Source organism: Pelmatolapia mariae, linkage group LG9 (genome assembly GCF_036321145.2).
Source record: "Pelmatolapia mariae isolate MD_Pm_ZW linkage group LG9, Pm_UMD_F_2, whole genome shotgun sequence".
Taxonomy (NCBI): domain Eukaryota; kingdom Metazoa; phylum Chordata; class Actinopteri; order Cichliformes; family Cichlidae; genus Pelmatolapia; species Pelmatolapia mariae.
This window is the reverse complement of record NC_086235.1, coordinates 3,113,474-3,400,353: the sequence shown is the minus strand read 5'-3', so window position 1 is coordinate 3,400,353 and position 286,880 is coordinate 3,113,474. Positions and strand designations below refer to the sequence as shown.

Sequence of the window (286,880 nt, the reverse complement as noted above, 5' to 3'; positions counted from 1 at the left end):
TCAAATCTACTCAGACTAAATGTCTTCAGTCAGTGTGTCAGCCTCCAGTTAACAACAGTGGTGATAAATTGCACTACTGAACCTCCACAAATTGAGTAACTGTAGTTTGGTGCTTCATTATAACTTCATGGCAGTTTGTACACAAACTGGAGAAAACATCTAAGAAACTGAAGGTGAGCTGATAGTAAGAGGGTCATCATCTCACACTGCACCAGGATTCTCAGACCATGTCATGGTTCACTTGATCCCTGCAAACAGGCACAAACTAAAACTCTCTTTTGTGAAGACCAGTGTTGGTCAAATTACTTGAAAAAAGTAATCATTAACTAATTACTGATTACTTCCCACCAAAAGTAATCCCGTTACTTTACCGATTACTTATTTTTGAAAGTAATTAGTTACTTAGTTACTTTTTAAAAACATGATTTACACCCTGAATAGGTAATAAAGCGACAGCGAAGCCATCATATAAAATGTAATAAAGTGGAAAAGTCTCCTTTTAAAATTAGTTTTATTAGTTTTAATCTTTTAACTTTATGCATCAAGCAAAAATTAAATTATATGCAACATTCTCTGACTGGAAGAAATTTGTTTAACATTTAAAGTAACTTTACTCGTTACTTGGAAAAAGTTATCGGATTACAGTAACGCGTTACTTGTAACTGCCCATCTCTGGTGAAGACACTGAAGCAGTGGACTGATGCAACTGTCTGTAAAGGCTGCTGTTATTCGACCTCGCCCTACTTACACTCCCTCATTCCTGCATGTGGCCTTCCACAATGTCAATCTATAACTTTTCTTATTTCATTTTATCTCTCAGTTCCTCTCATGTGTTCATCCACAGTAGCTGGACAATAAAGTTTATTGTGACCCTGATACTGCAGCAGATCGCTCTGATTTCCTGTTATCACTTCAAATATAAATGAGGCTGTAGAGGTTTGGTGCATGCAGAAAAACAGCTGCAGGGACAATGAAAAGACTTTTCTGCTCCAACTTCTCCCAGCATGCTGAGCTAATGATTAGTTGGTGTTTTTCTCCAAACACTCTCTCACTCTTCTCTCAACGTGTTCACAATAAACTGTGAACAGACACCGAGGAGAGCAGCAGAAGACCTCATTCAGGAGCTAAACTCCACATGAACTGAACTCACAGTAAAGTTAGCTCGGTGCTTACCTTTAGATGAGCCCACAAACCGAGAGAAACTCCGTGATGAAGCTGGAACTCTTTCCAAACACAGGAAACAGATCAGGGAGCAGAGACCCACGTGGTTCACGCTGATCTCAGCTACGATCCAGGAGACAAGGGTGGGCAGATCGATGCAGATATCGATCCAAACGTTGGTAGTGGTATATGATCGATACTTTAGTTTGTGTCTCTCCTCTAAGTTCACTACATTACTCCCGTTTCATGAAAAAGCAGCTCTCTCTGCTCGACTCCTCTCCTGCACACTTTGCTCCGCCCCCTTCTTCCTGATCTGCTTTGAGTCGGTCCTGTGCGATCACGTGACGCTGCACTGAAAAAATACATTTTGGCTGCAGAGGGTGAGAAAGAGGAGCATCATGTGGAGATATTTCACAGCTGTAAATAAAAAACAGCAATGTGTGTGTGAAGGAAAGTTTCTACTGTGGCAACACCACCAGTTTATAAAGACACAAAGAAGAGCAGCAAAAGAAACTCAGTGAGGAGGAGGGAAATCTCTCAGACAGACCCCTGCACAGAGGTCAGAGGTCACTGACAGAGTCCTTTCGGAAAGGCACAGAACATCCAGGCCGCTCATTTAGTGCTGAAAGTAAAGTTTCATTTCAAAGTGTTCGTCGTCATCATTGTTGTTACTTCAGCAGATTGATTACTTATAAACTAAATGCAGACATTCAAAATAACACATTCATCCCACTGAAGTGTTACATTAATTATTTTACTGGAGGCTGAATTCTCAGCAGGGCTGGGATCATACCATCATGTGACTGAAGGAAGCGGGGCAGATGTTCTAAAGACAGCAAGTGTAATGTTACAGGCCAGAACACAGAGAGACGGGGAAAAGTGAAGAAACAAGCGAAAACATAAAATGTGCATCTGACTGCATTTCAGTGATATTGGAGACGTCAAAGCTGAGTGAAAAATGTATCAAAGTAGGAGTTGGATAAAGTGATACCCTCTTTTACTTTCAGCCATTTTCCACTGTGGAGGACAAAAGGTTTCAAACTTGTCCAGGCCTTAAAGCTCATGTGTGTTCTCCACAGTGGCAGTAGATGTATAAAAATATGGCTTTTTTGAAAATAAAAGCATAAAATTGCTTCCTTGAAAAAGATGAAATTTACAGTTCAGTTTTGAATATTACATCAAATAAACTGTGTTTTGAATAGCAGAGAGTCATGTGAATGTGCACTTGAAGTGACGGAGGTGTGGTCCCTGGCTCAGCTGCAGGGGAGGAGTGGTGCAGTGAGCTCAAGGGGGCGGTGCTGGGAAGGCAGGTGAGGACAGAGCTGGTGGCATTTGAACTAATGACAACCTCTTTCCCCTTTAGTGAAGCGAGAGACCAGAGAGAAGAGAAGAGCAAAAGCTGAGACGTACAGGACAAGTGAATATGCTTTATGTGTATGCACATATTGTATCTTACAGGCTTTCGTAATGGAGCTGCAGAGTCTGAAGGAGAGCCCCGTGCAGAGGTGACAGACGAAGAGCTGCGTTAAGATCCCGGCATTTAAAAAAGGCTACTGTCAACTTGATGCCAGGGACGTTGAAGAAACGAGAGCTATTGCCCACCTGAGAATTCAAGTCGAGCAAGAAATCAGTATTTTACCGTTTACCGATTACTTGCTCAAAATGCTACATACCACAATGCCAATCAGATTACTTCTTCCACGTGAGGGTGAACATGTAACGATGCTGGATAAGTTAAGGTTTGCTGCATTTTGGTAAATATGTGCCCAAGTATGGTTGTCAAACCAGGGCGAAATGAAACTTGCTCTCGTTAAATATTCTTAAAACTGCTGTGTTGTATGCAGTGGCGTTCCTAGCCTGTTTGGTGCCCTTGGCGAACACTCCCTTTGTCTAAGGTTTATTTCTGGGATTTCGCACAACCCAGGATTCAAATCATCAATACATAATGGGCTTGGATTTACAACATTATGAATGAAATGTGCTCTATTTGGAAGCAGCAGGGCCCCCTCACCTTTCGATGTGTTGTGTGTGAGACTTTAAGTCATCAAACTGTAAATTATAAATTTTAAATTGTTTTTGATCCCTTTACCCCTGGTCCTAAAGTGTATATTTACTTTCTTACTCTTCTTATATTTATTGTTTGTTTACTGGCACTGCTGTAACTGGAGCCTCGTCGTCTCGTCTCTCTATATACTGGACCAGGGGTCGGCAACCCTAGGCACGCGTGCCACAGTTGGCACGTGAAGGGTTAACTGATGGCACGACCATAGCTGGACTGGATTTTTTATTTTTTTTTGTAACGGTGTAAACAATGAAAGGTGGTGGATTGGGCAGATGCTGGCCGGTGTGTAAAAATAACTCCGTTGTTTGGTGGTGGTCCACAGATTCAGTAACATTAGCAAGTGGTGGAGGCCAGCAGGTGGATGAGGAAAGGGGAGGCAAGAGGAGAGACCCGAGGCAGCCGCCGGTCTGAGTATCAGGTGAACTGAACTTCAGGTAAGAAGTTATGACCTGCAGTCTATCTGGGTCAGATATAAACCAAGTTTAGGTGCAGTTTATTTTCGTTGTGCTGAGTTTTTACTGTCAGTTACAATAACTCGTACTGCGTACTAGCTAGCATGACGGAGTTTATATATTGCTGGGTGGGTGCTATGATGTTACTGATAGTGAACTTTATTTTATTCATAAGTAGAGTTGCCAACCGTCCCGTAAAAAGACGGAATCGTCCCGCATTCAGAGAAATTATTACGCGTTTCGTGTTGAGCTGAGAGAGACGCAGTTTGTCCCGGACTTCAGCTAGAATGAAAAAAGACACAAAGCTGGAGTTATTCTGTCGTTACGCTGCACAGCTCGCTCTTCTCCTCTCATTCTCTCCCCCTCCCTCTCCTGTTGCTACTTTAATCATGAAACTGATCAATGATCAGCTGATCGGCTTTTCTCTCTTGTTTGTTTATCGCCCACTTTGCGCCAGAAAGAGGAAACCAGCGGATGTCGCGCTAAACAACAGCAGCACGTTTAAGCTTGATCAGCTGTTGTTAGAATTTATTTAATACTAATTTCTAGTATCAGCTGATGTTTGCTGGAGCCACAGCTGTGAAAGCTGCTGGTCATGATGTCGGTTTGGATATGTGGTGAGAGGGAAACATGAAGATGAAACCAGGAGATGTCCTTACTGAATCATCAGAGCTGAACAGGTGATGGAGAAACAGGTTTACCTTTTAGGTGACATGAATGAGTTGAAGGGAAGTTATGAACTGTTTCTGAGAGACAAATAACACCAGGATCCTTTTCTAAGTAGCTGACAGCTGGTAACTGTGCAGGGGCGGGTCTAGCAAAGTTTAGCCAGGGGGCCAGGTAGGGCATTAACAGGGAAAGGGGGGCACAAAGAAATGCTTTTCTTTGTTATTCTCATTTAAAATGTCTGGCTGTTATTAAATAATTATCTGAAGCTTACAACCAAAGTTTTTATCTGACGTAAAATGTATAGAAATCATACATATACCAACAAGACAGTGTACATCACTGTCACAACAGCGTTTGTTTTCATTCAAAGGCTTTATGGCTTTTCCTATAATACCTGGTGGGCCGGTCTCTAGTCAAAATGCCCGGGCCGATTTTTTGTCCCAGTCTAGCCCTGGGCACAACACGCAGTGAATTAATCTGAGAGGGTGCACTAAAAAATAAATGGCCATGTCAGCGGTGCACATCGCAAATCAGCTCGCAAAGACACATTAGTTGTGCCGCTTCTTAATGACGGTATCTTAGCTAGCTTCCTAAGATCCACAAGGAAGGTGTCCCTCTCAGACCCATAGTCAGTAGCATAAACTCAGCCACTTATAACATTGCAAAACACCTTGCTACCATCCTTGCACCTCTGGTGGGGAACACCCCACACCACATCAAGAACTCCACCGACTTCACCGACAAGGTCCAGAAACTTACCCTGGATCCAGATGAAACCATGGTGTCCTTTGATGTAGTCTCTCTCTTCACTTGCATACCCACCACGGAGGCTGTGGAGACTGTCAGAAAACGATTACAAGAAGACAACTCCTTGGAGGACAGGACCAACTTCACACCCGATCAGATCTGCACACTGTTAGACCTCTGCCTCACCACTACATATTTCAAGTACAACGAGGGTTTCTACAGACAAAAACATGGCTGTGCCATGGGCTCCCCCGTGTCACCTATTGTAGCCAACCTTTACATGGAGGAAGTGGAAAGAAAGGCTCTTGGCTCTTTTAAAGGGAGAGTACCCAGCCACTGGTACAGATATGTAGACGACACCTGGGTCAAAATCAAAACACAAGAAGTGGAATCCTTCACTGGGCACATTAACGCCGTGGATAAAAACATCAAGTTCACCAGGGAAGACACAAAGGACAACTGCTTGCCCTTCCTGGACTGCGCTGTGCACATTGAAGAAAACGGCAACCTCAACATTGAAGTTTACCGGAAGCCCACACACGGACCAGTACCTCCTCTTTGACTCCCATCACCCTCTGGAACACAAACTTGGAGTAATCAGGACCCTACACCACCGGGCAGAACATGTTCCCTCTAAGCCTGAAGGGAAAAAGAAGGAACACACACATGTAAAGGAAGCACTCAAAACATGCGGTTATCCTAACTGGGCGTTCATGAAGTCAGCAAAGATGCACAGAAAAGAAGATCAGACACCAGCGAGGGAGGATAAGAAAGACAGACGCAACAACGTTGTCATCCCCTATGTAGCTGGTGTATCAGAGAAACTCAGGAGAGTTTTCTCCAAGCACGACATCCCAGTGTACTTCAGACCCAGCAGCACACTCAGACACAAACTGGTTCACCCGAAAGACAAAACTCCAAAACACAGACTTAACAACGTGGTGTATGCTGTACAGTGCAGCGAGGAATGCCCAGACCTCTACATTGGAGAGACCAAACAGCCACTTCACAAGCGCATGGCACAACATAGAAGAGCCACCTCCACAGGACAAGACTCAGCAGTTCATCTGCATCTTAAGGATAAAGGTCACTCTTTTGAGGATGCCAATGTTCACATTTTGGACAGAGAGGACAGATGGTTTGAAAGAGGAGTGAAAGAAGCCATCTATGTCCACTGTGAGCGACCATCTTTGAACAGAGGCGGTGGTTTACGACACCAATTGTCTGCCATCTATAATCCAGTTTTGAGATCCCTTCCCAGACGCCTTAACGCCCACTCACATTCTGGGCCATCTGACCTCAGGAATTCACATGATAGGGTGGGGCCAGGTTTCACAATGAGCTCACCCGAAACCCTGGCTGATTAGGTCCCACACCCGCTTTCACACCTTGGCTCATGTGATTAGAGGATCACCAGGGGGTCCTTTGTCCCTCTTTGGGGGGATACTCCCACTGGGTTTAAATCTGGGACTCTCGGCCATTTGACCTTAGAACTGAAGAAGCTTCTCGGATGAGAGGTGAAACGTCTTCAAGCAACTTTAAGAAGTCCAGACGCTTTTCTTTCCAAGCTCCTTAGACTACGATGACCTGGATGACTGAGAACCTTCACAGACACTTAGCTAGCAACCCCAACTATCAGATTCAACTTGTAATTGGCTAAAAATAACTTAGCCTACCGGTGAGAGGGACGTTGCTAGCTTTCCACATTTCGACACTTCAAATGCTTCAGGATCTGTCCGCTCAGCACAGCATCAGCACCACGGAAATACACGGATACATCCGTAGACTCGAGACACAATGCATTTTTGGGACTTTCAGGTGTATGGACCAATGTTTTATTTTCTGATCAAACCAGAAATCTTTAATGAGCAGCTAGATTTGTCCCGCATTAACTGTCGAAGCAGCTGGAATCCACAGCTGTGCGTGTTCATGGAGCTGCATTTTCACCTTCTGGACATCACTGCCTGACAAGTTTAACTGTCTTCAGAACATTGCAGAGGCCTTATTGACAGTATTTGGCTCTACATATCTGTGTGAGCAGATTTTTTCTCACATGAGTGTCCTCAGGTAGTCGTCTGAATGCTGGACACTCGGAGACCAGAGATCCCATTAACATGTATATCTCTGTATTAACAAACATGCCATATTGGCCCAGTTTATTTTTCTTATCATTGTTGTGAGGAGACCATAAATAGCATTTGTATTTTCTGTTGTACAGTTCATTTGCTGTTATGGATAAAAAGTGTCTTTTTTTTGTTTCAAAATAGCTGATAACTATTCGCTGATAGCTGCCAACATCTGCAAATAAATATAATTCTATAAAGTGGTTCTATATAGTGTGTAACTATTAATATAGAGCATTATTGAATTTATTGCTAATGCAATCATATGGCACACTGACTTCTGAGGAAATTTTAAATGGCACTGGCCATCAGAAAGGCGAGTGTCTACCCCTGTACTGGACTGTATGTAGCGGAGATGACCGAGGGCTCTCGCGCTCACTTTATAGAATTTTGAAAACCCATAGGTGCAAATTATCAGTCTGTATCATAATGTCTGGTGTTTTTGTGTCTGTTGGTTTGTTTTTATTTTGTTTTATTTTGCGAGTTGGTTATTAGATGCCACTCCAGCCAGCCAGAGAATCGCCGTTGCCCCACCCTCTCCTCCCTGTGCCGCAAGCAGCAGGCGCACCTCACAAAGGGCTGTAGGGCTTTCTGTGGCCTAAAGGCATTCATTTTTCCATTATTTTTGCAGCAAAATGAAAATTTCCCTTGCCAAAAAATTTAACAGGGTTATAATCGGGTGTATAAGAAAGTGGGGAGGGTTTTATGGCTTACAATTTATAAAAAAAAAATAAAATAAAATAAAGATCTGGTTTCTACTATGCAGATTTTCACCAATCGCGGGGGTCCCAGAATGTAACCTCTGAGATAATCTAAGGAATACCGTGTGAAAATTGCTCCCATACGTAGTGCTTTGACACATATTAATGTCAGCCGGCTAACATCTTGATGCATTCTCAATCATCCAGGAAAGTATATCTCCAAAAGTTGATTCTGTTCGTCTGGACGTAGAGTTTTCAGTGGGAGAAACGTTTCGTCATTCATCCAAGTGACTTCTTCAGTCTCAGCTGACTGCAGCTTTTCCCAATCTTATAAACAGTACATTTACATAATGACTTAAACCAGTCATTATGCATAGTCATTATAGTCATTATAAGATTGGGGAAACCTGCAGTCAGCTGAGACTGAAGAAGTCACTTGGATGAATGACGAAACGTTTGGTAATTATGTATGTATGTACGTGTGTGTACATATATATGTGTGTGTGTGTATGTATATTGTGTGAAGTTTGTGCATTTCGGTGCTTTGTACTTGTGACATGTGCAATGAAAATAAAGTTGAATTCTATTCTATTCATGTTACAACCAGATGAACATGAGAAGCTTTTATCACAGTATCTGCACTTGTATGGTTTCTCTCCTGTGTGGATTCATTTATGGTTTTTAAGATGACAGAGGATGACCCACACTGGTCACAGAGGTGCTTTTTAACCTCACTGTGACAGAGATCATGTTGTTTTAATTCACTTGGGGTGGGGAAGCCTCTCCCACATTCATTACAGTAGTTTGTTTTATCTCCAGTGTGAACACATTTTAATTGCACTTTTGAAGGAAACCTCATCCTTTTAGCATTGTGGAGTGGAGTGGAGAACAGCCAGATCTCCTCCTCTGAATAAACCTCCACCTGTGCCACTGAAAACAGTTAAATTAGTTTGAATCTAGAATCATGACTCCAGCTATTTGTTGTGAGACCAGTTCTTTATTTTCACACGAACTGTTTAATAACAAGAACTACACAGAGTTAATCAAATTTAACTAATGCTTTGACAATACAAACTTAAAATCAACAAGCAGAAATCAACAGCTCCAGAACATGTGGATCATAAAACAACATTTGGACTTCAAGGATACAGTAAATACACTAAAATAAAAGGAGGAGCCAAAAGTAGAAGTTAAATAGAATTTGAATTAACTTTAAAAAAAAAAAAGAAGTAATCTGTAATCTTTTAAAATGGTCCTGATGTGTGCTGCTGTTTTTTACTTTAAACAATTCTTTGCTGCAACTGTGAATATGGTTTGGAGTGTGATGTCATGGGAGGGGGCGTGGCCACGATTTTGGGTCGAGCTGCCATGTTAGTAGGCCAAACAAAGGGCTACAGGAGCGAAAGCACATGGAAACATCAGCTATGGCTCGCACTTGCTGTGTTGTCGGTTGCAATGTTAGATCGCACGATCGGGAAGGGAATAAGCTGGAAAATGGGCTCTTTTTATCGTTTCCCCTGCTGGAAGCAACGCGAGGGATCTCATGTATGTTACCAAACGAAGATGTCAGGCTTGGGTAGCAGTGGTGAGACGAGCTGATATCGAGTTCTCTGCCATTATTTTTTGTTGGTGTGCTCCCCATATTTTCATTCCGGTAAGTTCTAAAGAAATTCATATTGCTCTTTATAGACTTTTAGTTTTGTTTTCAATGCGCTGAGGTCATAGAAAATTAGAACAAACATCCTAATGTGTGATCCAGCAGAACTATGTTCTGTTTATGGAGTAGCTTATCGGTGACAACTCCTCCAGACTAGCAAGTGGAATTTGCCTTTTTTGCAGACGGCTCCTTTTGCTTTTCACTGCAGACGGTGTGTTTATGTTCTCATCTAGAGCAATTTTTGGGGCAGCTGCTGAGGAGAAGTCAATGTTATGTGCGACCTCTGGCTATATCTTGGTCATATGGTCAACGTACTCACAACGTGGAGGCTTAAAAATGGCCAAATCTTGTACCCAATCGTTTGTGAATGAGATGTGCGCCTCCAGGGATTTATAATTCTGAAAATGATTCGCCGTGTATGCTTTGACTCCACAGACAAAGTACCAGAAGGTATTAGGGTAGGACAATGGCGGTAGGTCTTCAGGGTTTCTACTCCACTGCCGTATTTCATACGGGTCCACATTACCAATGCATGCTATTGTTTCCAAGTACCATCTCTTGGCGTCCGGGCTTAATCGCTCTCGATACAGTCCTTTGACTTTTGAGCTGATTTTAAGCATGGTTCTGGCAGTCGTCCTTCCAACACAGTGTGTTTGTTTTGATTCGTGGCCTTCTAACATGGTGCCGCGATCCCACAATGCACTGCGGCGTTACGTCAACTCCAAAGCCCTATAAGAATGTGTTCTTTGACTGATTAAATAATGGTTACACTGACTCACTGCTCCACCTTCTGGTACAAACTGGTATTACATGGAAGTACAGCCCAACACCAGTTTAGCTTGAGTTTCTTTATTCTGGACACAAAGTCACAGCAGTTGTTGTTGCTTCAGAAAACAAGTTAGATTTGGGAAAAAAGCAATAAGTTAAAATGAAATGTAAAAAAATGTTTCTATGCACATCTGCAGTTTTGAAACAATATCAGTTTGGTAATATAAAATAAAATGTATTCCTATAACTTCTATAATGCAGTAAAAAGTACAACACTACTAGAGAACAAAGATTAAAATGTAACAGGGATAACATTTTAGAATATTAAAATCCCTCAAAGGAAAAAAAAAACTTGATGTACATATCTATACTTGCAGCTTCCTAAATGTAACATCCAGGTTTATTCACTGCAGGTCCATAAATCAGAGCTACCCCAACAGGTCCAAGTGTGACATCAGCTGACACTCTTTACAGGAGATTCCATCTGAACTCTGTGGAGCCTGATCTCAAGGTTTTTAAGTCTGACCCTGAAACAGGAAGAGGATCTTTCTGTCTCTGCAGATTCATTGTCATCCAGTGATGAGAGTGATCACAGTCCTGCATGATCACGCCGATGGTTGTGCAGAGCAGATAATGAAGTGAATGTTTTTGCACATTGGTAACAGTGAAAAAGTTTATTAACAGAGTGCGATCGTTTGTGTTTGGAGTATGAACTGAGATTCATGAAGCTCTTGTCACACTGGTCACAGCTGAAGTTCCCTTCAATGTGTGTACTCTCATGAAGGTTACGACAACTTGATTGTGAAAAGCTCTTGTCACAGTGTCTGCACTTGTATGGTTTCTCTCCTGTGTGGACTCGTTTATGCTTTTTAAGGTCACATGCAGTGGTGAAGGATGACCCACATTGGTCACAGAGGTGCTTTTTAACCCCACTGTGACAGAGTTCATGTATTTTTAATTCACTTGGGGTGGGGAAGCCTCTCCCACATTCTTTGCAGTAGTTCATTTTATCTCCAGTGTGTCTACGCTGATGTAATTTTAGGCCCCGCTGCTGATTGAAAGTTTTTCCACAAAGGTCACAACGAAACGCTTTCCCACCACCACAGCGATGACAGGGTTGAGAAGTGGATCCATCTGTGTCGCTCTGCTTCTAAACAAAGAGACAAAGACAGTGTAAGTCAGGGAATTCCTTCAACATTTTTGCAAGAATTAATAAATAGCACATTAGAATTTGATGAACTGCCCAGCACTGCCGTTATATGCAGCATAATCCCTAAAAGGCAAACACAGTTTATTTTACAGAATTTTTCGAAACAGTTTCCTGTTCATCATTTCCTTGTTTTCTTTCTGTCCTGTCAATTAAGGTCAAAATAAATAAACGAGGAAAAATACATACCTCACAGTAACTGCACTTGTAGAGTTTCTTTCTGGTGTGGATATGTTGGTGTTTTTTCAGGAGCCGTAGCGTTATAAAAGCCTTATTACACAGGCCACATTTATAAGGTCTCTCCATAGCGTGTGTAAACATGTGGTGGTGTAATTCTGTGTCTGTTGCGCACTTTTTGCCACATTGATCACAGTAGTAATCACCATGTAGCGTGTGAATGGGCAGTTGTATATTTTGGTATCCTAACTGGCTGAAAGTTTTTCCACACATGTCACAGTCCTCCACCTTAATTCCAGGGTGGGTAACTTGATACATCGGTGAGCTGCTACACTGAGTGAAAACTCTGCCGCACTGATCGCAGCTGAGCGCTTTAACGCTGCAGTGTATGAGTTGGTGTGTTTTTAAGTGTTCAGGCTTAGTAAAAGATTTTTCACACAAGTCACAGCTAAATTGTCTCTCTTCAGTGTGGATGAGTTGATGACATTTCAGGTTAGACTGCCCAGTAAAATCCTTCCCACACTCGTCACAGCTGTATGTTTCCTCTGCCTTATTTCTGTGAGGTTTGTCGGCCTCCTGAGAGCACTGACTTCTCTCTCCATGTTGGTCCTGCAGTGACAGAGATACAGAGGCAGTGAGTGAAATGCAGTCCTCAAACAAACTGAACCTCCCTCCATTAACACTTGAAATATGTTGAAGATGCCAACTGCCACTAGAATTTTAGATGATTCCCTAAAATATTTGTTATAAATATAGAAACAGTGACTAGATCAAAAGAAAGAGGACAATATGTCTGTGAAGGCTCTCAGTCCTCCAGGTCATCGTTGTCTAAAGCGTCTGGACTTCTTTAAGTTTCCTTGAAGATGTTTCACCTCTAATCCGAGAAGTTTCTTCAGCTCCAACTGGTGGAGAGTCCCAGATTTTAAGCCCTATGGGAGTGTTCCCGTGGACCCTGTATTGATACTCTATGTAATCACACCTTCACCGAAACCTTGGCTGATTGTGACCCATGCCCATTTTCACAGCTTACCTTTTACGATTAGGTAGAGGATCAAAAGGGGGTCCATGACCCTAGACTTAAAGTCCAGACAGTCCGAAGAAAAAGATGAGGAGGGTAGATATATTTTGGTTATATTTTGATAGAAGGATCTTTGATTAACGTGGTAGTACCTTTTTCTTTTTACAAGAAGATAATAGAGTTTATGATTTGTCCGTCTAAAGCAGTGGTTCCCAAACTTTTTTTTGCTAGGCCCCCCTTTGTTTGACAAGAAAAATCTTAACGCCCGCCCCCCCCCCAAAAAAAACCAAACAAAAACAAAACATCCTCCAACCACACACACCCATATTTTGTTTTCAAACGTCATTGCGGTTCATTTCACACGTCAAACATTTAGTGAACAATTAAACAAATACAATAAAATTGCAATAAATTACAGGTAGTAATAAAATACACTACGAACTCTTTTACACTACGTCCACACCTACACGGGTATTTTTTTAAAACGCAGCTGTTTCTATGCGTTTGGGTCTTTCGTCCACACGTAAACGGCGTTTCAAATCACCGAAAACAGAGGTTTTTTAAAACTCAGTTTTTGCGTTTACGTGTGGACGAGGAATACAGAGTTCGTCACGCAACGTCAAAGGTATGTGCCTTTTTTCACATCACGGTGTGCGCCACGTTATTGTTTACATGAGATGAATATCTACAATGGCAGATAGAGACGAAATACTGTTAATCTGACTATCTTCAGGTTTTACACGCTTACATATACACACGCAGTTACTGTCCCTCCATTTAGAAAGGCAGAGGCATCACGGTGTAATTATTTTACATGTAGTTGTTTTTTTCCTGTGTAATAACATTCGACATTGTTATCAATACATTTTTCAAAAATGCCTCTCTGTGCAAAATGGGTTCAACAACATAAACAACTGTCGGATACTGTTTGTCCGTGATTTGGACAGGGGGAACAAACAATGATGAAAACAGTTTATTTTGCGACACCACGAAACAAACGATAGTGTAAAATGAAACGATAGATGTTATTATATCGTCATCCGATATATATCGTTATATCGAACAGCCCTACTTACAGGAAAACAAAAGAGATATAATATGGAGATTTAACTCCAGCCTACTTAACAATGCTAATTTTAGGAAAGAAATGGAATGGAATTCAAATGTACATGAAAGAAAATGATAATGGAAAGGTGTCCCCACTGATACTGTGGGATGCAGGAAAGGCAGTATTAAGAGGAAAAACTATTGCAGCTGCCTCAGGGAAAAAGAAACTTTACCAGGAAAAATTACAGGATTCATAAAAACAGCTGAGGCAGCTAGAAAGCAGCCATGCATTAAAAAAACAAACTCCAACTACACTAGAACAAATTAAGAAACTAAGAAATGAAATTTACTTAATATACACTCAGGAAATTGAAAAAAAGATGCTATTTTCTAGACAAAGATATTACAAAAACGGGTCTAAATTTACAAAATTATTGGCATCGAAACTTTAGAAACGTCCAGCAGACAATACAATATACAAAATAAGAGATCCCCAGAAAAACATAATAGATAGTAAGCAGGACAAGATCCAGTCTGTCTTTGAAACCTTTTGTAAACAACTCTTTTCTAAAACTATGGATGTCAGAATTGATCAAATGGACATATTTCTTGAAACTCTCAATTTACCTGTCATGAATGAAGACCAGAATAAACAACTAGCCTCTGAAATAACGGTAAAGGAGTTAGAAAATGCCATGAGAAACCTGAAAGCTAATAAATCGCCAGGAAGTCATGGGTTCACATCCGAATTCTATGAAGCATTCAAAGAGGATCTTATCCTTATACTGAGAAAAACATGCAATTGGGCACTTGAAAAGGCACAAATCCCACCTACCTGGAAAGAAGCAATTATATCTCTCATACCGAAGAAGGCCAAGGATAAGAAAGAATGTGGGTCCTAAGGCCAATTTCTGTACTTAATGTAGATTACCGTATCTATACATCCATTATGACAAAACGAATGGAAAAAATACTCACTAACCTGATACATAATGATCAAGCTGTCTTTATACATAAACGTCAAACGTAACGCAAGACGCGCTTTACACATAATGAACTACATACAACAACATACAGAACAGGCAGTGATCCTAAGCCTTGACACTGAAAAGGCATTTGACTCGGCTTGTTGGCAATACCTATATAGAGTTTTGCATAAATTTGGTTTTAATGAGCTGGTGATGAACAATGTACAGGCGTTATATGAAATCTAACTGCAAGGCTTAGGATTAATGGTCACCTAACTCAACCTCTAACATTGGAGAGAGGAGTGAGAGCTGCGCCTGGTCTCCTCTTTTCTTTGCTATATTTCTGGAGCCGCTAGCCCAGTATATAAGGCAAAACTGAAAAATTACAGGTGAAAAGGTGATGTGGAACACAAAATAGCATGCTATGCCAATGATGTACTGCCGGAGGTAATGAACCGTCTTAAAAACATTGGCCCAATGACAGGATATAAAATGAATCTAAGTAAAACTGATGCCCTTATTTATAATTATAGTCCATCTGAAAAACTCAAACAAGCACAACCACTGAAATGGAACAGGCTCAATTAAATACCTGGGGGTAACACTTACTAAAGATACAAAAAGACTATTTAACAAAAATTACAACCATTTATATCAACGAGTCAAAGAGGAACTTAAATTCTAGAGCATAAGCTCTAGAACAGAAACCAACAAAATTAATGTTTTACCAAGATTTCTATAATTGTTTCAGACTCTAGCACGCCAGATTAACCAAAAAGATATTTTTGAATGGGATAAAGCGATCTCTAGAGTTATATGGCAAATGAAACGACCCAGAATACAATCCAAAACATTACAACTGCCCATAGAGAACGGTGGCTGGGGCTTACCATGTTTAAAAAAATATTATATAAAGCCAAACAATAACATTTTTAAGTTATACAAGTGATATGTCATGTTTAACCTGAGTAGCGAAAGACTGCAGAGAGTTTGAAAATGATATGCCAGGAGTTCGCTCTTCTCGCCGGCTCTAGTGAGCCTCTAACGCCTGGCTAGCTATCAAGCTAGTGGGTAACAGACGTCTCCAAAAGTCGGAGCACTTTTGCAAATATGTGATGTCTTGATAAACCGAGGAGGGTATTTGAAGTTTACACAGCTACATTCTCGCCTGAAAATATCCCAAAAGTTTATTTCGTGACCCAGAAAGAGTAATATAAAAAAATAAAAAGCTGCTGCCATTGTTCGAAATTGGAATTGGCTGGGCCAATTCCGGGATAGGTTGCACCACAAAGGATACACCCGACCCATCCTTCAAATATGGGGAAAAGCAGGACGCATTTGTCAGCCGCATTTGGAGAAGTTGTCGAATTTGGACAGCCTTTGTTGAGTCATGTCAAGTAATACAAATGCGGCCTCCGAAGGATGTGGCTCCTGGATTTGGACACATCTACGATACCAGAGACTGCTTCTTCTTCTTCTTCTGTGTTTAACAACAGTTGGCATCCTTGCAGATGCATTGCTGCCATCTTCTGTTTCCACTCTTAAATCCTACTACTTATTCCTGTGTCTTTCAGGAGCTTACAAAGTTTCAAATGATGCATCGACTATTAAATTAGTCGTCAACAATTTTGATAGCCGATGTAATCGTGACTAGTCGACTAATCGTGGCAGCCCTAGACCCAATCCATCAAAAAATAGCCAGGAAATTCTGATTTGCTGGAACTGAGATGTTTATTAACCCTTCTAACAAAATCCACAAAAATGTTTTTGGGATATCATGCTGCTTATGATATATGTTTTGTATCGCATTTGATACATTGGGCATTTTTGGCAACTTTTTGTTAATAACAATATTAATTTTAGACAAAAAAGGAGACATTTGTCCAAAACATTTTGAAATTATAGAATGTGTTTTACAGTTTTTCCTCTCAGGAACTCATGTATCAAATATGACACAAATGCCATTATAGGGTTAAGGGTGGGGCCCCCCTGTCTCCTGGAGATAGGCAGCAATCTCAGTGATCTTGCTGTGACTGTGCATGGTTCTTCCTCCTTCTTCTGAGGTCCCTCAGAAAAGTGTTCTGTTTGTTAAATATATTAACTGTTAAATGTATCCAGATCTTGTTTCTTCAGACTTCAGTCCTCCGATAAACAGCACAGAAGAAGTTTGGCAAAGTTTTGGAAATTTTTTCATGTTACTAAGCAACATACTCAACTCTGCTGCTCAACCCAAGAATGCATTTTCTTCCATTTAAGGGGAAATAAACAGGATTTATTGCCCAGAAGCATTGTTACCTCAAAGACATAATGCACCAAACACAAATTTCCTTACTTTTTGTGCTATGTAAGGTTGGGCGATATGTAAAATCTTTCCAGCTGACATTCATCAGTCCAACAAAATGACGATAGGCGATATATTTGCGCAGGGAATATTTTACCTTCTTTTCTTGTTTTATTACTATTAATATAGCTACTTTTGGGATTATTCATTAATTTAGTTATTTATTTTAGATTTGCCAAATCGCACAAAAGATGTAACATTGGGTGTGAGATTTTTTTAATGTTCGCTGAAAGAGACATTTTGATTTTCAACTTGTTTATTTTTGTATTTGTTGTCATGTAAGATGGATAAACACTGTAACGGCCCGTAAACACGGTTATAGTGGGGGGAAAAAAGCCAGTTTCTCTTTGTTTCCCTCTCAACCATTGTGGGTTTTTAAAAAAATTAAATAAAATGTTTTTGTTTTTTTCTGAACATAGGCTACTGCCTTTGTGATTCGCTGATTTGAAGAGGCGCACTCTGAGGAGGGAGCATTTGCTCGCAGCTGGAAGAGGTTGCCGTTAAAACAGCGCTATTATTTGTTTCTGTTGACTGCTTCTCTTATCTTCAACCAACATTATTGCCAAACTTACCCATGGGCAAATAAATAAATCGCTCTTGTAAAAATCGCTCTTGTTGTGTGTTTATAAGACATGAGGGCGGCGCATATTTAGAGACTACTCTGGTGTTTGACCAGAGAGCTCTCTCCATGCTGCAGCATGTGATTTAACCAAATCAAAAGACACTCATCAAGTGTTTGCAGTTTATTTAAAAACTTATACGGCATATGCTTTCCTATAAGTTACATGGCTGGTTTTAACCCTGTATTGCCTAATCGAATCCTAGATAATTTGACTACTTAATTTCTTCCAGTTGCCTTTCTTTGCCCCACTATTTCCTGTACACTGTCTTTCCTTTGACCCATGTGTCCCACTTGTACTGACACTTCTTTTTCTGACCTTTCTCAATTTTATGCCGATGACATCCAGCTGTGCACGTCTTTAAAGGCTCATCAGATAAATGAGCTTCTAGCCTAGTTGAGGGAATAGTGACTGGCTCTCCAGTAATTGCTTTGTTTTAAACTCTTGCAAGTCTGAGTGTAATGTCTTGTAAAGTAATGCACAGGAATGTGAGATGTGAGAACCACAATGAAAATGACATTACAGAAGAAAAATGTGTATTGGAAAATTTCTTATATTAAGAATTGTGGCTTTAATATAAAACTGATTAACAGAACATTTGTTTCAGTGTTCTGTAAAAAACTTCTCGTGTAAAAAATCTTTACACGTCTTGTTGTTTGAATTTCAGTAATGCATGTAGGAACAAGGCTAAATCTGGTGCTAGTTATAATCCTAATCACACAGCAGCTGATAAAGTCCACACAGTTTCTTCCTCACCTTTTGTGTTGAATCCATCGTTTCCTCCATCATGACTGAGTCCAAGTGGCTGAAAATGTTCCTCTGCTGCTCAGCGATGATCAGCTGGACACAAAACAGATCTTTATTAGGATTCCACTTGAGCTGCAGCGATTCATCAAGTAACTTGTTCTTAAAAAATCTTAAAAGATCTACTAGCACATGATAATAAAATTCTACATTAAACCCATGCAGTCCCCACTTTTTCTACAGGAGTGATGATGATGATGTCATACTACTTTATTAAGGTGAAGAAATACGTTACATAATCTACAGAAGTGAAAATGATGTTTATGCGCAAGTTCAATAAGGAAGATCTATAATCAGTCATCTGTTTGGTGACCTAGGTGTTCAGCTGCTTTTCTATTTACATGCCCACCACTTTCCCACGCTATTCAAGTCTTCAAAGGGATCTCTCCTTATTGAAATAAACTTTGCAGATGAATTGTTAACTTGGTTTGATAGTGTTTAAATCAGGAGGCTTGCTGAAGGCTGACAACAGCAGCCCTACATTATATGACAGTGATGCCTTTGAACATCAGGGGTGAATCTAAAGGGGGGCTTGGGGTGCATTACACCACATTTGTTTCAGGACTTTAGTAGTGTTAGTATAATTGTATTAATTATTTACATATTTAAAAAAGTAAAAATATACACTACTGGTCAGTAATTCCTACAGGTCTTTCAACTTTTCTGGATTATTTCCAGCCCACTGTGTCTGCATAAAAGCAATGTTGGAACACACTGTGGTACCATACCCCCATGAGCACCAGCTGAACAGTATTTTACTGCAGAAAGTAGTGTGTTGCAACAAAAATGGCACGAAAAGAGATTTAACAATGGAAGAGAGACAGACCAAGAGAAGACTTCAATCCTCGAGCTAAGATAAGTACTGCCTGCCCCATGAAGCACCGCCATTAGACCACTGAAGACTGGAAGAAGGTATCATCATGTTTAACACATTTTTAAATTATTCGTTCTCCTAGTTATTAATAATCTCTGGTTCTCTGTCACAGCATGTCTTTGTCACGTCTTTCTCAGTTCCTCACCCCAACAGGTCTCTGCAGAAGGCTGCCCCTCTCTGAGCTTGGTTTGCTGGAGATTTCTTCTTGTTAAAAGGGAGTTTTTCCTTTCCACTGTCACCAATGCACTTGCTCATAGGGGTCATCTTATTATGGAACTTTCTGTGTTCTGGTGTAGGGGCTTTATCTCATAATATAAAACACCTTGAGGCAACTGTTGTTGTGATTTGGTGCTACATAAATAAAATCAAATTGAACTGAACTTCTTCATTCAGCTGAAAATCTTCTGTAAACAAAGTGAAATAAAACCCAACATTCAATCCACAACATGATTAAAAACATTCTTCTTCTCCCCCCAAATCAAGAGCTGCATATTAACCACCACAATATATTTGTCTTATTAAACTCTATGCTTTTAAATATTCTGCTTCTGCTGATGAGCCAAAAACCTTTCAACTCTCAAAATTCAGCAAAGAATAAGAGAGGGAGAGAGAGAGCAGGCATCAAGGTTAGAGACACTATCTCACAGGAACGAAAGAGCGAGAGAACGACAGAGACACCAGAGGGATCTGCTGCTTATCTCTTTAGAAAATGGGTCCAGGCAGGACCATCAGTAAATAGCCTGGTCCCAGGCCACATGTTCACCTGGAAAATAAAGTTTATTGTGACCCTGATACTGCAGCAGATCGCTCTGATTTCCTGTTATCACTTCAAATAGAAATGAGGCTGTAGAGGTTTGGTGCAGGCAGAAAAACAGCTGCAGGGACAATGAAAAGACTTTTCTGCTCCAACTTCTCCCAGCATGCTGAGCTAATGATTAGCTGGTGTTTTTCTCCAAACACTCTCTCACTCTTCTCTCAACGTGTTCACAATAAACTGTGAACAGACACCGAGGAGAGCAGCAGAAGACCTCATTCAGGAGCTAAACTCAACATGAACTGAACTCACAGTAAAGTTAGCTCGGTGCTTACCTTTAGATGAGCCCACAAACCGAGAGAAACTCCGTGATGAAGCTGGAACTCTTTCCAAACACAGGAAACAGATCAGGGAGCAGAGACCCACGTGGTTCACGCTGATCTCAGCTACGATCCAGGAGACAAGGGTGGGCAGATCGATGCAGATATCGATCCAAACGTTGGTAGTGGTATATGATCGATACTTTAGTTTGTGTCTCTCCTCTAAGTTCACTACTTTACTCCCGTTTCATGAAAAAGCAGCTCTCTCTGCTCGACTCCTCTCCTGCACACACAAATGACTCCGCCCCTTTCTTACTGATCTGCTGTGATTTGTTACTGTGCGATCACGTGATTCGACTGCCCTGAGAAACCACGGGTCGTGTTCGAATTCATTGGCTGTATCCCAATTCACGGTCTGCAGCCTTAAAGTACGCAGCCTCAACGGTCCTCAAGGGCCGCGTACTCAAAGACCGCTAAGGCTGGAAGTGCGAGGCTGGAAATGTGTGGTTGACAGAAATGAAGGAGAACACATTATGTTCATTTGTTTGTTTGTTTCTACACGAGCTTTGTGTGGTTTAATAAGTATCTGAGGCTGAGACCACAGGACTGTAAAACATGATTGTTGGGCTTCATTTCTGTACTGAACAGTCATTTAAGATTAGCTAGTAAATAACAATTAGTTAATGTTGTTCATGAGACTAAAGTCAGTGTAAATATAATGTGGCCAATATAACAGTAATTATATTAATCATTATAAGTTATTACAGCAGTGAGTTTGAACTCTCAAATCAAATCACTTTTATTGTCACATCACATGTGCAGGTACAGCACATGTGATGTGAAATTCATGTGAGTGAACTCTGTGTCAAATACTGAGTTTCAGTAAAGATTCAAGTTGCAGTTATTTATATTTCCTATCACCTTAAATCTTCACTCAAAGACAAGTATCTTTGACAGTGTATATATAGATGTATTATATACATAAGAGGCAAATATTGTTCGTTTAATATGTTGGCATTATTACATTTGGCTCAATGCTTACATATATGTATAAAAAGAAAATGTAGGAGCTGTGAAAACTGTTTCTGATAGAATGAAGAGTAGACTGATATATTAAATATTCCTTTATTGGGTGAGAAAATCAGACCATGTCATAACTGCTTTAAGTCATACAGAATAGATATCAGAGCCTTAAACAGGCTGACTTCTGCTAAATGGGTCAAACTGGGCAGAAAGTCTACAAACACATAACATCCTTATAGAATATGATGTAACACTATAGATCAACTTACCTCAGAATATATAAAGCACATAAACAATTACAGCAATATGATGCAACAAACACAGCAGTGCTACTAATCCAAAATACTCAAAGCTTCATAGAACTGAAACAAACATTTATTTTTAGCTCCATTCTGCTGCTGATACATACTTTAGGTTTCTGAATATTAAACTTGTTGCTGCCTTTCATAGTGTGTAACTTGAAGGCCCTGAGTACTTTCTCCCACACTGAAAACACTGGAATGATAACATTATTTGAACATCACCTAATAAGACTGATTCAGGACAGACAATTAGTTATGTTAAACTTTCCTAGCAGTCCTTCACAAACAGGGAACAGTCTGTCTATTCTCTCCATCTGTCAGCTGCTGCTGGCTCTTCCTCCTCCTCTTCCTCACACACTGCTGAGTTTGTCCTGGTGGATCATCAGGGGTGCAAAGCCTCACAGATGATGTGCAGCAGTGGCTCCCTCAGTCTGTCCTCACTCTGGACACTTGCTGTCGTCACACATGGAAATCAAATGTGTGATAAGCTGCAGGATTCAAACACAAGTGTAACTTATAAATACATGTTCATACTTTTATTCCACAATCAGAGAGAAAGAAACAGAGAGAGAGTGCAGGACAGACAGACAGGTGACAGTCTCAGGTGTATACACTGCTACAAAACAGCACAAGAGAAGGAGGATTTAGTGTTTGTGTTATTACGAGTGCTAAACAAGAAGAGTTCCAGATGGTACAGTGGACACATGTGTGACTCCTGTGATTAAAGCATCTTTCTTTCAGCTTAACGAGTGAACCGTCAGCTCGTTCAAACACACGTTAAAGTCCGTTTGGCTCGACACCACCGAACAGAGGCAGCAATATAACATAGCTAACATTAACAGTGCAGTGAATCCTGCTTGTGCCGTGATATTCAGGACTGCAAACCGAGCAGCATCACTGACTTTCAGCTTGTTGTGTTTGTGGATATATGACTGACTTTAATTATCCATAAAATCATCACATTCTCTGTAAGATTAAGTTCAACTTTTGAACGGCGTATATTTTAAAGAAAAGGCTTTAAAACCAAGTTAGTACAAACATCACTAATGTCACATAACTTTGCTGACATTTGGCCAACAGTCATGTTTTAATGTTCTTCGTTATTACACATTTGCACATAAATAAGTGACATCATATTCAGTACTTACTTTTGACAGTTCACTCTTCGGCCGCTCCCTTCTGCCGTATTTTGTGGCAAAATTATCCAAGCTGAGGATGGCTGATTCCTGACAAGGACACACACCTCAGCGCTTATCATGGGTGTTACATCCTCTGTGCAGCAATTCCAGAGAAAACGAGAGAGCAACGACCACTCATTAAGACCAGCCAGAAATCTGTCCCTTTCTGGCAGCTGTGAAAACTTCCAATAAGAAAGTTTGCATTCTTAGAACAATGCTGGATCATGTGTGATGTGTCATCATATGAGGATATTACATTTTGCCTTAATTCTGCTCAATTAAGTGTTTTGATCGTTGATCCAGTATAGCAGCTTTGTGTTGTGCTGCAAGTTAAAACCCATTGTCCTCATGAGCACAGGATCTAACATCTGTCCTTAAAAAAGTCGATTGACTTTAACTGGACACAATGGTTTCCAGTGGGAGATACAGTCATCACTCATCCGTGACACTGGAGAAGTCACCTGAGTGAGTGATAAAACAATTTTCCATGTAAAATCCAGAGGAACTAAACTTTGTTGTTGTTTCTCTGGGCTCAATTTCAGCCTCAGGAGCATCTCTCAGAAGAAAACCGTTTTGCAAATAATCAGATAAAAAGATTGTTGAACCAGGAGGTATTCTCTGGAGTTTAAGAACAAACTCAAACAGTGAATTGGCATTAGACTGGAATTCATAAGATGAATAGAAATACTGCTGAAGCTAAATGATTCATATATATATGTATGATGTATGATTTATATATATATAAATACCACTGTTTTGCACATACCAACCTCTGTATATTTTATATATCTTATTTTATTGTTTACTTTATTTCATTTGTAAAACATGTATATACATACTATATACACACTCAAACACACACACGTAGAAAAACATATTTAGTATACACATTCAGTAATGTATATACCTTTACATATTGTACATATATTTATTACTTTTTAGATTAGCCATTTTTATATTTTGCTTGTTTTACATTATTGTATTTTGCACAACTCTGTTGCTTGTGAAGCTCGCACACAAGAATTTCACTCACATGTACTGTACCAGTGTACCTGCACATGTGACGTGACAATAAAAGTGATTTGATTTGATTTGATTTGATTTGATTTTTTTTTCTCCAATTCACCAGGTCTGTAAAGTTCAGTATGACTGTGGTACATGATAGAAAAGAATAAATACAGAAGAATAACAACTTTATGTGAATAACTTTACTCTTCTTAAAAATAACTCATAAAACAAGTAAAAGTACAAATGTGTACAAGTTAGAGACTTCCTCAGTAAGTTTACACTCTTTTGGAGTGATTTTAATTGTGTGTTAAAGAAGAAAGAGATTAGGAGGTAAAGTAGAGGATGCAGAGTCCATCATCACTGAGGCCGTCTCTCCTGCATGAAGTCCAGGTGCTGGTTTTCCAGTGTGTGCGTCTGATGGCCCAAAGCTGACTCAGAGCCGTAACACCATCCATGGCTGCAGTATGGAACAGATGTGGGTGTGTCCTCATCTCCCAGAGGAGTCCAAATCGTCATCAAACAGCCCTACAGACACAAAAACGTAAAAATATAAACAACCAGACTATCAGCAGTGATTTAACTACTTTAAGACCTCTGTGAAAATCATTTACAGTATATATCACAGAATTTAAGGCCTTTATAATCACAGAGCATACAGAGAAAAGTACTAAACTGAATCAATTTCAGCTTTTATTTCTCATGATGTATATTGTATTAATAATTAAATTTCATTATCTGTATCTTTACAACACATTTGCCACACAGGTGTAGATACTGTAGGTTCAGTGAATGCTTACATTGCACTGATTAGAATATACTGGACATTCAAAGCTAAGATTCAGCACACTGTGTTAGAGGCTGGGATTTGATGAATTCATCATATATACAACCTTTGATCATCATTTATGTCCAGTTGAGAATGAATCTGTGCACTCACATATTAAATGAACTGAAATCAGTAGTGTGATCTCCAGTCTTGATATATTGAATGAGAGAACTGACAGCTGTTATTTAAATCGGCCTGTCTCAGTTGTTTTAACTCTAAGTATCACAAAGTAATGTGGTAACATCTGGACTGACGAGTTTACTGTCAGCATTTTAATCGCTAGTTTAAAGGCTGCAGGTTACAGCCATTGCTCTAACACTGTATAAATGTAACAGGGCTCAGTGCTGGTTCTAACAGTCTGAGCTGCTTCCAGCTTTATTTGTGAAGAGCACAGCAGCTTACAAAACAGGTAGCTAGCTCGTACAGCTGCGACGTAAAACTTTCATTAGCTAAGATGATCTTAAAATAACGGGGCTACGTGCGGTGATGCTAGCATTAGCCATGTTAGCACGTTACCTTCAACAGGTGGTCAGACTGCGTAAACAGGCACTCAGTCAGAGGTTGGGGAGTGTGATTGTATGTACATGTCCATGTATGTCTGTCCCTACGTTGGGTGAGTGCTAAGTGTTTGTATATGTGTGCATGAGGGTGGGAATGCTTGTTTGTGTCTGTGTGTGCCTGTTTGTCTGTGTCTATATGTCAGGTCGGGTCTTAGACTCCACCTCTCTGGGAACACCGAGGCCCTCCAAAGTGTGGAGGCCTATCTCCCCTCACCACACTCCCTGCCGGTAACTGATGCCCTCAGAGGTCGGTGCATTGGTGGTTCTTGGGGTCCGGGGCTGGGCGCTCAGGTATGCACCAGCTCACTCCCGGTGGCTACTTGGCGGGGCCTGGTGCCTGTCGCTCGGTCAGGCCTCTTCCGGGGCAAAGGGGGCCCTCGGGCCTCCGGCCTCGGGGTCTGCGGCTCGGTTCACTCTGGCACAGCTGGCTGCCGGCAGAGCCGGCGGGCACGCCAGTGCAGCCCCCTCTGGCTTCTGCTCCGTGGCTACTGGGTGACCCCTCGTCTGGGGATCCCCTCAGCCCTTCCCAGGAGGGTGGCACAGATGCCCCTCCGGTGGTCCTCCTTGGGCTCTCGCACTCTGGGGCCTCTGGATGTCTGGAGCCTGGATCTCCTCCATGCCTGCTTCATGCCCTGGGGGACGGGGCTATGGCCCTCTACACCCTCTTGTCAGGCGTCGCGTGGTGGAGGCGTGGAAGAAAGAACCCAAACGCAGGACTCGCAGGCAGGTGAGGACTGGTGAACGTTTATTATAAGAAGCGGATGAACAGAGGGTGAACGGGCACTGACTGGCTGGACAACTGGATGGCTGACTGAACTGAGCGAACACACGGGAAGGACAACATCACACGAACATCACAGGAACATCAATGACACGACAGAGAAGTGGTGAAACAGAGGAGCTTAAATACACAGGTGGAATGATGACAATGATTGGAAACGGGTGAGTACAGGACTGAACATAATCTGACTAATGATACAAGCTGACATGGGAACAAAACAGGAAGTGAAGACATTGATGTGGCAACAGAAACAAAACGTGACAGAACTGAAAGCACTGGGTCACCGACCCAGGAACCCTGACACCTCTAGCAGACCATTACATGGGGAAACCATTTGACTACAAGCGCGCTGATCCACACAGGTGTACACACGGGTGTTCACTGTTCGTAGACATAAACTACACCTTTCTTAGCTGCTACTTCAAAGCACATTGTGCGCTGTCGGTCCTGCGTGCTACACAATAACATTCAATATTTAGTATTTACTGCTGTTTACACTTAGCTAGATTAACGTGATGGTGTTGTGTTTAGTATGTTGCTTTGTTTTTTTGCTTGTTTTCTATTCTTTCTCTCTCAACAGGTGATCCAGGAGATTTTTTTTTTCCCTTTCTCACTGTCCCTTTTCCCTTCTGTTTTTCTTTTCCTTCCTCTCTTTCTTTCCCCTTTTCCTATCCCCCACTCATGTCTGTCCCGTCTGTAACTACTGAAAATAAAATAAAATAAACAATAAAAAAACAAAGGTCGATCAAATGGACCAATACGGCAATGCCATGATGATCCATTTGGCAAAATAAATCCATTGGGTATCCTTGTTGGTCATCAGACAACAATTCTGATGGCTAAAGAACCAAATGGGACAGGCAAAAAAAAAAAAAAATAAAAAAATAAAAAAAAAAATATATATATATATATATAAGATAAGATAAGATAAGATGACCTTTATTAGTCCCACACGTGGGAAATTTGTTTTGTCACAGCAGGAAGTGGACAGTGCAAAAGTTATGAAGGACAATTAGAATAAAACAAAATAAGAATAAATACAGTACACAACTGTACAGAATAGAATAAAAATAGAATACTATATACAGTAGAATAAAATAGAATAAAATATACAATAGGATAAAAATAGAATACAAATGCTATATACAACAGAGTGAAAAATACAACGGTGCCAGAAAGATTATTGCACATTTGTGTTATTGCACATTTGTGGATGTGTGTGTATATATATATATATATATATATATATATACATATATATATATATATATAACCCCTTTGTAAACCAAGTTCACCAAAGTCTATTTAGCAACATACATAAAGATATTACACATATTACACACGGAAACATTGGAAATCAGTTTTGGCAGGTGAACACTTTTTTTGGCACAACACCGGCAATAATTCAATTATCCATGTAATTAGCTAAGTAATTCCTAAATGCGTGTAGATTAAAGGAAATTATTTTACCTGGATATGATTGTCTCTGATGAGCCTAAGGTACAAAACATGCTGGCGATGACGATAAGGTTTTTCTAGCTCCTCGAGAATTAAAAATGTACAAGAAACAGAGCGACATTTCTGAGTCCATTTTAAAGTTTTCACACTGTGGCGCTAGCGACCGGAAAAACACACAAGGGCTGACTTGAAGGCTAGAAGGCTGTCCACGGCCCAGTTGTATACTCATTGTTTGTTGAATAAAATTTCTATGGAGAAAATAACAGGGGGCTGTCCACAGCCGCTCCAATCCTGCCTACCTACGTGACGTAGGTAGGTAGGATCCTTATGAGCATCCTTCCCCTGAATTCGGACACAGCGGTCGTGTCCAAATTCATGGGCTGCATCCTCCTGAGGACGCATTTGTAGACCGATTACGTCACAGCGACGCGACGAAGGCTGTCCAGATTCGTAGACTCCTCCGAATGCAGCCTCCTTTTCCCCGAATTTAAAGGATGGGTCGGGTGTCCTTCGTGGCCCACCATATCCCAGAATTCATAGTGCGGCCCAGCCAAACTCCAGTTTCCGGCAATGGCGGCCGCTACTAAGTTTTAAAATTACTCTTATTAATCTTTCTGGGTCACAAAATAAACTTTTGGGATATTTTCAGGTGAGAATGTGGGTGTGTAAACTTCAAATATCTGCTCGGTTTATCAAGATATCGCATATTTGCAAATGTGGTTCTACATTTTCTGAGACGTCTGTTACCCACCAGCTCGATAGCTAGCCGAGAGCTCGAGGGTCACTGAAGCCGCCGAGAACGGCACAACTCCTGGCACATCATTTTCAGATCACCGCGGACTTTCGCTACTCAGGTTAAACATAACATATAAGTCACTTAGACAACCTAAAAATGTTATTGTTGGGCTTTTTTCAGTGTTTTATTTGTTCGTGAGTAAATCAGTTTGGCTGAGATTAAAGTTATTAGATTAGATAAAATAAAACTTGATTAATCCCCCGGGTGGTTTTCACACAGCTGAATAAACGTCAAACAGAAAACTGATTTAACAGAAGTATGAGACGGTCGAGAATTTACGCCAGTGTCCTGTTATATTTTAGATAGCAAGGAGCAGACGGCCGAGTTTATTAAACTCCACCGAGACAGCGGTGACTCTAATCAGAAGGCCAGACCGTCCAATTCCACGGCTGTTTACTTCCGGCCTACCCGACCTTCTGAGGACCTGGCCCACGTAGACCGCGAAGGCCGGGTCCTCAGGAGGATGCAGCCCATGAATTTGGACACGACCGGTGTTGTGCCAAAAAGTGATTGCCTGCCAAAAGCTGATTTCCAATGTTTCTGTGTATTTTGTATGTGTAATATCTTTACGTATCTTCGTAAATAGACTTCGGTGAACAGGGTTTACAAAGGGGTTATATATAGAATTAAAAAATTATCTGTTTTTCAAGTAACTTTACAACTCTGTGTTATTGTACTTACATTATAACCAATCCGGTCCTTTATCCCCACTTAAAATATTTTTACTGAACTATTGTAATATAGTTCAGTGGAATATAGCTCACTGGATCCTCTACAGTTTGTATATCGCCACAACAGCTCCACTGATGATGCCATAGCCCTGACACTCCATGCTGCCCTGTCACACCTGGAGAAGAGAGACACGTATGTGAGAATGCTGTTTGTAGATTACAGCTCAGCATTCAACACCATCGTTCCCTCGAAGCTGGACAGGAAACTGCAGGATCTAGGACTGAGCAGCTCCCTCGGCAGCTGGATCCTTAACTTCCTGTCTGACAGACGCCAAGTGGTCAGACTGGGCAGCACCACCTCATCCCCCATCACACTGAACACTGGTGCTCCACAGGGGTGTGTACTGAGCCCTCTCCTGTACTCACTCTACACCTACGACTGCACGGCCACTAGAAACTCCAACATCATTGTGAAGTTTGCGGACGACACTACAGTGGTGGGTCTTATCACCAACGGTGATGAGACGCCCTACAGGGAGGAGGTCAGCGCCCTGACCCACTGGTGTCAAGACAACCATCTCACCCTCAACGTCACAAAGACAAAGGAGTTGATAGTGGACTTCCGGAGGTGCAGAGAAGTACACGCCCCCATCACCATCAACGGCGCCGCTGTGGAGAGAGTGAGCAGCTTCCGCTTCCTTGGTGTACATCTGGCTGAGGATCTTACGTGGTCAGTACACATAAACAAAACAGTGAAGAAGGCGCAGCAGCGCCTCTTCCTTCTCAGGAGACTGAAAAGATTCGGCATGAGCCCCCGCATCCTCAGGACCTTCTATCGCTGTGCCATTGAGAGCATCCTCACTGGATGCATCACCACCTGGTACGGCAACAGCACCGCTCACAACCGCAAAGCTCTCCAGAGAGTAGTGCGGTGTGCTGAACGGATAATTGGAGGTGAGCTTCCCTCCCTCCAAGACATCTACAGGAAGCGGTGCCTGAGGAAAGCAGGGAGGATCATCAAGGACTCCAGCCACCCCAGCCATAAACTGTTCAGACTACTACCATCAGGAAGGAGGTTCTGCAGCATCTGGTCCCGTACCAGCAGACTGAGAGACAGCTTTTTCCATCAGGCCATCAGACTGCTGAACACTTCATAGACACCTCACCCTCACTACTGGAACTTCAACATTATGCACTCCATACTGTATATAAATGCCACTGTTTTGCACATACCAACCTCTGTATATTTTATATATCTTATTTTATTGTTTACTCTATTTCATTCGTAAAATATGTATATACACACTCACACACACACACACACACACGTAGAAAAACATATTTAGTATACACATCCAGTAATGCATATGCTCTTATATATTGTACATATTGTATTTATTACTTTCAGATTTAGCCATTCTTATATTTTTGCTTGTTTTACGTTATTGTATTTTGCACAACTCTGTTGCTTGTGAAGCTCGCACACAAGAATTTCACTCGCATGTACTGTACCAGTGTACCTGCACATGTGATGTGACAATAAAAGTGATTTGATTTGATTTGATTTGATTTGCTGCCATTTCTTCTGTCCTTTTGGCCAGCTTACTCTTACAAAAGACATTTTTAATGTTAATGAGATTTTTTTAACTGCATAAATAAAGGTTATATAAAAGTCACTGCCAAAAACTGATTGCGGCTTCTACCTTGTTACACGAATGTTGTTTGTGGCTCAAGATGACTTTATGTCATCCATAAGGGATGCATTTGACATATGTTTCACATATTATAGCCCAACAAGTTACTTATAGCAGTTTAAATACGAGCAATCAGTTTTTGGCAAATACCGGAAATCAGTTTTTTTTTTCATCAGTTTTTGGCAGACAATCATTTTTTGGCACAACCCCGTCATTTGATTGGCCTGCTAAAATGCCTAGGCGGTCTTGCCCCCGCCCGTGACATCACGCTCCAAAGCCCTGCGTCACGTGATCACAGTAACGAATCACAGCAGAGCAGGAAGGAGGGGGCGTGTGTGCAGGAGAGGAGTCGAGCAGAGAGAGCTGCTTTTGCATGAAACGGGAGTAAAGCAGTGAACTTAGAGGAGAGAAACAAACTAAAGTATCGATCATATACCACTACCAACGTTTGGATCGATATCTGCATCGATCTGCCCACCCTTGTCTCCTGGATCGTAGCTGAGATCAGCGTGAACCACGTGGGTCTCTGCTCCCTGATCTGTTTGCTGTGTTTGGAAAGAGTTCCGGCTTCATCACGGAGTTTCTCTCGGTTTGTGGGCTCATCTAAAGGTAAGCACCGAGCTAACTTTACTGTGAGTTCAGTTCATGTTGAGTTTAGCTCCTGAATGAGGTCTTCTGCTGCTCTCCTCGGTGTCTGTTCACAGTTTATTGTGAACACGTTGAGAGAAGAGTGAGAGAGTGTTTGGAGAAAAACACCAACTAATCATTAGCTCAGCATGCTGGGAGAAGTTGGAGCAGAAAAGTCTTTTCATTGTCCCTGCAGCTGTTTTTCTGCATGCACCAAACCTCTACAGCCTCATTTCTATTTGAAGTGATAACAGGAAATCAGAGCGATCTGCTGCAGTATCAGGGTCACAATAAACTTTATTGTCCTGCTGCTGTGGATGAACACATGAGAGGAACTGAGCGATAAAATGAAATAAGAAAAGTTATAGATTGACATGGTTGAGAGTTGTTAGTGAAAGGCTGCATGCAGGAATGAGGGAGTGTAAGTAAGGCGAGGTCGAATATCAGTAGCTCTGACAGACAGTTACATCAGTCCACTGCTTCAAAAAAGCTTTAGTGCAGTGCTGTCAAAAATTAACGCATTAACTCTGATTAAGCCCTCATCACGATTAATGCGATATAAAAAAAAAATTCAACGCAGTTAACGCATCTGGAGTACAGAATGACTCAAAATCCCTGAAATGTTTCTGTCAACACATTTCGGACAGTTTGTCCAAGGAGAGTTGCCTTCGCACATGCTCAAATGGGCAGTTGATCTGGTAGTGACGGGCAGCTCAATATCAATATGAAAGATGATACACGTGCTCTCAATGGGAAATTTGAGTATTAAAAAATAACAAGACGGAACAGTCGACCGACATAAAGTATTATGCACATTGTGCAAGAAGGAATTTCCTTTTCCCCAAAGCACTTCCAGCTTAAAATATCACACTGACGTGAAGCATACTAACGTGTCACACAGCTTGCGACAAACCACTCACGGAGCATCAGGACTCAGTCTATCCTGGAAATATTTCTCGACACAATTGCCAAGTGGATTGCAACAAACTGCAGACCTATTAATATTGTTGAGAGCAGGCGCTTTACATAGCTTTGGTTCAACGTCTCAATGACTTGAAGTGCCTCCCCAAGAGTGACAAAAAGAGAGAGTGGATAAATGTTTACACAGTTTTTTGTTAACATGAATGTTCAAGATGTTCAATAAACATGTTAAGTACGTATATTTTCCCTTTTTTTCTCGAGTGTGTTTGCTAATGCAAAATGAAATGCGATTAATATAACCTGTAGTCAAAACTGTGAAGAAGTGGACTAATGCAGGAACTGCAGGACTGTTTTGACTGCACTGATTGGACTGTTTTTGAGGTTGCATCTGGGAACCTGAGAACCTGGATGAGCTGACGGACACTGTGACATCATAGATGTGAAGATGTGTGTGTGCCAACCAAGACCTTTTGCACATACAACAACAATAAACCATGGTTCACTCCTGAACTCCAACATCTTTGTAAAGCCAATGAGGACGCCTACAGAAGTGGTGACAGGGCCCTGTACAAGCCGGCCAGGAACACACTGACCAAGGAGATCAAAGCGGCTAAAAGGATCTACTCCAAGAAGCTGAAAGAACGGCTCAGTGTGGAAAGGCCTGCAGCAAATCACCAGCTACAGACGCCACCAACCCCCTGTTGATGCAAACGAAGACCTGGCCAACGAGTTAAATACATTTTACTGCAGGTTTGAGATGGACAGACTCTCACCCCTCACCCTCCCCTCCCCAGAGACATGGTTTCAGACATTGACCCCCAACACACCTCTCACCCCTCCCCAATCCAGACTCAACGACCTTCATCACACCTCTCACCCCCTTTCCTCCTCCCTGGAACTCAGAATACAGACTGAGGATGTGAGCCGACTATTTCAAAAACAGAAGTCCAGGAAAGCCCCCGGACCAGACGGTGTTTCCTGGAGCTGTGTGAAGTTCCCTCCTGCTTCAAATGCTCCACCATAATCCTGGTCCCCAAGAAACCCAGCATTACAGGACTGAATGATTACAGACTTGACGTCTGTGGTCATGAAATCCTTTGAACGACTGGTGTTAGCCCATCTGAATGACATTACAGGCCACCAGTTGGTCCCCCTGCAGTTTGCCTACCGGGCAAACAGGTCGGTGGATGATGCAGTGAACATGGGGCTGCATTACATCCTGCAACACCTCGACCGCCCGGGAATTGATGCCAGGGTCTTGTTTGTGGACTTTAGTTCGGCTTTTAACACCATCGTGCCTGAACTTCTCTCCTCCAAACTCTCCCAGCTCAGCGTGTCACCAGCTACCTGTCAGTGGATCACCAGCTTCCTGACAGATAGGTCAGGATCACCTCTGTAACTCGGTCTCTCAGTATTGGTGCCGCTCAAGGATGTGTCCTCTCACCACTACTGTTCTCCCTCTACACCAATGACTGTACCTCCAAAGACTCGGCTGTTAAGCTCATGAAGTTTGCAGATAAAACCACTGTCATTGGCCTCATTCAGGATGGTGACGAGTCTGCATACCAGCACAATCTGTGTGTGTGTGTGTGTGTCTGTGTGTGTGTGTCTGTGTGTGTGTGTGTGTGTCTCTCTCTCTCTCTCTCTCTCTCTCTCTCTCTCTCTCTCTCTCTCTCTCTCTCTCTCTCTCTCTCTCTCTCTCAAGAGAGTACCTGTGCTAAAAGATTGAAGAAAACTATTCAGATTCTCTTTGAATTTAAGCATACATTATTTGTGTTTATTCTGCATTTACTTCATTATATTGCATAAATGTAAGTTACAAGCTTATATAAAGTTGAATGAAAAATGTAATTGCAACCAGGCTATTGATCAAGTAATCGTAATTAATCGCGATTAATTACAGAAAATTGTGAGATTAATACATTTTTTTAAATCTATTGACAGCACTACTTTAGAGAGTTTTAGTTTGCGCCTGTTTGCAGGGATCAAGTGAACCATGACATGGTCTGAGAATCCTGGTGCAGTGTGAGATGATGACCCTCTTACTATCAGCTCACCTTCAGTTTCTTAGATGTTTTCTCCAGTTTGTGTACAAACTGCCATGAAGTTATAATGAAGCACCAAACTGCAGTTACTCAGTCAGTGGAGGTTCAGTAGTGTAGTTTCTCACCACTGTTGTTAACTGGAGGCTGACACACTGACTGAAGACATTTAGTCTGAGTAGATTTGAACTTTCCTTCTTCATTATTTCCATCTTGCTTTGACTGCAGCTGTAACAACACTGATTCCAGCAGGATTTGTAAAAAGCATTTTGACAGACACACAAAGCTGGACAGCTTTTGTTCTGAGGGTTTGGAGAGAGTCTGTCTCTGTGTGTCTGCATTCACTTTGTTCCTCTAACAGAAAATCAATGTGCAGATGTTGATTCCTGCAGTGACTGTTGTTCTTCAGCCTGTAGAAACCATCCTGCAGCTGCTGGAACAAATTAATCTTCTAAATGTTGCTTTTCTCTGGTTTGTGTTTGCTCTGCTTCTTTTTGTCAGAGATCAAATACATATAAATATTCTTTTGTGTCCCAGCTGATCAGCAGGAGGAGAGTCTGACGGAGGAACATTTTCAGCCATTTGGACTCAGCTCAGCCACTACAGAGGAAACAATGAGCTCAACACAGACGGTGAGGAAGAAATGTTGAACCTGTGGTCAAGTTACAAGAAAATACAAAGATCACATTTTATCAGGACACTGAAATAAAATAAAATCAGCTGCACTCGTAATTTTTCATACAGTATATTTTTTTCCCCAATGAGCAAAATATTTTCCTTATTGTCATTTTTATTGCAGAGGGAGTTTCAATTCAATTCAATTTTATTTATATAGCCCCAAATCACAACAGCAGTCGCCTCAATGCGCTTTATATTGTACAGTAGATCGTACAATAGTAAAAAAGTTTGTTCCACGACTGCATTTCACTCACTGTCTCTGTTTGTATCTCTGTCACTGCAGGACCAACATGGAGCAAGAAGTCAGCGCTCTCAGGAGGCCGACAAACCTCACAGAAGAAAGGGAGAGAAAAAATACAGCTGTGAAGAGTGTGGGAAGGATTTTACTCAGAACTCCAGCCTGAAATATCATCAGCTCATCCACACTGGGGAGAGACCATTCACCTGTGACTTGTGTGGAAAGTCTTTTACCGAGGCCGGAAAGTTAAAAAGACACCAACTCATCCACAGTGGAGTTAAAGCGTACAGCTGTGATAATTGTGGGAAGGATTTTACCCAAGCCGGATACTTGAAAAGACACCAACTCATCCACAGTGGAGTTAAAGCGTACAGCTGTGATGATTGTGGGAAGGATTTTACTCAGAGTTCTAGCCTGAAATGTCATCGGCTCATCCACACTGGGGAGAGACCGTTCACCTGTGAGTTGTGTGGAAAGTCTTTTACCCAGCCTGGAAGCTTAAAAACACACCAAGTCATCCACAGTGGAGTTAAAGCGTACAGCTGTGATCAGTGTGGCAAAGCTTTTGCTCTCAGAGGCAACTTACGGCATCATCAAGTTACCCACTCTGAAACTAAGGCGTACAGCTGCGACATTTGTGGGAAAACTTTCAGCCATCGATGGTATCGAAATATTCACCAACGCATCCACACCAGACATGATGTTTACTGCTGTGGTCAGTGTGGGAAACTGTTTACAACAGATGCCCAGTTACAAAGCCACATGCTTACCCACACTGAGGAGAGACCTTATAAATGTGACCTGTGTGAGAAGACTTTTAAATCTCCACCTAACCTCAAATCACACCAACAGATCCACACCAGAAAGAAACTCTACAAGTGCAGTTACTGTGAGGTATGTATTTATATTTTTATCTTGTTATTTTCGCCTGACTGTTCAGAACAACTCTGCTCATTCAGTTGTGTTAGCATGTTAGCAATTCTCCTGCATGTAAAGACAGTGCTGGGTGAGTTTCAGCTCTTATTTCACTCTTTCATTGCTCAGCTTAGTTCTCCACACTCTGGACTCTCTGCTCGGTTCAGCTGGTTTTCCTGCTGCTCTGCAACTTGCCCAGTCCTCTATGTGTGATGCTTTGTGAACCTCAATGTTCCATCCATGACCCGTTCAACCTGCTAGCTGCTATGCTTAAAAAAAAAACAAAAAAAAAACAGATGGTGGATGCCACCAGTACACCCTCCACACCGATCGCTTTGCTCACCGCTTCAACATCATCACCGGGGCTGGCTATATGCTGGGGCAAGAGGGGGCAATGGCCCCTTAAATCAAACTTTAGAAGTTGAGAGAGAAAATAGTAGATTACCCACAAACTGAATATGGACAAGACTTAATACAGTAGCTCAAAAATCAGCTGGAAAAGGCAGAAATAAGATAATAGGTTTCATGTCTCGTTCGCTATTTCCCTCCGTGCTCTGTTTGTGAACAGGCTCACACAGCATAGGCAGAGAACCCCCCACTCACCGTCCCCCCAGCTAAACATCTAATCACTGTTAGTATGCAAATTACCCGGTGTCAGGTTTCTCAGTAGGCAGGGCAGAGCAAATTAAGCAGCTAATCTCTGTCGTCAAAATAGCGACTGTAACTGACAGTGAATTATTTTAATGTTCTTCATTGTATTTGTTAGAAACATTTGTGTGATTTTCCTTTAATTGCGGAATTTTGTTTTAAAACTTGGTGGAAGCACGGACTGCTTTTTTTTTTTTTTTTTTTTTTGTAAGTGACACGAAGCAAGTAAAGCACCGCGGGTTTTGGCGCATCTTGCCTTCAAGCTGGACTCAAGTTTATTAAAAACCCATGTCAAAGTATTGTGGTTAAGTTAAATCCAATTTATGAACCTACCTTTTTGAGTTGAAGTGCAGCTACGAAGAACACTACGGCAGGCAGTGAGGTGCGTTTAATGTGTCTCTGTTAATTTGAGTTTCCATGTAACCGAGATAAACAGGTATTTATGTTTCTACACTTTTATTTGCTGGGTTTATTTTGATAACAGTGTAAAATCATGTCACATGATGGTTTAAATTATTTAATTTCACTGAATATTTGAGACAACTTGTCCGCGTGGTGGCTGATGGGAGTAACAGTGACTCGTGAGATAATTAACAACTAAAAAATAAAACTATATTTGTACAGTCAATGGGGGACTACGGGGGCTTGGCCCTGGCTTATCGAAGAATAAAGAAAGCGGAAACAGCTGTTCAAATCCCCACAAGGCTGCCCACTATGTTGATTGGAACTATAGAGCGAGCCATGGCTTCTCAGAATGGGCTCATTAGACGCAGCACGGATAAATGGTAAATGGCCTGTATTTGTATAGCGCTTTACTAATCCCTAAGGACCCCAAAGCGCTTTACACATTCAGTCATCTGACAGAGGCGAGGCTGCCGGACACTGGCGCCACCGGGCCCTCTGACCACCACCAGTAGGCAACGGGTGAAGTGTCTTGCCCAAGGACACAACGACCGAGACTGTCCAAGCCGGAGCTCGAGCCAGCAACCTTCCGATTACAAGGCGAACTCCCAACTCTTGAGCCACGATCACACGATGACATCTTGGAGAAGCTTGCGGCTGCTCTGAGTGCTGAGACTCTGACAACATCTGACAACATCTTGGAGAGGCTCACGGCTGTCGTGAACACTCGTGCTCTATGAGCAAACTGGATAACATCGTGGAGAGGCTCACGGCTCTCCAACAGGAATGGTGAGGAACCAGTGATGGACATTAGACCGACTGTAAAATTAACCTGCAGTGGTTCACACTAAAGCAAGAACACCACCATTATTTCATGCGGCTACCATATTGGCGCCAGCTGCGGCCTCAAGGCTGGAGCTGAATATAACAAATAATCTCTCCCCTGATAACAAACTGTGTTTAGACTCTTCGTTCCAAACGCCCTCGTACGCTTATCTCCAAAGCCGAGTCGGACGGCGGGTCTGGGCCCAGCGCTGGATGAATAGCTGCAGGGCAGGATGGCTGTGTCTGCATCGGCTTACTTCTCACCCCTTACCCACCCCTGTTGCTTGTCACGTGCTTCATGATGTTGTGATGTGGACATTTATATGCTCCTTGTGCAGGGGAGTTTTTTTTTTTGTTTTCTGTTCTCATGCTGTTCCCGTGATAGGAGCCCAGCATGAGTAGAGGTCTCATTTTTCTCCTCCTCGACTTTCCCATTGTATTGTACATTTCAGTGTTTTTCCATAATGCTACCGGTCTCCCCATGTGATGTCTGTGTTGTGTATGTAAGGTCAGGGGAGTCCCATTTCGCTGCAGGGCAACTTGCATGTGACAAATGAAGGCTTTCTTGACTTGTCTTGTCTTGAACTTGGCCTACCATTAGAAAGAGAAGGAGTCAAAAGCAGAAGCAGATTTTTTTTTCCCACAGTGTCTCAAGTTTTCAAAGTATTGCAACATCTCCCTCTATATATGTATGTCTCTGAGCTTTTGTACTTGTATGTAATTAAAATGGCGATTTAGATTTGGATAAAAATGTTGAAGGAATTCCCTGACTTACACTGTCTTTGTGTCTTTGTTTAGAAGCAGAGCGACACAGATGGATCCACTTCTCAACCCTGTCGTCACTGTGGTGGTGGGAAAGCGTTTCGTTGTGACCTTTGTGGAAAAACTTTCAATAATGAAAAGAGTCTAAAAGTACATCAACGCAGACACACTGGAGACAAAATGAACTACTGCAAAGAATGTGGGAAAGGCTTCCCCACACCAAGTGGATTAAAAGAACATGAACTCTATCACAGTGGGGTTAAAAAGCACGTCTGTGACCAGTGTGGGTCATCCTTCACCATTGCATCTCAGCTTAAAGTGCATAAACGAGTCCACACAGGAGAGAAACCATACAAGTGCAGACACTGTGACAAAACTTTCTCACGTTCATCTGTTTGTAACAAACATGAACGTACACACAGATCAACTGACCCAAGATATGAGTGAGCGTTTCAAACCTGGATCATAGACAGTAGGTGCTGTAAGCCCTGCCCTCTGTTCAAAGATGGTTGTTCACAGTGAACATAAATGGCTTCTTTCCCTCCTCTTTCAAACCATCTGTCTTCTTTGTCCAAAATGTGAACATTGGCATCCTCAAAAGAGAGTCCTTTGACCTTTAGATGTACAGCTGAGTCTTGTCCTGTCGAGGTGGCTCTTCCACGTTTTGCCGTGCTTTCATGGGGTGGCTGTTTGGTTTTTCCTGTTGTTTGGAGAAACCAAACAGGACAGAGAAGAGAAATGGTTTCAAGGAGGAGTGAAAGAAGCCATCTATGTCCATTGGAACGTCTTCAGGAAAAGAAGTACAGTCGCTTTTCTTTCCAAACACCTTAGATTACCGTAACCTGGATGACTGAGAACCTTTAGAGACACAGGCTCCACAGAGTTCAGATTGAATCTCCTGTAAAGGGTGTCAGCTGATGTCACAATTTCGAAAGCTGGAAAGGTATTGATATTAAGTTTTTTTTTCCTTTGGGAATTTGACAATGATATAGTAGTAGTTTTTGTAGTCTGAAGTACCAGAAGAAGCATTTAAAGTTTGGTAGATGCTTGTGTCCTGTTCTTCCAAAACTAAATGATTTCACACCAGTTGATCTTAAAGTGTTCTTGGGAAGTTTGTGATTATCCTCTAGAACTCTGACGTAGAAGCTTTCATCAAGTTCACTCATGACAGAACCATGAGAATGTTTTTTTTAACCTTGGATGGTATTTTCTTAAGCCCAGAAAATTGTTTTGTTTTGTTTCTTTAAACATTTTTTGTATTTTTAATGTTTTAAAGTCTTCTGTGATCTTCTGGACTGTGTTCATTTTAAGATGGTAAAAATAAAGTAACATGAACTTGATGTTCATAAATACGACCACACTGACATATATTTCTTCTTAGTTTTTATTCTTCAGGGAATTTAAATTCTTCAACCTCATTTTTGTCACACTTACATATTTCTGAAGAATTTGTAGTGATAGACAAGGATAATCTGTGTAAATCCGAAACACAGTTTGTAAATGATGATTTCAGTTTTGATGCATTCTCAATCATCCAGGTAAGTAAATCTCCAAAAAATCTCCTAAACCTAACCCATCCCCACAGACACAGCGGCCAGGGAAGCAGAAGAACAGCACATCAAGAAGGCCCTGAGTAAATGTGGTTATCCCAGCTGGACTTTTGTCAAAGCTGGAAAGGCACCTAAAGAAAGCTCCAGCTGATCCAGGAGAGAAGGACAACTGCTGCCTAAGCGAAAACCTGTAGTGATCTCGTATGTGTCAGGAGTATCAGAGTAGCTGAGACGCATTTTTTTTTCTAAACACCGCGTCTCTGTGGCTTTTAAACCCCAAAACACACTGTGCAAAAAATTGGTCCACCCCAAGGATCGGGTCCCCCGACACAAACAGAGTAACATAGTGTACACTGTTAAGTGCCAGGAGGATTGCCAGGATTTATACATCAGGGAAACCAAACAACCTCTGGTGAAGCGGATGGCACAACACAGAAGAGCTACCTCGTAAGGCCAGGACTCTGCAGTCTATTTACACCTACAGGCCAGTGGACACTCTTTCAATAATAATAATAATAATAATAATAATAATAAACTTTATTTATAAAGCACACTTAAAAACCAAGGGTATGCCAAGGTGCTTAACAAGTAACATAGAGAGTAGAAGGAAGATAATAGAAATAGGACCAAAGCAAATACTAAGTATGCAAGCAGGTAGCTGTCACTGATACATAGAAAAGCAACAGGTACAAAGCAAACAAGAAATTAAATGAGCATAAAAGTGCATAATATAAAATCATAAAAGAAATATTAACTAGAGGGAAAGGCAAGATTGAATAAGTGGGTTTTTAGTCTTGATTTAAACAGTGCAATGGAATCAGATGCGTGGAGGTCGAGAGGAAGGGTATTCCACAGTACCGGGGCAGCCAGAGCAAACGCACGGTCACCCCGGGACTTCAGCCAAGATCTGGGTTGGGTCAGGAGTAGTTGAGTGGCAGATCTAAGTGTTCTAGCAAGATTATGTGGTTTGAGAAGTTCACTAAGATAACTTGGCGCTAATTTATTAATAGTTTTGAATGTAAGGAGTAATATTTTAAATTGAATACGGTACTTTATGGGCAGCCAATGCAAGCCAGCTAGAACAGGAGTAATAGGGAAAAATTTCCTGGTACCAGTCAAGAGGCGGGCTGCTGCATTTTGGACTGTTTGCAGTCTAAGAAGAAGAGAAGAGGGAAGACCATAGTACAAGGAGTTACAATAATCCAACCTGGAGGTCACAAAAGCGTGAATAAGCTTCTCCAGGTCCTCATGTGGAACATAATGCCTAGCCTTAGAGATAAGGCACAGTTGGTGGAAGCTAGATCTCACTACAGCAGACACTTGCTTATCGAGTTTGAGCGAGCTATCCAGCAATACACCCAAGTTACTTACATAGTCACAGGAAGAGCTAGCAAAGGAACCCAGGGCAGCACAGAGTTGGGCACGAGGGATTTTACTGTTGAACACCACAATCTCAGTCTTCTTATCATTTAAAACAAGAGAATTACTCAGGACCCATTCTTTGACCTCCCGCATGCATTCTTGAAAGTAGTGTAGGGACACAGCAAGGTCGTCAGTAAGTTCAAAATAGATCTGTATGTCATCGGCATAACAGTAGAAGGCGATATTGTATTTTTCAAAGATTGCACCTAGGGGGAGCAAATACAATGAAAAGAGAATAGGGCCTAAAACTGATCCTTGAGGTACACCACAACAGACCGGAGCGGAGGAAGAGGAGAAGGTGCCTAAGTTAACTGAAAAGGATCTATCAGCGAGATATGATTTAAACCAGTCGAGGGCAGTGCCTCTAATACCCACAGTGTGCTCAAGTCTTAATAATAAGATGTTATGGTCCACCATATCAAAAGCCGAAGAGAGGTCCAGTAAAACTAGGACCATAGAGCGTCCAGTATCAGTGATTACAAGAATATCATTAAGAACTCTAACCAACGCCGTTTCAGTGCTGTGCAATGGCTTAAAGGCAGATTTAAATTTCTCAGCAATATTGTTCGTGTCCAAGTACGCCTGGAGCTGGGAGAGAACTAGTCTCTCCAGGATCTTGGACAAGAACGAAAGCTTAGAGATCGGTCTGTAGTTTGAAAGGTCATAACAGTCAAAGTTTCTTTTTTTAAGAATCGGGTGGATTACAGCATGCTTAAAAGCCAAAGGAACACAGCCTGAGAGCAAGGAAAAGTTCATAAGAAATAGGATACTAGGTCCAATTACATCAAAACAGTCCTTAGCTATGTGAGATGGAAGAATGTCAAGCACAGTATTGGTGTTATTCATTTGAACAACTAGCCGCTTAAGAGACAAAAGTGACACAGGCTCAAACTGGTGGAAAGTTGAAATGCACTCAGGAGTGGGGAGAGGATATAAAACAGGGGGAAGGGAGGACTTAAGAGATGTGATCTTATCTAAAAAGTGAATTTGAAATCGCTCACAAAGAGCCTGAGAATAAATTAAAGGCATGTCCGGGGAAGGGTTAACCACAGAGTTAAAAATTTTAAATAAGGTACGGGGGTTATGGTCATTGGCCAGGATGATTTTAGACAAGAAGGATGCTTTGGCCGTTTTAGCAGCACTTTGGAATTTTAAGCGGCTAGTCCATAGCATGTCGTGAGAAACCTGAAGCTTATCTTTTTTCCACCTTCTCTCAGTGCGCCGACACACGCGACGTAAAGCGCGCATAGTGTCATTAAGCCAACACTGAGAGTAGGATCTATACTTTTGTTGTTAGAATATTACGTCTCAACCAAGTACTGTATGGTTTTTATATTTGTAGTAGTGTGTCACACAAACAGCAAATATTGTCAAAAAAAGTAAGAAATCTTTGGGGGTGCTTTCATTCATTAGTGGGCTAAAAACGCCCCTGTTCCTCCCACAAAATGCTACGTCCAGATGAACAGAATCAACTTTTGGAGATGTTCTCAAACTGGAGCTCAGTCTGAGTGGAGTTTTTTTTTTCTCCTCCTCTCACCTCATGTTATGTATTTTCTTTGTTTTTTTCCGATCAGCCTACCTGTCTGACATGTTATCCCAATGTGATGTTTGTGTAAAGTTTGGTCAGAGGGTTCCTTTGTAAGTGCGCATGCGCCATTAGCATATTCCCTGCTGTAACCTATAATTTCCTTCGGGATTAATGAAGTATTTCTGATTCTGATTACTTTTTTGCAAAAGTAATCCCTTATATTACTTGTTACTCGAAAGAAGTAATTTGATTACTTGTAATGTGTTAAGTCAAAACCGGAAGCCGAGAATTTGTTGAGTCTTTTTTTGCAAAGTTTGCTCCACAACCTCAAGTTTCAAACCGTTGCAACATCTCCTTCTGTGTGTCAGTATGTGTCTAATAGTTCAGAGACACAGGATAGTGCAACCCAGCAGCGACAGCTGTGTCGCAATGCTCCTGACCAAGTGTAGACACTCCAATAATACACCCAGAGTAATTCATCTAAAGGATTATTGCTCCATCAAGAAAAAGAAACCAGCTGTCTCATGAGACACATAGATGCATTTGACTGGGTAAAGAGGAAACTTTTATTAGCAGTTCTACACAAATTTATATATATTATATCAGACTACTCCCTCAAAAGGAGTAAATCAAGTTCTGCTTCCAAATTGAAAATTTCAGAAAACCTCTATCACTGGTAACATTAGATATGTAGGTAGAATTTCCACAAGGCTCTAAGGTAAGGTTGAATTGTATTCTTTTAATAAAAACATCAAAGGATCATCTCTAACATTGGAGAATTTTACCTATATTACTCATGGGAAGAGTTACCACCATTAGAATCTCCAAAAGTTGATTCTGTTCATCTGGACGTAGCGTTTTGTGGGAGAAACGTTTCGTCACTCATCCAAGTGACTTCTTCAGTCTCAGCTGACTGCAGGTTTCCCCAAATCTTATAAGCAGTACATTTGCATAATGACTGAAACCAGCCACTTGGATGAGTGACGAAACGATTCTCCCACAAAATGCTACGTCCAGATGAACAGAATCAACCTTTGAAGATTTACTTTCCTGGATGATTGAGAATGCATCAAGACACCATTAGAATGGTGATTCTAAAGTGATCAACACATCAGAAAAGAAATCTGCCAGCACAAAGCTTATTATAATCTCATGACACTATAAAAGTAACTGCTAATTCATGTCTAGCAGCACACCAATAAACGACTGCAACCGTGAACAGGTGAGGATGTACCTGAAGCTGCTGCTGATGACAAATAGGAGTTACAGTATATGATGTGCTTTTATTGATTAGGTCGTTTAGAAGTTGAACGAGATCATAAAATGGCAAAAACATACAGAGATTAAGTTAAAGGTGGTAAAACTAGATCCAGCTGGCATCAAACCAGCCACAAACATTGTCACAGCTGATTGTGACTATGCAGTAGTATCGAAAGAAAGGATTAAGCCTAGCTTAAGCTGCAACCGGCAGAACAGTCAAGGTTACACCTGAAGGATTCAACATTTGAATGTTTCAGATGATTAAAAAGGAAAGAAATATTAGACAAAGGTTACCTGGGTCAATGGAAAATGTAGTTTGTAAATGGTTTAATTTGTTAAGGGTAAAAAACTATGACCATGTATGGGCATCCAGTCAGTTAGCTAGTTAGTACCTTGGACACATCCACATATGACAAAATAACCAGCTTCTCTCATTCCATTTAATATATTATCATGGTTTTTACAACTACATGAATGTACTATTGCTGTGTGATTTATTACTATTACTGAAGGTTACTCGACATACCAATACCAACTAGATTTTTAAATCTTAATATAAAATGACTAACAGTAGGGTGGACATTAGGTAAGGCTGCACTTTTTGAAGCGATCTCATATAGAAAACTATCCATCCATCCATCTTCTTCTGCTTTATCCGGGGCCGGGTCGCGGGGGCAACAGCCTAAGCGGAGGCGCCCAGGAAGCATCCTTGATAGATGCCCGAACCAACTCAACTGACTCCTTTCGATGTGGAGGAGCAGCGGCTCTACTCTGAGCCCCTCCCGGATGGCTGAACTCCTCACCCTATCTCTAAGGGAGAGGCCAGCCACCCTGCGGAGGAAGCTCATTTCCGCCGCTTGTATCCGTGATCTCATTCTTTCGGTCACTACTCACAGCTCGTGACCAATGTTCCCTCTAATTTCTCATGTGTCTGAGCAAACACACAAACTCCCTGAGCGGTCCCTTGGACCACTGTGAGCGACAGCAGACGTGTGCACTGTGGTCACACCAGCATTGCATCCATCCAAGTTACATGGTTTATTTAAACAAAAAAAAAACAGCATCTACATTTCTGTTAAAATACTTTTAATTAAGTACTTTAGCTCACAAGGAAAATTAAAAGAAATCTTGTTCATGACCTGTGTAGTATGTTAACACTATTGGAAGTAAAAATAAGTTGAACTCCAATTTTGAAGACACACTTAAGGTTTTTTTGTTTTTGTTTTTTTAATGCTCTGACTTTATTATGAGTCTGCGTGAAGTTCCTGCAGTGCACTGGTAGAGAGTCCTGTAACTCTTTGTCTGCAAAATACATGATATAATGACCAATGTTGGGCAAGTCATTCTGACAAAGTAATTAATTATAGTTACTAGTTACTTCTTCAAAAAAGTAACCGAGTTTTGCAAACAACAAAGTTATTTGCAGCTATTTATCTAAAAATGCAGCCAATGCGTTTTTTAAAATAACCATTTCAAACTATTTGCAGAACAATCAGGTGTTCTGCATCAAATAAGATACCACACAAATTATTTGTGCCACTCCAAAAAATAATTTCTGTCCACTGTAAGATAAAGTAGAACATCACAGCCTGATACCTGCAGGCCTGACAGCAGGAGGTCTATCAATCCTCCTGTTTTTAACCTGGAGAAACATTACATTGTAATCTGCCTTTGGTAGCATTTTGGCAGCAATTGTGACATTCAGCAGTCACCTCATTCTTCTGACACACACAACAAAACTATCCACTACAGAACACATTAACTTTATACTCCAAACACGCTAAACGTCACAAATCTCTCACATCTCAAAACTCACTCTCTCTCTCTTTCGCTCTCTCGCTGCCATCACTCCTAAAACTTCCCCCTCTTCCTAAACAACCAAATGTCGCATTGCCATGTCATTTTTTGATTAGTTGATATGGTACATTTTTCCACCAATAGGAATTGGTGGGTGGGTTGTTTTTTTTTTGGGGGGGGGGTACTCATAGGCAGAGAGTGCTTTTGAGCGCTTTCCTTAGAAAACGCAGTTTTTACCATTTCTTCCCTCAGTAAATAAAAAACCGATAGTATTCATAAAAAAAACATAATAAAAAAACCTAATGAATAATAACTCTGGTTTTACAAATACAAACTGGTATATAGAAGTCCACACTTTTCCCGTCAATTTTTCCATCTGTCCTGCTCACGTCTCCAATGGTTGTACACATTGTCATTAGCGTGTCTTCACTCCACATCAGCCACACCGCTTTGGTAGCTAAGACACTGGTGGACTTCATTTAGCTGCGTATATACGAATGTGAATCGCATTATTGGCCGGAGCAGCCAGTCACATGTCACTTACTGACTCACAATGCAAAACAGCACAGAACTCCACTTGGAGCAGGAACTCGTCCCTGACCCGGAGTGGGCACTCCACCCTTGTCCGGCTGAGAACCATGGCCTCAGATTTGGAGGTGCTGATCCTCATTCCCGCTGCTTGACACTGGCCTGCGAACCATTCCAGTGCGAGCTGGAGGCCATCACCCAATGAAGCCAACAGAACCACATCATCTGCGAAAAACAGAGATGAGTTTCTGAGGCCACCTAAGTGAAAGCCCTCCGCCACTTGGCTATGCCTAGAAATCCTGTCCATAAAAGTTATGAACAGAATCGGCGACAAAGGGCAGCACTGGCAGAGCCCATTGTCCACCGGGAACGAGTCCGACGTATTGCCGGCTATGCAAACCAAGCTCTTGCAATGGTTGTATAGGGATCGAATGGCCCGTGGCAATGGGCCAGACACCCCATACTCCCGCAGCACTTCCCACAGGACGCCACGAGGGACACGGTCGAATGCCTTCTCCAAGTCCACAGAACACATGTAGACTGGTTGGACAAACTCCCATGCACCCTCAAGTATCCATGAGAGGATAAAGAGCTGGTCCAGGGTTCCGTGACTAGGTCGAAAACCGCATTGTTCCTCCTGGATCTGAGGTTCGACTAACGGACAAACTCTCCTTTCCAGCACCCTGGCATAGACTTTCCCAGGGAGGCTGAGGAGTGTGATCCCCATGTAGTTCGAACACACCCTCCAGTCCCCCCTCTTAAAGATGGGGGCCACCACCCCTGTCTGCCAATCCAGGGGTACTGCCCCTGATCTCCACGCAACATTGCAGAGACGTGTCAGTCAGGACAGCCCTACAACATCCAGAGCCTTCAAGAACTCTGTTCGAACCTCATCCACACCAGGGGCTCTGCCACCAAGGAGTTGTTTAACTGCCTCAGTGACCTCGCCCCTGGAAACTGGCGGGTCATCCCCCTCATCCCCAGACTCTGCTTCCTCCTCAGAAGATGTGCCCATGGGATTAAGGAGGTCCTCAAAGTATTCCTTCCACTGCCCAACAATTTTCTCAGTCGTGGTCAGCAGCACTCCATCAGCACTATACACAGTACCGGTAGAGCACCGTTTTCCCCTCCTGAGTCGCCTGACTGTTTGCCAGAATCTCTTCGAGGCAGCCTGAAAGTCTTTTTCCATGGCCTCTCCGAACTCTTCCCACGCCCGAGTTTTTGCTTCAGCCACTGCCCGAGCCGCATTCCACTTGGTCTGTCGGTACCTATTAGCTGCCTCCGGAGTCCCACAGGCTAACCAAGCTGAAAGGACTCCTTCCTTAGCCTGGTGGCTCCCTTCACCTCTGGTGTCCATCATTTGGTTCGGGGGTTATCACCACGATAGGTGCCAACCACCTTGCGGCCGCAGCTCATTGCAGCAGCTTGGGTAATGAAGGTGCTGAACATGGTCCATTCGGACTCAATGTCCCCAGTCTCCCTCAGGATGCAGCATCTGCTAGGCGTTCCCAGCACTCCCTCACTGTACGTTTAGGCACACCGGGTCTGTCTAGCATTCTTTCTCGCCACCTGATCCAACTCACCACCAGGTGGTGATAGAAAACTATTCCGCGCGTATATAAAACAGGTCCGTGGCTCTGAGCCATAGTAAAGGGACCTCTGGCTAAAACGTCAGGTTCCGCGTCGGGCTCGTAGCCGAAAACTAGCTTTACTTTACTCCCTGGGTCAATTTTGCTAGCAAGAGACAGAGAGAGGCGTTGAAAGGCTGCTCCAACGGAACCTATTTTTTGGGAGGAAAACACGAGCACAGTGTCGTCGAGTCTTAATAGCGTACTTACAACTGGGCTCGTCAGGCACTCTTTTGGCTGCAGTGGTTATTATTATATTTACATGCTTCCATCTCCCATTTCTGCTCGGTGACAACTCGTACTTTCCACTCTCCTTTTTCTCTCTCCCTCGCTCACAGACACATAACAGGTATAGCAGCCCATTCTCCCTGCAGCAGGGACTACACATGAGGCCCATGAGGCCTCATTCTTTAGGGCTATGCCTGTAACACTCTGCCTCTTGCTTTTTGAATAATAATTTTTTAAAATATTTCTTCATGTCATTATGCGGGCTGCAAGTAGAAGCAACATGGGCCACGAGATTGAGACACAGGCATTAGAGCCTCTTAATGCGTGTTTTGTTTGGGTTTCCATTGGCGCGGAATTACCAAAAATAGAGAGAGCATAGCCTAACATATGAAACAGGAAAAGACCGTCGTGTAATCCATTTATTTCAACAAAGTCACTGTATTCTGATTATCACCTTTTTAAACAGAAACTTTGATGGAATACAGTTACTCATATTTTGTATTTTAAATATGTAATGCCAGTACATGTATTCCGTTACTCTGCAACACTGATTGATGGGGAAGTGACAGTCTTTTGCCATAATGTACTCGTCTGCCTAGAACAGTCAAGATTCTCAAAACGAAGGTAAAAACTGTTAAGACTGTCTGCTAAAAGTTTGTCAGAGGTGAACTCATCTAAGCTAACATTACTTTTACCCTTCGTTGTAGCCCTGTCATTGTTTTCATACCATACCAAGCTCTCTTGAGGTTGTTACTACTGAGTTCTGCCTCAATAGTCTGCAGGCTCTTCTTTGTCTGAGGTATGGGAGCATTGAAACGGCCCCCTTGTGGAGATGCCTCCTCATAACTTTACCTGAAAAGTAAAATACCACAATGCCCCTTACATAACTAAATATTTAAAACAGATTAAAATTGTGACCATACACTTGTAGGTGTCACATGATAAATCACAGCAAAGATTTCTGGCACAACTTCGCCTGCTTCCAAGGTGCATGGAGAGGATGAAGGAATTCAAAAAGCAGGAACTCCAGCAACACTTGAGGGAAGCAGAACAACTTTAATAATTGACCAACGCGTTTCGGCTTGTGGCCTTCATCAGGGTCATAGTCAGTCATAGGTGTCACATGATGTCAGACTCAATGTGAAAATTTCTTTTTCACTTTTCCTGACTTCAGCAAAAAGCAGAGTTGCACAGATGGCTGGTTGATGTTCTAAAAATCCTTCTATCATATCATAGGAGCTGTACCATCTTGTAATTATGTCCTTGATCAATCTGTGAGCTGTTTCTGCTTCAACTGATATTAACACTGCAATGTGTTCACTGTGTGACTGTCATGCATGGCTCGGGTTTGTAGTACGTGGGACTGAAGATTTCACTGGTCAGTTATGTGATGTGCTGTAACAGTTACATATGATTCAGTGGCTCTCAAAGTTCAAGTGTCGCATGTCAAAACAACTGTCTCTGCTGAGTCCTGCACTGTCGCTTTGTCTTCTTGGTACAACTTTGGCAGAGCAATGTCCGTGATGTGTTGTCAGGAAGGAACGGCGTAACGGGGCTGGAGCATTTTAATAATTTACGAAATCCTTTATTCTTCACAACACTCAGAGGGCTCATGTCTTTGCAAATAAAACCAAGTACTGACTGCGTTATTTTTGTGGCATGAGTTGAAGTTGCTAGTAGTTTCGAAAAGTTAACTTCTTCAGTTTCAATGCATTCTCAATCATCCAGGAAAGTAAATCTCCAAAAGTTGATTCTGTTCATCTGGACGTAGCGTTTTGTGGGAGAAATGTTTCGTCACTCATCCAAGTGACTTCTTCAGTCTCAGCTGACTGCAGGTTTAATTATGCAAATTCTCATGACCATTGATCAACAACCACTGACCAAAACCCACTGACCAATGGCCATGAGTATCATTCACAGAGAGTTGGGGAATAGCTGCAATCACAGCATTGTAAGATGGCAAAATCCTCGATTCAGATATGGTCTTTCCCTTTTCACGTAAATGACTTGACTCCGGGCTCAAACCAGCGTTCCTCCCTGTCCAAGATGTGTACATCCTCATCCTTGAAAGAGTGTCCACTGGCCTGTAGGTGTAAATAGACCGCAGAGTCCTGGCCCGACGAGGTAGCTCTTCTTTGTTGTGCCATCCGCTTCACCAAAGGTTGTTTGGTTTCCCTGATGTATAAATCCTGGCAATCTTCCTGGCACTTAGAAGTCACTTGGATGAGTGACGAAACATTTCTCCCACAAAACGCTACGTCCAGATGAACAGAATCAACTTTTGGAGAACTTCTTCAGTTGTCTGTTGAGCGGGATCCCCTCATTTTGCTTTAAAATTAGCATTTGACAAGACGTTGCTATGGTGTCAAGGTACTTATGTTCACACCTTAGCTTTGAAAGCTGCTGGGGCTGGCTGTCCTCTTCAGTCATCAGTGAGCTAGCACAATTTGCCACACATTCACTGTTCTACTTCTTTGATTTGGCAAGCTAGACACTTCCACAGCACATCCAGTGTTATCACGAGACGTTTTCCATCAGAGAGAGGTTGATAAAAACTGCTAACAACTAGTTAGCAGTGTCAGAGTTTGATTGCGACACACAAAAGAAATACACAGTAATTTCATGTAAATTCTCAATAAAAAATTGATAACACTGCTTTTGAATATTGATTTGGTGTCATAACACAAAATTTCGGGATATTCAATGTGTCGATATTTTCTTACATCCCTAGTTATGAGGAATGTTTCTGTAACTTGTTAAATCTGTGCCATGAAGAACTAATATATTCCTGACAATAGCAATTTTATTTATATCACACATTTCATTACATGTAAACTAAATATGCTTAACACAGAAGATAAAGACATAAAAACCTGTTAAGGTTTACAATACTTTAAGGCAGTGAAATCAGCAAACAGAACTAAACTAAACTAAAACTAAACACCACCAATGAAAAAAAAAATGTCTGGAGTCTGTTTTTAATGTATACAAAGATGTAACAGATCTCAAGTCAGCAGGTGACAGGACCACAATAACAGAAAGCATCTTTGGACTGCAATTAAAATAGAGGCCCAAAAACTGACCCATTCTACTTTTAAATACTCTAGGAACAACAGGTAAGCCTGCAGTGTGAGAGCGAAGTGCTCTAATAGGGTGATATGGTACTACAAGGTCATTAAGAATTCTGGATTTAACAGGAAGCCAATGAAGGGAAGCCAATACAGGAGAAATCTGCTCTCTCTTTCTAGTCCCTGTGAGCACTCTTGCTGCAGCATTTTGGATTAACTGAAGGCTTTTCAGGGAATTTTTAGTTTTTAAGTTGAGTCATCCTGGGATGACTTTTTCAGTAATGGTTTAGCTACTGTCAGCTTCAAAGTCTGTGATACATTGACAATTAATAGATAAGTCAGGCATTTCTTTAATTACACTACTACTACTACTACTACTACTACTACTACTACTACTACTACCACCACCATACTATTACTATTACTACAACTAAATAGCACTTTTTCCAAGTGGAGGAAAGATTTTAACGTAGTTAGGGTAAAGTTTTTCTAACATTAAAATTCAAAGAAACATTAAAGAAAACAAGAAAAATTGGGAGAAACCTGATGTATAACAGATGAGGGATTTCAGCAGAAATTACAGCAGCTTTCACATCAAACTTCTGACAATGCAACAGAACTGTCTGTCTCTTCAGATTCATTATGATGATAGGAATGATTTCAGCCATTGTCATGATCACGCTGATGTTTGTGCAGAGCAAATAATGAAGGGAATGTTTTTGCACATTGGTAACAGTGAAACAGTTTATTTACAGCGTGGGATCGTTTGTGTGCAGAGTATGAACTGAGATTCTTGAAGCTCTTGTCACACTGGTCACAGCTGAAGCTCTCTTCAATGTGTGTACGTTCATGATTGTTACGATTACCTGACAATGAGAAACTTTTGTCACAGTGTCTGCACTTGTATGGTTTCTCTCCTGTGTGGACTCGTTTATGCACTTTAAGATGACATGCAGTGGTGAAGGATGACCCACACTGGTCACAGACATGCTTTTTAACCCCACTGTGACAGAGTTCATGTTCTTTTAATTGACTTTGTGTGGGGAAGCCTTTCCCACATTCTTTGCAGTAGTTCAGTTTGTCTCCAGTGTGTCTGCGTTGATGTAGTTTTAGGCTCTTTTGATGACTGAAGGTTTTTCCACAGAGGTCACAGCAAAACACTTTCCCACCACCACAGTGACGACAGGGTTGAGAAGTGGATCCATCTGTGTCGCTCTGCTTCTGAACAAAGACACAAAGACAGTGTAAGTCAGGGAATTCCTTCAACCTTTTTATCCTGAATGTCGCCTGAAATAAAGAGCATCTCTGCCAACGTCCACATTTTACTGTTTACATTATAACACTCAGCTTACTGAGCAAAAATGACTCTTCATTTGTAGGTAATTTACTTAATGGGAAAATTGGTGGTTAAACCTCTGGACGCTCTACTCTGCATGCCACAAAATACTAACCCCAAGCTGCTCTCCGATGCATCCATTGGAGTGTGAATGTTAGATACATAGAAAGGGGAGAGGCTTTTAAAACTTTACTTTTTTCCAATATCGGGAAAGTTTCAGGAGATTTGTGTCAGATTTTAATGAATATTCTGTACATGAAGTTTTCATGTCTGTGAAGGTTCTCAGTCATCCAGGTCATCGTAGTTTTCATGTCTCATTTAGCTTTGAAATTAAATCTAATTGACATAATAATTCAAAATAACTGCAACTGTAAGAAGAAAAATACATACCTCACAGTAACTGCACTTGTAGAGTCTCTTTCTGCTGTGGATCTGTTGGTGTTTTTTCAGGGAACGTGGCTCTTTAAAAGCCTTATCACACAGGTCACATTTATAAGGTCTCTCCTCAGTGTGGGTAAGCATGTGGCTTTGTAACTGTGCATCTGTTGTAAACAGTTTGCCACACTGATTACAGCAGTAAACATTATGTCCAGTGTGAATGCGTAGGTGAATATTTCGGTACCCTAACTGGCTGAAAGTTTTTCCACAAATGTCACAGCTGTACGCTTTAACTCCACTGTGGGTGAGTTTGTGTCTTTTTAAGGTTCCAGCCTGAGTAAAAGACTTTCCACACAAGTCACAGCTGTACGCTTTAACTCCACTGTGGGTGAGTTTGTGTCTTTTTAAGTGTCCAGCATGGGTAAAAGACTTTCCACACAACTCACAGCTGAACGGTCTCTCCCGAGTGTGGATGAATTGATGATGTTTCAGGCTAGACTTCCTAGTAAAATCCTTCCCACACTCATTACAGCTGTACGCTTTAACTCCACTGTGGGTGAGTTTGTGTCTTTTCAAGTGTCCAGCCTGGGAAAAATACTTCCCACACTCATTACAGCTGTACGCTTTAACTCCACTGTGGGTGAGTTTGTGTCTTTTTAAGTGTCCAGCATGGGTAAAAGACTTTCCACACAACTCACAGCTGTACGCTTTAACTCCACTGTGGGTGAGCTTGTGTCTTTTTAAGTGTCCGGCATGGGTAAAATCCTTCCCACACTCCTCACAGCTGTATCTTTTCTCTCCTTTTCTTCTGTGAGGTTTCTGAGAGCGCTGACTTCTCGCTCCATGTTGGTCCTGCTGTGACGGAGATACAAACAGAGGCAGTGAGTGAAATGCAGTCGTGGAACAAACTGAAACTGCCTCCATTAGTGGGATCAAAGATGTCAACAAACACGTTGTAGGTGTGTTACCATCACCAGAAGGTGGTGGTATCACATTACAATGATGTGCTATAATGAGAGTTGTAATGGATATGACATAATTGAAGAAATATTGATTACTGCAGAAAAAATGTTTACTGTATGATCAATTCTGAGTTCAACTGATGATATTGTTGTTTCAATGTGTGCTGATAAAATGTGATCTTTGTTTTTGTTTGTGAATGTAGATTCTGTATGTATGGAGGAGCCCAGGATGGAAATGATAAAGCTGCTGTTAACAACCAGCTGTGCACACAGTTTCAGTAACAGTGTAACTGTGATATTTTTCTCACCTTTTGTGTTGAAGTCATTGTTTCCTCTGTAGTGGCTGAGCTGAGTCCAAATGGCTGAAATTGTTCCTCTGCTGCTCCACCAGACTCTTCTCCTCCTGTTACTCAGCTGGGACACAAAAAGTATAGATATGAATTTTATCCCTGACAAGAAGAAGCAGAGCAAATAAACATTACTACACTCCTCTCTGTATACACATGAACAGAGATGGAACGCAAGTAACGCATTACTGTAATCCGATTACTTTTTCAAGTAACGAGTAAAGTAAAGGATTACTATTGCAAAAAAAGGTAATTAGATTACTGTTACTTACCCGTAAGCATGCTGCGTTACTGCGTGATTTTAAAACCGTGATTTTTTTGCGAGAGTGTCTCATGACAGTGACGTAAGCGAGTGCGACGTTCATGGCAACAGCTGTGTGCAGATCAACAATGGATAATATATCAAGTGCGGGAGAGAGTATGACCGTGCAGCGTTTAAAGCGTGGAAGTACTGACGTTACTTTGAGTTTGATTCCGTAAAAAGTGACAAAAACATTAGTGTCCGCTGTTCACTGCGTGGAAAGAAAACTTCTTTTTACAGCGAAAAAAACCCCTAAACGTCCGAGCAAGCACCGAGTGCGCTACCACGTAATGGGAAATTCACAGACAAACTTGCAGATTCTTCCACTGACCGCTGCGGCACACCTGAACCAGGGCAAACATCCGCCTGCCCCACTCCTGCTATACAGGTGAAAATAGAGCAACAGGACCGCTGAGTCTTTTATTTTATTTATCTTCTGCTGTGTTTCACTTGCATTTATTTGAAAGACTGAGTGTAAACACAAAAAATATTTTATTTTATGTGCTGGAATGTGCAGAAAATTGGTTTAAATGTTAAACAAATTTCTTCCAGTCAGAGAATGTTGCATATAATTTAATTTTTGCTTGATGCATAAAGTTAAAAGATTAAAACAAGTTTTAAAAAGAGACTTTTCCATTTGATTACATTTTGTATGATGCATTATGCGGAAACAGTAGAATTGGGCTGAAAGATCTATTTCTTTATTACCTATTCAGGTTGTAAATCATGTTTTTAAAAAGTAACTAAGTAACTAATTACTTGAAAATAATTAATCAGTAAAGTAACAGGATTACTTTTGGGGGGACGTAATCAGTAATTAGTTACTGATTACTTTTTTCAAGTAACTTAACCAACACTGCACATGAATACATCATCCAATGAGATAAAAGACCAGAATAACTAAAACTGAATAAAAACGGCGTCAAAGAGATCCGAAAGCCTTTGAAAATAGATAGGTCTTCAAATTTGATTTGAAGATTTCCTTTTTTTTTTTTTTTTTAAATTGCCTGTCCCGTTTGGATCTTTTGCCATTAGAATTATTGTCTAAAGGCGAAGAAAGATGCCCAACGGATTTACTTTACCAAATGGACCATCCCAGCCTTGCCGTAATGGTCTATTTGATTCACCTTTAATTGTTTATTTTATTTTCACTTGTTGTATGCGGGACAGACTTTACCGGGGGAAAGAAAGGGGAGAAGGAAGGAGATTTGAAGATTTCCAAAGAGGAAGAGGATTTTATAAAAGAGGGGAGACGGTTCCAGAGTCTCAGGGCAGCAATGGAGAAAGCCCTGTCACCTCTAGATTTGAACTGGGAGCGTGGAACCAATAAAATCATCTGACTGGAGGAGCACAGAGTTCGAGTGGGTAGGTGCAAGCTAAGGAGATCTGAAATGTAACCTGGAGCCAAACCATGGAGGGCTTTAAAACAAATAATAAAACCTTGAAATCAATTCTATATTTAACTGGCAGCCAGTGTAAAGATGCGAGTATCGGAGTAATTCTCTCTTTCTGGTACCCGTCAGGAGCCTTGCGGCTGCATTTTGACCAAGTTGCAAGTGGGACAGGCTTGACTGACAGACGCCTAAATAGAGAGAGTTACAGTAAGTCAAGATGTGATTATATGAAGGCATGGATAACGGTTTCCAGATCTTTAGATGACAAGATATTTTTGGGTTTAGAAATGCTCCTGAGTTGGAAAAAACTGCCACGAACGACTGAATTTAGCTTGAGGGTAGAATGGAAAATGAAACCAAGATTTTTTACATAGGGGTGTACACTAGCTGGTAGTGGGCCCAAGTCATTTCTGATGAGACTAACAGAGTCCTGCTTACCAAAAAATTATATGCGGTTTTGTCGTGGTTTCGTTTGAGAAAGTTAAGAGACATCCAGCAATTTATGTTGCTAAGACAATCTGAAACTTTCAGCAGTTTACTATCAACACCTGGTTTTAGAGAAAGGTAGAACTGTGTATCATCCGCATAAGAGCGATAGGAGATCTGGTGTTTCTGAAAAATAGAACCTAAGGGGAGCATGCATAGGGAGAATAAGACAGGGCCCAGAGTAGAGCCCTGAGGTATTCCACAAGCGAGTGTAGTAGTAGGGGAAGAGTATTTGTTACCAAGCATCACAGAATATGTTCTGCTCTCCAAGTAAGAGGCAAACCATTTTAGAGCAGAGCCTTGGATGCCGACATATGTCTTTAGACGGTTTAATATGATTGTGTGGTCGACAGTGTCAAATGCTGCACTCAGGTCTAAAAGAATTAAGACTGTACTTTTTCCAGAGTCAGCGGCTAAAAGCACATCATTGAACACCTTTAGTACAGCAGACTCTGTGCTGTGGAAGGCTCTGAAACCAGACTGATATTTATCCAGAATATTATGTGTGTCTAAGAATGAGGATAATTGCTGGAGGACAACTTTCTCAAGAACCTTAGACAAAAACGGCAGCTTAGAGATTGGTCTAAAATTGGTAAGAACTGACAGATGTGACCCTGTGAATGACTCCCCAAAGCTGGTGCCAGGAGTCCAGCGGTCCACCTAAACAAAAGGCTCTTATACTTAAACAGATACAGAGTAGGTGTCCTCCTATACCATAAATCAATAAGAGAAGGTACGACCTCTCTCGTGACCTTAAGATGTGTGTGTATGCCAGAGTCTTTGCAGACTGCTAAGGATCAGACCTCTATCATTATGCAATCGATAATAAAAATCTAAGCATAAATGAGTATATATTTCTAAGCATAAATGACAATCCACAATATAAACCTAACACTCACTTCTGCTTTTAAATGATTCTGTACATGTTTGTCGTACATGTGTGTCAGGACATACGCGCACACACACAAATGCACATGCCTGCTTAGAACTGTCACATGGTTAACTGAATTGTGTGTAACCTCTGTTGTCAATAAAAGAGTGAGGCGGACGCAGAAGAATCGGAGTTGTTTGGATACGCGAGTGGCAGCACTTCTCTGACAGTCCCCTTGCAAGTAAGACTATTGTGGTGTCTGTGTGGTTGCTTTCAGCAACAGTTTCTGTTTACCGGCAGGGTTGACTTAAACCCAACATGAGCTGATAGTAAGAGGGTCATCATCTCACACTGCATCAGGATTCTCAGACCATGTCATGGTTCACTTGATCCCTGCAAACAGGCAAAAACTAAAAATCTCTAAAGCTTTTGTGAAGACACTGAAGCAGTGGACTGATGCAACTGTCTGTGAGAGCTGCTGTTATTCGACCTTGCCCTAGTTACACTCCCTCATTCCTGCATGCTGCCTTCCACTAACTCTGCACAAAGAACTCTCCACCATGTCAATCTATAACTTTTCTACTCATTTTATTTTATCACTCAGTATGCAATTAACTATAAAAGTAATCTAATACTAATTACAGTCCCCATTTGATGGCAAAGGTTTTGTATAACCAACTTTTCTAGTTTTCACACATTCTTCTTCTCCCAAATCACCAAGAGCTGCACATTAACCACCACAATATATTTTTATTCACAGTGCTTTCAAATATGAACAGTTTACTTTCATCTCAGTTTCATTAGTTTTTGTTAACATCTTCCTGTTCATCACTTTACAGCAGCACACTCACCCTTGTGTTGTCCTCAGGTCAAAAATGACCCCTAGGTGAATGGCAAACAAGTATATGGGAATCCCGAGGACAACACAAGGGTTAAAATAAGACTTTGTAGGAGTTCCGTTGTTCCAGATCAACTGGCGTTTAGATCAACTGGCGTTGGTCGAACAGATGTGTGGCAGACTTGCGTTTCAAAGCTGCTACCGACAAACCAGCAAAAAAACCGCCAAATGTGTCATTTGTGACACTTGTGAGGTTATCTCAAACACACTCCGTCAGTCTTGATGCTGCTGAACAACAAAATGTTTAAAAATGTCGCGAGTTTACCTGGTGATATCCTCATGCGCGACGCGATCGCGAAAACAGCAAACAATTAACACCACGCTGGTGTTGTTCACAGGACAGCAAGAGTAAACGATCGGGAGACTCTTGTCGTCGTTATCGTCCCCCTCGCACGTTTTATTTCTCCGGTTTCAGCGTTTTTGCTTCACAACTAAAGCGTGCAGTTTACTTTGTGTGCACTAACATGGACTCGAATCAACCAGCGCCACCTCTGGCCAACTGCCACAGCCTACAGCCAGATCAACTTGTGACACACATCTGTACCACGTTTGAATTCGTTTCATGCACAACACATTTGTACCTTTCAATTGTGTCTGTTTGTGCATCATGCAAATAAACCTTTGAAATGAATGAAATGATATCATGTATCTATTTTGGACCACATTTGTAAAAAATTCCAAATTATATACACAAAGTCATAGGAATCACCACCCCTGTTCATCATGATCTTAATATTTTTGCCCATAAGAAAAACGTCTTGAACAAAAACGACACATCAATATTTCATTAGTGTTGTCACATCACATCCTGTAAGCATAGTCTGTCTGTGTCTTTTCTCTGCAAACAAACATTTTAGAGGTGTTAGTTATATACAGTCTGTATAAGTGTGGTTAATCCAATAGACATTTGTAAGGAGATGGCAGTTACTGTGAATTTACAGCAGTTACACAGTGATTGGTAGTAAACAGTCCCCAAAACTTGCATATGATCTTCAATTTGGAATCCATCTACTGACTATCACATAGCAGCTGGAGCAGTCTCCAATGGAGGTGAGTCCACTGCTGCCACCTGTGGCCAAGAACCGTAGCCTACTACTAGATTAACTTGTGACACACATCTGCACCTGCTTCTATGATCACATTGAGTAGAGGCTGAGTGGCTGCACTTACACCTGGTGCATCCAAATCCACCTACAAACATGTTGAAAGATGCAATGCCAGCAATGTGGATTGACAACACTAAAAACAATCATTAAGCAAAGACAACAGGGATCTCTTTTTTCATGTTTATTTGGCATGCACAACATTTGTAGTCGCCTTCTTTACAGCTGAAGTCCACGAACACTGTATGGTACCAATTTGCACAGAAGGTACATTCAATCTGCAGGAAAAATTAGATCAGAGTCAGAATCATTCATCTGACGTCAGGCTGTTGAGTGAAGCAATTAAACATGTTCAGATGTGCAGGTACTGTAGATTTCTGTGCAAAAGCCTTATCTGTGAATCTGTCAATGTTTTCATGTGTCCTTTAGGTGCTCCAGTCTCTTTAAAGTGCAAAGGCATGCAGGTTACGTGAACTACAAGTTTTCTGTTGGTGCATCAAAGTGACATTTCACTCAGTGATGTTTAAGTAACCCATTCAAGGTGTTTCCGTCTTAGGTATCGATTTGGTGATCTTACACACTGATCAGTTTCTGCACCTGAGCTTCTCTCACCACTGGCACAACATACCTGCGAAAGGTCATTGAAAATATATTCCACAATAGGGATAGACATGCTGACTGTGCTGACAGAATGTGTTGTGAGAACAGTAGTCAAACATTAATGTGTAATATATTTGTTGAATACATAAGTCTTTGCTGTGAAATGATATAAACAAAAGGAGCGCTGATTTCAGAATCTTCAAGTGTATGATAAGCTCAAAATAAGCAAAACTGCATGTCATGTAGCTGAACGTTTTTTCTGGAAAGGATGGAAAACAATGACAGTTACAAATGTATTGTGCATAAAACGAATTCAAATGTGGTGATAGAGCCAGCTGCAGATGTGTGTCACAAGTTAATCTAGTAGTAGGCTATGGTTCTTGGCCACAGGTGGCAGCAGTGGACTCACCTCCATTGGAGACTGCTCCAGCTGCTATGTGATAGTCAGTAGATGGATTCCAAATTGAAGATCATATGCAAGTTTTGGGGACTGTTTATTACTAATTTCATTTAATTTCATTTATTTATTTCACACTTGGTCAACAGTTTCCACAGTTAGTTGTTTCAAACAAACCAACTACACTTTCTGTCAGTAAAGCACTGCAACCATGTATGAAAAGGAGCAGGCAGAAGAATATATTCTTATTAAACACCCCCCCCCCCCCCCCCCCCCCCATCTACAATCCAACTTATATTGCAAGTGGGCACCAAAAGTCAAGGAACAAACTAACATGAACACTTATTTCCAGTCCTAACTCAAACCAAACAACAAATTTACAATCAGAATATACCACTCCACATAGTAACAAGGAGAAAAGATAAGTAAATAAAATAAATGAAGCAAAAAATAATGGATCCTTATTCAATTCAATTTTCATTCACATTCTTCATATTGAGTTATTGTTTTAGACATGTAACATTTTTTTTAAAACAATGTAAATTTATACAATTCTTTGAATTATAATGAAGAGAGTTCCACAGTTGTATACCCCTCACTGTTGGACTCATTAATCTTTGTGTTGTCCTAGCTAGCTGATGCTTAAAATAAAATTTCCTTCTGCTGTCTTCTCCCCCCGAACACGTTAAAAATACTCTTTCTAACTTAGAAGGCAAAATATTACTTTTAGCCTTAAACATAATTAATAGTGTCCGTAGTTTCACTAAATCTCCTAATTTTAATAATTCTGATTTTATAAATAATTTATTTGTATGTTCTCTATATTTAACGTTATATAACTGCTGTAAATTCACAGTAACTGCCATCTCCTTACAAACCACACTTATACAGACTGTATATAACTAACACCTCTAAAATGTTTGTTTGCAGAGAAAAGACACAGACAGACTATGCTTACAGGATGTGATGTGACAACACTAATGAAATATTGATGTGTCGTTTTTGTTCAAGACGTTTTTCTTATGGGCAAAAATATTAAGATCATGATGAACAGGGGTGGTGATTCCTATGACTTTGTGTATATAATTTGGAATTTTTTAGAAATGTGGTCCAAAATAGATACATGATATCATTTCATTCAGTTCAAAGGTTTATTTGCATGATGCACAAACACACAATTGAAAGGTACAAATGTGTTGTGCATGAAACGAATTCAAACGTGGTACAGATGTGTGTCACAAGTTGATCTGGCTGTAGGCTGTGGCAGTTGGCCAGAGGTGGCGCTGGTTGATTCGAGTCCATGTTAGTGCACACAAAGTAAACTGCACGCTTTAGTTGTGAAGAAAAAACGCTGAAACCGGAGAAATAAAACGTGCGAGGGGGACGATAACGACGACAAGAGTCTCCCGATCGTTTACTCTTGCTGTCCTGTGAACAACACCAGCGTGGTGTTAATTGTTTGCTGTTTTCGCGATCGCGTCGCGCATGAGAATATCACCAGGTAAACTCGCGACATTTTTAAACATTTTGTTGTTCAGCAGCATCAAGACTGACGGAGTGTGTTTGAGATAACCTCACAAGTGTCACAAATGACACATTTGGCGGTTTTTTTGCTGGTTTGTCGGTAGCAGCTTTGAAACGCAAGTCTGCCACACATCTGTTCAACCAACGCCAGTTGATCTAAACGCCAGTTGATCTGGAACACCGTTCCTCTCACGTGTTCATCCACAGCAGCTGGACAATAAAGTTTATTGTGACCCTGATACTGCAGCAGATCGCTCTGATTTCCTGTTATCACTTCAAATAGAAATGAGGCTGTAGAGGTTTGGTGCATGCAGAAAAACAGCTGCAGGGACAATGAAAAGACTTTTCTGCTCCAACTTCTCCCAGCATGCTGAGCTAATGATTAGTTGGTGTTTTTCTCCAAACACTCTCTCGCTCTTCTCTCAACGTGTTCACAATAAACTGTGAACAGACACCGAGGAGAGCAGCAGAAGACCTCATTCAGGAGCTAAACTCAACATGAACTGAACTCACAGTAAAGTTAGCTCGGTGCTTACCTTTAGATGAGCCCACAAACCGAGAGAAACTCCGTGATGAAGCTGGAACTCTTTCCAAACACAGCAAACAGATCAGGGAGCAGAGACCCACGTGGTTCACGCTGATCTCAGCTACGATCCAGGAGACAAGGGTGGGCAGATCGATGCAGATATCGATCCAAACGTTGGTAGTGGTATATGATCGATATTTTAGTTCGTTTCTCTCCTCTAAGTTCAGTACTTCACTCCCGTTTCATGCAAAAGCAGCTCTCTCTGCTCGACTCCTCTCCTACACACACACTTTGCTCCGCCCCCTTCTTCCTGATCTGCTTTGATTCGATGCTGTTTGGACACGTGACTCGAAAAAGAGGCCGAGCCTATGTTTTTTTTTTAATTAACTTTATTTGTCAACAACAATATAAACATATAAGGCACCATTATTTATCCATGCATCTAAATATATACGGTTGAGCACTACAACAAGAGAAAAGGAGACATAAAAAGAAAAGCAAGAGAAATAACAAAAGAAAGAAAGAAAAAGGGGCAATGTAGAATGTGAGAACATAGACACAAACAGTGTGAACAGAAAGGGAAATGATCCACATCTCAGATAGAGAGGAGGCCTCCTTTTAACATAAATAGAACTTATTGAATAGAAATATAAGTTTAGGGGCTTTCTTGTCATTTACGTGTTTCAGCGACTTACTCGAGAGTTTAAAATCATTCAGCCATCTGTTTCAAATTCAAATTCAAATTTTATTTGTCACACACACACACAACCATACACAGTATGACATAGGGGTGAAATGCTTGTAGCTGTACAATGCCCGGCCATTAAATGACAGAAAAAAGTTTTACAGTATTTACAATTTACAGGTTACTACAAAATTTACAAATTAACTTAGAAATTTACAGTAAAAAAAATGTGCAAATAGCAGAAAGAGATTATAAAGATTATAAATTATAGGAAATGTGTGGTGGTGCGTGTGTTAATGTGATGTGTGTGAGAGTCCAGTCTTATAGTGATGTGATGTGTGTGGGAGTCCAGTCCTACACCTGGTTCAGGGCCCGAATAGCCTGGGGGAAGAAGCTCCTCCTCATTCTCTCTTTTTTGGCCTTAAGGCTTTTTATACATGTTTATACATGGTTTAGCAATGAAATGTCTGCATTTGTAATTAAAACATTTCCCAGTAACAAGACAGTCCCAATCACCAAGTCTAAATTTGGGTTCTCAGCAAGCATCCCAAATTCAATTACAGTCACCCTCTGTTGGATTATTTCACTGTAGTCAAGGATGTACAAAACCAGCCTAATATTATTATGAATGAGTCTTCATTTCAAAAACCTGACTGTTTCACTGAGTATGCCTTTCTTCAGCCTCTCAGCTACAGCCCCTGACAGCATCTTATAATCAGAGGTGATTGGTCTTAAATTGTCTGAAATTACTTTGTCTAACTTGGCATCAGTTATTTCTTGTCTATAGCTTCTTTTAACGTGCTGAATATCAAGGCTCTGAAGTCCTTCCAGAAGAACTGATAAAAGTTAGCAGTGACTCCATCTGTCCCTGGAGACGTGTTTCAGGCCATTTTAATGACCACTGAATCAAGTTCCTCAATTTTGATGTGTATTTTAGTCCTCTGTAATCCCTTGCTTATTGTCGTGTCAGCAAAGTACTGTGTACTCAATGTTTTGTGATTAACATGCTGTTGACACTAAGATTATTTAAAAAAAAAACAACAACAACTATGGACTGTTCTGTTCAAGCATGAAGATTCCCTTTAAAGACAGATAAATCAATTGCATGATATCGTGGTTTTATTGAAGGCAACATGAGGATCTGTTCTGCAAAACAAATATGAAAACAAGCAGAGTTTGTTGGACAAGATGGTACAGTAAAGCTTCAGAATCCACACCAAGCCTTGGTGGAGCAGGAAATGGATGATAACCCCTCTCAGGAGCCCAAAATTGACATGGACATGGGCATTAAAGAAACGTCAGCTTTGATAAACTGGAGAGGCCTTGCAGTCCCACCAAAGAAGAGGAAATCATTCCTCTCCTCTTGCCCTGAATGGTTCCACTCAGATCTAGCTGCGAAAATGAAAAAAAGTAAAGCTAGGGCTGTTAAAAAATGGAAATAATCAACAGCCAGTCAAACTTGGCAAAGGACAATACTGTGTCATAAACATCAGTGACTTTGATGCCTTCTGTCTCAGTATTTGCTGCGCTTTGTGCGACAGTCTCTCTGCTCAAAACATGTTGAATAGTTCAGAGGAGAATACAGTATTCCAGCTTGTGAAGTCCCTTGCTTCAAAGGCTGTCACTCACCATAGCTATTGTTTGAGGGCCGAGATTCTGAGTTCAATATTCTGCCCTGTTCAGTTGATGATTGGTGTTCATCGTGTTGATGCACAGTGCCATGTGTCCACAGTAATTCAGAAAACAATAACAGAAATCCAAGTGTTCACTTCTCAAGACAGTGTTATCCCAGTACTGCAAGCTTTACCCACCAAACACAATGCAGACACCTTTTGTCTCCATTGATCTGTCAGTCCTTTCAGCTTCTTGCGTAGCTCACCTTCAGTCTGCTGTTAACCCTTTACACACACAGTGGTCACTACAGTGGACAGCTATTCAAAGGCTGTTTTCTTGTATTTGTGTCAGTGTTGATGGTATACTTACACATAAACCGCTACATTGGACATTGATGTGTCACTACATACCCTGCCACTCACTGGTCATTTAATGTTACTATAGATGTATAACACGTTTCATTGTAATTATTGTTATTGAACCCTGTGATGGATAAATTATGACAACCCCAATCAGGAATCAGGATTTTTTGTTAAATATTTTTATTGATCTTTTCATGCCTAAAGATGAATACAAATACTTAAGAAAAAAATCCTGATTGAGGTTGTCATAATTCATGCATGAAAGGGTTAAACAAAGGTTCAACTTTGCAGCATCTCCATGCCTAAGACCAACCCAAAGTCCTGATCCATCTCCAACAGCATTTGAAACAAATTCATCAGGAAAGCTACTCCGCACAGGGACTGTTTGTCACAGTTACAGCTTAAGAGAACTTGTCTGGACTGACACAGACCTTGGAAAATGCTCTACAGAAACTCTGGAGCACAGTTTTCCAAGTCCAAAACAGTTTTTGCTTAGTGAAGTCCCATCCACTCTACTTCAAGGTGAGAAACTCACACTGAAAACAGCTATTGCATTTCAGGAGGGCGCAACACCAGAAACACTTGGGCATTATATGACATTCTGTAAAAGGACCTCATGCATCTGGGAGTTGTATGATGACCTGAGAACGTACGTAACCATAGCATCTGAAAACACCAGCATATGTTCTCAAGCTGTGCTCTACACAAAGGAATGATGGCAAGAATTCATGAAAGAAAGTCCTTTTTTATTTTGTGAGTTAGATGATGGAAATAACTGTTATTTTTCAGTTATTGTATTAAACTTAAGAGGCTCAGACAGTTCTATGCATTTATCTTTTCTAACAGGAAACATGCCTATATTGTTCTGATAGTTTGCATTTTGTTACCAGCAAATAAATATTTTTCTCCAACAGAATGAATGGTTTATCTTAACTGCTATATTTTTTTACTTTTACTTTGTGAATCATGAAAAATTATTAATAATTTTAAAATGATAGCGGCACAAAGGAAAAATGTTTGCAGCACAAATGTTTAACACAAATTTTGTTTGACCTGTGTAATGTGGAGTGGCTTGTTGACCATTTGATCTTTACATTTTCATTAATATCTTTAAAACAGAAGCAGAACAAATGAAAGTTTTTGCAGCACAAACGTTTGACGCCACTGTTGTTGGATTTGAAGAAGGTGGACATGCAGCTAAACAAGTCACTCCTCGACTAATTGGAGAGAGGACCAGAGAAAACTACAGAGTCCGACACTGTACATTTCTCTACCAGTAGGAAAGGGTGGGGTTTTTTGGATTGTGTTTTTTCTCTCAAGTGAAGAGTTCTTTCAAGCGAAAAAACAACGATAGCATTCTGGAAAAAACATTGCGGATAATTTTTTCATAACTCTGGTTTTTCTTGGACTATCAACACAATTTAAAAACTGATTTATGGTTTGAAGTCGACACAACACTTTTAGCACTTTTCCCCCATTTAGCAAATGGGGGAATCAGGGTTATCTTGGGTTGATATATCATCTTGTTGTTATGTCATCTTAAATTGGTCATGTGATTGGTTTACCATGACTACTTCATTCTGCCTGAGCCAATCAGCTGCACTTGTGCGATTGTTTCGCTCCTCCCAGCTCCCAGAAAGCTAAAGACAGTTTCAAGCATCTGTGTGTTGACGTGAAGCGTCAGCACCACATTGTATTCTTAATAACTGTAACACCGTTGTAACGATAGAAATAGTACTTAGATTACTACTTACTGAAAAAAGTACCGGGGTTAGTATCACAATGTATCAATATTTTCTTACATCCCTAGTTATGAGGAATGTTTCTGTAACTTGTTAAATCTGTGCCATGAAGAACTAATATATTCCTGACAATAGCAATTTTATTTATATCACACATTTCCTAACATGTAAACTAAATATTCTTAACACAGAAGATAAAGACATAAAAACCTGTTTAGGTTTACAATACTGTAAGGCAGTGAAATCAGCAAACAGAAATAAACTAAAACTAACAACACCACCAATGAAAAAATTTTTTTTAATGTATACAAAGCTGTAACAGATCTCAAGTCAGCAGGTGACAGGACCACAATAACAGAAAGCATCTTTGGACTGTACCTTAATTAAATTCCACAAAAAAGTGCCTGAAAACTGAAGGCTCTGCCTCCCATTTACTTTTAAATACTCTAGGAACAACAGGTAAGCCTGCAGTGTGAGAGCGAAGTGCTCTAATAGGGTGATATGGTACTACAAGGTCATTAAGATAAGATGGGGCCTGATTATTTAAGACCTTGTATGTGAGGAGCAGGATTTTGAATTCTGGATTTAACAGGAAGCCAATGAAGGGAAGCCAATACAGAAGAAATATGTTCTCTTTCTAGTCCCTGTCAGCACTCTTGCTGCAGCATTTTGGGTTAACTGAAGGCTTTTCAGCAAGTTTTTAGTTTTCAAGTTGAGTCCTGGGATGACTTTTTAAGTAATGGTTTAGCTACTGTCAGCTTGAATGCCTGTGATACATTGACAATTAATAGATAAGTCAGACATTTCTTTAATTATACTACTTCTACTACTACCATACTATTACTACTACTAAACACTACAGTTTCCAAGGGGAGGAAAGATTTTAATGTAATAAGGATAATATTTTTAAGCATTAAAATTCAAAGAAACATTAAAGAAAACAAGAAAACTGAGAGAAACCTGATGTATAACAGATGAGGAATTTCAGCAGAAATTACAGCAGCTTTCACATCAAACTTCTCAAATGCAACAGAACTGTCTGTCTCTTCAGATTCATTATGATGATAGGAATGATTTCAGCCATTGTCATGATCATGCTGATGTTTGCACAGAGCAGATAATGAAGTGAATGTTTTTGCACATTGGTAACAGTGAAACAGTTTATTTACAGCGTGGGATCGTTTGTGTGCAGAGTATGAACTGAGATTCTTGAAGTTCTTGTCACACTGGTCACAGCTGAAGTTCCCTTCAATGTGTGTACATTCATGTTTGTTACGACTCCATGACAGTGAGAAGCTTTTGTCACAGTGTCTGCACTTGTATGGTTTCTCTCCTGTGTGGACTCGTTTATGCTCTTTAAGCTCACCTGCAGTGGTGAAGGATGACCCACACAGGTCACAGACGTGCTTTCTAACCCCACTGTGGATGAGTTCATGTTTTTTTAATGCAGTTGCTGTGGTGAAGACACTCCCACATTCTTTGCAGTGGTTCAGTTTCTCTCTAGTGTGTATACGTTGATGTAATTTTAGGGTCTGTTGCCAACTGAAAGTTTTTCCACAAAGGTCACAACGAAAGTCTTTCCCACCACCACAGTGATGACAGGGTTGAGAACTGGATCCGTCTGTGTCGCTCTGCTTCTGAACAAAGACACAAAGACAGTGTAAGTCAGGGAATTCCTTCAACATTTTTATCCTTTTATCCTGACCTGAAATAAAGAGCGCCTCTGCCAACGTTTAATTACTATTTACTGTTTACATTGTAACATACAGATTACTGGGATATAATAAGGCTTCCTTTTTTCTTCTGAAAAAAGTTACCTACGATCCACTCAAAATATCCGATATATTTTAATGTACAATAGCTACATGTGGTGCATGAAATTTCACACTTTTTAATTCATGTCACTTTTCAAATGCAGAAGAATGTATTTGATGAAGAGGAACAGCAACAAGCACTGGCACTCTGGCTGCAAGTACACTCTCACCATAAGTTGAGGACATAAAATAAAATTACAGACTATTAAAAATCAGTAGATTTTTAGGCAGTCAGGTGGACGCACTGATTGTGTCTGTGAAGGTTCTCAGTCATCCAGGTAATCGTAATCTAAGGAGCTTGGAAAGAAAAGCAGTCCAGACACTTTTCTTTTCCCTGCTCCTTAGACGACGCACTGATTGGTTTTAGTTAGATGAACCTCCTGTTGTTCAGTTAGTGAATGCAAGTAAAATGGACTGGTTCTTATATAGCACCTTGAGTGTCCAGGTAGAGTAGAAAAGTGTTTCATACAGCATGTCTTATTCACACATTCACACTCATCAATACAAACACTTTTTCTATGCTAAAGTGCTTTCTGGGGTGGCTGTAGCTCAGGAGGTAGACCATAACACTAGAATAATATTGTTTAACACTACAGTAACGCTAATGGTATTGTACTACAAAAAAAAAAACAAAAAAAACAATCTGTTACTGAGCTAACACTAATGTTAACACTGTAGTTGCTCAGTTAGTCAATGCAAGATGACACAGTTAGAGCTGGGCATTTAATTTAATTTTAAACTAAATTACAGTTTCAGCCTTATATTACACTGAAAATAAATTGAGATAAAAGCAAATTTTTGTTTTTATTTTCAATGAAAAAAAATGATGTTGTCTAATGTTTCATAATCATTGTGCTGTTCTCATTCTTCCTTAAAAACTCAAACTCACTTGCTGTTTAGAGGTTTCAATAGAAACCTGTGGCAGGATCATTAATGGTTTCAGCTGCAGTATTTGCAGAGGCAGAAGTTTACAAGAAAGATGCTTCAGCCAAAAACATCCAGTGAAGTTTCGGGTTAATTTCTACCATATAACTGTGTGTTCCCTACCCAGACTGCCCAGCAAATAACAGTCTATTATAAAATTATAATGACCATGATGCTGGGTAAAACTAGCAAACAATTTCATAAGTAAAAATAAGTTCAAATGTGATTGTTTTAAAAGCCCCACTTCCCGTGTCTCCTGTCGAAGCATGTATATAAAATTATAAGATAAGAAATACATACCTCACAGTAACTGCACTTGTAGATTTTCTTTCTAGTGTGCATTTGTTGGTGGATGCCCAGGCAATATGGAGATTTAAAAGCCTTGTCACACAGGTCACATTTATACGGTCTCTCCTCAGTGTGGGTATACATATGTTTTTGTAATTGGCTGTATTTAACAAACGGTTTGCCGCACTGATCACAGCAGTACACATCCTGTCCAGTGTGAATGCGCTGGTGTTTATTTCGACTATCTATCAGGCTGAACATTTTTCCACAAAAGTCACAGCTGTATGACTTATTTCCAGAATGGGTAACTTTGTGCACCCGTAAGTTGCTGTTGCAAGTAAAAGATTTCCCACACTGTTCACAGCTGTATGCTTTAACTCCACTGTGGATAAGCTTATGCTTTTCCAAGCCATCTTTCCGGGTAAAACTCTTCCCACATTGATCACAGCTGTATGGTTTACCTCCAGTGTGAATGAGCTTATGCTTTTCCAAGACTTCTCTCCGGGTAAAACTGTTCCCACATTGATCACAAGTAAATGGTTTAAGTCCAGTGTGAATGAGTTGGTGTTTTTTTAAGTGACCAGACTCAGTAAATGATTTCCCACACTGAGCACAGGTATATGGTCTAACTCCACTGTGGATGCGCTTATGCTTTCCTAAGTCAGATTTCCGGAGAAAACTCTTTTCACATTCATCACAGCTGAATGGTTTAACTCCACTGTGGATGAGCTTATGCTTTCCTAAGCCATCTTTCCCAGTAAAATTTTTCCCACATTGATCACAATTGAATGGTTTAAATCCACTGTGAATAGGTTTGTGTTTTTTTAAGTTTCCAGACTGAGTAAAACTTTTTCCACACACATCACAACTGAATGGTCTCTCTCCAGTGTGAATGAGTTGGTGTGTTTTTAAGTGACTAGACTCAGTAAATGATTTCCCACACTCCTCACAGTTGTATTTTTTCTCTCTCTTTCTTCTGTGAGGTTTGTTGGCCACCTGAGAGCGCTGACTTTTCGCTCCATGTTGGTCCTGCAGTGACAGAGATACAAACAGAGGCAGTGAGTGAAATGCAGTCGTGGAACAAACTAAATCTTCAAACTTCATCCATTAATTCTAGTTTTAAACCTAGTTGGAGTGTCACAAAATGCCTTATTTATCTGACTTCCACCTACTGGTCGAACTAAGCAGGTCAAAGGGATAGAAAAAAAATTATCCTGGGTCTGTGGGCGGATTGCCCCTCTGTGGGTGATTGTACCAGGACCCGGGGGTATAGAGTATGTTTGGGGAGTGCGGGTGTGTGTACAGTGTTCATTTCTATTTGTCTTCAGTATTTGTATATGTATATATGTATGTATGAGGGTGGGAATGCTTGTGAGTGAGTGAGTCCTTTATTTATCACATGCAAAGTTTGCACCTGCAGTGAGATAGGATCCCACTGACCACACATATATAGCACAGACATCACATGGGAAGACAGATCGGAGACAGGTAGTAATTGGAAAAACAATGAAGTGTACAATACAATGGGCAAGTGGAGGAGAGAGAAAAAGGAAGACCTCTATTCATACTGGGCTCCTTGTGGGAGGTCAGTGTGAGGACAGAAACCCCCCCAAAAAATAACTCCTCAGCACAGAAATCTCCACATCACAACACCATGAATGCACATGACAAGCAACGGGGGTGAGAGATGAATCCAGGATAGGGGGCGTGGGATGGGGACTTAGAGTCTGTTACGGAATAAATATATATTCTTAGTGCTTATTTTTTGATTATATTGTTTTATGTATTTTAATAATAAAGGCCTCTATAAAGCAAGGCCAGCTGTGAGAGAGAGCTAGGTCAGAGGTGCTAGGTCGCCTTAGCAACAGCTTAAGTTAGGGGAAGTTTAAGAAACAGGAAGTTTAGTGCAGAGCTGCAGAGGCAATGTTGAGAACAGGAAACCAGACAGAAAAAGCGGAACTAAGTAACACACACAAACACACATTAGTCAGGCCAGAAGGAGTTGTTTTGATCAAAACTATGTGTGTCTGTGTGTGACGTATAAGAGAACTATATATACGCATTTAGCTTGTAATGCTTTTAGACCTGTTGATGCGTGCTAGCGTCTGCAGTTCTCCTTTTCCGGAAATGTAGAATAAAGATGATATTTTTGAGCTTGACCACACTGAGTCGGGTCTTTCTCTGTCGGTAAAAGAATTTAAAAAAGAACCGAATTTGATAAGTCTAAACACAGTACGTTATCAGGGAGAGAAACTTTTTGTTGTTCAGCTCCAGCCTTGAGACCGCAGTCGTTGCCAATATGGTGGCCGCATGAAATGATGGTGGTTTCCTTTAGTGAAAACAGCTGCATGTCAATTTTACAGTTGATCTAAATGTCTGTCACTGGTCTCTCAATTTTCCTGTTTCCCAGGAGCCATGAGCTTCTCCAAGATGTTATCTGTGCTGCGTTCAATGAGCACATTTAGAGAAGTCACGATTCGCCCTATCATTTCAATCACAGCGGGCAGCCTTGTTGGCTTTTGAACAGCCGATTCTTTAATCTTCGATAAGCCAGGGCCATCAAGCTCCGATCAGCAAGAACCCTGTTATCATGGTTCCGATAAGGTAGATGTCTTCAATGTCCTCGATCGACAGTCCTGCCAGGCACACGACCCTCAAGTTATGCCACCCGCCCATTGTGTATACAGCAGGAAACGTCTCTCCAGGACACTTAGGCTCACCCGAGCCCAGACTTCTCGTTGAGAAGAGGGTGTCAATTGCACTCAGGGACCAGTTGATCAAACCCATAATTCTTCCTTTAGGTTTTAGAGAACAGACCGTGAGACTCTTCCAGGGTAAAAAGTATAAGTAGACGAGACTAGACAAAGCAGGAAAGATAAGGGAGAGGGAGAAAAGTGCGACCGCGTTGGTCAAGAGCCAAACGAGTTTGTGTCTGTGTGTGTCTGTTTATCTGTGTCTATATGTCAGGTCGGGTCTTTCCTCCACCTCTCTGGGAACATCTCAGGCCCCCCAGGTGTGGGACCCATCTCACCCAATCACACTCCCTGCCAGTGGCTGATGCCCTCAGCTGTCAGTGCATTGGTGGTTCTCGGTGTCTGGGGCTGGGCACTAGGGCTGCCACAAACGATTATTTTGATAGTCGATTAGTCACCGATTATTTTTGCGATTAGTCGACTAATCAGATCATGCATCCATTGGACGTACAACTATCATTAGCTTACAGCTTTAAGTGTTTAAGGTATGCGCTAACTAAAAATAAAGACAAGATGATAGTTTATTAAATTTTAATGAAATTTGCAGATTGTTTTGGTGAAGTTTAATAAACTCAGCCGTCTGCTCCTTGCTATCTAAAATATAACAGGACACCGGAGTATATTCTGGAGCATCTCCCATTTCTGATAATCAGTTGTCTGCTTGACGTTTATTCAGCTGTGTATAAACTGTAACTTTAATCTCAGCCAAACCGATTTACTCAGGAACAAATAAAATACTAAAAAAAGCAAAACAATAACATTTTTAAGTTATCTAAGTGACTTATATATATTTAACCTGAGAAGCGAAAGACGGCGGTGGGTTTGAAAACGATTTGCCGGGAGTCCGGTGTTCTCACGGGCTCTAGTGAGCCTTTCCCCCGGCTAGCTATCGAGCTGGTGGGTAACAGACGTCTCAGAAAACGTCGGAGCGCTTTTGAAAATATGTGGTGTCTTGATAAACTGAGCAGATATTTGAGGTTTACACAGTTACATTCTCGCCTGAAAATATGTTAAACGTTTATTTTGTGACCCAGAAAGAATAATAAGAGTAATGTTAAAACTAACTACCTGCCGCCATTGTTGGAAACTGAGCTGGGCTGCGCTATGAATTCTGGGACAGAGCTACTTCTTCTTCGGGTTTAACAGCAGCTGGCATCCTTGTACATGCAGTGCTGCCATCTTCTGTTTCAGTCCGTTATTACACTCTTAAATCCTACTACTTATTTCTGCGTCTTTTGTGATCTTACAAAGCTTCAAACGACGCGTCGACTATTAAATCTGTCGTCGACGATTTTGATAGACTAGTCGACTAATCGTGGCAGCCCTAGTTGCTACAGAGGTCTAAGAATCTGAATCTGAATAATTCTCGGATGAGAGGTGAAACATCTTCAAGCAACTTCTTCTCTGAACAACCATGGCTTGGAGAGTAACTCATGCACACTCACTGACATTGCCATTGTATACACATAATGAAGACATCAAATATATCAAGCAAGATATATGGAACTGTGTAGCAAAGAAAAAATTAATAAATAACTCTAAATATGTCTCATATTTTACATGCTCTAAGTAGCCACCCTTTGCTTTGCTGCAAACCTTGGGCCTTCCCTCAACGAGCGTCATGATGTAGTCACCTGAAATGGTTTTCACTTCGCAGGTGTGCCTGTCAGGCTGCATTTTTGGAATTTCTTGCCTTCTTAATTGAATTGGGACCATCAGTTGTGTTGTGCAGCAGTCAGGTTGGTGCACAGACAACTGTCAGAATTCATATTAGAACCAATCAGCCAAGTAAAGAGAAATCACAGTCCATCATTATTTTAAGAAATGAAGCTCAGTCAGTTCGGATAATTGCTAAAACTTTGAATGTGTCCCCAAGTGCAGCCAGAAAGCCTATAAAGCACTACAATGAAACTGGCTCACATGACGACCGCCCCAGGAAAGGAGGACCAAGAGTCCCTCTACTGCTGAGGATACATTCATCCAAATCACCAGACTCAGAAATCATTAGTTAGCAGCACCTCAGATTAGAGCCCAGATAGATGCCACACAGAGCTCTAGTAGCAGACACATCTCTACATCAACTGTTCAGAGGAGACTGTGGGAATCAGGCCTTTATGGTCAAACAGCTGCTGAGAAACCACGACTGAGGAAAATGCACGTTTCACTTCGCATCACCTCTCAGTAAGACCATGTGATAAGCCCAGGATGGAGAAAATAAAGCTGCTTGTGACGGAGGTGTTTCCCTGGCTCAGATGCAGGGGAGGGGTGACACAGGAAGCTTGGGGGTGCGCCAGGTGAGGCCACAGGTGGTGGCGATTGGACTAAGACCAGTCTCTCCTGTTAATAGTGAAGCGGCAGACCAGTGGAGAGGTGTGTGCTGAGACCAGCTCTGAGCAGAGACTGTGTAACTGTCCATGTAAAAGTTGGCAATAAAGCCTAACTTGTGAGCACAAACATTGTGTGTGTGGTGTGTCCACCTTAGACTTCTGTTAATTGGCTCTTTTTTGCGTCTCACCCATAAACTCTCTCTTTCACGTGATTCTTGCGTAGGTGGTTGAAGAGTTTTTGCCGTGTTTGAGTCTGTGGTGGGGACCGGTTTGTGGCATAATTTGCATAGTACAGTTTTCTGGTTTCTGTCACACTTTTCAGAATCAAATCATGTCCGTGCTACAGAGGTAGCCCCTCATTTAGGAATAAAGTCCTCGATAAGGTGTTGAAGAGGAAAAAAACATTTCCGTAAACAGTGTATTTTGGGAAACCACGAAGCAAATGATAGCGTATAATATGAAACGATAGATGTTTTCATATCGTCATCTGATAAATGTTTCATCATATCGCACAGCCATAGATGTAACTGTGATATTTTTCTCACCTTCTGTGTTGAAGTCATTGTTTCCTCTGTAGTGGCTGAGCTGAGTCCAAATGGCTGAAATTGTTCCTCTGCTGCTCCACCAGACTCTTCTCCTCCTGTTACTCAGCTGGGACACAAGAAATATAGATATGTATTTTATCCCTGACAAGAAGAAGCAGAGCAAATAAACATTACTACACTCCTCAGTGACAACAATACCTATGAAGCTTCAAGGTGAAACCCCAGAAGCAACTACAAAAAGAAAGTCATCAGCTGCCTACAAGAACTTGAAAGGGGAAAAGCCACTGAGCGCCCTGCAGACCACCACCTTTACCCAGGGGATGCTGCACCCTGTATATATGGACTTCCATAGATACACAAAGAAGGAGTCCCACTCATTGTAGCAGCATAAACTCAGCCACCTACAACATTTCCAAGCACCTCATCACCATCCTAGCTCCCCGTGTGGGGAATAGGGCTGTTCGATATAACGATATATATCAGATGACGATATAAAAACGTCTATCGTTTCCTAATACGCTATCGTTTGTTTCGTGGTCTCGTAAAATAAACTGTTTACAGCAATATTTTTCATCGTTTTGACAGTCACTGTAGTGGCTATATTAATTTCTTAAAGTTCTCTCTTTCTCTTTTATTTAATATAACCACACTACGGACGGACAAGCGTGTTTTTACGGGTTGTCGTTAGCAACAATGACGGTAAAACCATCGCGTGGCTCCGCTGTCCACTTGTTTGTTTTCTAGGTAAACTATGGGCTCAAAATGTGGTCATAAATATTTTGTACTTGTAAATCAGGATTTGTATGTGTAAAAAAGATTTGTGTGTGTGTGTAAAAAAGATTTGTGTGTGTGTGTAAAAAAGATTTGTATGTGTAAAAAAGATTTGTGTGTGTGTAAAAAAGATTTGTGTGTGTGTAAAAAAGATTTGTGTGCGTAAAAAAGATTTGTGTGTGGACTTAGCCAAAAACCCCTGCAAGTTACACGTACGAATTTTGACCCTATTTTTCTTCCTTTCGTCTGATTGGTCAATGTCATGTCAATCACAAATGTAATAATCCAATCAGAGAACAGATGGGTTTGGCTGTCGGAGGGGCGCTTTTTTGAACTGCAGGTCCTTGAAGGGTGATACAGTTTGAAGCTGGAGGATCTCTATATAAATATCCGATAGCAGCTAGGTCCGCTAATTTTCAGCAGCTGTTGAAAGGATAAAGTTGTGGTATGTCAGTGGTTAGAAATACCATCATTACTTTAGGATTAGTTTAACACAAAGTCAGGGCTGACCCGGGACCATTGCTGTGAGTCACAGTGCGCAGCATAAAAGTCCTTTCACATTGGACACAGGATGTGCTGCTAATGCTAACTACAAGCAAAGGATCCAGAATTTGTTGCGCTGGCTGCTGAGCTCTGTGGGTTTTTGCAGCAGCTCTACCTGTACTAGATGCACCTGCTCCTTGTCGTTTCTATCTCTGACTTTATGTCCTCTACAAGAGTTTCGTTTTTTTTTTTGCTAGTTCTTCAAATGTTCAATAAAAACATGTATGCTAATTCATAACGAAGAAAGCTTTGTAATGAAGACTGTCATTTCCAAAACACTGCCCGCCCCCTCGCGGTCCGCAGCGCTGTTGAAAAGGCTGTGGAAGTCCCTGTATTAAGCACGTAGACCTGTGACACAAAAATCACCAAACTCAGACGACCACAGACTGTTTTCCTTCGTGGTGATGAAGGAAAACGCTGGGTTGGCATGTAAAAGGGCATTTATTCCCTTCAAAGACCTGCAGTTCAAAAAAAGCGTCCCTCCGACAGCCAAACCCATCTGTTCTCTGATTGGATTGTTACATTTGTGATTGACATGACATTGACCAATCAGATGAAAGGAAGAAAAATAGGGTCAAAATTCGTACGTGTAACTTGCAGGGGTTTTTTGGCTAAGTCCACACACAAATCTTTTTTACACACACACAAATCTTTTTTACACACACACAAATTCTTTTTACACATACAAAACTGATTTACAAGTACAAAATATTTATGACCACATTTTGAGCCCATAGTAAACCTTTCACAATAAAGCTCAAGATCCTGTTGAGACTTTTCAAAATAAACTGAATCACGTGAAAGAGTATGCAGAGTATTTACGGATGAGGAGCAAAAAAGAGCCATCAGGTGCTAAAAAAAATAAAATAAAACAAACCTTAGACTCAAACTTTGAAAGAAAATGGTGGCCGTTACAACTTATGTCTAAAAATGTATATAGCTTCATGCATCGGTTAAAACACTCGAATCCAGGTAAAGGACGCCCAGCTGGAAAAACTTCACGCAAGTTGAGTTGCCCGAGATTAACAGAATTTACAGAAAATATTACATTTTTGTCATTTATATCGTTATCAGGACGATAAATGTCTTATATCGGGATATGAGATTTTTGTCATATCGCACAGCCCTAGTGGGGAACACATCAAAAACTCTGCTGACTTCACCAACAAGGTCCACAAACTTACACTTGATCCAGATGAAAGCAGAGTGTCCTTTGATGTGGTCTCACTTTTCACTTGTATACCTCCAACCGAGGCAGTGGAGACTGTCAGGAAACAACTACATCAAGACAGCTCCTTACAAACCAGAACCAGCTTCACCCTGATCAGGTCTGCACACTGTTAGACCTCTGCCTTACCACCACATATTTTAAATACAACGAGGGTTTCTACAGACACAAACATGGATGTGCTGTGAGCTCCCCAGTGTGTCCCATTGTAGCCAACCTTTACATGGAGGAAGTGGAAAGAAAGGCTCTTGGCTCTTTAACAGGGACAGCACCGAGCCACATGATAGGGTGAAGCAAAGTTTCACAATGGTTTCACTCAGGACCTGCTGATAATGACACACACATTTGCTCTTGTCATAAGATCAATGGTCAACAGTGGGTCGACGACCCTTTCAGGGGACAACCCCCACAAGGGTTTAAATACCTGGGACTCTCCACCATTTAGTTTTAGAACTGAAAAAGCCACTTTTGGATGAGAGGTGAAACGTTTAAAAAAGCTTAAAGAAGTCCAGTCATTTTCTTTCTAAGCTTCTTAGACTCAGAAGAAAAGCTGTCCAGCTTTGTGTGTCTGTCAAAATGCTTTTTACAAATCCTGCTGGAATCAGTGTTGTTACAGCTGCAGTCAAAGCAAGATGGAAATAATCAAGAAGGAAAGTTCAAATCTACTCAGATTAAATGTCTTCAGTCAGTGTGTCAGCCTCCAGTTAACAACAGTGGTGATAAACTGCACTACTGAACCTCCACTGACTGAGTAACTGCAGTTTGGTGCTTCATTATAACTTCATGGCAGGAAGTGTTTCAGAGTGGGGACAGAGACAGTTTCAAAGTTCAGCTTTAGTGAGGCTAAACTTCGAAACCTGTTTTCAGCTAATGACTCTGCTTCTGTCTGGAAACAATCAGACGGCGAACCAACCACAAACCTAAAGACCCCACTCCACCAACAATTCACACCAACAGCCTGAACAGCTCCTGCTGTGGATTCTACCAACAATGACCTGTTACTCCCCCACTCAAGACTTTCCACAGCTTAGCACCCCACCCCCGTCATTATAAAACATGGGCCTGGACCTGATCACCACATCACAGTTTCTCCACCCTCCATGGGTCCTCTCTCCATACATGAGAGATTTAAATAGATTCTTTAAGAGACAGAACCCTCACAAAGCCATGTGTTGTTTTTAAAGTGCTACATAAATAAATTATGGTGTGGTAAAGCAGCTGGACCAGACTCAGAGTGTCCATCATAAACCACAAGTAGAAAAAACGTCTGTCTTCTGTACAAAAAACTAAATAAAGTCCAACATTCAATCCACAACATGATTAAAAACATTCTTCTTCTCCCAAATCACCAAGAGCTGCACATTAACCACCACAATATATTTTAATTCTCTGTGCTTTCAAATATGAACACTGTTTACTTTCATCTCTGTTTCATTAGTTTTTGTTAACATCTTCCTGTGCATCACTTTACAGCAGCCAGACTCATTAAAATGAGACTTTGTAGGAGTTCAGTTCCTCTCATGTGTTCATCCACAGCAGCAGGACAAAGTTTATTGTGACCCTGATACTGCAGCAGATCGCTCTCATCCATTTCCTGTTATCACTTCAAATAGAAATGAGGCTGTAGAGGTTTGGTGCATGCAGAAAAACAGCTGCAGGAACAATGAAAAGACTTTTCTGCTCCAACTTCTCCCAGCATGCTGAGCTAATGATTAGTTGGTGTTTTTCTCCAAACACTCTCTCACTCTTCTCTCAACGTGTTCACAATAAACTGTGAACAGACACCGAGGAGAGCAGCAGAAGACCTCATTCAGGAGCTAAACTCAACATGAACTGAACTCACAGTAAAGTTAGCTCGGTGCTTACCTTTAGATGAGCCCACAAACCGAGAGAAACTCCGTGATGAAGCTGGAACTCTTTCCAAACACAGGAAACAGATCAGGGAGCAGAGACCCACGTGGTTCACGCTGATCTCAGCTACGATCCAGGAGACAAGGGTGGGCAGATCGATGCAGATATCGATCCAAACGTTGGTAGTGGTATATGATCGATACTTTAGTTTGTTTCTCTCCTCTAAGTTCACTACTTTACTCCCGTTTCACGTAAAAGCAGCTCTCTCTGCTCGACTCCTCTCCTGCACACATGCGCACTCTTTGCTGCTCTGCTGTGATTCGTTACTGTGATCACGTGACTGAGCTGCCCTGAGGAAATACATTTGGGCTGCAGTGACAGTGAGAAAGAGAAGCATCATATGAAGATCTCAAAAAGTTGATTCTGTTCATCTGGACGTAGCGTTTTTAGTGGGAGAAACGTTGATTGATCAACTCTCTGTGAATGGTACTCATGGCCATTGATCATTAGGCTTTGATCAGTGGTTGTTGATCAATGGTCATGAGAATTTGCATAATTATGATTAAGGAACTGACCTCCCAGCCCATTGTTCCTTCAGTGGGCTGGTTTCAGTCATTATGCAAATGTACTGTTTATAAGTTTGGGGAAACCTGCAGTCAGCTGAGACTGAAGAAGTCACTTGGATGAGTGACGAAACGTTTCTCCCACTGAAAACGCTACGTCCAGATGAACAGAATCAACTTTTGGAGATGTAATTAATCATACCCTTAGTAACTCAAGAATTATTAATAGTGCCGTCAGCATTAACACATTAACTTTAAGTGCATTTAAAACACAGGAGGGCATGGTGCTTCCTGCCAGAGAACAGCAGGTCCCCCTCCCGAGAACCTTCAATGTCTACATGCATTTAAAATTGATAGGCGGGCACCAGCACCAGAGGTGAGGCTGAATACACAGAAGGGACATAAGGGGAATGCCTTCCCTGCACCCCAAGGCCCTGCGTGGGTGGGTGGGTGTGGTGGAGCGGGAAGAGGGAAGCAGTTGGAGATTCAATTCAATTCCAGTTTTTGACCTCCAAGCATTGAAGGCCAAAGCTTGGCAGCTACAGTGTAGATACAAGAAATCTGGTCTAACTGTTGATGCAGAAATCTACAAATACCATGTACTTCAGTATAAAGACTCCATCAACAAGGCCAAACAAAGTTTCTACTCAGGTATTATCAGTTCTTATGAGGGTAATGCAAGGATTTTGTTTTCGGTTCTCAGCAAACAAATTCAACCCCCCAACGCTTCACTTCTGAAACCTGTAACTCCTTGATGCTGTTCTGGACTACAAAAATCAATAACATCCACCAGCAACTCAGTTCAAATGTTGTGTCTGCCCCCTCTCCAGAACCTTTTCTCTATTTTGAGCTGTTTTCCACTTTTCATCTTCCTGATTTATCTGATATTTCTGAGTTTATATGTAGATCAAAGCCTGCCACATGTCATCTTGACCCTATGCCTACAGGGCTTGTGAAATCCTGCCTCTCTTCCTTACTCCCACTCATCTCTGCTATCGTCCACTCTTCACTCACCACCGGTATCTTTCCCTCCTTATTCAAGATTGCTTCAGTCACATCTATACTGACTAAACCTTCTTTAGATCCTGACAACTTTAACAACCTCTGTCTGATTTCTAATCCACCCTTCATCTCTAAAATACTTCATTCACACCTGGTTAATAATAACATCTACAAGAGATTTCAGTCTGGTTTTCGTTCATGTCACAGCACAGAAACTGCTTTACTTAGAGTCACTAATGATCTTCTAATCGGAGCTGACTCTGGTCTTCTCACCGTTCTCGTCCTTTTGGATCTGAGCTCAGCCTTCGACACCATCTCTCACTCCGTCCTTCTAAGCAGACTCTCCTCTCTCAGCATCTCTGACACACCCCTAGCCTGGTTTCAATTATATCTCCTCGACCGGCCCAGTTTATTCAACTGAAATCATTCCTCTCTCGTCTATTCCCGGTCACTCCTGGTGTACCCCAAGGTTCAGTCTTAGGCCCTCTCCTCTTCATAATATGCATCCTCCCTCTTGGTAACATTTTCTGCAAATTTGATCTTCACTTTCACTTTTTTGCTGATGACACCCAGTTATATCTCTCCTGCAGACCTGATTCCTCCCTTCCAGCTTCTTCTCTTACAGAATGTCTATCCGAATGAAAATCCTGGTTTAGCTCTAATTTTCTAAAGCTTAATGAGGATAAAACTGAAATCCTCCTTATTGGCACCAAATCCAACCTTTTGGAGGCAAACCATTTCTCACTCACCATCAATAACTCCAGAGTTTTCCCTTCTCCTCAGGTTAAGAGCCTTGGTGTCATCCTAAACAGTTCACTTTCCTATAAATGTCACATCAATAATCTTACCTGTTCTGCCTATTTCCATCTACGCAACATTAACAGATTACGTCCTTCTCTTTCCACCCAGTCTACATCTTGTTCATAGTCCCGTTACCTCCTGTATTGACTACTGCAATTCTCTCTTGCATGGTTCCCTCCAAAAATCCCTCCATAAGCTTCAACTGGTTCAGAACTCTGCTGCTCGCATTATCACCAGAACCCCCTCCTACCAGCACATCACCCCTGTTCTTCAGGAACTTCACTGGCTCCCAGTAAAATTCTGGATAATATACAAACTTCTTCTGCTCACCTTCATGGCCATTCATAACCTCGCACCTCCCTATGTTTCTGACCTGTTAAGCACTACCTTGGGGTAGCTGTGGCTCAGGTGGTAGAGCAGATCAGCTACTGATTGGAAGGTTGGTGGGTTGATCCTTGGCTTCCCCAGTCTGCATGCCAAATATCCTTGGGCAAGATACTAACCCCAACTTGATCGGAGTGTGAATGTTTATGAGTTTGCACTTGAGTTTAGAAGTGCTTGAATGAATGGGTGAATGAGGCATGTTGTATACAGTGCTTTGAGTACTCCGGCAGAGTAGCAAAGCGCTATATAAGAATCAGTCCATTTACCTTTTCTGTCCGCTCACGTTGATCTTCTTCTACTATCCAGCTTTGTGTGCCTTCCTTCCGCCTCAGCACCATGGGAAGCAGAGCTTTTAGCCGCTCTGCTCCCAGGCTGTGGAACTCTCTACCCCCAGATATAAGAAACATTGGTTCTCTCCCCCAGTTTCAATCTCAACTCAAAACCCATCTGTTCAAATCTGCATATTCACTGTGAACCCACTGTTTGTTAATTTTATTTGTGCTTTTGTTTTATTGTTCTTCATTGTGTCAAGAGCAGGGCGATATGACCAAAAATATTTATCACGATATACATTTGAAAATTTGCGATAACGATATAACTGACGATATAATTGACACTAGACAAAACACTTTACAACTCCACAACTTTATTAGTGCAAAAAAAAAAAAAACCCATCAATGTATTTTCACTTAAACAAGCAGCTGTTTTTTATGTGCATTAAAGTTATATAAAAATTTAACAGTGCAAATGCAAATTCCTTGCTGACAGTTTAACCAAAAGGCATTTCCAGTGGAAACTGGCCGACATATCCTCAGCATAACCATGTATAATATCCACAAAACTTAAAAAGCGGTTATACACACACAATACGGTAATATTATGTTGAAGCACAGTACGTATCACTCCGCGAGGCTCCTGCCTACGATAGCCGTAATGCTCCGACAATCCATCAAGCGGTGCAGGTTCGTAGCTTAGCAAAGTCGTACTAAAACATCTGACAGATTTTCGAGCGCCGTGTACCACATAAAATCATTTCGAGGTCAGTAAACACAACCAGAATTCATACATAAAGCACACGGGATTATAAGGAGCACTGTCGATTTTCAGAAAAATCAAAGGATTGATTTTAAGTGTGCCATATTTTCCAAACAACACGGTAACAACGACGGCCCGCTAGCATGCGCTACCAAAAATAGTGCTTTGTTGTGTATCTGACGGACGAAAGCTAAACCAGTTCCACACCACTGAAGTTGCAGCATTTTTACAAACCAGTTCTGGTTCATCTGTTTCATTCAACAATCCGCTTTCTCCCTTCTCATTCTCCGTCGCCGCCATGTGCGTATGAAAACAAAGGCACTGCGCATGCGCGTTTTACCCATATTCTATCGTGATATTTCATTTTCTTATTGTTGCCCAACATTATACCGGTATTACCGTGAATGGTATGATATGGCGCAGCCCTAATTGTGTCATTGCTCTATTATGTGTTTTATCCTATTGTACAGTATCCTTGGGTGTCTTGAAAAGCACTTTATAAATAAAATATATTATTATTATTATTATTGTTATTATTATTATATAGCGCCAAGAACATTGCTCACCCCTGCTGCACGCAGCCACGAGGAAAACACCATCCAAGAGCCACCAGACCCCCTAACCAGGTCATGACCAAAGTGGTGGCAGAGGCTGTATCAAGACTAATGTGATCTATTAGATGGTTTCTATACTGGTTAGAGTTAAGATTATTTATATTTTTCCACTTCATGAGGACTGTTTTCTTGGCAATGCATAGGGCAGTAAAAACCATGTGAGCTGTATTAATTTCTGTAATGACATAATCTAAGCTGCCCAGCAAGCACACTAAAGGGGAGGTTGGAATGTTGCATTTCAGACACTTCGATAAGTTTTCACATATCCCGCGCCAAAACTTGTGAACTGGTGGACTTAACCAAACAGCGTGGATGTAATTGTCTGGTGTATTGCCTTGACAGTGTGAGCAGTTGTTGGAGGACATAAAGCCCATCTGGAACATCCAATAACCAGAATAGTGTACTCTATGTAGTTTTCTGTAATGAATTAATTGCAGACTGGGATTTCTAATCAACTGGAAGGTTTTGAAGCATACCCGAGACCAGAATTTTTTTTCTAAGCTGACTGATAGATCTGCTTCCCATTTTGCAATAGGAAGTGATATTGATGTATTTTAGAAAGTGTTCTGTATATTTTAGACAATAATTTGGGGGTTTTAAGAGTAAGAAATTGTACCACACTGTTTGAGTCCGTTATTACGCTCTTAAATCCTACTACTTATTCGTGCGCCTTTCAGGATCTTACAAAGCTTCAAACGACGTGTCGACATTATCGTGACTAATCAAGGCAGCCCTAGATAGTTCAGAAGTAAACCATGCATTATCTCAACCTTTATTTCCTTTACACTTTCATGAAGGGATACAACAAAATAAAGAAGAATTCATCAACATCTAATGGAAAATTGAATACATGCACAGTATAGCAGGTTCCCTCTCAGTGCAGCCAGCTGGATGAGGTTTACTGATCAAACCATGACAGAGAGATTCTATATTCAGGTAAACCAATCTTTAAGAAATGACAGAAAAATACAAACTGTAGGAACTACTTGTCAGTGTGGTCACATTCATCAGCAAGCAACAGACAAGTTCAGCTTCAGTTGAGTTTACTTGTACCTGTAGGTATGCAAGCAGCTCATCCATCCTAAAATGAAATCAACACAGACAACAGAATGAAACACAGTGAAGGGAAAAAAGAAGAAAAATATGGAGAAAGGGCCATATATTTTTTGCTTTTTGCTTTCTCTCAATAGATAAAAGTATTCTGTTTAAAAAGTCTGTTTAATGATCTGAAGCAGTTAAGTGTGGCAAACATAAAATCAGGAAGGGGGAAAATACTTTGTAGATTTCTAAATTTAAGACCCAGGATTAGTCACTGTAGCTCCAGAAAGCAGACCTAGCTCATCGGATCCGAGTGTGACATCAGCTGACACTCTTTACAGGAGACTCCATCTGAACTCTGTGGAGCCTGATCTCAAGTTTTTTAAGTCTGACCCTGAAACCAAAAGAGGATCTTTCTGTCTCTTCAGATTCACTTTGATCCACTGATTTCAGTTCTGCATGATCACGCTGATGTTTGCGCAGAGCAGATAATGAAGTGAATGTTTTTGCACATTGGTAACAGTGAAACAGTTTATTTACAGCATGGGCTTGTTTGTGTCTGGAGTATGAAATGAAATTCCTGAAGTTCTTGTCACACTGGTCACAACTGAAGTTCTCTTCAATGTGTGTACGTTCATGTCTGTTACGACCAGATGAACGTGAGAAAGTTTTGTCACAGTGGCTGCACTTGTATGGTTTCTCTCCTGTGTGGACTCTTTTATGCTCTTTAAGATTATCTGCAGTGGTGAAGGATGACCCACACTGGTCACAGAGGTGGTCTTTAACCCCACTGTGGATGAGTTCATGTTTTTTTAATGCACATGATGTTGAAAAGCCGCTCCCACATTCTTTGCAGTAGTTCATTTTGTCTCCAGTGTGTCTACGTTGATGTACTTTTAGGCTCCTTCGGTAACTGAAAGTTTTTCCACAAAGGTCACAGCGAAACTCTTTCCCACCACCACAGTGACGACAGGGTTGAGAACTGGATCCATCTGTGTCGCTCTGCTTCTAAACAAAGACACAAAGACAGTGTAAGTCAGGGAATTCCTTCAACATTTTTATCCTGAATGTCGCCTGAAATAAAGAGCATCTCTGCCAACGTCCAATTACATTTTACTGTTTACATTATAACACTCAGCTTACTGGGCAAAAATGACTCTTCATTTGTAGGTAATCTACTTAATGGGAAGACTGGTGGTTAAACCCCTGGATGCTCTACTCTGCATGCCACAAGATACTAACTCCAAGCTGCTCTCCGATGCATCCATTGGAGTGTGAATGTTAGATAGAAAGGAAGTGGAGGAGCTTTTAAAACTTTACTTTTTTCCAACAGCGGGAAAGTTTCAGGAGATTTGTGTCAGATTTGACTGAATATTGTGTACATGAAGTTTTCATGTCTCATATAAGCTTTGAAATTAAACTTAATTCACATAATACTTCAAAATAACTGCAACTGTAAAAGAAAAATACATACCTCACAGTAACTGCACTTGTAGAGTCTCTTTCTGGCGTGGATCTGTTGGTGTGATTTGAAGTAATTTGGATGTTTAAAAGCCTTATCACACAGGTCACATTTATAAGGTCTCTCCTCAGTGTGGGTAAGCATGTGGCTTTGTAACTGTGCATCTGTTGTAAACAGTTTGCCACACTGATCACAGCAGTAAACATTATGTCCAGTGTGAATGCGTAGGTGAATATTTCGGTACCCTAACTGGCTGAAAGTTTTTCCACAAATTTCACAGCTGTACGCTTTAACTCCACTGTGGATGAGTTGGTGTGTTTTTAAGCTTGAAGACTGTGTAAAAGTTTTTCCACAAATGTCACAGCTGTACGCTTTAATTCCACTGTGGGTGAGTTTGTGTTTTTTTAAGTTTGAAGCCTGGGTAAAAGACTTTCCACACTCATCACAGCTGTACGCTTTAACGCCACTGTGGATGAGTTGGTGTGTTTTTAAGTTTCCAGATAGAGTAAACTCCTTCCCACACTCATCACAACTGTATGTTTTCTCTCCCTTTCTTCTGTGAGGTTTGTCGGCCTCCTGACTTCTCGCTCCATGTTGGTCCTGCAGTGACAGAGATACAAACAGGCGCAGTGAGCAGGGCCATAGAGTCTGATGCGACTTAATTTCTCAATGGTGCAACAAAAAACATAAAAATCCTAGGCCGCACCGGTGCCACCAGGCGTTCGATTGCTGTAATCCTACGTGTGTAAATTTGAAATTGTCGGTTAGTAGCTTGAATAAAGTGACAGATTCATTAAATCCTGAATTGATTTTTAAATATAGATGTATTTTGCCAGAAACACCAGAATCTCAGGTTAAACCTCACAAAACATTTCATCATCCACCAAACAATTAAAACAGTAAATGAGAGCAGGTACACGGATTCCTCACAAAGACGCAAACACAGAGCGCGGACCAGATGCATCAGAATCAGGAGGATGTCGGCTTCCTCACCAGACAACACGGACACACTGTCAGGGCTGAAAGCCGACACTGAGCTGATGCGTCGGGTCCGCGCTTTGTGTTTACGTCTTTTTTGCGCTACATTCTGAAGCTGCAGGTTTGAGCACTCGAAACCAAAATTGACTGAACCAGCAGCAAAAGAAGATCAAACCTACGCTTCACATTTGATAAACAGCGTCATTAATTCCCTCTTACTTTTGCTGCTTTGCTTCAACCACACGATAAAAATCACACTTCATGCACAGCTCTCTCTGAGTACTTCAAGAACAGTTTCCCATTTCAAATCTCTGTTTTCGGCATTATTCGTTCACTTATTACGCACATGGCATGTACAGCGCTGTCGGCCACTGCTTTTTTCGTGTGCGTTTTCCAAAAATGACCTCTGACAGGAAAGCTTCATTTCTGCTGTTTAATAGCAAAGAAATGTAAACTTTTTAAAATGATGCCAAATTGCAAAACGCTTAGCTGTGTCTGTAATCAAACCTCTGTAACGTTGCTCTGCTTCACTTCAGCAGCATCAGGTCATGTTCATATGTTGATTCATGGTTTTCTTCAGTTTTTGGTCGACTGCAGAGTATTTTTAAGGTCATCTGCTATAAAAAGCAGATAACCTTATTTTATCCTCAGTTACTTTGACACAAAGGCATCTGCTGTGATGCTCACACCTCTGATGAAGTCTCACATGTATCAGTACTGATAACTGATCAGAATTATAATATTTCTGACTGTCTGAGGCTAAATTGTATCGAATCGGGACCTTGTGAATCGGAATCGAATGGATTATAGAAATCAGTGATGATACCCAGCCCTAGTGATCAGCCCAGGCCCGACAGAAGTGGATGAAGCTGTGGATAATAAGAAAAGATGAAGATGAAGAACGATCGATAACTTTTTTGTTAAGTTAAGGCCTGATCTGTCTGAAATTCATAGCCAGTGCTCTGACATGGAACCATCACTCTCTGAACGCTGAAAAAGCACTGTGTATCCATTAGAGATGGCACGATACCACTTTTTTATGTCTGATACCGATATCATAAATTTGGATATCTGCCAATACCGATATGAATCCGATATAGTGTGTTTTTTAATCAATAAAACTGTTTTTTTAATATATTGCTGCATTTTGTTTCAGTTCATACTCAAGTTTAAATAAACAACAACACTAAAGCTATTCTGTTATACCTGTATGTAAAAAATACACTGCACCCAAAATATTTCATAGTTCAGCAACACTGATCAATCTAATAAACTTAAACCTACTCCATCCTCCCTATTCTGGTATTTTAAAGAGCACTTAGCAGAAATACTAAGCAACCTAACTAAGAGGGTTGCAAACTCCCAGCAAAAAAAAAAAAAAAAAAAAAAAAATAGGGAACCACCCCCCACCCTCCACCTGATGATGCTTAATCGATGTAATCAACTTTAATTTGATGCAGGGTGAAAATGCACAGAAATAAATTATTTTTCAAGAATAATTAAATAGATTCAACATCTTTCTTCAACAGAATTGCAGAATTCACAGATGGTACTTTCCCAAAGGAAAAAGTACTATAGCTTACTAGGGTATATTAGACTTAACAGTTACTATATACAATAATGGACTTCTATACATTTTACATCAGATTAAAACTTTGGGTGTAAGATTCAGATAATTATTTACTGAAAGCTAGATATTTTAAATGAGAATAAGAAAGAAAAGTATGTCTTTGTGCCCCCTTTTCCCTGTTAATGCCCTATTGGTCCCCCTGGCTAAACTTTGCTAGATCCGCCCCTGCACAGTTACCAGCCGTCAGCTACGTAGAAAAGGATCCTGGTCTAGAAAGTAATATTAAATAAATTCTAACAACAGCTTATCAAGGTTAAACGTGCTGCTGTTGTTCAGCCGCTGGTTTCCTCTTTCTGGTGCAAAGTGGGCCAAAAACAAACAAGAGAGACGGACTCCCGACAGAAAAGCCGATCAGCTGATCATTAAGCAGTTTCATGATTGAAGTAGCAACAGCAGAGGGAGGGAGAGAGAATGAGAGGCAGTCGCTCCATATATCGGTTGTTAAGCTTAACGTGGGAATGCTTTACAAACATTCAGAGATGAACTTACACACTTACTTTACTTCTCTCTGGGATAACTTTCTCGGAGATGAAATGCCGGTTTGGTAGCGAAGCTTCAAATACACACAGCTGCTCTATCACGTGAGCACACTGCTCCGACGTGCTACGGTTATGAGCAGAGTTACGTCGTGTTGCAAGTTTTGTGAGGTGCTTTTTTGATATTTAATGGATCGGATTACATTTTTTATTTCTCGCCGATATCCGATCCAGTAATTTAGGTCAGTATCGGACCGATACCGATACGTAATATCGGATCGGTCCATCTCTAGTATCCATCCATCCATTCAGCTTATCCTTTTTCAGGGTCGCGGGGGGCGCTGGAGCCTATCCCATCTGTCATAGGGCAAGAGGCGGGGTACACCCTGGACAGGTCGCCAGTCTGTCGCAGGGCTAACACAGAGACAGACAACCATTCGCTCCCGCATTCACACCTATGGGCAATTTGGATTAATCAATTAACCTATCCCCACAAACTGCATGTCTTTGGACGGTGGGGAGGAGGCCGGAGGGAACCCACGCAAACATGGGGAGAGCATGCAAACTCCACACAGAAAGACCCCAGCCTGATGGTGGAATCGAACTCAGGACCTCCTTGCTGTGCTGCAACAGTGCTAACCACCGTGTATCCAGAAAACACATTATATGCTGCGATAAATGCACTGCCCAAGTGTCCCCTCTCCCCACTGCCTTAAGCGGCAGGCAGCAGCAAACAGGTCGTCAGAGGAGCCGATGTGATGATTAAGTTTAACACTGTCTACATTGTTACCAAAGAGTGCCACAGCACTTTAAGTTACTTTTTCAGTAAATTATCTTTGTTGTAGAAATGTGCTCCAAATAAAGAACTTTGTGTTGAAAAGATTGTTAGTTAATCATTTACAAATAAATATTGTCTGTATGGACAGCAATTTTTTTTTTAAATTAACAAGTAATTTGGGTGCACATAAGAAAAAAAGTTAGACGCACCAATGCAGTTAATCTAGAGCGCTGGTGAGTGAAGTGCAGTCGTGGAACAAACTGAAACTCCCATTAGTGGAATTACAGGCAATGGTAACTTTATTGTCCCCAATGGGAAATTGATTTGTCCATGCAGAGATATAAAAACAAACAAACACAACACGTACACACAAAAATAAGCCCCAAGAAAACAACCTAAATTTTATCACCAAAAAAAGTACAGTGTGAAATGGCAACAACACTTATGGTTTAGTGTTATTAACCATGATAATAGCACTTGGTACAAAAGACAATCTATGTCTCTTTATAACAACGACCTGATGGGAGCAGTTGAAAATCATTAAACAGTCACCAAACACATTGTAGGTGTGTTATCACCACCTTCTGGTGATAACACACCTACAATTATGTTATAGAATGAGAGTTGTAATCAAAATTACATTATTGAAGAAATATTGATCACTGGAGAAAAAATATTTACTGTATGATCAATTCTGAGTCCAACTGATGATATTGTTGTTTCAATGTGTGCTGATAAAATGTGATCTTTGTTTTTGTTTGTGAAGTACATTCTGTATGTATGGAGGAGCCCAGGATGGAAAAGATAAAGCTGCTGTTAACAACCAGCTGTGCACACAGTTTCAATAACAGTGTAACTGTGATATTTTTCTCACCTCCTGTGTTGAAGTCATTGTTTCCTCTGTAGTGGCTGAGCTGAGTCCAAAAGGCTGAAATTGTTCCTCTGCTGCTCCACCAGACTCTTCTCCTCCTGTTACTCAGCTGGGACACAAAAGTATAGATATGTATTTTATCCCTGACAAGAAGAAGCAGAGCAAATAAACATTACTACACTCCTCAATGACAACAATACCTATGAAGCTTCGAGGTGAAACCCCAGAAGCAACCAGGGCAACATGGCCAAAAATATTTATCACTATATGTATTTGAAAATTTGCAGCAACGATATAACTGATGCGAGACAAAATACTTTACCACTCTTCAACTTTATTAGTGCAAAAAATCCCATCAATTTATTTTCACCTAAACAAGCAGATGTTTTTAATGTGCATTAAAGGTGTATAAAAATTAACAGTGCAAATGCAAATTCCTTGCTGACAGTTTAACCAACAGGCATTTCCAGAGGGCTGACATATCCTGAGCATAACCATGTATAATATCCACAAAACTTCAATAGAATTGCAACATAAAACTGAATGGTGCCAAGTAAATAAGTCAAATAATAAAAATGCACAAACTCTTGAGTAAAAACGAAACAAAATAAACAAAACGTGGATAAATTATGCTACAGCTCATGGAAGTTTTCTACATTTCTAGTTTTAAGATTCTCAGTCAGAAACACTAACATGTTCACAGATGTGAGCTTAAAGGAGGACCTTTGAAAAGTTACGTTTCCACATGTGCTGAACAACCTTTCAGACGCAGAGCTAGTTGCCTGAATGCAGAGGTATTTCCAAGCTAATCTGTTGATGTGTGGAAAGTTTACTGTGTGAACTTTATACCACAAAAGAGGATCACACTCACTGTCTGCTGGTGGACTATTCAGATAACTGCTCAGTTCAGATAATAACCTCTCTGCAGTTACATCTATTTTACCTCTAACTGGTCCCTTCAAAAAGCTCCCGAGACTCTTCTTTGGCTTTTTAACAGCTCCCTGACTTGTTTGGTCTCCAGCAGATGCAGGAGGTGTTTCTGAAAAAGCTGTGGCTGTGCTATCCTGCTGTGACACAAGATGCTCTAGTTCACTCATGTCTTGAACTTTGATGGCTTCACTCTCACTAAAATATTTTGTATGACAACATGGATCAAGGAGAGAATCCACGCTAACAAGCCTCTCTGTGACACTGTTTTTGTGGCTTTTGTTCATGTAATCAAGTATTGCTGTTCTGATGTCTTTGGTCAGCCGAGTGTCACATCTGAAGAACAGGCTTAAGAGATGAAATGGTCAAATAATCTTCAGCAGGAAAAGCATCTGTAAACTGTAGAAGTGGACTCAGTGCAGTGCTGACCAAGTCAAGCACCTCAATGTTTTGCCATGTCAACATGACGTGCCAGCTAAAATCTGTGTTGTAGCTTTTTCTTGTTCGAGCAGCCGCTGGATCATTCTCTGCTTTGAACCCCAACGAGGCAGTGGAGACTGTCAGGAAACAACTACATCAAGACAGCTCCTTACAAACCAGAACCAGCTTCACCCTGATCAGGTCTGCACACTGTTAGACCTCTGCCTTACCACCACATATTTTAAATACAACGAGGGTTTCTACAGACACAAACATGGATGTGCTGTGAGCTCCCCAGTGTCACCCATTGTAGCCAACCTTTACATGGAGGAAGTGGAAAGAAAGGCTCTTTAACAGGGACAGCACCGAGCCACATGATAGGGTGAAGCAAAGTTTCACAATGGTTTCACTCAGGACCTGCTGATAATGACACACACATTTTTCCACACATTTGCTCTTGTGATAAGATCAATGGTCAACAGTGGGTCGACGACCCTTTCAGGGGACAACCCCCACAAGGGTTTAAATACCTGGGACTCTCCACCATTTAGTTTTAGAACTGAAAAAGCCACTTTTGGATGAGAGGTGAAACGTTTAAAAAAGCTTAAAGAAGTCCAGTCATTTTCTTTCTAAGCTTCTTAGACTCAGAAGAAAAGCTGTCCAGCTTTGTGTGTCTGTGAAAATGCTTTTTACAAATCCTGCTGGAATCAGTGTTGTTACAGCTGCAGTCAAAGCAAGATGGAAATAATCAAGAAGGAAAGTTCAAATCTACTCAGATTAAATGTCTTCAGTCAGTGTGTCAGCCTCCAGTTAACAACAGTGGTGAGAAACTGCACTACTGAACCTCCACTGACTGAGTAACTGCAGTTTGGTGCTTCATTATAACTTCATGGCAGTTTGTACATAAACTGGAGAAAACATCTGGAAAAATGAAGGTGAGCTGATAGTAAGAGGGTCAGATTTGGACAGCAGCTCACCATGTTCATAAAGAACCCATTTCTTATCTCAACAGAAGTCACACAGCACTTCAAGTGGGCAAATACTGGGCCTCTCCAGATGCAATGGGTTGATCTCCAAGCAGATGTGGCCCTGAGAGCGCAGCTTGGAACAACTGAACCTGCCACTTTCTGGCTGCAAATGGTCTCTGAGACAGCTTTCCCAAATCTGAGAAAAGTAGCCCTCTACATGTTGACCGTGTTTGGCTCCACATACAGCTGTGATGCAGCTTTCGCCACAATGAACATAATAGACACTAAATATTGTTCACGGCTCACCAATGAGCACCTACACATGTGTATGGCCCTGACACCATTCCAGCCCACATTTAAAATCCTGGTAGAAAAAACTAAAGCTCAATTCTCTCAGTGAACAACAGAAAGTGGGGAAGTGAAATATAAGGGGGAAAGAAAGAGAAACTGTACAATTGTTAAGAATTTTTGATGTCATTTGTTGAAAAATTTATTGAGACTGTTAAGTTAAGATGTGGTAAAGGTAAAGAAAAAGGGAAACTCAAACTGCTGCTATTTTTTCTGAAATTAAGCATTTTGTTTTAAGATTTTTTATTTTCTCTAATTCATTTTAAACTGAAACCCTATATCTAATGTAGGTCTACTGTGTTTCAGTGTTCACAATCATTTTTGTTAAATGTTTTTAACTTGTATTTTCATTTATTTGACAGTCTATTATTCATACATTCAGATATTGATATAAAAAATAGGCTGCTTCTGTATCACAATCATAACGCAAGTTAGACATTATGATGTCCCGGACCTCTGCTTGGGAAGATTTTCTTTAACAGGACATCCTCAAAATTTAGCTGAATGCCCCTGCTGTAGAGGTTTGGTGCATGCAGAAAAACAGCTGCAGGGACAATGAAAAGACTTTTCTGCTCCAACTTCTCCCAGCATGCTGAGCTAATGATTAGTTGGTGTTTTTCTCTAAACACTCTCTCACTCTTCTCTCAACGTCTTCACAATAAACTGTGAACAGACACCGAGGAGAGCAGCAGAAGACCTCATTCAGGAGCTAAACTCAACATGAACTGAACTCACAGTAAAGTTAGCTCGGTGCTTACCTTTAGATGAGCCCACAAACCGAGAGAAACTCCGTGATGAAGCCGGAACTCTTTCCAAACACCGGAAACAGATCAGGGAGCAGAGACCCACGTGGTTCACGCTGATCTCAGCTACGATCCAGGAGACAAGGGTGGGCAGATCGATGCAGATATCGATCCAAACGTTGGTAGTGGTATATGATCGATACTTTAGTTTGTTTCTCTCTTCTAAGTTCAGTACTTCACTCCCGTTTCATGAAAAAGCAGCTCTCTCTGCTCGACTCCTCTTCTGCGCATACACTTTGCTCCGCCCCCTTCTTCCTGATCTGCTTTGATTCGATGGTGTTTGGACACGTGACTCGAAAAAGAGGCCGAGCCTATGTTTTTTTAATGAACTTTATAAACAATATAAACATGTAAGGCACCATTATTTATCCATGCATCTAAATCATTGACTGTAGAAAACATGGACGACGCGACCCCGCCTCCTACCATTGTGCAAAAATGAAGCCAAAATATCCCGCTTGTGGAGGCTGCCATCTTGCAAATTTGGAGCCAGAGTCTGCGCAGTAGTGACTTGAGGTGGAGCCACTGTGTAACGCTCCCGCCCACACACCCGCTGGACGTGACCGCAAACACGCCCCCCTACACTTTTTACGTAGCCCAGCGGCTCGAGTTTTTTGCTGGTTTACTGCGACTGACGACTCGTTTAATTAAGGTAAATACAACCATGTCACTGTTATAAAAAAGACGCACAGCTTATCATCTTATAGTTCTAAAACATCTAAAATCACTCTGTTGTTAATTCGTTAGCTAGATTAGCCGCTAGCATACGCACTGTGTTAGAGGCTTGTTGCTAGCTAGTTAGCGATGCTACACACCTGCTACTCTAATAGTCTGTGTTATTGAAGGATTCAGCACTGCTTAGATTTTTTTTTTAAATCCATTTTTAGACAGCGATGAGATCATCTGCACACTCCACAGAGGCCCAGAGTTACTGTTAATATCAAAAATATAATGCTGTCCTTTGAGATTTTAACATAAGACTGTGAGTGTAATGGATCTAAAACTGTTTAAATCTTCAGAGCCCTCTACAGCCTGGTAACATGGAGACTTTAAAAACATCAGCAGAACATTTCAGTAGTGTAGTCTAATTTGTTCTTTTCATTTAATAATAGAGTCCATATTATATCAACAGCTACATTCACCCTGGAGAGAAACTAGTGAGGGAGACCATCAGGACCAAGCTGGGTTTCCTGGGTCCAGAGGTTTGGAGAAACTTCTTCCCTTTCTTTCATCACAGCTGTCCTGTGCCAGATGTTCTGTTGACCCACTGAGAGAGGCTTCATTTAAGAAACACCAGGAAGACTGAAGCTCATCACATTGATCAAGCAGGACTCATGATCTTCACCAGCAGCTCCCTCACAGGGAAATCTTCAGCACTCCTCCGTAGGCCCGCCCCAGGAGATGGATAAACCCAGCATTTCATGAACACTGTGATGGAGACCTTTGGTTTGTGTAATGTTATAAATACTCGGATACTCCCCAGAGGCTCCGGACTTTTACATAAAGATATTATATTCAGTCCTGTAGAAAGTTATATATTTAAAAATATATGATCCTCTCTGGTTACTCTGGTATGAATAACTCTGAACTACTTTATGGTAAATAACACACCATCTGCAAAAAACTGTGAAAGAATTCCAGATGACAAGTTTGTAGTTCAACATACAAGTGACGACCTTTGACCTTCATCAGGTTTTATTTAATTGTGTTAGAGAAAATCTCATATGCTCTTCATGCAGCTGAGTACATCAAGTGTTTAAAACAGAAGCTGTGCAGGTCTGAGATCAGCAGCTTTGTGAAACACCAAACTGAGGTCCTGTTAATGCTGATATATAGTGACACAGTTACATGAGTGATTAATCCTTTTGTTTTTTTGTCTTTAACTTTATCAATAAAGCTGCAGCTTTCACTACAGCACGTGTGGTACTTTAACCTTTGTACTGTTTTCATCAGTTCATTTTGCAGTTAACATGTGAACATGTTGGATGATCTGTCTGCTGTCACTGGGTGGTGCTGAGGTCTGAATCTGAGGGCAGCTCCTGTAATCACAAAGAGAACAGAACCATCAAACTCAAATATAAATTTTATCCCTCAAAATTGAAATAAAGCTGATTCTTCTGTCCTCACACACTCAGGATCTGAAGTTCTTCTCTTACATTTTTTCAGTACTCTACAGTACTTTAATCCATAGTTCCTGATTAATGAGGAGTTACTGAAGTACAAGCTTTTAAAAAAGATGTTACTGTCTTCACAGATGTGGCAAGAGACTGAAAACATGCTGTTGTTTGCACATATTTAATACTCAGCTCTGCACAGGAGCTGCAGCAGGGTGCAGCCTGTTGCTTTTACAGTATAATACTTGTAATAAAAGTACAGTAACAGTAATTAGTGACTGAGCAGCCCGGGGCGTTTCTCTTGATTTCTTTAGTAAATTCATTCACCTGCACAGATTAGCTAAACGAACCCTGACAGCCGAGTGCTCATCTTAGCTAGCTAGGTCTCAGGAGGTAGCTATAAGGACGGTAGTTACAGATTAGCTTACAAACACGTTTAACTTACCGAAAAAGTGCAGCGGGGCCTCGGGTCCTTCTGTCGGGTAGTCCAGTTCACTGAAGAACACCTCAGGCTGTCAGGTTAAAACACTCGGTCGTGTTTTCGTAGCGTAAACGCTGGGCGTCCTCTCAGAGCCTACGCTCTATCTGCTATTCCCGAACAGAGATACGCAAGTTTCTCCGTGACTGCAGCTGTCAGTCAAAGCTGCTATGATGACTCTCCAAAAGTTGATTCTGTTCATCTGGACGTAAAGTTTTGTGGGAGAAACGTTTCGTCACTCATCCAAGTGACTTCTTCAGTCTCAGCTGACTGCAGGTTTCAATCTTATAAACAGTACATTTGCATAATGACTGAAACCAGCCAGTTCCTTAATCATAATTATACAAATTCCCATGACCATTGATCAACAACCACTGACCAAAACCCACTGATCAAAGACCACTGATCAGTGGCCATGAGTCCCATTCACAGAGAGTTGGGGAATGGCTGCAATCACAGCATTGTAAGATGGTGACAGATGTACCCTTAGACCCCCTCCTCGATTCAGAGATGGTCTTTCCCTTTTCACGTAAATGGCCTCCTTGACTCGGCGCTCAAACCAGCGTTCCTCCCTGTCCAGGATGTGTACATCCCCATCATTGAAAGAGTGTCCACTGGCCTGTAGGTGTAAATAGACTGCAGAGTCCTGGCCTGACGAGGTAGCTCTTCTGTGTTGTGCCATCCGCGGGGTTTATTACCTATACTGCAGCCAGACACCAGGGGGCGATAGAGACGTTTTGGCTTCATTTTTGGGGTGCTGTCGCGTCGTCCATCTTTTCTACAGTCAATGATCTAAATATATATGGTTGAGCATTACAACAAGAGAAAAAGAGACATAAAAAGAAAAGTAGGAGAAATAACAAAAGAAAGAAAGAAAAAGGGGCAATGTAGAATTTGAGAACATAGACACAAACAGTGTGAACAGAAAGGGAAATCATGATCCACATCTCAGATAGAGAGGAGGCCTCCTTTTAACATAAATAGAACTTATTGAATAGAAATATAAGTTTAGGGGCTTTCTTGTCATTTACGTGTTTCAGCGATTTACTCGAGAGTTTAAAATCATTCAGCCATCTGTTTATACATGGTTTAGCTTTGAAATGTCTGCATTTGTAATTAAAACATTTCCCAGTAACAAGACAGTCCCAATCACCAAGTCTAAATTTGGGTTCTCAGCAAGCATCCCAAATTTAACTACAATCACCATTAAATGTGGTAACTTAATTCCCCTGGACTGTAGCCAGCTCCACATGTCAAGCCAAAAGGAGTGCGCTGATTCACAATAGAAAAACAAGTGATCCAAACTTTCAACGTCATTTTCAGAGAATCCACAGGTGTTCACATGTGGGTTAAATTTCAGTCTTAGGAATTAATTTGTTGGGTTAATCTCATTTATGACTTTAAAATTAACCTGTTTTGCTTTACTGGGAAGGGGAAGTAAAATACACTTTCTTTGTATCACTTTAACTTCCATGGCCTCAAATTCTTTTAGAATACAATTTCCTTTAACCAGGTTACGGAAATGTTATCAAAAATATTTCTGATCTCTCTAAACCTGCTGTCACCAAAGTCAACACCAGCTATGCAGAGCTGTCTCAGTCCAGGAGAAATTTTAGAGTGTACAATGTTTTCTTTAATCATTGATTTCAAAGGGACTGGGATGGCTTTTGTTAGTGTTTTATAACTCTTAGCAGCACCTTACGTCAAACTTCTTACAGATCGTCTCATGTTAAATACAGCCGTCTTCTTCTGTTTGTCTACCACCACTATGTCCGGTTGGTTAGCCACCACCATTTTGTCCGTCTGTATCTGGAAGTCCCACAGGATCTTAGCTCGGTCATTCTCCACCACCCTTGAGGGCGTCTCCCATTTTGACCTCGGGACTTCCAGGTTATACTCGGCACAGATGTTCCTGTACACCAGTGGTTCCCAAACGTTTTTGTTTTTGCTAGGCCCCCCTTTGTTTTACAAGAAAAATGTTCATAGTGTACAGCAGAGGTTCCCATCAGAGGTCAACCAGCCCCCCCACATTAATGGAATCAAACAAAACTGGTGTCAATCAACTGTGCCACGTTTGTGCTGGTTTGTGCTGCAAAAATATTCGTTTGTGCCGCTATCATTTTAAAGATATTCAAGAAAATTTCTAGAGGTCATCAGAGGTCCTGATGGCAGAAAACTGAAGACGCTGCTGAAGGGATGAGTGGAGTCACCTGTAATGGAGAGGACCTTCCGGATGAGGCAGGCGCAGTAGATCTCCTGGGGAGGGAGGCAAGAGAGGTCCCCACAATCCTCTCCGCTGCTCTCACTACCCGTTGTCATTTTTTTCCTGCAGGACCGAGTGCAGGAGTCATACCACACAGTGATGCAGTTGGTGAGGATACTCTCAATGGTGCCTCTGTAGAAGGTGCTCATAATGGGGGTTGAATCTCTTGTCATGGATCAGCAGAGTGAAGAGAATTATTATGTGCGTAATTATTCAGCCCCCTTTGGTCTGAGTGCAGTCAGTTGCCCATAGACATTGCCTGATGAGTGCTAATGACTAAACAGAGTGCACCTGTGTGTAATCTAATGTCAGTACAAATACAACTGCCCTGTGACGGCCTCAGAGGTTGTCTAAGAGAATATTGGGAGCAACAACACCATGAAGTCCAAAGAACACACCAGACAGGTCAGGTATAAAGTTATTGAGAAATTTAAAGCGGGCTTAGGCTACAAAAAGATTTCCCAAGCCTTGAACATCCCACGGAGCACTGTTCAAGCGATCATTCAGAAATGGAAGGAGTATGGCACAACTGTAAACCTACCAAGACAAGGCCGTCCACCTAAACTCACAGGCCGAACAAGGAGAGCGCTGATCAGAAATGCAGCCAAGAGGCCCATGGTGACTCTGGACGAGCTGCAGAGATCTACAGCTCAGGTGGGGGAATCTGTCCATAGGACAACTATTAGTCGTGCACTGCACAAAGTTGGCCTTTAAGAAGAGTGGCAAGAAGAAAGCCATTGTTAACAGAAAACCATAAGAAGTCCCGTTTGCAGTTTGCCACAAGCCATGTGGGGGACACAGCAAACATGTGGAAGAAGGTGCTCTGGTCAGATGAGACCAAAATGGAACTTTTTGGCCAAAATGCAAAACGCTATGTGTGGCGGAAAACTAACACTGCACATCACTCTGAACACACCATCCCCACTGTCAAATATGGTGGTGGCAGCATCATGCTCTGGGGGTGCTTCTCTTCAGCAGGGACAGGGAAGCTGGTCAGAGTTGATGGGAAGATGGATGGAGCCAAATACAGGGCAATCTTGGAAGAAAACCTCTTGGAGTCTGCAAAAGACTTGAGACTGGGGCGGAGGTTCACCTTTCAGCAGGACAACGACCCTAAACATAAAGCCAGGGCAACAATGGAATGGTTTAAAACAAAACATATCCATGTGTTAGAATGGCCCAGTCAAAGTCCAGATCTAAATCCAATCGAGAATCTGTGGCAAGATCTGAAAACTGCTGTTCACAAACGCTGTCCATCTAATCTGACTGAGCTGGAGCTGTTTTGCAAAGAAGAATGGGCAAGAATCAGTCTGTAGATGTGCAAAGCTGGTAGAGACATACCCTAAAAGACTGGCAGCTGTAATTGCAGCAAAAGATGATTCTACAAAGTATTGACTCAGGGGGCTGAATAATTACGCACACCCCACTTTGCAGTTATTTATTTGTAAAAAATGTTTGGAATCATGTATGATTTTCGTTCCACTTCTCACGTGTACACCACTTTGTATTGGTCTTTCACGTGGAATTCCAATAAAATTGATTCATGTTTGTGGCTGTAATGTGACAAAATGTGGATAAATTCAAGGGGGGCAATTAGCCACTGTAACTGGCTGCTAGATTTCTTGACATGAAGACAGCAGACAGTACGGGTCGGCAGCAACACCTCGAGCCCAATAACACGGGGGCTCCTCAAGGATGTGTGTTGAGCCGCCTTCTCTTCACTCTGCTGACCCACGACTGCACACCATCACACAGCTCCAACCTTTTCATCAAGTTGCAGACGAAACAACTGTGGTAGGTCACATCAGCAACAATAATGAGATCTACTACAGGGGTAAAGTTAACCATCTGGAAGAGTGGTGCAGCTACAACAACCTGTCCCTGAGTGTGGAGAAGACCAACAGTGACTCTACTTCCTCTGCAAACTGAGAAGCGCAAGAGATTCAACCCCCATTATGAGCACCTAATACAGAGGCACCATTGAGAGTATCCTCACCAACTGCATCACTGTGTGGTATGACTCCTGCACTGGGTCCTGCAGGAAAAAAATGACAACGGGTAGTGAGAGCAGCGGAGAGGATTGTGGGGACCTCTCTTGCCTCCCTCCCCAGGAGATCTACTGCGCCTGCCTCAGAGACGGAAGGTCTTCTCCATTACAGAGTTGATGGACTCATCCCTTCAACAGCTTCTTCAGTTTTCTGCCATCAGGAAGGATACTGAAGAGCCTCCGGGCCAGAACCCGCAGACTGAGAAACAGCTTCGTCCATCAGGCTGTCAGGATGCTGACCATCTCTGAATCGAGAAGGGGGCCCAAGGGTACATCTTTCGCCATCTTACAATGCTGTGATTGCAGCCATTCCTCAACTCTCTGTGAATGGTACTCATGGCCATTCGAGAATCTGTGTCTTTGATTAGTAGTCGTTGATCAATGGTCATAAGAATTTGCATACTAACAATCATGGAATTTGATTTGATATACCTTTATTAGTACCACAAGGGGAAATTTCAAGTTAAGGCAGCAGACCTATTGCACGCAATGGCGGCGCCATCTTACCCTCCGACCGTACATTAACCCCCCAGCCCATTGTTCATTCAGCGGTGCTAGTTTCCTTCACTGTGCAAATGTACTGTTTATAAGGTTGGGGAAACCTGCAGTCAGCTGAGACTGAAGAAGTCACCTGGATGAGTGACAAAACGTTTCTTCCACTGAAAATGTCCAGATGAACAGAATCAACCTTTTGGAATTTACTTCCCTGGATGATTGAGCACGCATCAGGACATTATTTTATTAATATTTTTGAAATGATAGCAGCACAAACAACATTTTTTGCAGCACAAACCAGCACAAACGTAGCACAAATGTTTGACATCATTTTTCTTTGATTTGGGTAATGTGGGGGGGCTGGTTGACCTCTGATGACCTCTAGGATTTTTTATTAATATCTTTAAAATGATAGCAGCACAAACGAAAATCTTTGCAGCACAAACCAGCACAAACGTAGCACAAACGTTTGACATCAAATTTGTTTGATTTGGGTAATGTGGGGGGGGCTGGTTGACCTTTACATTTTCATTAATATCTTTAAAACAGAGGCAGCACAAACGACAATTTTAGCAGCACAAACCAGCACAAACGTGGCACAGTTGATTGACACCAGTTTTGTTTGATTCCATTAATGTGGGGGGGCTGGTTGACCTCTGATGACCTCTAGAAATTTTCTTGAATATCTTTAAAATGATAGCGGCACAAACGAAAATTTTTAATAAATAAACTTTACTTTCTTACTAAAGCTTCAGCCCGCTCGCACCCTCAGCTCTCATCTAATGGTTTACCCCACAACAGGGATATTTATAATTGAGCTAATTGTTATATTATAGCTGTTTGTCATATTTTGCGACTTTGTACTATATTGTATTATTTAATCTATTTTAGTCAATTATTGTTCTTATTGTCTTGCAGCAAAAGGGATTAATAAAGTATTCTGATTCTGAAATTTTAGGTCAACAGTCTGAAATACAAAAAGCAAAATCGTGGCTCAAACCTTTTATTTTTCACACCAACTGTTTTCATAAGATAAACTTCATACATGGTTTAACATTTGCAGGAGTTTGACAAAATTATTGTTGAGCATTTTTATTTATATAGCACATTTAATCATAACAGCAACGTTGACCAAAGTGCTGTACAGAAATAAAAAGTAACTAGTGCCAAATAACTTATAAAGTTGTGAAATAGATTCAGTAAACAGAAACAGAATAAAAACAGGAAAGGAAAAATCGACACGACACAGATGAAGATCTAAAAATCTTTTTTCATGGTCTTGAAAATCAAACAGTTACAACAACTACATGATCTTCATCACCATCAGTTTTAAGAAGAGCACAGGTTAACCTTTCAGATTTTGTCGTCAGCTGGAGAATCCAGTTTTTAAAAACAGCGGCGTGTACAGAGCATCGACCCCACCAGTTGATAAAAGAGGACATTTTTGGCATCTCTGCAGAATGCAGTCGCTGATGAGTAACAGGCCGGCACCTCCACAAAGCTCCTTCCAGTCTCATTTGCAGACACAAACAATATTCCAAGCAGCGTCTTTTACAGTGTTTTTTGAACCATGAAGCTGTGTTGTCAGATGCTGATATGGATAATTTAAGAAATGCACACAAATCTTTATACTCTAAAAAAGGGGGAAAGTTTGAGGGAACAATTTACAAGTTTTTACACAAACGATTCAGTGCTTCTTTCTGGGCTGCTTGTGTCCCACCAACTAAAATGACTTTTATAGCACTGGTTTAACTGCAGAAAAGATTCATTATTATTTAACAAAGTCACCAAGTACTGAGTCATGGCTGACTAACAACATCCATCCATCCATCCATTTTCTTCCGCTTATCCAGGGCCGGGTCGCGGGGGCAGCAGCCTAAGCAGAGAAGTCCAGACCTCCCTCTCCCCAGCCACCTCCTCCAGCTTATCCAGGGGAGCACCAAGGCGTTCCCAGGCCAGCCGAGAGATATAATTTCTCCAGCATGTCCTGGGTCTGCCTCGGGTCCTCCTCCCGGTGGGATATGCCTGGAAAACCTCACCCAGGAGGCGTCCAGGAGGCATCCTTGTCAGATGCCCGAACCACGTCAACTGGCTCCTTTTGATGTGCAGGAGCAGCGGCTCTACTCTGAGCCCCTCCCGAATGGCCGAACTTCTCACCCTATCTCTAAGGGAGAGGCCAGCCACCCTTCAGACGAAGCCCATTTCCGCCGCTTGTATTCGCGATCTCGTTCTTTCGGTCACTACCCACAGCTCGTGACCATAGGTGAGGGTAGGGACGTAGATCGACCGGTAAATTGAGAGCTTCGCTTTTACACTCAGCTCCCTCTTCACCACAACAGACCGGTGCAGCGTCCGCATCACTGCAGCCGCAGCACCAATCCGTCTGTCGATCTCCCGCTCCCTTCTCCCATCACTCGTGAACAAGACCCCGAGATACTTAAACTCCTCCAATGACCAACAACATGTCCACACTTTATAATGACCTATGACTGCTGCTGTCGTTCACTTCAGCGTGTTTACATTCGTGACGGTAACGATTAATTGAGTGCGTGAAGCTTTTGTCACAGTGTCTGCACTTGTATGGTTTCTCTCCTGTGTGGATTCGTTCATGCTTCTTCAGGTCACTTGCAGTGATGAAGGATGACCCGCACTGGTCACAGAGGTGCTTCCTAACCCCACTGTGGATCAGTTCATGGCGCTTTAATGCACTTGGCATGGGGAAGCTTTTCCCACACTCTCTGCAGTAGCTCAGTTTGAGTCCAGTGTGTCTGCGCTGATGCAGTTTCAGGCCCGATTTCTTCTTGAAAGTATTTCCACAAACGTCACATCGAAACGCTTTCCCAGCTCCGCAGTGATGACAGGGTTCAGGACCGGATCCATTGGGTTCACTCTGCAAAAGACACAATGACAGCGTATGTCAGGGAATTCCTTCAAAACATTTATCCTGAACACCTCTGGAAATAAAGAATATAAACCACTGTAATACTCATTCAGAGAAAGCAAAGTTTAAAATGCATCTGTGTTTGAGTACAGGAAAAATCCTTCACTGCTCCCTACTCTCTGTATATGAAATCTGAGGTACAGAACAATACAACAACACTCGAACCGTTCTCTCAGTCTATCAAACCTGACAGATCAGTGTTGGTTAAATGGCAATATGCATTTCTCTATAAATACATAGTTTATAAGCTCATTCATCTTCTACGTTCATTTTTTTCTTAAATGTAATGCAGCATACATTCAGTCAACATTAAAAACTGGCTTTACAGCGAATGACTTTGAGAGCAGCAGTGTCATTTCATATAAAATCATATTTTCACAGTGACAATGTCAGTGAAGGTGTCAAAACCATGCAGATGCATACGGAGATATCCAAGTGACATTTTCAGGTCTGAAAAAAAAGATTGACTAAAATCAGTTCTTCTTCAGCATGATTTTTTTTCTAAAGCCAAATTTGTGCATCAGTATGAAGGGATACAACATACAGTTACAGCGAAATTGCACCAACTTAATTTCTATGACGTAAAAGTACAGAAACCAGCATTGGATGATTGATCTGCTTCATCAGGAAAAACTTTGGAACAAAAGTTTGTGCTCATGAATTGTATGTAATTCAGAGACCTGTAACTCTGAAAATTTCCATATTATGAAGGAAAATTTGAAGTATTCTAAAGTCAGTGTTCGAAAAGAACAAAAACAAATCAGTTCACTCCAAGGGGGTCAGGTAGGAGGCAATGACTGATTATTGGTCACATGACCATACTGTTGGTCAGTGCAATATTAAACTGTTGAACAGATTTTCAGCAGATCTCAGTTCAGTTTCCAGCTACTGTAAAATCAAATTAAGAGCACAAAATTACTTTTTAAACATTTATTTTTGCTAAAGTGATTTGATGTTTTTCAGCTATAAATTAAATCAACCCATGTCCTTTCCTGCTATATCTAAAAATTTGTTTAGTTCAGCTCAAGTCAAGATCTAAAAACAGCGCAGTGTTTCATAACGTAGGACACTGGAGCAACTTCAGATGGGGAGCGCACAGGCAAACTCAGAGGTAAGACCAATTTAAATGAATGGGATTTTTCTGGCCTTTTTCTGGCTTTATTCTATAGGGTAGAGTGAAGAGTTGAACCCAGGCCGGCTGCTCTCAGCCATACGGTCGCCTCCTCATCCCAAACAAACAGAAATGCTTTATTTTACTAAAATTCAACTTGAACACTTTTTTTTGGGGGGGTTAAAGATGTAGAGTGTGAACTAGGGCAAAAAATATTTAAGACCCAACTTAAGTCAAGGTTGTGAAATGTTTCAAGAACCTGTGGAAGGATCATTAATGGTTTCAGCTGCATGCTGGGAGAGACGGACAATCAAAAATACCCAGCAGTCGAGGCCCAATTCCAACCACATGACATTATGTCACCGACCACGGCCACCAAACATTTGCAAACATGCTAACAAAATTTAACGAGCATAGAAATGTGAAAATATAAATACATACCTCACAGTAAGTGCACTTTCTGGTGTGGATCTGTTGGTGCACTTTCAGGTAATCTGGATCTTTATAAGCCTTATCACACAGGTCACATTTATAAGGTCTCTCCTCAGTGTGGGTAAATTTGTGAATCTGTAAGTTGTAGTATGTGACAAAGCGTTTCCCACACTGGTCACAGCAGTACACATTATGTCCGGTGTGAATGCGTTGGTGTTTATTTAGGGTCCCCATCTGCCTGAAGGTTTTTCCACACATGTCACAGCTGTACGCCTTAACCGCAGAGTGGGTGAGTTGATGACTCTTTAACGTATACCTGCGAGCAAAGGTTCTTCCACACTGATCGCAGCTGTACGGTTTCACTCCGCTGTGGAGGAGCTTATGATTTTCCAAGCTCTGTTTCTTTGTAAAACACTTCCCGCACCGATCACAGCTGTATGCTTTAAGTCCGCTGTGGATGAGTTGATGATTTTTTAGGTCACTCTTCTGAGTAAAAGACTTTCCACACAAGTTGCATCTGAACGCTTTCACTCCGCTGTGGATAAGTCGGTGTCTTGTCAAATTTCCAGCCTTGGAAAAATACTTCCCACAAAACTCACACCTGAACGGACTCTCCCCGGTGTGGATGATTTGATGTCTTTTTAGGAAAATCTTCGCAGTAAAAGGCTTCCCACACTCATCGCATCTGTATATTTTGTCGTCCTCTTTTCTGTGAGCTTCATCACCCTCCTGAGGGCGCGGACTTCTCGGTGCCTGTTGGTCCTGCAGAGAGAGAGATACAAACAGAGGCAGTGAAAGGACAAACATAGAGAGACTGTGTTGTTGATTGTTGTTTATTGTAGACGGTACTATTTTTACTCTTTATAATGCTGCCATAACACAAAGGTTTGCCTTAGTGGGATCAATAAAACTTCTATTTATTTATCTATCTACTGTATTGACAACATCACAGCTTGGACAACCTTGAATGACGAGTTTGGTTAAAAAGTAATGATTGAGGCCAAGAGGCTTCCACTTTAGCGATTTTGCGAGCCCTGAGCTGGTTTATTGTCACCTTAATGCTCAGTGTTGCCAGTAGTCTGTAGTAACAAATAAGTTGCCATTAGAGCAAACATATTACAGCAGCAGTGGTTCAACTTATGTAAACTCAAAATTATCTAAGATAGACCTACACATCCATCTATGCATGTACATGTCCATGGAATAATACATAATAATTTAAGTATCACCTTGGTTCAAACACACAGAGAACTCATATTAAAAACAGTGGTAGTGTAGGACTACAAGCAGAGACATTCCCCGGCTCGAACCATCATTAAAAGAACTTTGGTGCCATCGTGTGGCTGAATAAAATTACTACACTATGGCGGCAGCAGCACATGCCTTCAATCACTATGTGAAAATGTGCAGCTACAACTCACTAGAAAGTAATTCAAGCTGCGGCAAACAAACAGATTTAAGGTCATTTACTTTCAGTCATTAACTCAACACTCAAAACAGGAATGCACCTTACACGATGAGGTGATAACAAGCTGACCTGGAAGTACTATCTCTCCCTCTGGAGTAGCAGCGCAAACTCATGCCTACGTCATTTCCCATAACCTCATTCAAAACAATATTGCAGGAACGGGAAATGTCCGACCCTTTTATACAGCCGGTTTCCCTCAAAGCTGTTTACTGAGACCACTGCTTTACTCTTTATATACCCATGACTGTGTTAGAGCCTGCCAGAGCAACACTTTAATTCATTTGCTGATGACACAAACGTTGTAGGTCTCACTTCACAGGGCTAAGAGACATCCAGATATTGACCTGCAACTGAAGACCACAAGAACCAAGAACTCATCCTGGATTTTAGGAGGACACAGAATGATGACCCCAGACGGACGTCTCCTGATTAGTCAAAGTCAAAAAGCCATTATTTATCCTCACGGAGCAATTAAAATAGATGATACCTTGCCGACCATACATACAATACACAAACATCACATTGGGGAGACAGGTCAGGCTGGTAGCACTGGCCAGTTGATCACACGGGCAGCGACCTGAGACGAAACCATAGAAAATGCACAACATGAGGAAAGACAAGGAGAAAAAAAGAACTCCCCCCAAACTGAGCTCCAACAGGGAGATCAGTTTGAGAACAGAAAAAAAAAAACACCTCAGCACATGAATCATCACATCTGACAACATAGAAGACAGGGTCCACAGCTCTGATGGTCTATCTCTGACTGTCAACACCACTGTTTCACAAAAACAGGCAGAGCATGTGTCTGCACTTCCTAAGATTGCTGACGAGGAACAACTTGGAGAAGTCAGAGATGGCGGCCTTTTACCTCACATACTGCCTGACTGTGGGGTACACAGAATCCACAGCAACCGACAGCAAGAAACCTACATCGCATCATCCATTCTGCTGTAAAGATCACTGGCTGTTCAGTCTTCACACTGGAGTGCACTTTACAGTATGATTTGTAACAGATTCTCATTTTTCATGTTATTTACATCAAATCATGCCCATCCCCAGTGCCTAACACTAAGCTAACACACTGAGAACGGTAATGAAAGTTTATCAGGTCTGTACGTTTTTATGTTTTCTAATGTAGTTTAAACATGTTAGTTTGGTAATATTTGTTAGTACAGCTGAGACTGTCAGTCCACCAGGATTTACTGACCCCAGACTTCCCACTTAACCTGTTATTTTCCAACAGAATTCCATTAGAATATTGCAGATTTCTGACTAAACAAGTAAAATTTAGGATTTAAAAAACAATGTATGGAAAAGTGTTAGTTATACATTAGGTTTTTTTTTAAACTTGAGAATGAACTTATACAAAATGCAGCAAGATATTTAAAAAACAGTTTAATTGATTATAAAATACACGTTAAATACACCACGGCAGACCCGATGACACATTCATGCTTTTAAGCATCTCTTTATTCGGTACGGTTGCTGGATACACAGAGCTGCAGCTCTCCCGCTGCAGGACCTAGCACCATATTTAAGTTGGCAGGGCATGATTCCGGATGCTGTGCAGGTGTGTTCGCCTTCCCTGCACGGCACCGCAGGCCCCGCCCTGCCACAGCACTATATCGGATTCATATCGGTATCGGCAGATATCCAAATGTATGATGTTGGTATTGGACATAAAATAGTGGTATCGTGCCATCTCTAGTTTCAATTTTAAGATCACAAATAGTTCTTTCAAACTGTATTATGATTTATACATTTACATTTTGATCATCTGGTTCTCCTCCCCTCCCACTGTTCACTCCTCACTCACCTAAAGTCTCATGTCCTTAGCTGAAGTCAGGGCCCTCACACAGGAAAAGGGCAGAAATGTGCTTTTTTTATTCCAAGTATTGTCACAGAGGGTTACAGTCAGCAGATCAGTCATGTGATATTCCCGTCTCTGGACAACGAGCCAGCTAACGTCACACGTTTCCTCTGAGAAACACTTTGATTAGGTTGTCAATAGAGTCTGACAATGTAAGATCCACTAACACAAATGTTTTATTCCCCATTTGTTACCAAGTGCTGATATTGTTCAGATATAGGACAACGTGTAATGAGGTCAACTTAAAATCATCTCAAAGTACCATTTTTACAACTTGATAATAAGAAATTACAACAACACACCGACTCATCTGTCAGTGACAGGTTTGCTGAGATAGCACTGATGGGAAAAAAAAACTCGCAGAGATTTGTTTCATGTGAAGGTTAAAATTTATACTGTGTCCAAAACGAGTCCATCCAGCGTAACAGAGACAAGATAAGACAGTCCTGAGAAATTCACATGCTGTGATCAGCAGCAAAGTTGGCAGAGCAGAATAAACAGATGGAGCATGAAATCTAACAGTAATGCTAAACAGCTGCATATAACAGAGGAACACTATACAAGGTAGCTTCTGTGCTGTGACCATAACAAGACCAGCAGCAGCTGATGAAGCGCACACAAACTCTGTAACGGTGACATTTTCCTCACCGCCTGTGCCGAGCTCATCGTTTCCTCTGTAGTGGCTGAGCCAAGTCCAAAAGGTTCCTCCGCTGCTCCGTCAGACTCTTCTCCTCCTGCTGATCAGCTGGGGCACAAAAACAGAACAACAAATAAACATAATTCATTTCTTCAGTTTTTCCTGTGGCTTTAGAGCCACAATAATCCAAAAACTGAGCTTTAAAGCCTTAAATTCTCCTTCTTCAGCAGAAGATTTGACAATGAGTCGTGTTTTTAATATTTTATGCAGCACTAACTGATTTATCTGGCTACAATCAGTGAACATATGCAGGTCTGCTGTTGAGTTTCTCCTGCTGTAACGGTAAAGGGACAGTGTAGCTGACTGCGCAGGTGCCTGTAAAAAATGTCAAAAAAAACCTTTTGACATCTGCACTGAGATGGAGCAGAGTCCATACAGATAAACCTGTGGCACACCTGCACCAGGTTCATCTGTATGGACTCTGCTCATCAGACACGACCTCCGTGTCTGTTTTACTTACAAAAACACTGTGAAATAAATCAAACGTCATTACAGGGTTTTTGTTTTTTTTGTTTTTTTTGTCCAGGATGATTTTAGTTTTGAGTTAAAATTGTACTCAAGTGCTAAAGGATGAAGTGCCAGGAGCTGATATTAGAACAGCATGAAATGATCACTTATATTTCTGTTCCTCTCGGCACAGGTGGAAACGATACGCACATTCTTCATTCAAGCAGAAGTACAGATGTTACTGCAGTACTCGAGTACAAGTCAAAAAGTCTCTGAAATGCCTAAAAGTAAAAAAGCAGCTCTTTGAAGCTGTTTCTGTGCAAACATAACTCAGATTAACTTAAGTAACATCCGTTATGTAAAACACAAGCAGAGAAAACAAAGATCAGAAACAGCTCTGTTTAAGTTCGCCTACAGTGGAGATGGGTGACTTTCCACATCTAAACAGAAAAAAATAAATGTTTGCCTGTTTCATCTCTGCATCAATTACATCAGTCCTGAGTGAAAAATGCTTCCACGCCACACTTTTCTTTTATTCTTTTAGTGTTGTCGCTCCCTCTGCGTGAGGACGGGAAGGCACACAGTGACGTGAGACGGTAACCACACAGGATTAATCACAGATTACGGCTCACTCGACTGCAGTTAATCTGATACACCATTACCTTTTTTTTCAGGATCAACACATTTGGAGAACTGCAGGCATGCTGCATATACGTGTAATATATCCAAAACAAATACTCACAGAATAACACGTAATACTAAATGTATATGGCAGCAGGCTTGTCCTCTTTAACATTAAAAAACGTGTCACAGCTTTTCAGAGTTTTTAAGAATGTGTTCAGAGTAAGTTTACATTTGTGGTCGTTCACGACGTTCCTGTGCCTTTCAATGAAATTTCACTGTTCAATACGTTCAGACTAAAGAAAATTATTATTAACCATTAATAAACAGCTTAAAAAACCCTTACATTCAGATTCAGGCACTTAGTTCGTCTTAAATAAATCTATTTGTTGTGGAGCTGTTATTATTATCAGTAAAAGCAGTGCAACGATGCCAGCTTTTACCACCAGATAGCAGAAGCAGCTGTGCTGTGTTATTACCTAGTGCTGAAATTCTGAGGAATAAAGACAGCACTGAATGCATCGCTGATGTTTATTTTCAGCGGTTAAATAATTATTTTTTAACCAGGAGGATTTTTTTTCTCCATCCTTTCATCCGACCGTTGTCCATTTTATCCTCTTTAGGGTCCTACTAAAACCATGTGGCCGACGAGGGGCTTTGCTGTCCCCTATAAAGAACTCAGGTATGTCCGGAGCAGTTATGAGTCTAGCTGGACAGCTGAGGCTTTGTTTTTGTCAGGAATTTCAATTGTTTAGCCCTCATATTCACGCTGATGGGCCTCAAATCAGATTCTGAACAGGCATTTGCGCGGACACCCATACTGCCCTTTAGCGCTGCAGTGGCAGCTTCTTTAATGTCACCAGTTAAACGCAAAACTCTCCTTTTTCCTTCTCATGAACGACACTCCTGCAGGCTGTCGGGTGAAATAAAGAAATCTGCATTTAAAGATGGAAAGTTCCCCGAGTTTTGTTTTCTGGTTTCCTTATTTTCCGGTTTGTCGGGACCTCCGACACATCAGTTTGACATCATCAGCAGTCAACAGCGGAAGCACCGCGGAGAGCAGCAGAAGACCTCCTCAGGAGCTAAACCCAAGATTAACTGAGCTCAGATTAAAGTTAGCTCGGTGCTTACCTTTAGATGAAACCGAGAGAAACTCCTACCCGATGCAGCTGGACCTCTCCTTTCCCCTCCTCTTCCGGTTTTCTGGCGGGTGTCAAACAGTAATAGGTGCTTTACCGCCACCTGCTGGTGTGGAGAAACTGAACTCTGATTGTTCTTTGACCTCTGTGAGGTTTTCAATTAGTTTCATTCGCGCCACAATAATCTCATTTTTAACATCTCTGTTCTGAACTATGTTTTTTTTAAACCAGTGTGTCATCATATGACAGTCTCCTCTCTTCTCATTTCTCCCGTTTTCCTTTTAATCATGTAAAACCATCCTTTTTTCAGGTTCTGCATTATTAAGCTCTGGATTTCTGTTCCCCTTCAGTGGACATGCTTGTTTTGGTGGCTTTTTTGGTGATTTCCCTGGAGTTTTTTTATTTTTATTTTATTTTACTCTAAAATGATATTTTAACAGGGTCAAAGTCAGGGTAATATACATACAGCAACATGAATTAGCAATTTTGGTGACTTAGAAAGTTATCAGTGAACTGAGCTTCATAGCATGGTCTCTTAACTTCTTATGAGTGATTATGAGTAACCACAGCTGCTGACTTCTCTGAGGCCAGTTAAATAGGGCTCATTAGACACAAACACTACAATGGGAAAGTCAAAGAAGCTCAGCACAGATCTGAAAAAGCGAATTCTTGATTTGAACAAGTCAGGAAAGTCACTTGGGGCCATTTCAAAGCACCTGCATGTCCCAAGAGCAACAGTGCAAACAATTGCTTGTAAGTATAAAGTGCATGGCACTGTTTTGTCACTGCCACGATCAGGAAGAAAATGCAAACTATCACCTGCTGCTGAGAGAAAATTGGTCAGGAGGGTGAAGAGTCAACCGAGAATCACCAAAAAGCATATCTGCCAAGAATTAGAAGCTGCTGGAACACAGGTGTCATTGTCCACAGTCAAACGTGTGTTGTATCTCAATGGACTGTGAGGCTGCCGTGCAAGAAGGAAGCCCGTGATCCAAAAGCGGCACCTTAAGGCTCGACTGAAGTTTGCTGCTGATCACATGGACAAAGATAAGACCTTCTGGAGGAAAGTTCTGTGGTCAGACGAAACAAAAATCGAGCTTTTTGGCCACAATGCCCAGTGGTATGTTTGGAGGAGAAAAGGTGAGGCCTTTAACCCCAAAAACACCATGCCTACCACCAAGCATGGTGGTGGGAGTATTATGCTGTGAGGCTGTTTTGCTGCCAATGGAACTTGTGCTTTACAGAGAGTAAATGGGATAATGAAGAAGGAGGATTACCTTCAAATTCTTCAACATAACCTAAAATCATCACCCCGAAGGTTGGGTCTTGGGCACAGTTGGGTGTTCCAACAGGACAATGACCCCAAACACACATCAAAAGTGGTAAAGGAATGGCTAAATCAGGCTAGAATAAGGGTTTTAGAATGGCCTTCCCAAAGTCCTGACTTAAACCCCATTGAAAACATGTGGACAATGCTGAAGAAACAAGTCCATGGTAATGGTAAAATGGTAAATGGCCTGTATTTGTATAGCGCTTTACTTAGTCCCCAACATTCAGTCATCCACCCATTCACACACACATTTACACACTGGTGATGGTAAGCTACATTGTAGCCACAGCTGCCCTGCGGCACACTGACAGAGGCGCCCCAGGGCAGTTAAATTTGATGTCAGAAAGCCATCAAATTTAACTGAACTGCACAAATTCTGTCAAGAGGAGTGGTCAAAGATTCAACCAGAAGCTTGCCAGAAGCTTGTGGATGGCTACCAAAAGCGAAGTGAAAATGGCTAAGGGACATGTAACTAAATATTAACACTGCTGTATGCATACTTTTGACCCAGCAGATGTGATCACTTTTTTATGTTAACCCAAAATAAAGTCATCCTGCTGCACTGAAAAGAGCTCCTTAGTGTTCTTCCAGCAGGAGTTGGGCCTGGGCATCCCTGCAGAGACTGCATCCCCCATGACCTTGATAAGTGCTAGAAAATAAATGGGTGGCTAGATGTGGAAAAAAAGAAAGATTAAATTAAATATTCTGATACATAAAACTATAAATCTACTGCTTATTTGTTTGTTTGTGTGGCTTTATTTTGAACATGTTGAAATAATACAAGAACATCAAAGGAAAGAAAAAACACAATCAATCACAACAGAAAATAAGCAAAACAGAATAATCCTAATCCTAATAAATAATGTGTTCAAAAAGGAGAAGCATGAGCCTATGTAACCCCCCAGCTTTTTTCTTTTTGTACCAATAATCATCACCCTTTTCTTCCTGTTTATATCGTATCCAATCATAAATCCTTTCTTTACATGTTTACATCGTGCACCAGGAGATAAACGTATTTATGGATCTCTGTAACCAGTATTATCCTTATGGCCCTTATTATTTGTTATATGGATAATGATGATAGTGAGCACTTATAAGTATTGGCCCAAACCTCTGCACAATAATTCATATAAAGTGAAAGCAGAATGTGTTTTGCTTTACTCAATATTGAAATGTTTCTTGGAACTGTGTTATGTATGTTTTATATGAGATTTCCAGCTTATTTTATCATCTATTATATCCATCTATACCAAGGAACTTATGCTGAACTCTTTCAATTTCCACAGCATCTATGTGCACTTTAGTTGGACAATTCCCAAACAAGATGATTTTATATTTAAGTAAAATTAAAATCATTCGCCCAGAAAAACAAATATTTGTGTCATAAAACTGGTTTTAATGAGTCAGATACCTTACAAATAACTAAATAAATACTGAATCCTTATGGACCAAGTACAGAACCTCCAGGGACACCACAAGCAATGTCCAAGCATGAGGAATATTCTCCCAACTAGGGATGGGTATCGAAAACCGGTTCTTTTTGAGAACCGGTTCCCACTGTTTCAATTCCTTGGAATTGTTTGCCATTTTTGCAAACGATTCCCTTATCGATTCCAGTCGCCCCGAATGACGTCACCACGTTGCGGAGCGTCATTTACCTGGCAGGAAACATGGCGCCTAAGCAGCTCAAATGCTCAAAAGTTTGGTTATACTTTACGAGAACGGATGACAACAGGGCAACTTGCAATACTTGCAAAGTAGATATTTCATTTAAGGGAGGAAACCAGGGGCGATTCTAGGATCAGAGCTTTGGGGGTGCTGAGCACCCAGAGAGCTGCCCATCCAGGCAAGGTAAACTTTACTCGTCACGATGAGACTTCTTCCTCGTCTCTGTCAGTCCCTGCATCCTTAAATGTCTCCAGTTGTCCCGAGTTCCCTCTGACTGTCTCCTTGGTGCATTTAAACCTCCCTGTCCTCATCGTCTGTTGTCTTCATCTCCGTTATCAGTCATCATAATTTTACCATCTCTGTGCAAGTCTGCAAATTTCTTTATTAAATCATAAGTTTCTTAAATTCATCAAGTCTCTCTGTGCCTGGGTCCTCGTCACAAAACATGACATCACTGTTTTGTACATTTTAACACAATTTAATCCCCACATTTGTGAAAGAAAAGCAAAACACTTTTTTGAAAAGTCTGTAACAAAACCATCAAATCTGATAAAGGTTATTTAAATGCTGCTAAAGTCGACTACTGCCAACGAAGAATGGATTGGAATTTTAAAAAAAAATACATATCCTAACCTTAATTACTGGAGGAGAATAATGAATGATGCTCACAGTGAGTAAAAAGTAAACAGTGCATTTTTTGGACAGAGATTCACTTTTAATGTGTTTGTATAATATAATACAGATACATAAAAAATACACTCCAAAAATAGAAGAGTCCTCGAATTTACAAAATATTATTAAAAAGTTTTAAAAATTGAGACACCTCGGCCTATGGTACAATGTATACAATGTATGAAAAGATCTTTACTGCAGATACTACTATGGCTCTGCAGATTTTTTCTTTTCTTTTAACCTATGTCGCCTCACCTTGAGGTTGGCAAATCTGTCTATCACATTTTGGTGGTCAAGTCTCTCAAGCATCTCTTTCTCAGCTGACATCACAGCCAGGTGCTGGTCTGCTTTGACCCATGGTCCTTCTCAGCCAGGTATGGAGCTGAGTCAAGACACTAAAAGACTTTTCACAGCTACAGCTGCTAACTGGGTTTGTTAGGGCAACCTGTTTTCAGTGTGGGGAAGATCTGATTATCCAGAAGATTGTACAATGTTAACATATCTGGAATGGCACCAGCCTCACTCTTGAGCTTCAAAAAGTTTTTGGCAACCGTGACTTCCTCTGACTGAAGTTCAATATGGTAATGCAGTGCCAGGGCTGACAACCCAGTTTGTTTTGCAGATTCTGTATAGCAGCTTTAATATGGGGAGAACACAACTTCCAGATTGTATGAGTAAAATTAGTTGGGGGGTTTTTTCTTTGCCAGTTTAACAGTTTCTGTTTTGCCTGTTAGTACTCCCTGTCTGTTTTCTTACCTGGTTCTTCCTGATCTTGTACTTTCTCCTCATGTTCCCCTCTTTCCTCTCTCCCTCTTTGGACTGACAATCACACACAAATAGACTGTATTCAATTAGATTAAAAAAAAAATACTATTAAGATCACTAATAAAAAAGTCCTCTCTCAGTGTACTTTCAACCAAAAGGCAAATAACCAAACCACATGTACATCTAATAAAGGATATAAATATTGAAACACTGATCCAACATTATCCTTTATTGATGGATCATTTGATCTTACACTTTTACCTGAATGTGGCTCCTTTTTTTGAAAAAACTTCCTCATATCCATTATGAACCTGGCTGTCTCTCTGCACACACACACACACACACACACACACACACACACACACACACACCAGGAGCTATAAGGTTAATGGGCATCCAGTCAGTTAGCTAGTTAGTACCTTGGGTTCAATATCGGCACATATGACAAAATAACCAGTTTCTCTCATTCCATTTCAAACAGGACAGTGGTAACAACAGCAGGCTACGGACAATGTTAAGTTTTAGATTTTAAATAGGCTGTATACATTTCAATGGGAGCAACAGGAAGGTCAAATATCGCTGATTTTACTACAGAGCAGGATTGTAGGGTAGCAAACATAGTCGGGAAATATGTTTTCAACCCAGCAGGTTACCTGGATGCAATGTTTTTCAGCTAAAAAGAAACATGGCCTGACTCCTATCTAACTATATAAAGAGTAACTGAAGGTTAAATGGAGCCAATATGTCCTGTTTTAAGGCAGGCCCTTCCACCTCCGCTCCGCTGCGTCTCAGCCACCATCTCTCTGGCAGCAACTGCGCTAGAGCCAGAGCAGGGAAGAGCCGAGCTGGAACAAACCATTTTGGGAGGGGGGGGGGGGGGGGGGGGGGGGGTGTTTATCTATACTTTCGTTGTTAAAATGTTCCATCTCAACTACGTACTGTATGCTTTTTATATTTTTAGTAGTGTGTCACACAAACAGCAAATATTGCCAAAAAAAAGTAAGAAATCTTTGGGGGTGCTTTGATTCATTTTGGGGGTGCTGAAGCACCCCCAAAAATGGGCTAAAATCGCCCCTGGAGGAAACACTACGAATATGCAAAAGCATTTGCTCACAAAACATGCGATGACCTTAAATGAATGTCGTGTTTTTAATTCTGCTCTGGACTCGTGAATCTCAACCCAGCAGCAGCGGTAACGTTTGCACGTCCTCTCCCGTTAATGCGGCAGGTAAATAATCAACTAACAGTGCATATTATGTTAGTGCGATCTGCCTTATTACAAAACCTGCCATTACTGTGCATTTAGGTGACCATGATGAGACAGACAGAGTCTGGCTGGCTCAGATGCTGGCAGTTTTCGCTGCAGTCTACCGGTAGCGTCTCCTTTCAGGCCAGGATAGACGAATGTCACCGAGCAGTGACTAAGTTTGTGGTCAAAGGCTTGCACCCATTTGCCACAGCAGATGCCCCCAATTTTCGGTAAGTGAATGTGTTTAATTGTAGGCAGGGACATTACTGGATATTCTTGTGTAATTGCTACAGAATAATTTATGTTATACTTTGTTATTGCTACAGAAGAATATTTTCATTATTTTACATTTACAATTTTTTTTCCCGGGGACCCTGTGACACCCCATTGAAGAGCCATAGGCTGTGGATCTCTTAAGATCTCACTGTTGGGTTTGTAAGGCCATGTTACTCCTAAATTTCTATCTTGTTCAAAGAGAAGACCTTAGTGTTCTCCTTTTTTAAAAAGAATCGATAGAGAATCGAATCGTTAAACAGAATCGAAAATGGAATCGGAATTGTGAAAATCTTATCAATACCCATCCCTACTCCCAACTTTCAAATTGTTTCCTGTCCCTTAAATAATTTTACAATCAGATGTAGTACCCCCCCCCCAATCCCATATCATTTAATACCAGTTATTAATTACGATTTCATGGTTGATTTTTTCTTAAATGCTTTTTGAAGATTTAGGAATAATCCAGCCACAAGCTGTTTGTGATCTACAGCATTTGTAATCTCCTTGATTAATACCAGTGTTTAATGGCTCAATCTGAATCGATACTGACCGTTATACTACTGTTGACGGTCAGTATTACTTTTTTTTTTCCCACCTGTCCCGTTTGGTTCTTTTGCCATCAGAATTATTGTCTAAATGCCAAGAAAGATGCCCAACGGATTTATTTTACCAAATGGACCATCCCGGCCTTACCGTATTGGTCCATTTGATTGACCTTTGTTTTTATTGTTTATTTCGTTTTATTTTCACTTGCTACACACAGGACAGACATGACGGGGGGAAAGAAAAGGGAGAAAGAAAGAGGTAGGGAAAGAAAAACAGCGGGGAAGAGGAACGGTGATAATAACAGTATTACTAATACTACTAATACTGAATCGATACTACTGTCACTGACTGACTTATGACAGGTTGAATATTAATATTAACTAATTCAATAAATGACAAGCAAAACACTAACGGTGATATCAGAGGTTGCAAATAAAGACAGGAAATGAATCCGTGTCAGAGATCTCCTTCAGATTCAGCAGGAGGGGGGCGAGAGACGGAAACTCAGAGCTGTTGAGACGCTTGTTAAGAACCTTTTTATTTGAAGTGTTTACCACATGAACATCTAACAGATACCGTTTAATATTTAGATGAAAAAAAAGTTGAATACAGTGCTCTTTTCTAATAAAAAGCTAGTTTAACCTTCAACAATCAACTAGCTGACTTGAGATGAACACTTCCCAGTGAACTTTAGGGATTTCTTAGTTACTAATAGAGATGGCACGATACCACTTTTTTATGTACGATACCGATATCATAAATTTGGATATCTGCCGATACCGATATGAATCCGATATAGTGTGTTTTTTAATCAATAAAACTGTTTTTTAAATATCTTGCTGCATTTTGTATAAGTTCATACTCAAGTTTAAATAAACAACAACACTAAAGCTATTCTGTTATACCTGTATGTAAAAAATACACTGCACCCCAAATATTTCATAGTTCAGCAATACTGATCAATCTAATAAACTTAAACCTGCTCCATCCTCCCTATTCTGGTATTTTAAAGAGCACTTAGCAGAAATATTAGGCAACCTAACTAAGAGGGCTGCCAACTCCCAGCAAAAAAAAAAAAAAAAAAAAAAAATAGGGAACGACCCCCCACCCTCCACCTCATGATGCTTAATCAATGTAATCAACTTTAATTTGATGCAGGGTGAAAAAAAATGCACAGAAAAATTATTTTTCAAGAACAATTAAATAGATTCAATATCTTTCTTCAACAGAATTGCAGAATTCACAGATGGTATCTTCCCAAAGGAAAAAGTACTATAGCTTACTAGGGTATATTAGACTTAACAGTTACTATATACAGTAATGGACTTCTATACATTTTACATCAGATTAAAACTTTGGGTGTAAGATTCAGATAATTATTTATTAAAAGCTAGACATTTTAAATGAGAATAAGAAAGAAAAGTATGTTTTTGTGCCCCCCTTTTCCCTGTTCATGCCCTATCGGCCCCCCTGGCTAAACTTTGCTAGACCCGCCCCTGCACAGTTACCAGCCGTCAGCTACGTAGAAAAGGATCCTGGTGTAGAAAGTAATATTAAATAAATTCTAACAACAGCTTATCAAGGTTAAACGTGCTGCTGTTGTTCAGCCGCTGGTTTCCTCTTTCTGGTGAAAAGTGGGCCAAAAACAAAGAAGAGAGACGGACTCGCGACAGAAAAGCCGATCAGCTGATCATTAAGCAGTTTCACGATTGAAGTAGCAGCAGGAAAGGGAGGGACAGAGAGGCAGTTGCTCCATATATCGGTTGTTAAGCTTAACGCGGGAATGCTTTACAAATATTCAGAGATGAACTTACACACTTGCTTTACTTCTCTCTGGGATAACTTCCTCGGAGATGAAATGCTGGTTTGGTAGCGAGGCTACAAATACACACAGCCGCTCTATCACGTGAGCACACTGCTCCGATGTGCTACGGTTATGAGCCGAGTTACGCCGTGTCGCAAGTTTTGTGAGGTGCTGTTTTTGATATTAATGGATCAGATTACATTTTTTATTTCTCTCTGATATCCGATCCAGTAATTTAGGTCAGTATCGGACCGATACCGATACGTAATATCGGATCGGTCCATCTCTAGTTACTAATGCAAGAAAATAATAACTACACAGAAAAAGCTGGCAAATAATAATTAAGTGGAATTTTCACAACCTGACAAACCAGTATTTTTTTTTCCGTTCAGAACTGCATTCAAATGGTCAGTAAATTTCCTCAACAACCTTACGAGATGAAAAACCACACTTATTGAACCAAAAATCTTGAGAGAAAAAGTCAGAAGTAAAATAATAATAATAATAATACTTTTCATTTTTTTCAGTCCTCTACAAAAGGTTAAGTCTTCTCTTTACAAATTCTGAGTAGCAAAACAAGAAAGGTTCACAAATAATACAATTTCTGACAGCTAAACCACAATGCTGTTGTCTGAGGCAACAATGGTGATGAAAATAATGCGATTATGGAGACTCACGCTTGCATCACCCTTACCAATGTTCAAATGTTGCTAAAATCCAAAGGAAGTGTTGACAAAGAACATAAAAAACTAAAACTAAATTAAAAGTATGCAACTAAAACTTTTATAACCACCCAGAGGAAGTGTATTAAACATATGCAAATACTCCATTTCCACTGACTGGCAGTTGCTGGTTTGAAAAATTCTAGCACTGGTAAATTTTTTCAGACTGTTTCCACTTTCCCGTTTGAACAGTTTTATCTAATAAGAACTTGTGTGGACTAATTTTGAATCTAATCAAACCAAAATATTGTGTCTAAACTTTGACTGACTGAGCTAATGGAACATGCAACATTAACAAAGGCCCAAGTTTTTCTTTCATTTAGGCTTAAGTCCCCTTACAGTCCTGGAGGTAATTTAATTTGCTTATTTACCCTTTTTAACAATTTTATTTTTTATCATTTCAATGTCTAAACCACTTTTTTACTCTACATTTTTACTGGTTTTCTCAGGCCCTATAGAGAAACTAGCACCACTGCACAACAGACCAATACGGTCATCAAACAATGGATAATCTAATGTACCATTTTGTTGTACTGCTACCAAACTTTAAAGGTACTGAAAGTTAAGACAGTACACAAAATGTGACACTAACTGAAATCTCAGGAATCTATATCTGGATTCTGTGCAGCCTGATCTCGAGGGTTTTAAGTCTGAGACCATAAGTCTGGTTAGATGCTTCGAGGCTCTTCCTCTTATCCAGTGAAGGAAATGATTTCTGCTCAGCATGTTTGACCTGATGTTTCCACAAAGCTCGCGATGAAGTAAATATTTTTGGGCACTGGTAACAATAAAACTGCTTATTTGCAATGTGGCTACGCTTGTGAATGGTGTAGGAATTGTGAGTCCTGAAACTCTTGTCGCACTGGTCACAGTCATACTGTTGCTCTTTGTCGTGAACATGTGCATGTCGTGCGCGCATAGATGCTGAAATAAAGGATTTGTCACAGTGTTTGCACTTAAAAGGTTTCTCCCCAGTGTGGGTACGTTCGTGGTACTCAAATGAAGACAGGGAGTTGAATATCTTTCCACAAAATTCACAAGGAATTATTATCGCTTTGGTGTGGATGAGGTGATGTAAGCGGTAAGATCTTGAATGTCTGAAGCTTTTCCCACACTCATCACAGGAGTATGGTCTTTCTCCAGTGTGACCACGTTCATGAAGCGTGCGATGACCTGAGGATGTGAAACTTTTCTCACAATGTCAACACTTGAATGGTTTCTCCCCTGTGTGAATTCGTTTGTGTCTTCGGAGACTACCTGCGTTGGTGAATGATGACCCACAGACATCACACACATGACCTTTAACCCCACTGTGGACAATTCTGTGGCATTTTAATAGACCCAATGTTGGGAAGCCTCTCCCACATTCTTTGCAATAGTTCAGTTTGTGTCCAGTGTGCATGTTCTGGTGTCTTCTTAAGGTTAACAGCTGGCTGAAAGTGCTTCCACACTGGATGCAGCGGTATGGTTTATTGCCACAGTGCTGACAGCGGCAAGGATTTGAGCCATATGTGCTGCTCCATTTCTGAAACAATTACCAAAGGTTATAAGGAAAACAATCTTGGGTTTATAAATTACAGTGAATAATGAGCTAACAAAAAGCTGTATAATCAGTTACAGTCTGAGATCTGAGGTATTTACTTCTCACACCTAATACACTGACTCCGCACTTACTGTCTAATCTCTAAAATACTTAAAAAAATATGACATGAAAAAAAGATTTCAGAAAACATTTCTTGAAATCCATTTCAAATACCTGACAGTGATGGCACTTGATTGGTTTCTTTCCTTTGTGAATCTGTCGATGGTGCCACAGAGAGCTGGAACTTTTAAAACGCATACCACACTGGTCACATTTGACTGGTCTCTCCCCAGTGTGGTCTCGTTTGTGGATTATTAGGCTGCGATAATGGCTGTAAGCTTTCCCACACTGTTCACAGCGATGCGGTTTCTCCCCTGTGTGTGTAACTTTGTGGGCTTCTAATCCTGAATACAAAGGAAAACATCTACCACATACTTCACAGCAGTACAGATCCTCTCCCATGTGCATTCGTCGGTGTCTTTTCAGGGTCACTTTCTGGCTGAAGTTTTTTCCACAAAGGTCGCAGCGATATGGCTTGAGTCCAGAGTGGGTATGCTGATGGAGAGTTAAGACTTGCTTGGAGGAAAAAGCTTTCCCACACTTATCACACTTGTATGGTTTCACTCCAGTATGCCTGTGTTGATGGTTTTTTAAGTTACTCTTGCTGGCAAAAGCCTTTCCACACAGCTCACAGCTGTGTGCCTTCACTCCACTGTGAACGAGCTCATGCCTCTTCAGGTATGCCAATTGCGCAAACTCCTTCCCACATTCATCACAGGAGTGTAGTTTCACTCCAGAGTGGGCAACTAGGTGCACTGCTAAGCTACGTTTTTTGGCATAAGCTCTTTCACACTGGGTACACTTGTATGGTTTTTCTCCAGTGTGAGTGCGTAGATGAATTTTGAGGTTGCTGGACTGTGTGAATCCTTTCTCACACTTATCACAGCGGTATACTTTATCACCAAAGTGGACTCGCTGGTGCCTTCTGAGCTCAGCTGATGAAGTGAAAGCTTCCTCACACTGGTCACAAGAGTAACGCTTCTCCCTTGTATGAAGTTTACTGTGTTTCTTTAGATTTCCTTTCAAGAGGAAAGCTTTTCCACATATCTCACACAGGTACTGTTTCACATTTTCATGTATTTTCTTATGTGCTTTGAGGCTGGCTGTCCAACAGAAAGCTTTTCCACACTGGTCACAGGAATGTTGTTTTTTCCCAGCATGGCTGTTCTGGTGTTCTCTGAGACTATTTTGTTTTGTGAATCCTTTCCCACACTCATCACACCAGAACATTTTTTCTCCAGTGTGAGCTCTCTTATGTACCTTCAGGTAGCTGAGTATACTGAAGGACTTGCCACACTCCTCACAGGTGTACGGCTTCTCTCCAGTGTGGATGCGCAGGTGTCTTCTCAAGGCTGCTATATGATTAAATGACTTTCCACACTGGCCACAGGAGTGCGGTCTCCTTCCAGTGTGGGTGTTCTGGTGTTCTTTTAAAGCATATAAAACTCTGAAAGCTTTCTCACATTGATCACAGGGATATGGCTTTTCTCCAGTGTGGGTGCGCTTGTGTACCGTGAGGGCAGATGTGTGACGAAAAGTCTTTTGACACTGGTCACAGCTGAAGGGTTTTTCTCCAGTGTGAATACGTGTGTGATGTCTTAGAGCTGCTGCTGTGATAAAAGCCTTTTCACAGTGCTCACAGTTGAAGGGTTTCACTCCAGAGTGGATGCGTTGGTGGTTTCTGAGCTGTTTTGCAGTGGGAAAAGTCTTTCCACATTCTTCGCAGGGGTGTGATTTGTCTTTGTTTGTTGCTGAGGAAGCCTTATCATCCTGGGATCGCTGAGTTCTCACTTTGCTTTGTCTTTTACATTTCTGCAACAACAAACAGATACAGGAGTAGAGACAGTGAGTGCAAAGTATTCATAGTCAACCTTAAACCACATTGTTCTCTCATGAGAAAAGGTGAGACCCATCTTTGTGACATTTTGTGCGATTAGGGCTGGGCCATATCATACAGTTTACGATAATACCATTATAATGTTAGGCAATGATAAGAAAATGAAATATCGCAATAGAATATGGGTAAAACGCAGATGCACAGTGCCTTTGTTTTCATACGCACATGGCGGAAAAAGCATGGTGGCAACGGAGAATGAGAAGGGCGAAACTGGATCGTTAAATGAAACAGATGAACCACAATTGGTTTGTAAAAATGATGCAACTTCAGTGGTGTCTAACTGGTTTGGCTTTCATCTGTCAGATACACACCAAGGCACAATTTTTTTAATGCATGCAAGCGGGCCGTCATTATTACCAAACCAATTTTATGTGATACACAGCGCTCAAAAATCTGTCAAAAAATGTTTTAATACGACTTTGCTAAGCTACGAAGCCGCACCGCTTGATGGATTGTCGGAGCATTACGGCTATCGTAGGCAGGAGCCTCGCGGAGTGATACGTACTGTGCTTCAACATAATATTACCGTATTGTGTGTGTATGATCTCTTTTTAAGTTTTGTGGATATTACACATGGTTATGCTGAGGATATGTCGACCAGTTTCCACTGGAAATGCCTTTTGGTTAAACTGTCAGCAAGGAATTTGCATTTGTACCGTTACATTTTTATATAACTTTAATGCACATAAAAAACAGCTGCTTGTTTAGGTGAAAATATGTTGATGGGGATTTTTGCACTAATAAAGTTGTGGAGTTGTAAAGTATTTTGTCTCTTATCGCAAATATTCTAATATATATTGTGATAAATATTTTTGGCCATATTGCCCTGCTCTATCTGTGATCGTCCATTATGCGGTTTGTTTTCAAACTACATGAAGGAAAATAATAATGATGCAGTGAAATTGTTTATAGTTCCTGAAAATTTGAAGTATCAAAGTTCAGATGGTTGCATAGGAAGAAAAAAATGTTCTGAGTGTATGGGCTCAAATTGTAGTCATAAATATTTTGCACTTGTAAATCAAATGCGTAGTTGTGAACTGAGTTTTGTAACCTTGTAAACCAAAATATCTGAACATTTTATGTTTGTGCATCTACAGATGAGAATTTGTGTGTGTAAAAAAGATTTGTGTTTGTAAAAAATATTTACACAAGTTACAATTTTTTTTGTTAAGGCCTGGTTACAGCAAAAAACTACGTGTAAAACTCTGCGCTCAGGTTTCCTGGCTGTGTGTGAGTTTCAACTTACAAGTACAAACTTTTACCCAATCTTTGTGTTTGGCTGTCGGAGGGGTGCTTTACTGAGCCTCAGGTCCTGGAAGGGTAATACAGTTTGAAGCTGGAGGATCTCTATATAAATATCCCATAGGGCTGTTGAAAGGATAAAGTTGTGGTATATCAGTGGTCAGAAATACCTTTACTACTTTTGTATTACTTTAACACAAAGCCAGGACTGACCAGGGACCATTGCTGTGAGTCACAGTGCGCAGCATAAAGGCCCATTCACAACAGATGTGGCGTCACTGCACTCACTGTACTAACCAAGAGTGAAGGATCCAAAATTTGTTGCACTGGCTGCTGCACTCTGTCATATTTTTGCAGCAGCTCTACGTGTAGATGCACCTGCTCCTTGTCATTTCAAAACATGTATATCTCTGACTTTATATCCTCTACAACAGTTTCTGTTGTATTATGTTCAAATGTTCAATAGGAAACAACTCATTCATAATGAAAGAAAGCTTTGTAACTATCCCGACTAGTGAAGAGTGTGTCATTTCCACAACACTGCCTTCCCCCTGAGGTCCACAGAGCCGTTGAAAAGGCTCTGGAGGTCTCTGTGTAAGCACATAAACCTGTGACACACTAACCACCGAACTCAGACACGCACAGACTGTTTTCCTTCGTTGTGATGAAGGCCCTGAAGCTCAGTAAAACACCCCTCCGACAGCAAAAGTTATCTGTTCTCTGATTGGATTGTAAAATTTGCGTTTGACACGACATTGAACAATCAGGTGAAAGGAAAAGAAATTGGGTCAAGATTCGTACTCATAAGTTGAAACTCACACACAGTCAGGGAAGCTAAGCACAGAGTTTTACACGTAGTTTTTTGCTTTGTATCTGTAAGCAGACAACAAAGAAATGTGTAAGTTGTGCAAATATTTTTTACAAACACAAAGTCTTTGGATTTACCTGTTATCTGTAGCCATCACGTCATACATACACACCACACACACACTGTTTATGATGAAACAGTGAGCTGCGCTCCATCTTTGGCTTCGACTATTAAAACACTTAAACTACATCAACAGTTTTGTATATCACTGACACTGAGGTGTACTCCTCACCTTCTTTGAAGTGCCCATTGTTCCTCTGCAGCGGCTGAAGGAGGACAAAGCTCCTCTTCCTCAGATCGTCTTCAGATTTCGACTCCACCCTTTATCTCGTAGATTCAGGATTCAATCCTAAACGTAAACATGACATAAAAGTCTTTAGATGATAAAGAATGTGTTCTTCACTGCAGAGACTCTGAACACGAGTGAGTAAAAACGCACTCCTTCATCTCAGGATCAGGATTTATTTTCATTGTATTTTAAAGATTTTGATCTACAGAGCCCAGAATCTCAGATTATGATAACAGCTAATGTTGGGTTTGAGTAAATATGCAGTACGTGGATACACCCAACAAAAAGACCTGGACTGTGGCTCGGTCCCCTTTTCAGATGGAAATAAATTCAGCATTTATGAATAACGATCCCAGAGTCTGGAGGGAGAGGGGAGGTGTGATGCACACGGTGAAGTTTCTGCAGTCTGTGATGATTTGAGGCACCATGCTAGCTGCTGCTGTTGGTGGCGGTTGGTCCAAAGTCAACTCTGTGTCTACCAGGAGTTTTGAGAACACCTCCCGCTGCTGAAGAGCTTTTCCATCAGGTCTGAGCGCCTGCACACAGAACTACGCCCAAGAGACCCGCTAACTGTTTATTACTGTGCTCGGCTGCCACAAAGAGGATGAGGAGACACAGCCGACCCACAAATATGAGATGAAGGCCGTTATCAAAGCAGCCTGAGCTTTAGTGCTTCATCGACATATTTCAGATGCTGGATTTCTGATTTTCACGAGCCGTCAGCCACGATCAACAAAATCAAAACAAAAAAGGTCAAATGAGCTCAAAACGCTCATATATCACTTCACATGTAAGAACACAGAATAAAGTTTACTTTTTTCAATTACATTAACTCCAAAACATAACTTTGCCTCATACTCTAGTTTCTTAGATGCACTTTTTTTACTGTTTGCACATTTCTGCATTTATGGCACAAACATTTATGGATTATTGCATCTGTATCTGGGAAAGTGCCCGTTGTCATCATCAGAGAAACTCCAAAGTGAGAAGCAAATACTCATTTTGGAGTTTATTGTATATTTGGTGTGCCATGAGGAACGTCTAGATGTGAATCGGAATTCTGCATCTAACAAAATTCTTATTATTCAAATAAACAGCTCCTCAAAGATGCACAAAGTCAGTTTTAGTTCGCTGCAGGAAGTCCTTTAGCCCAGACTTTATACCCTAAACACCTTCTGTCACAGGGAAAAGAAAATGTTCTGAACTGCTTAACAAAATATCAGAAAACTGTTAAAGCTGCAAAATCTGCTTTCCTATCCGGTGTAATTTCTACCAACAGTCATAAGCCCCGAGTTCTTTTTAATATTTTTAATTCTGTGATTAACCTCTGTGCCACTGTTCTATGGAGGCTTCCTCTGCACCTTGTGAAAACTTAGATGAAAACTTAGATTAGATTAGATTAGATTAAACTTTATTAATCCTTCGGGTGGGTTCCTCCGGGAAATTCAGTTTCCAGTAGCACAGCACCAACAGAAGTTGCATGTTACAGATACAATAAAGGGGAATGAGAGTAAGGATATGAGCATAAATATGGTAAATGGTAAATGGCCTGCATTTGTATAGCGCTTTATTTAGTCCCTAAGGACTTGAATTAATTACTTTAAAATTAACTATTGTGTTACTTAAAAATAAAAAGTTTAACCCTCTGGGGTCCAGGGTATATATTTTTAACTACTTTTGATGTTTCCTCTACATTTCACCTTTAAAAACGATTTACTTTGCCTTGTTTGGTGTCATTCTTTTCAGCACAACCTCACGTGTCTGAATTTACAGTTATGTTTTCATTTTGACTGTATTAACACAACTGATCTAAAATCAGACAAAAACCATAACATCAGAGTAGAAAAAGTTATATTTTTACTGTAACAACCAAAAACATGTTTATTGAGTCATATTTCATAACTTTAAATGCAAATATTAATTGTCATTTTTAAAATCTTATGCACAAGTTTTGCAAACAAAGTTATTTGCATCCATTTAACTTTTACCCTTTTTTAAATAACCATTTCAAACTATTTACAGAACAATCAGCTGTTCTTCAATAAGATGCCACACAAATTATTTGTGCAACTCCAAAAAAATTATTTGTCCAGTATAAAGGAGAACATCACAGCCTGATACCTGCAGGTCTGACAGCAGCAGGTGTATCACTCCTGTTTCTACCTGGAGACAGCAGTCGCCTCATTGTTCTGACACACAACACAAAACTATCCACAACACTACACACTAACTACACAAGACAACACATTAACTACACACTCCAAACACGCTAAACGTCACAAATCTCTCACATCACAAAACTCGCTCTCCCTTTCTCTCTCTATCGCCGTCTTCCCCCTCTTCTAAACAACCAAATGTCAGGTTGCCATATCATTTTTGATTGGTCGACTTGGTGCACTTTTCCACCAACACGAATGGGCTGTTTTTTGTTTTGGTTTTTGTGCTCGTAAGCAGAGAGTGCTTGCTAGCTCTGTCCTTAGACAGTAAACGTGACGAAACTATTGAGGAAAAACACGCGTATATATTGTTTATCACGACTCTTGTTTTACGTGGCCTATCAACACAGTTTATAAACTGGTATATATCACCTTGTTGCTTTGTCTTTAAGTGGTCATGTGATTAGCTTACCACGACTACTTTATTCTTCCTCAGTCAAACAGCAGCACTCATGCAATTGTTTTGCCCCCTGAGCTCCAGCTGTTGTGCCAAAAAGTCAACGCCATTAGTAACGCCGTTACTTGTAACGCCATTACTCCCATCACTGGTACTGTGATTGCGCTTTTACGAGATTTCAATGGTCTTCTTTTAACCGTCGACTCGGGTTGCTCTGTGTTTTAGTCCACTCTCTTCCGGCGCCCCCCGTGTGCGGCAGCCTGTTACAGCAGCTCTGCTCATTCCGAGTTTCTTTCTTTCTTATCTTTTCTTCTCGTAATTTTTCTATAACTAACGTATTAGTAATTAGACTCTGCAACCATGTTCTACCGTTTTGTGCTAGTCCTGGTCGTTTTTCTTAGTTTTTTTCTACTTTTTCCACCCGTGTCTGGGGACCCAGAGCAGGGATCCTTTGTTTACAGTAAGGATCAGCTGTTAGCGCTGCGTCCCACAGCAGTACTGCCGGCGGACAGACCCGACATTTCCAGCGAGCTGAGGAGGAAAAGACGGGGGTGTCGTGCTGGGAAGGAGCGCCGTCGCCCGAGAAGGAGACGTTATCGACCATCTCTTCCTTCTGTAATTATTGGAAATGTACGGTCTTTGCACAATAAATTGGATGAGCTCACGTCGCTAACCTGGTCACAGAGGGAGTACCGGCAATGTAGCATCATGATGCTAACGGAGTCGTGGCTAACACCGCTAACTCCGGACACGAGCGTGACACTACCGGGATTCCAGCTGCTTCGAGCGGACAGGACGAGAGACAGCGGTAAGAGGAAAGGAGGGGGACTGGCAGTGTTTGTGAATGACAGATGGTGTAACCCTGGGCACATCACTGTAAAAGAACAACTCTGCAGCAGAGACATTGAGCTGTTAGCCGTTAGCATGCGTCCGTACTACCTGCCCCGGGAATTCTCGCATGTTATCGCGATAACAGCGTATGTCCCCCCCTCGGGCAACGCGGATGCAGCCTGTGACACTCTCCACTCAGTGGTCAGCAGACTGCAAACACAATCTCCGAGAGCCCTCCTCATAATATCAGGGGACTTTAATCATGCCTCACTGGACTCCACACTGCCCACCTTCACCCAGTATGTGACCTGCCCAACCAGAGACAATAAAACACTGGACTTACTGTATGCCAATGCAGAAGAGGCATACAGTTCATCACCTCTCCCTCCCCTGGGCAGATCTGATCACAACCTGGTGCACCTTGTCCCTGTGTATGAGCCCTTAGTGCGCAGGGAGCCACCAGCCACCCGCACAGTACAGAGATGGTCGCAGGAGAGCGAGGAGGCTCTTAAGGATTGTTTTGAGTCGACTGTGTGGGAGGTGATCTGTGACGACCACGGAGAGGACATCGACAGCCTTACTACATGCATTACGGACTATATTAATTTCTGTGTGGATAACACCGTACCTACCAGGACTGTACGGTGTTTCTCCAACAACAAACCTTGGATTACCCCGGAAATTAAAGCTGTCCTCAAGCAGAAGAGGAGGGCCTTCAAATCCAAAGACAAAGAGGAGTTGAAAAGGGTGCAGAGAGAGTTGAGGGGACTGATAAGGAATGGGAAGGACAGCTACAGGCAGAAGATGGAGAACCAGCTTCAGCAAAATAACGTTGGTGAAGTCTGGAGAGGCCTCAGAACCATCTCAGGCCACAAACATCAGAACTCTCTGCCTGGGAGGGATGTGAGGTGGGCAAATGAACTGAATCATTTCTTCAACAGATTTGATTCAGCCATGAGGCAGTCTCCAACATCGGCTGCAGACTCACCCACCCCCACTGCTGCTGTTCCACCTCTGACACCTCAGACACTTCACACCTCCTCTATTCACCCTGCTCACTCCTCCCCACCCCCAACAACAGCATCCAATACACAATCAACACAAGGCTCCAGCCTGTCTCTCTCAACCACCCAGGTTAGGAGGGAACTGAGGAGGATTAATGGCAAGAAGGCAGCGGGTCCAGATGGCATCAGCTCGAGGGTCGTCAGGTCCTGCGCGGACCAACTGTGTGGTGTGATGGAGCACCTCTTCAACCTGAGCCTGAGGCTGGGAAGAGTCCCACAGGTCTGGAAAACCTCCTGTGTTGTACCAGTGCCAAAGACTTCACGCCCCAAGGACCTCAACAGCTACAGGCCGGTGGCTCTGACATCCCACCTGATGAAGACCCTGGAGCGGCTGGTCCTGGCTCAGCTTCGGCGCCTTGTGAGCTCATCACTGGACCCACTTCAGTTTGCCTACCAGCCTGGCATTGGAGCGGATGATGCCGTCATTCACCTACTACATCGCTCCCTCGCTCACCTGGAGACCGCTGGGAGCACTGTGAGAATCATGTTCTTTGATTTCTCCAGTGCCTTCAACACTATTCTTCCCTCGGTTCTGAAGGACAAGCTGGAGAACTCTGGAGTGGACCATCACCTCACTACCTGGATTTTGGACTACCTCACCGACCGACCACAGTATGTGAGGACTCAGGGCTGTGTGTCGGACAGGGTCGTCTGCAGTACGGGGGCCCCACAGGGAACGGTTCAGGCTCCGTTCCTCTTCACCATCTACACTGCAGACTTCTCCCACAACTCCACCCAGTGCTTCCTGCAGAAGTTCTCTGATGACTCTGCTATAGTCGGCCTCATCACTGATGGGGACGACAAGGAGTACAGAGGACTGACTCAGGACTTTGTGGACTGGTGCCAGCTGAACTACCTCCAGATCAATGCCAGTAAAACCAAGGAGCTGGTGGTAGACTTCCGCAGGCACAAACATCCTCCACTGCAACCACTGAACATCCAAGGTATGGACATTGAGACTGTGGACAGCTACAGGTACCTTGGTGTTCATCTGAACAACAAACTGGACTGGACTCATAACTCAGACGCCCTCTACAGGAAAGGGCAGAGCAGGCTGTACCTGCTGCGGAGACTCAGGTCGTTTGGAGTGGAGGGCCCACTCCTGAAGACCTTCTATGACTCTGTGGTGGCCTCAGCCATCTTTTATGGTGTGGTCTGCTGGGGTGGCAGCATCTCTGCTGGGGACAGGAAGAGACTGAACAGGCTGATCCGAAGGGCCAGCTCTGTTCTAGGATGCCCTCTGGACCCAGTGGAGGTTGTGAGTGACAGGAGAATGGTGGCTAAGCTGTCATCCCTGCTGGACAACATCTCCCACCCCATGCATGAGTCTGTGACAGCACTGAGCAGCTCCTTCAGTGGGAGACTGCGGCACCCACGGTGTGGGACGGAGAGATTTCGCAGGTCTTTCCTCCCCACTGCTGTCAGACTCCACAACAAAGACTCCAACTGATCATACACACACATCCACAAATGTGCAATAACACAAATGTGCAATAATCTTTCTGGCACCGTTGTATTTTTCACTCAGTTGTATATAGCATTTGTATTCTATTTTTATCCTATTGTATATTTTATTCTATTTTATTCTACTGTATATAGTATTCTATTTTTATTCTATTCTGTACAGTTGTGTACTGTATTTATTCTTATTTTATTTTATTCTAATTGTCCTTCATAACTTTTGCACTGTCCACTTCCTGCTGTGACAAAACAAATTTCCCACGTGTGGGACTAATAAAGGTTATCTTATCTTATCTTATCTTATCTTATCTTTTAGATTTGACTCCTGCCTTTGGGATCTATTTTTAGGAAATACAACATTCCCTTTCATTGTTATGCTGATGACATCAAAATTTACTTCCCTTTGAAACTGGACGTCTCTGTCCCAGTGCAGCCTTTGCTTAACTGTTTACATGATGTTAAAGACGGGTTAACACAGAATTTTCTTACACTAAATGAAAATAAAACTGAAGTTACGGTTTGTTGAACTCACGCCCCTTTGAACAAGTTACTGATACCCTCAGTCCTCGTGCTTCTCATCTTTCTCTCACTGTAAGGAATCTCGGAGTGTTTTTAGATAGCTCCTTTAAATTAGAGAAGCAAGTGTCCACAGATGTGAAAACAAGGTTTTATAAGTTACTTGAAATTACCAAAGCTAAGCCTTATCTTCTCCCAAGAGACCTGCAAACACTTATTCATGCCTTCATCACCTCTTGACTGGCTACTGCAATTCCCTCTATTGGGGTCTCCAACACTCATCTCTCCATCGCTTGCAGTTATGCTGCCGCACGTCTTTTAACAGGTCTTAGAATGTATGAACACATCACTCCAGTTTTAGCAAACTTACACTGGCTCCCTGTAAAGTATCATATTGATTTTAAGATTCTTTTACTTAAGTTTTAAATAATATGGTGCCCAGTTATTTAAATGAACTCCTCAACATGGATGACCCCAAAAGAGCACTGAGATCGTCTAGCCAGATGCTCTTAGCACAACCAAGGTCTCGACTGAAGCACAGAGGAGATCAGGCAGCAGTAGCAGCACCCAGACTCTGGAATAATCTGCCAGAGGAGATTCGTACTTCAGAGTCTATTCAGTCTTTTAAATCGCGTCTTAAAACTCACTTTTTACTTTGGCTTTTAATTCAAGTTCAGTTTGAGTACCATCAGGCCTGTTTTATGTTTTTATTGTTAATTTATTGTCTTCTCATTTATCTGTATTTGTTTCTCTATTGTTTTCTCTTGTTCTTAACCAGTTGTGAAGCACTTTGGTTAACTCTGTTCCTTTTAAATGTGCTATACAAATACATTTTGAATTGAATTGAATTAACCTGGGGATGTGAGCTGGAATTTCATGAACTTTTCTAACTGCTTTATAAAAATCACCTGAAGAAGAATCTGCGGAACACACATGAGGAAGTTTCTCCATAAAAGCAGGTAAAACCGTCTCTTTGCAGGTGAAATTTGGATTATTTGAGAAAAAAAAGTTAAAGGCAATGAAATGGCAAATATCAGATCCACACAAACTGTTCAACTTTTCTCTGCACTACAATGTGATTCAATATGATTTACTCAAGTACTTTATTGAAGTAAACTTTGGATGTACTTGTTAATATGCAAACATTGTACTTTAAAGTTTTCTTTCCTTCTTATTTTACAGATGTTCAAATAGAAATCTACATGATGCTGCAGCAGTGGGGAATTCATTCAAACCATCTGCAGCTGCAACGTTAAAATGAATATTATTATTATCACAGATAGAACTGTGTTTAATGAGTACTTCACGTCAACAGTTAAACTTGACTGCGAGTCTAAATTCGTGTTTTCAGGCTGTGGTGGAGACACTTTCATGTGGACAGTAGGCTCGCGTTGTCTCCACCAGCCTGTCTAACACGTGTCAGCTTCAGGTATCATTTCAGCTGCCTCCGCACGCGCCTAATGAGCGTCCGGGACATAGCGGGCTAACCTCAGGCTGGCGCAAACGCGGTGGTTTCCTCCGGACGAGCTCAGGCCACAAACACGGGCTGGAAGTCTTGGGTAAGTCCGGACGGGTGCGCTGAAGCGGATCTTCTTTTTCTGCAGCTGCTCCTTCTTCTTGTCTGACTTTACTTCTGTTGTTCCACCACCTCAGATCCGCATCATCGCCACCTGCTGGTCTGGAGTGCGAAGCAATAAACGAGCCTCCGTGAGCTATGGAGGGCCTCAATTGCCAAAATAAGTCAAATTATTACATCATTTAACAATTAATTAAACATATGTCATTAACTAATTCAAAATGGAAGTAATTAAGTAGCTAATTAATTAAAGTATAACTAATTAATTAAATTATTTTTCTTTGAAGTTTGTAAAACATTTTGTTTGCAATTTCAGAATCAGCAGCAGCATACTTTAAGGAAAATTATGTGAGTTACAGTTGCTCCAGTACAGTAACAGTAAGAAAAACAGGCTAGACTATTTAACCAAATAATATGTTACAGATTTAAGAAATAGCACAATATATACACAAATCACTCCATAATAGGATTGACAGAGGTGATTATAAATAAATATCAAGAATATTGGCAGCAATACTACTGAGTAGAAAAGAGTGTGTGCAAAAAGGGTGTAACTATTGCAGTGTTTACAGTGTGTTAGGTGGAGGAGTTGTACAGGGAGATGGCCACAGGCAGGAATGATTTCCTGTGTTGGTCAGTGGTGCTTTTTGATAATCTCAGTCTCCCACTGAACGTGCTCCTGTGGCTACCCAGTACGTCATGGAGTGGGTGGGAGGTATTGCCCAGTATTGTCTTAATCTTGGACAACATCCACCTCTCAGACACCACCCTAACGGAGTCCAGCTCCATCGCCACAACATTACTGGCCTTGTGGATCAGTTTATTTAGTCTGTTGGCATCTGCGTCCTTCAACCTGCTGCCCCAGTATGCAACAGCGTCGTGGATTTCACTGGCCACAACTGACTCATGATTGATTGATTGATTGATTGATTGATTGATCTGAGCCAGCAGCCTTTGAACAGCTGCAGTTAGGAGGATGTTTTCTTGCAGAGTTTTCTTCTAGGATGTGGAAAAAGCCTGATGGTACAACAACAGAAGTCTCACTTCTTTGATACTGAGGAAAGAATTTCATTGACCTCCAAATTTATCTTCTGAACATCTTCAAACTCTGTTTTGATGTGTCCAGCTGAAGAATAATGGTTGAACAAAACAAGCCTTTAACTAGTGTTTATGTGTGCATCGGCTCATAAGTTCTGCTGTATGTCTGACACTTGTAAGACAGACAAACATTCATCCTCATGGATGTCTCAGAACTGTGGGAGGAAGCCCGGGTTCCTGTACAGAAGCCACATAGGGACACGGATGGACTTAAACTCTCCCTGATGTGACCACTGCACCACTTATTTATTTATTTTTTCCCCACTGCAGGACAGAAATCATTCATTCTTGGGGAACATGGTCAGACTTTAGGCTGGAATTGATGCACTGCAGAGCTGCACCTGTTTATGATAGGCAGAACTATTAGTGTACTATTAAAAGTTAATTAAAGGTTCTCTTTACTCAGCTGCAGCGATAGGGCTCAGTGTTCCTCTGTGTTTGTCTCCATCTAGTGGACAATCACATTTACTACATGCCAGCTTGTTCCCCCACCTTCAATAAAACAATTGTTGTATTATTAACTGGGTCTGTTTATATTTTGCAATAAGAGGTGAACTAAGAGAGTTTCCAGCGACTGACTGTGAGAAGTTTTAGCATCACAAACAGGAGAAACTTTATTGTGCCAAAGAAAGAACCTCTCAGCAGAGGTGGTGGGTTTCTGGGAGTTTTGTGGAGATTTCTGGTGCATTTGTTTTTTAATTTTTGCTCCCTCAGCGTAGTTTGTCTGCACCACTTGTTTCATTTATAACCCTAAATCAATAATAGACCATTACTTCAGGTCTGAGTGGGCTATTTATATAGACCACAAAATAATTAATCAAACAACAAGAAATACAGTTTCCTAAAAGCTAATGAAAGTATTTTATTTACTTCATCGCGTTTCGGTTCATATGATCTAATTTAAAACCTGCTTTATTCCAATTTTAACTTTAAACCGTATCAACGCTATCAATAAAGGTTATTAAAACCCCATTAGTTATGTCCTTCCGCCCCCGATGTTTAAAACTCCTCTCCCTCTTCTGCCACGTTTTTGCTCCTCTCCAGATGGAGGAACGACACTGGGAAGCAGTGCAGGAATCTGATTGGTGAGAAAACACAAGAAACCGCCTGTTGCCCCACCCACACACTCATTAGGCAGCTCTGATTCGTGAACTACTAAGCCAATCACGGTTACCATGGACTTTGGCTTTGCTGGTATCCAAGTGAGGACGTGATTTTTGGTGAACGCGTCGTCGCTCCATCGCACAGAGCGGAGAGCAGAAAGCGAACAGGAGCTTTCACCGCGACAACCACGGCCAGGTTAGAGAGTCACCTCATCGCTGCTTGACTGAAACAAACATCGGATACTTTACGAAGCAATGGCGCAGAGAAAGAATCTAAGAAACCACTCAAAAAAAGGTACGTACCCTTTATCTGACTGGGTTCCCCCGCCTGAGTGTCTCTAATTCAGACTTCCGTTTAACATTCTGCAGTTTATAGCTATTTTCCGTCTTTGGAAAGGATCGCGTGTAGTACATCAAAAGCGAGAATATATTTTTAATCCATAAGATTAGTTCTTCGATTCGGCTAATACACTGATACGAAATATAACGTAGACTCCTACTTTCGGAGGTAGATCTCCCGTGGTTCCAACAGCGCAAAGTGCGCCCTGCCTGGCGTACTGAAGCGTCATTAACACGCTGTTAAATATCTAATTATAATAAACGAATCACAATTACTGTATTTTACTGAAGCCGAGTGGAGAAGTGGTTTTTAAATATTCCCGCAGATGTCGTATTTTATGTTTATAACTTGTAGGGCCGTCTCTAAACAAATGCATATTCGACTGGAAGAATTTTCAATGGAGTCTGGTTGGATGTTCTCGCGATACAAGAGAGCGGGACTGGTTTCGCCCCTTTCTCTGCTAGCGCTGCTAAATGAACACAATAAAGCAGACTCCCAGTTTAACCTCACTGATAAATCCCGGCATGCGCTGTGTGATTATAGCTTCATTGCCCATCGGTAACATGAAAGTGGTCGTGGAAACGACGCTAAGCTAACCTAGCTCCCATCAATAACAGCCTGCTAACGGCAGCTAACTTTCTCCCAGGCAGCAGTGAGGGGTTCATGTTATCTCTGTTATCTGTGCGGGAGTTTACTGGCCCCGCTCATTATTTACACATTTATAAGCCCGATATAAACCGGGTTATTCCTCACTGCAATCTGTAATTAATTTAAAGGGCAAAAACACATGAATCATGCTTTCACTGACATTCCTGAGACAGTCTGAGGTCTTTAAACAGGGTGTTTAAACCTGAAATATAAACACATATAATTTCACATCAAAGATAAATGTTGATGTTTCTGTCATTGTTGGGTGTTACAAAGTGCTCACTGCTGCTGTAAAATTCTAGCTTTTAAACATTTAACCTCCACGTTTCTCGCAGACATGCTTTCCATTTGTAACAACACATGCAAACATCTGTTAGATCAGGTGAGAGCAAGAATAACACCCGTTTGACATCCGTGACTGTGTGCACACACAACTCTGACACGCACATATAAATGGTAAATGGCCTGTATTTATATAGCGCTTTACTAGTCCCTAAGGACCCCAAAGCGCTTTACATATCCAGTCATTCACCCATTCACACACACATTCACACACTGGTGATGGCAAGCTACGTTGTAGCCACAGCCACCCTGGGGCGCACTGACAGAGGCGAGGCTGCCGGACACTGGCGCCACCGGGCCCTCTGACCACCACCAGCAGGCAACGGGTGAAGTGTCTTGCCCAAGGACACAACGACCGAGACTGTCCTAGCCAGGGCTCGAACCGGTAACCTTCCGATTACAGGGCGAACTCTTAACTCTTGAGCCACGATCGCCATAAACACACACACATAAACGCACACACACAGTGACGAGTGATGGATCGTAAGGATCTTATCACATAAAAGCAGAACTGGCTGTAATAAGGTACTCTAAGACCAGAGGAGCCTTTTCATGGTTGTTAATACAAACAGGAAGTTTGCTTTTTTTTCACAAACCATGAAGAGTGCCCCCATCCCCCACCCCACACGCGCACACACACACACACACACACACACACACACACACACACACACACACACACACATGTCTGGTTTGCTATCCTCGTGGGGACATCCCATTGACATAATGCTTTCCCTAGCCCCTTACCCTAACCCTAACCATTAAAACTGAATGCCTAACCCTAACCCTTACCCTAAACCTAACCATAACCTAATTGTAACCCTGACAGTAAAACCGCATTTTGAGTGTGAAAATTGCTTTCAACCCCGAGGGGACCTGGATTTTGGTCCCCACGGTGCAGAAAGTCCCCACCAGGATAGTAAAAGTCAGATTTTGGTCCCCACCAGGATAGTACGAACCCGTACACACATACACACACACACACACACACACACACACACACACACACATGTTACTAGAGCCTCTTTATTTTTCATGTGTCCAAATGCCCAAACATCATGTGTAACCCTCCATGCTGGTGCGAGCTTATAAACCTGTGATATGAGCACTGGGAATAATTTTCCAACCACTATGAGGAAATCTTGGCTGAATATAAAACCACCCGGAACAGCTGGCTTTTGATTTACTTGTTCAGCTGCTGTTTAAAAAGTGGTTGGAGACCACAAACAAAATTGTTGTGATTTCCAATCAGCCTTCAGTGTTGTTGTTAAGGAGACGGACCACTCACGGTCAGTTGCTGTCTTCAAAGCGACTTTGGTGGTTCGAGGTAGAGATAAAAGGGTAATACAGCTGAGTCGCTCTGCTATCAGTTCATTAGAATCAAGTTGGCAATTTCAGAAATTGCTCCACAAATAGTGATATAGTTGCTGAAGAGCAGCAATTTCACTGTAAAATGACACAGGTTATGTTTTTATACAGGCAGCCGAGTCGGCGTCCACTATTGGAAAGATAAGCTGTGCTCATCAGTGCACCACTATCACACTTGTTCTCTCTCTTAGTCTGCAAGATTACACTATTATGCTATTTCCATTTCGTTGTATATTCAGTACCAGTAGGCGCTTCGAGTCACGAGCGCCAAACGCAGTGATCTGATTGGTCAGATCTGTTTATTAAATATGAAAAATCGAGCATGATCCAAAAAAATTAAGTGCCTAAAATTCATCCTATTAAATTACGCTGTTGGCGATACATTAAGAGCAGAAAAATATTTTTAACACATGAAATTATTTGACCCATTTTATGTGTTTGGTCCATAAAGACCTCGAGAGTAAACGTTGTCAGTCTGAGTCGGACCGTACATTGACCTCTGACCTCTGGTCGTCCGGAGCCTGAACATGTGGGTCATACCTGCTGATACTGTCGTTACTCTTGTGTTTGAACCATCGCGAGCGCTTGAACTGCTGTTTGTATTCTCGGATCTCGTGTTTAAAACAGATCATCCAAAAATATTCGTATTTAGGGGAAAAACGGGCTCTACTTGCAGAACTGCCACACTTATGAGGGGTGTTATCCACCATTAACACCCACTTCACTCAGAGCCCCAACAGCTGTGTGAAGCGCTCTCTCAGGGCTGTTTTCATTGGTTCCCTGCTGTGGTTCAGGGCCAGTACAGCACCTTGGTTTTTTCTGGCGTGGCCGTACTACCTGCTGATTATTTCTGAAACGCCGCTTTATTTCAGGTGACACGGCCAACAGCTGAGAGAGTCCAGAAATGTGAGTGCCAAGGTTATGCGGGGGCTATTCTGTCCTCTCTGGCATCTCTCACCCAGCGTCGCAGGGTTTGTCAGCTCTAATAATAGTGTGGATCAGGTTCAGCAGCCCGTCACAATCCCTGTGCTGCTGGGAGGAAGAGGAGGAGGAGCTCCTTCACTCTTTGTCTTTGCTCGGAGACGCTGAGAGTCGCTGAAGCTTTTTGATGATCGGTCGTTTAGAGACTTTGTTCTTTCGGATTGTTTTTATCTCCTTCTGTCACTTCGTTGAGTTCCTCCTTGAACTTTTAAAGCTGCTTATTTGCCTTGTTGTCTTCAAGCACGCCGTCACCTTTTTGAGAAGACTGAGATAGTTTTGGTGCGTTAATCTTCGGCCTGTGACATCTTCAGGTTTTGTCCTGCAGGTCAGTTTCATCTTGTGCGTGAAGGAGCTTCACTTTCTGTTTTTAATGTTTTTGATGCTGGTTTAGTGTGGTGCTTCCGCCCATGGAGCGATACCGCCACTACGGCACCTCCTACACCTCCTCTCCTGGTGCAGCTCATGTAGAGGAGATCCACTCCGAGGAAGAGGAGGAGGAGGTGGAGGAGGTGATGTACACTGAAGAGGAGGTGGAGGAGGTGATGTACACTGAAGAGGAGGTGGAGCCGCTGTTAGAGGATGAAACGCAGCCTCTGCTGCAGGAGACAGGTAGGACTGAGGCATGCATGAGGTTTGATTCAGTTTAGGTTTGGCGCTCACCTGGTCGGGTTTGGCTCGTTTAGGAGGCGTGAAGGGGGAGGAGGAAGTGACACGTGCACAGAAGGAAGTGCAGCCTGTTATCCAGGAGACAGGTAGGACAGGCATGGACTGGCCCGGTTTGGAACACTTCTTAGAAGGTCAGAGTTTTGTGTGGTTTCACCTTGTATGGTGTGCAGTATGCTTTTAACACAAACTTGGCTACATCCTGTGGCAGCTTTTCACAATAAAAGCTGCCAAGATGAAACCTGGTGATGCTGTGAAGGCTTGTGGGGATTTTGGTGTGAAGCGAATGTGTCTCAGCATCAGTTTGTTGGGGTCGGTATTCAGATTACACGTCATCGTCGTGTCTAATCCAAAATCTTTTTAACATCAGGTTTCCTTTAAGTTTAAGCAGACTTTTCACAGGAGCAAAGCTGTTTCTCTGTAGGCTTCCAGCAGGTACAGTGATAATATTTTTATAGGAATCGTACAGTCGCAGTTGTTGCATCGCCCCAATTTGCAGTTACACTTTGATGAAGGTTACGGTGCAGGGTAGGAGGTCGCTGCGTAGCTGTGGATTGAATTTCCATCCAAAGTGTAAATTCCCAGTAACTCAGACAAAGTATTTGAAACCCAAAGTGACCTAAGTTTGCTTGAGTTTCTCGGGATTGTGGGACGTCAGGTCAGCAGTGATGAGGATGATTTACTGGGCTGTAAAGTCCACGTTCCCACCCTGAGAGAGGTGTGTGAGGGTCATGAGTAAATGTCCATCCCTTACTTGGATAGAGGAAGCTGCTATTTGCTGTGCTGTAGCAGTGCTTGGTTACACAAAGGGGATTTGTGTCTCCAGCTGGAATTGAACCAGCAATCATTTACTTAAACCCGCAGCAGGGTGTCCCACTGGGGGCACCGTGGCTGCTTTGATGACTTTGGCTACGTCCACACTGGCCCGGATAAATTTGAAAACGGAGTTTTCGTCTGAAAACGCTCCGCGTCCACACTGGCGTTTTCAGTCGTTTCCACAGAGTTGTGCGTCCACATTGAAATGACTGAAGCGCTTACGTTCCAGTCCTGCGCATGCGTGAAACGCAAGAAGATTGGACCTGCCTCATTTCTGTCTGCCATTTATTAGTTTCCGGCTCTTTGTAACGTCGCGGCAGAATGTCGAGGAAAAGCACCGAGTTTTTTAAATGGACTAACAATGAGCTGGAGTTGTTGCTGCGAGTAACACAAAAGTACAAAGTTGCAAAAGCGAGAGAGAATTAAAGAATTTGAGGAAAAGCTGTCTGGAGCATGTACAGACTGATATTAATCTTTAATAGGGCTGTCAAACAAAACTGCTGTATATGCCCTCTGCTATCTTAGTTTAATTGGTCACATGACTGCATCATATGATGCCAAAACAGAGAGAAAAATATGCGTTTTCAAACGGAAACGTATTAGTGTGGACGTAGCCTTAGAGAACCTCAACCTTTGCTCTTTAAACTCTAAAGCTTCAACAGTTCTTCGTCCTGGTGCCTGAACCAGGTGAGCTTCATGTATGTTGAAACTCACAGCACCTTAGCTGTGACCCACACACACTGACGGGTGTTAAAAAGCTGGTTTATCAGCCATATCAGGACAGAGGTGATGCTTTTTCCATCACTGCTGTCATTAACTGCTGCTTTCTATAGTCTTTAGTGCTTTTAGAGACACTTGAGGTGTTTTAACCGCACACGTGTTTAACACAGGCTCAGGCTATTTCAGGAGTGTTCTTAGTGACATTTTCACACAGTACAAAAGCAGACAGCTGTTCTTTATCTGCAGCCTGTTCAGTCCTGAAACAGCTGTTGTCATCTCTCTCTCTCTCTCTCTCTGTTGGGGTCATATTGACTCGGTGTCTCTCACTCTATTACTGGGTCGGGTTGCCCTTTGTGGAGCCATGTTGCCCCTCTCTCTGTTCCCTCTTTATTTTTCCTGGACTTTCAGACTTTCACCAGAAGTTTTCCTTCAGCCGACACTCCGACCTACAGTTTAATCACGTCATAGCGCTCTCTGCCTGTACTTCCTGTCTCGCTCTCCCACTCGGTCTCCTCGTTTTCCCAAAGCACTTAAAATAGTACGACAATGTGCCAAATCTGTCCTGAGGAAAACCAGCTGGAAACATGACGCCTCAGTCCACTAAGTCTGAACCCTAGTTACTAAAGAGGGCTTAAATCTGATCGCCCAGCTTCAGCCTGCTGCTGGTTACTGATTTCATAACACAATAATATGCTTGATTACCTGTGCAGGTAAGCAAGACTGGTGCACAGATACTGGTGCACATGCACACACTTCTGTCTCAGTGGAAGTGTGTGCATTCCTTATTTTCTGGTCATTTTGTAAATAAAAAAATATTTTTCTCTGTTTGCTGTTTAAGTTTCATGTTTTGTTTTGCTTTTTTGTTAATTTCATGAATAAATGTTTTCAGTGTTTTTGAGCCTCATAACTTCAGGAGTACAGGACATGTCCACATGACATTTTAAATTCTGATAAAGCTGCCATCAGGGTTTACGCCTGCTCCAGTCATTAGGTTTTGTTTGGCGATCAATCAGCACCAGTATTGTTCTTCAGCTCGTGCTGTGACGATAAAAGTTTGCATGCATTTTGTGAAATACACAAAACTTATTGCACGATAACATTTTTATTTTCAGTGGTGCAGATTTAAACCTGCGTGCTGTCGTCCTCTCTGCGACGGTTTGAAATAAAGACGTGACCCCAGTGCCTCAGATTTCACTTTATTCTTCAACAACAAAGCTCTGTGCTGTGTGATCTTGTCTGTCTGTGGGTGACATCAAGTGCAACGCGATACACCGAGTATGTTGCTATCAACACGTTAACTACTGATCTAAATCTGGCAGCAGGCGCGATCGTGCCTCGGTTAACACGTTCAAAAAAGAAATAAATGTTTCTCAAACTGGTTACTGACACCAGTGCAGTCGTTTTGGTATTAACATCAGCTTTTCACACCTGCAGAGGGGAAGACGGTGCCGGTGGAGAGCAAAAATGGAAAGAGGACAGAGGGAGGAGGTGGAGGAGATGCAGGTGGAGGCCCAAAGTACTCCGTGTTCACCTGGTTTGTGGTCCTGGGTCTGCTGGGAGTCTGGAGCTCTGTGGCCGTGGTCTACTTCGACATCGTGGACTACGACACCGTGATCGGTGAGTTGGAGGGTGGGCATGATAACATGGTGTAATTTAATGGAACCAGACGCATGATTGATTCAGTGCCCAATTTCCTGAAGCTTTTATTTTGAAGGGGTGCAGACTTTAAACAGCTAAAACCAGTGTGAGATGAGAGTGTGTTTTCTGGCAGAAGAGAGAAGTGGTTAACATGCATCACTTGTGGTTGTTTTGCAGAAGTAAAGCAGACATTCAGCATTTCATAAACCTCATCTTAATCTTCCTCCTGAATGAAGATGACATGCAGATTATCCTGTGATTATAAAAGTGAGCTCGGGTGAATTGCTCAACGTGTGGGCGCCCCACACATTACTTCAGTCAGCAAACAGGATAAATAAAACATCTCGCCAAGCAGCAGGCCGTGTTTAGTAACAGCACTCCATGTTGGTCTTTATTTACGGTCGCATGCAGTGAAAGTGGGATCGTGTGATAATCTGCCTGTTCAAACATCGAACTCTGAGGCAGCGCCTGGAGTTTCAAACCGTCCAAGTAAAGCGTGGCCGTTCTCCCGGGTGTTACAGTAAAGTTTAATATCCACGAAGAAGAGGAAGAAGAAGTTCACATAAAATTAGATCGTCTTTGTTTACACACCGAGTGGGTTTCTGAAGAAACGACACAAAATTCCAAAACTTTTTGTCGAGTCGACACGATGATGTCGTGATGTTTCTAAAGATGAAAATGAGGAAACAGATTCTGTGCTCGTGAGAAAGCTGGATTTTTAGTTTGTAGGCAGAGGCGCCCAGTGAATGACCCAGGGCGGATTCAAACCCAGGCCACCGTAGATGGGTCACCTGATCACTCCAGAGCGCTAAAGCAGCTCTGAGATCAGTTTTCCTGTGCGTGAAAGATGGCCTCCCGCCATATCTTCAGGCTGTGCGTTTTAGACCACTCCTGTTTATCTCGATCAGATGCTTTGATAACAGACTTACTGAAAGTTTTGATGTCAGATTGATAAACGCCTTATCTTTTATCTTATCTTTCACTTTCCCGCCTCTTTGCTGTGAGCTGCAGCACCACCTCGTCACTGTGTTGCTTCATAAGTTTTCACAAATTTGCTCCCAAACTATAAAAAATTATTTATGAGTTAAATAATTTAACTCTGGTTGGTACAGACAGCACAACATGTCTTTACTGACCCTGGATCATCATTTATCCTGACGCAGAGTTACCTGACCAATCACAGTGCTGTCCACTGATCAGGTTTATTCTCAGCTGTGGGCTCACCACAGTGGATCATGGAGCGTGTCACGGTTACATCTAAATGTTACAAGATGACGATCCTTAGCCGTCTTTTTCTTCCTCCGGGTTCGTCTCCAACGTGAGAGCAGCGTGAGAACGTTTGTGGAGTCCCGCCGTGTGCAGAGAAGAAGACGTGCATCTGTTGGCCTATTTGGTTTGGTTCTCAGCAGCATTTCTGTCTGGATCTCGAGCGTTCACACACACTGAAACACAATGTCAAAGTAGTGGTTTTTGTACAGGAACCCGGTGACTTCTTCATGTGGTTTGATGCCGAGTTTTCACAGTGCCTTCCTCTCAGTCAGACGTGCACAAACACAGCATTTCAAAAGTACAGTAATGTTTTGGTCTGTGTGCACAAATGTATTCCACACATACGTGCTGTGATTGAATGATTTAAGCAGCAAAAGCATCATTTAAATGTGCCGTTAGCCGATTGTGGGGAGCTCTGAGTGTCTGCAGCTTAAAGCAGTGATGCTTTTAGGTGTGCGTACCAAAAGGAGTGAGACAAGCCGGAGGAAGTGATCTTGTGGCCTGGAAATACACATATATGTTTGCTGTGGTCTGTGGTTGGTTGGGTTATTAACAGCTTTCATCCTGGCATACTATGTTACTGTCAGAAACGTATTAAGGTACAAAAAGCTTAAGTCTGTGGAGCTTTGGACGACCTCCGGAGAAAACTGACCCAAGATAGACCAAACCTCAAAGAGCCAGAGGGAAGTTTGCTGAAATGTGTGCTCGCTAGACTTTTGGTCACATTTTACAATCACTACAGTTTCAAGATGACTGAATATGAAATTCAGCCACCATTTCCTCTTCTGTTTTTGAGCTACTGACTTCAGTTAGGGTCAGTAAAGTAGTTTTTGGGGGATTTTTTTGGTTTTGTTTCTTGGGCTCTGACTGTTTTTCAGTCACGGCAACTTTGCTGTTTGATCACGCAGTTCTGATCAGTTCATCGTTGAGTCACAATTTCTGCAAAGCAGTCCTGAGATATCAGTCCCAAAATAAGACTGGAGGGTTACGCTTCCAGGTTAAAGAATGCCATCCGTAAAATCTGCACAGGAAACGCTGAAACCAGGAGACGGCTGCCACCTGTCGTAACTCACACACCTGAAAGCAACAAGGATGCGTGACAACGCAACAGCGGACTGATCTCAAGACCCTTGTTCGACTTCTTTGTGAGAAAATGAGTTTTTCTTTAAGTGAAAGGTAACAACAGCGAAAACGGCGACTCTGTCACATTACAAACTGATCCTCATCTCAAACTTCCCTCCGTCAGACTGATAAACGACTTCGTATCTGTAGACTTCATGACTCCATTGTGCACACACGTCGGCCACAGCTGTGAGCAACTTCCTGTTGAGATAACGGTGTCAGCTCTCAGTTACGAGGTTTCATTGTATGGAAATGATAACCACAGTGAGACAGGCCAGCGCTAACTGAGACGTCTGAATCAATACCGAACTCTGATGAGTCGCTGGTTTTTCTCTCAGTGGTCGTAATCATGAACAGGTTTCCTGGTATTTGTTCTGTGGAGTTGTTTATGAGCTGTTAAAGATGAAGCCACAATGCAGTTTAAAATCAGTCTTGTTTTATTGACTTTTTGTCATTCCAAACTCGTGCTGGTGAAAGTAGTGGAGAAAGCTGGTGGAAGTGACAAAGCGCCCCTAGTGGAAAAACCATGCAACGTCAACATTTATAACGTGGTTTGAAAGGTGTTCCTCCCGTCTCTTCCTTACTTTTTTCTAGTTTTCATTGACCATTTGTTACAAATACAGATACTAATGTCAGAACCTAGACAGTATGATGTCACAGATATCAACAACAAGTGATCAGAATTAAAGGCTTCTTAACCTGGAGGTGAGCGATTCAATGACCACCAATGGGAGTGATGGATGCTGCTAACTGACTTATGAGGGTGCATTAAATACATTAGAGGGTTAACTAGGCAACTGAGTTTGGGATTTTATGCTAGTGACCGACAGCCAGCCACGAAAATATGTAAAATATTAGTTTGTTTATATGTTTATAAATGAACTGGCCAGGCTAGCACTTTGCTCGCCACCTCACCTCTCTGCCACGTTTTCCTTTGTCCCCAAATTGGATTCAGGTTGATGGGTCAATAATTTTGACAGTTTAAATAGAAGCACAGAGCAAAGACTCTCTCAATCAGTCAGGTGTGCTGGAAGTGGTGGGAAAGTGCACAAACAAACAACTTTATTGGGGACAGCGGCTGTTTTTTGCTTTTTGTGGGCAGAGTCACAGAATTTGTGGTTGTACTTGTTTTTGCAGCTAGCATGCATTGTGTGTGTGTGTGTGTGTGTCCTGGAAGGTTTGTTTTTTCTAATGCTGATAACCATCGTTCAATAACGTGACTCACCGAGCAAACCGGTTTAAAACGTGGTCGGGGACAAAAACAAGTCTGCTGCTGTCTGAATGAACCAAACTGCATTTTGTAAATAAGAAAAGAATGTAGCAGAAAAGGTTGTTTAATGTCTGTAAGGCAAAGTGTCTCTGACACAATCTGCTCTGACAAGGAGGAGACTGTCAACTGAAAGCAAAATGAATGGTGAAGCATTACAGGCTGATATCTCCTCTGTGCATCGGGATCTGTTTAATAAAAGTCTTTATTTGCTGTGTAAACGGTGCATATGTGATATGTTTACATCCCGGCCCTTCACAATAAAAGCCTCTCACTTTGCTGGAGGTGTTTCACTGTAAAGCAGAACCATAAACTCTTTGTAATGACTGTGCTGATCTAAACAGTGACTCTGCAATGCTTTAACCTCCTGTGGCCTCTCTGTCTTCCTCCCTCCTCTTCTTCCTCTTCTCTCTGTGTTATCTCTGCACGCAGCCAGAGCTAAGGAGTTTCGTATGAACTTTTCTGAAGTTTTACAAGGTACAGTCTCAAAATTTAACCCGCCATAACTACACATCTCCATCCATCGTATTACACCCTGATTTCATCAGAGCCCACTGTGACTGCCAGCTGCAGGTGGAAGAATCACATTTCTGTTTTTAAAATAGTTTAAAATGAACTTTCGACAGAATGTGAACAAACAGCAGCTGTGAAGTTGTGTCCAAGATGATGAAGAGAGTTTAATTAGAGGCAGAGCTCTGCCAGATTGTACAGTGAGTTAATGTAAAGGAAGTTACATTGGTAACTACGGTTCTGTGAATACCTGGGTGACTTTCAGTGGTGGTAAACGAGGTGGTTACCTTGTGTCTCCTTGAGCTTGTAAATAAAGCCGCATGTCTGAGTGTAGGCCGCCTGCACGTGTACACTGTTGGTTACCACGTGGCAGGCAGCATCCAGTCTCATACCAAACACTCCAGGTGAGCAGCACGGCTGTTATCCAGGAACTGGCAGAGCTGTAGTTACCTGCATGACTTCCACTCTGTTTCATTCACTCCTGGGCTTCTCTCATAGATCTGAGTGTCTCTGCTTAAATCTTATCTTGTCCTGCGAGGAGACATGTCTACTTCATTTACTGTCACGGGACGTCAGGAGGGAATGGAAATAGAACCTTTATTAACTCAGTATGGATAGGTTTTTATGAAAATGGAATAAACAGAAAGTTAAAAGGTTAAGAGATCGGCTTCTGCCTGTGGCCTGGTCTCTGAGCTGTCAGCTGTAGAGATGTCTGCCTTCTCTTTAATATGATGGAACTAAATGGCAACAACCAAACCAACCAAAAGGTGCTTGTTTTATATTTTACTGTTTTATAAGTTTTGGTGGTCCGGCTAACTGAGAGGTCCACAAAACTAAACAGCAGCATTTTAAATGCTTTCGATTTGTGGTTTGAGTTGAGTCGGGGTCTGATCGGTGGGGCTGCTGCTTTATAACAGACATAATTCTCCTCATCACCACATCCTTCCTCTTTTAACAGAGACACTTCCTCTGTGCACTTTAACACACTGATGCATGCTTTTATTTTTGTGACTATTTTTGCCTTTATTTGATAGAGCAGCAGTGAAGCATAGGCATGGAGGGGGAAGAGAGAGCAGGGGGAAGACACACAGCAGAGGCCCGCGGGTCGGGCTCGAACCCAAACTCAGGCCGCCACATTTCATCGCCACCTGCACCCAGAGAGGATGCTTTTATTCCTGCACAGACTGGTGCTTTAGATGAAGTTATTCTGTTTTCTGTCACATGGTCTGAAGATAACTACCATTTTTTTTATTTGGAGGTAGAAGGAGACACTTTCAGTTCTTCTATTTGGAAAAGCTTTTACTATGTGACCCCTGACCCGGCCGGTCAGAGCTTCATTTATCACTGCTGTGACTCTGAAGCCCAACAATGGTGTTTGGACCGGCCGTGTGACGGCATCAGACAGAAAATGACCGAAACAAGACCGAAGGCCTGATTCACTAATGTGCAGCTAAACCATAAAGAAACCCTGACGAATTATTTATCCCATGCTACAGAGAGACGAAAAACATCAAAAACACACTTTGTTACATTTTTCTTTGTCCTTTTTCACCATCTGAGCTCTTGTAGTAACATCCTCTCATTACATTTTCTTCCTCTGCTGTGGTTTAATGGCACCAAATAGAGAACTGATACCATCTTAACAAAACTGGTGAATGCAAACCATGGATGGACACAGACATAGCCACCGTGATGTCAGCACAGCGATGAGCATTTTTCCTTTCTTTCTTTCTTTTTCTGGCGTTTTGAAACAGAATCCGACTCTTAGGATAACCAAAATTTACAACAAGGGCTTAAAGTTTTATTCAGTATGATCCAAGACGAGTGGCACATAGAAAATATGAGACAAAGAGAACTTTAAAGTGTTACAGTTGACTCTGGTAGCTGCATGCACAAACATGTTCGTGTTTTTCAGAATTTGTTGGTCTAACTTCATCTCCTCTTCCTCCTCCAGGTAAACTGATGGCCTACGACACAGACGGAGACGGAGACTTTGACGTGGAGGACGCCAAAGTTCTGCTTGGCAAGTCTGCTTTAATTTTGCTGTTTGCTGCCCGCTTTTCTGCCTGCCTGATGTGGTTTACAGATGTGTGACAGTGCCTCGGATTCAGAGATTAACCCGTCAAACATAAACTGAGCTTAAAACCAGCTGAAACATCACAGGAAGCCACAAAGCTCAGGTTTAACACAGAGTCAGCAGCGTGACTGCAAACACCGACGAGATGCTCAAAGATAAAAGTGTGTGGGCCACGAGTCCATTGCTAATGGCGAACATCATACATAGAGGAAAAAACCCTGAGATCAGATGGTGCTGTAAAACAGGGGAAGCATGCAAATATAAAGACGACGACTGCAGAACTGCAATAAAAATAAATGAAAATGAGCTCCAGCTCAGGGCCGGTTCTGACAGTTTAAATGTCCATCGCTAGCACAAAGACTCATCTACTGTATCAGCGTCCCTGCAGGTCGTTGCTAAAATCTATCAAGTATGAATTTATAAATCAAGAAAAGAAGGTCTTAAACGGTCGTGTTCCATGAGACACAGCAGGTGTGTTGTCATGTTTCAGGGTGTAGTTACGCGGCGTAAATTTTTGATCATTGGCTGGTTGGTTGGGAAAAAATGAGACACTCAGTATGGGTTGGATCTCCAGCATGAAGAGAAAGTGAGGTAGGCTTTTCCCACATGAAAGGAGGACGTCATGGTCAAGCTTCTTCAAGTAATTAGTAAACAGACATCAGCTGAACATCTGCATGTTATAAGAATTGACCTTTTTGTATGTTGTCATAGTTCTACTTCCTCTTTCATGGTAAGAAAAATAACTTAACATTTAAGCCTTAATGCATGGTTCTTAATTTAATCCACAGAACCTTCTCTGGTATATAAAAACAAAAATAAGATATACATAATACAAATATTCTATAAATTATACATTACAGATGCATATTATTACAAATCCCTAAGCCACACAAAGCTGGCACAGCAGCCCTTCAGCCTTTCTCTGAGACATAGGGTCGTTCGGTAGACGCTCTGGCTCGAGCTGCTACTGCTGGACACTTCTGAGATTGGGTGGTTCGCTCAGGTCTTACTGGGTGGAGACCACGGGGCGCGCTGGAGAGATTGTGTGTCTCAGAGGGCTTGGGAACGCTGAAGGATGTGCTCAAGGAGAGGTCAAGGAAAAGGAGGTTCAGCTCGCTACTCCCATGACCTCGAACAACATAAGGAGAAAATGGATGGAAAGATAAACGTCCTGTAAAGCCAAGGAGTTTCACAAATCCTGCACAATAAACAGAGAACATCAATGATCAGAGTGCTGAAGGGATTAATACACCTTTGAATATTTGTATACCTAAGTAGAACTAGAAAACCAGACTATGTTCCCTCATTTCTACTTAAATTTAGTGTATTGAGGTCTCAGAAGGGCCTTAAACACCGTTCATTATTTCACTGGTTCAGATTTAGCACTTAGTGTTAGGTTGTTTTCACAAAACCTCGACTTGGCTCACTTTTAAACAATTAAAGGATTGTGAACATTTGTGACTACTAGAGCGGCTTTTTTACGCAGCTGTCTCCAGTTTGAAAACTAGTGTTTAAATCAACCACAGCACAGCCCGCCTCTGATCTTCAGGTTGAAATGGATCTGCTGCAGCTGCAGGGATCGTTTTCTGTTTCCATGACTTGTAGCTTTTTTTTTGGACACTTTCGTTTGAGTTTCTCAACAACTCTCATTGCTTACCTTCAACAAAAGCGGAACTTTTCATTTGAAACCTTCTGTTTATGTGTCTCAAAGATCAGTTTTCTGCTCTGTCTTTCACTTCAAGGATGATCTTATTATTTATGAAACCGAGAGCTTTTACTTTTTTAGGTTTTGTTGTCAGTAAACTGAAGACAGTAACCAAGAGTGCAAACAGGAGGTGGAGGTGTTTTCAGACCATGGCAGCTTTGCGTGATTCCCAGTTTAGAATAATCCTTCTTTGTCTGGGCTGTGGTGCAACTCCATCCGTTCATCTTATGTCTGATCTGAGCCACTGTAGCTGCTCCCTTTAAGCAATGTGGGTGGGGCTTGTGTGAAATGACCATATCAGGTTAAACCCTCCTTGTGACATCACACAGATCTAAGAATAGAAAAAACTGCTTGAAACTGAGTGTTTAGATCAATCTGCCAACTCATTGTTTGAAACTTTGTTAAAAATAAACATCCAGAGTTAGAGGTAAATGACCGGAAATAAGAAATGTATTTAGTCTTTATTTTGATAGGGCCAGGCATGTATTGTAACAACAACAGAGTGTTGATAGCATCCGCTGGCAGTATGAAGTCTTAATGGGAAGCTGTGTTATAGATGTCGTGTTTGAAGTAGACTCAGCAGGAATGTGGCCGCCTCTGTTCGTTTTAATTGAGCGGACGTCATGTCAGAGGTCATCTGACGTGGTTGAGACAGGAAGTAAAATCTTTATTAAATGTCTATAATTCATCTTTAACTCACTATCTTTCTCTTGTCCCGTCTCATCACCCTGTATTTATTTATTTTACCATACTTTTTTGTTCCAGTTTACTCCCCCCGTCCATCCTCCCTCCATCGCATCATTTCCACTTCTTTTCCTTTATAATTTCCTCCTTTGATCCCCTCTGCACTTCCACCCTTCCCTTTTCTTCTCTTCCTCTCTCTTCCGTCAGGCCTGACCAAAGATGGCAGCGGTAGTGCGAATGCCGAGTCGCTCGAGGAGGTTCTTAATATTTTAGCTGAGGAGGGCTCTGATTGGATCTATGGCTTCTTCACCTTCCTTTATGACGTAGTGTCCTCGCCCTTAGAGCCAGGTGAGGAGGAGGAAGCGGCGGCCTCTGAGATGATGAAGGAGGAGGAGGAGGGCGGGACAGCCTCCTCGGATGACGGGGAGGTTAAAGGGGTTATACTGGACCTCCAGAACCAATAGGAAGCAGAGACACAGGCGGTAGGGAGGCTGCCTGGTCCCGACCAGACTGGGATGTGCTGTAGCCCAGTATGATTGGAGGAGGCCAAACAGGGCAGACTGATCCGAGTTTTAATTTAATAAATACGAAACACCACAAGCAGGAAGAACTGAAGGCTGAAGTGATTCCAGATAACGGTCGATCTATGGGACTGATTCGTTTGTTTGACATTAACAGATTTTCTCCATCAGATAAAAATGTCCTGCAAGGTCAGAGGTCAAACGGTAAAGCAGGTCCTAGTGGCAACTGGAGGAAAACTGAGAGAAATTCATTTTTAGGGACGATAACGAGTTTGAATTTAACCCAGCTGTTACCTCCGCTCTCATTCATGATAACATTTTTAAACAGACAGAAGACGTAACCGACCGACCGTGAACAAAATGTAAACTTGAAGTAAGAAACAATGAAACGAGTGCTTTAGTGCTGTAGCTGTACCGTGCGGAGGGTCGAAAGTGCCAGGATAACAAAGTAAACAAGCCAGTAAATAATTCACAATATAGAAATAAAATACTACAAGACACCACTGACAACCAGTCAAAGGGAAACAAATAAAAAATAATACAATGGAAAAATTCAGACTAAATTTATTCAAAAGGGAAAGTAATTATTGTCACGTTTTCTGAAACTAAAAGCACATTTATTCATTTCTGTATAATTTATGATGCATTTAACAGTGAAATATTCAATATATTAGTCATTTAATTTGTTAATTAATGTTGACATTTTTGGTCCTCCGTATCAGCGTTATGTAATATAAAATCAGTTATCCTAAAATATCTGTCGTCACAGGTCAGTTTTATAAAAACTCAAGGACACGATCTTTGATGTCACAGAGGGCATTTATCCTCTTTATTCACCTTTATTTTTCTCATTTTTGTACGCAGCATAAATGTGTTTGCCTTTTATGACGTATTTTATTGTGCTGGTGCAGTTTGCAACATTTATTTAGTTTTGTAAATACATTTGTGCGTTGCTGTTAAATGTAATGTATTTGAGCCCATAAGCTGTTGTGATTATTTTCTCTGCAGTAAGCTTGATTCAGAGGATTTAAATCTGCACACTGTGCGTCTACGTTTCGGTAACAAAAAGCAGGGGTGTGATGTGAGTGTCCATCACGTGGTTTCATTCGGGTCAGTTTTTAAATCTTTACGGCGATGTTGCTAAAACTGATCAGAAATCTGTAGTTTGAAGCAGTTTTTGGTGCTTATTTGTGGTGTGTGCTTCTGCATTGTTACGTATTGTTTATGATCAGTTTGCAGTCATTTAATACCAGTGGCGCAGAAACATAACTCTGACTCTTGTGAGGTCACTCGGGAGTTTCCAGGGTTATAAAGAAGGTTTGCTGTTTGTGGTAACTTGTGCTGCTGGCCTAACCTGCTTCACAGCAGATTATTGCTGAGATAAGAGATCAGCTAGTATGAAATCACCACCTCTCTCAAGTCCTGCAATGATCCCTCAGAACTCAGAGCGTGGATCATAAGAGGACCAAAGATTTTTAGGTTTAAACTTCTTACGTGTAAAATCATGGTTACTGTTCTATAAGCTCAGCGTGAAATCCTAAAATAGAGCACTTATCACTCGTATGTGTTGACTTCTCTCTTTACTTGTTCATCAGCACGATTGCAGCTGAAGGTCTGCTTTCTAAACTCTGCACAGGTTTAAGTCACCAAGAGAAAATATCTCACATTCATTAATGTAATATTAGCTGTAACTGTGTCATCATGACAGCTGTGATAATAATGACTCTGTTAGCTTACAGCCCTTCCTGGCTTTAAATAAACTTTATTAATATACATCATGCACACACGCTGCTTTTTTCTTTGTTTGGAGAGTCGGTCGCTCTGCAGTCTGCAGACACGTCCATGTTTCTGATTGGTCAGATGCTGCATCTGAAAAGCTCTGTTCCCTGATGCCTGCACTGCACAGCAGGCTCAACATAACCCGATATCGTCACCATATCTGGCTTCAGTTAACCCAGTGGTTCCCAAACTTTTTATGCTAGAAAAATGTTCGCGCCCCCCGTAGGGGGTGAGCCCGACACTTTGGGAAGCTCTGCGTTAACCTAACATCAGCTATCAGGTGGTTATCAGCCGCTGCTCGTTTGCTTTTCTTATTAACACTTTGTGCATTTTAACAAAATTTATATTTTTCTGCCTGTAAAACACTAATGTGCACATCTTATGTTTGACCTCTCACCTCACCTTTGGATCACTTTTTGGGCTTTTTTTGTGTTCAAAGCTGCAGACGATTAGAGCAGTGTTTCCCAACTTTTTGAAGCCACGGCACATATTTCACATTAGAAAAATCACACGGCACACCACTGAGCAAAAATGTCACAAAAAGCATATTGATTGTTTTCCCCCACAGATCAGGCATAGCAGAATTGGCTCAGTTTGTCCCCAGTGTACCTTTTTTGCTTTCTTCTGACCACTACCCATGCTAGGGCCTTCATCTGGGTCAGTTTTCTCCAGGACCAGGTCAGACTGACTACTTTTTCTTTTCAGATATTTATCTATCACTATTACGGCTACGTTGTCTCACAGCGTGACTGTTATGCAATTTCTTCTTCGTCTTCTTCTGTTTTACTGGCAGTTGGCAACCCTTTTGATTAGAGCAGGTAGTTGTACTGCCCTCTAGTGGAAGAGAATGTAATTGTTCTGCCTGTCACTCACGCTGGTCACTGAGAGTACTAAATAATCATTTCTCACGGCACACCTATGTGCCACGGCACAGTGGTTGGGAAACACTGACCTAGAGGATGCAGATCACCTGTGATGAGAAATGTAATAAAGTGCAGATCAGATCAAAGACGCATCAATTATTTTCTCTACGGTCGCCTCGTACATCTAGGCTTCGCCAATTATCAACAAAAAATGTGGACGGTGAACAGATAAAACAGTTAATATATGAATTTTTCTAAAATATAAACTTGTAAGTGTTTGAACTTCAAACCTTCGTATTATATGGTGTTGTAAAGAAAGCATAAGAGCATCTTCACCTCAGTTATAATTTGCTTTTAGGGAGTGAACCATAAGGATGATATGTCCTGAATGGATTTTTGTTATCTCATTTAACAGCAGTGTCTTTAAATAGTCCTGTTATTTATGGAAACTTTAATTGTAAATGTCCTTTATGCATGACTGAAAGTCTGATTAACAACCTGTTAAGATGGTCTAAGGAGCTTGGAAAGAAAAGCGTCTGGACTTCTTTAGGGCTTAAATCCTGGGACTCTCCACCAGTTGCTCTTAGAGCTGAAGAAGCTTCTCGCATGAAACGTCTTCAACAAAACTAAAGAAGTCCAGACGCTTTTCTTTCCAAGCTCCTTAGACTACGATGACCTGGATGAAAGAACCTTCGAAGACAACCTGTTAAGATCTCGGTCTGATTCCTCCTAAGGTTCAACAAACTTCGTCTGTGCAGGAAAAACCTGCACGAGCATAATTTGTTTATTTATTTTTGTCACAGCTGATTGTGTTTACCTTCCTTTTATTCTGTGCATCGGTTCAGATGATAAGAAGTTAAAAGGCCATGCTCTGAGGAGAGACAGGCTGAGGAAAGGTAGTGTACAGAGACTCTGTGTTTGTGTTTGTGAGGTCACAGCCTGCCGTGCGCTCACCTGACAGGTGTGTCTGCTTCTTAAACCCTGTAGAGGAGCAGAAAGAGGTGAAGAAGAGAGGGAAAAGGAAAGGTATCTGCACGACTCCGTTTGATGCTGAGTGACTAACTGAGCACATAACAGCCTTAACTCTCTAACTGTCTGCCTTTTAGTTACAGAGTGAGGTCATTTATGACTTTATTTAGTGGCTCTGTTTGTGTTTCTTTGTCTATCACAGATATTCTGAAATGCACTAATACCATTAAATACAGTAATGTTTTTACTTGTTTGAGAGTGTTTATCTCGAGTAAAAGTTGTGGATACATCCTCAGCTTTGACTGAAGTGTTACAAGATCACTGAAGTTATTTCAGACCAGTGATGCCAAGGCATGAAGGAGTGCTCAGAAATGTTAGTTTCAGTCAGGATAACCAGAGTCAAAAGAGAGACTCTCTGTCCCAGAAGTCACTCTGAGACGCCTGAAATCGCCACTGTTTTCTTTTATTGTCAAGTTTTTGTTGTTTGCACCGCTTGCTGTGCTAGTTTGGCTTTCTGTTATCAGCAAGTAGACCTTCACTATCAAACTCTCTGATTTGTTTGTCCTCATAGAAGATGAGGTGTTAAAGGCCACGGATGCTGAGGTTAAACTCCCAGAAGGTAGTGATCCCTCTGTGTGGGTTTGTACCTGAATTTCTGGTACTGCTGTGTGTCATGGGCTATTTTTCCTTCTGTGTATTATTAGTAGAGGTTACAGGAGAGGCTGCTGAGAAGAAGAACACGACTCGAGGTACTAAAACCTGCCGACTGCATGTCCAGAGTGTCCTGTAATGTGTATAATTTTATAATTAAAGAATGCAGAAAGTGTGAATTTTAGGGGGCGTCCACAACTTTGAAGTAAGTGATTGAAGCAACAGCCAGTGACAGCAAAGGGCACCATTAGGTAACCCATGCTAGGATAGTAAACAGCGGAGCCTCGAATATCCGCTGTGACCCACAGTCAGTTATACCTATCGTGGTCGCCCCTTTAGTCATTTAAAATTTGGCTGATATCAGCTTCATTGTTATCTTCCCTTGCACCACTGGACTGTTTCCATCACTGGACATCCCTGGAAGTGGCTACTTGCACTCTCCTGTCTGTGATTTCGCCGCAGATCTCTAACTCTGACCCAAATTTCATGTCGTAGAGCAAAGATGGTGATGACTGCTGGGTCTCTGGCTACAACCAAGAGACTAAAAGAGCTATTCTGACTCAAAGAGTCTATTGTGTCCGAGCCCAAAGCTAGTCCGTCATGAGCAAGACTTTTTATTTCATTTTTCAACTTGCGCACCATGAAATTAAACTCCCAGAGAAAGACTATTCAGACAGACTTTACTGTAAAGTCCCGACTCTTTAAACTGAACAACATTCAGAGGAAAACGCCTGAACTAGGAATCTGTTTGACGAATCGACTGTTTTTTTATTTTTGCCTCTAAGATGTTACCCACCTACAGCACTATCTGGAGCTGTAGGCTGACCACACCTCGCCAGAATTGTGTCCCTGTTAATTTGTTCTCTTCCACAAGATGAAGTTGAAGATTTTGTTGTTTTGAGACAGTGGAGAAAGTACAAGTGGTCAGAACAGGGAATACCAGCAGTAGTGGAAGCTGCCCAGAGGTAGGGAAAGCAACGACCATGAAGGTGAAATCAGCCAAATTTAAATCGGATAAGGTTTGATTTCTCACGTCGTACACAATAACGTGTTCTTCACAAGGATAATTTAATCCTTGTTTCTAATAAATTGAACTCTGTGGATGTTTTGTAAAAGCAACATAATCCTAAGTCTTAAACAGTCGAGGACCCCATTTTTGTGGCTTTTAAATTGACCCTAACATCAGACTTGCATCTCCTCCCCTGCATCTCTAACATTTCCTTGGTTGCTGTGTGCCAGCACACTAATGAGTCGTAGTGGTGAGCATGTGGACAGCAATCTTATGACTTTTCACCTCAAGCCTCAGACCACGTCGTCCGAGGCGCCATGCTGCGTTCGACTCTGAAGAACGAGTTGAGGATGATCCATGAGAAGATGGAGGCCAAGAGGATCGCTCACATCGCAGTGGCTGAGATTAGGGCTTTTCTCACCCAAGAGGAGGAAGCAAGGGAGGCAGTCTGGGAGCTGAGGAAGAAGGAGCTGGAGGTGGCTGAGGAGCAACTCAGACAGGAGAGGGAAAGTGAAGAGAGGAGGAAGGAGGCAGAGAGGTTGGAAAAGGAGAGATTGGAGAAGGAGAGGATAGAGAAGGAAAAGATTGAGAAGGACAAGCTGGAAAAGGAAGCCAAGGAGAAAGCTGAGAGAGAAAGGTTAGCTCAAGAGAAGGCAGAAAAAGAGAGACTGGAGATGGAGAGGCTTGCTAAAGAAAAGGCAGCTAGAGAAGCAAAGGAAAGAATGGAGAAAGAGAGGGTGGAGAGGGAAAAGGCAGAGAGGGAGAAACAGGAGAAAGAAAGAGTGGAAAGCGAGAGGGCTGAAAAGGAAAGGCTTGAGAGGGAACGCATTGCAAAAGAAAGAGAGAGAACAGAGCGGGAGAAGGCAGAGAGGGAAAGATTAGAAAGGGAGAGACTTGAGAAGGAAAGGGTCGCCAAGGAAAAGGAAAAACTAGAGAAAGAAAGGATTGTGAAGGAGAAGGCAGAAAAGGAAAGATTGGAAAAAGAAAGGATTGCGAAGGAGAATGCGGAGAAGGAAAGATTGGAGAAAGAAAGGATCGCCAAGGAGAAGGCAGAAAGGGAAAGATTGGAGAAAGAAAGGATCGCCAAGGAGAAGGCAGAAAGGGAAAGATTGGAGAGGGAACGGATCGCCAAAGAAAAGGAAAGATTGGAGAGGGAACGGATCGCCAAAGAAAAGGAAAGATTGGAGAGGGAACGGATCGCCAAAGAAAAGGAAAGACTGGAGAGGGAACGGATCGCCAAAGAAAAGGAAAGACTGGAGAGGGAACGGATCGCCAAAGAAAAGGAAAGATTAGAGAGGGAACGGATCGCCAAAGAAAAGGAAAGACTGGAGAGGGAACGGATCGCCAAAGAAAAGGAAAGACTGGAGAGGGAACGGATCGCCAAAGAAAAGGAAAGATTGGAAAAAGAAAGGATTGCGAAGGAGAAGGCAGAAAGGGAAAGACTGGAGAGGGAACGGATCGCCAAAGAAAAGGAAAGATTGGAGAGGGAACGGATCGCCAAAGAAAAGGAAAGATTGGAGAGGGAACGGATCGCCAAAGAAAAGGAAAGACTGGAGAGGGAACGGATCGCCAAAGAAAAGGAAAGATTGGAGAGGGAACGGATCGCCAAAGAAAAGGAAAGATTGGAGAGGGAACGGATCGCCAAAGAAAAGGAAAGGATTGCCAAAGAAAAGGAACGACTTGAGAAAGAGAAGATCGCCAAGGAGAAAGCAGAAAAAGAAAGACTGGAAAGGGAACAGCTTGTTAAGGAAAGAGATAGACTCGCCCGAGAAAAGATAGACAAGGAAAGGATAGAGAAGGAGCGCTTAGGCAAAGAAAGGGCAAGAATCGCACAGGATAAGGAGAAATTAGAGCGAGAAAGAGTAGAAAAAGAAACGACAGAGAGAAAAGAGAGGGAGAGGATGGAACGGGAAAGACTGGAGAGGGCAGCGAAGATGAAGCTAGAGCGTGAGAAAACTGAAAAAGTGAAGATGGAGGCGGAGCGGCTGGCGAAAGAGGGCATGGTGAGACAAGGAAATGGCTTAAAGAGACGAGTGCTACCGGAGAGGAAGCTGAACAGTTCGCAGGTGAAAGGTGAGATAACTGAGAGAGTGACCATGACGGCGGTCAGGAGAGAGAAGAGCGTCTTAGAAGAGAAGAAGAAAATACCTCATGGGACAAAATGATGACCTCACAAATGGTCATGACTCTGATGTGCCGGCCTCACCTCCCATATTCAGGAAACGGATGAAAAGCTATTCGGTGGGGTTTGACGGTCTTGTAACCACCCAGCAAAGTCTTGGCACTTTGCAATCCAGGCTGTTATTTTGAGTCTCCTTTTGTAAATTAAATAAATATGATAACTTTAATCTCGGTGGAAACGAACAATCTCATTAAAAACCCCTCTTCAAGTTTTATCCCCAACAGAGGTTTAAAATGTTTTCCCTCCCACGTGTTCTGCTTCTGTTGCTCATTCACAAAGTTACAGGACATTACACCTTCATTAAGGGCTCAAACCAGAGTCCCGTTACTTCAGTCTTAACTGTGATACAGACACCACACAGCTGGAACTGTGGTGAACTAGAAATTAATATTTCAAGCCAAAAATTGATCTTCTTCTATCCCAAACCACTCAAACATGACTGTATTTGATGCACAGAAAGCAGTAGCGTGACTTCAGGAGCTTTTGGAGGGGCAACACAATAAATTCACCATTAATCTACAGATGCGACCCACAGATTGTTTCCCTTGTGTTACTGCTGCTCTCTCAATGCTCCTCTTGAAACAGGCTGATTTTCAAAAGGCCAGTTTCATGAGATTTATGTTGTCTTTGTTTCTTTTCTCATTTTTATGAGACTGTCTTTGGTTGATGATGTGATGGTGACATTTATGGTTTTTCTTATCATGTTTTTTGCTCAAAGGATGAGAGCCAGTATAAGGCGTCTGAATTGTAAGTTTTGAGCTTTAGTTCAAAGTCATGTAGTGGATCCAAGTGGTGAAGGATGTTCGAGGACACTGGCTTTTAAAATAACCTGTAATAACTGTTGTGTATTAACGAAGCATCGGGAAGTCACGTGTCGTGAGCTGAATAAAGAAACTTTCACAGCCTCTGAAATGATTTTGCTTTTCTTACAAAATGTGAGAAAATGTTTGCTGAATAAATCCTGCTCATCACATTAAGATTGGTTTCTTTCTCGTGGTTTAATAAAAATGAAAAAGCTACAAGAATATGAGTTTATTTTTAAAGAATACAAAGAATCGCGTAATTTTTTTAAACCCTGTTTGTTTCATTACCTCTATTTAATGGCAGTAGCAAGCAAGCTGTTTGACTTATTTTCACTTGCTTGATTATCAATAACAAAACAAACAAATGTCACATTTCATTTCATTGCTGTTTTGCAGGGTGGCCGGTTAGCTCAGCTGGTTAGAGCGTGGTGCTAATAACGCCAAGGTCACGGGGTCGACCCCCGTACGGGCCAAGGTTTCGTGGTTTTTATGGCTCGACTAAGTTTGTGTTGTTACGGATGAACATGAGCCGTGTCTTTATATTGGTCCCCTGGATGCATCTTGCTATCCAACCTACTGATGCTTCTGTGAAGCTGTGTCTCCTTTCAGCACCAAAAAAACCAACATGGAGGTGAGCTGGACAAATAGGTCTGACTCTGACAAGGTCACGGGTTTGACTCCCATATAGGCAAAATGGAGAGCTTTTACCTGTTCTCTGTGCTTCCTTTCCTGTTGGTTAAAGCCTCTTTCTTGTAAGCTATTCAGCACGATGGCCTGTTAGCTCTGTGGGATAGAGCGTGGTGCTAGTAATGTCAATGTTATGGGTTCAGTCCCTATACAGACCAGGTGTATGTGCTATTTAAAGGCAGTGGGGGTGGTCTCAGGGTTTGGAAGTGACAAAGTTGGGCAGGAGGCTGGAGTCGGGTTATCAAGTGCATCCAGAGAATTTGTGGAAGCATCACACTTATTTCTTTCATCAAAGCTGGAGCTCAGACTTCTTGGATGGTCTGTTAGTACAATAACCTCACTGCAGCACAGCATATTATTGGTCAGGTAACGTCATTAAAAGGCTCCAAGAGCATAAACATGGTCCAAAAGTCCACTTCAGGGTCTTCAATTAGCTGAGGTGAAGCCTAGCAGACCCTGGAGGTCTCTGCTTAGTGCAGAGAGTTTTTTTTCCATAACCAAAATACATGCAAACATCCCCAACCGTCCAACAGCAAAGCCTGTTGAGCATTAATAACAAGGGCAGAATCCTTCTTCCTCTGCTCAGTCCTATCTCGAGCCACCACTGCTTCCTTCTGTGCTCACCGTGTGCTTGCTGCTTCGATCCTATCAGCTCAGATTTCCTTCCACAGGAAGATTATCGGGGTGCTGGCGCTTCCGAGCTCCCTGCTGCTGTTGGTTAAACGTCTTAAAAACGAAACCCTGCTTTTTGTTTTTAAAGGCACTGTCACACTTGGCTGTAAACCAAATCAGGTATATATAAAGTTCACACAATTCAGAGTTTCCTCCTTCTGCTATTTCCCATCTTCTTCTCTGAGTGCTTCAGTCTGGTTTTTATGTATGCTACTTTCAAAAGGACGAGAACCATTTTTCCTTAAGTTTCCCATGTGTACATATCTACTTTTTCCACACCAGTCGTCCCTCAATGTTGGCCTTAAATCAGAAATACAGAGATTTCTAAAAGCTTGTTATGGTCTAAACGAGTCTTTAAAGCTGATTTGTAAACAGTTATTTAACATTTCATCAGCAATAAATGTGATCTGGAAGGAAAGGCGCTGTTTTACGAGAGCTCGGTTTACGTTTAATTGTCAAATAAAAAGCTGTAAATAACTTTGCGTGGTCTTTAAAACATTTATATCCTGAACACTGAACAGGACTGAAAGAAGCAAAGAGACTGCATGTAGGAGACACACCTGAGAAGCAAACAGGTAAGTTTACACACACGCACGCATGCACACACGCACACGCACACACACACACGCCCTCTGGCTCTGCTGACTCTCTTCTGATACCTGAGAAAACCACCTGGGAGCTGACCTCATTCCCACCTGTGGATTTGGACCCGCGAGCGTCTCCGTGTCCTGCCAACAAAGCCTGACTGGCTTCACATATTCACACTGAAGTTCTATATCAGTTCCACCCTGGAGCTCCTCCACACTGGGAGCTGCCCAGTACAACCAGTCTGCTAGTGTCTGAGCCCTGCTGGAAACCTGATTTGTTCTCAGCATACTTCCTGTCACCGCTCGTTTTCTTTGCTATTGTTTAAAATTGCTGAACTACCGATACCTGATGTCTTTTTATTATGTTCACGTCGACATCAGTATTATAGAGAAATATAAGTTTTATTTAATGAAAGAGATCTTTAATCTAACTTTTGCACTTAGATGCTCTCTTTTTGGTTTTTGGTTCCTTAAATGCAGAAATGTTAAAGGAAATATTGGATGAAAGCCACACTTTGTATAATTAGTTGGTATTTATCTTTAAACATCCACGCTGTATTATTTTATTACACTATTTAATGAATAATTATGCCATTTTTTTTACAGGTACACTATGCAGCCAATGCAGTGTTTTTTGTATTTTTGTTCAGTGATCAGGAGATCTATGAAAACAAAGTTTGTTTAATAGGTTTCTGGCATTTACAGCCATTATAGTCTGAGTGATTCGGTTGAAGTCATTTTGTCTTGTCAGGTGTACACTGCTGTGGCCGGTTAGCTCAGCAGGTTAGAGCGTGGTGCTAATAACGCCAAGGTCACGGGTTCGACCCCTGTACGGGCCAAATTCATGATTGGCAATAATTATGTTTTTGAAGTCAAATGTTTATCTCAGACTCCGTGGTAAACACTTTCCTAAAACATCTTATGTGGAGATAGAGGCTTTTATTGTGAAAGGCGCAAACAGGATGAAGCTGATTTCACACTTGCATGGAACAAAAACGGTTTCCTGTGCAGACTGGACGACAGGACAAACAGACACTTCTGCTATTTCTTATTTTTTCTCCACTTCAAAGTCGGAAAAAACTTCAAACGTTACAATTTTTATAAATCTGTGAGAATTAAAAATTGTACAGAGTTAAATTGTATCAAAATAGAAGTCAGAAAGCATCAACAAACTCTTGCTTTTCCTTTAAAAACACATTTGTTCAACTTAGTTTTCAACTTTTTTCACCTTTTTGCTCCATCTTGTGGAGCAAAAAGTGGTATTACTTTTTGCTGGTATTACATGGAAGTACAGCCTGGCACTAGTTCAACTTCAGCAGATAACTCTTTACTATAATACATGCATGCTGTTTATGGTTTAGTTCATTTGGACAGACTTTAAACATTAATTTACAAAAGTACCTATAAAACCAGTAAATGAGTTTAATGGATAAATAAATCTGCTTCCAGTGTTTTTGGTGAGTGACGCTCAGTCCTGTGTGGGCGGCCTGTGCATTCTCCTGTTATATTTGGACTGATGAGTTTATTTGCAGCACGGTGGCATGGTGGTTAGCACTATTGCCTCACAGCAAGAAGGTCCTGAGATCAATTCCACCATCAGGCCGGGGTCTTTCTGTGTGGAGTTTGCATGTTCTCCCCCTGTTTGTGTGGGTTCCCTCCAGGTACTCCGGCTTCCTCCCACAGTCCAAAGACATGCAATTTGTGGGGTTAATTGATTAATCCAAATTGCCCATAGGTGTGAATGCGAATGGTTGTCTGTCTCTGTGTGTTAGCTCTGCGACAGACTGGCGACCTGTCCAGGATGTACCCCGCCTCTCGCCCTATGACAGCTGGGATAGGCTCCCGCGCCCCTGATAAGCGGAAGTTTATTTAATGCTTGACTAAATAGAACCTGAGTTAGAAATAAATGCTCTTAAACATCATAGTCCTGCTGTTTGAGATCTCACTTCCTGCTTTGATGCGGTGCTCAGCAGCTTCCTTACATGGATTCTAACCTGGATTTGAAAGGATGGAGGAGGAAGTTGGACTTCTGACGGGCGTTCAGAATATAATCACTGTCTGCTTTTACCTGTCATAAATCACACATGATGTTTACACTGAGCATTAACTTGTTCCAGCACCAGCTATGTTTTAATCTTACTTCAGTCATTCCTCTTTTTATCCTGTAAACTTTAAGTGTTAAAAACTGAAGAAACCATCAAGCCTGCAGCTGAAACAGCCAATCAGCAAGCTGCAGACCCGCGAGACGTCGAGCCAACAGAGGCCGCGCCATCTGTGACTCCGCCCAGAGAGAGCGAATCAGGTATGCGTGAGCAAGTCTGCTGAGTGAAGGAAAAATTCAGTCAAGTTACCTGAAGAAGAAATAACTTTGAGACCAGCAGATCTGTCACTACAAAGTGTTTGAGCTGTTGATATAATAAAATAAAATAAGGAGGTTTAAGGTCCAAATCTGCAGGTCTCTGAAGAGTTTAAGGCACGCCTGAGTCGTTTGTCACATGAGGACTAACCTGACTGACTGAGAGCGACAAACACAAAATCATGTAGTCGACTCCACGTGGCTGAAAGTGAAGCTGTTCTGTGCGTGGCCTCGTCGTATCCACAGCACCTGTATGAGTCTGAATGCTCACATTACCTGCTGCCCCACACACCTGTGGGATCACTGATTGGCTCCCTCACCTGTTGATGTCATGATGGTAACATTATGACTTCTTTCTGTGTGTGTGTGTGTGTGTGGTCCAGCTTCTGGATCTCAGGATGTGGAGTCTGAAATCCAAGGTTGGTGCTGCTGCTGCTGCATGCCTCCACCTTCTCCTTCTCCTTCTTCCTCTGGATGATGAGATGTTCACGCCTGCATCTGTATTTCTGTTTACATTTCACAGATTAATATGAAGAACAAAAACACAGCAGTTATCACTGACTGACACCATTTTCTGTTGAATGTTTGGTTTTTGTGGATCTGTTTATAACCTGTTACCGCTTTTTGTGTCACTTTCATGGATTGTAGTTTTTAAAAAGATGTAATCAAACAAAACTCTGAGTGCATCACTGGAGCGGTGCTCCCCGTTCAGCTTTGAAGCACACACAGAAGTTTATTAGTGAGCTCTGTGACTTCAGTCTTTCAGAGGTTTTTAAATAATCTGCGTGCAAAAACGTGTTCAACATTGAATGAACAGCCCGGCTTAACAGAACCTAAAACCCGACTTTTAGATGGCAGTTATTGCAGTAATGGTTATCTTCTGTGTCTGTAACTCCGGCTCTCTGCTTCAGGCACTGAGCAGGCGTTTAGCGAATCATTAGACCCAAAGTGAATAGAATGAGCTGTGCTTAACTTTAGTCAGAGACATTATGAGAGGAACAGAAAGAATCTTTGTTTTGCTGCTGTTTAACGTGACTGCTGCACGTTAGAGCTCTGAAACTTTAAACCTGCCACGTTTAAACATTAACAGCCGCTATAACTCAGACTTAGGCCGTGTCTGCAGATTAGTGTGTTCAGACTATTCCTTTTATTTAGTCACCAAATCAAAGTGAAATTAATTTAGCTGAAAGCAGACGGAGTTATTTCCTAATCCGTCCAGTGTCAGGATAAAACTGACTTTAGCATTAGGACCAAAGGTTAAAGCAGATGCTCTCCAGCCTGATGAATACTGCAGCGCTGTAACTGTACGTCGTTCATGTTAGGCTCTATGAAGCACACTCCTTCTGGGCAGACTCTGTATCCAAGTTAAGGCGGACTGTAAATGAAAGATCGATGAAAATGTCACACTTTGTTGTTTTTTAAGCCAAACTCTGGAGAGATAATCGGCTCCAGACCAGGATATCTATCCAGCAGGTTAAAAGAGCCACCACACACCTGCCACCCATTAATCTTGCTTGTTCGTGACCTCGTAGCTGCTACAGTCCAGATGTGGCAGGTCGCCCTCTGCTGGAGGAGTAAAGGGACGCTGCATCGCTGCACACTTCTGTTGTGCTGAGCTGCTCTGCTTCTTCTTCTCTGCATTTATTCCTTCCGTGCAATGCATGATGGGACGCCGTGCTTGGGTAGTGAGCTTCTGTCCTGTGCTGCATTTCGTTTCATCAGACATCGTGGGGCTTGTTTCATATTTGGAGTTTATTAAAACTACAGTGGAGCGAGTGACTTCAGACGGCTCAGACTGCTGCGTCTTCCTCATCCTCTTCCTCACCTTCCACATATTCCCACACATCTTCGTTACTGTGTGTGTGTGTGTGTGTGTGTGTGTGCTCTAACTCATTTTACTGATGTTGATTCATTTTTCACCTCTAGCTGCTGTGCCCCTCCCTCCGCCAGCAGAAGACAGCTTTGTACCAGGTCAGTTAAATACAACCAGGCGGGGGTTAAAAAAGGTTTCTTATTCTTCTCGAGCGGGTGGAGGGTCAGGGTGAAGGTTTAAAGATGGAGGTGAAAGGGAGGATATATGGGACAAATGGTGATGAAGATGATGGAGCTTGTATATGGAGGTCCTTCAAAATGCTCCGAAATGAAAAACTGTCCTTTTTTCTCAAACTAACTAACAGCATGTAGAGACCCAGAAATCAGATGACTGATAAACTGAGAGGATCGATTAGTAAATCCTGTCCAGATTAAGGAACAGAGGGAATTTGCCGCGTCTGTTGTCAGATGTATTCTTTAAACTCGTGAACATGAAGGAATCATTTTGAGTAAAAAGCAGCTGAAATATATCAAATCAAAAGTTTACTTATTAAATTAATTAATAATTAAGGAAAGCGTGATTGATCTAAACTGATTTTATACCAAACGAGTACATTTCATTTGGCCAGCTTACATTAAATGTGACATTTCACACTGTACTTAGTTTCCTGGATGTAATTAGATTACTTAAAGTATTTTAGTTGTGTGCTCACACGTTGATTCCTCCACCTGCTGCTCCGTGTGTGACCACGTGATCACGAACAATAATAATAATGACGTCTGTGTCTTTGTTTGTCGTAGATGATCCTCGGGAAAGCATCAATCCTTACGGTGAGCGGCCTCTGTTTCTCTGTGATGTCACTAAACCTTACAGCCTTCACGTTAATCGCTCATTTTCTCGTCCTCTTCTTCAGGCGATGAAGCCAACACGATTGACACCACTGGAGGTGAGACAGCAGCAGTGTGAGGGCAGAAACCACGAGCAGATTATTATGGTTGGAAGTTTGTGGTAAAAGATAAAAACGATGATGATGGTGGTGGTTTTGTTTCCTGTTGCAGTTCTGCTGGCCGAGCGTCAGACTGAGGAAAGCACAGGTGAGTCAGGCTCAGATTAGTTACTACTTTTACTCATATATGTGCATGTTTTTAACGGTCAGCCTCTTCTCATGTGTGGTGATGTTCTTCCGTCTGGTGAGGATGATCGTTTCAGGGAGGCCCGATGGAGCTGTCCTGCTTTACTCTGATTGTTTGATTCCTCAAAGTGTCTCAAAGACAGCGATCTCAGAGATTCCCTGTATCACAGAAACTCTGTGCGAGATCAAATTTGATGTCTTCTCTTTGATAGGAAGTATTCTCTGTGTATAAGCGATCCATTATTTAATCAGTTTAAATGAGATTAGCGTGGTTGTCCGACAGCTCTGATACTGTGGAGTGTGTCATACATGAATCTGAATCACTGACTTTCTGTCCTTCAGTGGAGTCTGCAGAATACCTGACGAGCTCCAAGCTGACACAGGAAGCAGGTATCTGCAGTACACGCTTCAGCCTAAAACACTCACTACAGGTTATTTTTACTTTGATAGACGATGTTGTGTTTTCACAGAGACCACTGAGTGTTTTGCTTGACTGTGACCCACATTTGGAGTATGTCTGGGGTAAAAACACCTACGTGGGCCTAATGCATCTAGCACAAACTCTCTCTACAACACATCTCATGCCCAGCTTTTTCCTCTTTCTGGGCCAACACATTTGTCAGTGACATAGCTGAGCTAAAGTGGCCCAAATTAAGACTCAATGTGTTTGCAGCCGGTTTCTGTATTTAATCAGCATCTGAATAATTAGATGGAAGTTAAAACATCATGACCAGTATGGGGCTTGAACCCACGACCTCGGCATTATTAGCACCACGCTCTAACCAGCTGAGCTAACTGGCTACTGTGTTCTGTGATCGGACACTACCTGTGGAAATATCCAGTGTGACTCTGACACCTTTAACCTGTACAACATGAAGCTGTTCACTAAAATGACTGATTGGGGTTGTTTATCAGAATCAGGATACTTTATTGATCCCAGAGGACGTGATGTGGTCACAGTCGCTCCAGGACAGTAAGAGCAGTAACTAGGGCTGCACGATTAATCGTTAGAAAATCGCGATCTCAATTCATACTCATGTGCGATCTCATTTCCAAATGACAACGATTAAAAAAAAAAAATAAAAAAAAAAAGACGACGACGATTGTACCGCATTTTGATCCGGGACGTAATCTGCATGTAAACAAGCGCTCACTCTTCCTGCTCAACAAATGACAACCACGTGATACAGAAGCTGTGCCATGTGATGCTCAAATTGGCAGGAAAAAACAACGGAGAGCACGTCAGGGATGACGAGAAAGTGACAGGAGAAAATCCGTCCCGGTCAACCACCAAAACATCAATAACGGGAACCTTATACAGCGCTTCCCTATACACGTCGAACTCACAAAGAAATTACGGAGGCTATTACTTATCACCTGACCAAAGATATGGCTCCCATCAACACTGTGCAAAACGAGGGGATTTAGGAAAATGATCAACACCCTAGACAAACGCTACACAGTGCCGTCCCGCAACTATTTTTCTATTGTTGCACTACCTGCTCTATACACGCAGTGTCGAGCAACGGTGGAGACGGAATTTCAAGCTGTACAACATTTTGCGGCAACAACAAAATGTGAGGCATTTATTGTTTTTATGTTCAGTTTCAACTGTTACGAAGTTGATGTGCAGTTAATAAGTGCAATAAATATTTATATTGGAAAAGAAAATCGTGAGAGAATCGTGATCTCAATTCTAAGCAAAAAAATCGTGATTCTCATTTTATGCAAAATCGTGCAGCCCTCGCAGTAACAGACTGAACTAAGTTCAATAATAGTTACGTTAAAGTTACAAAATATATACAAATAGCTCAATTATAAATATCCAGAATATTACAGAGATTAAATATATATGATTAACATTTTACTTTATTACTGGCCTTGTTGATCAGTTCATTCAGTCTGTTGGCATCTGCGACCCTCAACCTGCTGCCCCAGCATGCAACATAGAGCAGCGGTCCCCAACCCCCGGGTCACGGACCGGGACCGGGCCGTGAGAGTTGAGGCTCAGGTGTAAAATTTATGGTTTCCATCGTTAACTCGGTTTCCCCGGGTCTTTTCCCGTGTTGTAGTCGTGTGTCTTATTTTGAAAGAAATATTTACGTGTTACCATAGCGACCAGAGAGCATTAAGGGGCAAAGAGGAGGATGTTACTCTCATGTTGTTGGCCCATTTCAGGAGGAAACTGCTAGTAAAGTTACACAGTGAATTCATGTTTATTATTATATTCATAAAATACCAGGTTTTGTCTTGGTCGTAGCATTTTATTTTGTTGTATTTATCCGCAACACCTTAGTGGTCGGTCTGTGAAAATATTGTCAGACATTAAACCGGTCCGTGGAGCAAAAAAGGTCGGGGACTGCTGACATAGAGGATAGCATTGGCCACAACAGACTCATAGAAAATCCCGAGCTCTGTCCGACAGATGCTGAAGGACCTCAGCCGCCTCCGAAAATACAGACGACTCAGTAACCCAGTCCAGTTTAATCCGAGGGATTTATAGTCCTGCAAATGTCCACATCGACCCCCTGGGTTGGAACAGGGGTCACATGGTCCTCCTAAAGTTCACAAATTCATAAACAAATTTATGTCCTGAAACTGTGTCAGCTGGGATAGACTCCAGCCTCTGCAACCCTGAACTGAATGGATGGATGGATGGATGGATGGATGGATGGATGGATGGATGGATGGATGGATGGGTGGATGGATGGATGGATGGATGGATGGATGGGTAGATGGATGGATGGATGGATGGATGGATGGATGGATGGATGGGTAGATGGATGGATGGATGGATGGAGGGTGGTGGATGGGTAGATGGATGGATGGATGGATGGATGGGTAGATGGATGGATGGAGGGTGGGTGGATGGGTAGATGGATGGATGGATGGAGGGTGGGTGGATGGGTAGATGGATGGATGGATGGGTAGATGGATGGGTAGATGGATGGATGGATGGATGGATGGGTAGATGGATGGATGGATGGATGGGTAGATGGATGGATGGATGGGTAGATGGATGGATGGATGGGTAGATGGATGGATGGAGGGTGGGTGGATGGGTAGATGGATGGATGGATGGATGGGTAGATGGATGGATGGATGGATGGGTAGATGGATGGATGGATGGATGGATGGGTAGATGGATGGATGGATGGGTAGATGGATGGATGGATGGATGGAGGGTGGGTGGATGGGTAGATGGATGGATGGATGGATGGATGGATGGGTAGATGGATGGATGGAGGGTGGGTGGGTGGATGGATGGAGGGTGGGTGGGTGGATGGGTAGATGGATGGATGGATGGGTAGATGGATGGATGGATGGATGGATGGATGGGTAGATGGATGGATGGATGGGGGGTGGGTGGATGGGTAGATGGATGGATGGATGGATGGAGGGTGGGTGGATGGGTAGATGGATGGATGGATGGATGGATGGATGGAGGGTGGGTGGATGGGTAGATGGATGGATGGGTAGATGGATGGATGGATGGATGGATGGATGGATGGATGGATGGATGGATGGATGGGTAGATGGATGGATGGATGGAGGGTGGGTGGATGGGTAGATGGATGGATGGATGGATGGATGGGTGGATGGATGGATGGATGGATGGATGGATGGATGGATGGATGGGTAGATGGATGGATGGATGGAGGGTGGGTGGATGGGTAGATGGATGGATGGATGGATGGGTAGATGGATGGATGGATGGGTAGATGGATGGATGGATGGAGGGTGGGTGGATGGGTAGATGGATGGATGGATGGAGGGTGGGTGGATGGGTAGATGGATGGATGGATGGATGGATGGATGGGTAGATGGATGGAGGGTGGGTGGATGGGTAGATGGATGGATGGATGGAGGGTGGGTGGATGGGTAGATGGATGGATGGATGGATGGATGGATGGGTAGATGGATGGAGGGTGGGTGGATGGGTAGATGGATGGATGGATGGAGGGTGGGTGGATGGGTAGATGGATGGATGGATGGATTGTAATGGCTCTGCATAACATGCCTGTACTATCCCCCTCCTCTGTAACAGATATGCTGGAATGTCATTTTTTCACCTTTTTCAATAATGCAAAAAGAATTTCGGCCTCATCTCCACCTGATCTCTGATCTTTGTGCTGTACTGGTTTAGAGGAGATTTATTGCAGCTGCGCCAACTGTTCATCCACACAGAGATCGTACCAGGGAGAGAGGATTTGGATAACCCACCTATGAACAGTGTCCAAATGTTCCTGAAGGCAGCAGGAGTGTTCACAGCCTGCCTGAATCACAGTCTGGATATAAATGATAGCTCAGGGTGCATGATCAGCAGAGTTGTCAACCTCTCAGTCTTCACTGACGTCTTTTGTTTCCTGCTTTCAGAGCCAGTCGTAGACGCAGAGAGGCAGCCTGAAGCAGCAGCAGACGTGGATCCACAGAGTGAGACCCCCAAACAGACGGAGGCCGAGGGTGAGCTCGCCGAGCTCGTTTGAGCAGACACGTTTCACTAAAGCCAAATAAAAGGAAACATATGAGACACCAACATTATACTTTGGTCCAAATTTACTGATTTATTCTGAGTTGAATCGTTCTGTCCAGAGGAGAGCGCCCCCTGCAGCTGAGCCAGCAGAGACATAATCTCTGCAGTGCCTCCTCGGCCTGCCTTGGGCCTCCTCCCAGTTAGACGTGCTTTAAACACCTCCTGCTGTTTTCCTTCCCCTCATGCATGGATTATGCTTCATCAGGAAATCTGCGTTGTAGTTTACGACATGACTCCTTTAAACCTGCGCTGTAACCTTCCACCTACCTTTGAGACATTCAGTTAAACTACATCATAATTTTAAGTTTGAAATCTCATCCTGCACCACACACCCAGACACAAAAACGAGACAAAGCGGCTGAAAAACCGAAACCTTCTCCATCTTTGACGATAACTCTGTAATTCTGTCTCCGTCCAGGAACCTCAGAGAAACAGGCCGAGGACAAGCTGACAGAAAAAGGTGCAAACTGACTGTAATGTGCAGATTTTCAGCTTCGTGCTTTTTATTTCTCTGCAGTTTGATCATCAAATCTTTTCCTCTCTGTTGTTTCTCCAGCAAAGAAGAAGAAACCGAAATTACTGAACAAGTTCGATAAAACCATCAAAGCAGAAATCGATGCTGCAGAGAAGCTTCGCAAGAAGGTACAAAATCTAAATACATAAATAACACCTGCAAACACCTACACAGACGGCCGACCCCGCGTGATGCTCACAGTGTGCTCACCTTTCTGCAGGTTTCCTTCACTATCATCTTCAATTAGACATAAAACACAAAGCTCATGTTCAGCCCTCAGGAAGCTCTCGTCTTCCTGACAGTTTGAGTCCAAATGAAACAATCTGATAAACCGCAGCATGTCTGAGAGACACGAGCTGTAATCTTCTGCTTCTAAACTCGGACACAACCAAAGTCATTATCCTGAAAACCTACTTAGTGTTGCTTTCACTATTCAGCCTCAGTTTGGTCTGTCAGTCGGGTTTTCTTGCTACAGTCGGGTATTGTGGTGCATTTAGCAACTAGGAGCTGTATGAAAATACCAAACTAGTTTAAAATCAGTCTCCTCGTTACATCAAACTCCACTCAGTTATCAGGGCTGTTAGTTTTGCTGCGACAGGCTCAGAGTGCAGAGGTCACTTCCTGTTAGGGTTCTTTCTCCCTGCGGTTGCCAAATGCTGCTCATTGGATAGAAGTCTGCAGCCTTTACACACACACATCTGACACTACCAGTCAGAAGTTTGGACACACCTTCTCATTTAATGTTTTTTCTTTATTATTTATTATTTCCATTGTAGATTCTCACTGAAGGCATCAAAACTATGAGTGAACACATATGGAGTTATGTAGTAAACAAGAACTTTGAAAGTACTCAAAACATGTTTTATATTTGAGATTCTTATAAACAGCCACCCTTTGCTTTCATTACTGCTCTTCACACTCTTGGAATTCATGAGGTCGTCACTCCTTGTGTTTCTTGGCCCAAACAAATCTCTGCTTGTTGCTTTTCCTCAGTCGTGGTTTCTCCGTAGCTGTTTCACCATAAAGGCCTGATTTACACAGCCTCCTCTGAACATGTAGACATGTGTCTGCTACTGGAGCTCTGTGTGGCATCTATCTGGGCTCTAATCTCAGCTGCTGTTAACTTGTGATTTCTGAGGCTGGTGACTCGGATGAATGTATCCTGGGCAGCAGAGGCAACTCTGGGTCTTTCTTTCCTGGGGCGTCCTCATGTGAGACAGTTTCATTGTAGTCTTGATGGTTTTTGTGGCTGCACTTGGGGACACATTCAAAGTTTTAGCAGTTTTCTGGACTGACTGACCTTCAGTTCTTAAAGTCATGATGGACTGTAGTTTCTCTTTACTTAGCTGATTGGTTCTTCCCATAATGGGAATGCTAACAGTTGTCAAATTGGCTGTCAGCTGTGCACCAACCTGACTTCTGCACAACACAGCTGATGGTCCCACCTCCGTTAAGAAGGCAAGAAATTCCACAGATGCAACCTGACAAGGGACAGGTTTCTTTGCTACATATATCTGATGTCTCTACAATGTATCAAGAATGTAGCAAGTAGTAAAATGATATAAAACAAAGGCAACAGTTTAACGAGCCGCAGATCAAACACAACAGTAAAAGAAAGCAGTAACTTTCTTACTCGTCTCAGGAATAAACATTCGCGTGTCTGGATCCGCGCTAACTTCAGCATTAAACCTGCCGAGGCTTTGATGTAATCAGTGTGTTTGTCCCTCTGTGTCAGGGGAAGCCGGACGAGGCGCTGAAAGCGTTTGAGAGGCTGGTGCAGCAGTACCCGCAGAGCCCCCGCGCTCGCTACGGGAAAGCCCAGGTACGCGATGGTCCTGCGTCACGGCGAGCTGATACTGCGTCAGGCACGCGACATTAACATGGTTCTGTGTGCAGGCAGAGGACGACATGGCCGAGAAGCTGCGCAGTAACGACATGCTTCAGAGGGCCATCAACACCTACCGGGAGGCCGCCGAGCTTCCTGACGTGACCTCTGACCTCCTGAGAGCCACGCTGAAGAGACGAGCTGAGAGGCAGCAGTTCCTGGGTAACGCCCACAGTAATGCAACACAGATGTAGTAAAATCAATACATATATGAGCGCAGTTACTAAATAATCTAAAGGCTCTGTGGCCAGTATGGGGCTTGAATCCATGACCTTGGTGTTATTAGCACCACGCTCTAACCAGCTGAGCTAACCAGCCGACCTGCTGACCCCACCGTCCCCTCAGTGGACCATAACAGCTTTACAGGACCGTAACTACAGCTCTGTTTTAATATTTTTTAACTCTCGATCACTCGCTAGCAGTTCATTATTACCGCTACAAATCCACCCTCTTTGGTCAATACAGAGACCGTGGAGTGGCCGTGTATCCTTCCTGTTTTCATTTGACTGTAGGGTAATAACCAGAGCTAACCCACCACACTACTTTTCCAAAATTCTGACTTCCTCTTATATTCTCAGGTCGGATGCGAGGATCTCTGGCGACCTTGGAAAGGCTGGTTCAGCTCTTTCCTGAAGACATCGGCCTGAAGAACGACCTGGGCGTCGCTCATCTGTTGCTAGGTGACAACAATGGGGCCAAGAAGGTCTACGAAGAGGTGCGCGAATTTCAATAGCTTTAGCAAACACACGACTTATTTCAGGTTTTTGTTTTGGCGGTTCTCTCCTTGTAAAGGTCTCTGATTGGCTCTCTGTTCTCTATGCTCCGTCCACTAAGGTTCTGGGAGTCGCGCCTGACAACGGCTTCGCTAAAGTTCACTACGGATTCATCCTGAAGTCAGAAAACAAGATCGCAGAGAGCATACCGTACCTGAAAGTAAGCACACACATTTTCATGTTTGTGTGCACATGTGGGACCTTCAGCGTGTTTCACCAACATGATGGGAACTGTGATATACATGGTCAAGGAAACCACATTTACTTTATGAAATACTAGATTTCAAGAAACAAATGGGCAAGAGAAAACTGTTTCCTGTTCTGAATGTAAACTTTAAAATAGACACAGTCTGCCTTTCCTTGTTTCCTGTCATATATCTCCTGTTTCAAAGTTGGATGTCCACACTAAACATAGCCAAACTTTAAAGGAAAGGATATCCCAAATATGGCCATCTAAGCCTCAACCACGTAGAAATGTGAATCGTGCAGAATTTGAACGTCACTGTCACGTTTCCCCTTCTCTCTCTCCAGGAGGGCTTGGAGTCAGGGGAGCCGGGAACAGACGACGGGCGCTTTTATTTCCACCTCGGAGACGCTCTGCAGAGGGTCGGAGACAACAGCGTGAGTAACGCCTGCCTTTGAGATGTTTCACTCGCATTTACAGGCCAGTTAAACCTCAGCACATCACATCAAACCTCACAGGGATGCCACTGCAGCCGTGTTAACGACACGAGTGTGTGATCGCATCTTCACACCCAACTTTGTGAACACAGTAACCAGGCGATAAAGGGGATCAAACCCGAGACCTTCATGTTATTAGCATCACACTCTATTGGCCCATAATGATGTTCTTGCTCTTGTTGTTCAGGGTGCAGTACACAGTGAAAAAGTGGTCTGTTTGTTTCTGGGCCAACACATTTGTCAGTGACGTAGCTGAGCTAAAGTGGCCCACATGAAGACTTAGTGTGTCTGCTGTCTGGGTTTGAGTCTGCAGCCAGTTTCTCCACATGTTCCTGTATTTAATCAGCGTCTGAACAATTAGATACATTTTTTAAAAAAGCTTTTCTTTAAATCGAGACCCAGTGAAGGAGCTAACAAGCTATGTGAGGCTTAAAGTTACACGTCATGGCCAGTATGAGGTTTGAACCCATGACCTTGGCGTTATTAGCACCACGCTGAGCTAACCGGCCACTGCTGAACCTCACCGCTACCTGTGGAAATATTCAGTGTGGCTCTGAGACGTTTATTGGGTGTGGTGTTGTCCTAAACACGTCTCTGTCTGCAGGCGTACGACTGGTACGAACTGGGTCACAAACGGGGCCACTTTGCATCGCTGTGGCAGCGATCGCTCTACAACGTGAACGGCCTGAAGGCTCAGCCCTGGTGGACGGCCAAAGAGACCGGATACACGGACCTGGTGAAGGTGCGCTGCCGGACTGCGAGAACATTCACGTGTGCGATTTCGAGGTTTTAAACGTCAGAGATTTTCTGTGTGCCGCGTTCAGGTGTTGGAGAGGAGCTGGAAGACCATCAGGGATGAGGCTCTGGCTGTGTTGGACCAAAACACCGGACACTTTGTACCCGAGGAGGAAAACCTGAGGGAGAAAGGAGACTGGGGCCAGTACACGCTCTGGCAACAAGGTGCATGGGAGATATTTTATAATCCAATCAGGTGTTCTCCTGCCTCTTATTACAGGTGTTAACTGTCCCCTTTTTCTGTCTGTGGGAGGTATCAGGGCATTTATGTTTTTTACAGTTTTTAGATGTGACTAAAAGCTGTGTTACTGTGTTTATGAACAATATCTTTTCTCCTTTGTGTGCACGTTCAGGGAGAAAAGTTGGAAACGCCTGTCAGGGTGTCCCGAAAACCTGCGCACTGCTGGAGAGGTTCCCTGAAGCTACGGGCTGCAAGCGAGGACAGGTACAGGCTGTAAACACAGTTATTTCTGCGGTAAAGTTTGGGATTTTAACAGGCAGACTCACTGTGGGAGCCCCAAGTGGTCAGTAGTGGAAGTGCAGGTTTTGTTCCTCTCGTAGATTTAATAAACACGGGTGCACATAAGTGGTCCGCAGGTGCACATTCGCTGTCAAAATAGGTGAGCTGGCTTCAAATAAATGATGAACGCACAGAGATGTGGTGCAGAATATGCTGTGAAAATCCCACTCTAGCGGACAAAAACAGTGCCTTTTATATGTACGCAAACGCGCGTTGCAACTTCTTATCTGGTGCGCGTCTTTTATTTTGACAGCGAATGTGCACCTGTGGACCACTTATGTGCACCCCTGTTAATAAAGGTCAGGCAGGGCTTAGAACAGGGGTGGGCAATCTCAGTCCACGAGGGCCGGTGTCCTGCAGGTTTTAGATCTCACCTTGGGTCAACACACCTGAATCACATGATTAGTTCGTTACCAGGCCTCTGGAGAACTTCAGGACATGTTGAGGAGCTAATTTAGCCATTTAAATCAGCTGTGTTGGTTCAAGGACACATCTAAAACCTGCAGGGACACCGGCCCTCGTGGACTGAGATTGCCCACCCCTGGCTTAGAATGACATTTACAAACAGCAGGGGGCGATAGAGAGCAACAGACACCAGGGAAAAACTAATGAGATGAATTTTGACGCTGTTGGCTCGCCGTAGATAACAAGGGGCGTGTCCTCTGCAGTGTGTGCTCTGAGGATGAGGAGAGTCTCTTCACTTTAAGCTGTGAAGGTTAATCCTGAAGGAACAGCTGTGCAGATGTGCCATGAATGTGATTTCTCGCAGCGTTTCACGGTCTGAGGCGACTCGGCGTGTTTGATCCGCTCTTCCTGTCTCCGTGCAGATTAAGTTCTCGGTGATGCAGCCCGGCACTCATGTGTGGCCACACACCGGGCCGACCAACTGCCGGCTGAGGATGCACCTCGGCCTCGTCATCCCCAAACGTGGCTGCAAGATCCGCTGCACCAATGAGACGCGGTACGCCGCCCGCCTCCATCGCTCCCGTCCTCCTCCTCCATCATCAAATTCTTCTCTGGCTCTCTTCATTTCTTTTTTTCCTTCATCATGTCTTCCTACTCTCCTCATTTTGCCTCCTTTTCTTCTTTCCTCTCCTTGATTTGTCACCTAATTCCTTCTTTGTCCTCTCTAACCTTGTCTCATTTCAATGTTTCCTGTCCTAGCTGTATCTCTTTTTCTCCCCTCAATTCAACCTTCCGTGTTTCCTTTTCTTGTCTCGTCATCTTTACTTTCTTCTCTTTGTTTCCTTCTCTTTTCCTTTCCTTACCTTTTGTGTTTGGTTCTTCTCTGCATGTCTCTTCTCCTTGTGGAGTCCTCTCTTGCTTCCTTCCTTCTGCCCTATGTCTCCCCCCTTGTCTCTTTCTTTATTTCCTCTTTGGTTCCTTTTCTTATTTTCTATCTTGTAACCTTCTCTCCTTCCCGTGCTTCTTGTTATTTCCTTATCTTTCCTCATTTCATCTCCTAGTTTCACCTCTTTCTCTTATTTCCTCATCACCTTGTCTCATTTCCTTCTGTTTTGCTGAGGAAACTCTTGTAAACCCTTCTTTTGCGTCCTTGTCCGCAGGGAGTGGGAGGAAGGTAAAATCCTCATCTTCGACGACTCCTTCGAGCACGAGGTTTGGCAGGACGCCGACAGTTACCGCCTCATCTTCATCGTGGATGTGTGGCACCCGGAGCTAACGCAGCACCAGCGCCAGACTCTGAGCCCGATTTAGACCGGCCAGAACCGGCAGGCGGCGGCGGGAGGGCGAATCGCAGGAGAGGACGGAGGCGGGGTTTCTTCTTCTTCTGTGGTTCAAACAGTTACAAACACTGACAGTCTGAGTGTGAGCCGGGCTGAGGTGTGGTGTCTGTTTGCTCGCGTGTGGATAAACTACTAAAGACGGTCGAAGGACCAAACATCAGCCTGAAGGATGGACGCGTCGTTGTTCGGGGTCATACTACTGACTGCCATCAAACTGAACTCATACGGTACTCGATTAAACCGGAATGGACCGGATCGCCGCGGCATTACAGATCGTTCTGCTCTGAAGAAAGACATGAAACTAAAAGTGTGTGTGTGTGTGTGTGTGTGTGTGTGTGTTTAGGTGTAAATCGCTAAACTTAAAACACTAAAACGTCCGTCGAGTGGATTCAAAGCAGCTCGGTAACAGCGTGAAACAAGAAGCCTTAACTTTAGCTCGACCACTATGCATTTTATTTTCCATCCAGGCGGGTTTTTAATTTCACTCTTTCATCACTTTTGCACAATAACACGGTCACGCGGGGTGTCACAGAAGAGGATATATATTTGTATTAAAAATAAAAACAATAAAAACATAAACGGTCTCTGATTCTGTTTGTTCGTCTGGCTTTCTTCCATTCCTATGTTCTTCAGCTGATCTTACGGCGGGCGGTGAAAGTGTTTGAAGGTGTGCTGGCTCTGGTTCCTCGTGCTGTGCTCCAGCTCGTTTGTCTCGACTCGTCTGAGAGCTGTCACGGGATTATTTTAATCCTGAAAAGACTAAAACCTGGAGGCTGTGAAGCCTGTGCTCTCCAGCCCCGTTAGCCAGGCGTACAAACGTCACATACCTTATTATGACTAAAGAAGGAAAAAAGTCAGGTTCACAGCCAAAAATAATTCAGTCTGCCCTTCAAAATAAAAGACACACTGTCAAAATAAAGCACACTGAGCAGTTTTGGTGTAAATGTTTACTTCTTTACATTCATTGAAAGGAAATACATTACGTTGGAGTCGGGTGAAGATCGAGTGTAGCCCTGATGATGAATCGTACACACTGCAAAAAAATCTGACAAAGTCACCGTTGTGTTTTTTACAAATACTCGACGGTATATTCAGAGAAAAATCATCGACCTGCATGTTAAACTGAAACCTGAATCTTCTCTGCTGCAGGAAGTGAATCGACTTCAAAAATCTCAGGATAACATTTTAGCCCGGTGTGTCACTTTTTTGCAGTGCAATAATACGAATAACAATAATATTAATAATAATAATATACAATCTTCAAATACATTAGATTAAAAAACAACAAACAATCTTTTCCTTCACTGCAGGAGAGGGTAAAGGTGAGAGTTTGGCATCCTGTGGTTTCTCCACAGCAAAATTATTCCATGCATGTGATCCAGAGCTTTTATTTTGAAATGCATGTGCAAAGTAGGTGGAAATAGGTGAAACTATTCTACCAAAGTGAAGTCTCCTTTACGCCAGCCTCACTGGCTGAGCCGCGGGAACGTTCCCGCCTGCACTTCCTTTCTTTCCTACGGAGATTTTCCCAAAGCTGCAGAAAGATTTGGCTCAAATTAAACAGTTTTCGTTCATATTCAGATAAAGATCATAAAAACTAAAAGCTTATTTTCACATTCAGAGGTTTGAAGGTTGGGTTTCACCAAAAAGGATTTCCTTTAAACACAGACTCGCGTTTAAATTTATTCAAAATGTTTCTTTAAAGCAGCTTTTACTGCAGTTTGACCACTGGGGGGCAGCAGAGCACGCGCTGCATTTCAGACATCTGAACTGGTATCTGTCTCCACGCCATGAATTTAGTACTTGGTCTCTTTTTGCTCCGTTTTTGGGCTCCACCGACGCATTTAGCTGTTTAGCTGCTGAGAAGCCACAGAGGCTTTTTCTTAAAGATTCAGACGTGCTGTGATGTCAAAAATAAACCCAAGCTGTTCAATTATTATTTTATTAAAACACTCTTTATTTTATTCTTGATATTATTAAAGATTTCGAGTTGTTTAATTTACTATATCAGCTGTATACTGCAGCAGTAACAAATGGGTGGGTGTAAGCTTAACAGTACATTTAATAGCTACACTACAAAAATATCTTATGTGCTAAATATAATAACCCTATGTAGATTTTTAGCGATAATAAATCTTTAATGTGATCTAAAACATTTAAAAATGTCTCATATTTTCGTTTTTATCTCCACTTTTACTCAGACACGTCGCAGATCTGTTCAGTGATAGAAAAACTGACTTGTGAAATTTAAATTGAGTGGCTTTTTTGTCTATTATAAAGTATATTTGCTTTATTTTATAAAATCCCAGAAAAAATCCAGATATAACGCCGCTAATTTAATTAACTTGCACAAATGTGCATTATTGCTCATAAAAAGCTTTTCGAGTTATGACTCGATGAATCCAGAAACACAGACATGAAGCAGCTTCAGCGTGACTCACATATCGCTACAACGATGTTTGGCGTTTTGGATAAACGACCAAAACAAACTGCCTGCAGAACTTCCTTGAGAATAACCACGATTTTAAGCTTCCTTCGGTATCGCAGTAACCCAGCAACAGCTACCTGCACATTTATGCACACACTGCAAACAGTAACTGCTAATACTGAATTCAGCTATTGGACTGATTCCATGGCAACCTTGTACTTCCTGTTTTTATCCCTGGAAGCAAAATGGGAGCAGTAGTTTTCTTTGTTAGAAAACTAAATAACAGAAGAACTGGATTTAATGTTGTCACTGAATGTTGTCAATGTTTAAATGAACCTTGTTGGTGCAACCCTCTTAAATCTAAATTTGATTGTAACCGTTTCTCCATAGCAACGTCTTTGTGAGGTTTTACATAAAGTTTCAACTCCGTCACATTTGGCCCTTTTTGTTTGTTTGTTTCTGACTCTGTTCACAGAAACTTCATCCTGTCACGTATGTGAAGTCACGAGATAAACGCACGCCGCTGGTGCACAACAGACAATGACACACACACACACACGTTTGATTTGTGTGTTTGTGTTGCTGCTGTTTGTTGTTGTGAACATCAGGACAGATGCTGCTGGCTGGAGAGAGGCTCAGCTGAGAGGCATTGGACGGCTCAGAGACAGGTCAGACTGTGTGTGTGTGTGTGTGTGTGTGTGTGTGTGTGTGTGTGTGTGTGTGTGTGTGTGTGTGTGTGTGTGTGTGTGCTGTTCAGGAAGTTCACTGTCAGAGTTCAGATCAACAGGACGGGAGGGCAAAACACCAGCTTAATCCACAGCTGGTCCTGAGTGTGTGTGTGTGTGTGTTAACGTGGATGCTGTGTGTGTGCGTGTGTTCAGTCCAGGGCCAATAGCGGTGTGCTGGTCTCTCTGTCCGTCTGTCGCAGAGTTCCTGGTTCCACCGCCGACTGAGACCTGAAACACAAACTCCTCCCATGAGATGAACAGCACACAGACTGTATATGAAAGATGGACATCCCACTGATTCAGCAAGCTAACAGGCTACAGACTGTACATATGTATATATATATATATATACATATATGGGTTTGGGAGCGTGGCGCGCACCTTTCTACAGGCTTATCTGTTTAAAAACTCTGAGCTAAGAAACATTTTACGAGAATATCACAATAAATGTATCAGACCTACTTTGAACTGTAACAGTTTCTAGTTTCTGTGAGTTTTACTTCATGTTGTGACGTGTCAGATTCTAGTTAGATTGTGTTTCTTTGCTTTCGTTGTGTAGTGAGTCAGTCTTGTTTAGTGTGTGTGGTCAGATTTGTGTTTTTCTGTTGTGAGTTCAGGTTTTGTAAATGTTTCAAGAAAGAAATCAAATATTTAGCTTCCTCCATCTGCCCCTTCGCTCATCCTCACCTCTTCATCATGTCCTTGTCTCCTCCTCCTCCACAGTTCTCCCTGACGTGCAGGGCGTCGTAGGTGAGCGTGTACTCGGTCTCGTCATTGTAGTCGGGTCCCAGCAGCGTTCGCGCCCAGATGCCCATATCGTACGGCGGCAGCGTCCCACCGAACTCGGACGGCAAACACTCGGGATGGATGAGCTGGTGGAGCGAGTTCAGGTTGTTGCCGTGGAGGAAGATCTGAGGAGAGCGAGCAGAGGTGAGAAGGTTAACCTCGTAACGTCTGTTATTAGTGTCAGAATAACAGGCGCAGGAACTCTAGCTCACCCTCTTCCTGGTCTTGTCTTTGAGGAACGGCTTGATGATGGTGTACATGGCGTGAATGTACCAGGGCTGATTCACAAAATGGATTCCTCCGAAGCGAGCCGGGAAACTGTCCTGAGGAAAGGAGAGCAGAGCAGGTCGTTTCATATCGTCTTCAATGTGAACCTCGCAGACAGAGAACAGGATGGGGGGCGGGGTTACCTGGAGGCCTTCTATGGCCAGTTTGAGGATGTTGGGCGTGAGCTTGGAGGCCTGTTTGAAGGAGAAGTTGCTCCAGTCGATGATGAGGATGAAGCCGTTGATCTGGAGCTCCGGGTTTTCTATCAGGACCTCCAGAGACAGCAGGATGGCCCGCAGGATGTCAGTGAAGGAGTTCCTGTCAGAGGGAGGCGTGGGTGTTAATCAGCAGCTGATCGATGGCTGCGGAGAGCGTGACGGCCCTTTAACCACAGCTCCGAGCTCTATTTTAGTCGGAGCAGTGACTCATGATTCGCCTCTTTGTGTTTTGGATCAATGCGGTGACGGCTGAGCGTGTGTGGGCGCGCACGTCCATCACGGCGAGTCTGGGCCTCGCTTCAAGCAAAGATTTACAGTCTGAAGTCACTGCTTTTATTTTGAAAACCAAAACAGTCTACCTGGAGAGAGAGCCTGCAAACGTGAGCTTTTTTCATCGTGTTTGCACCTTCGAAACAAAACTTTGACATCAGCTTCTGTCAGGTTTGACGGTCAGCGTTTGTGTGAAGCTGAGCAGACGAAGGATTTTCATTTTGATTCCGTTTCAGCACCGGCGTGCTGTGCACTGTAGGATCTTTACCTCATACTGCAGAGCACTTCACGATGCACCGAAGGTAAAGAGCCTCCAACATTCAACAATCAGGAGATTTATACAAATCGATGTAATGAATATTTAATGCAGTGCTGGAACTCAACGGCGCCGTCCATCACTTTGTACCTGACGGCTACTCGCTACCAAGTCACATGTCAACAGCATGGTGCTCTCTCATTGGTGGTTGCTTCAATTGCTCTCTTGGAAGCTGGCAAAAGTTTTTCTACAGGTCGCTGGTGTTTTTCCAAATGTGTTTGAAATGCAAAACCCTGCAGGTGTCCTTTAATAAAAACTAAAAAGTTTAATAGTAATTTTACAGACTCTAAAAACAGTGGGTGTATTTGCTTTATCGCGTGCTACCATTGTTTGCCTTCAATCCAACAAGATTCTCCTTGGATAGCTGCAGCCTCGTTATCATGGTGCACAGAGACGGATTAGACACTTGTTTTTGGTTTTCAGTGAAGAGTTTAAATAAAAGTGTTCCAGCAAAATGGGGCGATCGTGGCTCAAGAGTTAGGAGTTCGCCTTGTAATCGGAAGGTTGCCGGTTCGAGCCCTGGCTTGGACAGTCTCGGTCGTTGTGTCCTTGGGCAAGACACTTCACCCGTTGCCTGCTGGTGGTGGTCAGAGGGCCCGGTGGCGCCAGTGTCCGGCAGCCTCGCCTCTGTCAGTCAATGTAGCTTACCATCACCAGTGTGTGAATGTGTGGATGACTGGATATGTAAAGCGCTTTGGGGTCCTTAGGGACCAGTAAAGTGCTATATAAATACAGGCCATTTACCATAACTTCATGCTGGATTTAAGGAATTGTTGGACCAATAAACTGGGAGAAAACCAGCACAGGTTTCAGGAATGTTTTATGTTTTGAAAGGTGTTGATCTTTATGAAAATGAATGAGACAAAATCCTTCGAGTTTCACAGAAAACAAAAACCAACCCAGGTCAGAGGGAAGCACTATGTCAGGAATTAACCCAAACATCATATCCTCTGAAATGAATCACTATACTGTGAAGATTAGAAATCACGTTAAACTCGTTTTTCAGACTGTTACTGTTTCAAAGAAATCAGCTCTGCTGTGACAGACTGCACAATGTTGTTCCAGCTCTCGCCCTCAACAAAAGAATATATTTATCAATGTATGTACATGTGTGTGTGTGTGTGTGTGTGTTTCACCTGCTCTGGTCCCAGTTGGAAGCAAACAGGATGAGGATTTTCCGACCGTGCTGATCCGGAGTCTCCAGCACGCCCGGGAATCCGTCCATCAGCGCTCGCTTAATGCCCGGGTCATCCACCTGACAACAAACGTGTGCACGTGTTAGAGCAGCCAAGCGTCGGTGTTTCACTTCAGCAACATTCACATCGTACACATCACAGGCCAAAGCAGCCCCCCACATGCTGGGAATTGGCTCCCTTATTCTTTTTTAAAGGTAAGGAGTTAGGAGCAGCTGCTGCAGACTTCCTGGTGTCACAGACTGTTTCAACTGCATGAATAAGACCAAGAACGCCTTTCTCAGCTCATGAGTGTGTAAATATTTCTCTGTGGACATGAGGAGTGACCGTCAGAGATCTGAGAAGGATGCAACACCGATATTTCCCTGAACAGCACCAACGCATCCAAACCAAAGGACACAGATTCCTCTGCAGGGGTTACAGTTTTCCCCCTGGTCAGGGACAACACAGCAGATACGACTCCTGAAAAAGACAGTTGATGGCTTGTTGTTGAAAACACAGAATCGGACCTTGAAGCTCTGGAACATGTCGAGGTTCTGCTGTCTGAACTGGAAGTACTGGGCCAGCAGCCTGAAGGTTTCCATCTGGTCGAACTTTCTGGCTCGGAGGAAGCGAAGGATGAAGTCGTCGTCCGTCCGCAGGAAACCGATGTCTGGCCTCGTCACGATCATGTCCCGAACCTTTAACGGACAGACAGGAAGTCAGACAAACATCACAAAAGACTCGTTTAATAAAACAGGAACAAACGTGACGCAGACTCGTTACTCATCAATAAAAGGCAGCAGAGACACTGATCACGTTTGTTTATGTCAGTGAATTATATTCATTTCGTCGTCGTCACGCTTCATTCATTGTTTGTCTCTGCATGTTTTTGGACTTATTTTTGGTCACAAAGTGTCAAACTTCAGTCATAAATTTGATGGTTTTTTTAAGTCCTCATAAACGTCTTGACCTTAGAAACATTTAAATTTCCTCTAATCTGACTCATCAGGTAAAATCAGAACCGGCCGGCAGCATGAATTAGGTGTTGAACTGTTTGAATCACGGTGGGATGAGCTGAATCTCATCATGCGTTCAAGTACACCATGTGCTACAGCTTATACAGTTTAAAGTAATAAACAGAGTCCATTTCTCAAAATCCCGTTTATCTAAAACTTTTTCTTCAATTATAGACCAACGTGACAGATGTCACACCTCCCCTTGCAATCTAAGCCATGTGTTTTTCTTCTGTCCAAGTTTGAACACATTTTGGAGTGATTTCTTTTCCGTACTTTCAGGGTTTTTGGAATTCAGATCCAAGAAGACCCTCTAATTGCCATATTTGGAGTTCCAAAGACCCTCTTAATATATCTCCCCAGCAAACTGAGATCTTGGCTTTTTGTTCCCTTCTTGCTAAACGCTGTATTTTACTTCTTTGGAAATCTCCCACGCCTCCATCTGCATCAAAATGGCTTAATACTGTCCAGACATCCTTGAGGGTGGAGAAGATCTCACTCACAGTGAAGGGTAGCTCTGCAAAATTTATCCACAAGTGGACACTCTTTGTGGAATATCTCAAATCTTTTCTCTAGTATTTAGAACAATGCAATTTACCCACCCTGAAAAGAATTTGAAATTTACTCTTTTTTAAGGCATAGGATTTAAGCCCCCCCCCCCTTCTATTTTTTTATTTATTTATTTATTGTTTAATTTTAATTTTTGTTTTTTTAATTAAAATTTTTTTTAATTTTACTTTATTTTATTTATTTATTTAATATTTTTTTCTTCATTTTTTTTCTTTTTTCTCAATTTTCGGTTCTTGTGTTCTTGTGTTGGTATGATGTTTTTGTATTTTAATTTGTCTTTTGTTTAACAAGAAAAGGTTAAAATGATTGGGAAAGAAATGTTTGAGAAAATATGTAAGATGCATACAATGTAAAAGTTTGTATAATCTCTTAATAAAAAAATAAATAAATTCCTCTGTGAAGGGAAAACTGAAAGAAAATTAAATGTAATGTCTGTTTCCATCCATCAGCTAGTTTTACGTGAGTAATAGTAGCTGATGTGTGAAGAGGTGAGATTCTCCCGTCATGAAACCAGCACAGGTAAAATAGCAGATTAGCAGTTCCAACAATGCTTCAGCTGTTAGCATGACGAGAAACATCTGTACTGTCAACTGTCAGCGGTGACCCCACACCACCGAAGAAGAAGCTATCAGCAGAGGCACGTAAACTTAGTTTAGTTTTGCCTCCCAACCACCGAGCGTTGTTGACACGTCATAAAGCGTGACGCAAACTGCTAGCAACCAAAGCAATCAGGAGGTTTTGTGTGCAGCAAGAACAGAGAAACCTCGTGCAACTACTTGGAGCTGGTTGGGGAAAACTCTTCCCTAGCAACCAGTGGTTGCTGGGGGTCACCAGCTGGTCTCTACGCCTGTGTGACTGATGGAGGAGTGTGGTGGAAGTGACTTGCAGATACAGCATCACCTGAGGTTTGTCTGACTCTGCAGACCTGCCTGATCTGACTCAGGTGTGTGGTGCAGCCGTGTACCTGCTGGATGTCCTGGTGCAGAGTGTCCGGGTTCTCGTTCAGCTCCAGTCGAGCTTTCTCCGTCGTCTCCGAGCTCAGGCCGGCGTGTAGGTGAGACATCATGGGGTCTCCCTCTGGATCTACTCCCGATGCCCAAAATGGTTTGCCCACCCTGTAACACCTGCAGGATGGTTAGTGTGCCCTTTGTATCAGTAACACAATCGTATTTGCTGTGCGTTTGTGACGTGTGATGTCAGATTTCAGCTAAAGGACGAGGAACTCTTTGATGCTTTCCTGTGAGCAGAGGACAATCATGTGTATGTTGCACAATCTGCCGCTGCAGCTTATAGAGGGACAATCATCACCGCTGTCTTCTTTTACATCATCGGCTCTCGGGAAGCTGAAAGTCCTCAAAGTCCAGAAAGTCCTCTAACCTTTGGGCAGAAAAAGAAAACACCAGCTTTTGGATTTTGCTGCTGTTTCTGTCCTAATTCTCCTTCCTGTCGACATCCCGCCTCCTCCTGCTCTCCATCGTGGTTCTTTCAGGTTTCATCCGGTCATGTCGCTGAATCTCTGCTCTGTCATGGTGAAGCCACTTGCGACGAAAGGTCCTGCTGTTCTGCACTCGGTAAAGGCGAACGCTTGACGGTCAGTCGGGCCTCCTCAGCCTGGGAGAGGGGACAGATGGAGAGGACATGAAAGTGGCTTTAAAGTCATCAACGAGTGAAGTCACTGAAGATCAGAGTTCTGCACACAACCGAGGGCTTGTTCCTCCACCACCTCCTACACACAGGCGGTGGAGGCTTCAGTATGTCTAAACTAGAGTTCAGACATAGTGAAAATGGTACCAAACACATGGACGCACAGAGCTAAAAAGTGAGGCCAAAGCTGAAAGCTGCATTTCTTCTGGTGGCCAGCAGATGGCGACTCCTGGATGCAGAGAGACTTGCGGTGCTACAGAAGTCAATGAGAAAACACCCTTCACTCCCTCGCTCTGTGAGGTCATGGCTCAAGTTTCAGGTCTTACTGGATAAATGTGGGTTTACTGTGGGCTGCAGTGGGCTTACCCACAGATAAGTGTTTGACCGGCCCACACACCCCCACAGTTCACCCACACCCACCCACTGTGGGCCTGCACGGGCATGTTTGCTGGTCAGAGCTACAGATATGTGAAAGTGGACGTGCACAGCTGCTCCTGCTGTTCTATAATCAGTAAAAATATCAGCTACATTTCTTATTGCAGAAATAAAAATAGGGCCCAGGGGCCATAACCGGGCCACAAAAGGGTCCAACCCGGTCCCCTGTAAGGAGGGAATCCATGCAGGATGTGTTGGAAGAGCTTAAGCTAACTCGTCAGACAAAGACGCCGCCATGATGCGCCGTCGCTGCCGTAGGAAAGCTCCTTTTTTTAATGACACATCAAACATGAACTTCCTGTTTGTTCACTGCAGACGAGCCTTTAAAAAACTGAAATTATCAAGAGTTTTTTCAGTGTTAGTATTTCAGCTAATATCAGAGAAATTCCATGTCACCATTTTGTTGCAAAGATGTAATTTTTCAGCTTTCATTATTTATTTTATGGGCTCATTCGTCTGTACTGCAGCATTTATTATTATTATTATCTGATAATTCTTTCTCTCTTCTTTCTTTGTCTTATTTTAACCATCGATGATTTTTTAATATTTTTAAAAGATATGTTTCTGATTTTAATTTTTTAAATTTTCTTGATTCTTTTGGTGTATTTAGCATCTATTTTGAATTTCATGCTTTATTATTATTATTATTACCTCGGACTCAGTTCCTTAAAGTGCAGTTTTTATTTATTTATTACAAGTTTTTATTTTTTTATTTTATTTTTTTTATTCTTATTTTTATTGTAGCGTCTTTATCTCGACATATTTTTTAGATTTTTATTTTATTTTATGCAGCTTCTTTGTCTCCAAATGTCTCCACATTTTTGTAAAAAATATTTTTATTATTATTTTTATTACAGTTTGGTTTTCTGTATTTTTTTTTATCGTCTTAATTTTCTTCTTTTTCTCAATGTTTCCTATTTTGCGCCCTGTTTCCTTCTTTTCTGTGCTCCTCTGTCTTTATTTCTAATTTCACGGAGGGGGTTGCTGCCTGCAGATGACCCTGTGCTCTGGCCCGTAGACCCTCCACCCCCCTCTCCACCCAGCTGTCTCCATCTGCCGCGGCATTAATCGCGTCAGGCGCACAGTCTGTGGTCCTAACGTGAAGGCAGGAGCTGCCAGAGGCTACTGGAACATCTGGCACATCTGCAGCAGTTTCCTGATGTTTGAGGCTCGTGCTCAGGCTCAAAGTGACCCTCCGCGTGCTCAGGCTGCAGGTGGAAACCTGAAACATCCCAGAGGACGCGCTCACCCGCATTTTAAAGGGAATTACTCACAGAGCTTCCGGCAGAGCTGCTGCTGGTTCAATCCCGGCCGTCCTGACTGGCCCGACGGCCCTCCGGCGGTGGTGCTGATGCTGAGGACGGAGGAGGAGGAGGCCATCGGACAAAAGAGATCTCCGTTAGAGCCCAACCGGAAACAAACCGACATGAAATCAAACGGCTCTGAGAGGATGAAGCGCGTGCTCGTGCATCATGAGGAGGAAGAGGAGTAGGAGGAGGTGCGTTTCCACTTTGTGCTCCGACAGAAGACGTCAGGATGCTCCCACACTGTCATTCCTCAGTCATGAACAGCACCGCTTCCGGTCAGCACTTTCAAAATAAAACTCAGTGACCCTGAAGTGAAGCGTTTCAAACCTGTGCTGATGACCTTCATCTGTGAACCCTCTAATCTGGCCCCGCCCCCTCACTCTCAACGTCAGAGTATTAGGTTAGGCCAAACTGGCCATGGTGTGCATCATGTGGACTGACTGACTCCTCAGTGTCACATTTTAACATGCGAGTCTTTGGTGTTTGGCTCATTGCTGCAGCCTCTGGTGGACATCACAGGAACTGCAGTTTTTGCCATTTTTCGGTTCCAGAGGAATTAGCTCTAAATTCTCAGCAGCTGAAGAAGACCCGTGCTTTGAGCAGTCAGCTTAGCTTAGCATGTTGTTGCTGATGACACCAGCTTCACAGCTTGAACCTTCTTTTTTTCTCTGATTGTGGAGGAAAGGTGCTTCATTTAGCCGTTTGTTTTGTTTGGCCAATTAGCTCAGCTGGTTAGCGCATGGTGCTACAAATACCAAGGTCATGGGTTCAAGCCCCATACTGGCCACAGAGCTTCAAATTCTTCAAAGGTGGAATTACTTACATGAGGGCTTCAGTGCTGCTCTAAACAACTATATTATAGGCATCTGATATATCAAAATTAGTATTATTTGCAGGCAACACAAATATTTTTTGTTCTGGGGGAATCTAAAGGAGCTGCTGGATACAATTACTTCAGAAATGTACAAAATTTTAAAAAATGGTTTAACAGAAACAAAATATTGCTAAATCTAAGTAAAACTAAAATAGTCTTATTTAGGAATTCCCTTAGAAATGCACAAGTGCAGATTCATATAGATGGTGTGGAAACTGAAAGAGTACTTGAACATAAGTTCTTTGGTGTGATTATAGATGATAAATTAAACTGGAAGTCTCATATAAATCATATAGATAACAAAATTTCAAGAAGTGTTTCAATCTTGAGTAAAGTAAAACACATTCTGGACCACAAATCACTCCACATTATTGTTCCCTGATTGCACCATATTTGCATTACTTTGCAGAGGTTTGGGAAATACTTACACACGTTCGCTATCATCAATCTTTATATTACAAAAAAGGGCCATAAGGATAATCCATAAAACTGGTTACAGAGATCATACAAATCCACTATTCTTAAAATCAAAAATTCTAACATTCACAGATCTGGTTCATTTTCTCACTGCACAAATTATGTATCAAGCAATAAACAACCTGCTTCCTGACAATATTCTAAAACTGTTTTCTAAAAGGGAACAGGGATGCAATTTGAGGGGGGAATTAAATGTAAAACATCCGTACAACATTAAAAAGTGTTTGCATCTCTGTGTGTGGAGTGAAGCTGTGGAACAGACTGAGTAAAGATATGAAGCAATGTCCGAGCATGGCCCAGGTTAAACAGCGGTTTAAGGATGTGGTTTTTGCAGGGAGGAGGTAGAGATTTGATCGGGTGTCCTTGTCCAATATTTTCATGTGTGTGCGGGTGCACGGGTATGTTGGTATGGGTATATATATCTGTAGGTTGTGTATCCTTTGAGATGTTACTGGGCTTATTGAAAATGTGTATATGTGTGTATGTGTATATATGTATGTATGGATAGATAGAAAGATATATACATATAATTAATACATTTTTTAAAAAATACACGTAACATATAATGTAATTGTAAGGAGGTATTTCTGTAGTCTATTGATTACTAGATAGTGGAAAAGTGGGTGGGATTAAATAAGTTTATGCTTCTTCCTGCTCCTTTTTGAACATGAAAGTTATTCGTAGTTGTTTTTGCTCGTTTTCCTTTTTGTTTTGCTTTGTTTGTTTGTCTCTTTTTAATTCTATGTTGTTGTACTTTTTCAAAATGTTCAAAATAAAGATTCAATCAGTCAATCAAACAATTATCTTTCCTGCAACAAATAAAAACGATTATTTTATCCAATTTTCTGATTTAGTCTCATTTTTTTTGCTTTTATTTTTAAATCCCATTTGGACGGCTTCCGGTTTTGTTAACGTAAACACCGCGTGACTTTACACACCTGTGACAGCGAAGCGCGTTCGCGAGTCAACCTGGACAGATTGTAGGTCGTGCGCGCAGCCGCACAGGCTGAACGCGCATGCGGAACGCGCAGAGATGATGAAGCTTTCAAATACGTCATTTTTTATTTTATTTCACATCGAAAATTTCACCTTTCACACCACACACGTGCTAATATATAATTTTCAATATAAATATTAATAATCTTTGTAATGATTTAGCTGCTTGATTGTTAACATTTTTTTTATTATATTCTAAAAAGTTTCACCTTTAATCGTCTTTTTACTGATTTCTTTTTAATACGCGGTTCATTCAGGGGGCACTGATGCGTTTCCAGACCAGCTGAGAGATGGAATCTGTCCAGGGTGTCCCGGGTCTGCTCCGGGCACACGTCCGGGCACCAGTTTACCCAGTTTGCCTGGGACAAGATTACTGGGTTGGCTGTGATATCTGCTAGGTGATGGTAAACGGTGGTTAAATTTCTGGCTATTGAAGCTAAATCATTTATTTGTCTTTTATTTTGTTATCATATAATAAATGAAAGAATGAAAAAGAAAATAAATAACATATTAAAAGTAGACTATATGGAGAAAATAATACATTAATGGAAAGAAGCTTGATTTGTGTTACTTTTTAAATAAATTGATGCTCATACGTATTTTTTCAGATTTTGTGAGTTTTTGACCTCCAGGCGATTTTAAACCAATGGAATGGAAGAAAACAACTAAATATTGACATTAAAGATGCAGAAATTTGGATTTCAGAAGATTTTAGTTCTGGAAACGTATCAATTTAAAAGTGGGAGGGCTTTTATTGTGAAGGCGGGCAGTAGTCTCTAGTTGAACAGTGACGTTCTTCCTGTCGTGCTAAGGGTCACTGTTCTGTGAAGCTCCTCTGTGCGGTCTCTTCTGCCTCCTTACAGCCGTTGGTTTATTAGAAAATCTTCTGTTTCCGGCTCGTAAATTATTTCTGTCGCGGTTCCGGAAGTGTCCAGCACAGTTTGGCTCAGGTGTCACAGCGCGTGAAGGTTTTTATTCACCTTACTTTCTGGAAGTTTCAAAGCTAACGTTAGCTCAGCAGCTAGCCATCATTCACCCTCCGCGGAGAGAATCGATCTATAATCATCATCATCGTCATTATCATGGATCAATCAGGAGTCACAGCGCAGACACCGAAGGTAGGTCCCTCCTCTGCCCGGCTCTCCTGCCGCGGTTATCGGTTAGACTTCAGGGAGCGGCCGCGGCTGATGTTAGCCGCTCCCAGTGCCACCATGGCGGCTGTTTCCTTTAAAGGCTCGGGTTGCAGATAACCCGGGTGGCACCGGGTTAGCACCGAGCTGTGTGTTATTTTAGATAACAGCCTGTCAGCTGGTGGTTAAAGCAGGAGATGAGCTCACCGATGCTTCAGCTCAGACCACAGGCTGGCCGGTTTGACCCGGACTGGACCGGGCCAAGACAGCCTCTGTGATGACACACCTCTAGATTCCACCTGTTTATCCCGGAAATGTTTCATGAGCCAAAGGTTTAGCTTCACATTGAGTCCGGGAGAGTTTCAGCTGTAACATCTCAGTTTTCCTTCATCACAGAGAAATCAGCTGTGATAAATGAAGAAGCCTGTGGGCTTTAAGTATAACAGACAAGTGACGTTACAGAGAGAGCTGTGGAGGCTCAGACTGTCCTGTAATCATAAAACACAAAGTGTTTGTTTTACTGTAAGTAAAACCGGCTGAAAAACAGGAAGTGTAGTTATTTGTCTATAACATAATTACTGTGCTGTAGTGACTGCTCATGAGGGGGGTTTGAGTCAGAGAGGAAAATGGTGGAATTTCAGAAAATACAGTTAAAAGTCCAAAATTTCTGCCCTCCATATTTTCCAAAGTCCGGTGGACCAGAGTGGAGCCTCTGCCGGACCGTTTGTGGACTCCGGGCCTTATATTTAACACTCCTGCCCCAGACTGTAAATAATAACCAGCTGTGCTTCAGACATGTCTGAACATGTTCTTCTTCTTCTCTTGTTGTTTCTGTGCCTGCGTGACTCACCCACTGTCAGTGATGTCAGGCCCCACCTGTAGCTCCTGACTCACCTGTTCATGCAGCCTGTTTACTGAGCAGCTTTCTAATAACGCAGAGCAACACGAGCTCATGGAGGTTCGACTGAAGTCAGACTTATTGAAGTAAGAAACATCCATCTGTGAAAACAAAAATGAACATTTAAAAAACACTAAAATCTCGACTCAGTTTTCACTTTACACCAGTTTAAACTTCAGCTCATTGGGTAAAATAAGCTTTGACTAACTTCACCAGTATTTGAATTTTATTAGCTGATAATCAAGAAAAAACTTTTTATGACGACTGATTTTTCTTATCTTCTGTTTTTCTTTCTGATAATTTGTCAGGAGAAAAAAAATATTTGCAGTTCTCAGAGACTCATCAGATAGTTTTTGTCATTAAGATATTCTGAGTTTGGGGAATGTTCGTAGAGTAAATCGGGACATTTTGGGGGATTTTTGGACTATTTTTTGACCAAAATAATCAACAACAAACATTCCAGAAAATAATATAGAAACTGTTGGTATCAGGAGAGAAATGATGTCATACAGTCCCGTGTTTGACTGCACACGTTTCACGAAAAGGGAAGTGTAAATATAAAATAATATATGTATATGATGCAAAAAATAAAACCTCACCATAAAAATATAAATAAAATAATAAAAACAGAAGTTTGTAAAAACAATAAATATACATTTAAATCTATGTAACATTAAAGAATATGTATGATGTAAATATAAACAGTGAATTAGTATAAAATAAAACTGTTTCTGTTTGTTATTGTGAAAATAAAAGAAACCTGAGGTAATTGTAATCTCAGTAACATGATCCAAGTACTCTGATTACTCATGTGAGGAGTTCTCTGAAGGTCTTTCAGTGATTTCATGTGTCTATTTCTTGTCATTGTCAGAGTCCGTGGGGTTCGGCGGCCCCGGCGGCTCCAGCCTGCTCTCTCTCTGAGGTGATGAGCGAACAGCTGGCGAAGCAGCTGGACGAGGAGAACGCCGTCTTCCCGGCGTTCTCTGAGTAAGAGTTCCCGTTTAAGCTTCTGAGGGTTAAAAGTTTCCATCCTGTTAACGTCAAATGTTTCTCTCGTCAGTAAATCCAGGAGCTTTAAAAGGTTTTCAGGTGGTAACGCGTCTGTCTCTCAGTCCTGCAGCCGAGCTGCTGCTGGCCGACGAAGCCCCCGACACCACCAGCGACCTGATGCTCGCCCAGATGCTGCAGATGCAGTTCGACCGCGAGTTCGACGACCAGCTGCGGCGCGAGGAGAAGAAGTTCAACGGGGACAGCAAAGGTGATTCAGAAAGCTTCGGGGTTATGTGAAACAGTTGAAGTTTTGAAGGCGCCTCAGTTGGCGTGTCTGTAAACGGCGGTTAGTAAAGTTTAATTCAAAGTGTGACACGTTTCTGTTTTAGTGTCCATCTCCTTCGAGAACTACCGCATGGTCCATCCGTACGACGACAGCGACAGCTCCGAGGACGAGGTCGACTGGCAGGACACGAGACACGACCCCTACAGAGCCGGTAGGACGCCTGCAGGGGTGGACAAAATAACAGAAACACGTCAGAGTGCCAAACGGCGGCCTGACTCGTCAGTCGCCAAGCTTCTTTACACTCTGTCTCAACTTCACCAACATCCTTTTCTGTGTGTGTGTGTGTGTGTGTGTGTGTGTGTGTGATGTTTCAGACAAACCTCAGACCACACCGAGGAAAGGCTTCACGGGGAAGGGGAAGAACATCACCACCAAACATGACGAAGTGACCTGCGGCCGCAAGAACACGGCACGCATGGACAACGTAAGATGGCCGAGCACGCTTATCAACATGCCTTAAATATCTGATTTGTAGATCATTATCTGAAAAACAAACCACCTGAAAGAGTTCCAGTATCGCTCAGATAAAGGCTGCCTGGCCTGCCCTCAGCGTGCAGCTGTTTTCACAGAAGCCTCAGCAGACACGGTCAGGTTAAAGTGGGACGGTGTAGCTGCTGAACAGCCTGGTTTAACAGTAGCTGCAGGTGGAGAACAAACACAGAGCAAAAAGAGTGTGTGTGTCTCTAAAACGGCAGGATGACTCGTCTGAGCGAACTCTGTCAGAACCACAGATATCAGCCCGACCGCCGTTTTCATTGCGTGCTGTTCTCCCTCGTCCAGTTTGCCCCGGAGGTCCATGTCGGTGACGGTCTGGGGATGGACCTGAAGCTGTCCAATCAGGTGTTTAACTCCCTGAAGCGGCACTGCTACAGCGAGCAGAGACGCAGCGCCAGGCTGCACGAGAAGAAGGAGCACTCCACCGCCGTACGTATGGAAACGCCCTCCGCCCGCTGCAGGATGCTGAAGGTGAAGCTCTCTGACTCCTCCTCCTCTCTCCTCAGGAGCAAGCCGTGGACCCTCGCACTCGCCTGCTGATGTACAAGATGGTGAATGCCGGCGTGCTGGAAAACATCAACGGCTGCATCAGCACCGGGAAGGAGTCTGTGGTCTTCCACGCCGACGGAGGGAGGTGAGCAGGAAAATCCTGAGTGCTTCAGGAAAATCAGCCACGAGGTTACAAATACTTTGAGACAGGAAGCGCACACCTGCCCATAGGTGCTGTTTGATTTACTGTGTGTGTCTGTGTGTGTGTCAGCCTGGAGGAGCAGCCCGTCCCAGACGAGGTGGTGCTGAAGGTGTTTAAAACGACGCTGAACGAGTTCAAGAACAGAGACCGCTACATCAAAGACGACTACCGCTTCAAGGACCGCTTCAGCAAACTGAACCCACGCAAGATCATCCGGCTGTGGGCCGAGAAGGAGATGCACAACCTGGGCAGGTGAGTGGAGTCCACGGGGGGACGGCGGGAGCTGCTCCGTGACCTAAACCTCCGCCCGGCTGTGTGCTTTCAGGATGAAGAAGGCCGAGATCCCGTGCCCGGAGGTGGTCCTGCTGAAGAAACACATCCTGGTGATGTCGTTCATCGGCAAAGACCACGTCCCCGCCCCCAAACTCAAAGACGCCATGCTGAACTCAGAGGACCTGAAGAACGCCTACTACCAAGTCCTCCACGTACGTACGCCCACAGGAAGTCCGCTTCTTTGTGTTTTTATTTCTTTCCCCTGCAGACGTCTCTGTCGGGATTAAATTCAGTTTAATTTTTGTGTCTGAGAAGAAAAAAGTCTGACAGCAGCTTCTCGCCGTGTTCCCGTGCAGGTGATGCAGCAGCTGTATCAGGAGTGTAATCTGGTCCACGCTGACCTCAGCGAATACAACATGCTGTGGCACGAAGGGAAGGTACAGTTCCCCTGCTTTTACCTGTCCTCCTCCCCCCTCTTCATCTCTCTGTGATGTCATCAGTCACCCTCGCTCTCGTTGCAGGTGTGGCTGATTGACGTGAGTCAGTCCGTGGAGCCCACCCACCCCCACGGTCTGGAGTTCCTCTTCAGAGACTGCAGGAACGTTTCCACGGTAAACCCGACTCCTCTCTGCTGGATCCAGGAAATTTAAACCTGATTCACGATTTCACTCGTTTTTATTTGAGTTTGAACTCGTTTGTCGCTCCAGTTCTTCCAGAAGAGAGGCGTGAGCGAGGCGATGAGCACCTATGACCTTTTCAACGCCGTGACCGGCCTGAACATCCCCGTGGGCGCCGAGGACGAGGCCGAGTTCATGGCAGAGGTAACGGAGATGGTTTCAGGTTGATGACCCTCCTGTTATCGGGGTTGTATCTTATGTTTTGGTGTCGGTTAAATTCAGCGGCGTCTCTCTGCTCGACAGATCGTGGCGCTGGAGAAGAGGAACGAAGACCACATCCAGAAACGAGGCAAGAAAACCTTCCCGGTGACCTCGGAGGACGGCGGCCCCCCTTTAGAGCCCGACGCCGATGACTAAGCCCGCACAGCTCGCAGATTCTTCATGATCCCGCCGTGTTTTTAGACAAACAAATCCGAAAAAGAGATGAATGGAGGACGAGGACGACGCCTCGGCACCTCCAACCCACCACCCTACTCGCTGCTTCCTGTAAACGGGAAGAGTGAGGGGGCGGGGTTTAACGTTTAACCGCATTGGACGTTAAAGTCAGAGCGTCAGACGATCAGACGCGGTTTCCTGAGGCTCGGGTCTTCCTGCTAAGATTGTCCCACGCTGCTCGCAGTGTGTGTTTTTGTAAACGCTTTGTAGATTAAAACCCGACTTCAGGGGGAAACTAGCTGCTCCGTCACTGAGGCGCTCTTATTATGATCACACTGCAGGAAAACAGATTTACTCAGACTTTAACCCTCAAAAACTTTAGAAAAAAGTAGAAATCAGCTGAAATTTCACTGTTGTAAAATCAAATGAATTAATTTTCCTTCTAGTAAAAACATTAAAGCTTCCGTTTTCCTGTGTTCAGGAGTCATTCAGGGTTGGGTCAAAGCAGGAAGTTAAAGAGTGAGAATGAAACGTTATGAACAGATGATCTGGTGATTTCAGATCCATCATCATCCTGGTAAATGTTTTAAAAAAATCAGTCAAAAAGTCAGATTTTGATGTTTACAGTAGAGGAGAGCAGGTGTGCATGCAGGAAGTCCTGCTGTCTGCTGCTAGCTTCAACAGTAATGTCGGGTTTTGAACAGGATGTTGGTCTCATGGTGCAAATTCAGAATAAAACACAAACATGGAAAATTCTTCTTGTTGGCTTTTATTTTGTAAGAATATAATCCTTATCTGTCATGCTATGGCTGTGTCCCAATTCAGGGTATGCACGCTTGAAGTACGCATTTCAAGTGCGAATACGTCACCGCCACGCGACGACGGCTGTCCCAATTCAAAGTGTACTTCAAATGCGTACTCCAAATGCGCCGTCGATTTCCCCAAATATCAAGCGTGGTCCGGTGCACGCTTCGTGGTCCCATATATCCCACAATTCATAGCGCGGCGGTGGGTGTGGATAATTTTGCCGCAAAATACGGCAGAAGGGAGCGGCTGAAGAGTGAACTGGCAAAAGTAAGTACTGAATATTATGTCACTTATTTATGTGCGAATGTTTAATAATGAAGAACATTAAAACATTACTGTTGGCCACATGTCGGCGAAGTTATGTGACATTAGTGATGTTTGTACTTTCAGCGGTAACTTGGTTTTAAAGCCTTTACACATATATATATATATATATATATATATATATATATATATATATATCAATATCATAATTGGCCATATTATATTTACATTACCACAGTGAGATGATTTTAGTCTCATGAACAACATTAGCTGATTGTTATTTACTAACTAATCTTAAATGACTGTTCAGTGCAGAAATGAAGCCCAACAATCATGTTTTTACAGTCCCGTGGTCTCAGCCTCAGATACTCAACTAATCAAAGTGATGTCATGACAAAAATGAAGGACCAGCAAAACATTTTTCTCCTTCATTTCTGTCACACACTGCTGTATGACACGTTTCTCGCGGTTAGTATCATGGTTGCTAGGCAACCTGAACAGCGCGACGAGGGCTAGACCGTCCCATTTCACAAGCCTCTCACTTCCGCACTTCCCGTACTTATAGTACGCACCGTCCGTAGTACGCGTAGTGTGCGTACTTCAAGCGTGCATACCCTGAATTGGGACACAGCCTATGAGAGCTCAGGAGCTCCAGGGGAAGTAAACACTTACCAGCACATGATCTGTCACATGACTTTGTGTGAGGGGGACTTCCTGCGTAAACTGATGGCCTTCAGAATAAAAGGTTTTTTTGGCCTCCAGTTTGACCCTACTTTGGAGGGATGTTAGTAAATTCAAAACATCCACGTAAACTGTGTCCTAAAGCAGGGCTAGTCCTGTAGTGAACATTAAAAGTATGACGAAACATAAACGACCTGATAAGCTGATCACATCTCTCATAAACAGGTGTTCAACGGGTGCTTTCCTTTTTTTATCTGATTATTATGATTCCTGCTCCAAACACAAGATCTTGTTTGGAAAATGGTCAAATATTCCTGCTGGTGTTCCATGTCAGCTGCATCCATCTTCAGGCACCCATCCACATCCAGGTCATCCAGGAGGAGGCGTCCTGGTCACATGCTGAACCACCTTGGTTTGCACCTTTTAATGTGGAGTACTGTTTCCTGTCTCTCAGACAGAGTCCACACACTCTTTGGAAGACGTGCACTTCTGCTGGTGCCCACAGCTGTTGGTAAGAGATGAGGCCAGGTTGGTAAATCAACATCTGCTTCACAGATGCTGCTCCGCTCTCCCCTCACTCGTGCAGAAGACACTGAGCATCTTTAACTTTGTGAAAAACGGCCTCAGACATTTATTTCTGATCTCGTCTCTCACACCCGATTGCTGAGCACCCCTGTGCAAGCTGGGGGAAAGTAATTTTCTTCTTTATGATCCGCTTATTTGATTTGCCCAAAACTATACACCTGATGCAACCCTCCTGATTTATCCAAGCTCGGGATCGGCACCAGGAGCACACTGTAGCCCTGTGACTGTGGACATGATGGACATCGGATGATGAAGATGAAGCTGTCAGGCAGGAGGAAAACAGGAAGACCACAGAGGAGGTTCACTGATGTAGAGAAAGAGGATGCACAGAGGGTTGATTATAGGGAAAGAGTGACACTGAGGCTGATGATTTGCTGTGGTCACTCTTACAGGGAGCAACTGAAAAAAGATGAAGGAGAATAAAAATAGAAAGAAAAGAAAGGTTACATTTATGTTTTCAAAAGGTGAAAAAAAATAAAAGGTTGTTTATCTTCTAACATATAAAATGATACACTAAAAATAATAAGCACCAGTATTGTTGACTGTGCAGTGACCTGCAAGAGGCAGTAGCTCGACTCCCACACCAACGCCACTGCTGGAAGCCACCGTTTTATATAGAGCCTCAGGTAATAGAGGATTCAGGCGGAAATGTTAAAAAAAAAGAAGAAGAAGAAAGAAAGAAAGAAAGAAAGAAAAGAAAAACATACAACAATAAAACTCCCGCTTTTATTGTGAAGGCTGAAGTGGAAGTCGTGTCTCTGGCCGGTTGTGAGGCTTCGCTCTTCTTCCGTGATCAGAGCCCGGAGTCTGGAGGCAGAACCGAGCGGAAAACTGCGAAATAAAGCGGCGGCCAGGTGTGAAGGATGGCCGAGGAGCATTACCTGGAGCTGAGCGAGAACCCCGTGCAGTTCGAACATGCCTCGAGCGTCAACAACGTCTTCTTCGACGAGGCCAACAAGCAGGTGAGCTAACGGCTAACAGCTAGCAAAACTTCTGCCAGCGAATTTAAATAAATAAGTTTAAAAACTGGGACATTTACGGTAAAATGTGACAGTGGAGTTTATTTAAAACAAATATGTAATAATTGATTATTTTATTTAGAATGTTAACTAGCTGAAATTAAACTCTGACTATGAAAAATAAGAACTAAACCAGAGGACACTCACTCACTGTCAGCTGTTATTAAACTGAACCACGATCAGCTGACGTGAAATTCTCCGAAAACATTGACCAAATCCTTAAATGCTTTATTTTGTTTGGTTCGTTTTTACAGGTGTGGCCTCTTCTTCGGCATATTTGAGGGATAGAGGAAATTTTCATCTCTTATGTCAATAAAAGTTGCTCAGAGTCATACAGTGCTCTCAGACTTAAACCGCTCTGGTGTTTACGTGTGGAGTTATGGATGTATTTGGATATTAAACACACCTGTGTGCAGCTGTCCTACATCTTTGCTCTGTTTTCTTTCTCCAGGTGTTCGCAGTGCGTTCAGGTGGAGCCACCGGGGTGGTGGTTAAAGGTCCTGATGACAAGAGCAGTGTCGCCTTCAGGTTCGTGTGCTCATCCGGGATTTAAAGATAAAGCACATCAGTATTTTTAATCTTTATTTGTACCTGTACCTGTCGCCACATGAGGGTAAACCTTTACAGCTCTGGTTCTTGGTTGTTCTTGGTGGTTGAAGCAGGGCCTGGAGATGCTAATGAAGGCGTTACACACCCGGGGCAGCTGGGTATGCTTTGGAAGGTGTTCTTCAGCTCAAACCCACACTTCCCTGTGACCCCCCCCCCCCCCCCCCCCTTTATGTGTGCAAGTTCCATTTAAAGTGGGTTTAGGTTATCTCCCCAATGCCCGACGACACTCTGAAAGTTGAATAACCTGTCCCAGATAATGAAACTCTGCTCCAGGATCTCGGCTTCATGCTGCTGCTGGGTCTTTAAAGCCTTCAGTAAGAGGTCAGAGTGACTCTGAGGGTTAACGTGGAGAGGCCGAAACTGGAGCGATGCGTTCACTGGCAGTTTTTAGATCAGTAAAACGGGAATGCTTATGTAAACTGTGTGTGTTTGACTCGTCAGGATGGACGATAAAGGAGAAGTAAAATGCATCAAGTTTTCCATCGGTAACAAGATCCTGGCTGTGCAGAGAACCTCCAGGTCTGTGGTGAGTTCAGGGACACTCAGACATGGTCTTATTTCTTTAGGCACAGAGGAGCGCCGGGGCTCCTGTCTTATTTCGCCGTATTGTGGTCTCGTTTCTAAAATCCTGCACACTTATTTTATAAAAATTGTGCCTCTGCCTCTAGTGGAGAATTTATGATACAAACCTTTTTATTTGTAAATGTTGAATTTACAGATTTTGTTGAAATTTCAGTTTTTATTGCACGTCACGCATGCTTGGTTAGGGATCGTTTCAAATGTGACGTTTCTGTTTTGAATGTTTCTGATCCAGACGAACGTTGTTTTTGTGTTCGCAGGATTTCATCAACTTCATCCCCGACTACCCGCACACAGAGTTCAGTCAGGAGTGTAAGGTACGCTGCAGTTTCTGCTGTTTGCAGGCCGTCTGCTGACAGATAAACTGGGCTCATGATGTTTGTGTCGCTCCGCAGACGAAGAACGCCAACATTTTAGGTTTCTGTTGGACCAACTGGAACGAGATCGTCTTCATAACCGACCAGGGAATCGAGTTTTACCAGGTAACCCGAACAGCTCGCCCACAGAGAGCCGTCGCTGTGCTGTCTGTTTGGCTCTGTGTGGTCATGTGACACAAAACTTCATATAATGTCCTCTGATTGGTTCAAAGGAACAACTCAGTGTTTTAATGACCTGTTGAAACGTCTCATCTCCACATTTGTGCGTTCTACAAGGAGAAACAGGAAGTGACATCAGTTTGATGCCCGGGACTTTGGTTCTCGTCATTTAAGACGATAAACGTGAAAAGTTTTTTTGTGTCTGTGCCTCAGGCTCACCTGAGCTTTACCTGTTTTGCTGTGATGTCATGACCTCCTCCTGTGTGCTCAGGTGTTTCCAGACAAGCGCAGCCTGAAGCTGCTGAAGAGTCAGAGCATCAACGTGAACTGGTACCAGTACTGCCCCGAGACCGCCGTCATCCTGCTGTCCACCACCGTGCAGGGGAACATCCTGCAGCCCTTCGCCTTCAGGGTGAGGCGGATACTCGCGTCGCTATAGCAACACAAAGGTCGCCATTTTGATTTCAGTGTGCATGTGTTCATTGGTCGGTTTAGAGGCCGAGTTTCTGTGCAGCAGCACATCCACGGCGGCTTCATTGTGCATCCTGAATGGATCATTTATAGAGTGGACGTGGCTTCACACCTGCAGTCGAGGTCAGCTGATGTGAATAAACTTTGTTGTCTTGATTTTGCTGTTCCAGAACGGGACCATGTCCAAGATGTCCAAGTTTGAGATCGAGCTGCCGGTCGTCCCCAAACCCGCCAAACTCAGCCTGTCGGAGAGAGACATCGCCATGGCAACCATGTAATTCACAGGCTGGGCTATTTTCTTTTGTTTATGCTCCATTTAAAAAACAATGACTTGTGTGTGTTCGCAGCTATGGTCAGCTGTACGTGATGTACCTGAAGCATCACTCGAGGACGGCCAACAGTCCCAGTGCAGAGGTGGTGCTGTACCACCTGTCCAGGTAAACGCTCCGCAGCGTCTGCTGATTGGTGGACTTGAGCTTTAAAACGCGTTGAGTTAAATTCAGGCTCCCGTGTTCCCTCTGTGTGGTTCAGGGAAGGTTCCTGTAAGAAGAGTCACGTGCTGAAGCTGAACACGACGGGCAAGTTCGCTCTGAACATCGTCGACAACCTGGTGGTGGTTCATCACCAGAGCTCGCAGGTTAGAGCCCCGTCCTTCCTCTGAGGCGTCGGGCACGGTGGAGCTGATGATCTCAGGTGTTTTTATTAAACCGGGTTCATACTCTGTGATTCAGACGTCGCTGATCTTTGACATCAAGCTGAAGGAGCCCGACTGTGCCCTGAACATCCACCAGCCCGTCCTGCCTGCCAGGTCCATCCACCCCTACAGGATCCCGCTGTCAGGTACGCATCGATGAATGCAAGATGTGATCGAACTGCAGACGTTCAGCTTTAAATAGATGAAATTAATTAGTTGAACAGGAAATATGTGATTAACAGCAGAGGAGTTACAGGCACCCGTGAGAAGAACACACTCCACCAGGTTACAGAGTCTAACCTACGTCTGCATCTTTAAGTAGCTGTGAAACAGAACTGAAGCTGAGAGGACCTCCAGGTAAAGCCTCGAAAGCTTGGATTAGAATCCAAAGCATGGAGCGTCAATGTGGTTGGCACTGACTCCAGACCTCTGCTGTTTATCGACGACGCTGCTTAGTTAGTCATGAATGTGACGCACAGCAGTGACCTGAGCTCTGCTGTGGAGCTGTGCTTCTTCTTCACCGTCATCTTGTCTTCCCTGCAGGGCCGGCGGCCGTTCCTTCGCAGCCTCCAGTGCCGTGTCAGCTCTGTATCCTTTCCTCACAGTAAATGTTTGATTCGCTCTGTCAGTCTCAGGTGTTTCTTTTCCTGAGCGTCACTCCAGACTCCTCCTCCTGGAGCGTCTTCCAGCCAGACATCATCATCAGCGCCAGCGAAGGTGAGCAAACGCACAATGGAGAAAATACACTTAATGCTACGTTCAGGGTGAATCCAGGCAGGGGTTTAGTTCACAGTCCAGGCGTCTCCTGCAGTAGAGCAGACCCGAAAACAGGTTTTATGATGGAAAAGCCTGTTTTACATCATAAAACCTCTAAACTCTGCATCTTTAGACATCCTGTTTTATCTGACCACGAGCCCAACATCAGAGAGGTTTCATTTTCTTGCACATATGACAAAGTCAAACAATAATTCTGTGAAGTTAAACTGACTAAAAATGATTGTTCCACCATCCAAAGCATCATTTCTGCTGTTTCAGGTTACTTGTGGTACCTGCAGGTGAAGCTGCCGCCCACAGTCAACCTGCTGCAGGACAAAGGCAAACTGATGGACTTCCTGTTACGGCGCAGAGAGTGCAAGATGGTCATCCTGTCGGTCTGCTCGCAGAGTGCGTATCTAACCGCCGCTCGTCTTTAGACTCTGATCAGAAATCAAAGCTGATGATGAGACAGCACTGTAGTTATGAAGAAAACCAGAGTGACTCACCTGAGGATCCAGCTGCTCCTCTGGGTCGACGTTTCTGCTTTGATGCTCCGTAAAACCTTAAAATGTCTTAAACATAAAATAAGCTGTGAGCCAGGACTGAGGGGATGTAAAAACCAGTAACACCAGGCACAATCTGAGGCAACAGCTCGACCTGTAGTTCGCACATTCGTGCTTTTATTTCCTCTGAACGGCGAGCTGTGCCACGAGCCAAAGTCCGACTCTTCTGTCTGTGTTGCAGTTCTGGAGGTCGGCGAGAAGGGAAGTCTTCCTGTTGTAGCGACCGTGTTTGACAAACTCAACCAGGTGTACAAAGATTACCTGGAGGCGGAGCAGAGCTACACTCAGGTGAGGCACCCACGGCGCTTCCTGCTCCCTAAAGTCACCCGATCTGATTTCTAACTAGGGATGGGTATCGTTTAGATTTTATCCGATACCGGTGCCAAACCGGTACTCTTGAAACGGTGCCGGTGCTTAAACGGTGCTCAAACCGGTGCTTAAAGAATGGAGAACACAAAATTGGTCCAAAAACCTCTCATGTTCAGCTGTTTTTTGTTTGTTTTTTTTGTAAAAAGATAACAATGTTAGCCTTTTCTGCAGCTATAGGGCATATATGGTATCACTCTTGGCTGGAAGCAGTGCTTAACAACAGGAAAAAAACACAAACTTTGTCCAAAAACCTCTCATGTTTAACTGTTTTCCACTTTTTCTTTGGTCATTTTAGCCTTTTTGGCCAGGGTGAAGGGAGTATCTGCCATCAAACAAGAAGACAGCCGCATGTAACTACGACGGTGTTTGCTAGTTCACCTTACATGCATCAATTTAATAACGTGGTTAGCCTACTCAACGTAAATTACACACGAACAACATTAAGCTACTCACGCAGAGAAGAACGGCTGCTGCTGCCATCATCATCCTCATCATTTCTGCTACACTGGCAGGGCTAGGGGCCAGGACTCTCCTCTTCGGGTTTTTGGGGGATGTTGCTAACTCCAGGTCCGATAACAGGCACCACACCCGCAGTAGATGTGCTCGGTGTGAGGTCTCGCAGCAAGCTATCAAATGCGGTGCATTTCTTGGCTTTTAACAAAATGCTATACGTCGCCAGGTGTTTCATCGGATTCGAGGTGTTACCTCCTTTGACAGTATCACAGTATCAGCTTAAAGCACTTGTTGCAGGCTGCTGTTTGCATCTTTTGCTGTGAAGTACAGCCAGACTTTTGACCGCTTCGCCTTGGGCATTTTTAATCTGTAGCTCTGCTCTAAAAGAACGTACGTACCTGGACCCGCCTACTATCCTCGGAAACGTAAAATGATTGGCTAGAATTGGCTCAGGAAAATAAAAGCACCGAAATAAAGCACCAAAATGTGCGCTTCTTTTCGGTCTGGTTACTACCGTTTATGTCAGATGGCACCGGACACCGGTACCCATCCCTATTTCTAACAGGGTTTTTTTTTTTTTTCTTCCCGTTTGCAGGCAATGGAGTCCGGACCGAGCCGAGGAAGCGCCGCCCAGAAGCGTCCGGTCAGAACTCAGGCCGTCATCGACCAGTCGGACATGTACACGCACGTCCTGTCCTCGTTCACGGAGAGGAAGGTACGCCGCACGCGCTCCTGTGAGTTTCCACCCAAACGTTTTCAAACCAGGTGATGTGATGAACTTCCTGCTCTGTGCGTCCCGCAGGGCGTCTCCCACAAGTTCATCATCGCCGTGCTGATGGAGTACATCCGCTCTCTGAACCAGTTCCAGATCACCGTCCAGGTAACTCAGCAGAGCCACGCGAGCAGGCTGGGATTGTGACTCGTCCTGGTCTTTGGTAACACCTGTAATGGTTTTTTCCAGCATTACCTGTACGAGCTGGTGATCAAGACGCTGGTGCAACACAACCTGTTCTACATGCTGCACCAGTTCCTGCAGTACCACGTCCTCAGCGACTCCAAACCTCTGGTGAGTTCAAACCAGGAGCTCATCCTGAAACGCCGAGTCTGCAGGTCTCTCGATGCCCCTCATCTCTCGTTGAGCCCAAGCAGAGCTAGTCTTCCTCGACGCGCTTGTTACTTCCATCGTTTCAGTGTCTCATTGTTGAATTGTGTCCTCTCAGGCGTGTTTGCTGCTGTCTCTGGAGAGCACGTACCCACCCGCACACCAGCTGTCCCTGGACATGCTGAAGGTACCAAACAAAGAAGCTTAAAAACCTTCACGTGCTCATTTTATTGGTTCATCGCTGTAAACTTCCTGTTTGCGTTCACAGCGTCTGTCCACGGCCAACGACGAGATCATCGAGGTTCTGCTGTCGAAGCAGCAGGTTCTGGGCGCGCTCAGATTCATCCGCAGCGTCGGTGCGTTGATCCTGAGACGTTTCCTCCTTCACACACACAAATGTGTTTAACGCAAACTCACCCTGACGTGTTTCTCCCGGCGCAGGTGGCCACGACAACGCGTCTGCGCGGAAGTTCCTGGACGCGGCGCAGCAGACCGGAGACCAGATGCTGTTCTACACGGTGTTTAGGTCGTTCCAGCAGAGAAACCAGCGACTCAGGGGAAGCCCCGCCTTCAACCCAGGTGAGCACTGCGAGGAGCACGTGGCTCACTTCAAGCAGCTGTTTGGGGAGCAGGCGCTGATGAAGCCCTCCACTGTGTGAGCCCAGTCTCCTTGGCGAGGAGACGACCCGACGGGACGCAAATCATCGCGTACGTTCACGTGCACACGAGTGTCCTGCTGCAGGAAACCCCACCATGAGAGTCCACCCGTGTGTGAAGCCACAGAGCATCCTAGCATACCGCCCCCAGGATTAAGAAAAGGTGGTGTTACTGTGGCCCAGTCCCTGCTGCTCCACCTTAAATGTTAACAGGATGTGTTAATTTATGATGATTGTTTTTGCTAAAATCACTGAAGTGTGTCGTCTGGATCCTTCTTCCTCTGCGGCTCTAACACCTTCATGCGGTCGGGTTTACCTGCACAGGTGATCCTGACCTGTAAATGATTCCAGGTTAGTTTGTGTGCGTGTGAATGTTCTCAGTGGAAAGCAGCTCAGGTGAAACGTCGCTCTGATATCACCTGTTGTGGGAGGGGCCAGAGCCTGCACCGCTGTGTGTTTGTGGGGTGCAGGTGAATGTGAGGTGTATATTCTGTAAGATAAAGATGAATTATTGTGTGTATGAACAGGTTTTAATGTCATGAAATCCAACATGTCTGTATGTCGTGTGCAGCTAATAAAGGTTTAACTGAAAATCAGTTCTGTGTTAGTTCCATTAATGTTCTCATACACGCCTCAGTCACTCAGACATTTTTCCTCCAAGGACTTTTATCGAACGTTCAGCAGCTTTAAGTTCATGATTGCAGCCTGGAATCGGACCACCAACCTTCCAACCAGCAGACCTGCTCTACTGCCTGAGCTACACCTGTCAGCACGAGGATCACACAGCATCCAGGTTTTCATTTTCAGTCCTTGTACCAGAACATTGTACAAGGACTGACGTCCTACAAGTCTGGCGACAAGTCTGATGGGCGATAAATCCAAATTTAAAATGTTTGGTTCAAACCATCGACGTGTATGAAGGAGAGTTTGGGTTTAGTTTGGAGATCTCGTTAAAATTTGATGGAATTATGAACAAAGAAAGCACCATCAGACTTTGATGTAGCGTGCAGTAACACCTGGAAATTGTCAGTTGCTTCAGTTTTTTCTTTTGCAGTGCAGTACATCATCAGCCCCCCCAGAGCCCGAACCTCAGCATGACTGAAGCAGTGTGGGATCATTGACAGACGGCTGAAAGCTAAAGAAAAGCTTTGAATGTCCTTTAAGAAGGCTGGAGAGCTGCTCCTGAAAGAAAGCTGCCTTGGAGAGTTCAGACTGTGCTGACTTTTTGAGTCTATTTACTCCGTTTTTGTCTCATATGCTGTAACTTCATGTATGTTTGCAGATGTTTCAGTAAATTGCTCCTTCCATTTCCCATGTTCCTGGCAAAGAAATGTGGTGTGGGCCGAGACCTTTGCCTAAGGTGTGACTGCATGTGCAAGGAAACTTCAAAGAAAAGTTTGTTTCATCAGATTTGGTCGATGATTCTGTACATGCCAGATTCAGATGTTAAAGTTATTGATCTCTAATCCTTCATTCAGATTGACACTTCAGTATAATCACCCAGATAAATCCCTAGATTCATTACCAAGATGGCTGCCGAGTGGCAAAACGTGCTTCTACAGGGACGCTGGTCCTTCAAGATGGAGAAAAGAGTACCAACTTTACCGTCCTCTGCTGTACTTTTACTCAACACTGAAGTATATTTTTGTCTATCAGAGAACAAATAAAACTTTAGAAATCTGATAGAAACCCTCCTATCCCGCAAAAATACTACACTACAGCGTTAAAGAACACAATGCAATGTAGTGTGATGTAAATATGAACTGTATTTGAATAAGATCAGATATTTTCTCCAATAACTAGACTGGAATTTGGGGGTTTTATGTTTTTTTTAACATAACATTTGCCTCCTAAAACTGATTTAAACACTTGTGACAAAAAAGAAAAAAAAAAGACCAAGTTGTGGACGGTCTTTGATTCACACACCTTTCCTTGATATAATCTTTATTGCTTTCTCTTATTGGGTTGAATACAGAACAGGTTTACATCTCTTGACTTTGTGAAACACTGTCATGTTTGGGAGGACAGACGAGGGAAACCACCACAGAGGAAAAGAAATCAACGTTTTTCAGACGATTGTGTCTTAATGCTTTCTGATTGAGGTCCAGCATTTGTGTGAGTGTGTTTAGAAATCTCCTCTCCGACGTTCCCTTTGACCTCTGACCGGGACGCAACATTACACAGGAGGGCGAAACCGAACCAGAGGAGGACTTCAACCAAGTGTGTGTGTGTGTGTGTGTGTGTGTGTGTGTGTGTGTGTGTGTGTGTGTGTGTGTGTGTGTGTGTGTGTGTGTGGAAGGAGGGGGGAGGGTCTGTCTTTTAATCCAACCACACATTTGTTTTTGACAAGTTCACAGTCAAGTGCTAAATGTAGTGATTGACAGTTCTGAATCATTATTTTAAAAAAAAAAGAAAAAAAAAAAAAAGAGAGACAACGTAATCAGGACAAGTTGCAACTCAGGAAATAAGAACATGAAGCATTTTGAATATGGATTCGTGAAAGACCCTGAGAGCGAGGTTATATATAATTTCATATTTATAACATATAAATATATATATATATATATATATATATATATATATATATATATATATATATATATATATTTATATGTGTGTGTAGCACAAGAAGTGATGAGAAAAGAGAAATCATCCATAATTGAACAAATTAGATTAACATGCAAAAAAAAAAAAAAAACCTAACCTAAAAGTCACCCTTTAACTGAACACAATGGATTTTCACAGTTTTATACGCATTTATATATCATAGAGAAAAAAAAAAGAAACAACAAAAACTAACAACACAATAAAACCAATAGACCCAAACAATCTGTTCTCAACTCATATACAGGAGATCTACATAAAGCTTTTTGGATTCAGAGGGATTCTTATTGCTAGTCCGATTCGCACCCCGGCCCGCTGCACCTATGGTGAGCCAGTTAGTCCACGACACAAACCATCAGTTTCTCAAAACAGTTCTGCAGCATAAATGTGATATTCTTAATACATGGCTTCTTCTCAAGTCATTGTAGAAACTAAACACACACACACACACACACACACACACACACACACACACACACACACACACACACACAGACAGACACACTCGCCTGGGCTCCAAATAAATACATTTAAAAACAGTCCACGTGCATTCGAATGGAAGTCCAGTATTCATATGGCCGTGCGCACACACACACAAACGCGTAATCCAGAGGGAGAGGGAGTACAGAGGGAGCTAACAAAACAGGAAACAGTTCAGAGAGAAAGGGAGGATTTCCTCCCGGCCACGAAACTTATTAACTCAACTGTGATTAGCATCATGGTTAACTTTACTCGCTTTGACTAGAGTGGGAAAGTTGCCAAAAAAAAAAAAAAAAAAAAATCACCAATCTAGCTTAGGAACAAATTCATTTAAAAAACATTACTGAAGTAAATCTATGGAAATGCTGATACATTCTATTAAACTCTGAGGAAATGCTTCAATTATGGAAAATTTTAAGCCGATTTAAGCCGCTGACAAACTATTTAGACGACGCTATCTTTACTTAACAAAAAAAAAAAAAAACCGACAGCCAGGGTGTTAGCATTTTAGCTAACTTTTAGCTAGTTTCTTCCATAATCTGCTCCATAGTTTGTTTGTTTGTTTGTTTTACATTTATTAAACATGATTCAAATGTGTTAATCAATCAAGGCTGACTAAGCTAACAATAAATAAGCTAGTAAGCTAGCTAGCATGATGGATTATTGTTATTCACTAGCCTGCAAGCTTTAATAATTTTTTTCAATTTTGAGCAACAACATAACTGCTAAGGCACTAAAACAAGAAGAAAAGCCAAACACTTTCAAAAGCTTTTGATTATCTTCGTATTTTCCAATTCAAAATGATCTCAATGCAAATGTATAATTTTTAGTTGTAGTTTTCACAGCTTTAGATGAGATGTTAGCTGCTGAAAATAACGGAGAAATGAGTGCTGTATTGGGACTCGCTCGGCTTTGAAAGAAACTAATATTTAATTTTTATTCATTAACAGCTCAAAAGGAAAATTTTACATTTTTATCATACTTTAGCTTTCTAAATTTCATTAAACGTTTGTGAGGCCCAAATGATTTGATGTATTGACAAAAATATAAACATTACAAAATGGAGGAAACTGACTCCCTTTCTCTCTTGATTGTGTTACGACAGTCCATGCTAATATTACTAATAGTATTAATAGTAGTAGTAGTTTTGGAAGTTGTTAGTGCCACTTAACGGCAGCTACAAGTCAGCTCAGTTGTGGTTGTTCAATATATCTCGAGTAAATGGCTGACTGCTGCTGGCCTACAGTTCCGTTATGAGCCGCTGAGGTTTGATTTGCTTATGAGGTTGCTTGATATTAAAAAAAAAAAAAAAAAATATGTACAAGATTATTAAGTATTATCAATCTTTACATGAAAAAGAAAACATATACACGCTATCAGGATCAATAGCCCTCCTGTTATGGGTTCGTTTGGATAGGCTGGTCCAGGGGTGACGTTAGCCCTTTTATTTGTGTTTGTTTGTGCAGCGGGTAATACAGTTCGGGAACACAAAATAGTGTTGTGATTTCACCCCCACTCCAACCGACCCATCCGCCCATCCCTCCCACCCCTTCATTTAGCTCCTCTTTCAACGTACAGCTAAAGGGATCATTTTGAAAATTAACTGATTGTCTATAATGCCAAATTCTTAACCACAAATCCACATTAGGGCTGGGCGATAAAACAGCAACAGTGGTTATCACAGTATAAACTCAATAAAAATTTAACAAAAGCTCAATAATGGTTTTGCGAATGCTGGAAGGACAAAGATATCCTCAGTTAGAAAGGTAACTCTGCTTCAGTAGTTTGGAAATGACATTTGGCAATTTATAATCTGGAGAATGAACAGATCAGCTAACATCAGGCATTATTTTTTCTTCAAATAGCAGAAAGTAATTACAGTCCCAAACTAGTGTTGTTAGTAGACGCAGACCCTCAATTCCATATGACTTATCCAGCAGCAAACGTCAACATTTTCAAGCACCGGGCCTTTAAACTTCAAATAAATAATGCGCTGATTTATATTATAGTAACTACGTATGAAAGCTTGTTTCCTTCAGGTAATAATAATAATAATAATAATAATAATACAAAAGTAATCGCCAGGTACAGGTATGTCAAAATTTTAACAGTTCAGTTTAGATATTTCAAAAATTGAATAGTACTATTGAGTATCTTGATTTTTAAGGTTACTGCTCAGTAAAAGCAGAGATATCAAGACATGAAATTTTGAGTTGGTAAGTTCAACTTTCAAGTTACTTTTCAGGATCTTGAAATTTCAAGATACATAACTTGAAACGTCGACCTACGGAAGACAAATACATTTTTTCCCCAATTGCAGGAACAAGCTTTCACAATAACAACTATCAACTGATATTTATTTGTTTGTTTTTTTAAATTGCGCTCAGATTCTTAGCCTCATCGCCCAGCCCTAACCAACTCTCACTACATAGTTTCCAAAACACAAGCAAAGTACATGTCAAATAGAAACTGAACGTTTTTAGTTATTCTCTTTGTATCAGCACAGATGAACACAAAAGAGGTACAAGTCCTCATGTACTTTCAGAAAAAAAGATGGGGCTAAAATGGGACAAACAGTGCTAAACAAGTCCAGGGCCAACTCAAGAAACACTTGATAATACTGTAAGAGGACTAGCTAGGCTGACACTTAGCTAGAAATCCTGCTAACTAGCTTAGTCATGTTTGGTCTTATCTAATCCGGTAAGTTAATATTAGTTAAGATATGTTTTTACCCGGTAGTAAGGTAGGTGATGTCCCAGGATCCAATTAGCAAAACCCAACCTTGTCATCAGAGCTAGCTAGAGCTAACTAACCAAACCACAACGTTAACAGAGTAAACACAAGTCTGGTCAGGCTGGTTAATTCTAGCTAGCCTGTAGCATTTTTAGCCTGTGGGCAATATGTTGGAACCCAGTAAGAAAACCTAAGCTTATATTAGTGATAAGAAGGGCCAACTAACCATACCAAGTTATTTAACCAAGTTAATCCGTTGCTAGCTTTGTTATAGTCAGTTATTGCCATCTAATACTACCTTTTTACTATTTTTGATATCTTAGGGTTTTTATTATGTTGCCTGCTCTGGTCAGTTTTTCCAAGCTAACCCTAACATTTTCTAATGTCTAATTGCTCCCGAAGAAAAGCTGATGCCAATGTAGGTAAAATACAGCTAGCTAGCATCATACTGGTTTTTAACCGTGGTATTAACAAATTCCTTGCCATTTCTATGTTCTACTAAATTAGCTTCTATTTGGGTTCTATTTGGGTTAGTGTGCATGCCGTGTTTGAAGCTACACTAATGAGTTAGCCCTGGCTTGCTTTGATTTGGCCCACAGTAGAAACCTGGCCTGCAGAGCATTAGCCCAGCTTAGGAAGACATAGGATTTAAAGGGTTGCCTACAGAGCTGCTCGTCTGTTGCTTTAATGGTTGCAGTTAAAAAGCAGAAGTTGAGGTAAACTGAACCTAAGTCAGGTATTAGCGGCATTACACATTAGCACGCTGGAGGCCCTGTAATAAACCCTATAAGAACACTAGGGGGTGACGATGAGAGACAGGTGGGAGTCGCGCACACTCACACGCATACACAAACACAAAACCTTTTGATTTGTTCAGTTACATATATATAAAAAAATCCACGAAAATGAATTCCCATCCCTACACCTAAATGTCACTGGTAATCGCACACATGCAGAAAAACAGAAAATACTCGAGCATCACGTGCCACATGTTTAACTCTCTGTACACACATGGAATCAACTGAGAATGATTATGAGTGAGAAATTATGAACACACACACAGGCCGACTCACAGGGTGGCTTCAGGGATCAATAGTGTGATGGGTTTAAAAAAAAAAAAAAAAAAAACCAGGAAGAAGAAACACGGAGAACACAAACACTATTTTCTGCCCTTTCAAGAGTTCCTCTTCACACAGAAATGCGACTTTGAGAAGTTCGTGAATGTTTTCTTGTGTTTTGCCGAGCCGGCCGAGAGTCGGAACAACGGTGAGGCGTTTTCCAGTTACAAAAACAAAACAGAAAAAAGCTACCTCGGTCACACGGTGGCAGGCGGCCGCCAGTCGACGGTGGTGGCCGCCGGTCATTGCTGGTGAATCTGGGCCGCTTCGGCAGCCGTGCAGCTGTCGCCTCGCTCTTCAGTTTTATCCAAAACATATCAAAAATATCGACTGGTCAAACCGGACAAGCGGCTGGTGAATTTTTAATTTAGGAAATCCGAAACGTTGTGAAAGCGTATTGTTCAGACACGTGCGTTGTGACGTCCAGCTCTTAATTTAAATACCGAAGAAGAATGGCGGATGCCATGTCTCAGTCTCTGTCTGTCTCTTGGCGTCTCCAAAGTTGATCATTTCTCTAAGAAAAATCTAGAACAATAATAAATCGTAACTTTATTCTTTTTATTGCTGAAATATAGATTCCCCCGCACAAAAAAATGTTATGTAAATCATTGTCATCATAAAAAGCTATAAAAATTAGATCCATTCTCCGTAATAATGCAGATAAAGATATAGCAAAAACATCTTTTAGGACTAGTAGTAAGGCACTTCAAGAAAACGAGGATTTCGTCTCTCTATCAAAAAGGGTTTCTGGGCTGGTTTTTGCATCGTCATCAATGGTTTAGCGTCTCTCTGACCGTATGGCACTGCGGTGTTGTGGTTAGGGGTTCGCCCTCACTCTACGCCCACCAGAGGAGGCTCTCCGTTGGGCAGGATGTGTTCCAGAGGGGGCTTGGCGTGGATCTCCAGCAGCCCCTGGATAAAGCCCTGGGTGGGGGTGGCTGCTGCCGCTTCCCCTGGCGGGCAGCTGGTGGAGGAGTGAGAAGGGTCTTTGGAGGCATTTGGGTCAGATGTTGATTCGGCGCTAGTAGTTGTCTTTGTGTCAGTAGCTTGGCGGCTGGGAGACGAGTCGACGGTGGTCGCAGGATCCGAGTCCCCACCGGACTCTGTTGGTTTCGAAGGGCTCTGTTCCTCCCCCTCGTCTTTCACGTCCTCCTCCTCCAGCTCCTTCATCCCGGCTGCGGCGCTCCCGCACTCGCTCTCGTTCTCTGAGGGTGGGCAGGTGGAGGTCGGGGTCGGGGTGCAGGAGTCTCCGTCCTCGCTGCCGGCGTCATCGTTGGCGCCAGAGGAGCCGTCAGCCCCGCGGGGTTTCAGATGGATCCTTTGGTGCCGGACCAGGCTGTGCTTCAGGGTGAAGGTCCTCTCACAGGTCTGACACTGATAAGGACGCTCACCTGGAGGCAGGACGAGCGAGGAGTCAGACAGAGCGAGGAAGACAATACAGGTAACAACAACAAAAACAATCAGGTAAAGTTAAAACATTTTAATACACGATGTCATTCAATGTATAACCACAAAAAGAACACAAGATTCACAGCCACAGGTGACCTCAGGTGACCTCAGGTGTGTCGGACCTGTGTGTGACCTCAGGTGTGTGACCTCAGGTGTGTCGTACCTGTGTGTGACCTCATGTGCCGGGTCAGGTCCTGCAGAGACCAGAACCTCTTGGAGCACACGTTGCAGATCTTCTTCCTCTTGTCCACGCGTCCTCCGGATGACTCGCCGCCCTCCAGGCTCTTTGGTTCTGATGCCTCTTCGTCGCTCCTCTCCTCCTTCTCCTTCTCCTCTTCCTCCGACTCGCCACTGTCGCCTCCTTCACTGTCGCCTCCCTTTGCTCCTCCTTCCTCTGTCTCCATCTCTGCCTCCTTCTCCTCGTCGCCAGGTTTGTTCTCCGGCGCCGCCTCTTCCTCCTCCTCCTTTGCCGGAGTGGCTTCCTCCGCTGTTGGTGGAGGTGGAGTCGGCGTATCCTCTGAGAGGTGTGCCCTCTCGTGGCGAGCGAGTGTGGTGGCGTAGCGGAAACTCTTCTTACACACTCGGCAGACATGTTTGTAGTCCGGCTGCTGTTTTGCCGCGAGGCTATAGGACGAGGAAGACGAGGAGGAAGCGGGCGTGTCTTTCTCCTTCTCTTCTGGGCTCTCAGGCGCTGCTTGGGGAGTGGAGGTAGAGGGTCCAGATGAAGATGAAGATGAAGAGGAGGAGGAGCAGGAGGGCTGAGAGGACTGCTCGTCCTGGGCGGAGCCTGAAGATGACGTGTTGAGTTTGAAGTCGATGAGCTTCTTGCCAAAGTTCAGGTCCAGACTCTTGTTGCTGTGGCAGTCGTCATCGTCGGTGCTCTCCACCTGGAGGAGGGTTTTAACATTTATGACATCATCACATGACATGTTTGAGGCGTCTTTTTTATTTTTATTGACCTTATTTGAAAAGAACAGGCTGCTGAAGGTGCTGCAGCACCCTCTGGTGGATGGTTGAAGGTTTGCATGACCACAAAAACAAAATTAAATATTTACAAAAAATGAGCGTCAATCTTACATCCTGTGATCCGAATGTGTGTGTAATCTGTAGTTTACGTATATTTTACTCCATAATTTTGCTTTATAGAGAAACACTGTTTGTATCTTAGTGCTGGGGCTTTTTAAAGACCTGTTCCCACAGTTATGTTACCTTGCTGCTGTTTGGAGGCTGTTTGCCCTGTGCTGTTCGGGTCTCCTGCGCCCCCTGCTGGTCCGGCTGCTGCAGCTGCTGTGTGGTTTCCGTCTCCTGCTGCTCGGCAGGTCCAGGAGTCGGGCTGAAACCTGCAGCACAAAAACAGCTTTAGGCGATGATTTAAAAGGTGCCTAACATCTTCAAGGTAGGGACACCTGCAACGAGCCGACTCCAGAAACAGGTCAGTTCTGCAGTTAGACTCTGGCACTAAAGTGAAGCCCTGGATTACTTCAGCTCCACTTCCTGCCACATGAAACCAAACTTTCCTTTACGACTCGTTATTAAAATGTTACCTTGGCTTGGTTTGTGGGTGGGGCTTTCCTGTGTGCCTTCACAGTGGGTGGTGCTATCAGCGGTGGGGGCGGGGCCTGAGTCTGTAGATGAAGCGGTATTGCTGAGGTTTTGTGCTTCTGGTGCCATCTGCTCCGTCTCTGATTGGCTCTCTGTGGGAGACAGTCAACACGAGCATCAGTGCTCTGAACTCATTTTGTGTTGGTTGCCGCGGGAGACGCGTCTGTGGATGTAACAGAGATAAAAACTGGTTGTTTTCTGACCGGCGCTCTCATGCGAGCCTTCGTCGCCGCCTTTCTTCACGAGGGCGCCGTTGCGTCGCAGCGTCCTGTGGGTCACGCCGTGCTTCCTCAGCAGGTGGCGCTCACAGTTGGATTTGGTGGAGAAGAAGGCGTCGCAGCGCGGACACGGGAATGGCTTCTGACCTGGGTGAAGACCAAACGATAACCAGGTTTCCATGGAGTCAGGCACTGCGGCGGACGGTACTGTTACGGTGTTCAACACCATTTTTGTGTGTGTGTGTCGTGGTCATTACCAGTGTGTGTCAGCATGTGTCTCTGCAGCGAGCTCGCCCACGGGAACACTCGGGGGCAGAAGGGGCAGGTCAGCTTCTGGACAGAGTTGGAGTAAGCGTTCTTCTTTCCTTTGGGCTGATTCACCGCCGCCGGCTTCGCCTCCTCCTTAGCTCCGCCCTCCTTCTCCTCCCCTCCTGTTGCTTTGTCGCTATCTGCTCACAGAAAGAGTTTGAATTAAATAAAGGGAAAAAAATTCAACCTGCTAAAGAACAGATATGTTTATTATCGATGATTAAAATAAATGAACATTTAAATGACATTCTACCTTTATTGATATTTAAATATTTTTATTAGGGTTCATTTGTAGTTTTTATTATTTTAACTGTAAGTTTTGGTTCCAGAAGTTTCCTGGGCTGAGTTTCCTGCCCCCACCTCTCTTTCCTGCCAGGTCAGCAGCTCCTGTCTGCAGGTAGTTGCTGAACTTGTTGGCGTCTGTGTTGGCGAGCATCTTTTCCACGCTGGCAAACTCGCCGCTCGACTCCAGGTCGATGCCGCTGACGGCCTTCTCCTTCAGGCCGAGGCCGGCTGCCTTCTTCCTGGGCCTCCTCCTGTTGGAGAGAAGGTGGAGTCAGCGGGAGCGCTGAACATAGCAGCAATGTGAATAAAGTTATTTGAAATGGCGCCCACAAACCTGGAGGGTCCGTCGGAGGCGTCGTCGCTCTGTCCCTCCAGGCCGGCCGAGGCTACGGGGGCGTCTGTGGCGGAATCGGCCTGAGAGGAAGTGACGCCGGCAGCATCGCGCTTCAGCAGGTCTGGGGCGGCGGACACAGAGCTGATGATCTGAGCGATGGAGGCCAGTGGCGGCAGCTCTTTGAGGGTGCCGGAGGGTGAAGAGGTGGCGGGTTTGGGGAGCAGTGGTTTGAGGCGCTGGGCTCGCGCGGCATTGGGGAGGGAGGTGGGGGAGGAAGTGGAGCCCGGGGGCAGCTGGTAGCAGCCGAGCTGGGGGTGGGGGTGAAGCGGGGAGGGGCCGCTCGCCATCTTCTCGTCCTTGGACAAAGCCTGCTGCTGCTGCTCGACGATGCTGCTGCCGCTCTGCTCCGTCTTTATTTCCTTCAGCTCGCCGCCGCTCGCCGCCTCCCTTCGCTGTCTCTTGCTGGGGATGGACAGGTCGATGGGCTGGTCCAAGTCGGCGCAGTCGAAGGTGGGGGCGACGCTCTCCAGTTTGACCCCAGGTGACCCCGTCTGGCTGCCAGCGCCGCGGCCCTTGGCGGAGAAGTCGAGCGGCTGGTCCAGTTCTGCAGGATACGTGACGTTCGCCAGTTCCTCCACCTTCACGACCGGGATCGGAGGCTGGCTGATGCCATTCAGCGCCAACGGTGCGGTGCGGGCAGTGGCGAGGGCGGTGGCGGGCAGCAGGGTGGCGATGTGCTCCTCGATCTCGCGCTCTTGCACCTCAGGGTGCTGCTTCAGCAGGTGGTGGATGCAGTTGCGTTTGGCTAGGAAGGCAGCGCCGCAACGTCGGCACTCGAACGGTTTCCTCTGGCAGCCGTTGTGCGTGCGCAGGTGGATCTGCAGCGCCCGGTACGTTTTCAGGTCCTCGCCGCAGAACCGGCACACGGTCTCGGCTCCGGTGCAGCCCGTCTCCGCGTCCTGGGTGGAGGTGGTGCCTGCAGCGGTGATGGCGGCTGCGATGTTCGCCGTGGTTGTCGAGGTGACGTACTTGATGTTTTTCTCGATGTCCTTCCTCGAGGTCTTGGCGTGCTTCTTCCTGAGGTGGCGCTCGCAGTTGGCCTTGACAGTGAACGGATAATGGCAGACGCGGCAGACGTACGGGCGCTCTCCGCTGTGCGTGCGCAGGTGACGGATGAGCGTGGCTTTATCAGGAGCTACATAGTCGCAGATGTTGCACTGGTGGGGCAGGATGCCGAGGTGGAAGCGCATGTGTGCCTGCAGCACGCCGGAGAAAGCGAACACCTGGTCGCAGAAACGGCACGGGAACGAGCCCGAGTTGTTGCCGCCTTTGGTTCCTGGCTTTCTTCCGCTAAGTCCCACCTCCTCGTGTACAGCTGTAGTAGCAGCAGGCGGCGAGTCAGACAGGGGGGCGTGGGCCTCATTCATGCACTCCGCGTCCATCTGCCCGCCGTTCCCGGCTGAGGATGAGGACGAGGAGGGCGTTTTGAAGAGCGAAGGTGTGGGAGGTGGCAGGCTGGGGCTGATGCAGCCCAGTGAGGCCTGCTGGGAGCTTTGCAGGGGCGGAGGAGTCGTCGTTGTGAGGCTGGAGCGAGGGCTGATGGGAGGTTTGGGTTTCAGTGGCGGCATCGCCTTCTGACCCTGAACTTGACCTGCAGGAGGAGAAACAGTCGGTGAGCGTTGGGAGTTATAAATCTACTTTCAGAGGCTTGAGTAATAAACCGGCTCCAGCCAGCACCCACCGTTAGCACCACTGAATCCTGGAGCTTTGGCCAGAGGTGGGAGTCCTATCTGATTTGGTGTGGTAGTCGCCACTTTCAGGATCTGCTGGATATCTGCCAGCTCCATAATCCCAGTACCGCCTGCCTCTCCGGGTTTGACGCCTGACGAAGCAGCGCTGGCTGCAGTTGCGGTCCCGTCGGGTTGCAGGAGGAAGCCGGTGGGGAAGGGCTGCAGGGACAGCAGGCTGAAGGCGTCTCTCTGGGAGAGGCCCTGCAAGGCCGAGCCCGGGGCCTCCAGCAGGGGGATGCTGAGGGCCGTCAGACCGCTCACGCCGAGCCCCAGAGTCAATCCCAGACCTCCAGACAGGTAGCCTGAAGCCGGCTCCTGGGGGAGGCTGGAGGACGGAGGCTCCACGTGTATCACCTTGATGCTGTCCAGGTGGGCCTGATGGATCTCGTCATCAGTGGGACCAGCATTCACCTGAGGGACACAGAGAGGAAACATTAGGACATGTGCTGGGTTCAAATTCATTGTTTCTGTCTTTACAAAGATCACACACACAATTTTTTAAAAATCAGTCTTTTAAAGACCCTAGAACAAAAAACCAATACTTTGTAAAAACATTTGTACTAGTTGGGTTAACATTCGTAAAGTTTACGCACAAGTTCAACCAGGAAGTCATGGCTCTGCTTTCCTGGGTGTTCGGCTGCTTTTCTGTTTACATGTCTACTCGCTTTCCCACGCTATTAATCTCAACGCTGACATCATCACTCTCGTCCAATCCTCTTCTCGCCCATCAGCCTCTGCTTGGCGTGGTTTAAATCTCTGCTCTCTGTTATTCTCCCTTTAAGACTCTTTTGTGCAACCCTCCTCACCCAGAGCTCTATTCAAGCCTCAATCTTCATCTTCACCACCGCCAGCATTTAGACTCCTGTTCTAAATCCCATCACATCCTGTCACCAATCCTGATCTGTCTGCATTTTATTCTTTGGCACTGAAAGTTCTTTGTATGCTTATTTCAGTTTGTGCTTTTAATTTGAAAGGTGTGCTTGTGTGCCATGTTTTTACTTCCAAACATACCTTAGAAACGTGCTGAAGACCCAGCCCTTCCAGGAAGTCGGACTGCTCTGCAGGCAGGGCTTCTTTGTCTGCGTCCTGCTGGTCGTTCTCAACCTCGTTCTCTGCAGAACCTTCTCCTTCCTCCTTCGCCTTCTCTGCGGTATCCTCCGAGCTGGTGGTGGCGGGTTTGTCGGGGTGAGAGTTGGTTTTATGGAGGTCCAGGGCTGAGCGAAGGGGGAACGCCTTGTCGCAGGACTCACAGACGAACCGGTGGAACTTACTGATGCATCGTCTGAGATTCGTCTCACACCAGACCTGCACGGGAAGAAAAACGGCGTTAAAACTCTGAATCCCGACATTTTCATCCAGGAAGCGATCCACGGGAACACGGTGACGGATGAACACCTGTGCAATGTGAGGAAACTTCTTGCAGGAGAAGTCAATGAAGGCCAAGTCATTGAAGCCGGTGGGGATAGAGGGGTTGCTCTGGATGAAAGGGCGGCCGCTGGGGTCCTGGGGGAGGAGCTTATGAACCCCCGCATTGTGACGCAGCAAACCACGATGGGTTCGGAAAGAAAGGCAGCAGAGATCACACCTGCAAACACAAACACAGAAGAAAATGCTGCCTGAATGTGAGGCGATAATTCAAGACAGACTTGAATCAGAAAAAGGACAAAACGTCAAATAATCCAAAATATTTAGTCACTGAAAAACAAGAAAAGTACCTCCCACACATGTTAACAGGAATCTGGTTTAAAGACTTCTCTGTGAACTTCATACAAACATCAGATTATCTGACTAACGACTGGAAATATCCCGTTAGTCATTCGCTCTGAGGGCCGCTCTTTGTACATCTGCTAGAGTTTAAACAGTGAGTTTGTTTGTTTGTTTTAAAAAATGGTTGTTTTTGTCCTTTAGGAAGATGGAGAGGAAAGGTCCTCGATGTTTGCCCCAAAAAAGAAAAAAAAAAGTTTTTATTGTCCTTCATTTTTGTATTTTGAAAAACTTCTGAACTCCCGCCACCAGGAGGCGACATTTCTCCAGCATTTTTTTTTGTGGGGACCAGCAGGCTGAGAAAGAGGAGGTGATGACGTAATTTAGTCCCTTCCTGACTCTTGTTTTTCCAGTTTGAAGGTGCACACTCATTAACCTCGTGGTAAAGTTTGTGTGAAACTTTGAAACCAGCAGAGAGGATTTGATCTTTGAGCTGATTTGTGCTCGTCCTTCACCTTTTCACGGAGCTCCTAGAACCTCATGAGGACTACAGAAACAGTTTAATACGTGGAAATCACACTGCTGGTTATTCAGCGGGTTAAAGACACACACACACGTGCAGAAAGACAAGTGTGTGTGTGTGTGATAACCCGGTGTTGGTCCGGCTCTCGTTAAGCGCTGAGAGGACAGCTGCTCAGTGTCTGCCGCAGTCACACACTCTTATCACATCCTCTGTGTGTGTGTGTGTGTGTGTGTGTGTGTGTGTGTGTGTGTGTGTGTGTGTGTGTGTGTGTGTAATCCCCTCAGTTACGCTGTCAGAGGATGGTGGGGGTCGGGGTGGGGGTCTGCACCATATGTGGAGCAGCACTTGTTGAACTCCATCAGCCAGACCTGCACCTCCGCCCTCATCCATCCGAGCTGAGCTTCTCTGTAACAATCAGCCCACTGATGAAATATTGATCACTGTGCTGCTGATTGTCATCATTTTTAGTTTTAAGCAAAACATTCAATTCCAGTGTTTTCTGACCCTTCAAAGTAATCATGCTAAAAAGTCTTATTTTAAGTGTTTAGAGGTCTTTATGTTTTTATTACATGGAAACGTGCATCACGGTGCTGAGGTGACGGCGTTAAACAAGTACGAATCCCTCGGTCATGTTTACAAACTACAGTATTGGCCTTCGTGTGCGTCTCGCTTCATGTTGTGAGAAATGTTTGTCCATTTTTTAGAAACTTTAGAGTTGGTTAGTCGTTTTTTTATCGTTTGATCGAACAAAGAGACCAAAACAATGGCCTGAAACAGGAAGCTGGAGCAACTGTGCAACCCCTCGGTTCTTCCTGTGTCTGCGCTCGTGCCTCTACAAGCTCACTTTCATCTGATTGGTCAGCTTGAGGAAGCCTGCTGAGGGGCAGCTCTCACTGCTCGTGTGCTGTGTGAGTATGCCTGAGATGACGCTGAGAGCGGCCCGAGCGTTCGACCTCACAGCAGTGGCTCCCAAATCGAGGGTTGCAGACCCCCAAGTGGGCGGCGGCAGTACTGCGGGTACACAAACTAATGTTAAACTAATACAGCCAAACTGTGTTATTACTCCCAAATATAATGTAAGAGGCCACGCCTTTGTCACAGAGACAGTTCGTCTGTAATCATTGACCTGCAGGTGATGTGACGGCTGCTCGTCGTCTTGGAGGTTTCACATTTCCTCACTAACGCATCGCCCCGACCTGCTGATGGCTTCAACACCTAAAGATCGACACTTTGATCTTTAACGCCACCTTTTTGTCTTCGTCTGGTTTTAATGTGACCGAACATCCACCCGTCATCCTGTTGGTGAGGTAAATTACCCTCCATCCTCCTCCATCCCTGCAGGGTACTCGATCCTCTTACCGGCTGATTAGGGAGGATTTACAGCTAAATATTCTCCTTCCTCCATAACAAGCTCAGCGCTGCCCGCTCGCCTCCTTCTCTCCCTCATCACAAACATTCTTTGCTTCCTTTCTTGTTTCCTCACAGCTCTCCATCCTTCCTTTAACCTTTCTTTCTGTCTCATATCCATCCTCCTTTCCTTCTCTGCTCCTTCTGTTCTCCTTTCTTTCCTTTCCTTCCTTTATTCTTCTTTTTCTTCTGTTCATGTCCTGCTTTTATATTTCTTTGTATCCTTCCTTCTCTTTTCCTTGTTTCCCTTCCTGTCTATCCGTCCATCCTTACGTCCTGTTCTTTCTTCCTTCTTTTCATCTATTTCAGTCCTTTTTTGAACTTTATTAGTATTTTATAGTTTTCCCCATTTCCTACTTCAGTTCTGCCTTTTCCCATATTTCCTCATCAGCTTTCCTTCCTTCCTTCACTGCATCCTTCCTTGTCTTTTAGTGCCACTTTGTCTATTTGCTTTTCATCCTTTCCTTTTGGATGTTTCTCCTTTGTTTTTTCTTTTTTACTTTACTTTTGTAAATTACTTTTCATCCTTTTTTCCATCTCTTTCTTGTTTCCTCGTGTCCTTCACCTTCCTTTATTTCTTTACATTGATTCCTAATTTTCCTTTCCCTCTTGTCTTTCTTCTTTTCCTCCATGTTAAACTTTGTCCCTGTTGTGTTGCCATAGTGACAGATGTTCCTGGTACAGCCTCCTTTTTCACTTAAGTTCTCTCTCTCTTTTCCCCAGTGTTTCTCTGCCTCCCTCGTCCCCTCTCCCAGCCGACCATCGTCCAGATTCATGAACACACTTTTTAATTTAAACTCTTAATTTGAAAGGTCGGATAAAACACTGCAGTACAGAGTGTCCGAGAGTAAAGTTAGAAAGTAACCAAGTAAATGTGCTCAATGAAAGGAAATGAGGACAGGACAAAGGGGGAGGAATCAAGGAGAGAAGCCAGAAAGGCAAAACCATTTTAAAAGAGGAGACAAGAAAAGGAAGTGGGAAGAGAGGGGAAGGAGAGGAAACGCGCAGAGGAAAGGTGAAGAAGAAAGATGGAGGGGTTAAGGCGGTACCTGAGGGCGGTGTCAGGGTGGGTGTCCATGTGCGCGTCCAGATCCAGTCTGGAGCTGCAGGTTTTGAAGCAAATGGGACAGGGCAGAAGCTCCTCCTCCGAGCCGCGGCCCGCCAACGCCTCGTCTGCCGTCGCGTCCTCCGCCACCTCGACACACAACAACTTGTTATCTCCCTTAACCGAACAAACCCCACCCCTTCCTGATGGCCGATGCTCCCGTTGGTGTTTTTACCTTCTTGTTGGGCGGCTCCTCTCCGTTCTCCTCCTCGAGGCCCTGCCTCCTCTTCACGGACGGACGGCGGCGTTTGGTGGGAGAGGGGGGGCTGACGGGGAGCAGGCCGCTGGCCGGGTCCTTCTCGTGAATCTTCATGTGTCTGAAACAAGAAACGAAGGTAGGTGGCGTTTACCTGCATGTCATCAAAAAACCCCAAAAGACCTGCGGAGTCATCGTTCATTTAACGAGGAACGCCGGGAATTCTGGGAAGGCCTGACGAGAACTGATACCAGTCAGTGGTCTGGGAGTGTGTAGGGATACAGTATGGATACAGGAGGGGGCGGAGCTACAACAGCCAGCGAGACAGTGCGTGAAAGTGTGCGTGCGTTTGTAAAGGTCATCAAGGTCACAAGATACAGCAGTGAAGAGATAAGGAGAAGAGGAAAGGAAATGTGGGCAGGAAAGGAAGTAAGGACAGATGAGAGGAAATAATAAGAAGAAAATAAAGCAGAAAAAAAAGGAAGAAACAGCAGAAAAGACCTTTAGGAAGGAAAGGGAGAAGAAAGGAGGTGACATCAGGACGAGATGAGGAGGTGCTGTGAGGTAATGAGTGTTTAGAGGAGGACACACAGGGAGGTGCGGGCCTGAGGAGTCCGCATCTATAAATAGGTGTCAGGCAGCGAGCTGGACGCCCATAAGAGGTCCTCACACTCAGTCAGCAGATCTGAGAGCAGCTGACAGGAAGCTGCTCATTAACCAATCAGAAAAGAGGAGAGAGGAGGCGGCCAACCAGAGAGCAAAGTCTGCTCAAACCGCACTGTGGCCCTGCAGCCGGCCAATCAGAGCGCAGGAAACCTGCCCAGTCAGCTGACACACAATCCTTATCACCCAGTGTGTGTGTGTGTGTGTGTGTGTGTGTGTGTGTGTGTGTGTGTGTGTTGCAAACAGCTGCTGAAGTCCACATATCAACACACACACACCAGAAACAGAACAAGGAGAGAAGGAGAGGAAACAAGTAATGACCACAAGAAAGAAGGACAAGGAGAGGAAAGAAGCACCGGGAGAGGAGCAACAACGGGAGCAAACAAGGAAGGGAACAAGAGGTGATAAGAAGTAATCAAGGAGAAAAGCTAGGAAACAGAAAAGGAGATAAGGAAATGAAACAAGGAAACAAAAGAGCAAAAACAAGATAGAAAACAGAAACAGAGGAAACCTGAAAACGAGGAAGGAGGAAACAGGAAAGTAAATAGGAAGAGAGCAAACTCCTCCTCCTCCTCCTCCTCAGGTCGTCTCCCTGAAACTACAAACTGGAGTGAAACAGCTTCAGAGACAAAATGGACTCTGTTTCCTCCTCTCTGCTCATTTGAAGCAGGAAAATCTTTGAGAGGATGCTCTGCTCCTCCTCCGCTCCCAGTTTGCATTGTAAATCAGCGCCTCATCCGTCTCTCCGCGCTGCTCTTTGTGCTCGCTTTCCCGGGCTCGGAGACTCGACAAACCGGCCCGTCGAGTTTCCGTAAAGGTGGATTTTCTGAGTCATAGAAAATCCCGCGTGCCTGAAGGGAGCACGTGTTTTTGTCTTCTGTTCGACTTCAGGAAACATCGAGTCTGAGCGGTGATGGAGAAAGTGAAGCGACAGCTGATTCCTCTCATCGCATTAGTTCAAAACAAAAACACTCAACAACAAGAACAAAGTCTGCACCCGTAAACACTCAACTCACACATAACTACAGCTTTATACTACAATAAAGCTCTTTCATCCAACTGCTGCCTGCCTGCAGACACACGCTCCTCCGTCTGAGCTCAGACGCTTTAAAGCAGCAGAAATGTCTTTAAAACTCAGAGGAGCTCAAAAATAACGCGAGCACAGGCAGAGCCAGTAAAACTGAAGCAAACATGATGACACAGAGAAAAACGGCTGCGACATCCAGCAGATCTGAGAGCGTCTGTCGGCCTACAGTCATTCCTTCCTGCCCACAGCTCCTCATACCATCGCTGAGAGCGAGGACGCAGAGACAGACCGACATCTGTCAGGCTCAAACCAACAGGCTGAACAACAATCCTCCAGTACACACCGCAGAGCCTCGGCTAACGACTTCAAGTCAGCGCAGAGCTCCAATTACTCTTTAAAGTCCAAACAACGCGGCTCACATGGAACAAAAGTTGATTCTTTTCAAAGTAAAGTCTGTAAAAACTTACAAAAACTTACTAGGCTGCTTTAAAGGCGCTCACCTGGGGGCTGCTTTTCAAAATAAAATGCACTAACAGTGTTCCAATGTAAAACATATCTAGTTATTGTTATTACAAATTATTATTACAAATCAAAAAGCTAATACATGTTCAATGGAGCGTGCCATCCCTGACTTCTTTCTCTTTCTTGTAAAGCTTCAAAATAAAAGCCCAATCAGGTAAAAATAGCCTCGGCTAGAGGCTAGCTAAAAATAAATCAACAAATATAAGCCTGAAGAACAGGAAGGATGCTTCGGAAAATGTGGGAATGATGATTATTATTAAAAAATAAATAAGTAAAATGAAAATAAAAAAGTATCTGAAATACTCCATTTCAAAATAAAATGCACATCGACCTTGTAAATATTAGCATCTGCACTTTTAAACTTCCTCTTGTAACGTCTGGTTTGGTGTTTGTTGTGATGCAGACTCTGGCTAATGAACACACACACGCGCGCGCGCACGCACGCACGCACGCACGCACAGGCTACAGTTAGGTTGTTGGGTCTGATGGTGAAGGCTGGACATCACTGATAAATAAATGACTGGGCGTAGTTCTGTGTGTGTGTGTGTGTGTGTGTGTGTGTGTGTGTGTGTGTGTGTGTGTGTGTGTGTTTATATTGGGGTTGGGTTGTTAAAAGTCATCTTCCAACTTCCTGTGTAACCCCCGCCCCCTCTCCCACACACACACACACACACACACACACACACACACACACACACACACACACTCTAGGAGTTTGGTGGTGTTCTCCCATGACGGTTGGCTGGTGATCATGTTAAACTCCAACTTCCTCCCCCAGAGTTTGTATAGTGTGTGTGTGTGTGTGTGTGTGTGTGTGTTAAGCAGTGACACCGAAATAGATTTTTTTAAACTTAAATGTGGGCATATATGAGGTCGATGTAATCCAGATGTTTGCCTCTGTATGTTAACTAACACTTCAAGGAGTCGAATGAGGTGCTCGTCTCCGATTGGCTGGCAGGTAACAGGACGTGTGTGTGTGTGCTCTGATCACCTGTGCATGTTGCCATTGGTGGTGAAGGTCTGGCCGCAGATGTTGCATTTGTAGGGCCGCTCGCCGCTGTGGACCAGCATGTGTCTGTCGAGCGACGAGGCCGAGCTCAGGCATTTCCCGCAGATGCTGCAGGAGTGATCCGTCGCTCCGGCGTCGGCGTTGTGCTGCGGGATGTAAGGCACGCGCGGTGACTCGGCAGCTCAGAGTTACCTCATTTTTATGAGCGGTCACAGAGTGGACGTGTATAATGTTTGACATTATTGGACGCACCCCTTCAAAATAAGAGTCTCATCACACAATAGTGGTACCCCAGTAAAAACCAAAAGTCCCAAAGAATAAAATAATAATAAAACGCACATCTAGACACTGTGTGACCATTTATTTATATATCAGCTGCTGTTTTGCGTCTGCTGAACTCACCTTCAAAATAAGAGCCTCCTGGCTGTATAGTAGCCTGATTTTCTCATGTCACTAGACATGTGTTGGATTTAAGTAGAAGTAAAATCCTGCAGTAACCTGGTAATAGACTGTTGGCAGGATATTGGCGAGGCCATCAAAGATCTTAAACATGCTATCCTTTCAAAATAAAATACACATCTAGGAATACATGGGAAGCAGACATACTTTATTCTGAAAAGTTATTATTTGGATTTTACTTATTTGGGCTTAGACACATCAGCCTGACTTTAAGGAAAATAACGCTCTGTAATATGTTGAATTTTCAAGATAAAAGCCCCAAAAGTTACCAAGGCTGTTTGAAAAGCATAATGCTATCGAGTAAAATAATGTTTTGAAATATGTTTAAAAGAGAGGCTGCCCTTTCAAAATAAAATTCTAATATATACACTGCTCATAAATCGAGCATGTTTCTTGCATCTGTTACCGTTTCATCTCTTATTAAACTGCTCACTCAGGCCGTAGCAGCTTTGACACACACAGAAGGTTTCTCCTGAACATCTTCAGTTATTTCTTTAACATCACGTCACAGTAGGGGGTGTTTACCTGTCTAATGTGCATGGTCAGCTGGTGCTGTGTTTGACAGCTCTTGTCACACAGTGGACAACAATAAGATGAGCTGTCGTCTTTGGTGTCCTGAAGGAAAAGAAAACAAAGATCAAAGGTCATCCAATCATGAAGCTACAAACTGTCACATGACCTGCGCAGCACTTAGACTCACACCTGACTGTTTTTTTCTTCTTCTGTTATATTTAAAACATGCTACCACAAAAACCAGGCTGAAATAACCAAATCACAGTGATTACCACAGTCAAAACATTACAGCGTGTGGGTCACATGACGGCGCCGGCTGGACCAGGCTTCACCCCGTGGAGCATGTTTGTGGCTTGACAGCTGTGTCCAGATGTGGGCTGAAGTGGCCCCAGTTTGACCCGATGACCTAATGTCAGCCGATGCCTCACATCCAGCTGCAACACCAACCGAGCGGCTGCAGAGCTGCACACACACAAATCTGTCTTTCTATCATCGTGGGGACCCATAATAATGTAATGATTTAGGGGGACTCATGTTATCGTGATTCATTCACAGACAGACGACCCTAAAACACGTCTAAAAGGCCTTGATGACCTCTTTGAAGGTGCATCAAATTGTGAAGACCCGAGGCAGACGGCTAAATGTCCTCACAGTCAGGCCTCGTCTGCTCATCATTCTGGGAGGAAACGTTGAGAAAACAATCTCTACAAATTACTGCGTGCGCGCACGCACACACACACACACACACGCGCACACGCGCACACGCGCACACGCGCACACACGCACACACGCACACACGCACACACACACACACACACACACCCTCCACTCAGAGGCAGCGCTTTCCTTTTCCTGTTGAACCACAGGAAGCTCTGACGCGGCGTGGAATGCCAGCGAGCGTGATGGGAGAGGAGAAACGAACCACAGTGACGAGGCAAAAAAACATGAAAAGGAGGGAAGAAGAGAAGCTGCACGTCCTGCTGCGGACAGCAAAGGCAGAGGCTGAGCCAAAGCGGCGCGGTCGAGGTGTCGCGTACCTGGTTGCGTCGTGCGTTGCGACCGGGAGGGGCTCGCATGGCTGCCGTGAGGGACTTGCTCGGTGAAGGGCTTCAAACGGAGAAGAAGACAAAACATTTCACACATAAATAAAAAGTTTAAAGAGAAACAAAAAAGACTCAACAGTTTCCTTTTGAAGTAGGTGTGTTTGGTTTGTTCCTGCTTTACAAAATGAGTGTTTTCACTCATTTTCTTTCCCAGAGGAAAGAATTTGGTAAATTATGTGCAGAATCTCTTTAATAAGTAAGCGGGCTTCATTCTGTTTGGTTTTCATCCTGATGGGATTTATTCCTCCAGAGGAGGTGGGGCTGTTGTCATGTTTCCTGCCGTGCTTTAGTGATTTTAATCCAGCCCGGAGCGTATGTGAGTAATTACACTTACAGCTGAAATGACCTCCTGTTGTTCTGTGAGCTGTCATTTAAATCCTGTTAATTTGTTTATATTTTGTCCCATTTAAAGCACCCGAGCTGTCTATCAGCACTTCCTGTTTGTGATGAATCTCTCTGGATTACAGCGATGCTGAAGGAAACTTTAACAGTTACGTTTGGCCAAATCTTAATCAATGCCGTTAACTTGTCCTGCAGACGTGTCTGGGAGTATTTCATCCTCCACCTCCACCCACAGATGTTAATCTGGTCCACACAGAGACAGAGATGTAGCTCTGTGGACACCGTTTGACTCACACTTGCATAAATGGTTCATTTGGGTGCAGAAATGAATTCAAGTTTGAAGCCAACACGAGAAAGCAGCTAAATATCGACTTCAGCTCATCGTCTCTCTAAATTTTAAACTTTTTAAAGTTTTTAATAAAGTTTGAAATCTGTCTGTAATCACCTGGGGGAGGGGCCGGCGGAGGAGGAGGCTGAAGGGGCTCCACTCCCACCGTCTCCGCCGTTAATGGTCCCTGTTGCTGACATCACTGCTGACATCATGGCATTAATGGAGGAGAGGTCTTCTCCTCCACCTCCGCCGGTTCCCACGGTTCCTCCACCTTTGTCTCCGTTCTGTAGTTTCGCTCCTCCGCTCGCCACCTCCTTTGCTCCTTCCATCACTCCGTTGATCGCTCCTGAAGAGCAGCATCGCTGACTGTTATTACTCTGTTAGCTAAAACCATTAAATGTTCACCGGGGTTTGGCGCGCACCTTTGAGGTTATTGTGCGTTTTCTCCTCCTCCTCAGTCAGCTCAGTGTTGGCTCCTCCCCCTTCCTGCCGCTCCTCTGTGGAGTTCTCCATGACTGCTGGAATACAGACAAACACACACTATTAGAGAGTAACCATCCTCTAACCCGTCCCACCAAAGTCCATTTAAAAATGTGTGCGTTTAAAGCTGCGATGCATTAGCGAGCACGTGCAGATCCGAGCGCCGCAGCACAGTAAACAAAGACTCGGCTGATTGTTACAAACTCCTCTGTCAGTTGGGGGCATGAGGATTTTTGAGTGGTGTGTGAAGGGTGAGGGCTGACTGAGATTAGAATAGCACTGGAGCTCAGCAGTGTTGACTTTCCCCGGACACATCCAGCTGGAGTTTCTGGTTTCACTGAAGAAAACTTTTCAAAAACCCTGCGAGTGCTGCAGAAGCGCATGTACAGCTTTAGCAGAAAGAAAACAAACACAAAGTTTGCAAACCTGAGAAAGATTTTTTTTTAAAAGAAGCAGTTTTATGAATTTCCGTTAAATGTATCGTTTGTCTGCATGTTTTAAACACTGCTGTGTTCCTGAGTTCCTGATTTACTTTGACACTTAAAGGCTTCACAAAGAGAGACAGCAGAGGAAGACGTTCCATCTATGAGCGAACAAAAGCAGCTCTGGCCGAGCGCCGACTGGACCAGAGGGGACCAAACGTTGGGTTTGCAGCCCTCACACCTGTTTCTACCAGCCCAGAGCGACATATGAGGGAGAGATGGAGGGGACGGAGGAGGAGGAGGATGGAGGAGAGAAGGGGCACTTCTCCTTTTTGCAGAGAGGAGAAGACGAAAGCTAATTACAGTTTCCTGTCTGCCCCCAGAGGAAGAAGCGCTCCAGAGCCGGCCACTTCCTCCTGCAGCTCAGAAAGAGGCTGCGTGTGTGTGTGTGTGTGTGTGTGTGTGTGTGTGTGTGTGTGTGTGTGTGTGTGTGTGTTGGACATTCCTAGTTCAAAGAAAGAAGGAAGTGAAAGAAGCAGCGAGTCCTAAAAATGATGAAAAAGCCAATGGAGGTCCAGTCTGCAGTCAAACGCCTCCCATCAGCCCGACATTAGTTGGCGTGTCGCAGAGTCGCGCCACTTCAGTGTTACCCTCCCGCGGTGGCCATGTTTGTGGCCAGCAGTTGAGTCACGCTGACATCACATCCTCGTCAGCGGTGCTCTTCCTGATTTTGGCACAGCGACTTGCACCACAGCATTAAACCGTTATTGTAATGTACCTGCAGGGCAGCGCCGTTATTTCCACAAACACTCACAGGCTTTAAACACAGCAGCTTCTCGACATTTTACCCTGTCCTCGTTAAAAAAAAACTGAAAAGTGGGAACCAATGGAAAACAACTACTCTGGTATCTAAAGATGATCTTAACAAGGAATTTAAAAAACAACCATCTTTATGTGATCGTTAACATCAACACAGATCTGACAACGTCTGAGTGCGATGACTTTACTGCACAGATTTCACGTCTCTGTTACAGCAAATGAAAACAGCACATGAAGCAAAACCAAAGAAGAAGAAAAGGAGAAGAAAAGAGAAAGGACGAGTGGAACGCGGCGAGAGAGCGCTGACAGCTGGCAGCGAGCGCGCCGTGTTTCCACTGACCTCTGAGTGTATCACCGCTCCTGCATGACACACTGTTACATGGCCACGGCAGGTGCACGCGCGCACACATACACGCAATCGGACGCTGTGATTGGCTGCCAGAGTGCTCGGGCAGCACTTTTTACAGCCCGCAGAAACGAACGGCAACAGATGGCTGTGAGAGGAGAGGACAGAGGAAGCTGGGAAAAAAAAAGGATGGAGAAAGATAACCCTCCCAAAATCAACCATCCTAACCTGGCTGCTCTGAACGCTGCAAACTGAGAGACGGCGCCAACATGTGCAAGTGTCAATGCAACACATGTCATAAAGAAAAATAATAAATAAATAAAAAGGCCGCAGAGTCTGCGCCAAAGTTTTACAAACATCTATGACGATGTTTAAACCAGTTTAAAAGGAACGGTCCCTGAACGCAGCACGAAGTCTGAGCACTGTGTGTGTGTGTGTGTGTGTGTGATAGCTGATGTTACTACATCTGTTCCCAGCCATCATTCTCACACACTCTAACACTCCCTCCTGACTCACTCTGTCTCACACACACACACACACACACACACACACACACCGTATTACACACTTGCACACACACACACACACAGTATTACACACTTGCACACACACACACACAGTATTACACACTTGCACACACACACACACACACACACAGTATTACACACTTGCACACACACAGCTCTGACATCCTGACATTCTTGCACATCCATGCAAAAGCAGAAAAGGTCACCGTGTTGGAGCCACTGAGCATGAATGTATCTGTACGTGTGTGTGGGTGTGTACTCGTACATCTGTCATTGTAAGGACCATCACCCTCTTTTGACCTTAGGAGGACGCTGTGGCAGTGGCACACTTTCAACTCTTTTAACTTTAAAGGTGCAGTCACATGACAACTACACAGTACACCCCTGATAGGGTACAGCCCTATCAGTTCATTTCCGTGCTTTTCAAATTTGATGTGAAAGCAAGAATGTCATAAAGTTTTTACCAATGCAGTAATATTAATTTCTGTCCCTATTTTAAGTATTTAACCAGCAGAATTAGTTAAGTTTAACGTCTAACGTCAGTGATTTCACGTCATGAACCGCCTGCTGTGCACCAACTGTGTGAAGATGTAACCCAGTGACAGACGGTTATTAAAGAGAGAAAGTGGGGGATGGATGGAAGACAAAGCACAGGATGGGTGTGTGGGGTAGAGGTAAAGGATGTAAATGAGGATTAAGAGCATCCTCTGTGTCCTCGTCTCTTTATTCACTTTGATAACTAGGAAGCAGAAACATGCAAGCTTTTATAATTTTACTACAGATAAGTCTGCATGAACTTTATGTTTTAACCTTCTGATATAATCCAGTTTTTACCTTGTGTTAATAGCTAATGTTGGCTAGCATGCCTTAGAGGCTCTGGCACTAAAGTTAGCATCTAGCATGATAAGAGGCTACTTCACCAGCTTACAACAGAGTTTCTTTCTTTTATGATAAATACCTGTCACAAGTTTATGAAGTCCAAGTTATAGATAATCTCCCTCTCTCAAACTAGCTATGTTTTTATAACATTAGCCTAGCAGCTGCAATTAGCATTATTAATCTAAGACAGTAATCATCACCAACATATTAATTCATTTTACTTGTACTTTTTTTAGTTTGTATATGCTTAACAGTACTAGTGAGTTAGAAGCTGGTGTGAACAGCCTCGTCTGTACTCATTTTCCTAAATTCACTAGGTGAATCAAAATGGCCCAACTGTATACTGCTTTATGGTTATGTTAGCAAACAGTAGAAACCTCATCTAGCATCAATTAATGGACACAAAGGCCAGAGGAAAACTATAGAAAGCAGACTGTGCCATGGTCAGCTCTCTCCTCTTCCTCCTTTTTCTAACCTTTTCCATTTGTATTTATACCACTGTGTTTTTGTATCTGTGTGTCCTCCCCGGTGTCAGCTAACAGTCTGTGTTTAGCAGGAGAGATGTGAGCAGAGGGATGGAGGGATGCATGGGGAGATAGAGAAGTGAGAGAGGGGGAGGACAGGAACCAGTCACCATATGTTGGCTATTTATTACACCTCCCTAAACTGTCACTCTCCCTCCATCTATTCATCCATCACCCTCTCGGCCTCATTCAGAACAGCACTGCAACACTGTTTAGCTAAACAGCAGCGACTTCGCTTATTTCTAGCAACACATTCTTATTCTGGAACTGCAGTGTTGTATATTTGCATGATTAACAGTTAAAAATAAATAACTTGTGCTGTGCCTTTTATAGCGAGTGAGATCCACAAAGGCTGAAAATGTTAACTTGAATTAGCCCCAAGTGGACATTAGAGGAACTGCAGCCATTGGTGCATCTGCATTTGCTTCATTTTCAGTGCCCATTAAAACTGGAGGCTTGGCAGCGTTAGCGCTGATTATCTAAGAATAACAACGCTGTGATGAAATACGGCGCTGGCTGTAGCGTAGAGCAGTCAGGGCTGCCTCTGTAATGCTGTAAATGTCCTTTTTTCTAAACTCACAACCTTATGATCTAACCCATAATCTACTGGGCAGGTTCCTGACAGGAAATCCCGGGATGATTTCCAACCTTGTGACAGTGATGGAGAGAAGTGATGCTATTCATGGGAATTCACCAAACTCGTAAGAGAAACTGAAAGAAAGTCAGAGCCTCTTTATCTCTTTCTGTTTCTGCGCTGGTTGACCACAACAGGAAGTTCACACTCACGGGAGTCACAAGAGAGCGTTTTGCTGCTTCCCCATGTGTGCTCGCAAAGAGAGAGATTGATGGGCATTCTCGCTCGCTCTTGATGACCCCCCTCCCCCCGCCTCTCCTCCCGAGCCTCCATCTAACACTCAGCTGCCATCACCCATCCTCCACCGCTCCGCCGATCCTGACGTTCCTGTTTCCTCGCTGCAGAACTCTGCCCAAACTTGTTAATGCACACTTGTGAAACTAAAAGCCGAATATCCCAAGGCAGAGATGAGTTTCTCTGAGCTGCATGGACAAAAGCATGTCGTGTGTTGCCTTTTTCTAAAACATGACCAAGTTTCAGTGCAGATGCAGACAGATGTTTAAGACATATTTGATCTGAGCACAGCCACACTTCATCAGATCTACACAACTTCAGCCCAAAAAGCTGATTTAAAAATATCGCTCAAGTTTTCAAAGAATTTCCAGAAAATTGGCAGAAAAGTTCTAAATTGGACATCAGCGAGCACCTTCATGCTGCTTACTGCTAATATAACATTTAAAAGCATCAAAATAAACAGGCGCCAGTTTTTAATGTCAAGGCAGCAACTTTCCCACCTCAACGAAGCACAAAAGCCGTTTTTGTTGAAGAGAGAAAAAACACCAACTGTTGACTTGAACCCAAAAGCACAGAGGTCTTATTCTTTACACCCAGGCACCACATGCAGCTCCACTTTATGTGAGCGGCCCCTTTTGTAATCGCCGCACAGCAAACGGTTGTATCACGGGAGGATTTCAAAGGAATCATGCAAGCAGGGGCGTATATAAGAGTTTTTAGATGGGGTGGCACACTCCCCGATTTCTAAGGGGGGGACCCAGAGCTGAGTTTGAAACCAAAGCAGAGTGACGTCTGGTGAAAATGATTTTAAACCTGTGTTGTAACAAAATAGCTGCCACACTGAAACTTGACTGAACACTAATATTTACGTCTTTAAATTCGATTATCTTTTATCATTCTGATGAGTTTCTAGCTGTAACAAACACAACAGCTTCCAGTGCACGTCACTACATTACAGTTTTATAGTTGGACCTGCAGTGATGTCTCGAGAAGAAAAAGGTGACATGGACCCCCTGACCCACCCGTATATATGGCCAGGCTTGCACTGACATGGCAGCACAAATCTGGGGTGGCACCAGAGGTGGCCAATCAGATTTCAGTAGAGGAGGTGCCATCCCAGGACACCATGTTTATATTTAAAAACATGTCAAACATCTCTAAACACTGACAGCATGTCCACAGCCTTTCAGAGACGATCTCCATCCGTCTCCACCTCCTCCACCTCCTCCTCCATCAGCCTTTTACAAACTGTTTCTAACTCCTCTTCCTCTGCTCATCATCTCCCCTCTCTGCCTGCTCGCTGCCCTCCAGCTCGGTTACACATTGACTGCTTCCTCTGTGTGTGTGTGTGTGTGTGTGTGTGTGTGTGTGTGTGTGTGTGTGTGTGTGTGTGTGTGGAGTTTAGACCCGCCGTGATAAAGTGTTGAGATAGCATCGACGGTGTGTCGGCTCCACTGTACAGCATACCGCAGCCGGCAGGCAGAGCGGGGGAGGGGAGCGTCTCAGCCAACCACCGAGCACGCTCACAGTGGAAAATGTCTGCAGCTCTCAGCCAATCAGGAAGCAGATTCCTCAACACATCCATCCACCCGCGTGTGTGTGTGTGTCTGTGCGCACTGCCCCATCTTTTCTCCTCCTACCAAACACTTCACACTCTAATGTTTCACTATAAAGATCTTTAACAAATTTAAAAAAAAAAAAACAGTCAAATTAAATTGTTTAATTGTTTCTAATGTAATATTTAGTGTTTTACTTTGTGTCATTATTATCGTCATGCTTCAAAATCTTTGAAAACTGTCAAAGATTTAATTTTAAAAAAGATAATTGTAATATTATGGTAATTAAACATTAAATGTTAATTAAAAAAAGATTTTCTTAAGTACTAATAATACTTTCATAGTTATTGAAAAATAAATGTTCTGTTTTTGTATATTAATACAACATCGTTAATTACATAAAAACACATTTTTAGTAAGAATTTATTACTAAAACTCCTGCTATAAATTTTAAAAGCGATTTTCTTTTTAATGTGTAGTTACTTTTACAGTTTCTATGTTCTGTTTTTATTCCCTTTTAAACTTGAAGTAAATTAATGTCCTTCATACATGGTTTAAAAAAACAAAACATCATAGATGTAACTTAAAATGCGTAATTATATATATTTATTTAATATAATAGTTTTTAAAGTACATGAATCGCTTTCATTTCCATGTTTTTATACTTTTCTGAGGGATGCTTGATGACCCCCTATGAGCAGCACTGTGTGACAGTGGGGAGGAAAAACGCCCTTTTTACAGGAAGAAACCTCCAGCAGAACCAGGCTCAGGGAGGGGCGGGGCCATCTGCCCAAACACTAACCACACTGACAGTATCATATTATGCAATTTAAACTCAGTTTGTTTCCTTTCATGTTTATTTGCTGAGTTTTATTTGTGGTTCTAATGTTGGGCTTCATTCAGCACTTTGTAAAGTCTGGTTATCATCACTGTTACAAACATTAAAGGAGCTTCAGGAGCTCGCAAATTCGTAATAAAGTGGTGAAACCAGGCTGGACAGATAGAAGCGCACAGGGAGAAGACTGAAGAGGCGTTTATGAAAACGTCCAACCTTCCGTCTCCTCAGAAAGCCCGAAAACTCCCTGAAACATTTCCAGGAGCAAACACATCTGGAATCAGGTCTAAGTACGAAAATGCAAAGCGCTGACAGGGACAGAGACGGCCAAACGCCATGCAAGCTGAAGCAGAAGCCACTGAAACAAAGATGGCGGACTGTGCGACAAGAAACAGGAAGAAATGTTCATTCCCAGAGCTACCAAAGAGGCGGAGCCTGGAAGCGTTTACAGGTGAGCGTTTAACTTCAGGTGGATGAAAGATGGCGAAACAATGAAGAGGAGGAGGAGGAAGGTGAAGGTGGTGGTGGGATGAAGATGAGAAAGGAGGGAGGAGCATATTTACCCGTCTTTTTCGTAAAGCAACGCTCGCTCGCTCGAATCTGTCTCGGGGCAGGGCGGGAGGGGGCGGGGTTTGTTGTGTTTGTGTCTGCAACCACTGCTCACACTGCAGGGAGGAGAGCACAGAGAGACCATCAGTAACACAAACACACACGTTTACACACAAATACAGAAACAACAACAGTCAGACAAACTTGTAAACAACAAACACACAAAGTTTGGATGCACCAACGTGAACATCTGGACTCGATGTGTTCCAGAATAACACAAATATTCCCCTTTACAGGAAAAACCTCCACAGCAGACGCGAGTGCAGCTAAACTGCATTCACTGCATTTTACTTAACTTCTATTATCATTTGATTATTTTCTGTTTAAAGTTGTAAAACTATGTATGCAGCAGCTCACAAGCTGCAGTTTGTAGAAACACTGGTTTTATTTGAAGTGTCCATCCTGAGGAAGGCCTTTATCCACACCCACAGTGGGAGTTACACAGAGCTGTGTCATTACTGTAATTAGTCTTTTAATTTATCAGGTTTTTACTGTTTAACGTTTTACCATAAATACTGGAATACAGCAGAGTGCTCACTTAGCACGCTCACATTTTATTAGGCTTTTGCACTGAGCGTACACGGCTCCTGTTGCCGCGACGATAATCACAGATTTTACTACAATAGAAACAGAACTACATCTATTCCCTCGATCATTTACTGCTGCGGTTTACATGGTGGAATATATATTCTGGCCGAGCTCGAGAGCGCCCCCTGTGGAAGAAGAAACAGCCCAGGCATGCGTTGATGCATCCCCCTGATTTCACCCAAACAATTTAAACAATGAAAATGTATCCGCCCACAGCGAGCGTTTCCACGGACACGCGCCCTGTTTTAGTGTTTCGAGACTGTAAACGTGTAAACGTTCGTGTCCACATAAACAAAGTAAACGATGCAGAAACAACACACACACAGAGCTGCAGGGACGCAGAGTCTGAGTCACACTCGTCATTTCACCGCCTCTGACACACACACACACACAGACACACACACACACACACAGACACACACACACACACACACACACACACACACACACCTTCAGGTCCAGCATTACAAATAAAAAGCGAGTACAGAGGTCAGTGTGCTGCATTATGTGCTGATACAATCACGGCTGCCAGATAACACAAAACACAAACTGAACTGTGGAGGCGCCATCAAGGCCCAGAGTGGCCCGGTGCATTATGGGTAACAGAAAGATACCTGCTATCTGCTGATATCTGCCCGCAGCAGTGACGTTTGTCAGGACATTTTAATTTTTTTTACAGCTTCAGAAATAAAAAAGTGCAGAAGAAGAAGAAACACAAAGGCGATGTGGAAACAGAGGCTTAACTGAGCTGCCCAAAGACGCTAATCTGTCAGACAGGGCGAAGCGAGGTTACGGTAAGGGAGGGCGAGACAAAAAAAAAGGACAAAAGATATGCTGGAAAGGAGGAAAGATGGAGGGATAAGAGGGATGCAACAGGCTGCACAGCTCAGGGACGTATTTATGGATGGAGGGATGATGGAAGGGGGGCAGGAGACAGAGAGAGAGAGATTAAGAGCTTAACAGGGTTGGTAAGACCAATTAGGAGGCAGCTGAGACTGGAGGTGAGGAGGATGAGGGAAGACGTCTGCACCCGCATCACCGACTGAGAGAAGTCTGCGTTTACAGGAAGACGAGGAAGGCGAGGATGCAGAGAGCTAAATACATGTAGAACTAAATATCAGTACAAGCTATCCAAAAATATTTGTTAATGTTAAAGCATCAGTGCTGTGAGCCAAGAATCACTTTGAAACCATGAAAAAATGAACAACAGAGATATTCTGAGTCTGGATTTATTCAGTTTTAGAAAAATAAGTCTGTAACAGACGACTTCCTGAGCCAGCAACGAGCCAAGAATGGTTTTGAAACCAAGGAAAAGTGAAAAATGTGATTATTCACAGGCTGTCCTGTGTGAAGGCTTTGAAAAATAAAGCCGAATTCACCTTTAGCACATCCTGCATGTTATACAAAAGTCTATAGCAAGCACGTTCATCTCACGTTAATCAGAGAGAGCTTCTGCACGTGTAGAAAGTCCGACCCTGGGCCCATTTTTGTGTGCGTGTGTCTATTTTTTCTTCCACAACACAGAAGCAACAGACAGAAAGGATTAAAGAAAACAAGCATTTCTCCAGCTGTTCACTTTAAAATCAAGCTATCGCGAGCTTCACAAACAGGTTTTCTATCTGCTGCTGAGGGCCTGTCATCAGTGTTAATGGGCTGAGTATTGTTGCAGATAAAGGAGGTGTAAGCTGATACAGGGAGGTGCCACGGCTCCCACCTAAACTAGGATTTATCACCGTGTTCCCCCACCACCACACAAAGCCCCCGCTAAGCCAGCAGCTAATGAGCTAGCCCCACTAACTCACTTTAGCTTTGTTCTGCTGCAAACACAGCCTGCTGCATTGTTTCTAGCTTTGCAGCACTAAACGGCTCCGCGTGGCTTAAAACTGGAAACCAGAGCTGCCAGCACTGTTAATACCAGCAGGGTCAAAACTTTAGGTTAATAAATATAAAGCACATAACGACTATGAAACGATACACAGGCCCTGATGTGAGCGAGATGCTAGCATCAAGGCAGAAGCTAATCTTCTAAGACAACTCTCATACTTTGAAACTTGCCTTTGTATCCATTTAAAACAAAACACAAGCTCCTAATGATTTATTAACACCCACATTAAACTGTACATGCTAGCATCATGCTAACAGTAGACAGTTTTCATCATTGAACTTATCTAAACAGACCTGGACGTATATACGGGTGGGTCAGGGGGGTCCATGTCACCTTTTTCTTTTCGAGACATCACTGCAGGTCCAACTGTAAAACTGTAATGTAGTGACGTGCACTGGAAGCTGTTGTGTTTGTTACAGCTAGAAACTCATCAGAATGATAAAAGATAATCGAAACCTAAGTTAAAGAGATCTTAAATTATACACGATTTAACTTTAACCCATGCTAGCCAAAGTTTCTGTTTTTATCTTGTTAGCATCATAAGCAAGATTAATAACCTAAAGGTTAATGTGGTTTTATAGACAAAGTCAAAGTGAAATCTTTGTTTTAATGATTACTAATAATAACAATAATTTAAAAATATCTTCGAAATAAAATACATGATATAAATAAACTACATGCTACTGTGCTAACATGTTAAAGTACAACAGATGATGCAGTTATGTTAAACAAAGGCGATATAAAGAATTAACAACATTAGTGACAGTATTTTTTAAAAAAGCCAAACAGGCACAGGACTACAGAGTAGCATTAGCATCTCGTACTCAGTGTCAGAGATACTTCACATGAACCTCATGCTAGCATGTTTAAATTTGCTTTTTACCTTTACGTAAAAATGAGTCATTAGCGTAAACTGAAGTGACACGTAGCTTTTACATCATGCTAAAAGAGGAAATATGATCTTTTCGCAATATATAAATACAGTGCACCACAATAGCATTTTTTTATGTTAGCATTAGCAGCTAGCATGTAAACTTTGGAGATTTCGCCATGTTGATGACGCTGATTCTTTGAATAAAGTCTAAATATAAATTGTGAAATTAGCTTCATTTTTAGGTAAGCATTGAGCCTTTGCACTGCTTGGATTTTGATTTGTCAACAGTCATCCATCCATCTTCCAGCTGTGTTTTATGTTTTAGCAGAACTTAAGCAATCCAGGGTCTGCAAACAGCATCTTGTGATTTTCCTAAAAGTAACAAACTGCCTTCAATTACTCAGCAAGTCTGCATTGAAAATAATCAAGTTACAGCTGATCAATCAGAGCTTAAAGTGGCCCATCAGGCCACGGCACCGGCGTGTTCTGGTTAGAGCGCGTCACAGAGTAACTGGGCTGACTGGGAACAGAATGTGAGCCGTGACAAACGCACAAACACCCGAGGAGGAGCTTGGTGATGATGCTTTTAACTGTGTGCGAGCAGGCCAACGGCAGAGCGGGGCCCTGTAATACACTCTGATGGTAAAAATAACTCGCCGAGCGGGACGAGGAATGCGTGCGCTGAAGAATGCCGCTCTGCTGACGGGTGACAGGCATGGACAAGTGCAGAGGGAGGCGAGAGAGGAGGAGAAACACCTGAGAGGCAGAAACCTGGACGAGTTCTAGAGAAAAGGAGGATTAGATAAGAGTGAGAGTGCAGTTAGACGAGAGTCACCGTGAGCCTTTGTGCACATTTGGGAAAATTAAGCAGAATTTGCTGTTGGCACTTCCTGTTTTCCATGTGCTGTTTTAACGAGCTAAAAACTGAATGAATGTGAAACTAACGTAGAAACGTGACTATTCTCAGGCAGCTTCTACTGAGACACTTCTCTGCTCCTGGGTCCCCGTAAACCTTTCTGACCTCATGTGTCTGTTCTCCTCAGATTTATCACTTGAGTTTGTTTTGTGTCATTTTTTGTTTTTAGCGGTTTATGTCTCAGTTATGTCGTTTTCAGCCTTTAACGTATCCGTTTGGCGTCATGTGTCACGTCTTTGCCGTTATCGTTGGCGTTTGAACGCCGGAGGTTCGCTTGTGTTTACTCGGCTGGAAACACGTTCGGTCTGCTGCTGTTTGCTTTGGGATGATTTCCTCGGGTGTCACTCGGGCCTCTGAACAAAGAAACGGGGCGTTTCGTTGAACTATTTCACAACCTGCGCTCGTATGGCGGGGATGGAGCAGGTCGAGAGAGATGGAGAGAGAGAGAGGATCCACAGGGTGTGGAGGAGAAAACAGGAAGTGAGAAAAGAAGAAGGAGAACCCGAGAAAGAAGCGAACGCCTGAGACAGAGAGAGAATCCAGTCAGACCAGACGAGCCGCTGCTCATCCCGCATGGGCGCTGTAAACTTTGCTGCGCCCTGATTGGCCGATGGCCTGCCACCCTCCGCGTAACCTGACGACGGATAGGCTCCCGCTGCCGCCTCAAGGCCACCTCCACCCTCCTCTCTCCCTCCCTGCATCCTTATCTCCTCGGATGAGTCAGTGCACGCGGTTACTGGTTAACTCTGAGCTTCAACATGTCTGACTGAGAGTATGATGGAAGCCGCGCTCAAACCGCAGCGCGCGCCGGCGTCTGCCCGTCATGACGCTGCAGTATTACTTCCTGTATCCGAGCGAGAGAAGGCATCAGCTGACTGCTGATGAGGAGTATGAGAGAATGAGTTTGGAGGCACACAGAGCATCTTTCTCAGCAGGCTGTGATTGTGACGCGAGGAGACGGGCTGTAAATGCGCCGCCGCTCGGCCTCCCACACAAATACCAACACAATAAAACACGCCTCGTTTCAAACGCTCATCTCTGCGGCTCTTCTTCTTTCCCTCCTCACTTTCACTGTTTCACGGCTGATTGTTGTAGGTTTGCGGCCCAGAACTTCAGCCTCTCAGTTTCTTCATTTGCATCTTAGATTTGTGCTTTTTGTTCATTCGCTGTGGTTTGTAGAGTTTTGCATGGTATGGTTTTTGTTTTATTTCCAATTTTTTGTGAATTTGTTGCCCTCTTTTGTATTTTTTTAAATCCTTCTGCATGTTTATCGTCCCCGTTGTCACTTTAGCATTTTGCTTTCATTGTTTTTGTCACATTTTTATGGTTTTGATCTCTTTTTCCATGTATTGTGTTTCATTTATAATTTTAGAACTTTTTTGGTCCGATTGTAGTCATTTAGACTGATGATTAAACTACAAACACCAGACTGCCACTGATGCTTCATCCTGTTTAACCTGAACAGAAAGACTGGACCCTCCTGGACTGTCCTCTATCTTTCTTCTGTAATTACAGACATGATGTGTGTGTGTGTGTGTCCGTTTTTGCGTGTTGAGCAGCTGTCTCTCTCTCTCTCACACACACACACACTTAAACAGGTGTTGGAGACAGCCAGCGGCCTCTGCTGTGAGAGCTCCATTCATTCACACTAACAGATGCTAACCTGGTCGAGCTACGTGTGTGTGTGTGTGTGTGTGTGTGTGTGTGTGTGTGTGTGTGTGTGTGAGGAGTCAGCAGATGCTAACCTGCCAGCTCTGCACACTTTCAGCCAAACACTTGCGCCGTGAGTGTCTTCAGCGCGACGGCGGCGAGCAGATGTTAGCGTGTCATGCCGACACACAGCTCAGTGTCCAGTTTATTAGGCACAGCGGCGTCTGCTGTGGCTCATGCAGGTTCAGGTGTAGCTTCTCTCCCTGTGATAGGATGCTTTGTTCAGGTGATTTGAAACATTTATTTTTTGCATTTTTGTTGTTTTGTATGAAAACTTGTTACTTTTTTAAATGTAGTCATTTTTTTCCACCTAGTTTTGTGTCGTTTTGTTCATTTGTGGTGTTGATTTAAACATTTCTGGTCTTTTTGTTGCTTTGCCTTACTTGTTTGACAAAATTCTCCATCTTTTTGTTGCTGCACCCCGGAGTTTCCTGGTTTCCTGGGGCCGTCTGCTCCTTGTTTTCCATCTTTTTGTGTCTCCTGGTTGTTGCCAAGCGTCTCGGTCTGATTTATTTAACAGGCTGGAGAACACGAGTCCTTCAGCTGAACTTTGCTCCCAGCTCTCAGTCTTAATGTTCAGCCAAACTAATCTAACCCGTCCTGACACACATTAACGCGTCCTTCCTCACACCCTCTAAACTTTAACTCCACTTTATTCTCCCTCTGAGCCGCCGAGCGTCTCCTCTGAATCTCTCCTTCTCTCCATCTTTCCATCACTTCAGTGCTCCTCCTCCTCAGTCTCTCCATCCCCACAGAGACGACGAGTCCTCCAACATCCAGCAGTTGTCTCTCTCCTCAACAAGCAACACATTCATTGCACACACACGCACACACACACGCACACAGCAGCTGGCGTGCACACACACACACACGCGCCGCCTGCTCACACAACTGGGAGTGTTACGTCTGTGTGTGAACAACACAAAAATGCACCCACACACACAGCCCACATATTTGCAGGCTGACAGACACTGGTGTGTGTCGGAGCGAAGGAGTGGGAGGAGGCGCGCGCACACACACACACACACACACACAGCTGGCCACATCCATAACACAGCAGAGGGTCGTCTGCTGCTCTCCCTGCAGAGAGGAGCTGGTCTCTGTGGTTCTCTCGGCTCTGTCCATCTGCGTTGGTTTACGGATGCTGGTCGAGACGGTCAGATGATGACGGAAAAGTGTGAGCAGGTTTCAGCCCGAGCCCAATAAAATCACCGGCCCTCAAATCTTTCTCTAAGTGGACCGAATACTCTGATTACTCTGACTGTCCTGACCCGTTTCACACCTCTTCATGGCCGGTTACTCTTTGTCGTTCCCGTCGTCCTTCTCTGAGCTCGCCGCCTCGGGCGCACGTGTATCGTTGCACTGTGATGTAAATCCTCTGCAGACGACTCCTCGCCGTCCCAAAAACAAAACACAAAACTTCTGTTGTTCTGTGGCTGCTTCACGGTTTCTGTACGCTCATGTTAGAGCTCTCTGCAGTCTTACTGGGCGTTTGCTGCTTCATGGCGGTTTTGGATCTCACGTCTTTTCTGAAGTTATTTTACACATTTTAAAATCAGTTTTTCTCTTCTTTTCAGTTGTTTGACATCTATTTTTGTAATTTATGGTTCACTAATGATTCTTTTAGGCTGTTTTCTGGCCCCTTCAGGTTGTTTCAGTTTTCTTTGCAACAGTGTCTCAGTGTGGCACCGCGTCTGTTCTCCTGTGGTCTCTATGAGAGCACGACTGTTGGTGCTGTCGTCCATCTAAACTGTATTTGTTCTGTATTCTGTTTTGTGCGGCCCTGACGGGACGCTACCTGAAGTCTGTTTATTCGTCCTAATTTAAACGTGTCCACACCCACTCAGGATAAAGGGGATTTTGAGGGGCCTGTTCACTCCTGATAGGCCGTCCTGTCCTGGAAGGAGCCTGAAATGTGTTTACAGAGGTGAAGGTGGAGTGAAAGGCTCACCGTCAGGCAGGAGTGGCATCGTTCAAAGAAAGAAAAGAGAACAATGGGAGCAGACAGACGGGAAGGAAGACGCTCTGCTCCACGCAGACGAGCAGACAGACGGGTGAAAACGCCGTTTCTTTGTTTTCTGTGAGTTTAACACGAGAAACAAACGCGTTTGGGTCGTTGTCCCGGTTTTCCAATTCTGACCAGCTGCACACCTGGGATCTAAACGTTACCTGGAGTTTGTTTGCGACAGGCGGACAGGGATGAGGAGGAGCCTCGGCGGCGCTCAGGTGTCTGCGGATGCTGGAAAAGATGTAAAACCTATCAGTAACCTGACAGAGGACTCCTGCAGGAGTCGCTCCTCCTCCTCCTCCACATCTCGCTGTGTGCAAACCCTCTTTCATCACCTGAAATACAGGACGAGCCTCTGCTCAATAAGTTCAGAGCTCAAACTGGCTTTAGCTTGTTTGAGCATGCAGCGAGGCCTCAAGGCGACACACACACCAGCCTACAGAGTGTGTGTGTGTGTGTGTGTTTTCACGTCAAATCATCCGAGCAACTGCAGCTTTTATTCTGTGTTATAAACAGAACGGACGAGTCGATCGAGCTCAAAGTTTTCACAATAAAAACTGTCGACAGATGAAACATTTTCACACTCATCCTCACCTCCACTCTACAAACTACTCAATGAACACATTCAGCTTTTCCTGATTTGTAGAAGATTCATTTTATGTCTTCAAGACTTTCTGCATGTTTAGGTTTTTCTTCTTGGTGAGGAAACCGGTGAGCATCCAGGCTCCAAGAAAGAGGAATGAAGGAGAAGGAAGAGATGAAGGCAGCGAAGCAAAGGAATGAGGAAGAGAAGCCGCAGGGGGAGGAGAAGAATGGGGAGGAGGGGATAGGCCGAAAAATGTGAAGAGCTAAAGATGAAGAGGAAGAAACAGGATGAAGAAAGCAGCAGGAAGAAGACTGAAGATTTCAAAAATCAAAAAGAAGAATGCAGGAAGAACCAAAGAAGTCAGAGGTGAAGAATGAGAAGAAGGCAGCGACGGGAGACGGATGCAAAAAGAAAAGAAAAAGAAAGTTGTTTATTAAACCAGGAGGTTAGACAAGGAGACAAAGGAGAAACCTGAGGTGATGAGAGAGCAGGAAAAAGGAGAGAGGAGAGGATACAAGGATGAGAAACGGCCGAACAACAAAGAAGAAAAAACTTCATCCTGTGTGTGTGTGTGTGTGTGTGTGTGTGTGTGCAGGGCGTGGTGCTGATGAAGACCAGGTTTCAGCTGCGTGAAAAGACTCAGAGGCCTTTTGTGTGTCTGCCTGAGGGGCAACACACACACACCGCTTTGTGTGTGTGTGTGTGTGTGTGTGGACGGGTATTAACATCTTCATGGGGACCAAAAATTGGTAGTTTACTATACTTGTGGGGACAATCAGCCCTCGTGGGGACCAAAATCCCGGTCCCCACGAGTTGGAAGGCATTTTTGAGACTCAAAATGTGGTTTTAGTGTCAGGGTTACAATTAGGTTATGGTTAGGTTTAGGGTCAGGGTCAGGGTTAGGCATTCATTTTTGATGGTTAGGGTTAGGGTAAGCGGCTAGGGAAAGCATTGTGTCAATGAGATGTCCCCACAAGGATATAAATACACACGTGTGTGTGTGTGTGTGTGTGTGTGTGTGTCACCAGCACTTTCCCATGGGAGGGTTTATTGTTATTCTGCTCTGAAAGCTGAATGGAGTCGGGTGGGCACACCTACCGCCACAACCCCCGATTCACACCTGAGAGCGCGCACACACACACACACACACACACACACACACACACACACACACACACACACACACACACACTGTCCTCCAAATTACTTCATCAACATCAGTGTGTGTGTGTGTGTGTGTGTGTGTGTGTGTGTGTCTCATCAGTAACCGTAAATATTGTCACTTCAAAATAAAAGCACTAAAATAAGGAGAAACAAGACCGAGAATAGCAGCAGAGGAGGAGGAGTGATCTGGATGAAGTCACCTGACCCAGACCCTCAGCAGGCGTCTCTCCTCCATTTTAATGTGAAAACCGATGGAAACGATGACTCGATGATGAAAACTGCTCCTTGTTTTTCTAACAACAGGTCAGAAACCTGAAAAACCGCCTGTGTAGACTCGGACATTTGACCTCAGAGCCAGCTGGGACAGGCTCCGCCCCCTGTGGCTGTGGATGGATGGATGATCTGTTTTTCAACATTCAGTTCATTTATTTTTTTAAATGTGTAACTGCCCCAAAAACTGGTAACCATGGAAACATAGCAAAACTCGCAGGCTCGCATCCTCCATTCACTCGTCACTCAGTCTGTCTTTTATATACAGTCTGTAATGATGACATCATCAGGTTTCAGTAACATTTAAATGAAATTAAATCACGCACTGGTTGAACCAAACTTTATCATCTGTGACGGCGGCGTTAAAGACGACGGCAGCAGAGCTCAGGGAAGGATGCAAGGAGAGGAAACGAGACAAAGTGGAGGAGGAGGCAAGGACCTCTCTAACCCTCCTCCTCGATCGCACGTGCAGGTAAACGTGGACGTCACCTTTACGAGTCCAGAAAAGAAAAAAGTCTGGGGGCATGTCGGTGCTGCAGTTGCCATGGCAACAAGGCGTGTCCTGTGTTTGCAGAACAAACAGCGGTACCTGTTCAGAGCAGGGCGGAGCCTGTGTGTGTGTGTGTGTGTGTGTGTGTGTGTGTGTGTGTGTGTGTGTGTGTGTGTGTGTGTCAGATTACAGCTAACAGTCAGATTACCGGGATTATGGAGGACGGCTGTGAAGGCTCCATTCACCTGAGCAACAACAACAACGCGCACGCGCGCACACACACACACACACACAGCGACTGTGTAAACAGTTGCTTCACCTGACAACATCTGCAGGAGGAGCCGAGCACAGGACAACTGAACTGAGGAGGCAAGGGGACAGAAAAGGATCAAACTAAGGAAACAAGGAGAGAAAGGCAGAAAGGGGGAGGGGTCAAAATTAGAAGAGGATGCAAGAAACAGGAAAGAAAAAGGAACAACAAGGAAAGAGAAAAAGGAAAGAGGGTAGGAAATGAGGAAACAAAAGGAACCAAGGAGAAGAAGCCAGAAACAAAGTAAGGAAACCAAGAGAGGAAACAAGGTGAGGGTGCATGAAAAAAGGAGACAAACACAGAGAGAACAACACAAGGAGACGTGGACAAGGATGCAAAGAGGCCAAAAAGACAGAACGAGAACAAGAATGAAAGATGGAAAAGAAAACGAGGAGACAAGACTGAGCCACAGAGGAAACACAGAAGGGCCCAAAAAGGAGGAAATGAAACTATGAGAAAAAACTTGGAGGGGCAACAGAAAGGGGACAGAAACAAGGAGATAAGGAGGCAAACTAAGGAGAGAAAAGGCCAATAAAAAGAAGAAGAATCAAGGAAATAAACAAGGGGAGAAAAGGAGGAGACAAACAAGGAGGGAAGACAGGGATGCAACAAGTAAACAGGGTATGATAACTGTACTAGGCAGCAAGGACAGGAAATAAGGAGGAATAGAAGTAAAGAAAGAAGAGCGGAAACAATGGATGGACGTCTTTCCTTAGCTCCTTACTTGAACACGAGCCACCACCCTGAACCCGACCTTCAGGACCTCACTCGGTCTAAATCTAACACTGGTCCCCACAGTGCCAGCTAAACGAGCATTTCTCTCTCTCTCTCTCTCACACACACACACACACACACACACACACACACACACACACACACACACACACACACACACACACTCTTTCCTGAAGTGACCGGGGTAGTGATTGCGGTTAAAACTCAATCTACCTTTGTTGATTTAACCGCCACGGTTATTTGCATGCTCGCGCTCTTCCTCCTCCCCCTCCTCCTCCCTCTCAATCCTCAGCAGCAGCCAGCTGACAAAACTGTTTAGTCAGCAAGAAAAGGTGAGCGGGGGGGGGCGAGTGAGCAGCAGACAGAGCATAGAGAGAGAGAGGGGGAAGACTCTGCAGGCTGCATCAGTTAACCCTTTCCTCCATGAGACGGTGAGCTCAGAGATCATCGTCGCTCGCACCAACAACAAGGTCAAACATTAAACTCGCTGCTCTGACTTTAACTTTTACAGCATCAACTCTGCCTTCACTGCCAGACTCTACTCAGAAAATGCTCATTTTTAGATACGTGGGACACTTAGAGACCTTTAAAGCTGCAAATCATGACCACCACGACAGCTTCACAGCAACAAATAACAGCTTTGCTCAATGCTTACCACTGTAAGGACTTACAGTCACACAAAGTTATAAAAACAGTGCTCACGTTTGACAGTATTAAGACAAAAATTTAAAGCATAAAGAAAATGCAGTGTTACCTCTCGCTAATACAAAAGTCTCCAAAGAAAACGCTCGTTTTTTAACACCAAACATTAAACGTTTTCCTCGGTCTTTAACTTTTACACCAACAGACGCTGAAATTCAAGCCCAGAGAAGTTTCCAGCACAAAACTCAATTTAGAAAATGCTCGTTTTTAGATGTGTGAGGTATTTTAGGACTTTACACCCTGCAGATCACCTTTATCTTCACAACTTTACACCAACGAAGAAGTTAAACGATTAAAGTTTACTGCGGAGGGAACCTCTTCTTCCTTCAATATAAAACTTTATTCATAAAACTCTTGTTTTCGGGACTGAAACACGTCATCTTCAGCAACGAGACATTTTTACACCCAAAGAAATGTCAAACAATTTCCTCAAACTCTGACAGCAACAACAGACGCTTGCTTTCCACTGCATCACATGACTTCCTCTATAGAAAATGACTTTGATTTTCAGCCTTTACATTCACCAGTTTCAGTTTCATGATATTTGTGAAGGCTTTCCCTTTTTACTGTTCCTGTCTGTTACCTGACGCTTAAATATAAGAGGTAAAACAGGACGGCATCAACACGCAGCCTGGCCTCTAATACAAGGCTCCATTTAAAAACTGTCCGCTTTAAATATTTCCAATGACTTTCTCTGAGTTTTATTTTGAAGAGGAGCGAGTCCTTCCTGTTTTCTCAGATTGTTTTATCGAGCTCATGTTTGTGAAGAAAAAATGTGTTTGGATGCTCTTCTGAATGCGCTGCAGGGTGGAGCTGCCTCACAGTGAAGTGGAGCTGATGGATGGATAGATGGCTGGCGGATGGATGGAGGAGGGGTGGAGGACAGACCTGTTGTATGGGATGCCAGCAGTTCTGAGTGTGTGTGTGTGTGTGTGGGTGTGGTGAGAGCGTCTTGCTGATAAGCAGCTTGTGAAGCTAACTACCACTGCAGCGCGTGTGTGATGGCTGATACACACACACACACACACACACACACACACACACACACACACACACACACACACAGCCACCTTCACCCTGTTCACAGCAAATAAAGCCGTATTTACTGCGAGTACAAAGTCCGAGCGCCTCGACTGTGAAAGAATGTCACGGCGGATGGAGGGAGGAGGGCGAGGAGGACGTTTAGAGGAGGGTGGGGGCCGAGCAGATGAAAGGCGCGAGGTGGAGGAGGATGCTTGGAGCAGCTTATCTCCACTTTTATGATTTTATGCCTCTAAGACTGACGGGCCGCTCGCGGTTTGAAGTACCAAAGTTTCTGCGCACACACGTGAAGCACACATTTACAGAGGCAGGCGAGCGCTGTCTGAGGACACGCCGTCCTCACATCCATGAACGTAAACATCCATAAAGCTGCTTAGTAAGGAAGAAAAGTGCCAATTATAACTGAAGAACCTGAATAATTACAACATCCATGAGTCTAGCGCTAACAGGAGCTGCTAACGGCTAATTCAGCTGTCTTTAATAGGGAACAGTTAGCTACACGGCCTTTATACATTTACCAGCAGGTTTATACATCTGAGTTTAACAAGCAGTTTGAACCATAAAATATTGATATTTAATTAAAAACTACAAAAAGCCCCAAATGTTCATATTTATAGAGCCAAACATGCAAAACTAGCCTGATAAAAATGACAGTTTAAGGATGTCTTCAAACAGGAGCTGCTAATGTGTAATCTGGATACTTTTAATGGTAAAAAACTGCCTGAATTAGCAGAAATACAGAATGAATGCTCAGGACATCAACATGCCTCACACCACGCCAGGCTAACTGGGTTTTTAGCTGTTAGGCAGACAAAAAAAGAAAACAGCGACGCTCATGGCAAGAGTGTTTATACAATCTCTACACATCTGTGACTTTTACACTAATTACCAGCTAAGATCAGGAGTGCATCTGATAATTATTGTCAATAATTAACTTGATTCATAGAAAAAACAATCCTAATTCCCTTTAATACCAAAAACAACAGCAAAGAAGCTAACCTGCAACCTAAAAACAACGTTTTCTGAATGGAGTTTTGCATTAGCGCAAGATGGCGTGAGTTAAATAAAAGTTTTCAGATGCTAACCCACAGCAAACATCCCTCAAAGAGGGAGAGGAGAAAGACGAGAAGAGAAGGGGTTAACAGGAAGTGAAGCAGCCTCTCATCAGGAGAGCAGAGGAGGAGATGGAGGAAGTGGAGAAACAATAGCTCCCCTCTTTCTGTGTGTGCGAGTCGGTCCATGTGAAGCCTTTATTATCAGAGAGGCAGCGTTACGTAACGTCAGAGATGTTGTTCATCTTCTGTTGAGCTTCCAGGAAACTTTCACCAACTCACCAAAAACACACAGATGATAGCCGAGGAGGGAAAAGTCATTCAGCACGAGCAGAGAGGATGCTGCTGGAGGGAAAACTGCTTCATGCTGCACATTCTGACTCCTTTTACGACAAATATTCACACATCTGCTCACAGAAAACACCCAGGAAGGTCAGCTTAAAGAAAACGGCTTCACTGAGAGAGTTAAAAACCTGCACAGGTGACTAAAAACAACAGTTTGAGGGGGGTTAGGAACACCAAACAAGCAGAGTTACGCAAACGTACCTCTGCAACAACTCATCAGGTCAAGGTCGAGTAAGAGAGAAACACAGCGGCTGAAACAAACACCAGTTTCTGCTGATTTCAACGTTTATATCCTCAGGTCTGCCCCTCTGCTGATGCCCAGCAGAAAGTCAGGCTCTCCTAAAAACGTGTAACTAAAGTTTACTACAACAAACTAACACGTTTCCATGTTTTCACTAGATTTGAAGTCTTAGATCAGGAGAGAAAGTCCTACAAGACAAGAAAATGATGCTTTCTGCTCCTTTGAAAGTTTTAACAGGACCCAACAAACATTCACAGATTTCTTTTACTACCTTTTAACCTCTTTATGTCGGAAATTAATCAATACTTGAAACCTTCCCTCTGACTTTTCACTCATAAAAAAAAAAAAAACACTGAGTAAACTCTCAGAGCAGGAACGTTGTGGACTTTGCAAACTTAATCACAAATGAGGATTTACTGTAAATGTCTCTAAATGAGCCAAACTGAGACTTTACTTAAACACTGATGTGAACAACAATCAGTCTTCTTCATGTGAACCATCTGAGAGCAGAGCAGCTAAACACAGACCACTGTAATATTGACTCAGGCTAACTTTAGTACGTTCACCGCTATATAAAGACGGTGGTCTGTGTGAGTGGGCCATGGTGAGCGGAGACACACCTTCAGAGGCTGTTTGAGGGTTCAGACGAGATGTCATGACTTTATCTTACAATCAGATTCATGTTAAAAAACACATTAAAATAGGGGTCCTGGATTAGAAAGGTGTTAACTGCACGTCCCCACAAAGACAGGTGTACAAGTATGTGTGTGTGTGTGTGTGTGTGTAGGGTAGCTGCAGCTCACCTAAATTTAAACCCATCAGTGTGTGTGTGAGATACAATCCCACATACACACACACTGATGGGAGGAGGCCATCAAATGACACACTAAACTCTGTGTGTGTGTGTGTGTGTGTGTGTGTGTGTGTGTCCTACTTTAGTGCTATTCATCCCACATCTCGAATGACACCCATCCTCTCCTCGTCTCTCAGTGTTCAGGCCTCACAGAGCAGTTCATCAGTTTGTCGTCCACAGATGATTGATGACGGCACTTATTCATCAGCTATGATGATTTTTTACATGAAGTCTTGTTTTAGAGGCCGAAGGTTCTGCTGTGTAGCTTCCTTCACCTTTGTCTCGGTAAAATGTGGCAAACTCCAAAGAAAGAACGTTCAAGTCACCGTTCTTTATGGTTTCTTCATGAGATTCTGCATTATTGTGGAAAAACTAGTGAAAAACCAAACCGAGATGATGCCATATGAATGACTCCTCTGGCAGGTTCACGTTAAACAAGGCTGTATTACTACTGCTTAGATGAAACCAGCCAGGTAAGCAGGTGTAACACATAAAGTGACACAAGGTGGATTTATTATTTATATGTGTAATAGTTAAGTGTAGGTAAAAAGTGGCCCGGGTGAACCATGACCTGACCTGGATGTGGTGAGGGGTGAAAATCAGACAGTGGAGCCTTCAGACCGAGCATCTGTCAGAGGCATGAAGCTCACCACTGACGGCTCAGGTCAAGCTAATGAAACCTGTCGAGCTCACCAGCACTCACAACAGCTTTCTCTTTAAAGCAGCCAGTTTCAAAAGAAGGTTGGCATATTGAACTGGTCCTGCGCGGCATTCCCAGGAATCAAACCTCCAAAAACCAACGAGCGCAGGCCCGCTGGGGCGGAGGAGGGGTGTCAATTTAATCTGCTGGCATTAATGCATCAAAGATCTCCATCATCTCCTTACTGAGTCTGGGTGACCTGCAGAGTTCTACGTCAGATTTTTATGACGACATAACGGCAAAACAAAACCACTCCAGACAACTAGAACTGCAACGTATTTAAACAAAAACACAAGAAGTGAGACGCCAGAGGAATAAAGGTGACGCAAAATCACCACAATGAGACGCCCGGGAACTACAAAGAAGTACCACGTTACAGGAATACTGAGATCTGTTACATTTTGTATCATGTCCTACGTCAGTTGTGTTTTCGTGAAGGATTTGGTTTGTGTTCACGGGCGCTCAGACGGGTCTGTGTTTATATTCACGTGAATATCATTAAAGGAGTTTTGGCCTTTTCTAAGTTTCGTCTGTGTAAATGTCATCATCAGCTGCCACAGTCCCTCGGGTGGACTCGGGGTGTTGGACTGCAGCTGGTGATGTAATCGTTCTCGTCTGGATTAAGAAAGGAAATAAAATAAAACGTGAGGCGGTTCATCCACTTCTCTCTGTGCAAATGCTGTGAACAACAAACTGCTGAAAAGCAGGTTTTTGTTCCTTTTTCATTCGAAAGGAGAAAACAAAAGAACACATTAACACTTTTAAACAGCCTCACCCTCTTCCTCCACTTTCCTCCCTGAACCTGAAGAAGAAACGCTGCGGCTCGGTTTTATCAGCCAAGCTTACAACTATAAAGACAGGAAGTGTGAACCTATCAAAATAAAAAGATTTTAACAGTGAAGCCGGTCACTTTAGTGGGCGCTTCAGGTTTGGGTGAAGGAGGAGGGGGAGGTGAGCCATTTGGTCCACCCAGAGGTGTAAGAGTCTGCCTCCCCCACCCTTCCCTCCCCTCCACACCTCTCTGTCTGCATCCAAACCGTCACAAACCTCCCCCACTCTGATGTCACCCCGATGAAGACTCAGAGAGAGCCCACAGGAAGCTCAGAGTTGTCACTGCGACTGACCACACTTCCTGTTTAATGTGGACTTAAACAAGAGCAAACTGAGCATCTTTGGAGGTGGGATCAAAAACGTAACAAAGACCCACTTTAGCACGATCAGTTTCACGCACAGAAACGAGTCATTTCACTGTAATCTGCTGACAGATTTTCTACCAACTCCATGCAGAAACGTCCTGCTGCTGCAGTTTGTCACAGGTTCAACAAAGTAAAGCGCCGACAGCTGAGTGTTTCAGGCTTTTCTGAGTCACATAAACCGGACTTCATCTGGTCCTGAGAAGTTTTACTGGATGAATTTCTGACTAAACTGATTCAACGTCTTCATCAGTTTCAAATAACCAAGAAAAAGTCTGCAGATCCAGTTTTCCTGAGTATTCTCGGGACAAATGATCGATCAGGTATGAGCTGGAAACGCTCCTTTGTGGTATCGATCAGTTCATCAGCAGCTGATTGATAACTGAAGGTGTTTAAAGCTGCAGTTTCGAGGTGATGAAACCTTGAAGATATCCTCTACTTTTCCTTTACAGGGACTAACTGCATCAGTCAGCTGATCAACGAATCAATCGATCAGCTGACCTGTCGGAGCTGCTTGCTGACGAATCAAAGGGAACAAAGGAAACGAGCCGTGAAGCAAACGTTACCGACTGATTGGTTCAAACAGCGATGATGCGACTAACTGACGAATCACTGTTAAACTAATCAAAGAGACCGTAAAGGTGCAGAACAGGAGCAGATTCAGGTCCAGTTTCAGAGTGAACTTTGACCCCAAACTCACTGCCTCACCTCCTCCTCCTCATGCTGCTGCGGGTCAGGAAACATAATCTTATCTAAAAAAGGCGAGTCCATAAATAGAGGCGGAGACACCGAGGAGAGGGAAAGAAAAGAGGTGTAGTAACATCCTCCCCCTCCTCCCCCTGCTGCGTGCGGAGGTGCTGCATTCACTCATCTAGCAGCTGCGCTCTGATTGGCTGAGACGCAGCATCAACAAGTTGGAAACATTGTGACTGTTCAAATCCACGCAATTATCACTAGACAGAAACACAGGAAATCAATAGACTGTGTGTGTGTGTGTGTGTGTGTGTGAGAGGATAATGTGGCGATAATGGCGTCTCAGAGGGAGGACGACAGCTATTAATTAGCTGCTTCACTTTTGTCCCTGTGAACACAAAAGTCCCTCTGAAACTCCCCATTAACTCTCACACACACACACAGACACACACACACTCTTATGAAGGCAGCACAGAGGACGTTTGAAAACTTTTTAACATGTAAAACTTCATCAGACATATTCTTGACATAAATGTCAAACATGTAACAAACACTGTGTTACTTTTATTTCATAGATTTATAAAAATTAAATATAAAAACATTTTTATTCACTAAAATAAATAAATAAACTGAATCACGTGTATTTTGTAGTGAACATCATTGTCATCGTGTTTGAGTTCAATTTAACAGCATAATCAGGATAAACACACAAACATTTATTATTAAAAATAAACACATTAAAGATTTGAGCTTTTTTATCTATAATTATAAACTAAATAAAAATCGTTTCCTCACATTCACACTAAGCTGTGACTGAGCTGCTACAATAACAAATACTGACGAGGGTTCAGAAATGATGCTGCTCGTGTCATTTATCAGTCAGACATCAAAGAGCTTCCAGAGAGGAGGTGAAACTGTGTGTAAATCAGAGCACAGGGAGGTGATGAAGAGGAGATAAAGAGGAGTCACAGTCAGTTGGTTTCACTCCTCCTCCTTCATGCTGCATCATGTCTTTACATGAACACAGGCTGAGAGGCTGAGTGTGTGTGTGTGTAGCAATAACCACTCACAATGGAGGATACCGTCACACACCAACACAAGACACTCTTTGTGTGTGTGTGTGTGTGTGTGTGTGTGTGTGTGTGTGTGTCTCAGAGTGGGATACATCATCGGTTGTCACCATTTTAAACGTTTGCCACAGAAGAAGAAAAGGAGGATGAGGAGTGTGCAGTGATGAGCCTCAGGGTGGATTTATTATTACTGTGATACAGACGTGTGAGATTGTTGTGTAGATAATAAACACCAAGATTTGTAACTTTTTTTACTGTTTTTGTTGCGAGGAAACAAAGAACGAGCAGCAGCCGCCGTGCTGCTGTGATAAACCTCAGCCTATTGGACGCTCTGCACCAATAACAGGATCAAACTTTACCAAACATCTGCTCGTTCTGTCACATAAACCATATTAAAGCTACACTCGGGTTGCAGACAGTTTTTTCACTCTTGGAGCTGATGATGTCACAGAGAGAGGATGTCCCTAATATGGTCGTCTCAGACACCCGAGTAAAAGCCAAAGAAACCGAGCTGTTAACCCAGGACAGTGTGACATCATCGGCCTCATGAAGCCTGGGCGTGTCTGTTCAACATGGCCGCTGGTTTTCTGCCCCGCCTGGAGCACCAGACCGGCGACCCTTCAGGGTAATAGGCTGAGGCGGGACAGACCGGGCTTGTCCATCACGTCAGGATGAGAGTGCATCAGTATTTCTACAGGTGACACGGCGACCATCGTAAACCTGGTGGAAATACGTAAACTCTGAGCACAGCACGCAGTAACACGAACGAGCAGAAGATGCGCTTTTCTGATTTCCCTGCTCGCGCTCAGCTCAGAGTTTGTAAAGCGCTGAACTCTCAGTCACTCAGTCGAACGTCAGCAGCACAAAAACAGATGATGGATCCATCGGGCAGCTGCAGGAATCAGACCCACAGAGGAAAGTTTTCAGCACTGCAGCTCCCGCTTTCATGTTTGATTGACCCTCCCCGCCTCCCTCCCAGCGTTACATCTCCATCTGAAAAACACCGCCGCCTCTGCTGCTGCCGCTGCTCCGTGAAGCTGGGAGGTAACATTTCCCCCTCAGCAAGAAGAGCCAGTCCGTGAGAGAAACAGAGAGAGATCAGCGCCTGTCGCCGAGGGCCCAGCTCGGCCTCAGTGTTGAATTTCGTAATGGAATGCTAACTGCTCATCCGGATCCTTCCTCCTCCTCACAGCAGAGGAGGAGAGGAGGACCAAACGCAGCGGGAATATTCGGCTCTTCGTTGCAGGAAAGCTTCCACTCGTTACACATGATCTACCATACAACAATAAAGCACGAAGCTACCCGTCAGCTCAGCACCGACGATCCACCATAAAAGATGTCCATAAACTAGGTCAAAGTCTGGATGTTTGAACTCATGCATCTATTACAGATCCAAACAGCCTCTGCTGACACCTACAAATGCATTATACACATGTGTAAGTGTACAGATGCACTAAAGTGACCCCACAGGGGCAAAAGCTGCCATAAAACACAATAAATGTACAACACACACGTCTGAGTCGCACAAATATGATTCTTCCTGCAGTGCAGGGCTGACAGATGTTTCAATGAAAGAGTCAAAAGGAATTAAAACAAAGAAACTTTAAATAAAGCTACAGTGAGAAACTGCAGAAAATAATGCTCCAAATCTCCTCAGAGTCACATTAAATCCACTCTTTAGCAGATCAAACACAGTTTAAGAGCATTTCAGGAACATCACAGGGTTTAAAAACTCCACAAACACTCTGTGGAAGTGTGAGCATGTAGGGAACAAATGCATTTCTATAGATAAAACAAAGAGAAATGTAACTTTCTGCACAAAATTTGGAAAAAAAACCAAACCGATTGTGGGTAAAAGTGTTACAAAATCACCATAATTTCCTTTTAGAGAGCTACCAGAGCACTAAAGATTGTAATTATAGAAGTAAAGTCACAATCATCTTGCCAAAACTCAGTAATAGTTACTGCTTGACAAATATGGAAACAGAGCATCGCTAACTGCCATTGAAACGAACCAAAGTCACTAATGAAACCCATAAATCCACTTTAAAGTGCGTCTGTGTAAGCTGAGCTGAACTGCAGCAACAAACAGACGTTACAGGAGTGCGTTAAACAGCAAAATGTTTGAAGAAAAGTGACAAAATGAAGCAGTAATACACGCGTAAAGGTTGCTAACATTAGCCAAACAAGCTACCGGTCAATCCAGACTACATGAAAGGGGGAGGGGAGGGGGGGTAAAAGTTAGCTTGAAAGTCCTCCAGGAAGTGATAAAGTCACCAAAGACTTGCTGTTCCTCAATTTAAGATGGATTTGTTTAAAAATAAAGAAATAAATAAACTGGCCCAAAACGAGAAAGACTATGGAAGAAAAAAAAAAGCTAAACTTACAGCAAACCCCACAGGAACACCCATAAACCCACTTTAAGTGAATCATGGCCTTAATTACCAATGATGGGATTATGTTAAAGCCAAAACATACTAACAAAAGTCAATAAATAGGTTCAAGTAGAGTGGGACACCACCCAAATTCCCCTGAGGATGCTGAACTAAAGAAGGACGTATTTCTTATTAATCACTCACAAGTTACTACACATTGCCAAAAAGTCTGTACTGTTTAAGTAATTAGAGTAAAAGCACATTTTGTATTCTTACGAAACTTTGTAAAAAGCACTGAAAGTTAGCCAGCTTAGCCAAACTGCGCCGACAGCAGTCATAGGCTTAGCTAAACACTAAAAGATATACACAAACGTCAACAAAATGAGCTCAAATCAACTTTTTCTTCTATAACTTAACAATTTACACCCAACACCCTACACTGAACCATAAAATGGGTCCATTTTATTCAGTGTAATTGGAGAAAACGTTAAACAGAAGGAAAATTTAAAAGATTTATTCTCCAGAAACTAAAGTACCAAAAACAAACCCACTCACATGAATATAAACCCACTTTAAAGTGACTTTATTCAACTTTTAATGAACTGTGGACACAATTAACTACTGTTGGACTGTGCTCCAAAACATACACGCCAAAACTTTTTAAAGATTTAAAGGGAGTAAAAGTTACAGTTAAAGCCATAAAGTCACCACAGAGTCGCTGTACTTAATGTAATTAGAGTAAAAGTCCATTTATTGTGTGTAAAAGTGTGTTGTATTTGAGAGCCGCGATGGCCTCTGTGCTTTAAACAATGACAGACTCCTCTTACAGTGAGGTTAAAGTTCCTCAGCAGGGAGGTGCACAGAGGTAGAGAGACACTGGGCCAACATGGAGAGAGAGAGAAAATCCCTAGCAACCATTATCTAACCAGTCCAGCCTGAGACCGAGAAAAACGCCATCGGTCCATCTCCTCTCCCTCCTCGAACTCCGCGGCCATCAATCATTGACCCGGACACCGATAACAGCGCCTCTTTGACACAGTAAAACCGCGTTATGGGAGTTATTTAACAGCCCGGCCAGCATCCTCCGTCGTGTACCAACGCGGAAAAAAGGAAAAAAAAAACACGACGACGAGGCTAACGGCTAACAGCGCCGCGAAAAAGTTCTCCGAGTCGACGGTTTGGGGCTTGGGGCGGTTGAAACGGGGGGAGGGGGGGCGCCCGGTGGTTACCGTTTAAAATGGAAGTTAGAACCGAGGATGATGTCGAAAGACAGAAAAGACGGAGCTCGAGGACGGGGGAGGAGGAGGAGGAGAAGGTGGATGCAACAGGCGTCACGTCGATGCTGCTGCTGCGCGTAACCACAGACGATGGAAAAGTGTCGGGAACGCGGCGAAAAGTCGCCCAACTGCCGCAAAAACTGGCGCAGGTGGAGCGGGACGACGGGTTCGGCCGCCTCGCCGCCGTGTTGGGCCGGTTCGTGAATGAACGGGGGTCCCTTTCTGCCTAAATATGTCTGGGCAAGGTCATCGCGCTGGCGTCGAGCTCGCTGCCATTAGCGGAAGTCGAGCCACCAAAATAAAAGCTATATTTTCTTTTATTGAGCCTACAGATTTAAACCCACATCCACACGTTTGCGGATGTGTGTACATTATACTAAATAAAAGAGGCTTTTGTGACTTCTTTCGCACATAGTTAAATATAAGAGCAATATGTGATGTGATTTTCACAATAAAATGAACAATTTTACCATCAAACCTGCTTTAGATGTATTTGCACCTATATATCAGATCTTCACAAGCCCGTAAAGAGCATGTAGAGCCACACGGCACGGTGAGAAAACCATCATTCACAAAGACAAGCATCAGCAAACTCAATCACAGTTAAAACTATTAGCTTCAAAGCTGAAGTCTGAATCACTTTCAGGTCAGAGCGCTTACTAACACAAAACGTGAGGTAACCCTTACGCTTCTCCGTGTGCAACAGGTTGTTTTACTTTGAAGAAGTCTCTTTGAGGAAGTACTCCGTCGGTTGCCGTTCTCTTGAGCGCTTAGTTTTACACATGGCCACTAGCCCCGAGGCTTCGACCAAAGTGCATCCGAGATATGGATGCTCGACTCCGGCTGCGAGCTGCAGACTTTGACCTCCCCCCCCACCTCCCTACGCCTCCTAACACCCTCCCCTCGGGGCAAAAACCGCCGAATAACTGCCCTAAACGTGCACACGGGGCGATAAAGTTGCACCAAAAGTCGAAAAACAACAAGTTGCTGAATGAGGAAGAGACACACACACGGCTGAATTCCACCGCTTGGATGCGCATCAAACTAGGAAGCAGCCCAGAGAGGAGAGAAAAGTAGTAACGCCACCCTTACCGTCTCCACATCTCCGCTCAAACTTCACCCCTGGCAGCACAAACAGGCGCAAAGTTCTCCCCGAGAGGCGCAAACAGCGCGGGGAGCCTGCGCAGACACTCGCACAGCACCAAAACTCAGCGATGGAGACGAAAAGGACACTTACGCTTCACTTTGTTGGGGTTGGGCTGCTTGCGCCGAGACATCGTGGCGAGGATGATGGTGGTGGTGGTGATGGATGGGGGGGGGCTGATGATGATGATGATGATGGTAGATGAACGGCGGTGATCGGGGATGATGAAGGTGATGAAAAAAAAAAAAGAAAGGGAGCGAGAGGCTGCAAAGTTGCTCCGCAGAGGAGAGAACTCAAAATGGCGTATTCCGAATGGATGAGCAAACTTGGACAAACTTTACTCCGGCTTCTCCTCCTCCTCCTTTTCTCCCCTCCCCTCCCCTCCTCCACCTCCTCCTCCTCCCGTGCTGCTGCTGCTTGTCTTCCTCTCTTCCCTCCCGAGGAGGAAAGAAAAAAGTCGACTCGTGGAGAGGAAAATGTCGCTCTGGAGATGTTTTATACTTTAAACTCCTTTAACTCCCAGCTCCCTCCTCCTCTTCCTCCCTCTCTCTGTCTCTCTCTCTCTGTAGCTCTCGCGCACACTCTCTCGCTAAACCTGATAAGTAAAGCTCATCACGTGTTGTCTCCAGTTTCCAAGGGGACGTGGCCACCAAGCATCTCAGTCAGTACGCACAGACACACGGACAGCCGTTACTGGATTACTTATTCCAGCCGTGATGGAGCAGGAAACGATCCCACCTGAGAGCTCCGAAACCAAAAATATAAACTTCAAAAGTCCGCAGAGGCCTCGCGGCGCGCAATTTAACTCGCGTGCGCCGCAGATTTCTGCTTTAATGCGCAAAAATATTCACTTTTAGGCAACTTTCGTTCCCAAAGTATTGACATTTTCACCCAGCGTGTCCTCTCACAGTCAGAAAGTCCCCTCGTTTCCTGCCTCGCTTCAGATTCTCTCAAAGAAACCCGCTTTCACGCCGCTCCTTTATCGTTTACGTGGAGTTTCGGGGGCTAAAAAGATAAGAAACCATCCACTTAAACCCACACACGCTACACGCGCAGCTGCTTCATCTATCGCGAGAGCTCTGCACGCGATTTCAAAGAGGGAGGATGCATAGGGTCAGCCAGAAGCTGGGGAGGTGGCTGTGGAAGACTGTGCTACCGTTTCCAGGGAGGTGTTGGTGAAGCAGTCACTTTGTTTTCGGGGATGAAGCGAAGAAAAGCGCGTGGGGGAGAAACTCAAAAGTTCACATAAAGACGTTAAAGTCGTACTAAATCACGTGCAGGTACCTCTGTGCTCCATCCAGGGCCATGCAGCAGCAGTCATGTGACCCGCGATAGTAGGTGATTAGCTCAAGCTCAAATAATCCCATGTTTTATTTTCACCATTGGGTAAAGTTCAACATGTACATGTTTTAGTTTGGACAGGATTATGTAAAATTACAAACTAAAACATTTTCACTTCACATTAAAGTTCATTTCAAAGAACTCCAATCCACTGAGTCGTACTGATTATGAGTTCAATGCTTCTTTGTTTCTATTTTTTAAGGATTGTAAACTTAAATCTGATTCTCTGTGGATGCTGTGTGTCAACTTTCCATGAAAATCTAAAGGATGTGACGTTTATGTGAGCTCCCGAGTGCCTTGAGACCCCACTACATCCTCACGAATAACCTCAGCTGGAGCGAAATAACCATCAGGCAGCCCAACACAGGAATAAACGCTGAGGGTACAGAGCTCAACAGGGAGGCTCTGGAAGTAAAATCCTTCAGAAAGTCCTGACATTCGTGTGTAACCCTAAAATTTAGCCAACTAGCCACGAGGTGAATCATGAACACAAAAAATTAGATTTGGATCAAAAAAGAGTAACAAAAAGAGGCAAAGTTATAAGTCTGTGTACATGATTACTTTTACAGCTGAAGGAACTACTCCCCCCACAATGCAGTGCAACTCTCACATTCACCTTGGCACTTTTAATCCTCTTCATTATGTGTTGTGTAGGCTAGTTACCAGTATTGGGGTGACATATTACTTTTTAAAAGTAGTGCATAATGTTACTTAATGACTTCCTGGAGAAAGTAACCTTTTCCACTACTCGTTACTTTGGTGTGACTCTGTAACATGGCCTGAAATGCATTGCTACAGTTACCAGTATAAACCTGAGGCTCGCTCACACAGACCCCTGTCCTAATGAGGACACACATAAGACGTGTAAGTGTCAACACAACACTCACAACGTAAAGAAAAAAGAAGATGTAAACCAGCCCAAAGAGACTTTAAAGCCATCACCATGGTGATTTAAGAAAATGAGGAGACCTGAATGTAGTACAGTTACATGTTACATTACTGTTACTGAAAAAATGTCATGTAACTTCAGTAATGTGTCATATTAGCTGTGTCCCAAAACGTAGGCTGCATCCTTCGGAGGCCGCATTTGAAGGCTGATTACATCACAGCCAGGCGACGAAGGCTGTCCCAATTCGTCGACTCCTTCAAATGCGTCCTTCATTTCCCCGAATTCGAAGGATGGGTCGGGTGTGTCCTTCATGGCCCACCATATCCCAGAATTCATAGCGCGGCCCAGCCAATTCTGGTTTCCAACAATGGCGGCAGATGCTTAGTTTTAATATTACTCTTATTAATCTTTCTGGGTCACAAAATAAACTTTTAACATATTTTCAGACGAGAAAGTAGCTGTGTAAACCTCAAATATGTACTTGGTTTATCAAGACACCACATATTTGCAAAAGTGCTCCGACGTTTTCAGAGACGTCTGTTACCCACCAGCTCGATAGCTAGCCGGGGGGTTCAATGGTCACTTGAGCCGGCGAGAGCAGCAGACTCCCGGCTTCATCGTTTTCAGACCCCCACTGTCTTTTGTTACTCAGGTTAAACATGATATATAAGTCCCTCGGATAACTTAAAAATGTAATTGTTTGGCTTTTTTCTGTGTTTTATTTGTTCCTGGAGTAAATCGATTTGGCTGAGATCAAAGTTATTAGATTAGATTAGACTAAATAAAACTTTATGAATCCATTGGGTGGGTTCCTCCGGGATTTTCACACAGCTGAATAAACGTCAAACAGAAAACTGATTAAACAGAAGTGTGAGACGGTCGAGAATTTACGGCAGGTCCTGTTATAATTTAGATAGCAAGGAGCAGACGGCTGAGTTTATTAAACTCTACTGAGACAGCGGTGACGCAAATCTGAAGGCTAGACCGTCCCATTTCACAGCCGTTTACTTCCGGCCTTCTCGGTCTTCGAAGGACCCGGCCCACGTAGACCACGAAGACCGGGTCCTCCGAAGGATGTGGCCTACGTTTGGGGACACAGCTAGTGATAGCACTGCTAGCTATCATTATAGCACAGTGCTTTATTCTTGGCTGTAATCATTGCCTGGGCTGCTTCTAAAGTTTCACGGTCACAAAGCAAACAGAAGTTCAGGGGTTTAAAAGTTTCCATGGCAAGAGTGATTTAGGATTACTTGTTTTTCACAGTAAAAAGTGTGTTATTCAAATAAGCTCAATTTCATACAGATGTGAAGTTCAGAGTGTCGTAGCTCATCTTAAATCTACTTTGGATAGTTACAACTTCATGGCTCATAATCAAAATCCCTGTAGAGAATATCATAGTAGCACTTTTTAATCCCAGAAACTTACTGTTGAGCTTATAGTTTAGCGAGGACTCAAACTTAAGTTAGCATGCTAGCTGCTACATGGGTTAGCAAGCTGTCCGGTGTAACAGATATGCTAACATTAGCCAGAATAAAGCTAGTTTTAAACAAATGCTCAAAAAGGGCCAAAGTTTCTGATTACTGCTAGCTAACACTAGCTTGTCTGCTAACATGGACCAATAACAAGCTATGCAGCACAGCAAAACTATACACCTAAAACCAAATTATTTAATTTTGTGTTTACTTTGACTATTACGATAGTTCTGTTATATGCATTCTACCTTATGAGCTACATGCCATTCTACTTATTAAGGATTTTTGTAGTCTTTAGCTTTAAATCTAACCATGTAAACAAACTTATTTTTTGAAGATGGAATAAATAAAACTTATCTTATGCCAACATCTAATGGACCATTAGTGAGAGATTTATGTAACATAACTTAACAAATGTAGCTAACGAACCATAGCTTCTTTGCTTCCTAATAAAAGTAATGCACATGAGCGGAAATGTTATTTGCGGGTATCTGTGTCAGCGTGATATAAACATGCACTTTATGGCTAAAGCTAGCTAACAAAGCTAGCTAGCATTAGCTAATGACTCAGCAGTCCATTATTTTTCCAAATATGCTCATTCCGGTTCCAAGAAAACAATATACCAACTAGAGCCATTGTAAAGTATAAAAATAGTTATTGTGTCACCCACTGACTTCATAAAGTCCCATTTTGAAGGCTTGAGCCATCTTGGTAGGAAAATTCCAGATGTGATGAGGAAGATTTGGTTAATGACTTATGATTGACAATTTATCAGCCAATGAGCTTGCAGTTTCGTGGAAAAAGACAATCATCCATTTGAAAACATGGTATGATTTAGATTTATGAAACAGGCTTACTGATTTATTCAATATAACACAAAGTGAGTGGCTCAGCAAAAAAACAGTGTATTTCCATAAACTTGTATAGGACTGGAAATCTTCTTGAAACTACAGCTATCGCCATCTGGTGGCTCTCAGACAGAGTGCAGGTTTTTAGGCACTTCCGCATTGGTTATGTCCATGATTTACACCGTCTATGGCACCGTCACAAACTCTGAGGCTTCAAAACGTAGCCTCCAAAATCAGTGGTTGACATTACGTCGGATACATACAGTGTGTGGAGCATCGCGCTTCATACCAAGCTAAAGGTCATAAAACACGAGCGATCTCCGACACTCAGTGCTCAGAGTCGAACCCTCACAGAGCCTGAACTTTACGAGGCTGAAACTCTCCACTATAGAAACTTGCTCCGCATTTTCAAGGCGGCACTGACCTTTGTGCAAATCACTCCACTGTTAAGGACCTCAGAAAACAATGTACCTCCTCTGGGGTATGTTGGGTGGGGCTGATGGATTAAAGCAGTGGCCCTTAAACTGTTGTGACATGATGGCACTGGAGGTGGGGCAGCGGGACAATAAGTGTAATGAGTATCATTTTCTAAGGAAAACAAACAAGAGTTTACCTGTGCTATGGGACTAGCTCTTATTTTGCTAACATTCAGCTTGTCCCATTTTTTTATTTACAGTAATTAATAGAAGACCGAACACTAAGAATGGATCCAAGAACCTTCTTTTGTTTTAAAAGAAAACCACATAAATGCTGCGTTAGAATAAAGGTCATCAGAGAAAAGTAGAAATTGAAAAGCTTTTTGATATTTCTGGTTTTGCTGGTAGGCTGGGCTCATTTAGTTTCCCTCTCAGGACGTCAGGGGGCAATTTTAGAGCCTCCTCTCAAACATCAACACCAACAGGTTTAAGTTAGACAGAATCTCCTGAATCTCAGCAGATGCTGATTCATCACCTGAACCAGATTCCCAGAGGAAACAAGCATGGCTTTTCCTTTCAGCAGGAGTTATTCTCCTCACTGCACAGAGCTGCCCACCCTTCCCCCTTCTGGGCTCTAGGTCCACTCGCTCATCCACAGGAGAGTGTCCACACAGGAAAAAGTCCTCAAACTTATTTTTGAACTCACATTTTCAAATGATTTCCACATGAATCATTTATTCCTGATAAAGTGATTCACCCAGAAGCGAGAGTAGGGAAACACCCAAAGTCTTGTCTGTCATCATCATCAGTAGCAGGCTGAACTAGCCCGATACCGTCAGAGAGGCTCTTCTTGCTCGGCTGCAGGGGAGAAAAAGGAGGAGGGGTGTGATGGGAGGAGAGATGGCTGTGTGCTCCTCTCTCCTGCAGGGGATGATGGGAGGAGGAGGAGGAGGGGTCTGTCTGTATCTAGAGATGGAGGGCTGGCAGGAATGCAGCGAGAGAGCGAGCAAGGAGTCGAGCTGCTCGCACTAAATTTAACAATGAGGGTTTAAATTTAGTCCGAGTTCGGTCCACTGCTGCTGCTGCTGTTTTCTATTTATCACACAGACACAAAGAGAGAGCACAGCCTCATCTCTGCACACGATTATCAACAAGTGCTAGTTTGTTCAGAGGGAACGCGCAGGAAGTGCATCAGCTTTTACTCGTGTGAAGAGGAAACACGAGGAAATCAGTACGTTTTCATCCGTCACTGAGACAGAGGAATGGCAGCTGTATGGTTTTTAATGAAATCAGCTGTTTAGATCATCTTAAAGGTGGAAGAAATGTCTGACTGTAGTGAGACACACATCCACGTGTCTGCAAACTGCTCAGCGAGTGGTCGCCAAACTTGAAAAAGTGCAACACAAACTGGAAAAGCTTGGTTTTCTGCTGCAACCAAGACTTTCAAAACAAACTGAGCTCTCTTACTACGAGGGCCCTTCACACACTCACGGAATGGGGGCAACTCGGGATTCAGTATTTCGCCTAAGGATACGTCAGGGGATCGAACTACTGACCTTCCAGTTAGCAGGTGACCTGCTCTACCTCCTGAGCAGGAGCTGCCACTGGTACATGCACCACCGTCAGCGCTTCATGTAATCCTGCATGTGGTTCTGTTGTTATGTGACTGACGGTGCTCGAGTGCGATGAGTCTGATAGAGAAGCAGAAAGAGGTCAGTGCTGTGTTGACAGCTGAAACATGCACAAGAGCAGCAGGAGCCTCCGCTTCATTTCATTAAGGGCTCACAGCACTCGCATCACTTCACAGGACACGTTCACTCACATTACTCCCTGAAGACAAATGACAAGTTTACCTTATCAGGACAGAGAGGAAGTCGAGTCCATGTGATGTGACAGCTGTATGTCCCCACACACACACACACACACACACACACACACACACACACACACACACACACACACACACGCAGAGCCTTGAAAGCAGATAATGACATTACATCACTAATCCAATCACTGCTTTTCACCTCAACTGGGCACTTTTCAATTCAAATTAATCTGCTGACATACACAAACCCATTCCTCTCATGCACACACACACACACACGCACACACACACACACACACATTGAACAATGCACAGATTTCCATAATAAACTTTCTCATTTTGGTTTAAAATGAGCTTCCCGCATGCCTTCAACTTTCTGAGTGTTTAGCCCTGGGCCTGATTATCAAATACGTGGAAGAGAGATTGTTAGCAGGATAATAATTACACCTGGGGCCATTTTAACAGATTTACTGGAAGACAAACTGGTTGTTTTATAATTGTATTTTCATTTAGTTTAAAGTGTGATCGCAGGGTTATTTCTAAACACGGAAGTTTTTATTATCAGTAGATGAACAAAAACAGAGATACAGCAGACTAAGCTACTGTAAGCAACAACTAGCTAGCTTAGTTAGCAGGGTGCAATCATTTGATAGTCGGGATGTAACTTTGTCAAGTGAAAAACCAGCCAGGTGAGCCTCAGAGTCACCTTGTTTTTATCTATCAGTCAGTCCTTTCTACTGTTTTTAGTATTGTTGATTAAACGTTTGCTAGCTAACGTGCTAAAGTCAAATACCAATTGAGCATGCTAACTGATACAGCTGGGGCAGTTTATATTTTAAAGGAAGCTAACATGTTCTAGCTGTTAAAGGATTTTATTTAATTTTGTGTTTGAGAGTTTTATCTCTGCACATGTTAGAGATACAGCACATTAAGCTAGCTTGGTCAGATAGATGCAGCCATTATTCATGTGATAGTTACGAGATAGTTTAGAGTACTGAGAGTGGTTTTTGTTTTTTTTAGCACAAGCAGATACTGAACCAGATGAAACTGGACCCACCCGTATCCAAAGGAGCCACACTTTGATTATGTTAGCAAAAACAAAGCTTTTATTTAAAGCTAATTTGGCTACATTTAACATTAACATTAGACATTTAACAAACTGTATTAACAGAAGAACCTGAACTGCAGACTGCCTCTGTTGTTATGCATTTAGTGGTGATTAACAGATGTTTGTAAGCTAACATGTTAAAATGGGATACTAAACAGGGGAACCATTGCTTCCCTTCAGTGGGAGACCAACATTATCTTGTAGTGGTCATTTTAACTTACTAAGCACATTGTCTATTGAATAAAACAGTATGTAAAGAACCACCAGTGAAAACATTTTGGGCCAAAAATCAATTATAAAGAGCTTTTGTTCCCCTCGAAGTTAAACTTTAACCACGTAGCTGCTGATGAACCCGCTCAGGATCCTACAGTGCTTTGGCTCGCTGTCTTCAACTCTGCTTTAATTTGCATCATGTTTGTCCAGATTTGCTGCCAACTTTATAAAAATATTAAAGCTTCTGAATGAGTTTGACTTTTAAAATTCACCTCAGGTTTAATGAAATAAGAGAAACATTGAATGACTTTTGTTCTTTAACTGTTTTTTGTGGGACGAAAGTAAAAGAAGAACAAAGTTTAACTCTGCTTCTGCATCCCGGCCTGAAACGCAGGGACGCAGACGAGGACTGTGATGTTATTTATTGGACTGTAACCATGGAGCTGTTGCCAAGGAACGAACCATCGCCAACAAAAGGCTGGATTCATCCATTCATCCAGCGGAGCGCGAGAGGAGGAGGAGGAGAGGCATCCCTGCTCGACCGAGCAGCCGGAGAGAGGAGATCTGAGCTGCACAGCCACTGCGAGCTGACACAGTTGTTGTTGATGAAACTTTACACACTCCTCTTCCTCCTCCTCCTCCTCTTTCTTCATTGGAGCGTTGTCCGGACAGGCAGGCAGGCAGTCACATGAAGCCAACACCTGTTGGCAGTGTGGGGGGATGACAAGCACATGCTGCTCCGTCTCACACTGTTTCCCAACCGGCTGCACAACAAACACATGTCGCACACGCTCACCTCGCAGCAGAGAAACGACTGCAGACGCAAAGAAACTCCAACAACATGAAGCTCAGACATGTGGTCTGCAGTCAGAGAGGGAGAGAGGGAGGAGGTGTGGAGGGGGAGAAAGCAGGGAGAGAGGAGGGAGGAGGGGGTGAAAAACCGGTTTCCAATAGTGACGGATGATTTGTAGGTAACAGTTGTTTGCCTTGCAGCTCGAGGCCTGCCCTGCTCTGCCACAGAGAGTCTATCGCGTGCATCTCCAGCAGGCTGACAAACTCATTTCTCTTAAAAGCATCACATCACCTGTGAAAGCACACCAGTCACCCACACAAACACAAAACACACCCAAATATACTTTATAAATATGGAAATACATATAAGTATTCACCCATTGATTCTGCTTTTGTCCTGAGCTCTCATGTTACCTGAGTTTTCTGCAGGATGCCGGCACCTACAGTTTGTTTACATGTGAAACAAGCGGCTCAATAACCCAATCTACAGTCTGTGTCATGCAAATGTAGCTATTAGCACCTTAAAAGCTGCAAACTGAGGGTTACAAGCTGTGTTGCTCTATAACTCAGTCTTAACTCACCACTGTGGCCTGTTTGGGCCTCTGTGCAATCAGTCTGTGAAAGCCTGAGAGGCTGATTTCACCATGATGATTATTTAATCCTGAAGTGATCACATTTGGATCTAAGCTAGCAACAGTATGTAAAACAAGGACATGGCTACTGTTAGCTCAACAAATCCATTTTAAACTTCAAGTTTAGCAATTAGCCATCACTGTTTTGATCCTTACAGTTAGAGAAGTAAGAGCACCACAGCTAATGACAACTAGCATGGTTAGCAACATAGATAGGTGCTAAGAAGTGCTGGGAAACAGATTAATTACACCAAAACTGGGCTGGACAAAGCCAACCATCCCAGAGAATTACTTAGTGGACCAACACTGGAAGCACTTTTAATGTTAAACTTACTAGACCATGAAAGGAAAGTTAAAGTCTGTACTAACTGTTGCTGTGAAGGGGAAAACTAGCTGTAAACACCAACAGACAGCTCAACCACCATTTTGTGTTAGCATTAACCTGGCATGTTCAGCAACGTCAGCATGGACGTTTGAAACCAGACGTTTGAAACCTGGACAACACCTCATGCTAACTAGGTGACTTAGTTAGCATGAGGTGATAGCTTGCAGTGATAGTTAGATTAGAGATTAGATTAGATGAAACTTTATTAATCCCTCAGGTGGGTTCCTCTGGGAAATTCAGTTAGCATGAGGTGATAGCTTGCAGTGATAGTTAGCATGAGGTGATAGCTTGCAGTGATAGTTAGCATGAGGTGATTACTTAGTTAGCGTAAATGACTATTAAAGGGTGTAAATATGATCATTTCTCCATTAAATGTAGACATTTAAACAGGAGAGTCTATAAAGATTAATTCGCTTTTGAAGCCTTGCGTGGGTACAAGAGGGACTGTAATACTTGGTGCTTCTGTATTAATAATACTTTCTTCAGTAATGTCTCCTTTAACCTCTCATTTTAGATAAAATCATTCACTGTACGACAGTGTAAAAACTTTTTATCCATGTTTCCAAACATGGATAAAAAATTAAACATGTGGGTAAGTCCTCCTGCAGGCCTGCACACTAGAGAGAAGCTAAAGGGTTAAATTTCAAAGTCAACTTTGGCTTCAGGTTGGGGAATGTAACTGTGACAGTGTCAAGTCCTCTAAAGTATAGATGAACAAACGTGTGTGTTTGTGTGTCAGCCTGATCTGGACCAACCAGTTTTGTGATGCTGATACTTTAGATACAGTTACTATGACGACTGCTCACCTGTTGCTGTCAGAGTTGGGGGTAGGGTGTGTCACTACCTGTGTTTACATGACTTAAAAGTACAATGGCCTACATTCATCACTAGCACTGAAGCTAAAACAAACAAACAAACAAACAAACAAACAAACAAACAAACAAACAAACAAACAAACAAACAAACAAACGTTTTCAGGAGTAATGTGTGATGTGTAAAGATTTTCAGGTCCTCCACAAACACCAGAACTCACTTGTGTTTATATCACTACATGCGATACAGCATATCTCATGTCGTCATGTTAGATTAAAAAAACATCTCAGATCAATAATCAGACGACACACACATTCATTTGTAGCTCTCTAAACTTAAATGATGTCTTGAAGTTAACTAGTGATGAAAAGTCTTCACACACACACACACACACACACACACACACACACACACACACACACACACACACACACACGTCATGGTTACACAATTCATTTACAGCTGATTTAAAACTGATAAAGATTTCCTGCAAACTTCTTATAGCCATAAACATGTCTTCATCTTGATTAGTGATTTCTGTTATGTGGCCGCAGAGTGAAACTCTATATACACACAGTCATGTTTATATGACATTAGAACATTAGAACATTAACTTAGCAAGCAAGCTAAAATTTACTATCTAGCTGCTATGTTTGGTGTCAAGCAATTCGTAACTAGGCTAACATTAGGTAATGTTTGTCAGAAGAAGGTTCATTTGTTGCACACAGCCCATCTGTTTAGCCAGCTAGCTGTTATGTTAGATGTCAAGTAATGTTTCACCAGCTAAAGTTACCTTTAGCTAACATTAGCCAAAGGTAAAGGTTGGTTTTATGAAGTGCACCAAGCAGAATGAAATTAAATGAGTAACAGATTCATGCAGCATAGCTATTTTACAGTTACCTGGTTAACTGTATTTTGGTTGCTACTTTTATTGCTATTCAAAATGCTAGTTGGCTAGCATAATTTCCTCACCAGCTGTGGCGATTTTAAGGATGCTAACTTTAATTTAATGTCCAAATATATTGATTTATCCATTAGTAAATAAGGTAATGATACAAAACTAATTGTATTGAAGTGTTTTCAGACACACTGCCACTAATCGCCTGATGTTAACGCATTCACAATTTTGGATACGTGAAAATCATGGTGTCAAAGTAGGATCACCTGTTAACCTCCACACAGGCCTAAAGACTGGTGTGAAACAATCAGACTACTGCTGGTTGCACTGGGAAAAATGAGTATTCCTTGAGTGGCTGACAAAAACTTCCTTGTTTTTACTTTAGTAGCTAGCCTACTGCTGCAGTCCCAGCTTGAATGGAATTGCCAGACCTTTCTACAAACACTGTCCCGTCACCCTCTGACAGTAAGGGAAGTGAAAGTTATGCCTGAGGGCTGCATCCAAAATGATTCCAATTTTAATTTGAAAGCAAACCTCCTTAATTTTCCCTTTGTTTCACACGTTTTCCACTTGTAATACTGCTCAGCTGAAAAAGAGTATTTGCAGACAAACATGAAAAACTACAGGCAGCTTTGTTAATCTGGTACCAACCAAAACTTCTCTGCACACTTCAGGAACCACTGCCAACCAGTTGGTACACATTTCTTTTCTCTAGCATCTGATGGCTGTCTCAGAAGTTTGGAAAGAAACGTGTCTGGACTTCTTTACTTTTCTTGAAGACGTTTCACCTCTCATCCGAGAAGCTTCTCTTTAGTTTTAAGAGCGATTGGTGGAGAGTCCCACATTTTTAAGCTCTACTGGGAGTGTCCCTACGAGGGTCGTGGACCCCGTATTGATCCTTTGCCTAATCACACGAGCCAAGGTGCCTATATCATCCCCAGTATGGCAGATAACTGCTGAGCAATGTGTGCATGATGTCACCTTGATAACTCACATTTACTCTCATTTACTTGCTCCAGCTAGCTGTAAGACCCACATAGAGATTAGGAAAGAAGGACATAACTGCTGCGACGATACCTGGTGGTTTATACCAGAGGTAATCCTCTTTTTGACACGTGGCATAACCAAAATGCATAAACTAGATTTAAGTTTTTATTTGGTGTGACCCAAAATGAGTAAGTGAGTCCACACACTGAGCAGGAAACCGTTCACAGAGGTGAAGATGTAGACAGATGTAGACTTCCAGGTCAGAAGCGCTTCTATAACCACAGCTATCGCCATCTGGTGGCAAATGCAGGTTTAAACAAATTTCCCACGTGTGGGACTAATAAAGGTTATCTTATCTTATCTTATTATCTTAAAGCACTTCTGCACAGGCTACAGGGATGATTTGCACTGTCAGTATTTTGCTGACACTTCACGTGAGCTTTGTTATCATCATGCTGATATGCAGCGTATACACTGCTCTCTGAGCTGTTACACACATGACATACAGAAAATACAGCAGAACATCACAGGGACAGACTGTATGTCTTATCACTGATGAGGCTGATGTGAGCTGACACAGCAGCAGTGGACGTCTTCATTAGCAGCGGGTTTCTGGAAGTTCAGCAGAAGTTCTTTATAAACCCATGCAGATCAATAACACGCCATCGACCCACTTCTCATTTTGTCAGTATAACGAAGCTCAAAGCAGCTGTTAGAAAAAGTCCTTATAACAACAACATGGATGCAAGGATGAAGAAATATTGTTTCCTTTTTTCTTACAGAAAGAGGCCGCTGAATGATGCAGGTGAACGCCATGTGCTGGTTTGTGGACCGGGGGTCCAAACAAAAAGCCAACAGCTCCTTCTAGTGGTGTGCCTGCTGTACTACACACCTGTAGTTACATAACAACCAAGAGCAGCAGCTATAATGAGGCCAGTGTTTGTCCAAAGGGCAGATTTCCTGTCTGTGTTAAGTGTTTAATGTTTATCTGGAGACATGACCTGACAGATCTGATGGTTTCTCAGAGGCCACGCAGATCTTTATCTAACAACTTTTACCTAAAACTTTCTGTTTTTGCTAAGAATAAACAGCAGAGTCTGTAAAGAAAACTGGATTATATTTTAACAGCACAGATATGACAATGATTAAACGTTTGCTGTGTGAGAGGGCACACACGTGAGCAAAGTCATGAAACCAGAAAAAGCTGCTAAAGTTAAACGAGCGGTTCCTTTCCTGTAGTCTCATTTCATTTCAGTTATTTCCAGTGAACAAAGATATTAATGGACAACTTGAATGGATTTGAATGTGCTTTTATTGTTAGTATTCAGCATCCGCATTGTTAAAAGGCATTCAAGGCACAAAGCACAGAGTCAAATCACTGGTTTTCAATCAGGAGGGTAAAAAAACAGACAGATTGGAGGTTACAGAGTTTCCCTGTGTCAGAGTGCTGATCCAGCTCACTGTGTTCCTGCTCATATTTTACTTTGAAAACACTGAAAACGGTCAGTTTGTCAAAGTTTGGGAGAAATTGATCACCTGAAAACGATCGTTTTAATGGTGACTGGACACTGCAGTGAGTTTTGTTTTTCATTTGTGTCATTAATGATAAAGCTCAAAACCTTATTCTACCTTTAAATATTATTGAAGCTTTAAACTTGTTTTGTTTGTTCAAAAAGTTCATAAAAAGACAGAAAATCATTTGTGACTAATAGGCCACTAATTTTACAAACTCAGGGATTCTTTGTTTTGACTGCTTATTTCTGATAAAGTTTAAATGTCCATTGACAGAAAATGACACAAACTTCAAACACATTATGAAGGTAATGAAATGAGGTCCAAACATCTCGTTTAACCATGAAGCTCATATTGAACTCCATTTGGTAGGTTTTATGTTATAAATCTGTTTTAATGGATATTTTCTGAATCTAAAATATGGCTTTTACATTTTATTGATTTTTAAAATCTGTTCTCAAATATGCCAAATAAAGCACGACTGAAAACTACGATTCTTATTTGTTATGTTATTTTCATAAAGTGTAGTTTATTCTAGCCGTCCAGAGGAGGTGGAGTTATAGATGGTAAGAAATAAAGCTGCTTCAAATATTAGAGTAGAGAAGTGGAAAAACTCTGATCTTAAAAAGTTGCATAAACCTCCAAATCTGTGGAATTAAAAAAAGTTACATTTGTACTTCAAAACTGATTTGTAAACACGATCATTAAAGCGGTAACTTGTGCTCTTTCTTGGCTCCGCCCACTCATCCAGAAGTGGTGCTGATTGGTGGAAATGGTGATTACTTTGCAGGGTAAGGGATGTTGACCTCAACAAATCCAGACACCTGAGTAAAGACAAACAGATCAGCTCGTCATGAAAACAGTCGTTACAAACGTTCACACGTTTCATGATTTCAAACACCACCGAGGCAGGATATCCTGAATAAAAAAGTAATGAAATATAATAAAAACCTAACAAAATGCTAAATAATATGGTTTAACTATGATTCTAACTTCTAAGATTGAGTTTGACTTTTTGCATTGTTTTACTTTGAGCGGCTGTTTATAAGTTTGTACTCTCTGTAGTTTTACTGTAGCTGTTTGAATCCTGCTTATAATTATAGTTTGTTGATAATATTTTAAATAAAAAAGCCAAATAAACTGCGTTCAGATGCCTAATAAGATTAATTTCTAAATAAATAATGAATGAATTATGGTAAAGAAAATCCCTGTGGCATGGTTTAACTAACATCTGTCGTCCTGTCTCAAGTGCATATCCGACCAATCAGCACGCAGTAGCAGAGTGCTTGCGTTTGATGGTCCAAATCAGTCTTTTATGTGTCGAACCAAAATAAAACACCGCGTCTCAGCGCCCTCTGCAGGCTCCGAGAGGATATTCTGAGGACACCAACCTGTAACTACACTAAACAATTTCAAGGAAGTAAGAGGGCGGGTGGAGGAAACTGGAGCCGTTCTGGTTTTAATGGCGAGAATCTACAGGTCACGTTGTGCCGGTTACCTGACGGACTTCCTGGCAGTCCATCAACGCCGTGATCCGACGCAGTCCAGGCAGCCGAGGGATGAACGTCTCCTGCCAGGTGATGGTAGCCTGAGGAGGAATCTCTCTGAAAATCACACAGAGTGAAGTGTTTAACACACAGAACATCCCGACGTCAGTCCACACAGCATCCGAGGCGTGTTTACCTGTAGTATTTAGACTTTGGACCTATGAGCCCAGCTCCCTCGAGGGATAGATTGACGCCACGCAGAGGAAAGCCGAAATTGTTGGTGAACTCAACTTTGACACCCATCTCCTGGTTCAGCAGAGGCTCCCCGTTCAACTAGAGGAAGAGTCCAAAGTTACAGTCACTGTACAAAGTGTGTCCAGCACAGTCTGTCACAGAAAAACATACAAATATAACTGGACCCCTTCTGCTAAGTTCCAGATCCACATTTTCATTCCTGGACTCCACTAGAGCAGCTAGTAGAGTCTTTACATGCATCACTGTGATGCTTTACATGCATCACAGTTCAAAATAATGCTTCTTTGTCTTACCACGGGCCTCGCTGCAGCCCTTCAGTACATCCTCTGAAAAATGCAGTTTTAGCTCCTCCCCCTTTTAAAGCCAACTTTCTGGTCGCTAACCTCCTTTTGTTGGAGATATTTAACAACTCATAGTTCTAAATAATTGACTGATGAAAAAAACCTCGCCATGTATTAGCCCTATTTATTCACGTCACCTCCTTTGTGCGCCTTACCGTCACTTTGAGGTCCGGGGTCTGCAGCTCCAGCACCTTTAAGTCAAGCACATGCAGGTTACCAGACTGTCCGCTCACAATGAAGCGCAGGCAGGTCTGAGAGCTCAGCTGGGACTGGTATTCATAAGCTGGGATCTTAAACGGCACACTATAACCTGTAAAACATAGAGAGAAATGCTAAAACGTTCATCACCAAATCTTCAGACTTTAAAACAACAAGATTCTGGTGGAGCTCACTCTGGTAGGGCAGCACAGTCACATCGAAGGTAATGTCTTTGAAGTGATTGGCCACGACTCCAGTGTAGAAGATGATGTCACAGTCCAGGTGAGCCGTCACGTTTCTGAGGACTTTACCCTGGTTCTTGAAGGTCGCTACCAGCTGCACATCCTGACCTATAACACACTGCAGACGGAGAGAGAGCCACGTGAGCCACATGCATTCTGGGTCTCCTCAGGATTTCTATGCTTTTAAATGCCTCAAGTTTGGCTCAGGCTGAAAGGATTTATTTAAGACTAAACAAGAGCAGTGACAAAGTAAAGAAGTAAAGCAGAATGTGGAGATCCTTCCTTGGTAGAAAGGCTTCTCGTTCACGTGGCTGGCACTGATGAGGTCATTGTACTTAAATGGTCTCCACAGTAAACAGATGTGTAACAGAGCAATTTTGTGATGTATCAAATGTGCTGCAACTGTGTGATGGACCACCTTTCCAGCACCTTGCATGAATAATTAGAGGCTCTGAGGGCAAACAGGGTCCCACCCAATATTAGCACGGTGTTCCTAATAAAGTGAACTGTGCTCTACAAGTGCACAATTTGAATGTGAAGGTAGCAGACAGGTGTGTTACCGGCTCCACGATGACGGTGACAGACAGGTCATCCACAGGCGTCTCACTGTGATCCCTCTCACAGCCGAACCCCTCCGCCCGGGCCATGGTCGCCTCATCTTCTGCACTTCCTGTAATAAAAATGCACAAACATCAAAGCTGATTCAGTTCACTCAGTTTATTTATAATTGTGTTTGTTTGTTGGGTTTGATGCCCTGTGATTGTTACCTTCAGGGAACTTGTAGGTGTTTGTGATGTTGTTTTGTTCTTGTGAGCCTACAGCTTTGGTTAAAATTTTCTCTCCAATGTACGTCTTGTCCACTCTGAAGGGAGTCAGATCCCCGTACTTATCTCTCTTGAGGAAGACCACGTCACTGTTCACCTGGAGGAAACGATTTCAAGATATTGTGAAACTCTGTGCTGATAAGATATTGTCCCATTGGTTTTTATGCTTCACTAACCTCAGCGAACACAAAGCCGCAGTCAAACGGGTAACACAGGTGACCCTCCTTAATGGCAATGACCGGTGCTGGACCACAGCGGAAAAAGCCTACGAACATGCACAGACCTGTTAACTCTCTGTTTAACTGTTGTTTCTTAATCTGTGCGCTCATCTGTTTGGCTCACCGTCACTGGTCTCCTGAGGCGTGGAGTCAACCACCTGCCATCCTTCCAGCCCGGGTGGCAAATCAGGACGCTTAATCATCACCTCGTTCCAGCAGTGGTAGTTCCTGCAGAGAGAGGCAGTGTAGCTAGTGCTGGTCTCGAGTTCAAACAAATGGGAGGGTTTCATGAGAAAGGGTGTCTAGCACTGAAGTCTTTCCCAAACCAAGAATGACACACAGGAACATTGTAATTATCATACGGTACCAGATGGAGTCCCTGGTGTTGCGTCTGTCTGGCGTGCCATCAGCGTTGAAGATGAGGTCAGTCTTCAGGTTGCCCGTGTTGTCATGAGCAGAATTGTAGTTGGTGATGACCCTTGCTGGGATGCCAAGGCATCTGAGGACTGCAAGGATGTGAAAATGCAAAAGCCACATTGTTTAATCAGGTTTTTGTTCCTGCAGAATTTCAATCAGTGCCTTGAATGGGCCACAGCCTAATTTGATCTGTGGTGCAGACTAATAAAATGGTAGCATAATCATTATTTTTGTACAGTAGATCAGTACAAGTAAACTCTAAAATGTAATGAGCCAAACACTTATGAAAACAAATGCATCCTCATCAGTATGTGTAATTACAGATGCATGACAGTTCACTTAGAAAGGCACAAAACACTTAATGTGGTTGTTTTTCCATCTCTTTGTGTTCAGTTTGAGTCTTTTTATGAAGGTGTTATGTGGTCACTGTAGTCATGTTGGGTCTCTCTGAGAGTTTTTGTTGCTTTTGTGATTGTTTTAGATCTTTTTGATGGTTGGCTAAACAGCAGGGTTATTAAATATGAATGTGAAAAAGTTGCCGACCGACCCCTCAGATCAACAATGGGGTTTTTTTTCGTACCATAACTTTTGTAATTTTTTAACAAAGCCATACAGTCTAACCTTCATACTATGAATATTTTCTGAGTTACACACAGGGGTTGGTTGAAATTCTTACTTTTGTCCAACATTTCTGATTCCTCACAACTTCAAGTACAGGAGAGATCCAGGCGAAATTTCAAGGAGGAATCATAGCAAGAGGATGAGCCTTCTGTCAATATTTAGGTATAAAGAAAACCTTCCAAATAACTTTTCTGAGATAGGTAAACAGCCGCCCATCTCATATGATGAAGAC

The 286,880-nt window shown here is 43.0% G+C and overlaps 14 protein-coding genes across 28 annotated transcripts in view; 5 read left to right on the top strand and 9 right to left on the bottom strand.

The window, feature by feature from the left end:
• Positions 1–1,422, bottom strand: part of LOC134634827 (zinc finger protein 239-like) — a 4,136-nt gene extending 2,714 nt beyond the window's left edge. For both annotated transcript variants that reach the window (XM_063484244.1, XM_063484245.1), the window contains exon 1: positions 1,174–1,422. The gene's annotated coding sequence lies outside the window, so the exon portion shown is untranslated. The remainder of the gene's footprint in view (positions 1–1,173) is intronic.
• Positions 1–40,102, top strand: part of LOC134634825 (zinc finger protein 224-like) — a 212,177-nt gene extending 172,075 nt beyond the window's left edge. The window contains exons 2-4 of the mRNA XM_065471660.1: positions 34,895–34,989; positions 35,319–36,167; positions 38,862–40,102. Of these exons, the coding sequence (XP_065327732.1) occupies positions 34,972–34,989; positions 35,319–36,167; positions 38,862–39,272 (1,278 nt within the window). The 5' untranslated portion in view covers positions 34,895–34,971 and the 3' untranslated portion in view covers positions 39,273–40,102. The remainder of the gene's footprint in view (positions 1–34,894; positions 34,990–35,318; positions 36,168–38,861) is intronic.
• LOC134634826 (zinc finger protein 227-like) lies at positions 10,696–20,761 on the bottom strand. The gene is made up of 4 exons (XM_063484243.1): positions 20,486–20,761; positions 18,475–18,558; positions 11,737–12,333; positions 10,696–11,490 (listed from the first exon to the last, which is right to left on the bottom strand). The coding sequence occupies exons 2-4, from the start codon at positions 18,505–18,507 to the stop codon at positions 10,930–10,932; spliced, it is 1,191 nt and encodes a 396-aa protein (XP_063340313.1). The 5' UTR covers positions 18,508–18,558; positions 20,486–20,761; the 3' UTR covers positions 10,696–10,929.
• An 11,589-nt stretch (positions 40,103–51,691) lies between the features above and the next one.
• Positions 51,692–80,682, bottom strand: LOC134634821 (zinc finger protein 665-like). 5 transcript variants are annotated; one of them, XM_063484229.1, is made up of 4 exons: positions 80,420–80,682; positions 76,012–76,117; positions 53,561–54,400; positions 51,692–53,055 (listed from the first exon to the last, which is right to left on the bottom strand). In XM_063484229.1, the coding sequence occupies exons 2-4, from the start codon at positions 76,027–76,029 to the stop codon at positions 52,495–52,497; spliced, it is 1,419 nt and encodes a 472-aa protein (XP_063340299.1). In that variant the 5' UTR covers positions 76,030–76,117; positions 80,420–80,682; the 3' UTR covers positions 51,692–52,494. The 5 variants fall into 5 exon arrangements, 4 of the variants coding, with proteins under 4 accessions (XP_063340299.1, XP_063340294.1, XP_063340298.1 ...); XM_063484224.1 differs by lacking the exons at positions 76,012–76,117; positions 80,420–80,682 and adding exons at positions 54,819–54,924; positions 62,968–63,245 and having other exon boundaries at positions 53,561–54,403; XM_063484228.1 differs by lacking the exons at positions 76,012–76,117; positions 80,420–80,682 and adding exons at positions 54,819–54,924; positions 62,968–63,245 and having other exon boundaries at positions 51,692–53,052; positions 53,561–54,403.
• A 3,148-nt stretch (positions 80,683–83,830) lies between these two features.
• LOC134634824 (zinc finger protein 665-like) lies at positions 83,831–95,736 on the bottom strand. 3 transcript variants are annotated; one of them, XM_063484240.1, is made up of 4 exons: positions 95,458–95,736; positions 92,040–92,179; positions 87,316–87,903; positions 83,831–86,849 (listed from the first exon to the last, which is right to left on the bottom strand). In XM_063484240.1, exons 2-4 carry the CDS (start codon positions 92,055–92,057, stop codon positions 86,163–86,165), a joined length of 1,293 nt encoding a protein of 430 aa, XP_063340310.1. In that variant the 5' UTR covers positions 92,058–92,179; positions 95,458–95,736; the 3' UTR covers positions 83,831–86,162. The 3 variants fall into 3 exon arrangements, with proteins under 3 accessions (XP_063340310.1, XP_063340309.1, XP_063340311.1); XM_063484239.1 differs by having other exon boundaries at positions 92,040–92,145; XM_063484241.1 differs by having other exon boundaries at positions 83,831–86,846; positions 92,040–92,145.
• An 8,169-nt stretch (positions 95,737–103,905) lies between these two features.
• Positions 103,906–113,695, bottom strand: LOC134634840 (zinc finger protein 708-like). The gene is made up of 4 exons (XM_063484255.1): positions 113,618–113,695; positions 111,370–111,466; positions 107,393–108,145; positions 103,906–105,789 (listed from the first exon to the last, which is right to left on the bottom strand). The coding sequence occupies exons 2-4, from the start codon at positions 111,385–111,387 to the stop codon at positions 105,373–105,375; spliced, it is 1,188 nt and encodes a 395-aa protein (XP_063340325.1). The 5' UTR covers positions 111,388–111,466; positions 113,618–113,695; the 3' UTR covers positions 103,906–105,372.
• A 9,145-nt stretch (positions 113,696–122,840) lies between these two features.
• Positions 122,841–136,672, bottom strand: LOC134634582 (zinc finger protein 91-like). Its single transcript, XM_063483866.1, has 4 exons — positions 136,569–136,672; positions 128,539–128,655; positions 124,414–126,111; positions 122,841–124,182 (listed from the first exon to the last, which is right to left on the bottom strand). Exons 2-4 carry the CDS (start codon positions 128,554–128,556, stop codon positions 123,859–123,861), a joined length of 2,040 nt encoding a protein of 679 aa, XP_063339936.1. The 5' UTR covers positions 128,557–128,655; positions 136,569–136,672; the 3' UTR covers positions 122,841–123,858.
• A 2,286-nt stretch (positions 136,673–138,958) lies between these two features.
• LOC134634711 (aspartyl/asparaginyl beta-hydroxylase-like) lies at positions 138,959–183,057 on the top strand. Of its 5 annotated transcripts, XM_063484048.1 has the most exons (26): positions 142,649–142,815; positions 142,928–143,145; positions 146,170–146,352; positions 150,464–150,508; positions 152,496–152,564; positions 165,665–165,718; positions 167,907–168,032; positions 168,470–168,505; positions 170,013–170,057; positions 170,700–170,729; positions 170,813–170,845; positions 170,958–170,993; positions 171,374–171,421; positions 175,409–175,495; positions 175,984–176,025; positions 176,122–176,207; positions 177,815–177,901; positions 177,976–178,126; positions 178,543–178,679; positions 178,799–178,897; positions 179,269–179,358; positions 180,023–180,160; positions 180,243–180,378; positions 180,567–180,658; positions 181,561–181,694; positions 182,299–183,057. In XM_063484048.1, the coding sequence occupies exons 2-26, from the start codon at positions 142,944–142,946 to the stop codon at positions 182,447–182,449; spliced, it is 2,337 nt and encodes a 778-aa protein (XP_063340118.1). In that variant the 5' UTR covers positions 142,649–142,815; positions 142,928–142,943; the 3' UTR covers positions 182,450–183,057. The 5 variants fall into 5 exon arrangements, with proteins under 5 accessions (XP_063340121.1, XP_063340118.1, XP_063340120.1 ...); XM_063484051.1 differs by lacking the exons at positions 142,649–142,815; positions 142,928–143,145 and adding an exon at positions 138,959–139,152; XM_063484050.1 differs by lacking the exon at positions 150,464–150,508 and having other exon boundaries at positions 142,649–143,145.
• On the top strand, positions 159,385–163,956 carry LOC134634712 (calponin homology domain-containing protein DDB_G0272472-like). The gene has a single exon (XM_063484053.1). The coding sequence runs from the start codon at positions 161,117–161,119 to the stop codon at positions 162,962–162,964; it is 1,848 nt and encodes a 615-aa protein (XP_063340123.1). The 5' UTR covers positions 159,385–161,116; the 3' UTR covers positions 162,965–163,956.
• A 364-nt stretch (positions 183,058–183,421) lies between the features above and the next one.
• Positions 183,422–194,563, bottom strand: LOC134634794 (clavesin-1-like). Its single transcript, XM_063484170.1, has 8 exons — positions 193,603–194,563; positions 191,214–191,860; positions 189,194–189,364; positions 188,628–188,746; positions 186,831–187,005; positions 186,633–186,743; positions 186,322–186,545; positions 183,422–185,862 (listed from the first exon to the last, which is right to left on the bottom strand). The coding sequence occupies exons 2-8, from the start codon at positions 191,313–191,315 to the stop codon at positions 185,784–185,786; spliced, it is 981 nt and encodes a 326-aa protein (XP_063340240.1). The 5' UTR covers positions 191,316–191,860; positions 193,603–194,563; the 3' UTR covers positions 183,422–185,783.
• A 2,197-nt stretch (positions 194,564–196,760) lies between these two features.
• On the top strand, positions 196,761–202,613 carry riok3 (RIO kinase 3 (yeast)). Of its 2 annotated transcripts, XM_063483318.1 has the most exons (14): positions 196,762–197,100; positions 197,973–198,096; positions 198,882–198,997; positions 199,123–199,268; positions 199,390–199,497; positions 199,661–199,770; positions 200,127–200,270; positions 200,348–200,475; positions 200,602–200,784; positions 200,858–201,017; positions 201,162–201,242; positions 201,327–201,416; positions 201,513–201,626; positions 201,726–202,613. In XM_063483318.1, exons 3-14 carry the CDS (start codon positions 198,936–198,938, stop codon positions 201,837–201,839), a joined length of 1,440 nt encoding a protein of 479 aa, XP_063339388.1. In that variant the 5' UTR covers positions 196,762–197,100; positions 197,973–198,096; positions 198,882–198,935; the 3' UTR covers positions 201,840–202,613. The 2 variants fall into 2 exon arrangements, with proteins under 2 accessions (XP_063339387.1, XP_063339388.1); XM_063483317.1 differs by lacking the exon at positions 197,973–198,096 and having other exon boundaries at positions 196,761–197,100.
• A 2,336-nt stretch (positions 202,614–204,949) lies between these two features.
• On the top strand, positions 204,950–212,597 carry rmc1 (regulator of MON1-CCZ1). Its single transcript, XM_063484090.1, has 20 exons — positions 204,950–205,156; positions 205,665–205,741; positions 206,264–206,348; positions 206,662–206,718; positions 206,797–206,883; positions 207,209–207,349; positions 207,579–207,682; positions 207,756–207,845; positions 207,940–208,045; positions 208,140–208,248; positions 208,646–208,690; positions 208,766–208,819; positions 209,138–209,266; positions 209,603–209,709; positions 210,839–210,958; positions 211,046–211,123; positions 211,205–211,309; positions 211,464–211,532; positions 211,614–211,701; positions 211,787–212,597. Exons 1-20 carry the CDS (start codon positions 205,058–205,060, stop codon positions 212,002–212,004), a joined length of 1,968 nt encoding a protein of 655 aa, XP_063340160.1. The 5' UTR covers positions 204,950–205,057; the 3' UTR covers positions 212,005–212,597.
• Positions 212,598–216,650: 4,053 nt separating this feature from the next.
• Positions 216,651–268,325, bottom strand: rreb1a (ras responsive element binding protein 1a). Of its 3 annotated transcripts, XM_063483706.1 has the most exons (20): positions 268,008–268,325; positions 243,647–243,748; positions 236,250–236,345; positions 235,942–236,173; positions 235,089–235,158; positions 234,064–234,153; positions 233,062–233,225; positions 229,838–229,979; positions 229,607–229,752; positions 226,319–226,508; positions 225,935–226,228; positions 224,875–225,334; positions 223,134–224,784; positions 222,875–223,050; positions 222,463–222,654; positions 222,191–222,352; positions 221,930–222,079; positions 221,595–221,725; positions 220,549–221,272; positions 216,651–220,327 (listed from the first exon to the last, which is right to left on the bottom strand). In XM_063483706.1, the coding sequence occupies exons 3-20, from the start codon at positions 236,338–236,340 to the stop codon at positions 219,768–219,770; spliced, it is 5,625 nt and encodes a 1,874-aa protein (XP_063339776.1). In that variant the 5' UTR covers positions 236,341–236,345; positions 243,647–243,748; positions 268,008–268,325; the 3' UTR covers positions 216,651–219,767. The 3 variants fall into 3 exon arrangements, with proteins under 3 accessions (XP_063339776.1, XP_063339774.1, XP_063339775.1); XM_063483704.1 differs by lacking the exon at positions 243,647–243,748; XM_063483705.1 differs by lacking the exon at positions 243,647–243,748 and having other exon boundaries at positions 236,250–236,342.
• A 15,399-nt stretch (positions 268,326–283,724) lies between these two features.
• LOC134635042 (coagulation factor XIII A chain-like) overlaps positions 283,725–286,880 on the bottom strand; it is an 8,056-nt gene continuing 4,900 nt past the window's right edge. The window contains exons 8-15 of the mRNA XM_063484558.1: positions 285,978–286,116; positions 285,735–285,838; positions 285,569–285,657; positions 285,336–285,489; positions 285,129–285,238; positions 284,521–284,686; positions 284,284–284,438; positions 283,725–283,865 (exon numbers count right to left, since the gene is read on the bottom strand). Of these exons, the coding sequence (XP_063340628.1) occupies positions 283,725–283,865; positions 284,284–284,438; positions 284,521–284,686; positions 285,129–285,238; positions 285,336–285,489; positions 285,569–285,657; positions 285,735–285,838; positions 285,978–286,116 (1,058 nt within the window). The remainder of the gene's footprint in view (positions 283,866–284,283; positions 284,439–284,520; positions 284,687–285,128; positions 285,239–285,335; positions 285,490–285,568; positions 285,658–285,734; positions 285,839–285,977; positions 286,117–286,880) is intronic.

What these genes read in the sequence shown, in the direction of transcription:
- LOC134634826 (XM_063484243.1), bottom strand. Translation starts at nt 18,507, where the DNA reads ATGATGGAGGAAACGATGGATTCAACACAAAAG. An exon ending in CGATGGATTCAACACAAAAG is followed by an intron (nt 12,334 to 18,474) that starts GTGAGGAAGAAA and finishes CTGTCACTGCAG; the next exon opens with GACCAACATGGAGAGAGAAG. An exon ending in ACAAGTGCAGTTACTGTGAG is followed by an intron (nt 11,491 to 11,736) that starts GTATGTATTTTT and finishes CTCTTTGTTTAG; the next exon opens with AAGCAGAGCGACACAGATGG.
- LOC134634821 (XM_063484224.1), bottom strand. An exon ending in ACAAGTGCAGTTACTGTGAG is followed by an intron (nt 53,056 to 53,560) that starts GTATGTATTTTT and finishes GTCTTTGTTCAG; the next exon opens with AAGCAGAGCGACACAGATGG.
- LOC134634824 (XM_063484240.1), bottom strand. An exon ending in ACAAGTGCAGTTACTGTGAG is followed by an intron (nt 86,850 to 87,315) that starts GTATGTATTTTT and finishes GTCTTTGTTTAG; the next exon opens with AAGCAGAGCGACACAGATGG.
- LOC134634840 (XM_063484255.1), bottom strand. An exon ending in GAAAGTGCACTTACTGTGAG is followed by an intron (nt 105,790 to 107,392) that starts GTATGTATTTAT and finishes TGTCTTTTGCAG; the next exon opens with AGTGAACCCAATGGATCCGG.
- LOC134634582 (XM_063483866.1), bottom strand. An exon ending in TCAAGTGCCATCACTGTCAG is followed by an intron (nt 124,183 to 124,413) that starts GTATTTGAAATG and finishes TAATTGTTTCAG; the next exon opens with AAATGGAGCAGCACATATGG.
- LOC134634711 (XM_063484048.1), top strand. Translation starts at nt 142,944, where the DNA reads ATGGAGCGATACCGCCACTACGGCACCTCCTACACCTCCTCTCCTGGT. An exon ending in CTTTTCTGAAGTTTTACAAG is followed by an intron (nt 150,509 to 152,495) that starts GTACAGTCTCAA and finishes TTCCTCCTCCAG; the next exon opens with GTAAACTGATGGCCTACGAC. An exon ending in TGTGGAGTCTGAAATCCAAG is followed by an intron (nt 168,506 to 170,012) that starts GTTGGTGCTGCT and finishes TTTCACCTCTAG; the next exon opens with CTGCTGTGCCCCTCCCTCCG.
- LOC134634712 (XM_063484053.1), top strand. Translation starts at nt 161,117, where the DNA reads ATGCTGCGTTCGACTCTGAAGAACGAGTTGAGGATGATCCATGAGAAG.
- LOC134634794 (XM_063484170.1), bottom strand. Translation starts at nt 191,315, where the DNA reads ATGATGTCTCACCTACACGCCGGCCTGAGCTCGGAGACGACGGAGAAA. An exon ending in AAGACAAGACCAGGAAGAGG is followed by an intron (nt 186,546 to 186,632) that starts GTGAGCTAGAGT and finishes CGCTCTCCTCAG; the next exon opens with ATCTTCCTCCACGGCAACAA. An exon ending in GACAAGGACATGATGAAGAG is followed by an intron (nt 185,863 to 186,321) that starts GTGAGGATGAGC and finishes TTTGTGTTTCAG; the next exon opens with GTCTCAGTCGGCGGTGGAAC.
- riok3 (XM_063483317.1), top strand. Translation starts at nt 197,065, where the DNA reads ATGGATCAATCAGGAGTCACAGCGCAGACACCGAAG. An exon ending in AGAAGGAGCACTCCACCGCC is followed by an intron (nt 200,271 to 200,347) that starts GTACGTATGGAA and finishes CTCTCTCCTCAG; the next exon opens with GAGCAAGCCGTGGACCCTCG. An exon ending in ACTGCAGGAACGTTTCCACG is followed by an intron (nt 201,417 to 201,512) that starts GTAAACCCGACT and finishes TTGTCGCTCCAG; the next exon opens with TTCTTCCAGAAGAGAGGCGT.
- rmc1 (XM_063484090.1), top strand. Translation starts at nt 205,058, where the DNA reads ATGGCCGAGGAGCATTACCTGGAGCTGAGCGAGAACCCCGTGCAGTTC. An exon ending in CGGAGCAGAGCTACACTCAG is followed by an intron (nt 209,710 to 210,838) that starts GTGAGGCACCCA and finishes TCCCGTTTGCAG; the next exon opens with GCAATGGAGTCCGGACCGAG. An exon ending in CAGATTCATCCGCAGCGTCG is followed by an intron (nt 211,702 to 211,786) that starts GTGCGTTGATCC and finishes CTCCCGGCGCAG; the next exon opens with GTGGCCACGACAACGCGTCT.
- rreb1a (XM_063483704.1), bottom strand. Translation starts at nt 268,047, where the DNA reads ATGTCTCGGCGCAAGCAGCCCAACCCCAACAAAGTGAAGC. An exon ending in TCCGCCGGCCCCTCCCCCAG is followed by an intron (nt 235,159 to 235,941) that starts GTGATTACAGAC and finishes CTCCGTTTGAAG; the next exon opens with CCCTTCACCGAGCAAGTCCC. An exon ending in GTCTTCAGCACGTTTCTAAG is followed by an intron (nt 225,335 to 225,934) that starts GTATGTTTGGAA and finishes TGTGTCCCTCAG; the next exon opens with GTGAATGCTGGTCCCACTGA.